This window comes from Xenopus laevis, chromosome 5L (assembly GCF_017654675.1).
Source record: "Xenopus laevis strain J_2021 chromosome 5L, Xenopus_laevis_v10.1, whole genome shotgun sequence".
Lineage (NCBI taxonomy): Eukaryota > Metazoa > Chordata > Amphibia > Anura > Pipidae > Xenopus > Xenopus laevis.
Window position 1 is genome coordinate 123,448,512 of NC_054379.1, and position 288,358 is coordinate 123,736,869.

The following is a 288,358-nucleotide window of genomic DNA, read 5'->3' on the forward strand; positions in this document are numbered from 1 at the left end:
AAGTTTGTATATTCACATTGCTGTAGCTCCATAAACACACTGATTTTGATCAAATAAAAAGACAGGATATCAGGACCTGCAGATATTAGTTAGACAATGTTATTGTATTGCCAGTATCACTTCAATTCATAATCATTAAACCCCAATTATACATCAGGACCAAAAATTTTAATGCAAACAGTAAAGTTTTTATTTTTATTTTGTGGCAATATTTTAGTGATTGTCTATACTAAAGAATGCAAAATACAAAGGGATACAAAATCCTTTTATACAAGGAATAGTCTTATCTTGTGCATGCTCCTGTTATTTTTTCTTTTCCTGAAAACGCCTATTCTTTAAGATTTGATATGCTACTTTTAAAATGAAAGCAGTGAAGCATGAATGTATATTTACCCATTATTACTGACTCCGCCTTTAGGCAAACATTGGATGTGGCCAGCAGCAGGTGTTCAATATAAAGCAAAGCAACATATGGGAGGTAGGGCCATGAGGCAGTATGTTTGTTGCTTTCTTTCAGGCTACTGAACACCCATCAAATTTCTCATTACGTTTACTGGAAAATTCCTATGTTCATGGCTGCAATGTATTATCGCTTTTAACACAAAATACATTTCAAATACAAACTCTGCAGCAACAAACCCCCCAAAAATAGGCCCCAGCACTATCCTAAAAAAATACAGAAAGTGATAGCGGCACTGTTACTATCAATTATATTGACTCTAAAAGAATTACTAAATAGGAGGCATGGCACTTTAAATACCCCAGCAAGCTTCTGGCCAGGTATACATTGGGGCTCTTACAGCCCTACTCCCTTCTGGTGCAAGCCTGTGCCCAGTATGGATACTCAACTATGAGACTACTTTTGCATGATTATCCACTCTCCGGCTTCAGTTGTTTAAGATTTTGGGTGGTAATCAGCACCTGCTACCGATTCGTATCGTTTAGTCCTATTGACATGCATACATTTGAAGCAAGGTGGATTCAATTTTTAATAACAAATTAAAAATCATATGACAATTATCAGCTTTTGCCTTACAGGGATATGAATGGCCTGCTTAGTGTATTTGTTTTTCATTGTACAGAACCAGAAAGCAAACAGCCTTTGAGTGTGCAAGTGTTTATGGTTCCACTTCACATACAGTGTTTGTAGTAGACATATGCCAACAATTTCATGAACATAACAGTAAGTTGAAAAACAATGTTGCATATACCTGGCTTACTTCCACATCAATGTTCTTGTCATGGTTTTTCAGAAGCAATTGGCTAGGCAATATGATAGACAGGGTGATGGAAATGACTACCCACGATATGCAAACTCCCTTTAGGCTTCCATTGCCTAAGATATTAAAGGGTCATGATTATTATCTTCATTTAATTATATAGCACCAACACAGTATGCAATACAAACTAAGGTCCAATAAGATTTAATTCATTGCATTGTTTTTACTCTTCTTGTAATGTAAAAATGTACAGCAATGTATCCACGGTGGCCCTATATTAACATATACATACATGAAGAATGCAGTGCGATATACAAATGCAGTCAATTAGGGATAGTCAGTGGTGAACATTTTCTGAAGTTGTTAAAGCAGAAAAAAGTTAAGGGATAGCTAGCATCCCTTTTTCAATCTCCTGTGCAGGGTGTGACCTCACTGTATAATTACAAATTACCTAAAACTGGGTGGCAGCGGCTCAGAAACAATTGCAGGAAGTAAGGCATAAGCGAATAGTTTCATGCATGCCAAGTTTGTTTGGCCACATTGGAAAAGGTGCAGATTTTAGCATTTTGTGATTGAATCAAAACACACACATTTCTATACATGATCTAAAACCAGGTAGAAGGCTTAAAGAAACACAAAATTTCACAAGTAAAATGTTTCACAATAAATACATTGACTGCAATTGCATCAGGCTTATTTTGCCCTGGCACCCATAATTATACTGGAATGGGGGGAAAAAAAACCCACAGCATGGTGATAAAATCCACGGTGATTGTGGTCTAGATATAGTTCAGTGTGGTGCAGTGAGTCAATGACCTATATAATGTATATAAAGGCAGAGCTGCATCTTAAAATGGAAAATATTATAATGTATAGCAATTATCATGAAGGCGGCCTAACAGGTATGTGTTCATTATATTTTAATTATGACTAAAGATTCAGAAACGGTTAATGCGTTAAAATCGAACGTGTTGTCATCCATACAAAAAAAAAAAAAAGTACCTTTCAACCGGTCATTTTTCAGTTTGTAGTAGGAGAATTGCGAGATCATAATAATGTCCATGTTCACATAAAAAATAGCTGTAATAATCTGGGGCAAAAAAAACCAAAACACTTTGAGCAGTCAGAAATAAAACCAGCAACACGTGACAAATTAATTAAGGCTGCTAGAGATACAGTACAACACATGATTTCTAACATGCAGTCTAGTGAGCCTGACACAAGGAGCCAGGAGACTCTACTCAAGCACTTATGCCAGGTGTATTAATGGTATTAGTAATATCGTGTGAAGTCTGTCCGTTATTATCAGGCACGCATGGACAGGTCTTAATTTCATCCTAATCTCCTCCAACACCCAGCCTGTCACTTTGTTATTTATGATAATCCTATCACAATTAATCCACTTGGGCAAAGATGCATAGGAATGGTAATGGCAGAAAGCAAACACAGGGAAGGCAGACATTTACTTATTGCCTGTGCAGAGAGAAAACATCAACAACAAGTCAATGCCTACCAAATGGCTTTTTTTCTTAAACGAACTGACAATATTTGCAGCAGCACTAAAACTGCTTGAAATATCCAGGAATTGCTTTCCATTGAAATTGACAAAGATTCTTGTATTATATATAGCTGCACTCCCTCCATCACTCCTACCCTGTAATGGGAAGCTACTGTTATGTTTGCCATTACCCTTAATGGGATTAATCACCTTTATATTAACTTTTAATATAATGCGGACAGTGATATTCTGAGACAATTTGCAATGTTTTTTTTGGTTTTTTGATTATTTGTCTTTTTATTCAGCAGCTCTTCAGTTTGCAATTTCAGTATTCTGGTTGCTAGGGTCCAAATAACCCTAGCAAACATGCATTGATCTGATCAAGAGACTGGAATATAAATAGGAGTGGGCCTGAATAGAAAGAGGAGTAATAAACAGTAGCAATAATAATATATTTTTAGCCTCACCGAGCATTTGTTTTTTTAGTGACCTCCATTTGAAAGATGGAAATAGTTAGAACTCTAAAGCAAAGTAGAAAAACTATTAAAAAAGAAAAAGTGAAGGCCAATTGAAAAGTTGGTTAGAAGTAGCAATTCTACAACAAGAAGTTAAGAACCACCCCTATAAAGAGGCCTACATTGACCAACTCAACAAGGTATACGATTGAAGAGTCTGCATCCAGAAGAATCTGGATAACACAAGACTGTTGACAGTTAGCCAATATACAATACCTGCTGATTGACTGATGGGAAGGTCATTTCCCACAGAGTGCATTTCAAATAAATCATTTTTAAAAATGATTACATTGCTGTCTGTAATAATAAAACAGGACTTTGTACTTGATCCTAACCCACTGGGTTCTTTACCGTTTGAAAGATTTTTTAGCAGACTTAAGGTATGGAAATTCAAATTACGTAAAGATCCCTTATCTGGGAAAACCCAGGTACCAAATATTCCAGAAAATAGATCCCATACCTATATTAAATATCCCCAGTGAGCAGACAATAGAAGCGAGAACATAGAATGAGAAGGAATAGTGACAATGCATGTGACAGAAATGGGGGATGGAACTGATCAGGGGTTAGGTGTGGTGAGTCAGGCAGCCCTGTGGTCTACTTCTTACAATGTAATGAGAATAAATCAATCACTCTGTACTTCAGGCATCAACTTACATTGTAGGATAGCCAAGCCTTAAGCTGGCCATAGACGCAAAGATCTCATCGTACGAATCGAGGATTCGTACGATGTTCGGAACGTGTGTGGAGAGTCCTGTCATTTTTCGTCCGGCGGAGATCGGTCGTTTGGTCAATCGGACAGGTTATAAAATTTGTCAGCTGCCGATAATATCTCTGCGTGTATTGGCGATCATACGATTTTCAGAGGGAGACTGTCACCAGCTTTGTCTATCATACGACTGCTGTCAGGGGCAGAACATCCGCTGATCTGTTCTTTAACTACTTTATTTGGTCGGAATGGTAAGACTTTGATCGGAATGGTTAGTGGCAGGTCGGGAGATGGGAAAGTCCGATGGTACATTGATTCGTACTATCGGATCTTTGCGTCTGTGGCCAGCTTTAAACTCTGTGCCTGTAAATTTCTGTTTACAGGCTATGGGGTCTGTTTACTAAAGTGCGGTAAATTTGACTAAGTTTCCGCATGTTATCGCTGTCACAAGACTTACCCCTGCCAATAGAATCATATAAATAAGATTCATAAACAAGTATTACCAATAAATCTGTGTGCATCATATAAATGTAGTTTAATCTAGGCTGACGAAGCCATAGTTCCTCCTAGCCATAATAAATCGTCTTTCAGATGAAAAAGCTGCTGTAGCAGCAGACAAAAGAATAATCCAAAACATCTTTAATTACCCTGTCACTACTCTCAACTCCTGTCAGGAATTGCAACAGGAACAGAATGATGGGTAAAACAAGGTGTTATGGGATATTTCCTGTCCCCTTGAGAATTTTCTGGAGAAAAAAATAAATTACCGCCACTATATAGATGGTGGTAAAATTTTGCAAATATTGCGGTGTTAAATTTGTCTTTCGTACATTTCGCTGTTTAGTAAACCAGGCATTAACGTGTACGTAGTGTTATTTTGAGCAAATGCGATAACTGGTGAAAACATATTCATGCGCAAGAAAATTTGCAAATTTGTATTTACCGCAGGTTAGTAAACATGTTCGGCGACAAATCGGTCTTTATTTTGTGCGCGTATTTTTACCGCGCTTTAGTAAACAGACCCCTATAGCAGCAAGTACAATGAGAAGACATATAAAGATGTAAATAATCCGAGTATAAATAGGTCAGAATAAAAAGGTTTGACTGAATGTGACACGCAAACAACATAATATCATTATAATATTAGACATACCTGAAGTGGCAGTTGATTGGTCAGGTAGCAGCCTATGAGATTTGTGAAGTCACCCCCAAGCCAACACAACAAAAACCCAAGGGAAAGTGCCTGGTCAACTCTTCCATTTGTATGGGCAACATAAAGCTGACTAGAAAGAAACAAGGTTAAGTGATTAACTTTTAAACAGTTCATTAAAAACTGAATTTAGAACCAAGTTATGTGTAACTACTGCCATGCAACTAGGGATGCACCGAATCCAGGATTCGGTTCGGGATTCGGAATTTTTCAGCAGGATTCAGATTCGGCAGAATCCTTCTGCCCGGCCGAACCAAATCCTAATTTGCATATGCAAATTAGGGGTGGGGAGGGAAATTGCGTGACTTTTTATAACCCGGTATTATTGCCATACTGTACGATAACTTGGGGCTGCACCTATGTATCATAGGGATATATTTTGGGGTTAGGGACCTATACTTCAGGGGGCAGATTTATCAAGGGTCGAATTTCAAAGATAAAAATACATCGAAAATTGACCATCGAATTGAAATACTTCGACTTAGAAGTTTTTTTCATCGAATTTGGGTATCCTGCGGTTGAAGGGAAATCATTCGATCGAACGATTCAATCCTTCGAAACGAATGATTTCAGCGATCGAACGATTTTACTTCGATTTCCAAAAACTTAGAGAAATGCTCTGGCAGGTCCCCACAGGCTAACTTAGCACTTCAGCAGATTTAATTTGGCGAAGTATTGAAGTCGAAGTTTTTTTTAAAGAGACAGTACTTCGATTCACTTCGACCCAGAAACGTTGTTTTTACTGTGGAAAGAATGGCTCTTTGCAGCAGTAAGTAAGGGGTTCAGCTTCAATCAAACTGGATTTTGAAGAGGTGCCGGTTCCCCAGGCTGCCCTTACAGAGCCAGAAGGCCCATGACTGAGCTCAGTTACACAAGGGCCATTCATTTTCCTCTGAAGGGAACTGGGTGTCAAAAGGGGGCGGGTTCTGTTGCTGATTTTGTGACCTGATTTATGTTGCAGCAGACATAAATAAATAATAACATAGGCACAGAGTCTGCCATTCATTAGTGACAATGAACCTTAAAAAAAAAAAAAACAAACACGCTGGCAGAAGCTTCATAACTTACGGCAATGCAGCAAACAAGAAGCAAGCGATGGACACCAGCCCCACAATGACGCTCCAGTATTCCCAAGCATTTTCCACGCATTGATGCAAAAGCTGCCAAATCCACGGGCTTCCTTCAATACAAACCGCGCCGCTCTCCAGGGGAAGCGCATGCAAAGGATGCCGGGGCCCCGCGTCAGCCATGATTCTGCTGCTCGGCCTAGCCACTATCCCCTTAAGGGAGAGGAAAGCGACTTGTAACACTGTGGCCCCGGGGCCCCCGACTCCTTCAAAACAACATCAATTGCTAATAACCCGCGGACTTAATAAACGTTACACCATAGGCGGGGTGTTCCGGCTTTACCCAACTCTGATTGGTGAGAACCTGCCAGGGACCCGCCTCTTGATTCCCCTCCGCCTTAACCAGAAACGTGTCTTGACGGCGTCAGGAGGCGTTCCCGGATATGAGTCAGCGCTGCTCTGCTTACAAGCACGGCTTGTTCACTAATAATAAACGCAGTTTAGGGTTGAGTAGTTATTGAACCGACGCCGCTGTAGTGTAGTTAAAAGATGTTATATAAAAATCACAAGTGGACTTTCCCATTGTTTGAGGTTGCTTTAATGCAATGGTAGACCCAGAGCAAACCCTACACCTGCCTCTGTTTTCTGACGTGTTTGTGGAACCATTCTTCCATTTATACGAAATGCATATCATGTGATCCATCCATATTGAGTGTTAGGACTAAGAATATCTATGAATGCCATCTGGCCTGACAATAATGATATCTCAAAAGAAATGAGATGGAGACCATGTGCCCCTGTTAGCATGGACTGGACTGCATTATTATTAGATACATTGTACGCCCCTTTAATTAAAGGACCATTAACATTAAAAAAATTCGGTTGTACTTAAGGAAAAAAAAAAACCACAAAGACACTTTTAACTTTAAATTAGTAAAGTCTTTATTAAGAAATAACTTACAGATTCTCCGCTTGCGCTCCTCTTCAGAAACGGCGACGATCCATCATGAGGAGCTCAATTTCTCCTACCTGGCTATCTCCTATAGAAGGCAGAGAAGAGAAATTGAGCTCCACACGATGGATCATCGCCCTGTCACCATTTCTGAAGAGTAGCGCAAGTGGAGAATGGGTAAGTTATTTCTTAATAAAGACTTTGAGAATTGAAAGTTAAAAGTGTCTGTGGTTTTTTTTTTTCGTTACGTACAAACAATTCTTTTGATTTTTTTCTTTATGTTACTGGTCCTTTAAAAAAATATAAGTTGTAGTAATAAAGGCTGTAAAAGCTGTATAACGAAACCACATTATGTAGTGTAACCATGGGTGGAAAATATCAACACACAGTCCCCCCTTCCACAACCTGTTACCACAAAGTAGGAAGCACAAAAAACATTCTATGCTGTAATGTAAAGATGTACTGCCGCTGGAACCAGGGGGCCAAGCCCAAATAATAAAAATGTAAAAAAAAAAAACAGAGGCGTAGCTATATATTACTGGGCCCCCACAGCAAATTAATTTTTGGTCCCCCTCAATTCCCAGAGGTTGACCTGTTTTACCGATATTTGTATAACATTGTATATTAATTAGGGCTTCCCCTATACCTCCTGGGCCCCCTGCAGCTGAAGAGTCTGTTTCCTCTAGTTACGCCTGAAAACAGACTTACTTTGTTCAACTCTGAAAATGAGCAGGAAGACGCTCACAACTAGGGACATAGGGTGATTTTTTTGGTTTGGGGAGGCTACATGGCGGCAACAACTAAAAACATATATAAAGTTAAATAAATACTAGCTACTTTAAGAGCAGTGGCGGAACTACCGGGGGAGCAGGGGGTGCGAGCGGGTCAGGGCCCGCACCCCCTCAGGGCCCCCCAGCAGGCCGCGTGCCACTGACAAATGAGGCCAAATGCGGCCGTTCGGAGGGGTGGGGGCTGGGCCCAGCTATGCGTCACGCACCACAATTTAAAAATGACCTGCCTTCAGATGAAACACTAACTGCTGAGTTCCTGACCTCTCTAATGACAACTGCAGCAAAAGCACTGGGGGATTTTCATTGATGGACAACCTTGTACAAAACTTATGGCATTATGACCAGTTGTTGGCTTGAGTGGTGTAAAGGTCTCCACCAACAGATTCTAAAGCTGGGACTTTTGGGGCCGTGCAGGGCCCAGACCCGCTCCTGCACTCCCGAGCATGCGCGCGGGATGGGGGGGGCAGTGTTGATGGTGGCGGCACAGAGTTGTTTGCGGCTGGTGAGCCCAGGGGGATGGTGTGGGGACCCACTGAAGCTGAAGGCCCAGTGGACCCTGGGCCCCCCAGTCCGACACTGGATTGAACCATGATCTTCGAAGTGATAAAACCCTCTCCTATATAGCAGTCTGTTAGGCAAGTCTGAGATGGTATTTATGTCTGTCTGTCTATTACATTCTATACTATTTATACACACACTGTACAAATCATACACAAGTAGCCTCACATGTACAACTAAAACATTGTTTACATGTAAAAACTATCATAATGCACTACTTTTATTTTATTGCTGTTCATGCAGAAGCCTAAGCTTTTACCGTTTAAGTTGTGTTGGAAATAACTGCTTCCCAGAAGCCTGCAGTGCTGGCAAGTGCTGTGTCTCCATACTCCTGAAACTACCTGAAAATGCTGGTGATTGTAGCATCGTGTCAGCCCCTCCAGCAAACCAAGGTACAGGTTGTTATGTGGCGCAATTCACCTTGGGACATTTATGGTCACAGCAGCAACCAATCAGGTGCTGCCGGTGTCTCTTTTTTTCCCCTAGAAATGATACTTTCACGTGGGAGGTATGTCATTAAATACGCACATTTGAACTGGGCACATCTGCAAGATTTTTCAGTGAGGCTTTAGGTTTTGTTGTTATTGATTTTTTTTTTGGAGAGGTGTATCAGGCATGTTTGGGGAGGCTTAGCCTTAATGACAATCTGCCCATGACTAGGGATGCACAGAATCCACTATTTTGGATTTGGCCGAACCCCCGAATCCTTCACGAAAGATTCGGCCGAATACTGAATCTGATTCCTAATTTGCATATGCAAATTAGGGATGGGCAGGGGAAAACTTTTGTTACTTCCTTGTTTTGAGACAAAAAGTCATGCAATTTCCCTCTTAACCCCTAATTTGCATACGCAAATTAGAATTTGGCTAGACCGGGCAGAAGGATTCCTTCTGAAAAAGGCTGAATCCTAGCCGAATCCTGAACCGAATCCTGGATTCAGTGCCTCCCTACTCACAACCCACCTCTGTGGGGTACCAAAGTGATAAAATGCCACAGGTACTCATTTGAGTTGAGGTTAGGGCTCTCATGTGCAGGCCTGTCAAGTTCTTCCTGCGCACAGGATATCAGATCTGTACAGACCTTCATTTTTAGAGTAGTATTATGCTGAAACAGGAAAGAGCCAAACTGCTGCCACAAAGTAGGAAGCACCAATGTTATTGTAAGTTGTAGCATTAGTCAGGGCCAGACTGGGAATAAAAAGCAGCGGTGGCAAAAAAGCAAAACAGCCCATATCCATGCATGTGGACTCATGGTTAATATAATAAAAGTCAGAGGACAAAAGTAAACAGTACCTTAACCTATCAAAACAAAGCCATAAGCATGTTCTCATTCAGAAAGCTGCTCCATGTTAGAGAGTTGGAGATTAGAAGTCAGCACTCACCCATAGGGTATATTGGACGCAGGTGCAGGTCTAAGGTGGCCACTTCCACCCGTTCTGTGAACACAATGTCGATAAGCAGACAGCACCACACTTGAGGTAAATTCTTAAAAGGCCTTTATTCCAAAAGGACTTATTTCAGAATGAACAAATAGCAGCGACGTTTCAGGCGTACAATCGCCTTTTATCAAGCTACTAGATACACATCGGTGCAAACATTTTATACCATTTAACATACTGCCATCTAGTGACTCATCAACTAGATTATCGTACATTAGGCACTCTCACCCCCTCTGGTCTGAATAGAGAGTATGACTTACATAAAATTTTCCGATAAAAAAGTACTTTTATTGTATATAGCAACTTTTAAGAAATCCCTTTTTTTCATATATTTGTCGTTTCAGGCAGTGGATTGATGTATCAGTGGACAGGTCCCAATAGCTTAACGAGATGGATGTGACTGATACTGTGTTTTATATTCAAGTTGCAACATTGTAGATATAAATGATTATTGTAAGTGAATGCAGCTGTGTCATTGATATTTTGATGAGCCACTAGATGGCAGTATGTTAAATGGTATAAAATGTTTGCACCGATGTGTATCTAGTAGCTTGATAAAAGGCGATTGTACGCCTGAAACGTCGCTGCTATTTGTTCATTCTGAAATAAGCCCTTTTGGAATAAAGGCCTTTTAAGAATTTACCTCAAGTGTGGTGCTGTCTGCTTATCGACACCATGTTAGAGAGTGACATAATGAGCAGAGGTGCTGGGGGCAGTAGAGGGGCATCTGTCATAGGTAAAGGTATTAGTATCTTGGTTTATAGAGAAATAGTGACATGTTCCTGTTAAAATGTCACTTAAAATGGAATTAATTAAGCCTTTGCCATCTTCATTCATAGGTGGCTACTTTACACAATACTGTTATAGCCCAATTAAAACAAACACTAACGTTAAAGGAACAGTTCAGTGTGAAAATAAAAACTATGTAAATAAATGTGCAAAATAAAAAATGTTTCTAATATAGTTAGTTAGGCAAAAATGTAATGTATAAAGGCTCGAGTGACTGGATGTGTAAAAGAACAGAAAACTACTTCCTGCTTTTCAGCTCTCTAACTCTGAGCTAGAAGGGGGGGCACATGGGACATAACTGTTCAGTGAGTTTGCAATTGATCCTCAGCATTCAGCTCAGATGCAAAAGCAACAGATAAGACCCATGTGGGCCGTGGCCCCCCCCTCAAGTCACTGATTGGTTACTGCCTGGTAACCAGGGTAACCAGTCAGTGTAAACCAAGAGAGCTGAAAAGCAGGAAGTAGTGTTCTGGCTATTATGTTACACACCCAGTCACTCCAGACTTTATATATTACATTTTTGCCTAACTAACTATATTAGAAACATTTTTTATTTTGCACAGCCTATCTATTTACCCAGTTTTTATCTTTACACTGAACAATTCCTTTAATGGTGTATTGAGTGTAGTAAACCCAAGAACTGTACATATCCTTTGAGTCAGAGCTGATCTACTGTGGCCCTGTGTGCCCTCAATTCTTGTTACGTGCTGGGACAGTCATTGGCAATTAAATGGGCAGGCTAGAAAGCTCATAATCTTTTTAATAACAGAAGAATATGATTAAACAAATATTAGAGATGTTGGAACTAGACAATGGTGATTTGTAGCACTAAGGGGCAGATTTATCAAAGGTCGAGGTGAATTTTCGAATTCAAAAAGTTTGAATTTTGAGCTATTTTTTGTGTACTTCGACTAGGGAATTGTCCAAATTCGATTCAAATTTGAAAAAAAATCGAAAATTCGAATATCGAAATTTATCATGTACTGTCTCTTTAAAAATTTTACTTCGACCGCTCACCATCTAAAACCTGGCGAATTGCTGTTTTAGCCTATGGGGGACCTTCTAGGACCTTCTTGGAGCCAATTGGTGGACTTTCGATTTGAATTCGATAAAATGTGATTCGTACGATTTGAATTTGGCCAAATACAGACCTATTTGATCAAAAACTGACCTATTCGGGCCAAGAAAAGCTTTGAATTAATTTTGGTTGGTCTTGAATTCAATTTTCGATTTTGATAAATGTGCTCCTAAGTGCCCTAAATGAAAACTCAACAGCAAAAAATTCATAGTTAAGTAGCAGATCATGTGGAAGCTGCAGCTGTTATAGAAAGCATCTCAGCGAAGCTAAACCTCCAAAGCTGATTTGTGTACTGCTTTTGCCTGGCCCAGCCTGCCAATCCAGAATCAATGTTCCTTCCACAACCACCTCTCTTTACAAGCAAGTGCTTTAAGCCTGCCTTCTCACCTTGCTGGCCCAGCTTTTTATCATCAGGTTAGTAAGGTGAGGGGTGGGCTGGAAAAAAAAGCAAACTGTCCTGCACTAAGGCAGTCCAGCAGCCCCAGTGGCCACTGTCCATTTCATAGAAAGCGGCCCATCGGACCAGAAGGTTACTGGTTTAATTAAACAATATTTGTCTGAAACCTAATATTTGTGCTTGGATAGAGAACTTGTTGAAGGATAGATTAAAAAGAGTGGTGGTAAATTGTACATTCTATGATTGAACCAGTTTTGTTACTAGAGTACTGCAGAGGCCTGTTATGGTCCTTCGCTTTTTTAATTTGTTTATTAAAGGAGAACTAATGTTAAAGCAAAGTAGTAGGCTGAAAAGGTCGTACTTTATGCTTTGGGCATCTATAACAGCCAAAGGAAACCATAGCCATTTAGCAGTAAAGATCTGTGCCTCCAAAGATGCCCCAGAAGCTCCCCATCTACTTTTCTGCTGATTCACTGCACATGCTCTGTGCTGCTGTCACTTACTGAGCTTGAGGCCGACTCACAGTATACTGCTATATATATATATATATATATATATATATATATATATATATATATTTTTTTTTTTATTATTATTATTATTTTTTTCAAAAAAAGCACCAGAAACAGTGAGATTTGTTGTGAATAAAAGCTTAAAATGTGTTCAAACTTGCATGAACAGCCGATGTGACGTTTCGGTCCACACAGGGAACTTTCTCAAAGTCATATATATAACATAAATCTCCCAATATAAGGCTGAGGCGGATTAGTAAATAATTACTTCTACATGGTGTCAAGTCAATATAAAGCACTTTCATATTCTTGATGGTATATGCACTTTATTATGATATGTGTGAATAATAATATATTGTATTAAAGCAAGTACACACTTGAGGGTAACACTTACAATGGATTATGCCTTAGAATGTGAAATTGTTATTAATTAAATGTAGTGCACTATGTTTGGAATTAAATGTATAGGTCTGCATCCCTTATGATTATATCCTGCACTTGATTAAGAACAAGGCCACTTTCTATGGGAATGCTGAAAATAAAAAAATAAAATTAAAAAATGAATTAAGAAATAAAAAATAAAGGCTTATACTTAACTTCATTCTTCAAGACCTTCATTACATGTAGTGATAATAGTATAGTATAATAGTAAACATGTATCTTTTACTGAACATTTTTATCGAGGAATAGAAGAAAATAATTAATTTATCCAGGTTTCTGTAAAGAATAGTTGAAGTTTTGAGAGTTGACTTTTGGTATGGATATAACATAAATAGATGACCAACAAACCTTGTAATATGTATAAAATAAATGTGCAGTTCTATAAGGGATGTAATCTAACAGCCGCACCTCCTCTGATTAAGCGCTCAGTGGCGCGAAACGCTTCAGGAGGTAGTGGCTGACATGAGGTATGCTGACAGGGGAAGACACTGTCTTGTGGTATGATAAGAGCTTATGTTTTCACATTGATTTTCACAATTGTGTAATTAATTGCTGTGGTGAAACCAATAAATGTCTGAAGTGAGCTACTGTGCATGTTTTGTTGATTATTTGCGATGTGCTTTTGAACCCTAGCATAGTGCTCACCTATACAAAAGGACTAAAGGCATTTTATACTTCCATGTACAAGTTCTCTATGTCCATTAAAGTCACCATAATAAACAGCATGATGTGCATATATCTGTTTATGAATAATTGTTCTTTTACTGTATTTTTGTTCCTTTTCAAGAGTCTGTTAATGAGCAAGAAAACAGAAATTACCTAATCCTTAATAAGGCTTCACAACACCAGAGAAATGAATTGCAATTACAGTTTTACAAGTATGCATAGGAGGATCATTTGATAAATGTTTGATAAAATGTTTTACCTGTATCCTACCTGATACCTTGTAAGCAGTAACCTATTTCATGAAAATCACCATTTTTCTTCCCTTAGGTCATGCTGCATTCGTTTTTACAGACATTCAAAAAGAAAACATTTATACTATATGGGTTATTTATTAACATGCATGGTAATACTTAGTTAATTTTTAAAACGGTGGTAGTCCATGATACTGTAGGATAATTTAGGCTGTGTAGTGGAAATTTGATTCCCCTAGCCAAAGGATAGGCATACAATTGACTTGAGGAAAGTGAAGAGAAGACTTTTTGTTTGCTTGATTCTACATGAGAACTCCAGAGAAACTGAATAGGCTTTGCTTGGTGTGACAGACAATGCACCGAGCTAGCAGTCTCATTCTCAGTTTCTCACATACCAGACACCGGGCATTTTAGGGGGGTACTAAGAACTCTGTGCTGAAGGCACCAAAACGTCTGTGAAATATTCCTTTGCCTTTTCACAATCTTTTGCATGTGAAAAATACAGAAGAAGCGGAAAGGATGGCATTCTAGAAGTTATGAAAGAAGGGAAAAATAAAGCTTCCCAGGATTTGTAAGTAGATTTGTTTAATGAACTGTTCAACCTGTTACTCCAGTGACTGCAAATAATCTTAAACTCATTTTCTGCATTAGAAGTAGAAGAATAATGACTTATTTAACTACATGCCCTCAGGTTTCACTGCAGGTTTAGTGGTGAAAGGGTTAGTGTTCCCTTGCTTTCTCTTATCATGTTGCTAAGTGATGTTAAATTATGTATATCCTTGCAGGGTCTCATTAGTCCTTTCTCTCATACTGTTTTTTCCCCTGTAATCTTGCAAGGAGCACTTGCGTTGTCTACTGTTTCTGTAAAGATCCAAAACCGACGTATGCGTTCAAAGTGAACAAGCCATGGATCTGCTTCTTTCAGGCCATTTATTAAAATACTGCAGAATTGACTATTCATTTCTTCCCAGAGCCCAGAGGTCATGCCAAAGGGAAAATACAATGTGCCTTTCAGAAATGAACATTTCTTTTTCACAGGTAACATAGATCCTGTATTCTGTAAGTGTACCTGTATGCTAGTATAGTTATGCATTAGCAGTTTTCTTTATTGTATCTATATTTACCTGCTGCTGTTTACCTACTTTCTTTATGTGTACCTGAATGTTAGTGTATACTTATACATTTGCATCTTTTCTTTATGGTTCTTATACTTATCTGCTGCATTTAACCTGCAACTTGTAGCATCCCCAACATCGTTAAAATACAGGTTGGGAATCACAGTTTTTGACAGAGAACAGAATATAGAGAGTTAATATAAATTATATATATATATATATATATATATATATATATATATATATATATATATATATATATATATTCTGGCAGAGGATTCTGGAAGCTGTACCATAAAACTAAGCTAAGGTGTCAATTGTTGAATATTTTCAACAGACTTATACGAAAAAATGTATATACAGGTATAAGGTGTCAATAGAAAGATGAGTATGATGATTTATTGAGCTGTCCAGCCAATCAGTTTCTGGATAAACAGATTGTAGCAACATAGTGATGTTTGCCATGAGGTGAAAGATGTCTCTTTTCAGTTTGTGAAAATTGAAACAAAAATTTATTGAAAGAACAAAGTTGAAAAGTCATGCTGAATATAAAAAAAAAAAAATGTTATCTAATCTGATTATCGAAAATCTGTAATATGCATTATATCTGCATGGTTTACATTATATCACTGCTAAAACAATGCAGGGGATCCATTCATGTGATGTGATGGCCATACTGCAAGGTCAGTTTCAACCCAGGGAGTTTTGCAGATTCCCTATCTGCATTCAGTATTCAAGAACTCTTACGAGTGCTACATTCAAGTATAAATTCATAAATGAAATATTGCATCCTGAATGTATTGTTATTCTACAAAGTGTATGGTGTGGGGTTTAATCATAGATTACTGTGTTCTAAACAGCTTTACTAGACAGTTAAAATAAACTTTGCCTAAGATCAGCAGTGACACTGAATCTTAACGGACCTGTAACCCTTACATTCTTTATCTGCTTCTATTGTAGGAGTTTACAGAGTTCCTGTGTTCTGTAAATTAGTTTCATTGGCTACTTTTCAAGGAGTGAAATGCCTAAGGCTATCAGTGCAGGGTCTGTGCAATGTGGATGCTAGGTGTTTGGGATTGGAATGCAATACTATTCTGGTAGTGTGTGGAACTTTGGTTAAAAACAATGTTCTCCGACCTCTTAGAAGGTATTAATGAAGGTCTTTTCAGTGTATTCTTTTCAGTTATATCAACTGGTTGTTGGTCGGGGCAAGGAGTTTAGCTCAGGTTTTAACTATGCTAACATTCCCCGAGGTCACATGGCAATGTCATGCAGCTCAGTTAATCTGAATTCCATGAATTCCATCCAGAGAAGTCTTGTAATTAATGACTGTCAATGAATTTCTATGCCCAGATATTATGGTACCTATAAAATCCTTTCAGTCAGCAGGAAACAGCAACCAAAGCCAAGGAGAAAATGTAGAAACTAACTAATTGTATTAAATCGAATAAATTAAATAATTATATAAATGTTGAATGCAGCACATTTTCAGGCACAAGTCCAGCATAAAAGTAGGCTTATGTTGTGCCTGTCACAACTTGAGCAAAGTGTGGAAGTATATGTTCTTTTTAGCTTCCAAGTTTCATGAATCGTGTACAAGTTATGGCACTGGTTGGTGTAATTTCGGATGCACCAATGCATGCATCTTCAGTAACACAATCTGATCGCTCCCTAATTATTGGTGGCTATTGATGCAACCTGTGGTGGCAACAGAACCCTCGAATAACTACCAGTTGGACATGGCAGTGCTTCAAGGATTCTGTTGCCACAACATGTTCACTAAAGAATAATCAATCTAAGAAGGCTGCATGGGCACATTGCTGCTGAGTCTGACTTCAAATTTCTATGAGCATGTAGGGACTCAAGTAACTGTGTGAGTCGGTAAATGTCGGTGAATGTCCACTTCATTTTGTGTCCAGTTTAGCACATAAATGAAGATCATGATTTTATTTAACATGCATTTAAGGGTCCCCAGATTTCTTGACAAGACAATTAGGGAGAAGTGCTCAACAAACCAGAAATGGTTTTATATAGTCAAAAAAAAGGGCCTTGATAAGTGCCCATTGCCCTCAAAAAGTGCTGTAAAAACTATATTACAATCTTGGAGGCCTATTTCTCAACAGTCTAATTTTTGAAACCATGACTCACTTTCTCTAAAACCACGAATGTCATGAAATTTATTAAAAGATCTGAACTGAAAAAGCACAAACCGGGAAAATCGCAGAAAAGTCACAGAAAATTCACCGAAAAGTCACTAAAACTGCAACTTGTTTTATCCAAAATGCCCATGAATTACAGGAAGGCATCTTCCATAGATTCAATTTCAATCAATAATCAACATTTTTAAAAATGATTTCCCTTTTCTCTCTAATAATAACATAGTACCTTGTAGTTGATCCAAGATAAGATAAAATTAATACTTATTGGGGCTAACCACTCCTATTGGGATTATTTAATGTTTAAATTATTTTTTTAGTAGACTTCATGTATGGATAACCAAATTACAGAAAGATCACCTCAGTTCCCAAACATTCTGAATAACAGGTCCTATACCTGTACTTTTGTTCGTTGAACTTAACCCTTTTTTGAATGTTCTTCAGTGCATCACTTTGATATTTCCTCTTTGTTGTTCTGTGTTACAAAGTGCTCCTGCCATAATGTTATTAACCAATAATAATGAACTGTAGTCTAAATGTTCTTTACAGGTAATAGAAGAAGTGAAAGCATTAAATGAAGCCAAATTTCAGTGACTGTATAAGCCATGCACCATTTGTTTGAATTGGTTTTGGGACACAGAGACTTATCAAGAGCAGGGGACCTATTCTCTTTAGATGATTTTGAGATAGAAGACAGTCTGTCTGAAGCTCTGCAACAAATCAAAATAATATCTTCCTCTGAGGTATGTGGCCAGTTGTGATAATAATGAATTCAGGTAATTATTGATGTTAGGACATGAAGCTCATTGAAATTTCAGCAGTTCTAGTTTTGATAATTTTTGTATAACAATTAAGTACAAATGAACTATCCTCCTGCTTGTGTATCAAAAGTATTAGATTGCTACTCATCACAGTGGAGAAGGAGAATAATGGACACACACACACAGCTATAGGTGATGCAATTAAAAAGAAAACACTGAGTGGATCGCTTGGAGAGCCTGGAACAGGGGATTAGGGAAGACTGAGGGTTAGAGAATGAAGAGGAGATAATTGTAGAACCAGAAAGAGAGTTGGTAGGGACAGTATGTTGGGAGTGATGCAGAAGGCTGAAAAACTAGTGCCAAACTAGTATGTTAACAAGGTAAAGCCATGAGAGTGATGGAGAGACAAAAGAAAGCAGAAGAAAAATAAGAATGCTGAGGAGGTAAGGTAGGAGAAGATTCACAGGCGAAGTAATGATGTGGTAAGGAAAGAGAAAGATAAGTGCAAGGTAGAGACAGCGGTAAAGACAAGGCAAGGTGAGAATGGTGGAGAGAGTGGGTGGCAAGGCACCTTCCCTTCTGGGCATCTCTCATTGAAGTCAGTGGTAACTGCAGGAGGCAGTTGTTGGCACCTCTACAGTGGCAGAGACACTTTTAAATGTGTATCATCCTAAGGTGTAAGGGTTACTGTTTCAGGTCTAACAATTTGATAAAAACGCATTAGATGTATTTTATAATCAAAAATGTCATACTGCATAATAAGATATGAAGCGTAAAACACAGATTTCTGCACTATTCCACAATGGTTAAAATATGTTCTTCATAGTGTTTATGTATCATAATAATACTTTTAAATAATCCAAATCTATATACAAATGTATACAATAATCCCAAAGCTACAGTATATACAGAACTATAAAACAATTCCAAGATGTAGGGGTGTAAGTTTTACTAAATAGTAACTTCGCAAAATAAAAAAAAGTACAGAGTCACTGTATGTTTCTCCATAAACTCTCTGAAGCATATTGTATCATACAGTGGCAAAAATTAACCAATGTAGGATCACAATCATGTGCATTCTTAAACTGTACCTTTATTATTCTAAATGCCTAATGTGGAAGACAGCCCTTGCATAAGTAGAAACCAAACTACAACAGATTTAAGCAGGCTCTCAAGCAGACTAAAAGTGATTTGATTTTGAAAATGTAGGACACACCATAGCCTTAAATGTTTAGTACACAAAGGGGGGGATGTAATTAAAGTCGCAAAGAGCAAAACAAATCCCACCAATAAGAATAAAAATCCACATCTCGCAATGTAATATTGTTCCTTAAACTGTTATTCCATTGAAAAATTTTATTGCGCATTGCAAATTTTAATTAAGCACTATTAAGAAGTGCTTAAAGGTGTCGTAATCTTTTGGAGCAAACATAACATTTACTGCACATTGGCGCAAACTATAAAATTCACAAATGGTCTTCCACTGTCGGAAGTGGTCGCTAAACAGTTTCCGGGTTCGCAAAAGCTATATTAAATTTGTGCAAAGCAAAAGACATAACTTTTCGCATTGCGAACAGTTTTTCCATTACCGACTTTTATAACATTGCCCTGAATGGCACTTAATCATAGGCTATAGCAGCAACAATGGCAGTCACATAAAAAAGAGGGTTTTGGGGCAGGCCATGAATATGCATTATCTAATGCTAAATTAAACACAATAGACTAGAGTGGAGCTGACAGAACAAACACTCTGTAAAAACCCCAAGTCTTCTGCTTTAAAGGAGAACTAAACCCTTAAATCTAATATGGTTATAAATGCCATAATTTATATGCTGAATTTAGTGCACCAGTCTAAAGTTTCAGCTTCTCAATAGCAGTAATAATCCAGGACTTCAAACTGAGGTTTGTCTTTAATTTTGGCTGATGCTACAAGCAGGGGTTCCACCTGGCCGGTATTTTACCGATAAAAATGTTGCTTGATGCCAATGTCATTTATAGGGAAAAATCATAAAAATATAGGAAGGCTGGTATTTTTTTTCCAGATAAGGTGGCAACCCTAGCTACAAGGCTGATTATTAAATGCTGATACTAGTTACACTGGTTTCTGAGCTGCCATGTAGTAATTATCTGTATTAATTACTATTCAGACTTATATTGTGACATTTCTATTCTGTATGTACATTATACTGTGTGTCAGTTCCTAAGCAGATGGGGAGCTACTGGGGCTTCTTTAGAGGTATAGACTTCCACTGCTAAAGGGATGAAGTTGCCTTGGTCTGGTACAGAAGCCCAAAATATAATGTACAACATTTCTAGACTATTTGAGTTAGACTTTAGTTCTCCTTTAAATATGACTTTTTTTTATTTGTATGAACTAAAGTGAAAATGATTACATATATATGTGTGTTGGTGATTTCTTTGTTTGCAGGGGTTTGCAGAAAACAAACAGAGACACCCACAAATATATTTTATAGATTCTTATAAAGTTTCATATTAAATACATACCCAAGTTGCTGTAATCTTGGAATTGTACCACTGGAGGGCACTATTCACTAATAGTAAATGCTTCCATAATTTCTGGGAGAGTTTTCTTTTTGGATTTTTATATAGCATTTTAAATATGTTTAAAAAAAAAGCAACCCTGTATATCCTAAAAGCCTTTTGTGCTGTTAAGAATATGTAAAGAATATTTAGCACCATTCATGAATATTGGATCAATAATAACTACCTCCTCACATTTAGTTAGTTGCAAAACCCAAACATTTCTTATTGGTCTACGACAACTATAAATTCAGCACTTATTCATCACAAAATCATGTGCTCTGATGTTTTCAGGAATTGACATGGAAAGCTAATACTACTGGAGCATCATAATGACTGAACTCTTCTCAGAGAATGTCTGTAGCTAATTTTTGTGTGCCATATTTCAAAATACATCCTCAATAAATGGAATGCATGTGTCATTTCATAAAAGTCTAGGATTCCCAATAAGAAAACTTCAAAGCATATTTCTCAGTAAATCTTTGTAGGAGACAGGAAGTGAAGTATGACCTTAATTTTAAAAACATGAGAAGCATCTAATCACATATGTTGGTAGAATACAAAATTTTATGATGGAGCAAAGATGCCTTTAGTTTGCTGTTCTGTATTTCACTTTAAAATATTCTTTTAGGGGGTTATTTACTAAACTCCGAATGCAAAAATCACGAAAAATTTGTGTTTTTTTTTTAATTTAAATAAAATCGGACTTTAAAAATCATGAATTTAATAAACCCCAAGAATGGTAAAGTCAGAATCTGAAAATCCGGCATCTAGAGACCTGTTGAGGTTGCATATAAGTCAATGGGAGAGGTCCCAACGATTTTTTGATGTGTGCTGGGTTTCGTGCAATACCCCGATGTTTTTGGAGTTTTCGGGGGGTACTTCCGAAAAAATCATGAAAATTGGATAAAAAATCCAAAAAAAAAAATTTGGAAATCGGATAAAAAATCCAAAAAATCGTGAAAATCAGATTTTTGGGAAAATGTAATAATAAATAAGTGTAAAAGCCCATGCAGATTTGATCAGCGTTTGTAGCAGAAAATATTGATATAAATAACCCCCTAAATCTGACTGTATAAAGAGGAGAAAACAATAATTCACTGATCTTATTGAAAGGTGTTGCAATTGTGGTCCTGAGTTATTTAGATTTATTTCTCACATTAACTTTTAACATTTTATATTTGCCACAGGATTACAAGGTTAATGACAACGATCAAGCAGTTGTAGAAATTTGTATTACACGGATTACGACTGCAATAAGAGAAACAGAAACAATTGAAAAGCACAGTGAAGCATTAGTATCACTTTGGGAATCCTGCCTGGAACATAATCTGAAATCAGGGCTAAAAGATGAAGACACTCCTCATGCTAAAATTGCTTCTGACATCATGAGCTGCATTTTGCAAGTGAGTGTTTTCTTTTACTTGTTTTATTGTCCCTAAGAAGTACACAATGGGGCAAATTCACAAAGCGCTGAAGCGCCGAACGCTAGCGTTAATTCGCTAGCGTTTGGCATTTTCGTTACTGTGCAAATTCACTAACGAACGCTGGTGTAGTTTCGCTAGTGTTACTTCGCACCCTTACGCCTTGCGAATTTTCGCTAGCGATGTAACTACGCAAATTCACTAACTTGCGCAGTGTACTGAACGCTACCTTTTACGCTAGACTTCCTTCACCACCTCAGACCTGGCGAAGCGCAATAGAGTAGATAGGGATTGTTTGAAAATAAGTCAAAATTTTTTCTAAGTCCCAAAAAACGCTGGCGTGTTTTCTACATTATGAGTGATAGGCTGAAAAAGATCGAATTTTTTTTGGGGCTCCCCTCCTTCCCCCCTACATTTCCTGACTCATGGCAACTTACCTAGACAGTGGGCACATGTGTAGGGCAAAATAAAATTTTTATTTGCTGATTTGAAGGTTTTTGAAGCATTTGTAGTGCTGATACGTATTCCTCCATTGAAATTTGAATTTCGCGCCGTATGCAAATTAGCCTTCGCTTGCTTAACTTCGCTTTACATAGCGAATCAACGCTAGCGCAACTTCGCTACCTTACGCTACCCCTGAGCGCAACTTCGGATTTTAGTGAATTTGCGGAGCACTGGCGAAACTACGCCTGGCGAAGTGCGGCGAAGTTGCGCCTGGCGCAACTTCGCATCTTAGTGAATTTGCCCCAATGGGTCAGATATGATAAATAGTTTATTCTGTTACTAGGACTATGGTACATGGTATATTCCAATAGTAGCGGTAACCAAACGTTCTATCAGCCCTTAAAATTGGTTTTATTTTTTTAAATTTTTGATAAAGTACTGTAACATATGATTTATGTTGAAAACTGCTAAAATAAGTTGCACCTGGTCTGGGAATTTAACAGGCTAGATAAAGAGATTACCAGTGCACAGATAACCCCTCTGCATAATGGAATCCTGCTATCAAAACAGTCACAACAGAGAGTGAAGGGAGGGGTTGTATACTGGTAATGTAATATCTATCTCACAAGGACCATACATGAAGTAGCTTTGTTTCCATGTTTTCCCTGTTTAGCTCAGGATTAATTAAATAGGCCAGTGCTGTCCAACTTCAGTGGTACCGGGAGTCGTAATTTTTCTGGCCTACATGGGATAACATTGGGATCAGCCATCATTTTTACTGGCCAGGCCTGTAAAATACCCGCCAGGTGGCAACCCTACTTATCACTCATATGTGAAAAAAGTTGTTATATTAAGACATACCCTTAAATTCATATACCTCCTCATCCCCTGTGGATAACACAGCACCCCTAGCACATGATTAAACACGTAAGGGGCCTCTAAAAATAATTTATTTTCAAATGCTAACAAACCCCCATAACAATTACCAGGCTGAGCAGGGCACAAACAGGCAGAGTAGGGCACACACAGGCAGAGTATGTCACACACACAGGCAGATTATGTCACACACAGGCAAAGTATTTCACACACAGGCAGATTATGTCACACACAGGCAGAGTATGTCAGACACACAGGCAGATTATGTCACACACAGGCAGAGTAGGGCACACACAGGCAGAGTAGGGCACACACAGGCAGAGTGTATATTCAACTCAAAGATATGTTCAACTCAAGCCCTATTCATTGTACTTATGTGAAACAAGTGGGTGTACTACCCCTTTAAGGGCTTATATATGGCTGCTGGGACAATGCCTGTTAGTTTGTGCCTGATGGTTTTGCAATCTTATTTTCAGTCTGGAAAGATACAGTTAGCTGCTAGATATCTTAAGCCATTATTTGTTATCATTGTTCATATGGTGAACAGATGGGCCCTTGTGTACTGCAGTCTTTGTTCCTGCAGATGTGATGTAAGTTCCCTGTTCACACATATAAACATCTTGTTTCCACTTACTAGTCAAAAAGCTCTTGGTGCGTTACCATGGCAAGATATTCTCTATTGTATTAGGTAGCAGACAACATGATGGCAAAACAGCAAGGCACAAATCTGCAGTATGTTACCTTCTAATGATGAATGTATTGGTATTTATTACAGTGACTCGTTAAAAACACATACTTTAAACATGCCCTTTTAAGTGGATTGTATAAGGAATGCTGAAATCTCTTTAACCCACCTTGTAGGGTGTATTCCGTCCAACAGAACTGTGCTTGTGTGTTACATTTTCCACAAGCTGTAGTATGTGTACATTTCATAAGTGCTCTTTATTTATAAGGCTGGCCAGACAAGCACAGAGATCTGTCTGAAATTGATAAACACTGGCAAATTTGTTTTAGGGCAGTAACTCATGGCAACCAACCAGATGTTTGCTTTAGTTGTCCTTCCTGGAGCTGGCTGAAAAAAGCGAATCACTGATTGGTCGCTATAGGTTTCAACCTAGGTGCAAATTTGCCCAGTGTTTATAAATGAGCTATAGCTAATTTCTACTGAGGTACATGTGTTGCATGAAGCGTTAGATTGTCAATGAAAGCTTAGACGTGGAGGTTTGTTTAGTAACATAGGGATTTGTTTGAGTGAGTGGACTTACCGAACCAATCTGGTTTTTGCTTTCATTTTCTAATTTGTAGTAGATTTCCAAAATCAAATTGTTGATTGGTTGTTGATACTGCACGATTAAGCCGTGTTTATGACATGTTATTTAATCAGTGCCTAGTCTTTCAGAACCTGGTCAAACAGCTAGGCACCTATTCTATTCAATTAATTTCTGTTTTTCTATTGACTATACCTTTATTTATCTACAAGTAACTGCACAGCACACCATTCATTTCAATGGGTTTTGGCTACACATGTTTCTACAGTCTTCTTTTAGGAAAAGATTTGAATTTTACAGCACAACTGAAAACTTAGCTGATTGATGTAGTTGCAACCCAAAATTCATTTAGAATTTTTTTTACAAATGATTTTTGTACAATCTAAGATATAAAGATATAGTTCTAATTGTTTAGATTCATAACAGTCTGTTTTACCTTGGCTGATTGGTAGTGTTGCCACCTGGCCGGTAAAAACGATGCTTGATGCCAATGTTATTAATAGGAAAAAACGGCAAGACTATAGGAAGGATGGTATTTTTTTCCAGTGGCAACCCTACTGGTAGGGAATATCTGCTTGTGGGTAACATTTGTGAATGTTTGGTTAATGTTGCATTATCCCTTGTGGAAGGTGTCTTATCTATTTATTCTTTTATGTGAAGAAAGTTTTGTCCACCCCTCAAAGACTGTAGATTTATGTTTACTTGATTGAACTCTAGTGCCCTGATAGCCATCTTTGTGGTACTTGACTTTATCCACTAATTTTCATTTATGGAATTTCCAGGGTTCCCTGTGAGGGTGGAGTTGAGTGGGGGTGCAGTTTTGTCTCTTGTTTTGGGAACAAGTTAGGTAGTTGTGCAAGGTGTGCTGCCAGGGGATGACTGAGTAGCACCACTATGGCCAACAGCCTGGAGATATTCTAGCATTGTGCCAAGCCATGTTTGTATTTTGCTCAGCAAATTCTGCCCTACTGACCCCAAGCATGTCTGATAAACAATATCAAAATCTGGAAAACAGGAACAAGGGATATAAGGATTTCACTGATATATTGCTCAGTAGTTGATAAAGCTTGTTTATTAGAGTTCAACCACATAAAGGATGTTGGATGGAATTTTCAGATCTGAGTTAATTACTGCAAACTGTGTTACACTTCATTAGCTCCAGATGATCAGCAAAGCGTTGTGCACAAAGAACTCTAGTCAGTCTTTCTGCTCGAAAACAGCCTGGTTTGTTTATCAAATGGCTCTGTAATGTTATGCATGGAAAAAAGGCAACTTTGCTGGTAAATTATGTTTTCCTGTTTAAAAAGCCAAACTAAGAAATGTCAACATGCTGTTTGCACATTTCTTACATATTAACATATATAATTATAATGTCACTGAACTGGTGATGCCATTCTTACTGTATGGGTATAACTGTGTTCTGTAAAATGTATTCACAGAATTATAACAGACCAACAGTTATGTTACTTGCCATCCCAGTAGCTGTGAAATTCCTCCAAAGGGGCAACAAGGAACTGTGCAGAAATATGTCAAGTTACATATCGCTGGCAGCCATTGCCAAAGCAGACCTCTTGGCAGATCACACAGAAGCAATTGTAAACAGCGTTCTCCAAGGTAAAGATTTTTAAGACAATTATTTTCAGGTTCATAAAAGAAATGAAAAGTTATTTTGCTAATATTCAGATAATCAATGAAGGTGTAAATAAATTAAATAAATTGCTAAATATGTTTATGTCACTGTTTGAGCTGTCTGCCATTGAAATGAAGGCAACCTGTGCTGACAACAGATTCCTTTCTGAAAACAGGCCGCTGACACGCAGTTGTCATTAAAGGAGAACTAAACCCTAAAAATGAATACTACTAAAAATGCCATATTTTATATACTGAATTTATTGCACCAACATAACGTTTTAACTTCTCAATAGCAGCAATGATCCAGAACATCAAACTTGTCACAGGGGGTCACCATCTTGGAAAGTGTCTGCGACAGTGGACTTTGAGCAGCTGTTGAGGAGCTAAACTTAGGGGTCGTCGCAAATTATCAAGCAGAAAAATGAGGTTGGCCTGTAATATAAACTGATGCTACAAGGCTGATTATTAAAGCCTGATGCTAGTTGCACTGGTTTCTGTGCTGCCATGTAGTTATTATCTGTATTAATTGTTAATCAGTCTTATATTGTAAGATTTATATTCTATATTTAGTGTATTTTTTGAGTCTGTCCTTAAGTTCAGTAAGTGACAGCAGCAGAGAACATGTGCAGTGAATCAGCAGAAAAGAAGATGGGGAACTACTGGGCACAGATCTTCCCTGTTAAAGGGCTGTGGTTGCCATACATAATGTACAGCATTTTAGCCTACTTCTTTAGTTAAGCTTTATTTCTCATTTAAGTCTATGGCAGTCAACTCAAGTGGTTAAGGGTGTTTTTCCTCTACCAGAAACAAGACAAATGTGTGGCATGGGCCTTACAGTATTGGACAAGCTATGCAACTCCATATTTTGAGAGGGGAGCAAATATACAAAACAGGGCAAAGTTTTAAGGTGTTTGTTTTGAGGTTCCAAATTCTTACAATTTCTAGTCAATACCCACCATGCTATAGATACTGTGGTATGGAAGTTCTTTTTCTATATTGATAGTGGTCCAGAGTCTCAGCTTAAACAGAAGTCTCCACTGCAGTCCCACAGTCTGTACTATCTTTTCTTCTATGTGCTTCTTAGTAGATGTATTGCTAGTTCTTGGGTTGATGATGTTTCCTTCCGGAGATAGTTTGGAACTCAGTAGTAAGGCTTGCTTCTAACAATTTTTTTTTTCCAAGCAACACGTTTCAGCCCTAGTAGTACCCATTCTGTGAGCTTGCATAGCCTGCTACTACTGTTGCTGGTCCTAGACGTTTTAATTTTAACATGAATAAACTTGTTTAACCAGGGTAGGTCTAGCAGGGCAGAAATTTGACAAACTGATTTGTAAGAAAGGTGGAATCACATGAAAGTGCGAAGTTGGAAACCACTTAACTCTTCAGTACTACCAATTCTAATGCAAATATTTGCATGATTGCAAGCCTGATTTTATGTACCTGTAATAACTGGGTGTGACTGAAATTTTCAAAGCTTTTTCTTAGAAGGGGTGCCCACATACTTTTGGTCATTTCTTTTGCTAGTACAGATGCTTCTGGAAAAATCTGCTTTTTCCTAGTTCTAATTGTAAAAACACTTCTTGTATCTAACTATTACATGGCTCATTTACATCCACAGATGCAGTGGGCTCTTTTCCCTGGAGTGTGTTGCATCTAAAACCACTTTTATTAAAGGTACTTGGGTCAAAATGAAGTCTTTGCATTTCCGCATAGTTGCTCTCAGAGGTGATCAGTCCTTTCTGCCTTTCATTCTGAATTGAGCATTGCTGTGCCTATTGATCCATAGTGTTGTGGGGGCCCTGGATCTACCATCACCTCCTAACCTGGTGGCAGCTCCATTGTTCCCTCAGTGCAGTTGTGTCTAAAGTATCAGGCACAGATGTCACTCAAACCCAAACTCTGGAAATGATACCAGGCATACTTCTAAGATACTCAGAGCAACTTTGCCAAATTTACAATGAAGCGCAAGTGCAGTTATGTCTGTTTTGACAAATCAGATTCAGTGCAATTATGTCCAGTCCAATTGCCTTGTTTTGTATGCATTGGTGTATGAATTCAGGGAAAAATTGATGCAAAAACCAAAATTAGATGCAACTGCGCTTCTGCTTCATTGATTGCGTCCAAAATTGCACTTTGTTTATTACATTAGGATAAGTGAGTGGGCCCTTAAGTCTTTCTTTTAATCTCAAGATATGATCTTGTGTCCCCTGGAAAGATTAGAAGCTTAATGCGGAAGAAAATGTGTCACTGTAAACACCCTCAGGTTTGCCAGCTTATCAGTAGTCATATTGTTAGTTAATGGCCCCAGATTTTCTCACACTTATCTGGGTACCCTCTGCTCAAATAGGTCAACTTATAGAAGGGTAGGGCCTCTCATTTATTAGAGACTTCCAGTGTTTTTAAGTAGGCATCTTTTAGTAGAGGACTATCTACTTTCCTGGCGTAAAAGTATTAAAGCCTCAGGAGGATAAATTGATACCTGCTCAAAACTATGTTCTTAGCTAAACCTAGGAGGTGTGCTTCTGGGGATTGGACATTTGGATTGTCTAAAGTCTGTACTAAAAGTTTAAATACTGTCCCCCTAAATTAAGCAGGCCAAGAATACAGGAATGTACCTGGGCTCTCCCCCACATTTTATCTTTTGGTTTTTGATGCACACTTCTCTTCATTAGCAATATTTGCTAATAGCTTGTACACTTGGGGGGTTGTTTATTAAATGTCAAGTTGTATTTTACTTGAAAACCTTTTTAGTGTATTTTTTTTTAGTCAAAATTTGAATTTTAGTGTAAAAATAACCCGATTTTTTCAAGATTTATTATACCCTGAACCTGGAAATAGCTAGAGTCTGAAAATACACCATCTAAAACATATTGAGGTCAAATAGAAGTCAATGGCAGAGGTCCCTTGAACCATTTGAAGATGTTTGTAGCCTTCATGATGTTCCAGGTTTTTTTCGGTGAGTTTCGCTCGAAAACTCGATTAATTCGAGTTGTTTTATTGCTGAAAACTCGTTTTGAGTATTCGAGTTTTCACCCTGACTACACTGATTAGAGTTTTTTACATTCAAGTTTTTTATTTAATTAGTCTGAGTTCATTCAAGGTCTAAAAAAGCTCACAAACCTCGAAAACTCGACCTTTGATAAATAACCTCCTAAATGTATAAAATGTATTTTAGAATTTAGTTGTCCATTACATTTTCAGTCACCAGTGTCAAGGAAAACTAAAAACCGACCATTTAAGGTGCCATTGACAAAATGTCTAGCCCCATGTCAGATTTCAAAATTGAATATAAAAAAGTCTGTTTGCTCTTTTGAGAAATGGATTTCAGTGCAGAATTCTGCTGGAGCAGCACTATTAACTGATTTACTTTGAAAAAAATGTTTTTTCCCATGACAGTATCCCTTTAAGTTAACTTTTAGTATGTTATAGAAAAGTCAGTTCTAAGCAACATTTCAATTGTTCTTCATTATTTTATTTTTTTTATAGTTTTTTTTTAATTATTTGCCTTATTGTTATAACTCTTTCCAGCTTACAAATGGGAGTCACTGACCCCATCTAAAAAATAAATGCTCTGTATGGCTACAAATGTATTGTTATTTCTACTTTTTATTACTCATCTTTCTATTCAGGCCTCTCCTATTCATATTCCAGTCTCTTATTCAAATCAATGCATGGTTACTAGGGTAATTTGAACCCTAGCAACCAAACGAGAGCTGCTGAATAAAAAGCTAAATAATTCAAAAACTACAAATAATGAAAAAATGAAAACCAATTGCAAATTGTCTCAGAATATCAGTCTCTACATCATACTAAAATGCTATTAACATATTGAAGATCATATAATTTAACCTGTGCCAAAAGTATCATTTGTGGTTATCTGTATTAATAATGCCAACTGATTTGGAGAAGAAGGCATTTTCTGTGGCATACATGACAAGTGTATGTTTATTGTATAAGGGCTATTGGATCAATGTAATAATGTCAGTTTTGGAGAGACCACGTTCAGTTTTATTTCTAGTTACCAAATAACCACAACTCTCATCAAAGTAGAAAAAGCCATTTAAATTTATTTTTCTTTTTGCTTGAAAAAAAAAAACATTTGTAATCACAAAAACTCTTATTATAAGGAAACTGATTACATTGGGAAATAGCCAACCATATATATATTTGTTTTGTTATTACAGTAAATCCCGTGTTTATGTTATTAATATTGAAATCACTGAACAATTGTAATTAAGTCAAATATGTGTACATACAGCTCATAGGAGCTGTACCTTTCCGCCTCCATTGTCTCCTAGTGACCAAGGATGCTAGGAATTAGTTTTCTCAACAGCTGGAGATCTAAGGGTTCCAGACAAGGGAGGTCCAACCTGCAGGAAACTGTAAATACGCTGCAGACCACTAGATGTCCTTGCTCTTGATTAACATATTTTCTTTAAAAAAATTGTCAAAATCTCCAATAATATTTTGTGTACTTCTTTCCTGAAAACCTATGATGATCTGCTAAACTTCTATGGTACAACTTTACAAAAATACAGTAGTTTTATTGCAATTCTAGCACATTTAATTTACAATATAATACAGTAGCATATACTTACACATATAAAGATGGATTAAAACAAGTGGTTATAACTAGGTTTTAGGTTTATAAAATGTATTTTAGCTGCATATCTGCATTCACATTAAACAGAAATACCAAGGACAGTATGATCAGACTGAATATCTAGGTTGGCTTTGCCAGAAGTTAGTACCGTTTACTTTTATTTTGAATCAAAGGAATTTTGGTTAAGGAAGAAAAGTTGTGCTCAGTGTTATGGTTCTTATTGGTTCTTGTTGAGCAGATAAATCAAACTATCATCTTCTTGAAGTTACAAAAACTTGACTTAAATAAGACTTAGCTCAATGCATTCAATATAAGTTACGGTTATATTTCAAGACAACCAAACTAATGAATGTACTGAGCACCCCCATGAAGTAGGATTTCTGTTGTTCCCCACCCAACAACATTTCCCCGAACGCTGCAACCTTGCTCTGTTCCAGTCAATGTAATCTCCTCATCACTGAGTTCTTTGTCCCACAAATTGAAACCTGTAATCTTTCCAGAAAAGGATAATAATTCATCGAATCCTCCTCCCACACAACAACCATTTTTTTCTTGGCCAAGCTGGAAAATGCCACGGTTAGGAATTTCATGACCCTTTGCAATGTCATAAGAAGTAACTCTGTTGTTTCCATTTACCCATAGTGTTGCCTTGCCATTTTCAGAGCTCCATGTACCACACACATTTGTCCAGTTACTGGGTTCAACCACATTGTCTGCTATTACCTTATTCTGGTCGCCCCCTATCACTAGGACAGATGACTGGTGGTTCAAGTACAACTGGATTTCATAAGGGTTTCTTTTGGTGCCATAGGAAAAGACAATGGTTTTGTCCAAGGCTTCTGTTACCTTAACCCACACACAGAACGAGAAGGCCTGGAGAGTCATGTCTGCAGGATGCACACTCGCATATATTTTAGGTGATCTCATTGGGAATAATATTGCCAATTCACAGCCTAAAAAAAGGAGAAAGCATAATGAAGTATAAATGTACTTTTTTGTCAAATTGTTTGTTTTGTTTTAAGAAAAACACAACTAATTATTGGGATAGATATAATAAGTCACATATTTAAAACATACAAAACAATTTCATGTACCCTTCAACTTATGTCACTCTAAACACATTTGATATCTGCGATTCTAGTTGTGAGGCATCTTCAGATCATATTATATTATGTTTCCCCAATAGATTCTTCTTTTGCTATATACATTTTTTATTACAGTTTGGTCAATCTGAAAATAATTCCATCTAGAATTAATGACTGTGTTCGGTTATGATAATAAACTTTAGTCAATGCCTCAAGGATTTTTGCATAAACTTTGGTTTGATCATTACATTTACTATTACACCCCATAGCTCAAGTGGTTTGACAAAAAACAACCACATTTCTGTATCCATTGTATACATTCATAGAAGCTAAGGCACAATTTGCATATGTTGTAATTAATGGATATATAGCCAATATGCCTTTTAAAGTACATGATATTGGTGTGCTGGTGGCCAAATGCCATGAGATCTAGCAGATTGTACTTACAATCCAAGATTGTTCTTGCATTGAACTGATGCCATCATTGGTCAACAAATTGCATCTTGGAATGTGTTCTGAATGCAATCAGATTGAAATACCAATAACCACAAAATCACATAATTGACTGACAGCAATGACCGGTGTAGTCAGCATAAGATTGCTGAGAGACTAGAACATCCAGGGATTTGTGCATGATCACAACAGTGCGATCACATGTTATGGTACATTACTGAAGTAGCTCACAATTTTCTTATAAGAAAATAGGTCCAGTTAGCCTGCTTGAGATTGTAGCATTTGTGGCTTCTCCGTGGGCCTACAAACCCTTATGCCCTGCCTAAGAACCAGCTGACTCTTCTCCAGAGCATCTAATTAAAGTAAAAAAAACTGGCTATTATCCTTAAAGGGGGCATAAATTCCATCATTGTTTCAATCTGTGCTAAATAAATGCTATTAACTTTAAAAATTACACTTTTAATTGATCTCCTCATCAATCATTTTTGGTCCATTGTCTGATACGTCCAAACAGTTTGTGCCCTGAACCACAGAAGGGTAGCCTATTACAGCTCTGCCTTTACATAAACTGCAGTTACCTGAGACGTCCATCTAATTGCTGGTTGGCTACCATTCTACAGTACAAACTGCTGAGAGCCGCAGACTTTAACAGTCTGGATAAGCAGCCAACCAGAAGTGGGATGTCTGGCAAGCAGGAAAAAAATGACATGTTCATAGATAATCATAGATAATACTCTACTTTTGCCTATTTACAAAGTAGGTAGTAAGACTTTGCAGAATGTCTACTTTATTTACAGACAAATAGACAGCTGAGAGATTTTTCACATAATACAGGTATGGGGTACCTTATCTGGAAACCTATTATCCAGAATTCTCTGGATTACAGGAAGGCCATCTACCTTTGAGTCCATTTTAGGCAAATAGTTATAGTAAAAAAAGAATTGTTGTGGTAATAACAACACAGTACCTTATACTAAGTTGCCCAAGTCCATGTTGGGTGCTAAACAATCCTATTGGGTTTATTAAACATTTAAATTATTTTTAGAATTCTTAAGGTATGATAATCTAAATTACAGAAAGATCCAATATACAGACCCTTGATTCTGGATAATAAATTCTATACTTGTATATTATTTTTTAACTTATTATATTGTTAGTTTTTATTGTTTTACATAAACTAAATAAAGCTAATGTTCAAAGACTAAACATTATGTGCCAGCAATATGTGCAATCAGTTATCCTTAAATAACTTAGATGGAGATGATAAGGATCTTAAAGAGACTTTCTTTGACTTAAGGAATAAAGAAGCATTCCATTAATAGACATGCAAAGGTTCTGTGCTGCAGGCCATTAGACTGATTCACTTCCTCTATAAAGAAGCTTGTGCAATTTAAAATTAATCATGCTCTTAGACTGGACAAATGGCACACCTTTAACCAGTTTAGGAAAGGCATGACCTTTTTTATTTGCTTGTTTAAATATAATCTGGTTGAATATTTTGGTATACCCATTATTTTTTCGGTCACCTTGTTCGGATAATGCTCTAAAATGTCAGGAACACCATCTGAAATAGTCAATTTAATTAGTGTGTCTTTGACTTGATTATTATGGGCTTTCTAAAATTAAAAACAGTCCTGTAAAAGACCAATAGTGTAATTAGAAATTCCCTTAAGCACTTCACTGGCTCTCCTCCAGCTTTTGGAGAAATTAAAACCAGTTGCAGCCGTCTCTTTGAAACTTCACTTTTGTGGCATCTGTGTAAGATTTAAAAGCATATGGTGATAGATTAGGAGATTAATGTATGTGTGTGTGTGTGCCACACATGCTAGCACATACACACAGAATTTATGGAGCAAGAACAAAAAGTTAAAATATCACAATAAACATCTGTTTAGATACCATTTTTTATAATAACTGAATCAATTGTTTTGGACTCATTTATGAATTGTGGTCACATGTCTTCAATGCCTGATTCAGGAATGTGAATGAAATGCAGTGAACTACAACCATCAGCATTCATAAAAACTTCAGAAATGTGTGACACTCATAGCCTAATATCTTGTATATTGTAAAGTCCTAATATAAAGACCCATCTTAAGGCAGCGAGTGGAGAACTGGCTGATAGGTCTCTGAGACATCATAACGGATCATGTTCCAGCGTGATTGGCAGTAGTTTGTAAACCACATGATCTCAAAGAGTAATTACATGCTCTTAGAAATTGTGTTATTTTGAGATTTTTAGTATGGCATAGAATTAATTTCCCACATCCAAAACCAGCAGCCCCATGCTATTTAATATATAAATAGCAGGCCTGATATATCAGTTTTGCTGGATGAAAATTTTAGGATGCAAGAGTAGGGAAGTCAAAGTTATGGCCCTTCTGTTGGTGTGAATACCATATGGATCACTGATTTCACTGTGGGAGACAAGAGTGTGTGTAATATGCACATTCAGCACTTCAAGAAACTTCTCCATGTGTGCAAGTGCTGCTGGATGGCTCTGAATACTTGGGTTTAAAGGTCACATCAGCTGGATGACTGCACCCTTGATATCTTTGCTTTGAAGCAAACATCATAATTTATACGTATACATTTTGCATTGTTCTCTTTCCAGAGAAACAAAAGCAGAAACCCTTGCTGCCCTGCAATGAAAAAGTAGTTATAAGTCAATGAACGTGGACATATTTGAAATGTATTTTATGCTTTTAAGAGGCATGCTATTCAAAGTAGTGCCACATTGACTTGTTTCAGTTTTTTTTTCTTTACTGGAACATACAGCGCAGCCCTAGAGATCACATTGTCACCAATACAAAAATAACTTATCCCTTTCAGTCTGTAGAGACAGCATATGGATTTCAAATGTCCTAGTTTCAGAGAAATATGTATTAATAGTACCATTAAGTCATGATACATGAGTCAATTCCCTTGCCATCTTCTCGTTGAGCTAGCCAAATACTTGGATGGCGGCAGAGCAGAGAGCAATTTACTTGATATAAATATGCAGTTGTATTGTTTGTATGTTTTGTGCAATCTAGTGGAGAGGGTCTCATGACTATATATTTCAAGTTCTATTAAGAATCCTTTGATATATAGCATAAGCAGGCCAACATGGTTAATGCCATTGCTTACACATATGGGTGCCCCAATTATATAAAAAAAAATTTAACTGTGTGAAGTGCTGTCTTTTTAATCTGTAGCAGTGTGGGGGCGCTCTCTGTAAAACAGCAGCCATCAGTTAGTTCCTGGCTTAGTGCCACCCTCTCTATTCGCAGAAGGAGTGAAAATGTGTCACACATTTGATGCCGCTGATGATGACATGACACTGGCTGTGCTTGTGTAAATTGTACCACCCACAATAATACATTTTTGTCCTCTAAACTACCTTATGATGTATAACCTGTCTGTATGCATCTATAGGAATACCACCACCAGCCAGTTTATGAAACTGAACAAATTATGTCAAATTTAAGCCATTTTATTCAACAAAAGCCATAGAGAGAGTGAGGGATCATTATGTAATACCTGAAGAGAAATATATTTCTTTACTAAATACTCCCAGTTTAGAGCTAAGATAGCTACATAGTAGCTTGAGCTGACAAATTACCTGGAAAATAATTTCGGACAGTTGTGTTTTGGTTCCTAAGAGAAACTGCAGAGATACTTTTTATTAGGCACTGCTGGAGATTGGTATTGAGGTTCTATGGATCCCACTAAATCTTGGGAGGAAGATTTGATTTCTATGCATATAATAAAAGTACAGTACATATCACTCATTGGGCGTTGGCCTCCTAAACTGTATTTTTGGGACCCCCAGAAACTAGGTCTGCAGTTTTTGTTAATACACCTCTGTTATGTTAGTATCCTACTCACTCTAAATCACATACACTAAATGGCAACAACACCTCTAGTAGAAATATATCACACCAAACAATGCTGCTTTTTCAGGATATTCATTTATACCTGCATTATTTATTTGGAAGGGGTGTATAGTTTCAGGTCCCAACTGGTATTCTGTTAAGGGTAATGGATTTCATAGTTGGCTTTATGAAACTCCCCCCCCCCCCACCAATGACATAATGGGCGTTCTACATTATTTCCAATAACCCCCAAAATACAATATTAATTCTAAATGTAATTTTAGTTGTCATATTGCAGAAGCATGAGATTCGTTGGCAAGAAAACTCATACAATGGAAGTCTAGCATTTTATCCTCAACCAAAAATGTAGTGACTCAGCACATCTGGCTCACTCATTGGTGTGCCTGCATGCGTTTTGAAGGAATTGTTGGTTAAAAGTTAACCACATAGCTGCTAGCACAGTGAATCAATACAAATGTTACAATATTGTTATTTGAACAACTGTTAGCAGTAGTGTTCAGTTAAGGAAAGGGCACAAGAGTGCCCTTTTAGTGAGATGTTTCTAATTACATTTTCAGACAAATAAGGCTCATCAGCATAACTCTAGAGATGTAACCCTGCAAAAGAAACAAATGCGCCATCTATCTGCCAACCATGGGGGGAATAAAATTCCATCACAACAAAAGCTAACAGGGAATGCTGGGATGTGTAGTACACAAAAGCAGAAGTTCACACAAGCTTACCTCCTGGGAGATATCGTTGACTGATCCAGCTTTGAGCTGTCTGCAGTTTGGCATTTGTTTGATCCAACATTTGCTGCACAGCCTCAAGAGCAGAGCTTGTTTCTGCACAGTTGGAGCTGTCTTCTGTTGTCCTTAACAGCAAGGCTTCTTCAATACGGCTAATCCTTTCTGATATGTTAAAGTTCAATAAAACTGCATTTTCCAGATCATTTTCCTTCTTGGTGTTCAGACTATTTTCTCGTCGCTGAGCTTGCTCACACTTGGATGCTAAGGATCTGTTCAACTCTGTTGTAATTTTTACAGTGGATTTCTCAATGTTGCTTGCACATGCTCCAGCAAAGTTACTGACAAACTGCAGCATTTCTGCTCTCAAGCTCTCCAGTTCCACACTAACAACTTCATCCACAGTCTGCAGCAGCATATTTTCTCTCATCTGGGAGTTCTCCAACATTGTAAAAAGTTTGTCCCACTTTGTCATATCTTTCACTTGGCAGTCGGAAAACACTAGAACACAAGAATAAAAGTTACACACACCTATTGCCCTGAAAGGTATTTACATGTTTCACTTATGTACCATTGTGTGGTAAGTTGTTGTTGCATGGCATGCTCAATTTAGCAATAGGAATTAGATATAAGCTAGAGTAATGTAAGATAATTAAATGGCAAATACATAAGATCACATTTACTGAAACTAGTTAAATTAAATCATTCAAACAACAGTAATTAGAAATATATTATATCAGTAAAACGTGCATGATTAAAGAGTAAAAAAAAACGGGAATAAAGAAAAAATAAAATGGGTAATATATACTTGCCTTCTTCATTCTCTAGGATTCCATTCTCTAAATCATTATTTAATTTAACATGGATTATGTCGTCAATCGTTAGGGCTGTGGAGAAACAGCAGACAGCACAGACTAAAATATTTAGTGGGGTTATTAAAGAGAAAATCATGATTTTGCTGTTTGGCAGTGATGTGTTATAATCCTCTTGCAGTTGTCTTTTGTTCTATATTGGCTTCTTACTACACGCCAGAGCTTAGCTGTAGCAACTCTGAGAAGGAAGCCTGTGAAAGCCCTTAATAAATGCTATGAGTGAGCCAGGTGAAGAAGTAATATCAGTATTACTCAGTAGCAGCATTGTAAGCAGCCATATGATGTAATGTAATAGGAGTCATGTTAAGGGGTGGTAGGGGTGGAGGTATGGCAGTTACACAACTTCTCCTTAATGGCTCGTGTGGTGGGTGGATGCTTCCAAGCAGGGGGAAACACAGGGAAGTTTGCATGGGGTACTATAAATCACAGGGGGATTGTGAACACAAAACATCAAGACTCTCTCCATCCCACATGTGCTTAACTGCTTCCTTTACCAGAAACAGCTTCTGCTCAGATTTTCTTACTCAATGTGTGCTTGTTTGTGTGTTTTCTTCATTAGTTGTTAAGGAAATGCCATAGTTTGATGGCTTCGCAATGATTTAGGTCCCGGTGACAGCAATGGCGTGTAATTTATTTTACATTTACTTTAATGAAGTTGTTTGAACATTCACGTTATATCATCACTTTTCAGAGGCACAGAGAAGAAAGAGTTTAGCCAATTGCCATCTTTTAATAATTAGTTTGTTGTATGTAATGTCTGTTGTGTATATCAACTGTCTAGCATGCAACTTAAATTATCATTTTCCCTTGAGACAGTTGCTTAATTGATAATTCTCTAATGTCTGGGTTGGATTCCTTTGCCTGAACCTTTTGACGTTGGCCAAGTTATTAAATCTGGCTATACATAGACCGGTAAAGTCCAACTCAAATCAGACATTTTAGTAAAAACTTTTGGCTTATGATCACATCAGTATGCCTATATTAAAGACGGGTTGGACTGGTACCTTTGAACGCAAAGCTGTAACGTTTTTCAGCCGATTCCTTGTGTGTAACTCCGCCATGGGTACAAAAATCCAAATAGAAGGCACGATTAAGAAGAACAAAGAATGGCCTGGAGGCAGGTAAACTGCTCAATGTGGCTTACAATAAACCACATTGAGCAGTTTACCTGCCTACCTCCAGGCCATTCCTTGTTCTTCTTAATTGTGCCTTCTATCAGTATGGCTATGTAATTATAGAAAATAGATCACCCACATGATCCAGGTAAGATTCAGCCTCCCCATGGACTGAACACATGGGAAGATCCTGTTGCATCCTAACACACAATCTTACACAAGCAGAGTTGTATCTGTTACTCTAGAGTGGAGTGCAACATTCTTCAGTTACCCTGTTAACTTATTTATGAGGCAATCAAGGGCTCCCTTGCATCTGTGTGATTTGTGTCAAAATTCATGTTTTGCAAATTTTTTGGGGGAGAAATTCGCCCATCACTAGTCTGCACTCAATAAGTTATCTATCACTGAGCCATTTTATTTGGCCCAAAAAAATCTGCCTGTAGGAAAAGGGCTAGATTTTAACATAAAAATAGCTTTGAGCTTTAATGATGAGTTTTTATGATAGATGATGGTTACTTTATGGATGTGTTAGAATCTATCATCTATCTATCTATCATCTATCTATCTATCTATCTATCTATCTATCTATCTATCTATCTATCTATCTATCTATCTATCTATCTATTATCTATATTATAGATTATATCAAGCTATCTATAGAACTGTATGTATTGATGTGTTTAGATTGGTGAAAATTGTTCAGCAGCTTACAATATAAACATATCAGTTCAATCATGTTTCTGTATTTGTATACTATTGCATTTGCAATAACTCAACTAGAGTGTTGGAGCTGCTACAGATCACTCACGACACATTTCACTCAACACTGCTTTTTTGGGGGGTTTTTTCACCATATTTTTCTGATGCTACATCTGGCAGACGTATGACAAAATTAGGATTTATTTTATTAGGATTGAAATCTGTCTTTTTAAGCCAAAACAGCATTACTGAAAAGTTATGACATATGACTGACACTTTTCATTTACAATTCTTACTTGACATTTACTACTGTTTGCAAAGATACCCTATGGAAGAAGGATATTTGCTATTGGTTAGTAGTTCATAGCTACTTAAAGTGTCCTTATATTTAGTATAAGGTTGGCTTATAAAGGTTGCTCATATGCTGACTTTTTATTGTACCTGTAGTATACAAATTGTGCACAGTCAAACTGAGCTGTATGTTAGGGGTTTAACTGTGGAGAACCGGGAGGGTAAAACTATTTGGCTTATAAAGCAAACAGGCTAATGTACTTAAAGAAGCTATATAATTTCTAGGCTTGGGGACTTGACATGGCTCTAGAATGAAAGTAGGCGAAAACCGAGTTATCTGGGGCTTTTTGACAACACCTACAACATACTTCTTGACATTAAAGTCAGGAATTTTTAAATTAGAAAGCTTCTCATCCTATAGTTGGGTACAAATCCATGAATGGAATTTGACTGTATAAAAAGTCCAATAGGATTATACATTGCTACAAAGGAATATAATTGAATATTTATGACACCCTTTTTGTGTTACTGACTCATTATGTTTACATGTGTCTGCTCATGTGTTGGATGGCTGTTATAAAATTCATTTTGCTTTTCATCTGTCGAAAAATTATAGATCAGCACCACAGGTGATGGAAAAAAACAAAGTGAAGGAACTGTGAAAAAGATCAGCAAAGGAAAAAATTCAGAGAGTTTACTTTTCCTGAAAAGCTGTTTGAAGTTTTTTTTAGTATTGGCAACCTTGGTGCTCATAGGGACAGATTTACTAAAGAGCGAATTGTGGGTTTTTGGTGAAAATTCTCCAAATTCACACTTCACAGCGATATTGCCTATTTACTAAAAGGCATATAACACTTACCTAGCGAAAACCCTCAGCGCTGGAGAAGTTTGCTGCCGTTTCGCCAGGCAAAGTCAAACTGCTGGTGTTTTTCCTTATTAAAGTGGAATTAGTAACACTAGGGAAAATTTTCACACCAACGAATCATCGCTGATGAAAGTACGGCAGCGTTCTTTTGCCGAGATGCAATTGTGCAGTTTGAGGAATACTTGTATTCGTCAGGAAACAAAGTCTGATGTAGTTGGGCAAAGTTTGGTGGAGGCTTCCAAAGCAAAAATTTGTGCCCCATAGTGTCATGTGTTTTGTTTCCCCATGAGTAGAGCTTCTAATTTGCTGGAACTGGAAAGCATTTTTCTTTTAATTGACTCCATTGTACATAGTATTGCATTTCCAGAATTTAGATCACTATACCTTAAAGAAGAAGGAAATATGAAATCACTGGGGGGGGGCATATCATTAATTCTATATTTCAGGAGAAGCTTTGAACAGAAAGCAACATTTTCCCATAATCTGGCAAATAACTTGTTAAAATGAATGACCACATTCCTATTTATAACTTTTTATTACAGAGCCATTATATTGGGCAATTACAAATCTGAAAAAACAATATTGCATGAGGGATGCTGAATTGGAAACACATACTTGCATTTCAGCTGCTGAAGACAAGTGCCACATGTGCCATTATTCTTAAACCAAAGACCCATTCTACACCATTGTGTTTTAGCAAAGAATACATTCGCAAATTCTTTTTAAACATTAGTCACCTCTCTATACCTCTGTGCTTGTGTCTTCATACATTTATGAATATCTCCTGCATCCCTCACAGAGCAATTGTCTGTACAATATTTACCCATGCCACCATTTTCTGCCTTGTTTCATCGGAGTATAATAAATCTTGAAAAATTCGAGTTTTTTTTTAAAAAAATCTGAAAAAAATCTAGTTTTGAATGAAAACTAGCCTAGAAAAAACGAACATTTTTCAGGAAAACACAACTCAACCTTTGATAAATCTGCCCGTATCTGTAAGTAGGTTTATATGTATATATAAAGAGAGAGAGAGAGAGAGAGAGAGAGAGAGAGAGAGAGAGAGAGAGAGAGAGAGAGAGAGAGCATGAAAGGTCAAGTCTGTCATTTACTGGTTGCAGTGGAACCATTCTAGATTTATTTTGTTGATGACCCCCAAAAGCCATAGCATTTTCTGAGTTATTTGCTCTCCCTGATGTATCCTTCTTTTATCGCCTTACAGATATCCAGATGGTTGCACAGAGTCATAGGGAAATGCATATCTGGAGCTTATATTCCCGTATTTTAATATAAACAAAGGAAGCTATAGTCACTGAAAGGTTATGTGGCATTCTTTGTAATATTGCAGAGATGCATGTCTGCGTTTCACTCATAGCTGTACAGTTCATTTTCAAGACGCTTCATATTTCATTTACAAAATAGAACCATGTGTTTGACTAAACTTCTGAGAAAATGGTCACTTTGTCTAACTTTGTCTATTGCAATGTAAAATTTTGTTTTATTCACATTCTTTTACTAGTCATGCACAATTCAATATATATTAACATTTGTCATCTTTCCAGTTGTGTTTAACATACTTATGTGCTTCTTTTGAAGAGAAGCTGCATAGTATTAAAAAGTAGTGTTTATTTTCCATCTGTGTACCCTTAATATACATTAAACTACAGGAGGTCTGCGTTTTTTGATCAATAATTGCTTGTACATGCCATTAGACTCAGTCATAAGTGACACAGCACTAGCTGATCAGCAGTTGTGTAAACCCTAAGAAAGCAAGGCTGAGGTGTTGTGAGAGATAAAAATGTTCTATCAAAGCTACCAATGATAAAGCAAAAGAAGACTGACAAAAAATATCTTGTTGTACAGATTGATTGTATTACCTGTTAGAGCCCTTTTCACTGCAGAGAGACTTTCTGATTAAACTGCCTCCGAGATTTTTGCACTGACCACTGATTAGGACAATATACCCCTCAAACAATACAAAAGGGTTTTCCAACAGTAACCCCATGATAGGTAGAGGATTTTCTTATATTTATTTTCTGCCCAGTCCAGGGTTGGAGCTTGGCTGGCAGGACACCAGGAAAAATCACGGTGGGCCCACGGCTCTTGTGGGGGGGGGGCTGAGACAAATTCACCAAAACAATGGTGTACAAAGCTGTGTAAAATATCAAGGTGTGTTTAATTTACACTATGCGAATGCCAGAGTTGCCACCATTATTTTACACTGCTTCAGACCTTTGTAAGTAAGTTCCGGCAGAAGTTGCTCAAAGAACAAGCTCATAACAAAAATTACGCCATTTTTACATGGTTTTTGACATGGTGATGCCTAGCGATGTATGACAAATTATTCTTCTGTTTTTTACACAATAGATCTGCTCCTAAATAAACCCCAGGCCATTCTCAAGATATAGTCCCCGTGTGGCATGTATAGCACATGGCAGCGGATCTTGCATATCAATGAATATTTTCAGGTCAAGGCAATAAGTGGCATTTTGGCATTTATCCCAAAGTAAATGGAGAACAAGCATAAAAGTGGTATATACAAGGAGAACAGTGGGTATTGGCACACCTATCTTATTCTACAATGAGATGGTATATAATGGTGCCCATAGCACATTATTATGTGAGAATAATGGAAAATAACATCCCTACCATATTATACAGTGACAGCAATAACTAATAACATGCAACACACATTATACAGTATAATAAATTTGTAATAGTCTCATGGCACATAATAAAGTGGGAACAATTAGAAATGCCACCTCTGTCACATTATTCAGTAAAAGCCAGAGAGTACTGGCACCCCAAGCATGCTTGATGTTCTCCTGGATTCGTAGTTCATGAGAAATCACCATATACACATATAAATTCTGTTACTCATTCAAACATGAAAATTCCATGAACCCACAGCATTTATTGATTGTTTGCTGTTTCTCTTCTCCTATCCCAGGTTTACATTAATTACCTTCAGTACCATTTATATGCCATTCTTTTCCTCTTTCCGTTACCTTAGTCACCATACATATATCATTCTCCTAGTGTTCTATACCCATCTCCTCTCCCTATTTTACCTTGTGTCCCTCAAGCACCATTCCATTACCACACCCCTTTCCCCCTTTGTTCCACACTCTTGTCCTTCCCCATTCTTCTGCACTACTCTTTTGCCATTATTTCTGTTTACCCTTAAGTTCCTCATGTGCCTTTCACATAACCTTTGTGCCATCCCCTCCTCCCTCTCTCCTCTTTTCCCATTTCTCCTGCCTCTGACCCTAACTCCTTGTACCTATTATTTTCCCCACATACGACATCCTCCAAATCTTTTTCTATGACTCAATTTACAAATAACAACAAAGTACACACCTTCTATGATAATTTAGAATTATGTGCAATGTTGTCTATGTAGTTAATTTTTAATTTATCTTCTTTGTCTCAATGTGACGGTAGTCATACAAGAGAAGATACTGGCTGGTGGTTTGATCTGCCTTGACTCATTTTGTAGCAAGTTCATGGGACAAAAACCTTTCATGTTCAGCCCAACTCAGGCAAGGATCCATCCTTATTAGTGACCTACTGTAACCCATATGATCAGTGGGCAGAAGACCAATTTTGGTCATATAATTTTGGTGCTTATAAAAACAGCAAGAAAATCCTAGTTGTTTGTTGCATATATGCCACATATGCATTATTTTGGCTGTGTTATGATATAATGGAAATATAATCATAATGTGGCACTGTATTAGTGTGTTAAGGAGCTATACATACATATTGTAACTCCGCTGCTTATTAAGCTATCCTTAAAACTTAGAAGGCTATGTAGTAACACTGGCTAACAGTTTACTTTAACTCCGCATCTCTCCTACAGCTAAAATATGTATGCTGGGAGCTGTATTTCAACAACATATGGAAGGATTGCTCATACCTCGCTGATTGGTTGCTATGAAACTGCACTGGAATAAACAGTACTGTATAACTAGATTTCACCTTATACTACAACATCCTTAGTAAGCGGTCACTATATTCCTATAATTAACACACAGACAGAACTCTACCACTGGGAGGCAGTATTGCTTTGATCCTGTATTCGGTATTGTTTCCTGAAAAGTAATGGGATTGCAACTGATTTCAGCATTGCAAAAGAAAAGAACGCACTGCAGTGTTTTATCTGACTATTACTCAATTTATAATTGCAGTTTCCCGAAACATTATTTACCTAGAGATTTGTGTGATTTCTTGTATCACTCAATTCTTCAATTGTAATTCAATATTTTTATGATTATAGTTTATTGCTATTTAGGGATGCACTGATTCCATGATTTGGTCTGGGCTTAGTCCAAATCCTGGCCTTTTTCTACAGGATTTGGTTTCGGGTTGAATTTAGGAGCCTGACTGAACCAAATGTGAAAGCTTTGTAGGGTTTAGATTCAGTTTAGCCAGAACCTTGGCTTCAGCCAAATCTGAATCTTGCTAAAATAAAGGCTTGGATTCAGTCATATCCCACAATGAATCCTGGATTCTGTGCATCCCTATGATACATAGCAAAATCCTAAAGTTGGGGACACACGCTTCAATTGCTTGCTGGAGAACACTTGTTTGCAGCCCCAGGGAAAGGATTCAGTTCGGTATTCGGTCAAATCATGTGTGAAGGATTCAGTATTTGGCTAAATCCCTAAAAAGTCGGATCGGCAAATCCCTATTTATCAAATTTGAACACCAAAAGAGCCGTAAATAACAATATTCTTCTGAATGGTGGTTAGTGATGTAATGAGTGCTTCATGATGTCATTTGTGTCACATGATGCACTATAACTCATGTATAATAAAGGGGGTTATTTACTAAAAATATTTTATTTAAAAAAAAAACACTACCATGCCCAATATTAGCTTATTTATTAACAGAAAAAACTTGATTCAATCAGATAACAGAAAAAACTTGATTCAATCGGATAGTGGAAAAGATTTTTTCTAATGTTTGCCCGAAAACCCAGAAAAAGTCTGATTTTTGGGCTAAACTCAGTGCAGACCACAACATCTTCAAATTGGGATAGGCACATCTCCCAGTTATACAGGACTTATACAGGACCTCCACAGGTCTGAGATGGAGGATTTCAGATCAGGCTTTTTGCAGCATCGGAGTATAAAAAAATGTTGAAAAATTATAAGGCCTGTCCTGTCGCTTATTCTGTAACAGTAAGTATTTCCGATGGTTTGCTGTTCAGCAGCCAAAAGAGTTGAAGTATCTAACTGCTAGGCCTGATAGGTGAAATTAATGAACTGTAATAATTCTTATAAAAATGTTTTGTTCTGTTTCATAAACTGAACAAATAAACAAAGTGCCAGACACTAGGGATCATCTCCAAACTTGGCCGTATTTATTACAAACAAAAATTCTGATGTTAAACACCTGACAATGGAGGCTGTCAGAATAAAGAAATCTGGAAAGACCTAAAAGGGGGTGAAGGCCACTCGCCAGCTATTTGATTCTCTGGAATGCAGATGTGTTACCTTGTTATTTTCACATAAGCATAGGAAATTAAATTTCAAAACTTGTTAAATTATAAGTATATAACAGGAACACTGGTGCTTCAACACCATTCCCAATGCAGAATGTGGCATTCAGCCAATAAACAAAGCAGATGTTTGTTCTGAAAAGTCTTCTTTGTTTATTGGCTGAATGCCACCTGAAATATGAACACTTTGAGGTCCCTCTCTGTAGTCAGAAAAGCTAATGTCAGCTGTGTGTTGCATCTTAGTTCCACATTGTTAGACTTAGCATGTAGGTGCTATAGTCCCTTATGGGCTGCAATTGGCCTACATCATGCACTAATTAATTAGGTCAAAACCTAGACACTTGTTTGCACTCAGTTTGCCCTCTGACAATGAAATAATCCCTATTGTAGCTCCATATTGTATTGAAACAATTATCATATAAATCAACAGGTCTTGGGTAAGAAGAACAATCCAAGTAAATTATTGTCCACCTTTCTGTGTATTTCTGGCCACTTTTATTTATGACTTTTAATTAACTTTCAGGGGCATATTTATCAAAATCCAAGTTTGTGACAAAATAAATGCTGACAAGGAAAAAAAACAAAGACAAAACTCGTGTGGCTTTTATTTACCTTATTTAAGGCAATTTAAGAACCGTTTATAAGGATATAAGTTACAGGATATTGAGGGCTCTTGTGTATCATAATACAATATAATAGGTTAACCCTTATGTACAAGCGCCTAACACAGCTAAGTATCTTGTTAAATATAAGAGGTCCTCTGCTCTCAATCCATTATAAATATATTAAGGAGATTCAGACATTTTGTGCCTTAAGCTACTAACAAATGCTCTCGGGATTGTTTGTCCATAGATTGCAATATATTTAAACTGACAAATGATTGATTAAGAATTCTACTGATTCATTATAACATTTACACAGGGACTATTGTAAACTGCAACTTGTCTGCTTTTCAGGTTAAAACTCCCAAATGGCTGCCTTTTTTTTGAACACCACTCGGATCACCTGACTGTAGCTGAAAAGGGTGGGAGCTACAACAGGGAACTGGCCACTGCTCCCATATGAACTATATCAAACAAGGGAAAGTTGTGCTCACCAGTAAATTTTAAACCCCCTTTTTTTGTAATAAGTTTAAACCCTCCTTTTTTTGTTATAAGTATACGGGTACACAAGCACTAATTTTTAAACCCCCTTTTTTTGTTATAAGTAGTACCCATAGTGCACACCTCTCACCACAAACATCTCTAAACACTAAGGGGCACATTTACTTAGCTCGAGTGAAGGAATAGAAGAAAAAAAACTTCGAATTTCGAATGTTTTTTTTGGCTTCTTCGACCATCGAATTGGCTACTTCGACCTTCAACTACGATTTTGAATCGAACGATTTTATACTAAAAATTGTTTGACTATTCGACCATTCGATAGTCGAAGTACTGTCTCTTTAAAAAAAAATTGATGCCCTATTCGCCAACTAAAACCTACCGAGGTACAATGTTAGCCTATGGGGAAGGTCCCCATAGGCTTTCTAACAATTTTCTGATTATTCCTTTGATCGTTCGATCGAATGAATAGCGGTAAATCCTTCGACTTCGATATTCGAAGTCGAAGGATTTAACTTCGATAGTCGAATATCGAGGGTTAATTAACCCTCGATATTCGACCATTAGTAAATGTGCCCCTAAGTATGTAAAGCAAAATATGTCCTCAGGTGGTAGCCAACTTCTGTCTTATACTGCAAAAAACTTAATTACTTTACAATTACCTGCCTACTAACTGGCACTGATCTCTAGAGGCCACCGCAGCACAGATGATGGCTGTTATTATGCAGTCAGAGTTGCATACTAGTTTACCTTCACTTAGCTACCAAGATTCATTCTTTCAAGATCAGCAATCGTATACTCATAAAAACTAATAACAGAAGTTGTTTCCTTTGAATACATCATCTTGCGTATTCAAAGCTATCTCCCAAAGGGACATTGAGCTCATCAACAATTCAATTTGAAAGGTCTACCGCACATTAAATATGGAAATAATATCTGATAAGTTGCTATGGATTACACTTATGCAATTGAATACCTATGTTTGTAATTCAGCTCAGTAGCGTGCCTTACAACGTGTTAAAATTATATCTGTGAAAAAGTTAAGACTTAAATGAGTGAAAGGAGGGGAAGTTTTGGACCATATGCAGTTGTTTGTGCTAATATGATTGAGATGTAGACACATTGCTCTGGGACATTACACTATTTGATACTGTACATGCATGTGCCTGTTTAATGTACATTGCCATGACCTATAACATGTAATGTTTTATGGACAGACTTAGACCCAACTGAAGTAAATGATAGATGACAAATAGTTGTGCATGTCTAGAAATATTAAATTGTAATACAAAAACATCTTCCAGTTGTTGGAACACACACATATTTAATCCTTTTCTTAGGAAGCTGAATAAGGCTTGTGTTGGGCAATTGGGTCTATACTTAGTGAACTGGTCCTTCCTTTAATTCATCAAACTGTTTCAATTCCTTGCATCACTAAACTGCTGGCAATGTTTCTGCCAAAACTATCACACCATCTAACTGATATACAAACAATTTTTTTCCAGGGAGACTGTAGTACTGTAAAAGTATATTAAAGACTTTGATTCCTTGTTCGGGAGACATTATGTAAACAAGCATAGGGCTCTCTTTGTTTAATTTTTTAAACACAACTTGAGACTGGACAAATAATGCATAATAGAGGTAAATATTAGGACACAAAACATGCATTCATTCCTTAAACAACATACACGACAGCTTAATTGATTGCAGTATTTTTGTGTATACAGTGCACATCCACAATATATATATTTGCTGGCACTGCATAATAAGCAGTTAAGTCTTTATTCCCTCTCCTGTCATAAACTAGAAAAAAATGTTAGTGAGCTGAGGTTTAATTATTAAGGGTATATTAGAATTAATAGACATACAACTTTTAAGACATGGTGAGAACTTTATTTCTATAAATCTTATTAAAACCTATAAATCTTATACACTGGCATTGATGCCTTGGATAGGCCCACTTGAGATAATATTGGCCATATTCTATTCAATAAGAATAACTTATCTTATTATGTTACATGACATGGTTCCATGGATGTATGTATACTTTGTTAAGCTAAAGTCTACTTTAAAGTTTTATGGCCCAACTTATTGAAAATACCTATACAGGTGCAAACCCAAAACTAAACTTTTTGTATATAGCTTTATATAGCTCTTTGCTTCCTTAATCAGATTATTATAAAAAGTTGATATGCCCATTTACTGAACAGTTCGTATTTGAATTTTTTTAATGACAAAAGTCTGACCAAACTAGAATCCACGATTGGACCTCATTTATTATTAAAAAAATCATGATTTTATTGGATCGGGGCATGAAAAAATATAGCAAAGTTTTTTTTCTGATTTTTGTCTGAAAAGTCAGAAATAGTTGGAAACTTCACACAGAAGACCACAGAAACTTCAAATAGAATAGGGACTACTCCTATTGACATATATAAAACTTATGGTCTAAGGTCTAAGATGCCGGATTTTCAGATTTGGACTTTTTTCATCTTCTGGGTTTAATAAATCTCAAAAAATTCCCACATGTTTTTGGCATTTGGACTTTTGAACTAATAAATAAGCCCTTCATGTTCTGACTGGACTGAGCTGCCACATATGACCACTGGCAGTGTGTGAGGGACACATCAGTAAAGTTACTTGCTTTATGTAGTTAATAAGAGCTGTCTAAATTTGGCCATAAATGGGCAGATTTAAGATGCCAATTCAGCAGGTTCATTCAAAGAGTATAGTCAAAAGCTACCATACAAAGAACTTGTAGTTTTGCACTCAGGGGGAAAGTAAAATTAGGGGTATTCATGTGATACTTTTTGATGGCTGACTTTATAGAAATATTCACAAAGCAAGCTTTCATAACTCAGAGTTCTATACTTGACAGGCTGACATATATTATTGTTTAAGCTTTTTCTTTTACATTTCCCTTACATTTAATGCATATCATAAGGCTCTATCCTTACGCTTAGAGAGGTGGTCCTTACTGCACAATTTTAGAAGAACAGATGTGGATTAAATGGCAGTGCAGGTGAAACCCTTGTTATTTAATCACCCGTGCTTCTGTGAGTGTTTCCTGAAAATCTGCCCTTTTCAATATCCTGGAAAGCTTGAGACAACTGCCTCAGAGAAGTGTGACCCCCACATTTCCTTTTATTAGTGTGTCTAGAATTCTTCGCAAGAGTTGCTAGTTAATTGGATTAAAAGGATTTTCCGGAGTGGTCATCCACAATATGGGTTCAGGGCACTTTAGGGCGTAACTACTAAAGTGAAAATTTTCTTCTTGACTAACTTCGTCACAGTTTGCATCAATACACCAGACGTATTTTTGCATATATCTATCTATATACATATAGTATACATATATATAGTAATGTGAAAAATACAGTGGTGAATTATCACCATAAAGCAATGATGTATGTGGGATATTAGCATGGAGGATAAGACGTAGATAATAAGATGCTAAAGTTGCTGCTGTATATTTATAATGGTAGTTCGCCAGCACGGACCTGTGAAAAATACTTTTGCTGCAAAATAATGTTGGTGCATTTGATGTATTTTTATTCACTTGGTGTAATTATACCTAGGGGCAGATTTATTAATGTTCGAATTGTAAATTCGAATTTTCAAGTTGGATTTTTGGTCAAAACTCACGAATTCGAGTTGGGAATAATCCATTTGAATAAGTTAATAGCCTTCCTTAGCCTTCCTTAATTCGAGTTTAGTTTTTTCTTAAACAAGATACAGGTGTTTTTTTTCTTAAATAAGATACAATTCAAGTTTTGAGGTTTTTCAAAGGCCATTCTAGTTAATTTGAATTAAAAAAAAAAACATTCAACCTTTGATATATCTGCCCTCTAGTGAAAATTGGCAATGTCATGTCGAGTTTTAATTTTTTAAGAAAATACATCATATTTGATATATGAATATGCCTGATTATATGACATATGGCAGAGTTTTAATGCATGCTACATAGAAACAACTGCAGTCTGTATGATACATCTAAAATGATTACAAATGTATTTTAATGGGATTAGGAGGTCTTCATTTGTGGCAGGGTGTTGAAATTGGGCAGTTGAAGACGTTTCACTATTATTATTATTATTAACATGTATTTCTATAGCGCCAACATATTGCGTAGCGCAATATGAGCTGCGTCTTCGGTTCAACTGTAGTCTTCAGTGATTACTCAGCAAGTCCAGTTGTTTTAGAATTACTTATATTAGATATACCATGACCTGGATGAATGAAAATCTTCATAGTCATAAATCAGAGGGGCATATCCTTTATTTGAATGTGCTACTTTCATAGACTTCATTGAACCCCAGACCCAGCTTTAACCTCAACTTAACAAATAATTTTATGGGAACTGAAATGTAAAAACAATTGATTTTACACACCACGGCTCTTCTGTCTTCGGTGAGGATCAACTCAAGATAAAGTTTTTACATGTGAGTTGTAGTCCATTTTGTCCATGTATGGGACAGATTTCCATCAAGACTTCTGCCACACTAGCTCAATTTATGTGGGTGAATTACCCCACCATTTTCAGCACCGGGGTTTATTCACTAATTCAGTCATAATATTTGGCATATTCAAAAAAAGTACGTTTGCCTTTGAGAAAACACCCAAGGAAAAGGTTTGGAGCTTTAAACACACAAGAAAAAGTTTTGGAGCTCTACAGCCATTTGAAACAAAAATATTTTATTTATTTATTTTTTAATAAACACATTTGTAGAATATTTGCATTTGCTGTTTACATGAAGGTCAAGATAAATTTTTATACCACCCATTATATGTTGTATATCTGTTATAAAAAACAAAACAGAACAACAATATGGTAAAATATGGTAAAAGTCCTTGCCAAATAAAATACCCAACAGAACACCTTCGTATATAAAAGAAGCTAGGTAGCCAACTGTATGTCTCCTGGTCTTGCCCCACTATGCTGATGTACTTTGAAGATATTTTATCTATTAACTGAATAAATTATTGACATTCCCTTGCATATCCACATTTCCTGTTTTTGTTGCAAATAAACTCTGATTGCACTTGGATAAATAGCTTTATGCTCAGGCTTTCTCATTTGATGTAACTGCCTATCACCATGCATGCACAGCTTGTAACTAAATACAGATGTCATCCATATGCTGCAAATTCTAAAATTCCTTGTGCAATTTGTTATTTCTTTTACGTTCTCTTTCACACGAATGCACAAAAATAATATATACATAAATTGTATTAAGATAAATAAACAGGAATAGATTAAGAAAGATCATTTGTTTGTCTTATTTGGTTCCTGGAAACTTGTCCTGTTACATGTTCTTTTAGAATTATTGCAGATTATTTGAACTGGATAACAAATATTGCAAGGCTGTAATTACTTAATACATCTATTGCATTTTTTTTCAGAGAATGAAATTAACAATTTATAAGGTGCGCAAGGCAACGTGTAAGGAAAAAGAAGTTATGTATGCATGGGCATACCCAAAGATCATATTTGAACAAACTGTTAGAAAAATTTAAAATATAAGAACAAGTTTGGTATAGGGGTTACTCTTTCAAATAGATGTGCATTAAAAAAAGTTTAAAAATGAGGAAAGATTTTTGAGTATTGTTTGGGAGGGGCACAGTGGGACCCAAAGCACTATTAGGAGGCCCAGACTAAAGGCCATTTATAGTGAGGCCTGGAATTAATGATTATTTTTATTCTTGATATTCCTGGAAGCTCAGCCTGTCCAGTCCAGTTTAAATTCAAGTATAAAACCACCACCAAGTTTAGACGTTCACATTTTTTTTATAAATAGTATACCATTCGAATTGTGAATAAAATCAAATATATGAGAGTTTGAAAAAACCACATTACTCTAAAATTCGACCTTTGATAAATAACCCACGTAGACTAGTATAATGGAATTGTTACTTACCTGCAGAGAACAGATGTAAATAATACACATTACACTTTTGCATATTAGTGTACATCTATGTCATGATATTAGCAGAAAATATAAAAGGTTATTTACGATTCCCTTGGGCAGACGTTGAGCACTAAGGGGCAGATTTACTAAGGGTCGAATATCGAGGGTTAATTAACCCTCGATATTCGACTAGGAACTAAAATCGTTCGACTTCGAATATCGAAGTCGAACGATTTAGCGCTAATCCTACGATCGAACGATCGAAGGATTATTTGTTCGATCGAACGATTAAATCCTTCGAATCGAACGATTCAAAGGATTTTAATCCAACGATCGAAAGAATATCCTTCGATCAAAAAAACACAGGCAAGCCTATGGGGACCTTCCCCATAGGCTAACATTGAGTTCGGTAGCTTTTAGCTGCCGAACTAGGGGGTCGAAGTTTTTCTTAAAGAGACAGTACTTCGACTATCGAATGGTCGAATAGTCGAACGATTTTTAGTTCGAATCGTTCGATTCATAGTCGAAGTCGTAGTCGAAGGTCGAACTAGCCCATTCGATGGTCGAAGTAGCCCAAAAAACACTTCGAAATTCGAAGTTTTTTTATTTCGAATCCTTCACTCGAGCTTTGTAAATGTGCCCCTAAGGGTGCAAGAACCGTAAGGCAGATGATAAGGGCTGGGACTTGAGCGTGCATGTATAACATGCAAGTTAGGAGGTGGGAGCGTGGATGCCAAAATGCAGATAGCCCTCTGTTCAGGGAAGGAGCAGCAGGTCTAGGTTCTCTAAACATAGCACAGAGGCCTGATTCAATTCTGCTGTAACAGAAGTCACTGTACAGAGGGCAAAAACCCTTGCAAATGTCTGTAGTCATTGATATTGTCTGTAACCAGATAAGGTGTGTTTGCTGCACTTTGTGAATGCCGTGTTATAAAGCTGCTCTGGCTATATTTAAGATGCTAGATCTATGTCCCTGTAGGCTTCCCCATAGATCACAATGATGTCTTGTCTAGATGTTTCTAAGCTGAAGGCTTTTCAAATCCAGAGGATTTCGAAGGCTAACTAGTGATTACTTTTGCAAATCTCTTGAGGTCAAAGTGGGAATTTTGTTTAATGTTAATGCATAACATTAGTAGCTCTGATGCTCATTTCCTCCCTTGTGGCTCATGGCTCACATGCCACACTGTATGATTAAACACATCCTCATTTCAGATGTTCTGAATTCCACTGTTTCAGTGTTTTCCATTAAAGAAAAACAATACCCCCTAAAATGAATACTTAAGCAACAGATAGTATGTTTCATATAAAATGGCATATTAAAGAATCTTATCAAACTGGAATATATATTTAAGTGTTTATGATTCTTGTGCTCCATCGGAGATCACCTGACTAGAAATAATGCAGCTCTAACTGTAACAGGAAGAAGTGTGGACAGAACGTTGTCTTTTATTTGGCTCATGTGACCTAACATGTATGGTTTATTTGTGAATCCCAGGGGTGGCCCTTAGTTCTTAAAATGTTCTTTAAAAGTTTACCCAATGGCTCATGATGGTTTATTTACATGAAACAGGGTTTTACATATGAGCTTTTTTATGCAATATATTTTTTTTTGAGAACTACCTTGTTTGGGGGCATAGTTTTCCTTAAAACATAATTTATTGCAGAATGCAGATCATATGATCCAAAATACTTAGCTCCTATCTAGAGCAATATTGGATGCTTCTGTGCATGCAAATCAAAATGTTGATTTGTCTTTAAATGAATTTAATCCTGCAAATAGCTCGCCTGTAAGTGGTTTTATCATCTGTAATGGGTATAGTTGGCTTGTGCAAAAATTGTATTGTATTCGAATGTTTGCCAATTAACTAAACTTTTGATGTAAAATATATTGTCTCTGTTGAATATTATGATGATACTTTCTGATGCAAATCATTTTAAATATTATAAAGGATATTTAGGAACTATAGTTCTCTAAATTTAAAGGGTATTTTCCTCTAATGTGGAGCACATGTCTTCAGGGTACGGAAAATATTAAAACCATAAAGTCATTGAAAGAAATTGGTAAAAAAGCAGAGGATCACTTCTAAAATTTCAATGGACTACCCTTGAGACTGAAGCTCAAATACTGGGTTTTGAAGCACAGTCATGGTATTGGTCATCAAATTCCCAGTACCACTTTTGACCTTTTTGGGTGCGATACAGGCATTTGATGATCAGAAAACTGCACTGATGAGCCTTAATAAAGGGCAAAGGTTATCCATATTTGGGGATTCAAATGTGTTTACATTATAAAAATTCAAATTTTATGTTAAGTTTAGGACAAATTTTGTCACTGTTCCTTTGGCTTTCTATGGAAATAAAGTCGATGGAAAAACCAAAGCAACTCCTAAAGAAGGCCTTATTTATATATATATTTCAAAAGATATGTCTCAGAAAAACCCTTAAAAGCTGTTAATTCAACTTTATGAAGTGTATGCGTTGTCCTTTTAATCAGTAACTACTGGTAAAAGCAGCTCTTGGTTTACTTTAAAACATCTTGCTTTATCTCTTGGTTTGATAAAACATCCCCTAAGTTACACAGTCTGAATAATATCAATATTTTGTTTCATAGGTAATAGCATGCTGCTGCGTGTTCTTCCATCACTTTATGAATTGCAGCCCCAGCCCATAAACTGCTGCCTCAAAGAACTGGTATCACGGATGTCTCAATTAGATGAAGGGGAACAGCATCACTTGTTAAGGTTGTTACAAACAGTTGCTAAAAGAAAACAACCTAAGGTACTTGTGTTCAAATAATTATAAATGTGTGTAGATCTTGTTAAGCAAATATTGCTGCATTGTACTGTTTTAAATGAGAAGAGAAAAGACATTGGCAATGTATACATCACTATTTTTACTTACTAGCAGTATACTGTTTTCCACAACAGACTTTTTTTTTTAATTTTGGGTAGTTTATTGAAAATACACAGGTACAAAAGCTTACAAAAACACATATTGTAAAAATACCTCCTACAAATATTTTTTTCCTCATTGGGCCCCTTGTGAAAGCCCACCAAAAACAAACAATATTTTTGGTGTCTCCTCTATACTCTGTCCACTTTAATTCTTTGGGGGATTTCTCAGCTTCCTGACTTCTTTCTCAAACTCTCAATTGCCCCCCCCTGCTTCTTGCAGTGGTAGGCAGCATCCCAGCCTGTGACTTCCTACCACATTATTGCTCTTTGTCCTGATCAGAGAGCCCATCCTAAACTAATTGCAATTAAAGACCTTTCAACAGGGCAAACGTAGAAAGTCTGCTGTAATAGGTGAGCTGGACCAGTATAGTATTTGGCTCTATCTTTCCATAAAACTCCAACTCGTGATCCAACAGCAAGATTCTCTGAACCAAGAAACATATTCCCAGTTTGGTGACATCCCTGTGTCTTAAATACACCATTTTGCCTAATTCTTTCATCAATTGATCACACTGTATATAAAAGGGGCTTATTAAGAAATGAAGAGAAAAGAATAAAAGTAACAGAAACTACAAGATCTATTACCAAAATGCTTGGAACCTGTTTTTGTTTTTGGATAAGGGGCAAATTGTATCTATATACAGTATCTTGCCTACTAAAAACATACAGAAACGGTAAATACACCCAGTAGGATTATTATTCCTCCCAATGTACTGTTTTAGTATTACAGTAAAAAAGAATTGGATATTAAATAATAAGTTACAGTATATTGTTTTTACCTTTAACCTATCAGAGCAAGCTTGTAAGTATTATCCTTATAGCTAAATTGTTGTTGTTCATGGAGGTCTTTGAAGAGCTTATAAAGAAGCTGTTGCCAGAGGATTGTACTGAGCCAAAAGTAATAATATAATGGAATATAAATAAAAGCAAAGCAGGCACTTTGACATACAAAATGAGTATCCAGACAAAGGGAAGACAATAAAGCAATTATTAACTCTTCAGTAGATCAGAGAAAAGCATATTTCTATATATACACAATAGAACCCTAGAACTAATCATATCTCACATGAGGCCTTAGAAGCCTATTGTCTCAATATCCACAAACCATGTTCACCTGTTCTGCACAATAAGGTGGTTATTTATCAAAGTTTGAATTTTAGAGCTTTGTGAGCTCTTTTTAGACCTCAAATGAACTCACAACTTGAATGGTTTCCAATGTAAGAAAAAACGTGAATGTAAAAAACTCTAATCAGTGTAGTCAATGGGAAAAACTCAAATACTGGAATTTAGCAAAAAAAATCTCAAATCGCTCGAATTGATCAAGCTTTCTAGTGCAACCCACTGAAAAAATCTCAAACATCATGAAGGCTACAAACATCTTCAAATGGTTCAGGGGACCTCTGTCATTGACTTCTACATGACCTCAACTGGTTTTAGATGGTGTATTTTCGGATTCAAGCTATTTTTTTTGAGTGAAAAATGTCCTAGAAAACATGAATTTTTTCATGTTTTCGTTGATCCGTTGATAAATAACCCCCATAATGTGGGATTCTAGATCCTGAATTCCTTTTGCAGTGCACAGAGCCATCTTTTATGGATTTTTGAATTGCAGTTTATTACAGGGAATTTTGCCATTCCCTTCTCTTTTAAAAATTAGTGCAGTTCTTGCCCTTTGCTTATTGGCTTCAACCAGGCCATGTAAGTGAACTAAGCACAGAAACGACTAAACAATCATACAACATCAGTGCCTTTCATACAAAAACATTTGCTTTAAACAGCATTTTTTGGCTTACGACTTCACTTCCTTATAGAGAGCAGCTGTATTACAAGTTATGTCTCAGCAAAAGAACGCAGGCATACTTTCGTATTTTCTGGAGCTTTACTTATTTCTTAGCGAAACTTAGTTACTCTTACATCAATTTAAATTCATTGGGTATATAGAGATCATATGTATGTATTTATAAGTGATAATGGTGAAATTGCTGAAAGTGCCCACTTTTTATTAAAAATGTCCACCCTCAAACAGCAAGGGGCCGATTCACTAAGGGTTGAATATCGAGGGTTAATTAACCCTCGATATTCGACTGGGAATTAAAATCCTTTGACTTCGAATATCTCCAGCATTGAGGTATTTCGCTAGTGAATTGTGTTACTTGGCTTTTAGTAAATAGGCGATGTAGCTGTGAATTGTCTTTTTAGAGAAAATTGGCCAAAAACTACAATTCGCTCTTTAGTAAATGTGTTCCAGTCAGTTTAGTGCAGGGGTGCCCAAAAGGAAGATCGGGATCTACCAGTAGACCTTTAGCTGGTGATCAGTAGATCTCAAGACACTGTCAACAAACAGCTTGTCTAAATCACCCTCCTATTTGTGCTTTTCATTCAGATATTTATTATGTTAAGGTTACAAAAGAAATAGTTGTTTGTTAAATACAGCAATATACATTTTCTCATAAATCAATATTTAAGTAATTTTCCATGGACCAGAATGCTTTGTTGAGTTTTTGAAGGTTGAATATCTGAATTTTTAGAGATAAAAAGTAAAAACTAAACATTTTTTGAGACTTATTATGCTCGAAAGCTGTTAAAATCTGAAAATACCAGCTAAAACCTGCCAAAGTCATGTAAAGGCAATGACAGATGTCCCTTTTACATTTAGAAGATGTTTTTTGCCTTTATGATGTGTGAGGTGTTTCGGGCTGTTTCACTCTGGTTTTTGTTTGAAAAACCCGAAAAATTTGTGGTTTTCGGGCGACAATTCGAAAAAAGTTGTATGATTTGAATTATGGCACAATTTTGTCAAGATTTTGACCCGCACGTACAATTTTCGTTTGGTCTTATTTAGTAAATTAAGCCAAATTGTGGTTGGGAGTTAGGTCAAATTTTTATTCAAGTTTTAATAAATACCCACCCACTGTTTTGTCTTACAAGATGCCTGAGAATGTCTTATCCATATTCATAACCCATTATTTTACGGGCAAAGTTGATGGCAGCCTTATTGTTAACATTTATTTAAAAATAATTAACTGAATGACAGTTGAATGATTATGTTGCTAAAAATAACTTAAAATTCACTAACAAATGTGAATTTTAAGTATGTGGTCATGCTTAAAAAAATGTTTTTCTTAATAACACAATTTTAACAATCTGCCAACTTTGCCATAGGCACTGCAATCATACTGGCAAGTTAAACTGGCCTTTTTGAGTATTATTAAATCCGGCAGCAACTTGGTGCGATACAAGATTGATAAACAGATTGTTATTTACAGCACTCTGTGTACCAGTAACACCCTGGTCAGTATTGCTTTTTACTTCAAAATAAAGGAGGAGTTCAATAAACACAGTGCATGGACTATGACCTTAAAACTGCTCAAAAACATTAACAACAAATAAACACCTAAAGCACTGAATATATTTTTTTAACAATTCTTAAATGGGAAATGTGGCAAACAGAGTGCGTACAACATATGAGCAAAATTTATGGAATTTTCTTTTGCTCTATAAACTGGGCCAAGTGTAGAATTACAATGCATGTGCTAAAAGCTGGCCAAGTAATTTGACAGTCAGCAGCCTATTTGCAGTACAGTAAGGGGCAGATGTATCAAGGGTCGAATATCGAGGGTTATTCGAACGATTCGAAGGATTTTAATCCATCGATCGAAGGATTATCCTTCGATCAGACAATTGTTAGCAAGCCTATGGGGACCTATGAGGGGGTCGAAGAAATTTTTAAAGAGACAGTACTTCGACTATCGAATAGCCGAACGATTTTTAGTTCGGATCGTTCAATTCGAGGTCGAAGGTCGTAGTCGAAGGTCGAAGTAGCCAATTCGATGGTCGAAGTAGCCAAAAAAACCATTCGAATTTCAAACTATTTTTCCTCTATTCCTTCACTTAAACTTAGTCAATGGGCCCCTTCGTTTAGGAATGTCCCACTTTGTGAGTTGGGGACCTGCTGGGCACATCAGTTATAGAGGCGCAGAGCCTTTACAAATGCTGCCAGAATTGTTTTCCTGTTGTTTCCACTATTTTTATTTTGTTGGGTTAATGGTGAAGAGTGGCTAAAGGCACATTTTGGTGGGGTTTACCCAAAAACGGATGGGCTTTGGGAAAGATTGGGGACATTATTGTGTGGTCACTGCAGATTGGGAGCAAGTAAAACATATTCTGGAATTTGGATTTGAAAAGAGGACAACAAGTTGTCTTTAAAATAGAGTAGTCTGAATATGACCAGTATCTAGAATGATTGGCCAGAACTTTGCTAACATCATGTATTGTTGCAGGAGAAAGTGAGTAAGGTAGATGTATTTGTGCTGCTAAATTGAAATTGCTTTATAATGGGATGCTGAGCCTAAAACGGTCTTTGTGGGGACAAAGAAAAAAATGTAGCAAATACACTGTATGTTGGTGTTTAGAGGATAGATAGGAGATTAAAGAAAATATAACAAACACCTGACACCATCAAACAAATAACATAAATAATAGCCCAAGGCACATCTTAGTAAATTTACTGCTTGTGCCATCGCAAGTATTGAAAGGCTTGCATGAAAAATGTTGCTGTGATTTGCTGCTGATGAAATTCTAAAAAAAGGGGGTTATGGAAATGTTGAATTGTGTGGGTTTTTTTGCATTATGATTTCATTAGTAAATGAGACCCCTGTCTTTAAGATCACATAATTTTGAATCATTCTATGACTAATGTTTATGGGCTGTGTACATTTAATTTGCTTTTTAATGTGGTGTTTATATGCATTCGATTGTCTCTCTATATACTTTTGTGTATGGAATTTCAACATTCCCTAATTAAAGAATTAAAAGAGATGATAATGTCTCATATAAAGTTTCTGCATCTGTTTTCTGTCATTGCTAAACATCAAATGCAGAGTTACACAATGCATGTGTCCTTTCAGCTGTGCATGTAGTAGACATATCAGCAGATAAATACTAAGGATATGTATAATCAACTTAAAAGGGAACACAATCTGGGTCATTATTTTCATTTAGAATTAATGTATTTAGTCTGTGCAGTATCCACAGTTTACTGATTTTGATCTATTGGCAAAATCCTGACAGCTGATAAAGGCTAAACACGTAAATTCAACTATATATAGTATAGTACAGATGATTCAAAGTCCTTGAAAAATTTAGACATGCGTTGGAGTGTATTTTACAACCTTTGTGAGTCATTTCAGAGTGATGATGTGCATTAAAAGTATTTCAAGGGAAGCCCTAGATGAAAAAATTCAAAAATGTTGTAACATTCAGACATGCATATATTTGGGTGTGTATATAATACATATACACACAAACATGTTTTTGAAATGTACAGATATTAAGGTACATGTATGGGATCCGTTATCTGGAATCCTGTAATTCGGAAAGCTTCGAATTGTGGAAAGGCCATCTCCTATAGACTCCATTTTATTCAATAATCCAAATTTTTAAAAATGATTTCCTGTTAAAACCACCTCATGTTACATGAAAGTGATACAAGTATGGGATCCATTTTCCGGAAACCCGTTATCCAAAAAGCTCTGAATTATGGAAATGCCATCTCCCATAGACTCCATTTTATCCAAATAATCCAGTTCTTTAAAAATGATTTGCTTTTTCACCGTAATAATAAAACAGTACCTTTTACTTGATCCCAACTAAGATATAATTAATCCTTATTGGAATCAAAACCAGTCTATTTACTGTGAGTATACAGGTATAGGACATAGGGGTTTCCCAGGTTAGGGGTATACAGGTATAGGACACAAGGCTTTTCCAGTTATGGAGTCTTTCCATAATTTGGATATACATACCTTAAATGGGTTGTTCACCTTTAGGTTAACTTTTAGTATGGGGTAGAAAGTGATATTCTGAGTCATTTTGGATTTGGTCTAAAATTTGGAATAATTGTTTTTTTAATTGTTAAACTTTTTGTGCTGCAGCTCTCCAGTTTGAAATTTCAGCAGCTATCTGGTTGCTAGGGTCCAGTTTACTCTAGCAACCAGGTAGTGGTTTAAATGAGAGACTGGAATATGAATAGCAAGTAAGATTAAGGGGCCAATTCATTAACTTCGAGTGAAGAAATAGAAGAAAAAATACTTTGAATTTTGAAGTGTTTTTTTGGCTACTTCGACCATCGAATGGGCTACTTCGACTACGACTTCGAATCGAAGGATTTGAACTAAAAATCGTTCGACTATTCGACCATTCGATAGTAGAAGTACTGTCTCTAAGAAAAAACTTCGACCCCCTAGTTCGCCACCTAAAAGCTACCGAACCCAATGTTAGCCTATGGGGAAGGTCCCCATAGGCTTGGCTAAATTTTTTTGGTCGAAGGATAATCCTTCGATCGTTGGATTAAAATCCTTCGTTCGATCAAAGTATTTGCGCAAAATCCTATATTCGAAGTCGAAGGATTTCCATTTCCAGTCAAATATCGAGGGTTAATTAACCCTCGATATTCGACCCTTGATGAATTTGCCCCTAACAATTAAACTGTAGCTTCACAGAGCAATAATTTTTGGCTGTTAGAGTCAGTGACCCCCATTTCAAAGCTAGAAAGAGTCAAAAGAAGAAGGCAAATAATTCAAAAGCTTTTGAAAATAAAAAATGAACACCAATAAAGAGGTGCTTGGAACTGGACATTCTATAACATACTAAGGGGCAGATTTACTAAGGGTCGAATATCGAGGGTTAATTAACCCTCGATATTCGACTAGGAACTAAAATCGTTCGACTTCGAATATCGAAGTCGAACGATTTAGCGCTAATCCTACGATCGTACGATCGAAGGATTATTTGTTCGATCGAACGATTAAATCCTTAGAATCGAACGATTCGAAGGATTTTAATACAACGATCGAAGGAATATCCTTCGATCAAAAAAACGCAGGCAAGCCTATGGGGACCTTCCCCATAGGCTAACATTGACTTCGGTAGCTTTTAGCTGCCGAAGTAGGGGGTCAAAGTTTTTCTTAAAGAGACAGTACTTCGATTATCGAATGGTCGAATAGTCGAACGATTTTTAGTTCGAATCGTTCGATTCGAAGTCGAAGTAGTAGTCGAAGGTCGAAGTAGCCCATTCGATGGTCGAAGTAGCCAAAAAAACACTTCGAAATTCGAAGTTTTTTTAATTCGAATCCTTCACTCGAGCTTTGTAAATGTGCCCCTATAAGTGAATTTAAAGGTGAACTACCCCTTTAAGTCTGGTTAAACATTAATTTAACCAAATAGGATTGTTTTGCTTCCAATAAAGATTAATCAATGAATCAAGGTGCTGTTTTATTATTACAGAGAAAAAAAAGATCTTTTTTTTTTAAATTTTTAAATTATTTGATTGAAATAAAGTCTATGGGGCAAATTCACTAAAGGACGAAGCGTCTAACGCTAGCGTTAATTCGCTAGCGTAGCGCATTTTCGTTAATTCGCTGATTCACTAACGGACACTGGCGTAAATTCGCTAGTGTTACTTCGCACTCTTACGCCTTACGAATTTGCGCAATGGACGTAACTACGCAAATTCACTGACGCGCGCATTTTTCTGAACGCTTCCTTTTACGCTAGACTTTCTTCGCCACCTCAGACCAGGCGAAGTGCAATAGAGTAGATAGGGATTGCTTCAAAAAAATTTGAAATTAAGTCCCAAAAAACGCTGGGGTGATATGGGTGATAGGCTGAAAAAGATTGAAATTTTTTTTGGGGCTACCCTCCTTCCCCCCTACATTTCCTAACTCATGTCACCTTAACTATAAAGTGGGCACATGTGTAGTTTTGAAGGTTTCCCAGGCTTGTGTAGTGCTGCTACGTATACTTCCATTGTAAATTCAATTTGGCGCCGTATGAAAATTAAGCATCGCTAGCTTAACTTCGCTTTGCCTAGCGAATTAACACTAGTGCAACTTCGCAACCTTTCGTTTCCCCTGAGCGTAACTTCGGATTTTAGAGAATTTGCGTAGCGCTGGCGAAAATTCGCCGGGCGAAGAGCGGTGAATCGGACGCTGGCGCAACTATGGGAGATGGCCTTCCAGTAATTTGGAGTTTTCTTTATAATGGGTTTCCGGATAATGGAGCCTATACCTGTAGTAGCCCTCTTTCAGTGTAAAACATTCCTCATGCTATAAATAAAGCGTAAATGAAATGTTGCTCACCACTTTCATTTACAAGATACTCTGCTTTAGAAAAGCATAATTTTTTATAAACTGTTAGAAATCTTCAAAGTGTGTTAGTAGAGTATCATTGAAAACCATTATAAGCTAAATATAAGCTAGCAGAATCAACACAGTTTATGTCAACTCACATAAGAGAAAATGACTAAAATGTTAAGTAGCTGATGATGGCATAGGTTCTGCTAGTAAGTAGCACAGTACAACATCTGCACATTTGACTTCATCATGTTTCACTGTCAGTTGTGTCTAAATGCTTGATTTAATCATCATACACAATTTCTAGTCACTGAGTCTCTAACAGAGGCAAATATTTATGTCGTTAGAGAAAGTAGAGACTGATGATTTTCTTTAATGGCCATATTAGAGTTCAAGAATGCATTTTTGAGTGCAAACAAAGACCAGCTTCATTGAGGAAATAAAAGGCATAACAAAACAATAGTGTGATGGCATAATATATCTCAGAATATATCTCAGAAAAGAACTAAGCATTTGTATATCAAAATCAAATGTATCAATATGACACCACATGGCAGCACAGAAACCAGTGCAAATAGCATCATCATTTAATAATCAGCCTTGTAGCATCAACTTATATTACAGATATTGCATTTGCAATGACCCCTAAGCTTAGCTTCTCAACAGCTGCTCAGAGCCCACTAAACATTTGAGTGTCACAGACACTTTCCAAGATGGTGACCCCCTGTGACAAGTTTGAAGTCCTGGATTATTGCTGCTATTGAGAATCTGAAACTTTAGGCTTGTGCAATAAGTTCAGTATATAAAATATGTAATTTTTAGCCATATTCAGTTTTAGGGTTTAGTTCTCCTTTAAGTATTCTTTCTAAGTTACAAGGATATTTCCCAGTATTTTCATAATATTATTTTCAATAAATTTGCTGTTATCATTTTTCACAGGTTCTCACAGAGACAATCCCATTTTTAATGGATTACTTATTGGATCCAAGCTACAGTGATATCATACTTAACTTATTCATAGACATATCAGACTATGAACCACATGCATTGGCCAAGTCACTTTCCACATTAAAAGACACTGGTGAACATTTTCCGGGCCTTATTGGACAGATAGCAAAGATTTATGGAGCAGTGGGACATCTGGATGAGGTATGTCTGTCTCATTCTTAAATCACCAACCATTATACCTAGTTTTACAGAACTTTTACAGACCATGGGCCAGAATCAATTTAGCTAGGAAAAATTTATCTCATGGTTTATGACGTGAAGACTCATGGACGAGATTAAATTCAAGGAGAAAAAACTTTTCTCCAAATTCAGTTATCGTTTTTTCCCCATAGACTTCAATGGAGTTTTCATGTGATAAACCATGAGATAAGTTTTTCTGAATTGAATTGCATCTCAAATTTTCATGTGATTAATATTTCTCTAACTGAATTGAATTTGGCCCTATAAGCGTACAGCTTAAACATTAAGCTAAATTGAGAGCCAAGTTTGATATCATGCATTATGTTGAAAAGTGCCAAATTTTCTAAGTAAACAGGATATTACTTGTAGAATCATTAGTATTAAGGGAGGACAAACAAGAGGGAAGTAGCTGTAAAGGTCCTTACATGTATTATTTTTGCTATGTAATAAGTGACACAATATGGAATTCACCAATAAACATAACTCTGTGATGTTGAAAAATTTATTTTAATGGCTTTCGGATAAAGGCACATTCTAAACACCATAAGAAAGACTTAGTGAGCTTATATTATATTATATGTGTGTATTTACATATGTATATGTACTTCATCTGCAAAATTATTGGCAAATCTGCAATGCCATGTAGGGATGTAGCGAACCGCCGATAATGTGTTCGCGAACGCCGTTCGCGAACACCGGCAAAAAATGCGAACAGTTCGCGAACTTCGAACATCCGAAAATCGTTCGATTCGAACGATCGAAGGATTTTAATCGTTCGATCGAACGATTTTCGTTCGAATCGAACGAAAATCGTTCGATTTTAGCGACCGAATGGTCGAATGGTCGAACGATTTTGACGCGAACGCCTATTGGCGAACGTCGCGCGATGTTCGCGAACTTGCGGCGGACGCGAACAGCCGATGTTCGCGCGAACAAGTTCGCCGCAGAACAGTCCGCGACATCCCTAATGCCATGTTCAAAGAAAAAACAGAGCAAAAACAAGCAAGAGAAAAGGGCCACTGGTATAATAGAAGTATGGTTTGTCATTTTATGGGGAATATGGAAATTATGGAATGCAAAATCAACTCTGAGAGGCAGGATTATCATTGCTGGGTTTCATTTGGAAGGGTTGAACTTGATGGACTTTGCCTTTTTATTCTGATTTAACTATATAACTAACTAAAAACAAAAAAGAACATAAACATCAAATATTATTAACATGTGTGTGGGTTTCTATTTCTATTAAAAACTGCACTAAAACTCAGATACAGGTATAGGATCTGTTCCATCCAGAATGATCGGGACCTGGGGTTTTCTGGATAAGGGTTCTTTCCATAATGTGGATCCCCATTCTTTAAGTCTACTAAATTCAGCTAAACAATAAATAAACCAATAAGGATTATTTACATCTAAGGATAAACTTCAATGTACTGTTTTTTTATTAAAGAGAAAAAGAAAATCATTTTGAAAAATTTGAAATATTAGAGGTTGGCATTCTGTAATTCAGAGCTTTCTAGATAACTGGTTTCCGGATAACAGATCCCATGCCTGTTTATAATTATATAAACATAACAAAGTTTGGATTAAGGAATACATTATTTTGCCAGGTATGTTCTGAAATAAACTTGGTAACTGTCTCAACTGTGTTCACTAAAAGTTAATCGACCTAACTCCAATCCATAATTTTTTTTTTTTTAAAAGTTTTTATTTTAAAATTTTCAAACATTCAACATACACAATATGAATAGTAGAGGTAGAGAGAGAAGAAATAGATATTAGAAAAGAAAGTTGTGAAGGAAGGGGGAGGGGAGGTAAGGTACAGACTGGCATATACATTATATTAGAATACTTGTAGTTAACCTGTTTGTACTTTCAACCAGGTACCCCAGACAGCATCAAATTTTTCAGGGCAGCCCCTTGACAGATAGGTCAGTTTCTGATTTGAGAGAGAATCATTTATCAACTTTTGCCAATATTGCAGTGTAGGAGGGTTAAGCGACTTCAAATGCATTAATATGGCTTTCTTGGCAAAATCTAAGAGCTGTAGGTAACAAAGTCTAGAGTAGGAGCGTAACTGGAGGTCACCCGTTATCCCCAATAAACAATTTTCCGGTGAACGAATACTTGGTAATGCGAGTTTTTCATTCAAGAATTGAAGTACAACACTCCAAAATCCCTGGATTACCGGACAGGTCCAGAATACATGAAACAAGGTACCCGGTTCCTCTCTGCACTTGGGACATAGGTCTGAAACATTTTCATAAATTTTAGCCAATCGGTAGGGAGTTAAATAGACTCTATTCAAGAATTTTATTTGTATAAACCTGTCCCTCATAGAGATAGATAGCTCAGTGACTAACTTGAGAGCGTCCTTCCATTTTTCTTCATCTAAGTCAGGAATATCACTTTGCCATTTGCCCTTAATCCTCTCAAGGGGGGAGGGACCAGCGGTAGATAGGATAGTATACAACCAGGATAGGGGTTTTGTTAGGTCCACTCTATGTAAATATGTCTCTAAGGTTGTCATCTCTAAACTTACAGGTCTCACTGGAAATTGTACATTAAAAGCATGTCTTAATTGCAAATAGCGAAACAGCATATCTGGGTGAGGGTGTACTTCCCATTGTAGTGAAGCATATGTTTTACATTCACCCCCAGAGGTTATATCACCAAGCGTTTTTATCCCCAGCTGTGCCCATCGTGCAATGTCAGGGAGTGAGTGAAAATTAGGTAGGTGGGTATTACCCCACAATGGTGTATAGGGAGACCAGGCTGTAGAGGTTCCCCTGGCTAGTGTTTGAGCCAATCCATAAATTTAACTCATTTATCAGAAAATCAGATCGAAAAAGTTGTGCATCAATTCAAATCATAGTAACTTAGTAAGTTTGGTTGAAAAAAGACACACATCCATCAAGTTGAACATTGATTCTCATCTGCAACTTAGCCTCCTAGACTGCCAGTTTGTCAAGATCGTGTTGCAAGGATGCCACATCCTGGATGGAATTAATTGGGCTGGATAGTTATGTGTCATCTGCAAACACTGATACATTACTTACAATACCCTCCCCTAAGTCATACAAAAACACAGTTTAGATAAGGAGAAATATTTTCAAACTTTCATAACCTGCCAAATTTTGTAAAACAAACATGGTAATTAGGGGGGTGGCCACAGAAAGGGGTGTGGTCAAAAAATTTGCTGTGCTACGTGCGTAAAAAAATTTTTTTGTCTCTCTTTTTACTTCCAAAATGTTGGGAAGTATGCATTTTTTATAGTTTTTATATTTGTTAGATGCAGCTTCTGTCCCCACAGTTTTGTAGTTTTTAAATGCCCTTCTCTTCATTCCTATTAACTTCATTACCTCTGTATAAAGCTACATATTGTTGTTGTTGGTGCTTCTGCATTTACTTTTTAAGGGAAAAAATTGAGAACAGTCATGTAATATCATTTAAATGACAACAATTGCTGTTCTGTGTTTTTAGTATAAAGCATAGTGCCCCAATCTACAGTGTGCTCTGAAGGGCAGTTCTAAAATTTGCTTTTCATAAATTCACGGTTTTTGGTGCCCCAGTTTTTTGCACCAGACATTAAGGGGGTTATTTAGCAATTTCTTTTATTAAACAAAGCTTGACCAAACTCCCATCCACGATTTTACCTTATTTATATTTAAAATAACTAAAACAAAGTTGGGTCAGGAAAAAACTAGATACAATTGAGTGAAAATTTGAATCGTATAAATTTTTCTGGTTTTGCTAAACCTTGCTCAGACCGCGATATCTTCAAATTTGGATAGGGAAACGTGCCATTGGCTTATACATGACCTCGACAGGTTTGAGATGCTGGGTTTTCAGATTCTGGCTTTTTGCAGCATCCGGGTAATAAATCTCAAAATTTCAAGTTTATTTTTTCACGAAACATTTTAATTTTTGCCTCAAAAAGCCTGGTCAGAAATTTTTTTAGTCAATAACCCCATAAATTAGATCATATTATGGTCATTATTGCCCAGGAGTTCAATTACTTTTACTACATTTGCTATACATTCTGGGTCATTAGCAATCACTAGATCCAGAAAATATTTTTTTCTGGTTGGCTCCTCAACAATCTGTGCCTTAAAATTGTCATGCAACAAGTTTATAAAGTCCTAAAAGCTTCTCAATAATCTGGAACACATGCTGAAACCTCTATGCCTAATATATAATCAGAACTCTTCACAATATCATGTGAACTAAATATTTAAGACGCAGGACCATGGCATGGTTCATAGCAGGTTTTTTCTTGTTGTATATTGTATAAATAAATGCATTTGGAGCTATTTCCTTGCTTGAAAATCGGAAGCCTGCAATTTAATTTCTGCTTGTTCTTTTTCTTTGAAATGTAAATAAATAAAGTGGAAAGTGGCGGCAAGTTAACAATTTAAATAGGTGCTCATAGATCTCAGAGAAACAGATTGTGGATTTTCAGGGGAGACTGGAGGGGCCCAGCACAATTATTCTAAATTGTTTCTTAATTTGTTTACATGGCCTGTAATATTGAAACATCACTTAGAATGTGCTTTCTTGATTACAGTTTATTATCTTTGGGAGGTAAATGAAAGAAATTTGTCATTTAAACACTGAATTGATTCCATATTATTTCCATAGTGAAATAATAAATAATGTGCTCTGGTTGTTAAGGTATCACAATTAAAATGCCCAAATATCTTATTTATTGCTTAAAATCTCTTTAAGAAAATGTGTTTTGTTTTACCCATAAATATATGTTTATCTTCCTATCTCTATCTTTCTATTGATCTCTCTATACACATTATTTTATATATATATATATATATATATATATATATATATATATATATATATATATATATATATATATATATATATATATATATATATACACAGTATATTATATTTATTTATAGCTATATATATATTGTGACATTCAGGTAACTGAGACCATAGGCCATGGCACAGTCTTCAGCACAGAAATGGAGTCTGACACTACCTTTCCGTTTTAAATGCAGCTTGGCTGGCTTTAACAAAAACAATGCTTCAGCACAGTCCTGCTTTAACACCCTCACCCGCACTAAAAGGCATGGATCTACACAAGTCCCAGAACCCTCTCTTGGACTCACTCTTGACACTCTCTGTCTCCTTGGAGGGGTTTCTCTCTTCCTCTCTCTAGACCTTTGGAACTCTCTCCAACACTTTAACTCAGTGGGGAATCACCGTCCCTTTCCCAGCTACTTTCACACACGCACCTCCTTCCTACACATTGAGGTTTGCACGGGCCCCTCATCCTCCTCCACTCAAGAAGGTTTCCAGGAGGAAGCACTGAGGTGTAGTCCAATTTATCAAAAAGTGAAGTTAGAGATCGCCACAATCCTCTAGAGTAAACTTCACATTTTGATAAATATACCCCATGGTCTTTTTAAACCTTTAACTAGTTTCCCAATCCACTGGCCTTTTATAGCTGTAAAAAATTGAAGCTGCCCTGTTTATTGTTAGAATGACATATAATTATTCAACAGTAGAAATAAAAGCTACATTTTTGCCTCCTAAAATATATTTATTCACCAGTTAGAAAAAAAGTTTGTAAAAGAATGTATAGCAGAAGCTACTGAGCTGTGTATAGAAACATGGTTATGGATCTTTTTTGTTTGTTTTTATTTTTGATAAAAGGGACTAGGAACATTCAGAACTCTTGCCAATCATTGTAGTGTCTTCAGCACACCATACTACAATGCAAATTGTTAGTTTTCATAATAATCCTAAATAGCACAGCTAAGCAGTCTAACAGACTTGGGGAGATTAGTGTTTTCTTAGGCAACACTTCTTCCCACAGTCCAGCTTCAAGCCACGGTAAGGACTGTTGTTGCCTGCATCCTCTGCTGCTTCCAGACTTCTGTGTCTGAATGGCGCATGTTTTTGCACTTTGCAAACTGCCTTCATGGAAGTACATGTCCCTATTGTCTTTTATACAAACTCTTGAAGTGAATATTCCAGGTGAATTAGTACCAGAAGTTTATTTTTAGTAGTCTCTTAAACACAGGGACATCATTGCATTTGATGTGAGTTTAATGTTTTAATTGGAGTGCTAAGGTTTATATGGGCACATTATTACACTGAGATTATGTTGTCTATCTACCACTATAGTACAGGTATGGAATCTGTTATCTGGAAAGACATATCCAGAATGCTCAGAATTACGGAATAGCCATTTCCCATAGACTACATTTTATCCAAATAATCCAAATTTCTAAAAATGATTTCCTTTTTCTCTGTTGATCCATACCAAAATATAATTAATCCTTATTGGAATTAAACTTAAAAAAATTATTCAATGTTTACATGATTTTCTAGTAGACCTAAAATCCAAATTACAGAAAGATCAGTTATCCAGAAAACCTCAGGTCCTGAGCATTCTGGATAACAGGTCCCATACCCGTGTTTATAAAGAACTCATACCTGTATTAGCACCAATGCCATTTTGAGATTATTTTTATATTCTGAACATTTTGACAAAAATCAGTTGTGTTTGGAGAACTGATCTGCTTCATTGTTTATTGGATTGATTCTAAAAGAAATAGGTATAGATTTATATATTCTTTACAGTGTCAATTAGTATGTAATGCAAAAGAGTGCTTGTACGCATTGTTCCCTTAGACCAGAAATAATGAATTATTGCAACACACTTCTCATGAAAGTTTGTTAGTGGGATACAATGTCCCTTAAACAGAAAGCAAGTTAACAATACAAATAATAGTACTGCACATAGCTTGACAATGCCAAAAGTTAATATATTAGTAGGGTAAAACAGTCTAACAATATCCACAGCTTGTGCAGGTTGCTATAATAGTATATGTAGGAAGTCATAGTTATTTGTCCATTTTAGCTTATGACATTAGAAGATAGCAGATCAATCAAATTTTTCCAGAAAGCCAAAAGATAAGAACATGTCTGTAGCCTTATTTATTTTTACAGTTTTCTTCTGATATCTTTTTTCTAGGGACTTTTCATTAATATTGGGTGTGAGATTCAGCTGTGAAACTATGTTCTATTCTCCTAAACCCCTGCCTCATTGTGATCGTACATATTGCATTGTTCTGATGCTTGCGTTCCACTCTTTTTTTTAAAGAGAAATTTGCATTTGTTGATGCCATTATGTTTTTGTGAGAAGGACAAATGATGAAATCCATGCTCGGGTTCATAGCTCTTTTAAAGAGTAAAATGAGAGGAATCCCTGTGGTTTTGGATATTTGCCCTTTCCTCAAACCTCTTTGTCTAGGTTTAGAAACCAGTTGGTATCCCTAGTAAAGACTGAAGGTTTTGTATCAAAGCCTATCTTTTTATATCTGTTTTTTTGCTTGTCACTACCCTTTATGGCTTATGAAGAGAAGCAGTTCAAGGAGCTGTGTTGGGGTTAAAGTTGGGGTTGTTTACTTTTTTTAGGATAAGATATATGAGGCATGGCAAATGGTTTCCTGTGAAAATAAGTGTTATTAATTTTGTAGGTGATCATATAATATGAGTAAATGCCTTGCTCTCTGATATGGTTGTATTTTATCATTTATCTATCATTGTAATCAACCCATGTCTCATTTATGTCACCTGCTAAGACAAGATTGGTTACGCCTTAGAAGAACAAAAAACAAGTTTGTATCAATGGGGTTTATACATTCACTGTAGTATAGTTAAAGGGGTGGTTCACCTTGAAGTTAACTTTTAGTATGTTGTAGAATGGCTAATTTCAAGCAACTTTTCAACTGAGCTGTATTTTTTTACAGTCTTTGAATTATTTGCCTTCTACTTCTGGCTCTTTCCAGCTTTCAAATGGGAGTCAATGACCGTGACAACTGAAAAACAAATGGCTACAATGTTATTCTTATTGCTACTTATTGCTACTTCTGTTCATAATCAAGCCTCTGATTCAAATCAATGCCTGGTTGCTAGGGTTATCTAAACCCTAGCAGCCAGATAGCTGCTGAAATTCCAAACTGGAAATCTGCTGTATAAAATACAACATAACTCAAAAACCACAAATAATAAAAAATCAAAACAGATTGCAAATGATGTCAGTATATCATGTCATAGATATGAAGTCATTGGACAGGCATACGTGTAGTGTGCTCTGCAATACTGTACAAACCCCTTAATTTAGAAACATAAATAAAAAAATACCTACAGTGCACCTCTTCTGTACCAAGACACAGTAGCCCTTATTAGAACACACCATGTGCACATTAGCTATGGTTGGGAGCAGGCCATTTTCTAAGCAAGCAAATGGCACCCATGTCAGAGCTGTCTAATATGAAAGGTGAAATAAGAGGTTTTTAACAATCATATGATCCAAGGGCACACATACATGTAAGGTCACTTGAGCCAATTACTGTACAAAAATCTGTCTTTTGCTTCCACAATTCTTCCTGTTAAAGCTGCAATATTTTTGGTCAGGTTATCTCTGAGGCATCACAGACAATATAATAACATGGTGGCTCAGGGTAAAAGATGCAATGGGGCAATATTTACTGATATCTATATTCCAGTTTGGTAAAATTCTTTAAAAGGCCACTTAATATGATAAAAACTATCTGTTGGTTAAGTATTTATTCTGGGGGTATAGTTTTAAAACTTGTGGTAAAGGGTTTCCTTGACTTTAAAGGTTAATTAATGCTCAACAAAGAATTACAAACACAAAGATATTCTCTAAAACAGAAGTTATCTTAGCTTGGGTGCTGGCAGAGCCTTGTGGCTTAAAGGTTGGAGACAGAACCAAGGAGGAAACTTGACAAATATTAGTCTATATGCGATATCCAAAAATAAAAAAAAAACATAATTCACTAAGTTCGGGGTTACCAAACCGAGTTTTCGAGCGAAACCCTCCAAAAAAAAACTCAAACATCATGAAGCCTACTAGGTCTTCCAATGGAGTCAATTTTTTTAAAAAAAGGATTGGGTTGATTCCATGGAATCTGCTGAGTCTAAAGTTAGGATCAAATTATTGTATGCTTTGGTCGGTTGTTTGGATTGTTTAGGAAAAGCTGATGTGTAGAATTCCTGTAGGATCAAGTGATTATGACCTTTATAGGACAGCATTGTGTATAGCAAGTAAAGGTGTTTGGGCAAGCACAAAAAAAGGCAGCATCCACTCAAGAATGAGAGGACTAAGTGGATCAGAAGTTGATGTGAGTAAACTTGACTGAGAAATATGCAGAGCAGTGACCTGAAAGCAAATGTTTGCTTATACCCTAGCTAACTGATGTTGGCAGGGAAATCACAGTGAAATGCTTACAGCTGGAAAATAATGTACAGTTGTACATACTGTATATATATATATATATATATATATATGTATATGTATATATAAACGAGTATTGGAAAAAACCGCACACAAAGGACTTGTATGAATGAAAAAAGCTAAATTTTATGACCTGAGGAAGGCTCTAGTATCAGAGCCGAAACGTCGTAATAAAATTTTGCTTTTTTTTTCATTCATACAAGTCCTATGTGTGCGGTTTATATATATATATATATATATATATATATATATATATATATATATATATATATATATTGCCTTGAAATAATAAAGAAAGATTACTAGCACTTATTCTGAGTTGCCCATTGTTCTGTATATATCAGTAAGGTAATATAGGTTCAAATTAATCCTGATTAGTCTGTGATTACATATATAAACCTGCATGTTATTGCAATACTTTCATTCATATTTCAAAAACTTTGTTTTAAGATTAAGCTAAAGCTTAGCTGTTATTCCTACCATGCCTGTACCTGTGGAAAACCATTATTGTTTTTTTCCAGATATCAAAATGGTATTTCACCTGTAAATTCATTTAGATCTACACAATGTTAGTCTTAGACAATTTGCAACTCTTCAATTTTTCTGGTGCTTTTTGAATTGTTAAATTTTTGGTGTATTTTAGTAATCTCTCGAAAATGCTTTATGCATGAAGAATTTTTGAGTGATTTCAAGATTTGAGTGTTTTGCCAGAGACAGTTCTCAGTATTGTCTATGGCAGGACATTTTCCTCAGGCAACAAATAGCACGGTGTGTCTTTTTCCTTAGCTATCTTCTGCGCCAATTCTGTCCAAATTCTGTGGTACAGAGGACTGGAATTTTTCTGGCCTACATGGTGGAGGGATGAAAATGGAAGCCAATGTTAACCACTCCCTGTTTAACCACATAAACTTTAAACCATACCCGTGTTACCTCAAGACATTAAGGACCATTATGGTTGGTGCTTATTAAACACCTTAGGGACCCCCTAACAAACTTCCAGAACAAAAAGCTTTCAGTCTAGAAGATGACTGAGATATGTGTGAAGTGCCTCTAGAGTGACCTCTAGATATTGACAACTAGTAAAAAATACAGGATTATAGAACATAACTTTTAGTACAAAATTAATCCGGGTACTGGTCCAATCTTGGAGTTTGGAAGGAATTTTTCACCCTGAGGCAAATTGGAGAGGCATCATTTGAGGTTTCTGCCTCAATGGACATGACTCTTTTTATATTTAAAAAATATATCAGAATTAACAATAATCTTAATAGTTCCTTATATGACCTCTTATCTCTGATTTTGCATACAGATATTAAATCTGTATATTTACTCCAGGTGAAATGTGCAAGAGCACTAAAGGGGCCAGGAGTTTATGTAAAATGGAGTGTATTTTGCACACTGCTTTGGAGATCATAAATAATCCCTGATATATTTAGTAACGATGCATTGGACCTTTTTCAGCAATATTAAAACCCTATTTTTTCAGCAAGATAAATGCAACAGCAAAAAGGTTCAGTGATTAAAAGGACAGTTTACACCTAAAAACACCTTTGCTAAAAATGAACACAATGAATAGGACTTCTTTGTGTTTATGTACCCATTACTTTGAACCACATGGGCTACTGACCCAGTGGATTGGCTTTAGGCATATATTGCAAAGAGTGTGTATATGCATCTTTACCAAAATGAGCACAATTTTTCTTGTGATTTTTGCACTTGTATTTGCTTTCAGAATTGAGGCATTAAACTTACTGCAGCTTAATAAAAAAAAAAAATATATATATATATATATATATATATATATATATATAGGGAATAGTGACACTCACAGGACTTTTCTGATGCAAGAAAATAATTATTTATTGAAATAAATAATTCAATAAATAATTATTTTCTTGCATCAGAAAAGCCCTGTGAGTGTCGCTATACCCTGCATTTATACTTGTTACACTATTGCTAGCAACCGGGCATTTTTTTAGGAAACAGAGTGGGACTTGAATATATAATATATACACACACACACATATATATATATATATATATATATATATATATATATATATATATATACAAAGCAAAAAAGATCAGCACTCACAGGTCTTAGAAAAATAAAATAAAAATGATTTATTAAAGAGCATGGACTAACGTTTCGGCTCTTCCAGAGCCTTTCTCAACTGATCGCGCACCCAGGCACGTTTATTTTGCTGGCATCCCTTGGAATTTATATATATATATATATCTTTGTCTTGTGTATTACTGAAGCAGATTTATATTAGTCTAGAAGGGAAAATATTTCCAGAACATATAATAATTTGTTTCCTAAATTATTTCATTATTCTGTGTAAGCAGAATTATAATTAAATGGTTTTCAAGGCAATTGTATGAATTCTATTAGTTGGCCGAATGTCAATTCCTTATTAAAGACTGTACTTCACCTTAGCTGTGCAAGCAACACCACATCCATTTTTGCTGCTTATTTAGAAAGTGCCAATGTATTCTACACTTTAATTTTGGTGCGTTCCATGTAATGAAACAGGGCCAGAGACGAATAACTTTTTCTTTGATCTGAGAATGACACATCGTTAAATATGATATTATAATGCAGACTGCTAAAATGTAGACTTCCCTAATTAAGGTTCATTATTTGATCTAATTTCAGCAGAAGAAAGGGCTCTTCCACATACTAATCTACAAAAGAAACAAGGACTAGGTCATTTCATGACATAAAATTCAAGAAAAACAGAAGCTAATGTCCGAATAAACATGGTTGTCTGTGAGTGTTACATTTTCAAAGTCTTGGATAACAGGCCAGGAAGTAATTAAATGTCAGCTCATCACTTGCAAAGTTGAATTTGACTGAGACCAAATTTAGAACAGGTCACTTCCTTTTCTCATTAAACCAAAGCCAAAGTATTCTTATTTACTTCTTATTTTTCAAAATACAGAGGCTATATTTAGTTTACTTTCTTGTCATGAAGACATCTGAGTAAGTAAGGTATCCCTTCAGAACATACTGACATTCAGCTTAGCTGAACAAGTTGTAATATTAGAGTGTACTTTATTACTCCTTGGACCTTTTCCACTTACTGTATAATTACTGTGATAGATGGCACAAACACAAGGCGTTTCGAGTAATGTCAGTGCTATTGGCTACAGGCCTTTTTACAGCTTTTAAAGGGCTCTATTTTCTACAAGACTGTGTAAATAATGCCACCCTGTCCTATTCTAAAACTACAGCATAGTAGTATAGAATACAGTATAAGGTACATATGTTAGTTAATAAAGGGCTCTGACTCAGTGTGGGCTGATTCTAAAAGATTACTTTTTCATTGAATTTGGCCTTAAACAAAATGAATGCAATCTGATACAGAGAATCTGTTGTGTTTGTGAAAGGCATTAAAAAGCCCCTTCTTATAAATTATGGAAGTTTAAGACTGATCAGTAGTGATGGGCGAATAAATTCGCCAGACATGAATTCTCTTGGAATTTCCTCATTTCACCGAAATCTAATTAATTGGCGAAACTGTGGTGTCAATTCCCCGGTGAAAGATCTGCTGCGTCAAAAAATAGCGCATATAAAAATTGTCACTCACGTCAAAATTATTTTGACGCCCATTGACCTCAATTCTTTTTGCAAATTTTTCGCCATTTCGCGAATTTTCGCTGTAAATGGTGAATAAACAGCACTGATCAGTCAAGTGTGGCCTGTGGAAAATCAAGGGTATCATGTTAGCCTACATAAATGAGACTTGCCAATAAGAACGCCAGTACAAACTGTAAAACACACTTCCTTACACACCTTATTAATATACAGTTTTGTTTATAAAAAAAGTCATGAGGCTTGTATGAAGGAAACCAGAAGTTTGGGTAAAGAAAATTAATAGTTTGTATTGTTTACAAATGTAGTTGAGTAAGTAAATTATGTTTAAAAAGCAGTAAAATATATGGTGGCATCCATATGGGTAGTGAAAGAATACTTTTCATAAAAATAAACTATGCTGTGCTGTGTTGTATTAACCAGAAAAGAAAAAGAAACAACCCAAAGAGTTTTCAAAGAGAGCTCATGAATATAAGAACAACAAAAGGAAAACGTTGCCTGTTTGGACTGTTTTATTTGCATTTGTTTTGAATCTGTATAGTGATAAAGTGCTTTATTCCTGTGCATAGTTATATACATAACGACGAAAGCTTGTCTTCATGTTTCTGTAAGTCAGGCAGAAGCTGTGGTTGCCATTTGCCAAATGGAGATGTCATCAATTCTAGCACGCCAATGCACCCTCTGTTGATAACAACATTAGTACGCAATTCACTTATCAATGTCAATTGGCACCACCCCTAGTGGAACCCTAGAAATAGTGTCACATTCAGGCTAGTGGTAGCTCCAGGGTTCCCCTGCCTCATTATGTGCGATTATATGAAATTCATCAGAGCAGGTTGGGTGATCACATTGGACATTTGAACCATAATGCCTGTTCTGGTGACCCATAATATTAATCAATTGGCTACATTTTCACATTTATCCAGTATTGCCATCTTCTTTCTTTCTTCTCCTTTAAGCGTGCGCACTATATTTGGCTATTACCATGGCCCCCCCTTGATAATGGCTTTTTGCTACAACATAAGCAGGTATCCTTTATATAGCCAAGGATCCCCCAAATGGAATTTGAATTTCTAAAACTGACACAGTTGTATGTATAAGTTGTAATGTAAGCGTTAGTTAAAAATACTGAAACACACTGCACTCTTCATACTTTATGGACATAACATACCCTTGCTTATTTAAAAAAGAAACCCAGTGTGGAAGTACAGTTTATTTATAGAGTATGTGAATCACTTGGCCATTCAGTCATGAATATTCTCATTCATTATCAAATATGTATGATAATTACAGTCTGTTTCCATGCATATAATACTAAAACCACTAGCTAGATTGGCGTGCAATGTGTCAAACGTTATTTAAATCCAACGTTTGGCAAATCTGGTCAGAGGGATTCATATTTCTAAGCATTTAGACTTAAAGAAAATAATGTATAATCTGGAAAGGCTGAGAGGAATTTGTGGCTGGTTTTTCGTGAGTCCAGACCTGCGGGATTTATTTGAATCTCTGCCATAAAAAGCTGAACTGTGCATTGTTCCATGTCCAAGAGAAATGGGTAGGTTGTGTGATATCAGAGGAACTAACTGGCATATCTGGGCGAGGGTGAAACAGCTCTGATATGGGATGAATGGGCTTTTGAACGCTGTGACTTTTAAAAGAGGGCGATAGTGATATAAACCTCTACGACATGTTTTTATAGCTAGCCAAGTATTACATAAGCCATTTCATTGACTGATGTAACCTGTCTGGATGGACTGATAATGCTTAGTGGCAAATAAAATATATATATAAAATATAATGTTAATAATTCCTTGACTGCTATTGAGGCCCTGGGGTCCTCAACTCGTGCACTTAAGTGTAATGTAATGTTTAAAATGATATCACTTATAACAATATAAATCCTTTCTATGGCTATACTTTTTTAATGCTTAGAATGAATCATATACATTTTATAGCTAATACAATGCATTGTAACAGGGCTTGTAGAGGTCATTATTCTCTCTAAAGTCACCATCACTCATTTAACTAACTTAGATACAAATTAACAGAAGCACAATGACCTCCCGAAACGAATGAGACATTTGCTTTCATTACAATAGAACCATCAAACTAACTGATGACTAGTTGGTATTGGTTGCAGCACTGATGTAAATTTCCACATTTCTTAGTAACTAGAAATGTTAAAAGCTAAAGGGCAGGTAGCACAGAAAAAGAAGTAGTAGTGCTCACGCTCAAACTCCAGCAGCATTAGTGGCTTTACACCACTGACTATTTATATTATGAATGCATATAGGTTAAACTAATCACAAACCGGTATCTGTCAGTCCTTAGAGGTGGAATATGGACCAACTGATCTTAATTTGGATCTTAATATACAATGCTTAATGTTTCAAGTATGGATTTTTGCAAATAAAAGCCTTTTAGCTTGGCCAGTCATTAAGGAAATCCTGTGTGAGTTTACTAATCACAGTTTACTAATGCCAAGTTTTGTTTGGCATGAAACCCCGCATGATTAGTAAACTCATGCAAGGCTTCAGAAAAGATTTCTTGTGCAATTTGTGATTGTTAAATTTCCAAATAAATCGCTGTATACCTCAAGACAAAAAGTAATATAGTGTATTCTATTCTATCTTTAGATTACCACCAAACGAGTGTTCAGCAATCACTTAAATCAGTGCACCCCAATGGTGCTACTAAAGTGATGCGCGGCGAAATTGTTTTGACGCACGTCTTTTTTTTTTATGCAGGCCGCCATAGAAGTCTATGGGCGTAATTTTTTCAGCAAAAAAATTCGCCCATCCCTATTACTAAGTCATCTTGCAGTTTTGCCTTTCCCTCACTGGCTGAGGTATCCGTTATTCAAAAAGCTACAGTTACAGGAAGGCCATCTCCCATAGACTTAATTTTTTCCAATTAATTAAAATGTTTTAAAATTATTTCCTTTTTCTCTGTAATAATAAATCAGTACCTTGTACTTGATCCAAACTAAGATATAATTAATCCTTGTTGGAAGCAAAACCATCCTATTGGGTTTATTTAATGTTTAAATGATTTTCTAGTAGACTTAAGGTATCCAAATTACAGAAAGATCCATTATCCGGAAAACCTTGCTCGATAATAAGTCCTTTACATGTATATGTACAATATATACTATAATGACACAGTCTTACAACTGTCAGTAAAGGATGGGTAGAGGTAAAGTTGCATTTCTCTATATTTAATTGTGAGCAAAACACAATTGTTCATTTATAACATATTGCTTAACATGTTCCCATAAAAATAATTTCTTAGACAAACTTTGTGAAAAGATCCATTAATACACTAGTAATTTATTCTTATCCAGAAGCAAAACTTGAAATGGAAACACGTGAGCTATTTCTGTATCTCCCAGAGTTGATAGAGACCTCTTTTGCCCAACAGCCTATATAAACATGCTAATTAATTGCTGTCTGGAATTTCAAACAATAATATTCCTTACACATTTAAAGCAAACCACCTAAAAAGAAAGGTCTGCTCTTTATGTTGTGCCATCATTTTCTAATTCCTTTCAAAACATTGTTCAATATAATTGAGCATTCTGATTATTCTGCAGAGACCTAGTACTAAGTTGTACTGCAGCTTACTCACTTTTTCCTCAATCACAGTTGTGTTTCATGATGTCATCTTCTTTCTTGTTTTTTTACGAAAATTAATAAACAATTATGCTAATACCTTTTACTTGGATGAGGTGTTGACAAAATGATGTAAATACCAAACTAATAACTAATAGTGTATGTGTTCTTTCTTCTTCAGAACAGTACATCCTTATGGCAATTCTGTTGTGTAACTTGAACTGTGCTGCTCAAGTGAACTCTTTTTTTGGTCAAGAAAGCATGTTTTTTTAACAGATGAGTGTATCTGAAAAACTGCATACTTCTTATATGTCTATATTCTAGAACTTTGCTGAGGGAAGTTATTAAACAATTTACTGTATGTGGTGCTATGATTTTAATCTGGAAATGAATGATTGCTTTTGTGGCTTTTTTCGGCCAAGGATACCATAAATGGAAGTTTCCTTGAAATACAGTCCCAGAAAGAAAAGGAGTAAAACTAGGCTTATTGGAAAGTATTACTTTGTTCCATTGAGCAAGATACGGATAGCACATCCTTTAAAGGAGAACTAAACCCCCCGTGATGTTAAGTCCCCACTAGCCCCCTCCCTGCCTCCCCACTGCACAGTCTTACCCCAGAATTCTTTCCTCTCTTGACATAGTGACCGCACATGCAGAGTGAGCAAAGCAGAGCTCATGGGCACCATCTTCTTCTCTTCTGTTATCTTCTTCCTCCCCTTCGGCACTTTCCATCTCTTTCGGCGCATGCACAGTTGTTGCGAACCGGAAGATTGCTCCAACTGCGCATGTGTCATAACGCCGCTCACTTCACGAAGATTACTGATTAGAAGAAGATGGTGCCTGTGAGCTCCGCTGCTCTCTCTCTGCATGTGTGGTCACTAATTCAAGAGGGGACAGAATTCTGGGGTAAGACTGTGCAGAGAGGAGGCAGGGAGTTGGGCCAACGGAGGGGGGGGGGCAGTGGGGACTTAACATTGCGGGGGGGTTAGTTCTCCTTTAACCCTTATTGTAAGCAGTTACTCAGTGGAAGTTAAGATTGTTACTGCTCATGACAAATATACAGATTCTGCTAGATTTACCAATCTCTTTTCCAGGTTGTTAAAGGGGTGGTTTACCTTTAAGTTAACTTTTAGTATGTTATAGAAAAGCTAATTCTTTGCAACTTTTCAATGCCTCTTTGACTCTTCCCTACTTTCAATTGGGGTCCCTGATCTCATCTCAAAACAAATGCTTTGTAAGGTCACAAATTTATCTTTATTACTACTTTTTATTATACATCTTTCCATTTAGGCCCTCACCTATTAATATTCCAGTCATCTCAATAAGTCTCTTATTACTAAGGTAATTTGGACTCTAGTAACCAGATTGCTGAAACTGCAAACTGGAAAGCTGCTGAATAAAAAGCTCAATACCTCAAATACCACAAACAATAAAAAAAATTAAAGTCAATTGCATATTGTCTCAAATAATACTCTCTACGTCATACTAAAGTAATTCAAAGGCAAACAACCCCTTTAAACCCACATTAATTTGCATTTTGCGGATTTTCTGAGATTAATGATTCATTGGAGTGCTAGAATTCATCAGTGCTGTTGAGCTCCCTCGCAGAACAGAATGAAGAGTCCTGGCTTCTCATAATAGTGGAACACAATTTAACCCATTCATCTGTTGTGATACATTTTTTCTGACTGTCAGAAAAATTGCAATAAATGTAATTACTTCTTGGAATCCTTCAGTACTTCCAAATTGGAATTTGCATTCATTAGTTCATCCTCCACAGTTTACTTCTCCAAGATATCAAAATGGGCAACGTTTTTGTTGGTCTTGAACAGATCAATAGATATATGAATGTTACCTTCCATGCACTATGCCCTTTAAAGCACAAGGAAGTTAAAAAAAAATACTTAACTTTAGATGTAAGATTAAAACCACTTAGACCTTAATCTATTTTATCTCTAACATTACTCCCCTCTATACTTTGGTACTGGTAAACATTACCAGGCTTCTATTTTTCATATGATGCACCCCCTCCTTGGGTGATCGTACTGAATGTGTATTGGATGAAGCCCAAGCCCTGTTCATGCATTGTATGTACTCTGTTTTTATTATGTGGTGACAAAACTCACATGGTATACCCAGGCTTCATCACTAATCTGATCATAGGCGGGGAAGTGACATTATTCACAAAGCAATATGGCACCCACGATAGTGAAGTTTTGGCAATATATCCTCACGCTTCGGGATCAGTTATAGTGCTGTTTTTTTAGAAAATTATTCCAATATGGGAGACTACAACCAGGATAATCTATAGACACTTTATTATTTTATTACCTTACCTTCTCCTTTACATAATGGACATTTTGTCTCACTAAAGAACACCCATTTTGTTTCTATTCCTCTCAAACCCCCAGCCTAGGTGGTCCAACTTATGATCCCTGATATAAACTTTGGAAAAATGTGTAGGAATTAGGGTTAATTAGACACGTTGATTAATGTATTGAAGTCGTTTGATTCTACTGACAAATACAAATTCCTCTTTAGAGGCCCACTGCTAAACCTTGACAGCAAGAAACTTAGGAAACCTACATTCCTCACGTTTGTCAGGGTGAATATGTAACATATTTCATGTAAAGATAGTAAAGAGGACATTTACAAATGAATAATGTTAAAAGGAGTAATTCCAGTGTATCACTCACTCTAAACTTAATCAAAAAGTCCTTTAACAATAGTAGATATTGGACTGCATGATATATGTTAGAGAAGATTTGGAAATAAAGGGGACACATTCTCCAGTTATAAGTTTTAAATTATATCTTTGATATTTTTATCTTTTACATAACCTGATGTTTTTTCATAATAAATGACTGCCCATATGGCAGTCATATTATAAATTATATAAATTATAGTAGGCAGTGGCATTACTAGACCTCTAAGGGCCCTGGTACGTACATTTACAACTGAGCCCACCTATGCAACACTGACCCCCTGTCCTGCATTGGACTGAAACACAGTCTCCCATAGACTTCATTATAATCAAATAATTAAACTTTTTAAAAATGCATTGGACGAAACACAGTCTCCCATAGACTTCATTATAATAAAATAATTAAACTTTTTAAAAATGATTTCCTTTTTCTGTGTAACAATAAAACAGAACTTTGTGCTTGATCCAAACTAAGATATAATTTATCCTTATTGGAAGCAAAACCAGCCTATTGGATTTATTTAATGTTTATGTGATTTTCTAGTACACTTAAGGCATGAAGACCCAAATTACGGAAAGATCCATTATCTGGAAACCCCCAGGTCCTGAGCATTCTGGATAACAGGTCCCATTCCTGTACTCAAAGGATGAAGCACAGGAGTCTGAAATACATTTTTTACTGTGTTAATGACAAGGGTTAATCAGTGCAGCAATAAAGGGGTCATTAACCTTCACATTAACTTCAATATGGTGCAGAGAGGGATTTTCTGAGAAACTTTGCAATTGTTTTTTTAATTTTTTTTCATTTGCAGTTTGTGTTATTTAGCTTTTTATTCAGCAGCTCAGCAGTTTGCAATTTCAGCAGTCTGGTTGCTAGTGACCAAATTACCCTAACTACTATGAATTGATTTGAATGAAAGATTGGAATATGAATTGCAGAGAGCCTGATTAAAAAAAAAGGTACCAATAACAATAAATGTATAGCCTTACCCGTCATTATTGTTTAGATGGGGTCAGTGACCCCCATTTGAAACCTGGAAAGACTCAGAAGAAGAGAAATAAATATTAAAAGAAAAAAATGAAGACCAATTGAAAAGTTGGTTAGAATTTCCATTCTACAAAATACTAAAAGTTAACCTGAAGGTGAACCACCCCTTTAATGTTAGTGATGATTGGGTAGGTGCTGTCAGGGTACGTAAAGCTCAGCGATGTGGTTTAGTACACGTACCAACAATAATATTACGGCGCAACAAATGGTTTCCCCTCACTAATCCGGTTTTGGCATTAGCGAGAGTAAGCAAACCCAGAAGCCTCAAGCGATCAGCTGAGCTCACTGACGTCACTGGTAAAAGCTAGGGATGCACTGAATCCAGGATTCGGTTCGGGATTCGGCCAGGATTCGGCCTTTTTCAGCAGGAATCGGATTTGGCCGAATCCTTCTGCCTGGCCAAACTGAATCCGAATCCTAATTTGCATATGTAAATTAGGGGCGGGGAGGGAAATCACGTGATTTTTTGTAACAAAACAAGGAAGTAAAAAATTTTTTCCCCTTCCCACCCATAATTTGCATATGTAAATTAGGGTTCGGGTTCGGTTCGGTATTCGGCCGAATCTTTCATAAAGGGTTCGGGGGTTCAGCCTAATCCAAAAAAGTGGATTCGGTGCATCCCTAGTAAAAGCACATTCTAGCTTTTTGGTCAAACCCTGGCTCTAAGTTATAGCAAAGCGCGTGCGCACTGAATGCCTTTAGGATTAGCTAGGATACGCCTGCGCACGAGATAAGGCAAGCTACAAGATGCCTGCACACAGAACATATACAATGCACTTACCACAGGTTGGAACTCCATACCCTGCGATCCTCCTGGTCTATTGCGCATGCGCCATGCTTATGTTTGCGATCCACAGGCGATGATGTTGTCATGTGGGAGTGTCAGGTCTTTTCCGGGAGACGCACCCCCTTACCACCTGAAGCCTTATTGGAGAGCCTGAGGCTGTGGCATGTCGTGGAGCTTTCATAACCCAGCAGCAGCAGGGTGAGGGGAAGTCAGGTTAGTTAGAGGCAGGGATGTTTAGGGAGAGTGGTCCTAGTTGCAGTTCGTAGTTTGAGAAGTAATTTCTGTCAGAGTTGAGTTGCCTGTGGGTGACGTAACCGCCGGTGACGTCACGCACAGCACGCCGCTGGAGGAGCGTGCCACGTATAACCCAACGATCTACAACAACTTTACTTCTCTGCTGGGTTGCGGGCCCCATCGAGGATGCAGGGGCACGGTCCCTGGTGCCGCTGCACCTCTTACACCCCCGGTAGTTCTCTGACGCAAGGGTTTCTGACGCAAACACAAAACTTTTACTAGTCTAGGTTAACAGTACGCTGTATTTACTTTAAAATACTTTCATCTGCTTGTGTTTCTGGTCATTTGTCCTTTAAGTAAAATGCAAGTAATTAGAAAGGAATCACTCAATTTATAAATTGAGCAGAGACTGACAAAAGAGAAAGGGCAAAATAAGAAAAATGATGAGCAAAAGAAATGGAAGGCATAGAGAAGGATATAGTAAAAGATAAAGTGGAAGAGCATCAGTAAGGGAAAAGAAAAGGAGGGGGAATGTATGGAAATGGAAAAAAGGAGAAAGAGACAAAAAAAGAAAAGGGCACATGAGAAAGGTGTTAACATTGTAGACTACAGTGGGTTAAAGGTAAAGAGGAGAAGTGAAAAAAGCAATATAAAAGTGAAATATAAAAGAGAATGTAAAGGAGGGAATAGATATGATTAGGAAGAATGGAAGGACAGATGAGAAAAGGCAATGGTAATACAGAAAAATCTAGAACAGTGGAAAGGAGTATGGGAAGGGCGGAATATGAAATAAAGGAAAAAATATTTGAGATGAGATTAAAATTGGTTATAGAAAGACAAAAGAAAAGGTTTTAATAGAAATGGCAAAAAGAGTGATGAGAATGGCCAAGAAAACATTGCGAAAGGACAAAGCAGGAGAGTATGAAATAACCACAGCCGAAAAAAGGCAGCTCCAACCGTACAATTTTGTTTCAGTCCCCTTTTGGTGCATCTGTTTCGGAGTGCTAGTTCCAAGTAAAGTTGCATAGGTCAAATCTTGAAAAACGTGAACCGCACATCCATTAAAAATGTATCCTATAATTTGGCTATTATATTTTTAAGATCAAAGACCGCTTCATTGTCTGACGCGTTTCGGACTTCACTAATCCTTATTCATAGGCTACCTATGCACATGGGAATTTATGTCACTTGCCATTGATTTACAAATGTAATGTTTCTAATATTAACCTGCTGGACTTCATTAATGATGAGTTTTATCCACAACTTTTGATGTTTTTTTAACTTTATGCAGATATCGCCTTCCTTTTTCTCCAAAATTTCTTCAAATAGGCCAGGGCTGTCCAACTGGCGGCCTGCGGGCCGCTTCTGTGGCCCCCCAGATGCTGTGTCTGTTTACCATATGTAAAATTTAAATGGTATCACTATCTAAACTGGCCCCTGCATTGTTTAAACCTCAAATTCAGACTCTAACCCCCTGTATTGTTCACCCCTGTGATCCCCCTGTATAGTTCACACTTGTGACGCCTCTATTGTTTATATCTTTAAGGCCTGTACTGTTCACACCTGAGATCCAGACTGAAACTGCCCACATTGTTCATCTGTTCACACCTTATTCAAAATGCTAATGGGGCAATATCACTGTGTCACTGTATGCAGTACATCTTAGAATGATATCTAGTATAGGTAAATCTAAAAAAAAAAAAATCTAAAAACAACTGGACTTGCTGAGTAATCAATGAAGACGTTTCACTACTCATCCGAGCAGCTTCTTCAGTTCAACTGACTGGTGTGGGAAATTCTCGGCATATAAACTCTTCAACTAATCCAATCACAATGGCACATTGTAACTCTTCAAAGAGGTGACATCTGAAGAAATTCACAGAGGTGTAGATTCTGTGTAGTTACTGTGATAGGATTATCCAATCTGTCATGCAACTCCTAGAAAGAGGTGTTACTTGTGAGAGTTGCATGAATGGATGTGCGAAGTGTTCTGAAACCGCCGGGGTACAGATTTTAGAACAGCATTGTATGTAGCAGACAGGTGGTGTCGAAGGCCCCCGCCTCTGTTCAGGGATGGTTTCTCCACCTTGACATGAATCGCCTCTTTCATGCCTCGTTCAAACCAGCGGTCCTCTTTGTCCAAGATTTGGACCTTGCTATCTTCAAAGGAGTGTCCCTTGCCTTTTAAGTATAGAAAGACAGCTGAGTTTTGCCCTGTTCGCCCTCCTATGCTGAGCCATTCGCTTGGTGAGCAGTTGTTTTGTCTCCCCAATGTATAGATCTGTGCATTCCTCGATACACTGGACTCCGTATACCACATTGCTTTGTTTTTCTTTAGGGGTTGGATCCTTTGGGTGTACCAGTTTTTGTCTCAGTGTGTTGCTAGGTTTGAAAAACACAGGGACGTGGTGTTTGTTAAAAATCCTCCTGAGTTTCTCAGACACACCAGCTACATATGGGATGACTATGTTTGGGATGAGTAGTGAAACGTCTTTATTGATTACTCAGCAAGTCCAGTTGTTTTTAGATTTACCTATACTAGATATACCATGACCTGGATGAATGAAAATCTTCATAGTCATTTTAGAATGATAGCTTCCTTTGTCTCCTGCTCTGTTCTGCCTTCCCTCCCTGCAAGGCCGGAACTAGGGGCAGGCAGATTAGGAGCCCGTCTAGGGCGCAATCATAGGGGGGGGGCACACTTTTAAGGGGAATTTTCTTCCTTTCAACTTTATAAACCCCCTATTCCAAACAGAATTACTCCCCAGCTACCTTTTGGCAGCTGCTGGCACAGGTACACATTTGTGGGCAATATCTTGGCTGCTACTTGCACAGGTAAACAGATGATATGATGGATATCTGGCTGCTGCTGGCACAAGTACATATATGGAGGCAATAGTGTGTATTTTTTGGCTGATGCTGGCACAGGTACAGATTGGGGGCAATATAAGGGATTGGCTGCTGCTGGCTCAGGTACATGGGGCAATATGGTGGCTGCTGGCACAGGTACACAGATGTTTGAGAGCAATATGATGGATTTTTGGCTACTGCTGAAACAGATACAAATTGGGACAATATGATGGATTCCTTTGGTTGCCGCTGGCATAGGTACATATTGGGGGTAAAAATATGATGGATGTTTTGTCTTATGCTGGCACAGGTACAGATTAGGGCCTGGGGGCAATCTGAGGGATTGACTGCCATTGGCATAGGTACAAATGGAGGCAAAATGATAGGTGCTGGCACAGGTACAGGGGGCTATATGACTGGTAAGGTGGGAAATGGTAATGCAGGACTGGGTGGGGGGGCCACTGATTGAAGCCCTTGCCTAGGGTGCAAAAATACCTTGGCCCGGCCCTGCCTCCCTGTGTGTGCCATTCTCTGCTTGCCCAGTGCTGCTTGTGTGTGCCATTCTCTGCTTGCCTAGTGCTGCTTGGGTGTACCATTCTCTGCTTGCCCAGTGCTGCTTGTGTGTGCCATTCTCTGCTTGCCCAGTGCTGCTTGTGTGTGCCATTCTCTGCTTGCCCAGTGCTGCTTGGGTGTACCATTCTCTGCTTGCCCAGTGCTGCTTGTGTATGCCATTCTCTGCTTGCCCAGTGCTACTTGGATGTGCCATTCTCTGCTTGCCCTATGCTACCTGTGGAATGTAAGCCTGTTAGGGGTTTGTTCTTGGGGTTATCAGCATTTGGAAATTGTTGTTAAGAGCCCCCTAAGGTGTTCAATCATGTGTTGGGGGTTGTTGTATTATCCACAGTGGAGGATGAGGCATATGGATTTAAGGGTATGTTTTTAACTTAACTTCAATTTTTCACATATGAGTGATGAGATATTTGACTGCAGTGAGCACCAACCATTTGGTTTTTTGGTGTGCTACCACCATTAATGTGGATATGATCTTAAAAGTTCTTGTGGTAATATGGGTGTGGTTTACAGTGGGTGTGGTTTAAAAGGGGGAGTGGCCAACACTGACTTCCATTATCAGCCCTCCTCCACATAGGCCAGTAAAATTTTGGCCCTTGGTACCACAGAACTTGGACAGCACTGAAATAGGCTATATACTTCTGTGGATATAAAGCAATACAGAGACCACCACATGAACATTTAAAATGATCTAGAAGAGCCACCCCTAGAACCCAATGCCCTGGAGATGGCTCTACATTTTGCCAAAATCACTATGCTTGGAGCTTATGCAGCCTAGAAATACAATGTTATCACTTCATGGATCACCACATCCCTGCACCATCCATACATTGCACTGTTGATGATTTTTTGATTGATCACAGATGCTCAGCAGGAATCTAGTGCAGTGGACATTCAATGTAGTGGGTGACAGAACAGTAACTGGATAGGATGTCTATGTTTCTGACTTCCAGCACTAGCAATCTCTGATCATTAATCCCAAATGTAAAGAATAATCCCTGTGTGAGACCTGTGGGACATGCAAGAATGAATGGCCATATGACCCTTAGACAGTATAGTTTGAGAATTTAGTGTATTGTGTGCAAATATGTTTTTTACATACAGGTACTACCATACTGTTTTCCTAAGGCTAACCATTAGAAACCATAATCTGCCCAGAATGTCCGTTCACTGTGAATTTATATTTATACATATGGGTGGTCACTACTATACTAACCAAATGTTAGGGGCACATTTACTTACCTCGAGTGAAGGATTAGAATAAAAAATACTTCGAATTTAGAAGGTGTTTTTTTGGCTACTTCGACCATCGTATTGGCTACTTCGACCATCGACTACGACTTCGAATCGAACTAAAAATCGTTCGACTATTCGACCATTCGATAGTCGAAGTACTGTCTCTTTAAAAAAATTCGACCACCTACTTCGCCACCTAAAACCTACTGAGCACCAATGTTAGCCTATGGGGAAGGTCCCCACAGGCTTTCTAAGTAATTTGGGATTGAAGGAAAATCATTCGATCGATGAATTAAAATCCTTCAAATCGTTCGATTCGAAGGATTTAATCGGTGGATCGAATGATTTTTCCTTCAATCGTTCGATCAAACGAATTGCGCTAAATCCTTCGACTTCAATATTCGAAGTTGAAGGATTTAACTTCGAGGGTCGAATATTGAGGGTTAATTAACCCTCGATATTCGACCAATAGTAAATGTGCCCCTGAGTGTAGGTTAGAGTATTGTGGGTGAAATACATCAAGTATCTGAAGTCTGAAGTTCATAAATAGCATTTTGCACTTGCTTTGGAAATGAAACATCTTGAAAAAAAGTAAAAGTTCTGTAAAAGACATAAAAAAACTAAAATCAAGCTAAGCATATACTACATCAAAATTCCTGTATGCCTAATCTAATGAGCATTTTTCAGTTAGCTTTAGGTTAAGTGGTTAAGTTGAAAAAAGAAAAAAAGTTATTTTCTATATCACAAAGGGTTTAATATATTTCCCTAAATATTTCCAAAAAAAACAAAATAAAACTACCCCTTCACCATGTGTTGCTGCAGGCAAATTTTAATGCAGATTTAAGACTCGGAAATTCTTGTCACCTGAAAATAAGACTTGTCATCATACTTTCAACTTAACTAAACAAAACCAATGGCTACGAACATCAGTGTAATATAAAGTGGCTTTGTATACAGTTATCTTTTATACCATTCTATCATTACACATAAAATAAACATCTTTATTAAGCCTGTGGGGAAGTAGGAAGTCATGAGTTGTATTATATTCCATTTATACAGTCTCAACACTTCATTTTAAAACAATTGTAACCTTAATATGTTTTCATAATGTCCTATGCAAAATAAGCCATAGAGCAGAATACAAAAAAGCTAATTGGTCTACGGAGAATTATACACAGCCGCAGTTTCCCACGCAATGGGATGAAGTTATTACATTAAATGCAGTAGAGGACATGCTGTAGGTGAGCAGCTTGGGGTTCGTCCATAACACTCAGGGGCAGATTCACTAAGGGTCGAATTTCGAAGTTAAAAATACTTCGAAATTCGACCCTCGAATTGAAATCCTTCGACTTCGAATATCGAAGTCGAAGGATTTAGCGCTAATCCTTCGTTCGATCGATCGAAGGATTTTTCGTTCGATCGAACGATTAAATCCTTCGAATCGAACGATTCGAAGGATTTTAATCCAACGATCGAAGAAAAATCCTTCGATCAAAAAAAGGTTAGCAAACCTATGGGGACCTTCCCCATAGGCTAACATTGACTTCGGTAGGTTTTACCTGCCGAAGTAGGGGGTCGAAGTTTTTTTTAAAGGGCAAGTACTTCGACTATCGAATGGTCGAATAGTCGAACGATTTTCCGTTCGATTCGTTCGATTTCGTTCGAATTCGAACGAATTTAACCAATTCGATGGTCGAAGTACCAAAAAAATACTTCGAAATTCGAAGTATTTTTCATTCGAATCCTTCACTCGAGCTTAGTGAATCTGCCCCTCAATCGTCTACAAAAGATATGGGGGTAGATTTGTCAAGGAGTGAAGTTAGAGATCTCCACAGTCCGCAGAGTGAAATGCCGCCTCTCTTCATTCATTTCTATGGGATTTTTAAAAGTGTATTTATCAAATGTTGAACTTTGACTATCACCCTCTGATAAATATGCCAATAGAAATCAATGGAGAGAGGCGGTATTTCACTCTGCGGACTGTGGAGATCTCTAACTTCACTCTTTGATAAATCTACCCCATGGGGTGAATAGTAAGCAATATATTTAAGTTTAGGATCATTCAGCATAAATAAAGCATTTACTTCAGTTGGCAAAAACTGTTGAACCCTGTAAATGGTGATGGCTGTCAAGTACCTGATATGCGAAATCCTCAAACCAATGCTGTATTCTCTGCAGCAAAACAGCTTAATAGCTTGTGATTGGCTTGCACACAAGAGAATTATCTTACAGTGTGGTATATAAAGTGACGTGAAGCCACAGAAAACACATTCCAGCATAAAATATGTACTAAAAAGAAACTTAGTATTCTGCCTGTAGCCATGGCTCTGGGCAACACCAGTGTTTTGCTTTTCATTGGACAATGCCACCCAATATGCAGCTATATTGCCATCCTCAGAGGTCATTCACAACATATGAGTGGCTCGGTGATATGACTAGGCAAGGAACAGCACTTGTAGTTGTAGCTTCATCACACTGCCCCTCTAAAACAAAAAAAACAGCTGAAAAACATAAAAACACTCCTCCTCAAAAAATGGATATATGGCTAATGTCCAGTGGTCACATATTTAATGATGGCATGCATTCCTTAAATATAAATCACTTTGATTTTAAAAAGTAAACAGTAAAAGTAAACAGTAAAGAACTATTAGCCACAACAGGTAAACATCTCATTTTTAGTGTAATCACACAGCACCCCTAAGGGGGAATGTAATAAAAAATCTCAAGCGATGTTTAAGGGTGGTGGCAGACGGTAAGATTCTGGGGAGATTAGTCACCCAGTGACAAATCTCCTCTTCTTCGGGTGACTAATCTCCCCAAATGCCTTCCCGCTGGAAAAGAATGTGAATCGCCGGTGGGATGGCAGATCGTTTTGTTTTCCGAAGTTCCCTCACGAGGAAACTTCGGGTGACTTCGGAAAACCAAAGCGATCCAAGTGCCATCCCGCCAGCGATTCACATTCTTGCCGGAGGGAAGGCATTTTGGGAGATTAGTCTGAAGAAGAGGAAGAGCTTTGCCCCTGGGGTCTAATCTCCCCGGAATCTTACCAAGTGCCACTAGCCTAAAATGGCGTTTTTACAAAAGTTTAACTCTGTTTGCAATGTAAAATTGTTCACTGATAAATATTACATCACTTATTATCGCTAAGCAGAGTTTAGTATTAATACCTGCTCTGGAGTTTCGATGCAAAATATGCTTTGCAATTGCAAACGTTGATTACATACACTGCGCATGTTCACAAAAGCCATATGATCGCAAACTTTGAGAGGAAGTCTGTAATATGACAATAAGGATGCGAACATGGTTGGTCTTTGCGAAGATTTTTTCGGCAACAAAACATATTACTTTCCCCCAATAAGGTCTAAAAATATACATCTATTTGTATTGTCACTTTGAATTCCAATCAAAATGCTCCTCTTTTGCATGTGTTGTTACTCTTATTTAAAAGGTTTTCCACTTGACTGCTTGCTAAATAAAACATGAGCACAAATGTACCATATACACCTATACATATTCACCTACAAGTCACTTTTAAACATATTTTTCCATTTGAATCTAATTGTTCCTGTTATATGTTTTACCTGTAATGCTGTTCTTAAAGGTCCAACATATGATCTTCTTTTTTTAATTTCCCCTTGTATTCGTAATGGAAACAATGATGACTATTTCTCCCTTGTTGCATTTTCTTTTGCCTGTGGTTACTCGTTAAAAATATACAAATAGAAAAAATTAACTAGTCATAACCTTCCTTTTATTATTTAATAGCTTTTTCACAAGTAAGCCATAAAGAGGGGTGACATAAAGAAAATGGGGTATAAATTGACCGTTGTCGTAGGGACAATCCTTTAATGAGAAATTTCATAACGCAGCCAACACAGGAATTTGACTTTAGCCTACACAAAATTGTGTAGTTATACTGCCCATTTATATTTTTGTGAACTAACAATGGCGCACAATGAAAGTACACCACAACCAACTATGTCTCATTTACTATCTCTTCTACCACATGCAGTAACCCACTGCTAACAATTAGAAATTAGTTTAAATCAGTCTACCTCATGACGAATAAAGCAAATCTCTTATTGGTTCCTATGGGATACCGCACAGGGAAAATAGGCACAAGATTTGTTAACAAGCCCCAGGGCAAAATGTCACAGTTTGAATGATCTCATAGAAAGTGAGCCTTCTACAGAAAACATAAGGTCAACTATATTTCCCTGATGAAAATTACTAGTGGAATATAATTACACTTGCATAATCAAAATCTATAAATATACACATGAAGACTTTCTTGTCACACTTTTTTATGAAAACATCCTGTAACACAATCACTTTTTAATATTAACAAGTTTCATTTTTTCCTCTTATTTGAAATCCCTCAGGGCCAGCTATTGTGTTAGTGATTATGAATAGTAAATATTAGCTCGGGAGACCATAATTTCCAAAAAAAAAAAACTCTTCTGCCCAAATATTGGCTCCTTTAGGTCCCAAAAGGCATGGAAACAGATGTCCATTCACAAGTTCAAGTCACTTTTAATACTGTGTTTTGATGATAAAGCAGCTTCCCATTATGCAACTGATTCTTGATCATTAATTGGCATTCTGTCATGATTCTGCTCAATATTATATGTAGCCAAACCACACACATGTTGGACCATTGCAATATAATTATATACTTACAGTAACACAAAAACTGTACTCTCCTAGTAGATGGTGCAGAACTAAACAGCTTAATGACCTCTTTAAATTTAACAAAATATTTTTAACAACATTTGATGTGCTGATTGCATTAGAATTCAACCTCTTGGAGTATGGTGCACAGCATATTCTTGATAAACTCTGTCCTCTTTAAAAATAGTCAAAATGTAGGATAACTTTATGAAACATTTTTTGAAGTTATTCAGTATCTGTGTCAGATACTGAATAACTTTTTGAGTCCACTAAAACTGGTCTAAAAAAAAGATAAAAGAGCTAATAACTGGTCAGTTTGGCAACACAGGAGATGTGCCAAACTGGCCAATAAAGACCAAAATGTAACCCTATGATAGTTTTCCAAGAAATTGTATAACCCTGAAGAGCCATACTGTCTAATTGAGTTTGTCTGATAACTTCTTGTTTGTGCTAATCAGCTGAACCTATTCACCTATATGTCCAACAATAATGTGCTTTATTCTAAGCATCTTCCAGTGTGTAAGACGATAGTAGTCTGAACAACCTTCTGTTGTTCTGGTGTAGCAAAGTAAAAAAAGAATGTTACTTAGGGTGGTTATCTATCAGTGGTCGAGTCTGTGATGTGATGTGTGAGGTTGTTTCTACCTCAAATAAACTCACAACTCGAATGTTTGCTTATTTATGAATAAAAAACGAATGTAAAAAACTTGATTGAATGCAATCGGGGAGGAAAACTCGAATTTTCTAATTGATTGTGTTATCGGTGAAAAAAAAATTAAATACCTCAAAGTAATAGAATTTTCAAGCCAAAACCACAGTAAAAAACCCAAAAATCATGAAGGCAAAAAACATCTTCAACTGGTTCAAGGGAATTCTCACCTTGACAGATTTTAGCTGGAGTATTTTCGGATTTGGGTTTTTAGCAGCTTCAATTTTTAATGAAACTATCTTCGAAAAATTCGACTTTTATTAAATAACCTTCTTAGAGTCACACAAATACTTTGAATAAACAATATTTCATGGTCAAGACACCTACATAACATTAAATCCAAAACATTTTATGTAAAATTTATGTAATAACATTTTCATTGAAACCTGTGGTTAAGTGATATAAGACAATAAAAGTAAAGATATAAAAGATAAATAAAAAGATAAGTATGACACTAACCTGAGAGAGAATTAACTAGTCAATATGTTATCTACTTTCACACATGTGATGGCCATCTGTTATAGGGCTGCTTTTACTTTTAAAAGAATTGAGAGTTTATTAGGACTGGAGGGAAAACATATGGAAAAAAAGCACATCGACCTTTTCAAGGAAAACCTGAGTTATCCTAAAATGGATAAAGTCACTTTTGAACAAGGGACAGGGTTTTAAAAACAGAGCCAAAAATGTATATAGTTACATAGTTACATAGTTACATAGTTAAATTGGGTTGAAAAAAGACAAAGTCCATCAAGTTCAACCCCTCCAAATGAAAACCCAGCATCCCTACACACACCCCTCCCTACTTTTAATTAAAATTCTATATACCCATACCTATATTAACTATAGAGTTTAGTATCACAATAGCCTTTAATATTATGTCTGTCCAAAAAATCATCCACTGACATAATAATGTTGAGGATGTAACTTCACTGTATTATTTCTCCAGTCAGAACCTGGCGAAGTAGATTTTGGTGAAAGGTGAAGAAATGTACATTTTTATCAAAGGGAAATAAGTATAACATTTATTTTCAAGCTCTTAACATAAAATTGAATTTCACAGTCTATTAGCCCTTGGGGCACATTTACTTACGTACACATTTTTGCTTCGGGAGACCAGACTTTGCGCATCTACTGTATGTCAGACGTTATTTCATGACAAATATGCTTATGTTTATAAATTTGCTTATATGCATCAAAATGCACAATTATGCCTTGGAAAAAGAACGTTGGCATACTTTTGTCATTGATGATTAATTGGCGCCATCATTTCATAACAAATTTTGTCTAGCGTTACTTCCTTCCAAGAGAAACTTTGTTAACTTACTGACACTTAAATCAGTTAAAATTCAGTTGGTATATAAAGGTCATATATATGTATTTATTAGTGATGTTGGTGAAATTGCTGGAAGTGGCGATTTTTTGTTAAAAATGTCCAAGGAAGCAAAATAAAGACAGAGATCCTCTATTCTCCTACACCATGAGCCCACCCTAAAACAAATGTGGCATGAGTTTCAAATGTTAAAAAAAAGTGTAAATATATATTTTTAACAGTTACAACTTGTAATCATAGTCCCACTTTAAATATGAAATAACACCAGCGTTTTGACTTTTACTTATTAAGACTTTTTTGGTATGCAGATACAGGATATGATGTCACTGACATAATAATGTTGAGGATGTAACTTCACTGTATTATTTCTCCAGTCAGAACCTGGCGAAGTAGATTTTGGTGAAAGGTGAAGAAATGTACATTTTTACACACAAAGTGGATTTATGAGAATTCGCCTGGCGAAACGCAGCACAAGTTCTCTAGCGACAAGGTCATTCGCTAGCGGATTGTATTGCTTGTCTTTTAGTAAATAGGCGATTTCTCTGCAAATTGTCTTTTTAGCAAAAATTCATCAAAAAAACACAATTCACTCTTTAGTAAACGTGCCCCCTTGTATTAAACAGAGGTTAACTAGAGGCCCAGCTTGATGGTATGTTATGGTTAGATTTTAGGTGAACACAAATTTGTTGTAATAAATACTCGTGGAACTATGACTAAATGGCTGAAATAGCAGTATTCATAAATGTGTAAACTTATAGTAATATATAGGATCCTGAATAGTAATTGAATAATAAAGAAGGGCTTGAACCCACAAAGATTTGGGGATGATTATGTCTGGAAACAAACAAAATGCATATGCTGTGAAATAAAGTTTCTACTTTGATCCTACACCGCATCTGAGGAGTTCCTGGAGTGTGCGTCCAAAGTGTAATGACAACTTGAACCCACAAAGCCTTGAAACACTGACCAAAGTGGAAAGACAAGAACACATATAAATCATTAAATAAGACAGGAGTGAAAGCAGAGCTAGACTAGAAGATGAGCATCCACATCAGGGCCTTGTCCTTACTGCCTACCTTGGAGCAGTCGTTTCTAAGCTCCAGATCCAGAGTAATTCTAGGGTGATTTGCCCCTTGAATTCGGCATTTGAGCCAGAAAGAAGTTTTTTACAGCCACATAATTGACATACGTGTACTGAAATAAAATCCCATTTATACTTTCTTTAATGAAAAAGAAACCTATCTCCAATATACTTTAATTAAAAAATGGGTACCGTTTTTATAAGAAACCTGACTGTATGCAGTGAAATTCTCCCTTCATTTACTGCTGTGGATAGGAATTGTAGGATGGTCCCTAACTGCTGAGCAGGGAAACAATCATACTTATGAACAGCAGGGGGAGCCCCCGCCTTAATTACCAGTCATGCAGAATTCAAGCAGCTTTGTTTATGACGATCCCTAAGCAGCCCAGACCACACTGAGCATGTGCAGGGTCAGGGTCAGGCAAAGATGTTTAACAAAGTTACAAGATGACAGCCCCCTGTGGCCAAGTTTGAAAGCATAAATCATTTGTTTGATTAGGCTTTTTGGTGCAGTAAGTTCATGCTTATGTTTAGTATACAAAATACAGCATTTCTAGCCTTATTCTATTTTAGACTTTCCTTGTCGTTTAAGGACTCTGAACTGTTTTTTTAATGACTGGAATTGGACACTTTAATGACTACTGCTACTATGTTTTTCACTGAGCTTTATGGGTAAAATGGAGGTGAGCGCTGGTAGACCCTCTTCTTCCTGTGGGAATGACGCTTGATTGTATTAGTATCTGTTTTCATTAAATCATATTCAAGTTGTGCACAATTCCCCATTAAATGAGCAAAGAACTGTAAATTTCAGCTGAAATGCAGTCAAACTATATTTATTTGGCACCATAAAGAGAAATAATGACTTTGTCAGACATGAAGATGTTTCTGTTTTAAAATACAGTTTTATGGATGTTTAAAATATGAAAACAACATGCTTCTAGAGTTTCCAAAGCACCTTTAGGATATGTTCACTTTGGGAAATCTCACGTTTCTGCCACATTTGGCCTGCTGTTGATGATGTGTCAACCATATGCCTAGTTAAAACTGCATAACATATATACATTACAGTAGCTATCTATCTAGTTATGTGCATGCATGTGCATTAATTCAATAGGAAAAAACATTATATACAAACAAGATACACCAAATGGTACTTTTTATTAACAAGAACAATGATTGAAAGTGGCTACCTAAGTTTTTTTTGTGGCTAAGATATGTAGCCAGTGATGTATTTGAAGTGGTATTAGTAGGATTATAGGTTCATACATTTATGACTTTATTTATTGATTGCAAGCACTGTGCTTTATACCTGAGTGTAAAATCATATTGTGTATTGCTAATATGTGAGTATTCAAATGTGTTGTTTGGAATGTTAGATTTGTTAATCATCTAAAATGTTTTTGTGGATTTAACTTGTAATGTCTTAATTATAGGAAATGGCCAAGATATGCTTGACATATTTAGCAAGTCAGCTAACTAATATGGAACATTCATTCCATCACATTCTCTTGATGGAAATAAAGAATATTGCTGTGACTTTCAAGAGTATTTTAGAGACTCCAAATAGAGACATGTACAGGATGAGTAACAGCTTTAATGCCATAGCCAAACTACTCAATCATCACCTGGCAAACCAATCTACTCCATCTTGCAGGTAAGCAATCACACACATTATTTTGTATATTCTTTGTCATTACAAAAAAACAGTCATGTTAGCGATCAGAGTAAATGTATCTGGGAGTACTGAAAAATTATCAAAATTATGCTTATATAAATATTAGTGATGAGCAAAATCCTTTGCAGGTATGAATTTGTTGCAAAATTCCGCATTTCACAATCAGTGAATATTTTTGCAAAACCGCTAAGAAAAAATTCTGCAACAAAACATTTATAGACTCCAATGAAATTTTGCAAGGAAAAAAAGTTGCCACAAAACAGTCAGCACAAAAAGAAAACATCAAGGGAAAAGAAACCACAAAAAAACATCCATAGACTCCAATGTCTTTGTGCAAAAAAAGTAGCCATGAAAAATACCCACTGACTTTAATGCATTTGCACATTTTCAACATTTTGTAAATATTTAGGGGGTTATTTATCAAGGTCCAAACTTATCTCGGTATTCCTAAATTAGAAATCCCGATTGCCCGAATGGACCTTATTTATGAAGAAAAAACCTGAAAAAATACGGTCAGGCAAACTTCGGAACTTTCCCCGAAAACGTTGAAATGTTCGAAATCTTGCTCAAAAACAACGATTTTTTCGTAGTTCTCAGAGTTTTTTGCGCAGAAACCACAAACTCATCGGATATCAGTACGGACATCAGTGCAGACACTGGAACCTTCCACATTGCCTTATACAGGACCTCGAGAGCTTTTAGATGCTGTGGTTTTGGATTCAGAGTTTTTAGACCATTGGACTCGGGAAAAAAAAAAATTTTACCTCCGAAAACAACAAATTATTCGAGGTTTGGATATTTGGACCTTGATAAATAACCCCCTTAAAGGAGAAGGAAAGGTTAAAACTAAGTAAGCCTTATAAAAAGGTCCACCTAAATATACCAGTAAACCCTCAAAGTAGTGCTGCTCTGAGTCCCCTGTCAAAAGAAACATTTCTTTCCTTCTATTGTGTACACATGGGCTTCTGTATCAGACTTCCTGTTTTCAGCTTAAACCTCCTTGCCCTGGGCAAGAGCATGCTCAGTTTGCTCCTCTTCCCCCTCCCTCCCTTCTCTACTGTAATCTGAGCCCAGAGCAGGGAGAGACTCAGGCAGGATGTGATGTCACACAACATTAATACTGCAGCTCCTATCCTAAACAGAGAGTTTCTAGAGCTTTTTAATCAGGTATGGTAAAACATTCTATAGAATAAATATAGCATTCTAGCTTGCACTATTGCAGCTAATCTATTGGCAATAAAATGCCTCTGTAGCATTCCTTCTCCTTTAATGAATACTATTGCACTCTGCTTGGTTCTTCCTGCCAGATCTGAACCATGCAGGCCCACTATTAACTATGGCAGCTTTATTATGATACAACATACTAAATAATAGCTTGTGTGTTATGACAACACCATATGATATTGGGGAACAACTTTCCAACAACATTTTCTCTTGCTTAGGGCAGAACCCTTGCTATCTAATCATCATCCTTGTTTAAAAATGTCTGTCTTTGTCTGTGCTTTGTCATGTTGCATGCTCCACACAATTATGCCTAATTGTATATGTCTGTAAAGGTGTAAATAAATCATTTAAGAGGGAGAAAAACAGATGTGTTTATAGGAGATGCTGGCAACTAGAATAATCTTTGCAGCCAAGATGTAATATCTTGTCAAGGATCATCATCACAGAACACATATTGATTTGATGAAAAATTATGCCATCTTGTTTCAGAATTTGTTTTCTAATTTACCATGCACTAAGCAGTTACCATTAATTTAAAGGTCCTGGCATGCACCATACCTATTTTGGGCACCATGTAAAACATTTTTTGTGCCCCTCTTTAGCTCCTGCCCAGCCATTTGATTGCCGGCACCCCACCCCCACCTAGCGCTTACCTATAGCTGGATTAGGTGCAGGCCACAGGTAGGAGGGAGGGCTTAGGTGCAGGTAGGAGAGGGACAATCCAAACTGGGCTCCTCTGCAGTCACAGGGTGTGCTTTTTTCAATTACTGCTGTTTTTTTTAATTACACCACTGTTATGGCAACTAATTTACAAGTTAATTAATGCATCTTTTTTTTCTCTTAAATGTCCTCTGTAGGAATGAGTGAATTTGACCCGTTTTTTTTTTGGACACACGGAGCCATAGAAGTCTATGGGCGTCATTTCTGTGGCAAAACAAGGCGAAAAAATTCGCCCATCCCTAGTCCTCTGTTTAAGGAATTGTGTGAAGTTTCAAGATTTTTGTGCACAATAAAGATTTTGGGACAGATTTATTAAGGTCCAATGGTAAATTCAAATTTTTTAAATTTTTTTTGGTTAAAACTTTGAATTTTAAACAACCAACTCGAATTTGAATTCGAATGTGAGATTTTTCACACCTCGACCCTGGAAACAGTTCTAATTAGAATATTCGCAACCTAAAACCTGGCGAGTTAATTTACAAGTCAATGGGGTATATTTGTCAAAGAGTAAAGTTAGAGATTGACACAGTCCACTAGAATGAAATTCCACTACTCTCCATTTATTTCTACAGGTTTTTTAAAAGAGTATTTATCAATGGGTGAAAGGGAAAGTTCATCCTTTGATAAATATGCCTTTCAAAATCCCATAGAAATGAATGGAGAGTGGTGGAATTTCACTCTAGCAGACTGTGGAGATTTCTAACTTCACTCTTTGATAAATATCTCGATTCAAATATTCAGGTCGTTCATATTTGATCAAATATTAGACGTTCGAGTTTTTTCATAAATATCCTCCCATTTGAGTTGTGCGTACATTCATATTTATTAAAGTTACAAAAAATTCACATAACTTCGAAATTCGACCTTTAATAAATCTGCCCCCAAATATCATATAAAGTTCATTGTTGCTGTTCTGCTGTTGCTGTTGGTTTGTGTTCTTAATATTTGACAGTTTAACTGTGTGATTATGTGGCACTTTGGAAATAATTCGACTTAGGTTTGTGTCTCTTTCAACAATAGTATTTTACAAACATTTAACAAATGTTTTCCTTTAAGTATTGGTTATACATCCTAAAAAAACAGGAGTATGCCCTGTAGTAAATGTAAATACTATAGAATATCTGAGACTATATGAAAATGGAAATAAACTCATAATATTTCAGAATAAATTTCAGTTCAGTTAAAGCAGAGAAGTACATCTGGTTCTGTTTTAACACAAGTAATAGCTCAGGAAAGCAAACTAAAAATACTATTAAGCAGTTGGTGAGCACATTGAATTTAAACCTTATATGCTGCTTATCTGATTTATATTTTTTTTATAAAAAATGGCTTAGTTGGACAAAGGTTTAGAAATGCAGCAGCAGGTTATTGTTATAAAAGTGCAAAAAGGTTTAGTTTTGATATCATTGTGTGTGCCTCTTAACAGCACCCATGGTGCTTTTTAAACATTGCTCTGAATGGCAGGATCTAAAGCAGGGCTTGTCAGGTTTCAACTCTTAGCATGTTGGATGTCCCTGGTGTAATATTCAGTAACCGCACTCTGATGTTAACTTCAATACCCAGCATCCTTAACTGAAGGTTGTTTGTGAACACCAGGGAGTTCAGCAGCTGGAAGACGACATGTTGGAAAATACTATTCTTGCTACAGTTTTTCCATCCCTTGAAAAATACCAATTTTCCTAATGAAAACTTAGCTCAAGAAAGGGAATTGTCCATGTGTCACTGCAGGATTAGTTTGAGTAAGATGGGATTTTTTTCTGCTGGGTAATGTTAAACCAAGTCTTTTGCTAATCATTCTAAGGGAGCCAGGGTGCAAACGTGCATGTCAAACTGTGCCGTTTGGGTAACGTATTAACACCGGAACAAAATGATCTAATTTTCCTGTACACAAGAGGTCAAGTTTGACATGTGGTAGAACTTACACCTCGTCTGGTTTTCATTGACTATACTAGTGGCCTGTCTTTATGATCGTGACACAGGCAATTTCTGTACAATGAGAAGACATTTTGCAATGTGCAGTGGGTATTACTTTGGAATATAACACGACTTTAGGTCTGACTAAATGGTGATTACTTCCTCTGCATAAATCTCTGGATCCAAAGCTTATAGCTGTTATGGTTACCGTATGTGTTTACTATCAGTATTTGGGACCTGATAATTAGGAAGCAAGACAAGATTCTTAAAATGAATGCATGAACTGTGCCTCATGGAGGAGGTGCCCATAAAGTCTGCTTGATTGGAATCCAGCAAGGAGATAATTAGGTGCTCAGTGATGTCATGCCTTCCTCTGTGATTGACATTTTTACTATGTACACACAGACATGGGTGGACTGGTGGTTGGCTTGTAATAAGCATGGGAACTCCATTGTGGCGTTACCAACCTCACTTAAAAATCAGAAGACATATTAAAAAACATGCAGTTGGCTCATTAAATTCAATTTAAAAATCTTTGCCTTGAAGCCTAACTATTTTTCACACAGATCATTTAAGCATTAGATTATTTGGTGGTCCTACCCTTGTATATTGTTTTGCAGAATGACATTTTAAGGTCAATAATAGATACCTTTTTATACTGATATAATGAAACTTGTTTCATAATGATGACTTTCCCATTCACAGCATAAAAGAGCAAAAACTTACTTTTATCTGGAAGAGTACATGGATTGGAGGAAAGCTGATGTCATTTCACTATTTAAAAAAGACATTACAATCTCAGCCTGGCAATTATAGGCCTGTATATTTGACATCTTTGGTGGGCAAGTTGTTTGAAGTTAGTTAAAGGATCACATTCAAGATTATGTTCTGGAGAATGGTAATGTAAGATGTAATTAGCATGGTTGTATGAAAAACAGATAATATCAAAAAAATGTAATTGCTTTAATGATGAGGTAAGTAGGAAGTTGGACAGTTGGGTTAAAGTAGATATGATCTATTTCAATTTTGCATAAGGATTTGATACTTTAGTCTCGGTTGTTGTTTGCACATGGATAGGAAACGGGCTACAGGTGGTTGTTAATGGTACAATCTCTATGAGGGGTAGGGTTTTTTAGTTGGATGCCTCAGGGTATAGACTTGTGGTGGAGAGGGCATTTCTTCCATGTTAGTCTTCTGCATGGCCTCTTCTTCCTCACCATATTTATTGATATAGTGCCTTATAATAGTGCCTAATAGTAGGGGATGAATAATATTATTTTGTCATCATCATGTTGGGATATCATGAGGCCTACTTGTCAAGGTGAAAAAAATAGCAAACCAGATCCTGAGTGTTTAAGCAATTAAATAAAAGCATTTAAAATAGTAAAAAAAAAAAATGATTTATAACTTCTACTATTATTGATTGAAAAACAAAAGAGTGCCTAAATATTAAAAACATATAGGGGCAATTTAGATATGAACTATTGCTAAGGGACTTAGTTGCGACAAAATTGTTGCAATTTAATTTTAATAGAAATCCGAGAGACACATTTTCCAAAATGAATATTCAAGATTTCTCAATCAATTACATTTTGAAAATGTTAAGGGCCTATTTATTAAACCTCACTTTTTTTCTGGTCAAGTTTTTGAAGGGGAAAACTCAAATTTTTGGTGATTATTTATATCTCAAAGCTACTAGAAATCCAAATACGAAAATACACCAGCTAAAACCTGTTGAGGTCATGTAGAAGTCAATGGCAGATGTCCCTGAAGATGTTTCTTGACATCAGGATCTGCACGATAATCCAAAAAAGTTGGGGTTTTTGGGCGACAGCTTGAAAAAAATGAACAATTTAAGTGTCAAAAATTTGCATGATTCGAATTGTCACACAATTTTGCTGAGACTTTTACTGCACCGACTTTTTCAAGATGATATATAAATAAATGAGTTAAATTCATGGATAGGAGTTAGGTCAACTTTGATTTAATAAAAAGAATGAGATAAATTAGAATTTTAGTAAATATCCCCCATATTGCATAACATTTTGGCAGCTAAAACCTGGTGATCTTATTTAAGATTTAACGGGAGGTGCATATTCAACATTTAAGCTATTTTATTTTTAATGTCCAATTTGTAAAAATTAATGGAACAATGTTATTTCCATTGCAAACTAGTTTTTTTCATAAATTAAAGCTACTTTATTCCAAAATGAATACATCCGCCTCCCCTTTTAAGCAAATAGACACTGATTGTTGTATATATTGTTTAGTGATGTCATAAAATCATAGAAACAGCAGAGCTGCCACTAATTCCCTAATCAGGAATGGTCATATAAACGTCGTTCGCGAACACCGGCAAAAAATGCGAACAGTTCGCGAACAGTTCGCGAACTTCGAACATCCGAAAATCGTTCGATTCGAACGATCGAAGGATTTTAATCGTTCGATCGAACGATTTTCGTTCGAATCGAACGATCGAAGCCATTCGATCGAATGATTTCATTCAATCCAATGGCTTCGATCATTCGATTCGAACGAAAATCGTTCGATTTTAGCGATCGAATGGTCGAACGATTTTGACGCGAACGCCTATTGGCGAACGTCGCGCGACGTTCGCGAACTTGCGGCGGACGCGAACAGTCGAAGTTCGCGCGAACTAGTTCGCCGGCGAACAGTTCGCTACATCCCTAATTAGCACTAATAAGGGAAGACTAATGCTTTTAAACATTTATTGATATTACAGAAACTATATACAGTAGAACATCTTAAAGGTAAAAAGGAAATAAGAGTAATAGAAAAAGAAGAGAAGATAAAGAAAGGGAGTGGTAGTGGTAAATCCTGTGTAGAGGCTATTTATCTCAGTAAATCACTTACACATTATATAGAAAATGGGGATTGTTAGTATCCGGGTTGAGAACCCACAATAACCAACCTCTAGAAACAAAGATAGCTTTGTAGTATGGCATGGCCTTATTAATAGATTCTCTTCAGTCCTCTAGAGTAGGTGGAATGGGTCTATTTCAGTTTAGGATTTTTCATTTCTTGGCATAGTACAGTAGAAGCTGTAGTCAAGTTCTGCTTTCTGTAGAGGTTACCAATCTGCTGGCTAGTCCTAGAAATACCAAGGCTGGTTGGGTTCTAATGTCTGAACCACAACTTTAAAAATAAATGCAAAATGTTGTGTCTAGTAACAGCAGAGTTTAGGGCAGGTCCATGCGATATGAAACCATGTCCCTGGTTGCCCATTACATTGAGTATATCTATTGTCCTTTTTCGGGTTTATTCGGTAGAGTCACTCAGGGTCATAAACAAGCTGTAAAGGATCTTATTTTGGAAGAGTTTATCCTTTTGTCCAAGATCTTGGTTAGATGCCCACTGTCCTGCAAATTTATGGTGACAAGGGAGCAGTTTCTTGTCCCATAAAGCTTTAAAAAATGGAGAGTGGTAAATTGGCTGCCAAAGTAGAGGCATTAAATTTGATCTGAAGAACTGAGCCCAGACTGCATGTCGAAGCTGTAAATTTCTGCAATAAGCATAAGGGTCCAGGCAAATGCTTATTTTTACCACTTCTTTTTCTTCTTCTTCTTCTGTAAAAATTGTTCTAGACCAAGGATCTTTTGCATCTGGTTCTTGATCTGCTGCTGAACTACTCTCCCTTGTCTCTCCAGGGCAATGTAATATAACAACAGCTGTGGGCTATAAACAATGCTGATCAATGCCCTCTTATAATATACATCTTTATGGACTAACTTATGAATAAATTATCATAGCATCTGTTGTTTTAAACTATGTAGCCTTCTGAAAATGATTCAAGAGATCCATAACTTAAAAAGCATCCACAACAGAAAGGCTTGTTATACTGATACTTCAACTACTTGATCAGTTTTTAATTCTAAACCTTGCATGGTACAGTAACCAAGATTCATTTAAATGACGTAAATGCATTTTTATAAAAACTACAGTATCCTCAAACATATTTGTCCAATTACTTCAAAATGAATTACTGTTTCTTCAACATTTCTTTCTCATTCCCCAATACCCCCCACGAAATGTGTCCTGTAAAAATGTGCATTGTAAAGTTTCTCATATCATGAATTCTTAAGTAATAGGGACCATATACCCAATATGGGATGAAATGCGATTCTGTCAAGTACAATATCAGCAGAAAGTATTAAATGTACATGAGGTACCCCCAGGAAAGAATGTCGTTACCTGAGTTGAAATACCTCATCAATGCAATAGGAATGGAATGCAGTGTGAAATGGCTTGCACATGGCTCTGGAACTACTGTTTAAGATATCCCTTGTAAGAGAACATTGCCATCTAAATGTATTTTCTTTGGAAACCCCACAAAATAGGTGTTTGACTTTAGACTTTTGTAAGCAGTTTTTCAAAAATACAGATGCCTGACAGTTATAATTATTTATGATTCCTCAAGGATCATGGTCAGACAAAATGAAATGAAATGGCAGAAATTGTTAGTTCCCAAATTCACTTGCTTGTTCTCCGTTTGATTGTTTTGATTTGGTGCTTTTTTTAAAAAAATCCAGAGTGAGATTTATTTCTCCCAAACTGTTTTTTGCAAAAAAAATAAAAAGCTCATGGCATTGAACACACTCCGGTTTGCCATGGGTCTATCATTTTTTCTCATTAAAATTCTATAGGATTCTAAAGCATGATGGAACGATGGTTAGCACTGCGGCTTTGCAGTTTTGCTTTCATCCAGGGCAATATCTACAAGTAGGGGCACATTTACTAACCTCGAGTGAAGGATTAGAAAAAAAAAATACTTCGAATTTCGAAGGTTTTTTTTGGCTACTTCGACCATCGAATTGGCTACTTCGACCTTCGACTACGACTTCGAATCGAACGATTCAAACTAAAAATCGTTCGACTATTCGACCATGTTGAAGTACTGTCTCTTTAAAAAAAACTTTGACCCCCTACTTCGCCACCTAAAACCTACCGAGCACCAATGTTAGCCTATGGGGAACTTCCCCATAAGCTTTCCTAGCAATTTCTGATTGAAGGAAAATCGTTAGATCGATGGATTAAAATCCTTTGAAATCGGTAAATCCTTCGACATTTGAAGTCGAAGGATTTTACTTCGATGGTCGAATTAACCCTCAATATTCGACCCTTAGTAAATGTGCCCATAGTTTTTATCATTTCCCTGTGTCTGCATGGGTTTTTTCCAGGTTCTCTGGTTTCTTCCCACACTCCAAAAACACACATGCATGTTAATTAGCTCAAAATAAAATGAACAATGGTGTGCGTAAATGTGATAGAGATTGACTGAAGGCTTCTCTGGGGCAGGAACAGATGTGAATCCTTGGATAATCTCTGTAAGTAAGCTACAGAATATGTTGTATAATATGAATAATAAATAATTATTAAAAGGTAGATCCATGCACAGTTACATTACATCCATCAATCCGTCTTGTGCCTTATTTACATCATAAACCACAAGGGGCCAATGAGGAAAAGTGGGACCACGAAATGCTGAAACAGTTTATACGGCACCTATCATGCCCAAGCATTTTCCCTACTGAAGCTGCAGTTTGATATGCTCTTTACAGCTTTTGCCTGGAGTTGGAATAATTTGTAAAACCTACTGTGCACAGTAATAATATGGCTTCCTCACAAACATACTCCCACAAAATCAGATTGTTGGGACGCTTATGAAATATTGTGAATGTGCCTGTTCTGTTATGGCATTTGATTAAGACTGACTAGTCATTCCGTATTTCACCCACTTGGATAGTAGGTTGTGGAAATATTTATCTGAGGTGTGTATGTTTGAGGGCCAGCAGCCCTCTATCTGCCCCTCCTTCCAACAATATTTACTCAATCTGGTAACATACATTTTTAACCATAGGCATATTTAGGCCAAGATATCCTCTATAAGGCTGGGAGACCAGAAACTTGCAAGAAACTAAGCACCATAAATGACAGGAGGTTTTATGAAATGTAGGCAGAAAATGATAGTAATGTAAGCATCTCAGGGAAATACTTTAGTTTAACCTTAAGTTTAATTCACAAAGGTGTTGGTAACAAATTTACAGTTTTTACAGGTATGGGACCTGTTATCCAGAATGCTCAGGACCTGGGGTTTTCTGGATAACAGATCTTTCCATAATTTGGATCTTCATACCTTTTGTCTACTACAAAATCATGGAGATATTAAATAAACCCAATAGGCTGGTTTTGCTTCCAATAAGATAACTTATAGCTTAGCTGGGATCAAGTTCAAGCTACAGAGTAAAAGGAAATCATTTTTTAAAATTTGTATTTTTCGGATAGAATGGAGTCTATATGGGAGAAGGCCTTTGGATAACGAGTTTCTGCATAATGGATCCTATACCTGTATTATTATAATTTTATTCGTATTTATTTCTCAAAATTACAATGACTTGACCTAAGTTAGCTCACATCATTGAACTGTTTGGGTATTGCAAACTGGAAAATTATGTCTTACGTTATATTAATGGAGATGCTTTGTAGTTACCATGCTGAAAACTGTACCGGAGGCTAGAAGTGAGTAGGACATATTCATTGACTATAACTGTCTTTGACCGTCAAGGCAGAAATTCTGGGCTACAAATAATAAAGTTGAATGTGTTTCTCTTCCTGCCGATATGGTCAAAAAAGATTACTTCACGAAGGTTCTCTGGATAGTATCTAAACAATTCTATTAAGTTTACTCAAAAAAGAAACATGCACAGAACCTCACATCAAACATTTAATTGTGCAAATTCACCAAAATAAATCAGCAAACAAGTACTTCATAAGTATACAAGTGTTCATGCATAACAAACCAGATGGCAGTGTCCCCACCCCCCGTTCGGAATGCCTCGTGTCAGCCACTCCCTCCTGATGCGTTTCCCGCCATTGGGTGCTTCATCAGATTCTATTAAGTATATTTAAGTTTCTTTTAGTAGTTTAAGTTAACGTTTTAGTAGACTAAAGCCATGGTGATCTCAACCTCAGATCCCAAGCATTCTGGGTAATAGATCCCATTCCTGTATAAGCATTTTTTAATATTGAATTAAAAAAACTAAAACAAAACTGCTAACTCAGTGTTTCTCACATGTAAGGCTCACTAAGGCTCAATCTGGTGAGGCTTCAGAGGACTCTATGCCTTACACTGTTTTCAGGCATCTGTAACACTTTTAGGGGCACATTTACTAAGCTCGAGTGAAGGATTCGAATATAAAAAACTTCGACTTTCGAAGTATTTTTTTGGGTACTTCGACCATCGAATAGGCTACTACGACCTTCGAACGATTCGAATTAAAAAAGTTCGACTATTCGATAGTCGAAGTACTCTCTCTTTGAAAAAAACTTCGACTACATACAGTACTTCGGTAGTTTAAACCTACGAGGTACAATGTTAGCCTATGGGGACCTTCCCCATCACTTTCCTAAGCTTTTTTAGATCGAAGAAAAATCCTTTGATCTATTGAAATCCTTCGAATTCGAAGGATTTTATCGTTCGATCGAAGGATTTTTACTTCGATTGATCGATATTCGAATTCGAAGGATTTAACTTAGAGGGTCGAATTCGAGGGTCAATTAACCCTCGATATTCGACCCTTGATAAATGTGCCCCTTATTGTAATTTTGTTAAAGATGTTTCAAATGAGACCTGGGTGCTGACAATGAAAACAATTAAGAAATATACTGATAGCTTCTTGCTCATCACATAATATGGCTGAAGATATCTCTTTTTTGTCTCTGAGAAATTAATATTCTCATTTAAGGCAGTTACAGCTGACCATACACACTACTTACCAAATAAAAGACTTCTAGATCAGCGATAACGACGCCTTATTCTTACACATATGCAATATCTGTTACCAAACTTTTACTTTTGATATTGTATTTGACTACAAATGCCACATTGGCTAAGCCAATAGTTTTCTTTAAACAGCACCTTGGATTAGTAAATGAGCCTTATATCACTTAGAAATGGGGACTACTGATTACATTTTGAGTATAGAGAATGTTAATGGGACAACTGGGAAATTGTCTGAACTGTGGCTATAATATAATGCAAAAATATGCTACTAGATGTATACATTAAACATCTATCTATTAAACAGGTTAACATTTCTTAGTTATAAGTGCTCATTTTAGGCCCAGGTAGTGAGCCGTGGTTGCAAATGTATCCGTCCAATGCATTTGATTTACCAAATAAGAAACATTTTTATTCATCGCAGCCAAAGTAACTACTCAAAGAGAGCAAACTGTGTTGCTTAACATCTGAGAGTTATTTGTTGCTGATTGCATTTAACGAGTTTGGAAACTTTGACAATATCTTGCTTGTCAAATTATCCCTCCAATTACAGAACTCAAGACTTTGTAACCTGTCATTTTCCCTTTACAAACCAGAAAGCTGCCTTCAGACACGTTTGCAATTTGTTTGCTACTGATAATAAACCAGCAGTGAAAAGCAAGCATGTCTTGGGTTCCTATATGCCACTTTCAAGACTTTCAACTATGTGTGGCCCAAAATTGTTTTAAACTGTTCCATATCATCCATGTTAGGGTATATTTTTATAACTTTTTTTAACATGCATTCATTTTGAAAATGTTACCTTGTGGTTTTGTTTAAATTTGGCTGTTACTTGGAGTGCCGACCCAGTCCTTCCCCACTTGGTGAGGACATATCTCTTTTGGATATTTCTAAAGTTATGTACTTTAAGGCCATGTTAAGCCATATAACATCATATGTAGTTCTAGAGCTGTGTAATGCTTTTAGGCAAATGTGATAATTGTCACATTCTGGCCTATACAGGGGGTTTGATTTAACTGAGTCACCAAACAGCCACCAAACAGCATTTCTATACAACTGTCATCAATTTCTGTCATGCCACAAATTCTGTGGCCTAAACTCATCTCATTCACTTGGGTGAAGACAGATCTAGTGTCATGGCACAAATTCTGTGTCACCTAAACTCATCTCATATGTCATATATCTACTTTCAGCATATATTTCTGTTATCAGTTGATAAATGACCTATGCTGAAGCCCCCAGCATTTTAAATTGCTTCTTGAGCAAGTGAACCCTTATTTGCTGTAACCCCTGATACACATGGGTGCATATTCATTAATAGTGACAATAAGGGCTCATCTACAAACTCAGCGCCAGGTGTAAAGTTCAATAATCGATGGAAATCAACATGTTTTTTTTTTATTAATATTCAATGCAGTGTTTTTTTCTCAAATTTCCAGTGTCATTTTGGGTAAAGTTTAGAAGGGCAATGTGAAATCTAGCTTTTAAGTCTACCCAAGACTCACTCTGTCCTACCAAACATCATTTCTAATACTCTATGGGGCAGATTTATCAAGGGTCGAAGTGAATTCAAGGTAATTTACGAAGTAAAAAAATTCGAAATTCGAAGTAATTTTTTGGATACTTCAACCATCGAATAGGATACTACGACTTCAATTCAAAGTAAAATACTTTGAATATTTGACCATTCGATAATCGTAATAATAAGTACTGTCTCTTTAAAAAAACTTCAACTTCAATACTTCGCCAAATTAAACCGGCTAAAGTGCTATGTTAGCCTATGGGGACCTTCTAGAGCAGTTTTCTAAGTTTTTTGAAGTAGAAGAAAAATCGTTCGATCGATCACTGAAATCCTTGAAATCGTTCGATTTTAATTTGACCGCAGAATAGCCAAGTATTTTAATTCGATGGTCGAATTTCTAAGTATTTTTTTACTTCGAAATCCGACCCTTGATAAATCTGCCCCTATGTATAGGCTTCCTTTTTTCATACCCTTTATAATTTAACATAGAACTTACATTTGCATTTGTTTTGTAAAACAGAGTATAATATGCCATAGTGATGTATTATGCATGTATGCATTTCTTATTCCTAATATACTTCTTTTTAGGAAAGAATGCAATATTCAGCCAGAGTCCCCTTTTTATGTCCATGACGAGCATCAAGTCTCTTTTCAAAGTGAAGAGGAGAAGGGAAGTCAAGTTAAATTAGAAGATATCATTGATCAAAAGGAACAAAATGTCACTGAAACAGATATAGACTGCATCCATAGAGTTCTCCAAAATACCAAAGAAGACAAAAAAGAGCTGATGTTTAGTAGGTATGCTTATTTTCCTGTAGCACCTTACTGGCACTGCTTCAAGTTCCTAGTTGTCATCATGGATTTCTGGATAGTGTTAGTTTATTTAACTGGCAAAATGTATGTTCCACTGTGTATTTTTCTCTTCTTCGTCATCATTCTATAATTATATGACATCATCACAGAATTATTATCCAGTCAATCATTTGAAGTCCCAAGTGACACAACCACTATGGTGCCCATTATGCTGCTTTGGATAGTATCAACAGCTTAGTCTTGTGTGTTAGTCAAATTAGGTCATCCAAGGATAAGCTACATTTAGAATATGACAAAAATAACTAAACCTACTACACCTTCCAGCACTTGGAATAAAGCGCTACACTCAAATATACCTCAATAGCTATATTTTGCATACCCACAGACTGTATTTACCTAGTTTGCCTGCATGTTTATTTACCAGGACTATATACCACTTATGTAACAAACAGAGATGTAAACTTGCTACTAGTGTAATTCTATATGTGGGTGTTCGTGTATTTGTTAATTTACAGTGCTGCTTGAGACAATTTGCAACATACATTAACATTCCGAATAAGGGAACAGGCAAAATACTTTTCAAAAAGAAGCAACCGTATCTTGTGTATATTTATACATGTATATACTGTATTTTGTGTTATATTTCTAACACAAAGGAAGGTAGGCGTATTTGTTTCCTCTATTACTTTTAATAACTGATTATTAAATGTGCAACAAGGATATTAAAAAACATAAGTATTTAATACTGACATGTTCCTATAAAGAAAAAGACCAATACAGCATAAAACAGACTGCAGCAGTTTGTAAAAAAAAATACACTGAAACTAGTGGAAGCACACGAGAACAAGAATATCAGATGTTTGCTAATGGTAGAATAGAAGAATGTTTGCAAACAAGTTGGGTAAACTACAATTCATTTTTTAATACCAGAGAATGGTATGATATGGTGGGCATTGCAGACACATCAAAGGTTAGAACAGAGGAAGACCTGGAATATTATCAAGTTAATACAAGAAATATAACAGATGTTGCAAAATGAAAATCAGGTTAGAGAGGACAGTAAATGAACAAAAGAATGCTATATAGCATATGGATATACTCCTGTTAAACATAGATGTCATAAATTAAATGTGCAGATCATGCTAGAGACACAAGGGAAACATTATTGCTTAGCTGTTCCTTTATTAAGGATGTCATGGCAAATAAAGTATGCAGGTTAAGAAGACAGGGCACATGTAGGAAGGTTTGCCCATCCACATTTAGGAAAATAATTGCAGAAACTGTGATTGAGTTTGTGAACATGTTTATGTTTTTGATGCAGATGAGGAACTGCATTTCTGATTTAGGTAGGATGGATATTTCATAAAGACACTGTTTCAAAATTACCAAACTATTCTAAATTCCATTGCAATCCCCAGGTGGTTATTTCGTAAATCTGCCCTTAAGACAATTAAAAAACATGGTTTATTGAACAGATAAGTTAAAACGAGAAACTTATTAAAACAACATAATTTGCAGAAAAGATTCTTTGTTTTTTTTTTTAAATGGAGCCTAAAGTTAACCTTTCACCTTTAAAGTGGACCTATCACCCAGACACAAAAAACTGTATGATAAAAGTCCTTTTCAAATTAAACATGAAATCCAATTTAATTTTTTTATTAAAGCATTCATAGCAGTTGTAAACTAATTTAAAAATCTCAGCTGTCAATCAAATATCGTCTGCCCCTCCTCTATGCCTTAGGCAGACAATTACTTTCACTTTCCATTCAGCACTTCCTAGATGGTCACTGCTCTCCACACATTCCCCCATTCCTTCACCATTTAATTGTGTAGCCAGTGCATGGGGATGGACATCAGGTCCCCCATTCTGGTGCACAAACAAGATTTTGAGATGATGTGAGACTTGCCTTAATAACAGTGTCTACAAATTGTCTGCTGCCTGCTTGCTATAATTATGAATTCCCAGACTGAAGGAAACAAGATTCAAATAATGTATATGGTATAATTAAAGTTCATTTTTCTTGACTAATGTAATGAAATAGGATTTTAAAAAAAATATTTGGTGAAGGGTCCCCTTTAAGTTAACTTTCAGTATTTTATAGAATTGCTAATTCTAAGCAACTTTTCATTTGGAGTTATTTTTGGGTTTTTTTTACAGTTTTTGAATTATTTGCCTTCTTCTCTGACTTTTTCCAGCTCTCAAATGGGGGTCACAGACCCCATCTAAAAAAGCAAATGCTCTGTACGGCTACAAATGTATTGTTATTGCTATTTTTTATTACTCATCTTTCTAGCAACCAAATTGCTGAAATGGCAAACTGGAGAGCTGTGGAATAAAAAGCTAAATAAGTCAAAAACCACAAATAATAAAATGAAAATAAATTGCTAATTGTCTCAGAATACTGTACTGTAGGGGTGAACAGCCCCTTTAAGTTGGCCATGCAGAGCTGGATCTTGAGATCTGGAGACCCTCTAAATAATTATTACAACAGCCACTCAAGCTGGTAACCAAACAACATTGTTCTGAGTAGACTATAAGGGGTTTGTTTATCAAAGATCGATATTTAGAGCTTTGTGAGCTTTTTTAAACCTCAAATGAACTCACAACTATTTTAAGAAAAAACTTCAATGTAAAAAAACTTGAATCAGTGTAGTTGGGTGAAAAACTTGAATACTCGAATAGATTAAAGATTTTTCCCGAGTCTGGGTATAATACATCTCGAAAAATTAAAGTTTTTTTAACTCAAAAAATTTATTTTTGACTGAAAAATATTTTTTTTGCGTAAAACTCAACTTGACCTTTGACAAATAACCCCCCAAAATTGCTAAAAAGTTTTAGATTGGACAGACCTAATGTCTGCTTGTGAGAATATAGATTATATAAATAATATTACTTTTCAGTGTTTTCACATGCAGATGTTTTCAATAAAACAACCCCTTATTTTCTTTCATATATACATTTTGCTTGCTTACATTGGCAATCAGATGTTTACAGCATTCCTCTGAGTAGATTTCAGGCACATTGGGATGAATACAGCTATAACTGTATCCAGTAACTACTTTTCTTAGAAGGTAATTATCACTAACTTGGAAGCGGTAATGTTCCATTTTATGCTACATCTTTACTGAGCAAAATGTTCTCTCCTGTATTTTCATATTTGTTTTTGTACAGGTCGAAAAATCTGGCTCTGAGTAAGTGCTTGGACAGTAGTCAAGACATTGATAATTCAGAAGTTATTGGACTAATATCCTTTTCACATATGTTTTTAAATCAAGAAGATGAAAAGTTTAAATCTGACACCGAAACAAGCAAACCCCCAGTGGATAAAACCTTAGCTCCCAATCCAATTAATAACTGGACTGGAACGACAAATGCAACAGAGCCAAATACCTCAAACCAAAGCAGCAGAAAGTTACTAACAGAGAATCTAAATCAACACGATATACTGTGCCTGAAATTAAAGGAAAACCTAGATGAGCTTAAACATTACATTAAGGAAATGGGGAAGAAAATTCCAGTCCCTGACCAGTGTGTGCTTGAAGGTAAGTAAAAGAAGGTTGAATCATTTTTTCTGGTTTCACTCTTTTAATTACTTATTGTACTTAAAGCTAGGAAGTAAAAAGGGAGCTTAAAATGCTACCTTATTGCAGAAATATGTTGATCTTTTACGTGTTATATAAAATGTACTGTTGAAAACATAGAAAAAGATCCCTTGTCCAAAAAAACCCACGTCCCAAGCAATCTGGATAACAGTTCCCATACATGTATAGCAATTCTATAGCAATTTGCTAATTCTTAAGAAACAGTGTTCATTTACAACCGCAAGCACAATAGTGGGGCCGCTAAATTGGCCAAGAAACCCAATAGGATTGGTTTGCCTCCAATAAGGATTAATTATATTTTAGTTGGGATCAAATAAAAGTACTGTTTTATTATTACAGAGAAAACGGAAATCATTTAAAAAAATGTTTTTATTCATTTAAATTGGACTCTATGGGCGATGGCATCCCGTTATTCAGAGCTTTCCAGATCCTGATCCTAGTAGCCCACCTTGGGACCTAAATGACCTTTCACCTGTTTTATTTCTTTCCTTTTGATATATCACATGCAATGCATATATTTTCATATAACAGTAATGATTCTATAAGATGCAGCTTTTTGCAGAATGTAACAGCTAAAATGCGGAACCTAATAACTCATGCCAGGAGGACAGGAAATAAAATTCAGACAGTTATAAATAAATTAGGTAAACCGTTATTAAGAAATAGAAGTGGCTTAAAAGTTAAGTCTGGCCAAGTACAAACTTTCTGCCCAGATAACAAGTTATCCTTAGCATTGTGACGTAAACATTTTTAACCAATAATCTGTAAGACAATGCTTTTCATATGATATGATAAGTTATAAATATATGTGTAGCGGTCAGCTGGGACAGAGTTCTCTCCGAGCTACTGAATGCTACTGTATTCTGTGCTTGAATAAACTTCCTTCTCTGATTGAAACTTTGAAAAGGGCGTTGGCTGAAATCATTGGGATAGACTGACACAGGGGTCTGGACCCAACAGCTGGTGCCGTGACTCGGATTCACCTGCCTGAGGACAGGAACTGGAGTTCTGCCTCTACCACGTGCAAATGGGCCCAAAATTAGGTAAGCTTTTACCTTTTTTTGCACTGGCTATTGGTTTTACTTCCAACCTGTCCAGGTAAGGCTGAATCCTAGTCTGTTTGTCTCAGAGAATTGAATAATTTGAAGCTTCAAATACTACTTTTGTCAGAGTATCAAATAGATTTTTTGGCTTTGGCTTGAGGTTTACGCCTTATTGTTTGATTTATATATAGTGTGGTGCTTGCAAAAAAATTTTCCAGACCCTTAAGGTCTTTAGTGTGGTAAATAATATGTGCTCTATCACTTTACTAGTAAGTGACCGCAGCTCCTATTAGTTAGATAAAAATTGTTATGTGCATTTTTTGTATTGTATGCATGAAAAAGGGCATAGATGCGCGTGTTATGTGAATTTTTCAGATTTTATGCATGAAAAAGGGCATAGATACCGGTGTTATGAGAGCTTTCCGATATTTATGCATGAAAAAGGGCATAGATACGCTAGGAGCTAGTTGCTTGTAAAAGGCGGAGCATGTACAGTGAGTACAGGCGCCTAGAAGAGTGGGGTGTCTGAGAGGGGGCACACACATCCTAGTTGCTTTAGATAGTGGAAGAGAACGGGGAATGCTTCAAAGTCGAAGGATTTACCGCAAATACTTCGATCGAACGATTAAATCGATTCGAAGGATTTTAATCCATCGATTGAACGATTTTCCTTCGATCAAAAAAAGGTTAGAAAGCTTATGGGGAAGGTCCCCTTAGGCCAACATTGTAGTCGGTAGGTTTAAAGTGCCGAAGTAGGTAGTCGAAGTTTTTCTTAAAGAGAAAGTACTTCGACTATCGAATTGGTCGAATAGTCGAACGATTTTTAGCTCGAATCGTTCGATTCGAAGTCGTAGTCGAAGGTCGAAGTAGCCTATTCGATGGTCGAAGTACCCAAAAAAAAAACGTAGAAATTTGAAGTTTCTTTACTTTATAAACTTTCATTTATGTCATGTGTATAATTGATTAATTGGGTGATCTCAAATGTATTCATTAATTAATAAAAGTTTAATATATTTGAAGTAAAATTACTGAGTGTGGACTAAGATATACTTTTTTTCATCGCTCCAATTATAATTTGTACATCTCACGCACCACCCAATAATAAGGTTAGTGTAGATCTTCAAAGTTACTAGTTGAGTGCACCGGCATTTTTAAATGTAGATTTCACGAAAATAAGGCAAGTGCTTGCTATATGTTGTTGTTTACTAATTTAATGAGAACACATTGTAAGAGTGTCTTCAAAAATGAAAAGTTCAATAACTGTATACAATAACTGTATATAAGCTAAGTGTAAAAAGTATAGCTTTATAAGATGAAAAATAAATGAGTATAATACTTAAATAAGCATTTACATTTTAGACATTTCCATGCAATTCGTTGTTTTTTTAGAACTAAACCTAGAATGACTGGGATATCAACAGCCCACATGTTTAACAATAATTAGGAAGTGACACAGAAATGCCCAGCAACAAAGTGTTACCAAAATGAACAAGTAAATGAATGATTCTATCAATCTTTTTTCACTGTGTTCAGGAACAACTGCCTTGGATACTCGCCTGTATAAATAAACACGTCTATCTATTCTTTGTAGGTATGTGTCTCATAGGGACTGCCGTTTAGACTTGCAAACTGACTCTGCAGCATGCTCTTTTTATTTCTACACAGTCTGGAACCTTTTCAAAGTATTTCTACTTTTACAATTTCTGGGAAACTCCTTAGGCTGGAATATTGTAGTTATTACATTCAGAAGCATGGGGGGTCCGGGGCTTACATAGAAACAACTAACTACCCTTTTGTTACCCATAATAGATTCCTTTAAGACATTTTTAGTTGCAATTGCAACATTATGATAAATAAGCTTGATTTCGAAATCTCATTTCAATTAATTATAATAAATATTTGGAAACTTGAGGGGAAAGTACTTCTTATGCTATTAAGTTGTATCTCATTGAAAGGAACCCGATTGTATAGCTTTTGTAGAACTTGTGAATCAGTGCGCAAAGAAATGTGTTCACCTAGTCAGCTGTTGTGCATTTTTCATTGGGCCCACTTATGGGCTGGCAGTCATAAAAATCATTGTTGCCAAAATAGACAATATTGTGTGTGCTTCAAATACCTTATTTAACCTTGTAGGTTGGGTGCAAAGCAGTCAAAGTGTTCATTTCTGCCTAGTACAAAATATGATGTAAGTAAAATATGATGTAAGTAACAGAAGATTGAGGAAGATCTATGCACTCCAGTGCACTTTGCCTGGTCTGAGCTGGCGAAGGCAAGTCTGGCGAAAGAGGTAACATTCAGTAAAATCCGCATTTCATTGAATATACGTCCATTCGCCAGAGTGAATTGTCACCTGGCAATAAAGTGGGAATGACTGCTATCGTCTATCTCTTTCGGCAGTGAAGTGACGCCTACGCCCGTTAGTAAATTGGCGATGTCTCTCCAGGTGGTAACGCTAGCAAATTGATGCTAGCTTTAGCTACTTTGCCCTTGAGTAAATCTGCCCCATAATCCCTCTACTTTTCTTACTATATTATCACTATTACTGTATGACTGTTCAGCCACACAACAGGCCAAGAGTAGGAACCAAAATACTGTGTACCCTTTTAGCAGACTCTCTGTTCTCTCCTAATTAAAACTCTTCCCTTTGAAAAGATCCTCGAGTAATTATATCATTCATACCCCCCAACTGAGGTACAATAGACAAATAAGTACGCAGGTGGGTCAAATGAAAGTGTGGGCATGCAGACACTCAGGGATTTACACAAGGGTCACAAAAATCTCCATAAATCCAATAACTCTTTTGTGCTAGGGGATCTTAATCATGGGCTAAGTGGCTCACGTGACAAAATTAGAAACACATAAATATATTTTTCTCATCGATCATCAAAATTTCCTCTGGTAGTCAAATACATTTTTGTAGTAAGCTGTATTACATACTGTACGTCATTTTTTTGTCCAGTTTTTCGACTTAAATAGTATTTGTCGCTTCTGAAAACAAATGGTGAAAAAAATGGTTAACAATCTATAATATTACAACTGCATTCATTTGACCAGTGCTATTCCAAATCCTATTTTTTCATGTTAGTCAAGCAAAATGAACTTTAATTACACTGTAAAAATTATTTGAATCTTGTTTCCTTCAATCTGGGAATTCATAATTATAGCAAGCAGGCAGGAACCATTTTGTGGACGCTGTTATTAAGACAAGCCTTGCATCATCTCAAAATCTTGTTTGCGCACCAGAATGGGGGACCTGATGTCCATCTCCATGCACTGGTTACACAATTAAGTGGTTAAGAGAACTGGAGAAATGTGAGGAGAGCAGTGACTTCTAGTAAGTGCTGAATAGAAAGTGAAAGTAATTGCATGCCCCGCCTCTATGGTTTCATGTTTAATTTGAAAAGGACATTTATTATACAGTTTTTTATGCCTGGGTGACAGGTCCACTTTAAAAAAAAAAAACTCTCAAACTTTAGAATTGTGGTTATTCATTTGTAATTCCTCTGTCCATTTATCTCTAGACTCTAACAAATATCCTGTGTAAGATAAACCATGTACAACTTTTTTTTCGAAATAAATAATGCCCCTTTAAATAGAAGAGTGCATCACTACGGGGCTGATTTATAAAAAAAAAAAACAGTTGACGTTTTTTCTCGATTCCTTCCTAACTCCAAGATGGCAATCGTACTAGTCCCCTGAATTAAGTACTATGAGCTATCTCCCATAACCCTGTATTCCCTCACTTGCTAAAAACCCATCCAACCCTATATTGAAGTTATCTTATGTATCAGCCTGTACAACTGATTCAGGGAGAGAATTCCGCATCTTCACAGCTCTCACTGTAAAAAAAACAAAAAACCTTCAGAATATTTAGACTGAACCTGCTTTCTTTTTACTGGTAAATAAAGCATTAGAAAGGTTATTGAATGATCCCCTTATATATTTATACATAGTTAAGATATCCCCCCTTAAGCGTCTCTTTTCCAGGGATAACATCCCCAACTTGGCCAATCTTTCCTTATAGCTAAGATTTTACATACATACTAGGCTGAGATCGTAATCCTTTTTTAAATATAGGAATGACATCAGTTTCCTCCAATCCATAGGAACCATACCTGATGAAAACAAGTCTGAGAAAATCAGAAATAGAGGCCGGTCTAAAACTGAACTAAGCTCTCTTACAACCCGAGGGTGTATTCCATCTGACTCTGGCTCCTTGGTCTAAAACTGAACTAAGCTCTCTTAGAACCCAAGGGTATATTCTATCTGGCCCTGACCCTTGTTCACATTACTTTTTCATAAAGCTTTATGAACCAGCTCTATGAAATCCTCATTTCAATTCTTTGCCTTCCAGATTGCTGTTTACAACATTTATTATAGTGTTATATTCGTAAAACACAGCTTCTGTCCCCACAGACTTGTAGTTCTTAAATACCTTTCTCTTTAATCCTATTAACTTATTTACTTCTATATTACGCCACATAGGGTGATTCTTAGTGCTTCTACATTTACTCCTTAAGGGAATAAATTGAGAACAGTAATGACAGCCATTATTGTTCTGTGTTTTTAGCAGAAAACATAATGCCCCAATCTATACTTTGAAGGGCAGCCCTTAAGGCACTAAAATTGCTTTTCTGAAATTCGTGGCTTTTGTTTTTTGCACCAGACATTAAATGAGATCACTTCAAGGGCACTATTGCCGAGGGGTTCAAACATTTACACATTTGCTATACGTTCGATCACCAGATTCAGTATAGCATTTTTTCTGGTTGACTCTTCATAATTGTCATGCAACAAGTTTAATAACTTGCTCCCATTAACTTTCCTGGCAGTACTGTTGCTGCAGTCAATATCTGGGTAATTAAAATCCCCCATTATCAATCCTGCCTAATAAACAGACATACCCTCATTCAGCCATGTTTCGAAAACATCAATCAAATCATATTTCCCCTCCAGCGCCAGCACTTCCAGCTCTCCCATTTTACCAGTCAGACATTTAAAAACATAAATTTAATACTGGAACCAATGTGAGAATTTTTTAAATATAACATGTGGTCCACCCTGTCCTTAATATTACCCCAACCAAATCTCCTCCCCCATTTTCTCTTCCTATGCCCACTGCTTTATCTAACCCTTCTTCCATGGAATCCTTAACTCTAGCCATCTTCTCTCCCAAAGCAGCTTCACCGTCATAATTTAGGTGAAGCCCATCCCTCGCAATGAACCTGTAGCTGACTGAGAAATCAGCCCAGTTCTCTAAAAACTCAAAGCCTTCCTCCCTACACCAATCTCTCAGCCATTTTTTAATCTCCCTAACCTCCCACTGTCTTCTTAAAGGGCACCTGTTGGGTCAAAATATGCCCATATACTTGCATTTGCATATTGAGCAAGTTGCGGCATTTGCTCATTTGCATATGCATGTTCCCCAACATGGCCGCTCGAACCAGGAACTCCTGGTGCAGGTGTCCTAGTGCTGGTGGTGAGCAATTTAACAAAAAACTGTTACCCCCAACCGGAGTGAAGGCTCTATTAGCCCGCACATTTATTTGGGGAAAAATTTTTGCCCAACAGGTGTCCTTTACCATTGCTGGTGGCACAGGTAATATCTTTGAGAAAATTACCTTGGAAGTTCTGGCCCCCCAACTTTTCACCTAGGTTTTTAAAATCATTCTTGAGGACTTCCCCCCATCTCTAACACCTATGAGTACCAAGACGGCCTGGTCTTCCCCAGCCCCACCAAATAATCTGTCCATTGTTCCTCCACTGTAAAAATACCTGAGAGGCAGCAGGGACGCCCGCCGCCTACTCTTACGTGCACAGCCAGGTGCGCATCACAGCTTCTGGGTTTGACCTGAGCAGGTTGGCACTGGTCTTTTTTTTTTAGGTGCGCTGCGGACCCTGATTGGTTTGACCCTGGCTTGTGTCCTTGAATACACTTTTGGTTCCCAATTGGTTCCCAATTCCATACTGCACCATCTGACTCTGGCTTGTTTTTCAACTACACTTTGCCCTATCCCCATTCATCCTCTGCACGTTATCGTTCCCTTGTCTGCCCAGAACTCTTGTCATGATCTCTCATTTTAAGACCTGGTGGCATCCTAGTAGTGGAGGGCTCCTCCCAAAGTGAAGGGCGGCTGTTATAGGTGCAAGCATGAGCTGTGATCAGAACCTTGGCGAATCTGTAGCTGTGGACCAGCCCCCCTACACTTCTGTCCACTACTTCCCCTTTTGACTGTCACAAACCTACCTCATTTGCCTCCACTAGCCCCTGCCATTGGTTGCGTCCTTTCCTCCCCCACGTTTGCCACTGCCCTTAGTGTTGCAAGATGAAAACCCACCTGCATCTCCCACATGTAAATACTGCATGGAACTGCTGCTCCAACACCACATACATGTGGCACGACACTGAGTAATACTGGTTTATTCACTAGCACAAAGTTCTGTCTTTTGCTTCCACACTTCTTCCTGTTACAGTTAGAGCTGCAGTATTTCTGGTCAGGTGATCTCTGACAGGGCACACAGACGATCATGAAATGATGGTTCAAGGCAAGAGATGTTAAAGGGCAATATTTACTTAAATATATATTCCAGTTTGGATACTATTCTTAAATATACCATTGATTATTATTATTATTATTATTGTAAAAAAATATAAAATAAAATTTATATAAAATATAAATCAGTTGGCTGAATATTCATTTTGGGGGTAATAAGTTCAGAGCATAATGATAAAACCCTTATTTTTCCTAATTTAAGAGAAAAGGTCTCCTGCTAAACATCTGGAAGTGAAAGAATGGGCATTTTTCAAACACATTTTAGCAATAAAGACCCATGTACTGTATGTACGCCATGTAAATTCTCATGGGAAAGACCTTCTGTGTTTCTTTTATAATTTAATGTACAAGGGGAAAGTTTCATACCTTTCTCCTAACCAAAAGTAATATAAGTAAAAGATGGAAAGGAGTTCAAAAAGCAATATATGCCATCTTTTAGTCATATTATTAAATTATGGTCTGGTACTGATCATAGCTGACCAAATCTTTCTGTATAACTCTGCATAATACATTGGCTCCTTTATAAATCAACAATGAAAAGTGTAACCATTAAGAAACTGATATCATAACCATTATAAACAAATTATGTTAAATTAAGGTAACTAACCACTCTCTGACTAATCATTTCTTCTATTTAAAGGGGTCTGAACATTAAGCTTGAGATCCAAAGTACTTTATAAGCTCTAGCAGACACTGACTGACATTACCTAGAGTTGCAAAGTCCCCAACCACATTTGTTGCTGAGTTGTCCAATTGAATTAGACTCTTTTGCAAAGTACCTATTGCATGGCACCTATTGTTTTGAACAATTTAGCAACATTAACAAACACAGTGACAGTAATTGCACTGTAAACCTCAGAGTCATTTAGGAAAATATAAAAAAAGCAGTGGACCAAGGACACCACTTTTTATAATCTATCCTTTAGCCAGCTATCAATTCAAGTACAATAATGTGTTTGAGTGCAACAATCCTTAATTGAATCAGTAACTTTGTCTGGTACTTTATCACATTCTAAATTGACCACATCCACTGCAACCACCAGTATCCAGGTTTTTTGTCATTTATTTTATTTCTGTATTTGATTATAGAAGGCAATTCATTTGTTGCCATAAAACCATGGTGGCACAACCCCTTAGTATTGTTATTTAGAATATATTCTAGTATTTTATCCTTTACTACCCACAACTAAAACTTTCCTATCACAGATGTCAAACTTACAGACATAGAGTTATAAGTCTAAAAACAGGACAATTGTCTGCACACAATAACAATTCACCAACCTACAAGTCTTGGGATTTCCTCTGGTGAATGTGGTTGCAGAACTTTGTGATGATGAGACATCAGAGTTTATTGTGCGATTATAGGTCTAGAATTAGGTCTAGCTCTTTAGCATATTTCCTCTTTGTTCATCCTTTGCTCCTTCCAAATTTTAACCTTGTTGTTATGGGTATCATATTGTATCCCCTCTACAAGAAGCATATCATCACACTCTGGGGTTCTTTTTAAAGCCTTTAAAATGTGCCTAAACAATTACTCACAATTCGGAGATAACTTCTATCTACTGTATTAGCCAGGCCCCTCAGCCTACTTCCAAATCAGCTCTTCTCCAGGCACAGTCACAGGTCCCTTGGCACTAACTTTCTCTCTCAGGCTCAGACACTTCATATCTTTGTCTCAGGCTTCACAGGCCTTTTGGTACTGGCTGTTCCCAGTGCGTGACAGAACCGTGTCTCTTCTTCAGACATACAAGAGAGCCCCCATCTCTATCAGCCATCCAAGGAAGAGCCCATAGATGTTTGAGCACACCCCTTTTACAGGCAATAGCAGGTCTAACGCTGCCATTTAACCCTATTTCTACCAGGATCATGGATTGTTGTAATAATTGGCATATATGCATTTAAGCCCTGAACTGAATAAAATGAATGATACATTTTCCAGTTTCACCTAAATCCCCTTGAGTGCACAAATTTACATTTCTTGATGTCCATTAAGGCAATATTAAATATACTACACCAAAGCTGAATTCAGTAATGGAAGCCTTTGTTGTTAAAGGGAATCATTTATAGATTCTGTGGAATACAATTCTGGCTTTTGCTGTTTATATGACTCTGTCTTACTTCTCCTGTAATATTTAGAACTGATTGTTTTAAGCTTTACTCTACAAATACATTTATGCCAAATATTTTAAGATTCCTCAGTTAGCCTAATATACTTGGAAAATAAGGCAAGAAAATGTTTTCTCTTGAATTTCACAATAAATATTTGCCAATAGTTTCATTACACAATGTTTTTTCTTTGTTATTGGATGTGTGTAGTTTTTGAGGAAAATTCAAAATGCTCATTTTTGTAAAGTGATGTAATAGTATCTTGGCTTCACTTGGGTTCAGTTGTCATGATACTAATGTCACTAATGAGAGAGTCCCTACTGAGCACATGTAGTTTGCAATTCAGAGATTTTCCAATCTTTTCCATTTTACTTGTCCTATTAATAAAGCACAGAACAAACAGAAAAGTACATTGATATGCATAATAAATCTAAATTCAATTATTATACAATTAAGAGCAAAGGTTTACAACATGTTTTACACCAAAACTTTAAAATAAATGGGGTTTCTTTGAATTTCTGTTATAATTCTTAAATGTAAATCAACATCATACATCAGGACCATGGAAATAATCTTTTATAAAGATCTGGTTGTGATATTTAATGCCTAAATCTACACCATTATTTTACACTGCCTCACTAAAGACCTTGAGGCAATGCAAATTGAATATACTGTACTAAAGCAAAGTTTCAGTATTGGGACACTTCTCAAATGCCATGTGTAGAGGTGAATTTAAATCTATGCAGTTCTGGTTTCAGTTTATTTGTTGTGTTACTTACTAAAAAGTGGCCATTGACCCCTGATATGTTGAAACTTTCACAAATACTTATTTAAGGAATTATTCATAGATTCTGTGGAATACAATTCTGTTTTGGACTATTTTGCTTGGCTTTCTCTTACTTCTCCTGTAATATGTAGAACTAATTGTCTTTGGCTTTACTGTGGAAATACAGTTATGCCAAATATTTTGTGATTCTCAATGAGCCTCATATATTCGAGAAATAAGGCAAAAAATGTTTCCTCTTGAATTTCACAAAAACTATTTGTTTATGGTTCCATTACACAATCTTTTTATCTTTGTTTTTGACTATGTGTAACCAAAATTACATCTTGGTTTCACATGAGTTCAGTTGTCATGAATGATACTGATGTCACTGATGACAAAGTCTCCGCTGAGCTGATGTAATATGCAATTTTGAGATTTCTCTGTCTTTCCCAATTGTCTTACCCCCGTCCCATTAATGAAGCACAGAACAAACAGAAAAATGCATGAATATGCACAGTGAATATATGTGCAATTATTATGCAATTAAGAGCATATTTATAATGGTTCATTAAATATAAATATATATATATATATATATATATATATATATATAAAGTCAATTTTGGTGAGCGCACTCTTACCGGATTTCTTAGATGGTGGGTGCATTGGTCAAGTTTTTGCATACATAGTAGTAAATGGACCCGCACTCCAATGTTCTGTGCTTTATTCACAAGGATAGGATATGCATTTGTGAATAAAGCACATTACTTTTCTTCACTAAGAACATTGGAGTGCGGGTCCATTTACTACTATATATATATATATATATATATATGTATCAAACAAGATTTAAAATAAACTTCAAAGCTGTGTTGTAGTTCTTACATGCGAATTAATCAATTCATATATCAGTGGATATAATCCTTTATAAAATTTAATGGCTAAAATTACACCATTATTTTACGCTGCCTCCGACTTGGCATAATCCATCAAAGCCTATGGGACAATGCAAATAGCAAGTGGTGTAAAATGTGTAAAAATTGGTGCCAATTAGGGTTCCCACCAGAAAGCCCAGGTCCCCATACACTTACATGGCTACACCTCTAATCTGCCCAAACCCCACCTCTTTAACAAGTGCTTTATTTTTTCACCGGGAACCTGACATGACTCGTGTCTGTGTGACCCTGATGGCATCCCTATATATGCCGTATTTGCATTTCAAGCAAAATTCACTAAAGACTAGAGTTTAGTGATGAGCAAATGATTTAACTGTTTAATTGTTGTAAATTGCTAACCCTTTACAATGCCAGTGCAGTACTGCTCTGGCATGACAGTGTATATTAATCTTTTATCTGGCAAATTAATTCATAAATACTTATATAACTTGTAAAGAAAGTAGTACAAGGTACAACAAACAAAACTCAATATTTTATGTAGACTCTTTTACTAAATTCTGCAATACAGAAATAAGAGGCACCCAAAAGGACAACTGAGATCACCTGACTCATCCTGGCTGCACCTTCTAAGGATTGGGTAACCACTTTATAAGAAATAGAGCAATTTTTTAAAAAAACTTGTTTGGGCAATAGGCACAACACCCAAGGTGAACATTCCCTTTAATGGATGAAGCTATGGGCTTGCGATGACAGGTCTAAACTAAATACCCCAATGTTCTCAAATGTGGGAAAGACTTAAATCTAAAACAAATGCTGTTTGAATTTGTGAGGTCCAAAAAAATCTCGAGAAATGTTCAAGGCAAAAGACAGATGAGGCTATAAGATAGACATGAAATATTTAGTTATGAATAATGAGCAGAATGTGTTACGTTCTGCATTGAGAACAGAGTATAGTTATACATGCAATATTACTATGCCAGTAAAATGTTTTGCTTGTAGGGATCATATCACACAATGTGCAGTCCCTGTGCCCATGTTTTACTATTGAATTATTCTGAATTAAATCTAAACCAAAAACCTGTTACTACACTCAGTACCAGAGTTGTTCTTACTGCACAGATGGCACATTATACAGAATCAGGCTTGGGTCACATTGTGACCATGATTTCAGTTGTTTTGGTATACCACATCACTGCACATGCCACCACATTGCTTATGCATAGTTCTTTCTTACTTTTTGGTAGTGGTAGTGGCTTGTACATAATCAGCCCGAGCCATGTAAAGAATGCTGCAATCAGATCATTCTTATGCTTACTTGACTTGGGTGCAATAGTGGAAAAATATGATAGAACCTACTTCTTGGAAGTCAGTGATGAGATGCACAGTACAATATGCTATGTTGAAATGCTGGTCATTCCTTTTTTTCCCCTTTCAAACATATAGTACTCACTAAGCATTTTAAATGGATACTGTTTTAAAATTTAGGAATTTTCTAGACTGGAGCCATAAATCTTCAGATCTGCCGTAGCTTTAGAGCTTTGTGTTGCGTAAGTAATGCAGGGGACGTCTTAACAAATGGAAAAAAAACTGAGGAATTCAAAGGCTGAAAATTGTTTCTCTATAAGCAGCGCTTTTCATGTCCCTTGTAATTCTTGCTCTGGATTCCTGTCTGATCCCACTGGTCTTCTCTAACAAATTCCTTGCAGTAACACAAACCCCTTGTGGTGACCCTTTTTTCAAAATCGTGACCTTTAAATATATTGCATTTATGGCTTTCTACTATTTTCATGCCTATGTTGAGAACAGGCTATTAAGCAATTCTTCCACAGGGCTGGAATTTACTCTGGGGTGCAATGCATTCAATAAATGTCACATATTCAGTCAACACACAGATTGCTTGCATTTATCTTGGGTATTTCACGTTTGGCAACACACAGATACATCCATAGAACATGCACGTATAATTTGCTGTACATGAGCCAGGTATTCAGTAATATTTAAAATTAATATGAATAATGGCAAAAAGTGTAAATTGGTAAGATTTTATAGGGTCATGTACTATAGCCCAAGACACAAGTGCTAGAGCACTAAAGGATGCAAGAGTGTGCCCTTTAGTGCTCATCTAATGTGAACTTGAGCCCCTAGTGAATGCTGCTAGCGCAGACAGCAACTGATCCAAGAGGCATGCCATAGGTCCTGCAGCAAGTTACAGTTTGCAAAAAGTGAAAAAATAGCACTGTGTCAGCATTTAGTGTCCAGATACAAAGGGGCACATTTACTTAGGGTCGAATATCGAGGGTTAATTAACCCTCGATATTCGTCCATCGAAGTAAAATCCTTCGACTTCGAATATCGAAGTCAAAGGATTTACTGCATTTCCTTCATTCGTACGATCGAAGGAAAAATCATTCGATCGAACGATTAAATCCTCGAATCAAACGGATTTTAATCCATCGATTGAGCGATTTTCCTTAGATCAAAAAAAGCTAGGAAAGCCTATGGGGACCTTCCCAATAGGCTAACATTGATGCTCGGTAGGTTTTAGGTGGCGAAGTAGGTGGTCGAAGTTTTTTTTAAAGAGACAGTATTTCGACTATCCAATGGTCGAATAGTCGAACGATTTCTAGTTCGAATGGTTCGATTCGAAGTTGAAGTCATAGTCGAAGGTCGAAGTAGCCAATTCGATGGTCGAAGTAACAAAAAAAATACTTCGAAATTCGAAGTATTTTTTTATTCTTTTCTTTCACTCGAGCTAAGTAAATGTGCCCCATAGTGTACAGATACATACTAATATTGTTCATTTTAATTCATTTGGAGGGGTTGAACTTGACCTTTGGTGTTTTTTCAACCCAAGTTAACTATATAATTGTACAGTATGGCACCTATTTTCCGGGACACTCAGGACCTGGAGTTTTCCAGATAAGGATTTTTCTGTGATTTGGATCTCCATACATTAGGGGGTTATTTACTAAACCTCGTTCTTTTCTGGGGGGAAACTCAAATTTTTAGAGAATAAGAAAACTATCTTTTTTACGAGATTTATTATAAAGCTGTTAAAAGTCCTAATCCAAACATCTACCATCTAAAATCTGCTGAGGACATGTAGAAGTCAATGGCAGATGTCACTTTTACAATTTGAAGATATTATGATCTGCCCTGGGTTTTGTTTGTTAATCCAAAAGATTCAGTTTTTTTTGGAGATAACCCCAAAAAATCAACGATTCAGGCTTTAAATCTGACATCACGAAAAGGCACCGAATAGGAATTATTGGTGCCAAAACAGCTTTAAAAGCCAAGTCCTCTATTTTGAGAGTGCCCAGGCTGGCTTCAGTTTTCTGATCCTGCCGAAGAGTTATATTCGTGTTTGAATTCCTGCTTTTTGACTCCTGCCTGACTTCTTGACTACGATTCCTGCTGCCTGCCTTGATCCCTTTGCCTGAACTTCGATTACGTCTTTGTCTAATCCTTGCCGGTACCTTGCTCTGGACTTGTCTCTATTTTGCACAACCTCTTGTTCAGTTCCACAACAGAAAGCCCGGGGCCCCAAAAGGGTGTTGGCGAACACCAGAACCACGTGCTCTGTGTATCTGTGAGTACCCGCAATCACCTTAGGTTCCAACTAACTAGTACGTAACAGGGGCAACAAAGTGGCAGCCTTTACACCTCTTGTGTGAGCACGTAAAGGTACCCTTAAGGCCTGACATGTATGGTGTTGTATCTCCCTTATTAAGTCTTCCAAAGGTGTTGGAATGGAGCTAACATACTCCTTAACGAAAAATATTTTTTTAAATGAAATTGTAGGTTGTGTTTCCACATCTTTCCAATACAGGGTCAGATCTAACTACATGCCAATGTTTTTATTAATATAGCTTATTTTATCAGATAGTACACTGTATCTGGTAACAAATGGGACTTTATGATTGATTTCTGAGTTTTCATTTGTACCTTCAGCCTTATGTTTGATTTCTAATAAACTTTCCCTTTCTCTTGTGGCTGCCCTCTCCTTTGCATGTGAAATCACATTTGGTTTGTAACCCTTTTTTTGAAACCTTTTCTCCAAGATTTGGACCTGATTCTTATACAAGGTATAAGTTTTGCATAGTTTTGGGGTGAAACTGAACAATGACATGCAGATTGAGATTAGATTTGTAAAATTAACCTAGGGGATATATTTATTATATAAATACATATATTTATTATACATATATTAATAATCTATAAGTATTCTATAAATATGTTATAGAGGGATCTGTGGGTAACTGCAAGGGTGCTCTTATGCTCCTTAGTGTTGAACTTCTGCCTACGGCAAAGTAAATTACCTCCATTACATCCCTCTGTAGTAGTGGAACCAAATAATTTTTCTTTTACTGCAAGAAAGGAATAGTGATCAATATTTCTACTCAAAAGTAAAGTGATCAAAATGAAAGCATTTCATGTTATGTCAACTGCATATAAAGCTGAACAGAAGAAAACAAGGCTAAAAAGGCTAAAAAAGATGGTACTTTCACTTTGTAAAATCTACCATGTTGTAAGATTGCTCTTATGAATTTTCAACCCTGTGGTTAGCCTGGATAAATGCCAAATCAAAGCATTCAATTTGGTTCTTGATTAAATTATGTGTATTTTAAAAATGCTTATTGAAAATCTTGTGGGGAATGAATTCTTGTTGGAAATTCTAGAACCCAAGTAAATGTATACTTTGGTGCTGAAAAATGAAGCTGGTCCCAAATGAAAAAATGGAAACTTCCACTATTCCATTATTTATGGTTGCATTTGTTTTATGTTTATAGCAAATATTTGCTGCATGGCTGTAGGTAATAGCCTCCTCCATTACCTTTGGGCCAAAAAAACTGCCAATTATTCTCAGTATGAGGATTTATTCATCTTTGAAGTGAATAATATGTTTTCAATGTAAAAATACACTACAAGAATTTCTGTATGAGAAACTGATTGCAAATATGCAAATCTGCATGATGTATTTGCCAGGCCAGTTACCACCTACCCAATTTTGGTGTTTTTCAGAATTTTTACCACTCCTTTTTCCCATTGTTGGTTACAGGTAGTGATTAATGTTATTTGTTTGATTATAGTTGGTAGACTTTAGTATATTTAAGTCATCAATGAGAGCATTGGCTCAAACCAGGGGCGTAACAATATTTTTCTGGTGGGGGGGCATGGCACGCATAGGAACTCCTACACTCATCGACCACCGCCCCCCCGCCACCACGCTCATGCACTCGCTAAGCCGCGAATGCATCAATTTAAAGAAAAAGCAAGTGGTTGGGAGGGGGATTTCAACAATATCGAGGAAACAGGACCAGGGCCCCCCGAGACCTCAGGGTCTGCTTCCTCTATAGTTATGCCAGTGAATCAAACATTTACTCTGTTTATTTATAAAAATAATGATAAAAATGGTAATAAACGATTAGCCCATTAGTCCCTTGCTAAATAATATCAATCCCATTCCTTCCAGAAAAAACTTCAATGAGGATTTTTCTTTCAAGGAAAATTCAAGTAACTTCTAAGTTTAGGACAGATAAACAGAAATACATGCAAAAAATAGATGAAAGGAAATTAATTGAGCATCCTGAGCAATTGAGCAACCACCTTGGGGATATGGAAAGAATGCTGTTTAAAATGGGGCCATACAGTACAAACATTAGCTGTTCCAGCTGTTATCCCCTTGTTAGAGCTCATACTATTTTTATAGTTATTGATTCTAAGACATTCTGTGGAACACAATCTGGATATTTTTAATCATTCACTCTCTTATGCCATTTTGCACAAGATGTAAAGTAATGGAAAGCTGTGTTATATATATATCTATATATCTAAATGGGGCTCAATTATTGTTGTTTATTCATTAGGATGCAGTTTAATAATATGTTCACATCCATTGCTGCCCCACAAAGAGTAGTAAATACACATTGCACCTTAAGTAAGGCCAGTAACTCCCTTAACTTTGGTCAATGCCATAAATTACTGTATATAATGCCACGAACATGTTGAGGCATCTTTCCACGACAGATAAAGATAATCCAATAAATCTGCTATGGCCCAGATATAACACAGTCAGAACTATTTCCCAGATTTATCGCTTTATTAGGACCGCTCTGTCGACTGAAGCACAGGACAGATCTTTACTCAGATGGACTTCTACGATCCCACAACTGGATGCCTCCCAAATTCTTCAGTATCATGCGAAAACAATGCAAGCTATTTCTGTTAGCAAATATCAAGAAATGGCTTTACAGGTTTTACATGGCTCTTATCTCACTCCTCTTAGGAGGCATCATATGGGTACTCTAAATTCGGATAATTGTCTGAGATGTCATCAACCCCAGGCTGACCTTGTGCACTGTCTTTGGCTATGCCCTATCATTCAACAATTATGGGGGGAAGTTCAGATATACTGGAAGTCTCTGACTCAACGAGCTAACGTTTTTACGCTAACATGGGCTATTTTTGGGATACCTCCTCCTCACCTGAAGCTTTCCCGCTCTGAAAGGCAGCTGGCAGAAAGGTTAATGGCTGCCACTCGGAAAACCATATTGCACCATTGGCTCTCCCCATCTGCACCCCCCCTATCTCTGGTCAAACAAAAGCTACACCATATATTTCACATGGATTGGGTGGAATCCACTACAAACAAAGAACAATTTACTGACAAATTTTTCTCGACTTGGATGGGTTACATTCAAACGCTCCCACCCCATACTAGACATCTAACGATATATGCATTTAGATACACTACGTGGTATGATACGGAACTATTACTTAATAATACTAATGTCCAAGACACAGACCGGTATATTCAAAATCTCATACGCTCCCAGGAACATCCGTCAAGAATGCCCCCCAGGAGCCACCACATAAATCAGATATTGAGAATTCTTGATTGTTTTTCTTTTCTCTTCCAATGTTATATATGAGGAAATTACTGTTGTGTATTATACTACCTTAGTATGTTTCGCAATGATAGCTAAGAGGAGACTAATGCTCTGGCCATTACGTGTGTACGTTTGCAACGTATTAACGATGGATTTGTCCGTCATTCTTTTCTTTTCGTGATTCCAAATTCCTTTGTATTGTTTATTTTATTTGTTAAAAAAATTTCAATAAAGACATATTTAAAAAAAAAAAATTACTGTATATACCAGTAGGCAGCCCAAGGCTAATCAGTATGTACACCCCTATGCCGCTTCCTTACATAGTGATGTAGAGGTTGGGTCTGTTGGCTACGGTGGTACCTTCATATAACCTTTACCAAAACTTTTATAAAATAATATTTTGAAAAGAGGGCGATAGACTTTGACTTTTCTCCTGTATTGCTCGTTTTTTTCAGATTATTGTGCTTAACCCAGCACAGACCACAATACCTTCAATTGGGATAGGAACATCTGCCATTGACTTATACATGCCCTTGACAGGTTTTAGATGCTGGATTTTCTAATTCTGTTTTTTTGCCGCATCGGTGTATAATAAATCCTGAAAAATGCAAGGTTTTTTTCCGTGAAAAATTTGAGGGGGTTTTTTTTCATGAAAAGTATTTTTGCCCCAAAAAGCCCAACCAGAAAAATTAAAGTTTTCACTCAGCCTACCTTGATAACAACATATGACAATGATCAAGTTTAAGCCTGTCCCTTGCTATTCACAGCTGCTTGATCACCAAAGCTCCCAAGCCTGATCGCGTCTGTTATTCCTCCAATTTAGTATTCCTTCTTCCTGTGCCTTTCTGGTTCCTGTGTCCCTGCCTGGTCCCTGTGCTCCCTGTCTTATTCCTTACTCCTGTTCTCCAGTCCCCATCAGTTAACTGATTCCTGTTTTGCTGTGGATTTCCCTCTTTCTGACCTCCATACTGTTTCTCGTCCTCGCTTGTCTGCTACCTGCTATTGACCTCAGCCTGCTTTATGGACTTTGCCTGTCTGCCGCCAGCCCTGACCATTCTGCCTTTGTACTGACCCTGCCTTGTCTACCAATAAGCCTCACCACAGGCCTGTATTGGAATTTGTTATTCATTTGGTTTTTATTCATTAAATATCTATTCTTCATATATGGCTTCTGTGCATAGCCAGCCTTTAACGGGTTCACCTTGGGTTACTCAGCACACCGGCTCCTACCTACCAGTCACTCACCAGTGGCCAGACACAACAGCTTTTTTCTGTTACCACATTTTATTCTCAAACGCTACCATATTAAAGAAAAAACTTCCGTTCACACAAATGAAAATCACATTGTTCCATTCATTTTTAACAAGGCTGAAAAGCTTGATTGTTTTTATAGAGTGGGAAAAATAAATGAATTAAAGTTGCTTGAAGTTTATTGTAGACAATTCCCATTTACTTCAATAGAAACGCTGCAGCTTTTACTTACTGAGTTTCTTTAATAAATCACATCTATTCAAGCTTTAAAAAATATTCTCGTGTATATTTGTTTAATATTTTTGTCTTTTTTTCTAATTACACAATAAATTTACCCCTATAAGTATCCTGTGATGTTTGATGGCATCCTAGGATATTAGGCCCCATAGGTTTTATATGTCTATAGAACTTGCATGTAGGAGAAGGCAAAACCATGGTTGTGGTAAAACAGTAGTTGTGGTGAGGCTTCAGATGGCCCTCTCGTTTAAAGACCAAATATGGTATATGATATGATATATGCTACCGTGAGGAGGAGATGAAACTGTGTGCTTCTTCCACAGCTCCCACAAGGCACTTTTAGGTCACATGTTGGGAGTATGGTAGCCTGATTAGTTCAAATGCAGTTCTGCCATAAGCCATGTGGAGGTGCAGAACAAATACAGGAAGTGGCCTTGCACATGATGAAAGCTTATGCTGGAGACATGACAGTTAATAATGATACAATAACATTTTTCATCGAGTTGGATCTGGACCTTTCTGTGGTAAATCCTTGAGTTAGTCTCTCTTGTATCTATACATTTCTTCTATGTATTCTCTAAAATCTAGCAGGATAAAAAATGACTGGACATTTTAGGTCTATATATGGATGTCATGGATTTTATGTTCCTCTCAACTGTATGTTATGTACAGCTGCATTGATTTTATGTTGCTGTTATACCAGTCATGGGTGAGGAATCTAGTTGGACCATTTCTCTATAACAGGAGGAAGTGTAGTTAGCAATTAGTTATATACTTGCAGATGCTTTGCATCTGGTGTAATGGACTTTCTGCAAGGAGAGAAACTGTAAACAAAATTCATCATGCTTAAAACACTGAATGAGATTATGGAACACAAAATCATTCTTTTCTAAGGACCCATAATGCAATACAACCCATTCCCATAAATGTCTGCTAAAAAAATATAAATTTAGGGGTTTTCTCATTAACCATTAACTATACACTATAATACGTTTTCAGGTTAAACCCAGTTCTGCTGTTGAGCTGATCTGTGCACCAGTAGCTCCTAGGAAATGACTAATTATGACTCTTCGATAAACACGTCAATTTGTTAAAACTTTTAGGGGCATATTTATCAAAAACCAACATTTTTAGGAGTGGTTTAATTAAAAAAAACTTCAACCAAATAAGAAGCCACGATTGGAGCTTATTTATTTTTAAAAAAGCACAATTTAATCAGATCGGGAGCCACGAAAAAAATCGAGTGAAAATCCGGATCGAAATCCGACCACAGAAAATTCCAAATAGGATAGGGATCTCTCCCATTGACTTATTTACAACCTTTGTAGGTCTGAGATGCCGGATTTTTGGATTCAGACTTTTTTCACTCTTGGGTATAATAAATCTCAAAAAAATGTAAGGTTTTTTTCCACTAAAAATTCAGATTTTATATTAAAAAAAATATTATTATTTTTTTTTGCATTTTTGGCATTTGGACTTTAAAGTTTAGATAAATACAAAGAAATATCAAACTGCAGGGATCTTTTCTGGATTCCCCAGTTTAATATTTCACAAATGAAATCTCTGTGTAATCTCACCCTAGCTAATCAGGCAATTCTAACACCTACAGTAGGTAAATTAGGGAATTTAACCAATTCTAAGTATGCCTGTGACATTTGAGTTTTAATTTCTATATTCATTCACCATAAAGAGGGCATTGATGAGAAGATTTGTATCTGGTTCTGAGCTTAGCATACATCCTTTTTCTGGGTTGTTTTTATTGTGGTGATCACATTCTTAAATTATGTACTAAATAGTATAGTTAAATGTTTATGCAAAGAGTCCTGTAACAAATGCTTCCCCTTTGGCAAGAAAAAAATGTGGGTATACGTATGTGTATATAACAGTCCTTGCACTTTAGGAATAGGGCGATGTACAGAAAGGGATGAATGCCAATCCAACGATGTGCAACTTTGAAAGACAGTACTGGCCCCAGCATGCCAGATAAAGCCTTAACATGCCAGGATTAAATATGAATGGGATGCTAACTACTCCTATCACAAATTATCCACTTTGTGTGGCATTAAACAAAAATGATGATTTCTCTGGCTCAATTTAACTTTACAAAGGCCCTGCAGATTTGTTGCAGAAGCATGTGCTGAGAAGGAAGTAATAACTTATGCTCTGTCCCAAAGGGTTCATATATACTTCCTATTTTCCAAAAGCACCATTTTTCATTTTGTCATTTTGCCCTCTTAAGCCTAAAATGTTATAGTCCCTGAGAAGGTCTTAAAATTTAGCTTCAATCTGAGAACACTTGCCAGAGGTCCCACAAAATCATTGTTTTGCATTATCCTTCACTCACCAAAGCCACTAGCTATTGGGTAACAGTAGTGGGCCCTACTGACCCCCCCCTTCATGTACATTTGCAATTCAGAATAGTGACAGCATAGCATAGCCCCAACAGAAAATATGTTGGGGCTCCCAGCAAATAATCCACTACCCACACCACACCCCATTCTGTATATATTGAGTGTTTTTTTAAATCATATTTAAACTATATGGAGCCATATTATGTTATGATGTTTTCATATGACACATAAGACAAAATAGCTAATATACAATGTGGCTTATGTATTTGGCATATGTAGTTAAACTATAAAGCTAACAAATGCAAGTACAATGTGTAAAGTTCAAAATGGCTGTAAATTGATGCACAGCACAGTGTTTTACTCTGAATTCAGGCATATTGTCAAGTGTGATTGTGGTCTGCTTTTGGTTTATTTAGAGCATCACTTTCAGAATGCATTTACCTTTGGCATCAATAACGTTAGTGTGTGATTCACTGGATCTAAGTTGTTTGATTGTGTAGGAGCACACAGATGGAACACCTCTCTTCCTTGCATCTTACTAACAAAGATACACAAAGGCAACATAAGTTAGTACATTGTAAATTGTGAAGAGATTTTGGAATATAATGATTTCTCACTGTGCAAAGCTTTTGCTATAGAAGCCAAATGGTTTACGTTTGTATCTAGTTTTTGGTTTCCCCTGATTGTTTACACTTCCTTCAGTTGGAGTGGTCCATGTTGATATCCATGTTAATGACAAAGAGTATCAGTCTTTAATAAATTAGATTCAAAATGCCATACATACAACTCAGTCCCATACACTCAACTCGGTCTTCAAACCAGCAATATTGAAATGTCAAAGTCTTAAACATTTTTTAACTAATCAAGGTTTGATCAGTTGAAAAAGGCGTAGCTGACCTAGTTCGGGCAGGACCTCATGCATTTTCATCTGCTCTTAATACATTTCTGTGGGTCTTTATAGTATATTATAACATAAACCTCAAGAGAGGGTAAAGTAGAAATTGTCAGGGAAATGAAGATTGAAGAAACCACCCTTAATTTCCTGAAGGTTTATTAATATGTAAACATTTCTGTTAATTTATAGAAATTGGTACTGTGCCAGAACATCTAAGTTTACCAGTAATGAAACGGAATCCATCTTAAAAAGAACAAAAGGTTTACAAGTACAACTAATATACCATATCTTTATTTAGTCTAATGTAAATGTACAACCATAAAGATGCATTTTCCCCAACTGCTAAGCATGACACTTGTGTTTTATTATAGGATATTATTTTGTGGGTGACATGGGCAGTATTTGGCAGATGTTTGACATTTTCTAAATACTGTAGTTCTTCAATAGAATGGCATAAATCCTCAATAATTATAGGTCCATAATGGTTACCAAATGTAAAAGGTAATTTTTATTATAACATTCATGTGCGGTTCCACAGAAACAAATGTATTGCATTTGTATAATTCAAAAGCATGTATTAGTTCATCTGTGTTATTTATATAGCAGCATTCTACCTTGTCTAATGTGCATAATTGATCCAAGTTTTTTTTCAGTACAGGGACCCTACAATTGAATTGAATAAAGTATGAATAAGTTCATAGATTGGGTTGCAAATGCTACACACACTAGTGTATGTTTTCTTCTACTACTTATACAAAGTCCCCTTTTTAGAAATGACCGAAGCTTTGTTTGGCCTGGTTATGGAAAATATATACTTTTATTAGTGATGGGTGAATTTGTCCTGTTTCGCTTTGCTGAAAAATGTGTGAATTTCCCACAAAATTCACAATACGGCGAAAAATTGGCAAATCACAAATTTTGACACCTGCCTAAATTTTGACACCCGCCTCAATTGGACGCCAGGCTTTAAGTCAATGGGTATCCAAATAATGTTGACACATGACGGTTTTGACGCGAGCGACTATTCTGATGCGCGTCCAAAATTTTTTGATGCCAATGCATTTTCACAGCAATTTTGCGGATTTATTCGCCCGAAAGCAAGATGTAACATTTAAGGTGTGAATTTATAATCAGACTTTAAGCAGTGTAAAAGTGATTGTTTACCCTCAAGCCTTAACTAGCCATCAGCTAGCTTTGTATTTGTAAGATGAACAAATATTTGGAGCCATTATGGGGCTGCAAGTGGTACAACGTCAGTGCTGGGCCCTGAGAACTAGTAAATAGTAAAGTTCATTATGTAACATAACGCCTCAAAAGCTGAACTTGTAGCGGGAATCAAAGTAATTATTGGGTTTCCTTGTACTGAAACCATGCTTGCTAACTTGCAAAAGTCATGTTACTAAACAATTCAAAAATATGCTGTGCTCTGTGTTTTGTTTCTGATCTTTGTTTCAGCGTGACATTAGACCTCCAATTATATCATCTTCCCACCATCTACAGGACTTGTCATAGGCTTTAGCTCTCTTTAATAACATATCTTTTAGACTCCCTTGTATCTCTCATTGGCCCTACTTACAAGGTGGCTGTGTTGCTGATGTACTCAGCACCTAATATGCACTGGAAGTAACACCTTCTGGTGAATACTATTTTATAAAACTGATGGTAAATCTCTACCACTCCTGTAGTGATTTACCTACACATAATGGGGAATGTGTACAGTAAGCCAAAGCTGCAGTGTACCGGCTGGGCAGGGCACAAAGCAATTACGAAGGCTTACACAGGCTAAGCCTTTTTATTTTTTTAATTGCCATTCCTGCTGTATCCTGATTTAGATACTATTGAAGCTGTACAGCTTTAAATGTTTTTGTTGAGCAACTAACTGATGCCATCAAAATCTTGCATAGGAATAATTCCACATATAGAAATGTAGATGGTTACCTGGCTTTCCCCAAATATATATATATTGTGGGCGAGGTTCCAAGGACTGGAAAGAAGGATTGTGTTTATTCAAGCTTGATAGATTGGTACACCTCAACGCATAGAAATGAAACAATGTGTGTCATTTGAATGTGTAGTCTAGAATTTTGAACATGTAACATTTCTAGCTTTGGAATAATATTTGCTTTTTTATTGTTTTACATAAAAAGCTGGGTATGCAATGTACGGTAGTGCTACTGTATTCTCCAGTTTCTAGGAGCCAACTGCTTGCATAGTACAGAACATATAATTCCAATTTAATTAACGTGAAGGACAATTGCAAATCTACATGTTTTCAAGCATTTAACAGGAGCAGAGCATAATTATATTTTTCTTACAATAGATCTGGTCCCATGAAAATTTGCTGCTTCAAAACAAATGTAATTTACCTTTTTTTTTACAATATCAACTTTTATTATGTTTCCTTTAAATCAGAACAGTCTGGAAAAAATATCAGTTGATATAAACGACCCAAAAGTGCCCAAAACCAGTTTAGAAGGTCTGTGTTCAAGTCTGGTTGTTATTATGATTTACTGATGGTATGGAGTCATGAGTCAGCCTTTAATTGAATGCATATGTTGAAATGGATGTAAGAAAGTGGAGATCCCCTGCAGAGCATTCATGGTTTACTCTGTGCAAAATGTAAGCATTCCACGAGCCAGGAATTTATTCAGAACACATGGTGCTTAGCTAATTTTGCAAGATCATAACTGGAGCAAAGTACAATTTGATTTCCAAGAATTCTGCAGCAATAAAACCTGTCTATGTGCAAGTTATTTAGAAAGCTTCCATTTTCTCAATGCAAAACTAAAATCAAGCAGATAAGAGATGTGCAATTTAAACTGTTTGCATTTCTTATTCAAGTTTGCTAGCTGATATACAGCTGACTCAAATTTCAGTGTATTATTATTGTTACATTAAGGCAATGCTAACTCATCAAACACACTCCCTGGGGATGTTGCTGGGTGCAATTCTTACTTAATGTGACTCTTAGGAATACTGATTCCTTCATTTGTCAGCATGTCCTTGTATAAACCCAATCAGGAGAGGAACAATATAACAACAGTGACGCCTGAAACTGCAAGGCTCATGCTGATATAAAAGTGTGAGCACATGATGACAGCTAACAGTGCACATAACAGCTGAAGTCAAGTCTGCATTATATTGTTGTATAATTATTGCTTTTTTTGTGAAAGTGGTAGTGACAGTAGTTCTTTGAAGTAAATGTTCATGTTTTGTTTTTACACCATAAGTTGGGTGTACTGGTGAGTTAAATGTACTTTAACACTCAGTACATATGGCATTTATATAATGGTTTTAAATTCTAGCACTGATAGTTTTTTAAGTGTTATATGTTTTTTACAGCACTGGTAGAACATAAGATATTACATGTACAGACTGTGTCAATTTGAGTGAAGAGCTTTTACAGTATCTATTAACTGTGGGTGATAAAACATAGCACAGGACTAAAGAAATGTTTTTTTAATTCTCATATGCTACTGCTTTACCTGTAGATGATTAATTTTGCAGCTTTTAGTGTTCATACATATTGACAACTCATTAGCTGCTCAGTTTTTTTACACTGTTGTTTTAGGGTAGAGCTCCACAAGCGTTTTTCGACGGATCGATGCTCACCGACAATACGCATGCAATAAGTCGGATGGAGTCGCATGCGTGAAGATATAATTGTACTGAATGAAAAGTCGGAGGTAACAACTACATTACATCCAACGATACACGACTGTCGATGTGGACGCAGAAATCAGCATCTTTATCCGACCATGTAGTTGTTAACTCCGGCTTTTCATTCAGTCCAATTTTATCTTCACGCATGCGGCTCCATCCGACTTGTTGCTTTTGTTTTGTCAGCGGATGACGATCCGACGAAAAACGCTCGTGGAGCTCTACCCTTAATCCTCCACCATTTGTATCTAGAGAACATGGACCACCTTGGACCTACATATAAATTAAAAACATTTTGTATGCCTTCTGTAGTACTTATTGAAAATAGTGGTCATTACAAAGTACAACAAATGTTCTGTTATCAGATTCAAGCAAGCATTCTAACATATTCCATCACAGTGTGGCCACTGGAGCAACTAAAATGATAGTTATCCCTTATACATCTGTGCAGATAAATGTATCTGTGTGTAAAATTATTTCTTAATACATTCATGAAATACATGAAGGAGAATTATGGAATAAAGCAATTTATTTTGAAATAATAAAAACTTACACATTAAAAGAGGGAGGTGCTGTATTTTATTAGTAAGCAGATGCATAAGGTAATGTAAGATAATGGCTCAGTCCGTGTCATGTCAAACATAATGATGAGCAGAATTTTACACCAGGCATGGACTTGAGGTGAAATTCTGCGTTTAGCAATATTTTTTCACAAAATACTAAAATTTCTCTGTGGAAAAATGCACTTTTAAAGAAAAACTCAGTGGCAAAAACACTGTTAAAAAGCCATTTCACTTCATTACATTTTGGGTGAGAAAAATGCCGCAGAAAAAAACACCCTCTGACTTCACTGTATTTTGCATGAAAAATAAGGTAGCAGAAAAAATGTCCATTGACAGATTCACTCATTATTAGCCACACACCAATGCAATTGATCATAGCCGATACCAATGGTCCCTCTAATTCCTGTGCTCAAAAAAATTATTTTGTGCACACATTTTCCATTTGTGTGCACATTTTTGAAAACTGTGTGCAGGTCAGAATAAATGCAAAATTTTGTGTTTTCACACAAAATCCTTTGGGGCAAATTCGCTCACATTGCAACACTTCGCCAGGTGTAGATTTGCCAGGACAACACTAATTCACTAAAATCAGAAGTTGCGTCCAGGGCGCCGAACGCTGGTGAAGTAGCGCTAGCATTACTGTGGCAAGCGAAGAGCAGTTGCCTAATTCGCATACGGCGGGAAGTTAAAGTTGAATGGACTTATATTTTGCAGCCAATACATTACACTACACAAGCCAGGGAAACCTTAATAATAAAAATAGAGTTGTTATATTGCCCTAAACATGAGCCCAGTGTATAGTTTATGTGTCATATGTTAGGAAATGGTCTGAGGTGGCGAAGGCAAGTCTGGCGCAAGAGGTAATGTTCAGTAAAATCCGCATTATAGTAAATTTGCGTAGTTACGTCCATTCGCCAGAGCACAACTTTGCTAGGCGTAAGGGAGCGAATTATCGCTAGAGTCTATCTCCCTCGCTAGTGAAGTTATGCCTGCGCCCGTTAATAAATTGGCGAAGTAACAAAATGACTAACGTTTTCGCTAACGTTAGTCACTTCGCCCTTTAGTAAATTTGGCCCTTTAGTGTGCTTCCACAATATCCATGTTCTCTTAATTTCCTCCTTTTATCTTCTACGATCTTGATGCCCCAGTTAACTACTGTTGATTTAGTTGTGAATAGAATTAGGCCACAGCTACATTAGCTTGAATCTCGAGATCCCTATATTCTGATCAGCCTACTACCATGCCTACATCGAGAGCCACTGTATCAGCCTGGCTGCAAGCACATGGACAGGCCAGAATTTGTGGAAAGGCTGGGGCTTATGGTGGCAGAATTTTAGGGGCAGCATGCCACCTAGCCACATCACAACGGGTTCAGAAGCACCTGGGTTCATGCAGGTGATTTGTAGCTCTTTAAATCTCCCGTGCTCCAGAACCAATGTGATAAGACTTGGGTATGCTATATGTGCGTATTTTGGGCATTATTGGGCACAGTGCAAGGTCAAGCAAACTTATAGAATCTGTAGGGAAAGTTATTCTATAAACATTAATACACTTAGAGGCCCATTTATCAAAGGTCAAATTTCAAATTCAGGTGCATTTTTTTAATTTGAATATACTCATGATTTGACTAGGAGGTTATTTAAAGTGGACCTGTCACCTACACATAAAAAGCTGCATAATGAAAGTCTTTGGCAAATTAAATATGAAACCCCAAAAATTTTTTTCATTAAAACATCCATACCTGTTATAAAGGTGTTTAAATATCTGAACTGTCAATCAAATATTACCTGCCCCGCCTCTATGCCCGTGGCATAGAGGAGGGGCAGTCAATTACTTTCACTTTCCATTCAGCACTTCCTACATGTCACTGCTCTCCTCACATTCCCCCTTCCCTCTTCAGGCTCTATAATTGTGTAGGGCACTGCACATGGACATTAGGTCCCCCATTCTGGTGCATACACAAGATTTTGGGGTGATACACAATTTCGCTTAATAACCGTGTCCACAAAATGTCTGCTGCCTGCTTGCTGTGATTGTAAAATTCCAAGACAGAAGGAAACAAAATTTAAATAAAAATACAGTGTAAGTAAAGTTTATTTTGCTCAACTAACATGATAGAAAAGAATTTGAAATTATTTCTTAGGGTGACAGGTCCCCTTTAAGAAAAAAATGTAATGTCTAATATTCGATCGAATGGTTCCAACTCGAAAATTGGAATCACATTCAATTCGTATGAATCGAGTTGTACTCCAAAAAAAAACTAGAGTGTCAGGAAGGCTATTGATATCTCCAAATGGCTCAACAGACTTCTGCCATTAACTTGTACATGAACTTGGTAGGTTTTAGGTGGCAAATATTCGAATTAGGATTGTTTCCATGAGGTGTGATAAATCTCACATTCATATTTACATGCGAATAGAGCAGTTAAAATTCAAATGTATGAATTTCGACACTCAAAATTTGGAATTCCAATTTACTATTCGACCCTTGATACATCTGCCCCCTAGTCTAATTTTTATTATTTTTTAGATAATTTAAAATGTCAGTGAGTTTAATATGTTTTTGATCTGCAAACAACTCACTTAAGTGAGATAGCAGAAGCCTTCAGTATAATCTAGTTTAAAACTATTCGGTTGATAAACATGTGTCTCATTTAGCGATTCCCTAGTCTAACGAACATATTCCAACATAATTTTGCAATTTGGAATACCCTGCTGATGAACAGCATGGCTGTTCCAATTCATGGAAGATCTCAGCAATTCTAAGAAAACATGATACATTCTATTTGTGAATACTACATTTTGCCTGTGTTTATAGCTATGACATCCCCACTTTAATAAGACCAAAATAAAAAGAGTCAATAAACAATAAGGGACAGCAGATATAGGGAAAGAGGATTTCAAATGGGCTGTGTATAGTTGGTGAATGGAGTAATGTGGTCAATATTAGCTTTATAAAATCTGCCCAGTGTTTCATAAGGGTTTGCAATGCAGTCCTGTATTATTTCTTTATTCTTATTTCTCTGTTAACACAGGTCAATTCTCAAGTCATGTGGCAGACAGTGAGAATAGTCTAATCCACAAGTCAGTAATTAGTACTAGGAATCCACCAAATAAAAGCACAGACTGGGACAGGAACAGATGAAAACCAAGACATGTTTTAAGTACAACTTTCTTAGTTTGTCCCAACTGGGTTTGAGAAAACAAATGCCTAATGGCCTTTGAATTATTTTGTATAAATATTGAAAGCTGAATATAATAACCACTCCACAGATCTTCTAATTAATTAAGCTTTAGAGAGAACGCAAGGACATCACTTGAGTGTAGTCAAAAGAGGTAGATGGTTATGTTCAACTCACTGCTTTATCCCTCTACAAATCAAACATTAACATCTGAACATACCCCCCAGGACTTTGCCAACTTCTTTAAAAGCAAAGTCGATTCTATCCACAAGAATGTTACCACCCTTCAGATACTCAACCTTCCTCAATCTCTCTTCAACTTAGTGTGGGGGTGCCCCATGGTTCTGTTCTTGGCCCTCTGTTGTTCTCATTGTTCACTCTCTCAGACCTTCCATCTTCATTTGGCCTTAAATATCGCCTGTACATTGGGGGTCATTTATAAAGTTTGCGCAGGGCAGATTGGTTCGCAAAGTGAATATATTTGCCCTGCACATGGATATATTTATAAAGTTGAATAAGAGGGTGCAAACAGAATTGCGAATTCTTTTTTCACAATGCGAATGTCTGTAGGAGCTTTTCAAATATGTCACAATTCGCAAATTGCGAATATTTATGTGCACACTCTGCGACTCAATTACGCCACAACTTTGGTGGCGGATAAAATATTCGCAAAACAGTTTGGCAAACAGCGAATTTAAGTTGCTGTCAACGCTATTTTCACCCACAACAACCTTGCACATTGGGTGTGCTCGCGCAAACTCCTGTCTCGTTTGCGCGCCATTTGCGAAAATTTATTGACAATGCGAATTTGCAAAAAACGGAAAGAGGTGCAGAGCAGTGCAATGTATTTGCAACATGCGCAATACAATCATTTGTGAAAAATATGCGCTGTGCGAACTTTATAAATGACCCTCAGTGATGACATCCAGATATATTTAGACACCCCTTTACTAACCACTGTTGTTCAGACCAAGATAGCGGACCACCTACTAGCTTTCGCCATCTCAAGCTCAACCTGGCTAAAACAGAGCTCATGGTTTATAACCTAAACCTAGTCTATCTCTTCCTCTAACAATTACTATTGATTGCATGACCAATAACCTTGTTAATTCAGCACGCTGCCTGGGGGTAATCTTTGACCTGTCCCTCTCATTCTCTGATCATATTAATACTACTGCCAAAACCTGCTGCTTCCTCCTCCCCAATATAGCCAAGATACATCCCTTTCCTTCACACATAATAGCCAAAACACTAATCCATGCCATTATCCTTTCCCGTTTAGACTATTGCAATCTCCTACTAACCATTCTTCCGGACTCCCATCTCTCTCCCTTCCAATCAATCTCTGGAAATAGGATCCGCCTACTCTCTCCTAAATGGGAAACTGTTCAATCCAAATTAAAATCCTTAACATGGCACTCCTTACAGAGGAATTCAGGCATCGAATGGAAGGAGCAGCAAGATAAAAAGGTTTGAGGCGAGAGGTGGCAGGAGATAACCAGGAGATAAGTAAAGAAATGTATTGAGGAGCAGAGGAGTGAAGGGCTTTGAATGTTAGCAGAATGATTATAAAATCATTCTGCTAACATTCAAAGCCCTTCACTCCTCTGCTCCTCAATACATTTCTTTACTTATCTCCTGGTTATCTCCTGCCACCTCTCGCCTCAAACCTTTTTATCTTGCTGCTCCTTCCATTCGATGCCTGAATTCCTCTGTAAGGAGTGGTCTCTCAATCTCTTGAATAAAAAACTAAGAATCTAAGAATTTAACTTTTGGAGCACTAGAACATTAGTCTAATCCTGTTACATATTGGACAATGCCTTTACCATGTGTACTTTATCCCTCCACTATGTGAATATTCATATTATGAAAGCTCTATGTACTGTGCATATTTATTGTATCTATTTTGTGACTTGTCCTTCCTGCATGTACTTTTTATATATTGTACTTTTATATATTGCGCTAGTATGCATTGTATAGTGCTCTGGCTTCCTAACAGTGCTTTACAAATAACATTATACGTTTCTCAATACAATCAATTAAAAATTCTGTTCACTATCCCTCTCTCATCATGTTTCTCTTCATCCTGTCTTCATTTAGGAGTTGGGTGTCAGATGAATGATCCAATATATCTTATAGGGGGGCTACTTTTGCCTAGAAGATGTATTAGAGCTCACTCTATTAAAATCACCAGAAATCCTGTCTTTCTACATGCAGAATTTGTGCAAAGTGCAGTTATTTTGTTTGTACTGGAATAAGTTATTTGAGTAAGCTCTAATACATCTGCTATCTTATAAGATATATTTGATCATTCATCTGACACCCAACTGCTGCATGAAGACAGAATGAAGAGAAACAGATGCTGAGAGAGAAATAGTGAATATAACATTGATTATTTCAGAAACAATGCAAAATTTGTAATTGATTGTATTTACAAAATGTCTTATTTCAGTATGAGGAAGCTTATATTAAATTTTAATTTTGGCGATAGTTCCCCTTTAAGTAAAGGGTTCCCAAGCTCCTTACATACCCCACGATCACCAGGCTGCAGATTCAGAATTACATGCAATCTAAGGGCATGCATGTGACTACCCATCTCTTTGCACATCATTTTAGAAACAACTCTTTGCACATCATTTTAGAAACAACTCTTTGCACATCATTTTAGAAGCATTTTAGAAGAACATACATATACATAGTGCCCTTGTTTTTGCCCTTTGGACATTGTCCATCCATTTGCATGTTACCCTGTGTTGGCAAATAAACCCTCTAATGTGATGGGGGTTTGGAACTGTTTTGATGGGATATCAGTCTTGAACAGAATCTCGGTTTGGAAAGAGCAAGTAAATTTTCTTTAAGTAGAGGCAACTGGAAATGCTTCATCGAGGCTTAGTAGTGATGGGCGAATTTGTCCTGTTTTGCTTCGCCGAAAAATTAGCAAATTTCCTGCGAAATTCTCAAAACTATGAAAAATAAGCTAAGCACAAATTTTGCGCCTGCGTCAACTCTGACGCTCTCGTAAATTTTGACGCCGGCGATAAAGTCAATGGGCGCTCTAATAATGTTGACATGCGGCGGTTTTGGCGCAATCGACTTTTTCAACACGTGTCCAAAATTTTTTTGACGCTGGGACGGCAGTTTTGCAAATGTATTTACCGGCAGTGAAACACAGAAATTCGACACAAATTCGCACCTGACTAATTTATTTGTCCATCACTACTTCTGACCCATTAGAATGAGACTAACCAGTAATGTAAGTGATCAAAATAACTATCTTTATCAGTCTTAAACTAAGTAAAAACCAGTATAAAGTACATAGAAAAGTGTCGGCACAGCCCACAAATACAGCCCGAAATATTCAGTTGTATTTTCTATAACCTTTCAGAAATTAATTAATCTCATCTGTTACTATCCCACTAAAAGTGACAAGGCCCTGTGTCATATGAGACATTGGAAGTGTCATTTGTTGGTTGCCAAAAGTTTAATTTGTGTGCAGAATTAATTAAAAAATTATGCAAAGTCCTATTTTGTATTACAGAAACAGAAACAGACATAATCTATGTTTCATTCCCATAAATTTTAAAGTGACTAGTTCTATAGTTAGTTCTATAGTTAAAACATTTTTTCCCCTATTTCCTACTCAGCTCCTTCCAGAGAACCACAGTTACCAGAGAGTTGTGTTACAGTGCAGAAATCTGATAGCACCATGGGTACCTTAAAGCTTTGGATTTAGCATCACTCGCACTGTAGTCTATCTACATACAGTATCCCAGCAGGAAATGGTTTGGCTTGCTGGCAAATAGACAGAAGATAGAATATAGTTAGTATATAGTTACACTGCTTTCTGAAGACCTTAAATCTTCACAATGTTTTGATAGTTCCCTTTACAGTATGTTAAGGGAAATGTAATGAAATCTTAGTTGTGGTATCACTTATTACAGGGTTTGATGAGGCATATATTATTATTCTATAATTCATTCGCTTGTCTGTATCTTAGGTCAAGTAATAAAATGGGATTGCAAATATGTGTCTCTGTTTTATTGTTTCTCTTTTTAATGGACCGCCTCTACATTTATATATACTAAGGGGCCTATTCATTAAGTTCGAGTGAAGGAATAGAAGAAAAAATACTTCGAATTTCAAAGTGTTTTTTCGGCTACTTCGACCATTGAATGGGCTACTTCGACCTTCGACTACGACTTTGAATCAAACGATTCGAACTAAAAATCGTTCGACTATTCGACCATTCGATAGTCGAAGTACTGTCTCTTTAAGAAAAAACTTCGACCCCCTAGTTTGCCACCTAAAAGCTACCGAAGTCAATGTTAGCCTATGGGGAAGGTCCCCATAGGCTTGGCTATCTTTTTTTGGTCGAAGGATAATCGTTCGATCGATGGATTAAAATCCTTCGATCATCGAATTGCGCAAAATCAAAGTCGAAGGATTTTAATTCCCCAGTTGAATACCGAGGGTTAATTAACCCTCGATATTCGACCCTTAATACATCTGCCCCTTAAAGTTGTTTTTTTTCTTCCTTCTGTTGCCCACTTTTTAACATCAGCTACATAGTTATTGGACTCAATTGTAATTCAAAGAAACATTAATCAGTTTTCCTTGAATTATAAGAGGTTAAAACACTAATGTATAGACAAAAGCTGTGACGATTGAAATCTTAAATATGCTATGGTACAAATAGATACATCTACAATTAACTGGAACTATAGCTGGCTTCTATGGTCTGTCTCTAAGAGGAAACCATAGCACATTACCATCATGTAATTAAATTTTTGTATGCTGATTTTGATTACCTTTCAGGATTCACTGTAGTTTTGCCGCTCCATTTCTTAGCTCATTCAAGACAATTTGTATATTCCTCCTATATTCTGTTAAAATAGTTCTACACTTCCCCTGTGATTTCAATGTTTATTTCCGAAAAAAGAACACATTCGTCTGACACTCAAACAATCTGCTATAACTGCAGAGTGCATTGAAAAAACATCGAAGTGGGACAGGCCCGTGTGCATTTGATATTTGCAATATCAGCTTCACTCGTGGCAATCAGCCAGGACAAATACAGAGCCTGTTAACTATTCCCAGAACTGCAATAATAATAATTTCCAGAAATGATTGTATTACACTATTCTCCATTCTGGCTTCAATGACAAATCACCTCCACCATGCTGAAAGGCAATCGTTCCATTCAATGAGTGTGCTTGAGATGCTAATTATGTGCAATGGCATTTGTCTTTAAAGAGATGCCATAAGCTAATGACTTTTATGGTTTAGAAAAGATTTTGTTGGTGTGCGCATATTATGCACATTGTATGTATGTATGTATGTATATTTTTATTTGTAAAGCGCTCCTTGAGGGCAAAGCACTGTACAACAAAACAATAAATTAGTCGTAACAAACAAGGGGTCATTGGAATAAAAAGTAACAATAAGTGCATTATTAGAATACAATTCACAAAAATATAAAACATAATTACAATGCAGATTAAGTGCTCAGTGTCAAGGAAACAAAAGGCTAGAGGACCCTACCCCGTAGGGCTTACAGTCTAAATCGGAGGGTAACATACAGACACAATTCAGAGGGGTATTAAGGTGCCATCAACACAGCAATGAAAGTGTTCATATGATAGAGATGATAAAAGGATGCGGCTCCCTGGGTTACAAGGCTTTCAGCTGGTTATCCTGTTGCCTTATTGTATGTCCATGAATGTACAGCTAATGAAGGTAATGAGGAAGAATGAAGATCTGGTGATTTGCTGATTACCATTAGGCTGTGGCTGTCATGGGTGCATCTGTTCTGTTTCACCGAAGATTTGGTGAAATTATGAAAATTCACAAAACTCATTGACGTCAATGGGCATTTTTTTTACTGCAACTTTTTCCAAGCTGACCAACTTTTTTTTCAATAAATTGGAGTTTACGGGCATTTTTCCACTGCAAAACTTGCTTCATTCATTACCAGTTGTTAGCTAAAGCAATAGTGACATGGAGCGAGAGGGACTTGGGAGAAGAAGACACAACAAGTAGTATACCGTGTGTTGTGCTTAAAGGAGATATGTGAATCCCCCCTAATATTGTTGGCAATAATAAATATAATATTTGGAGCTAAAAAGAAATATTATCTTTAAAAATGGCACCTTTATTGGAGCTCCCTATGGATCTGATAAAATCACTGTCCAAGTTCAAATGAGGGGCAGGCATGTCTTAACAATCCCTGGCAAAAGCACAGTAGGAGGGTTACAGCCCTGCAGTCACACAAGCAAATACAGGCTTCAGTTTCCTATCAGGTCAACCTAGCTGCTGATTGGTTCCTATCCGACAGTGAAGTGTGCTGAGTTCCACCGTCTCTCCTGCACAGCCTGGGAAAGGAGGCAACAGGAAGTGAAACAGAGGGGTGGGGTTAGTAGGGTTTTTGCAGTAATTTTCAATACGTCAACCAGAAACACTACTTTTTTTAGCACATTCAAAGAGAGCACATTTAGCACATTTAAAAGAGTATAATGCACTGGCACAATCTTGTTTTTTGACACAATGGGCCAGATTTAATTCAGTGAGAAAAAGTTATCTCATGGTTTATCACATTTAAACTCATAAACGAGATTCAATTTGAGGAGAAAAAACTTTTCTCAAAATTCCCTTTCAGATTTTTTCCCATAGACTTCAAAAGAGTTTTCACGTGATAAACAGTGAGAGAAGTTTTTCTGAATTGATTTCAATGTAGAAAAACTTATCTCACAGTTTATCACATGAAAACTCTGTTGAAGTCTATGGGAAATAACTGGATCTGAATTTGGAGAAAAGTTTTACCTCCTCAAATTTAATTTCATTCATGAGTTTTCATGTGATAAACCTTGAGATAGCTTTTTCATACTGAATTGATTCAGATCCAGTTATTTCCCGTAGATTTCAATAGCGTTTTCATGTGATAAACCGTGAGAGTTTTTCTAAAATTGAATTGCATCTCAAATTACATCCTGTCCATGACTTTTCATGCAATAAACATTTTTCTCACTGATTGAATCTGGCCCAATATGTTGTGTCATAAGTATAAAACAGCGAAGATATGCATTTTCCTATGGGCAGAGTACAGATGTAGCCAGCTTTAACAGTACATTTGGCTCACAAAGTTCAACTTCTTGTCTTGTAGCTCATAACTGTGCTTAGTTTTTGTTCACAATTTATTCTTTATATTTGTTTGCCCTAAAATATTTTGTATACTGTACTGACATTCACCAGGAGTCTTGCACTCATGGTTTATTTTGCATACTTCAGTAATAATTCTTTGCATCGTGTGTTTATTTTGCAGATACTGTAAAAGGTTGTGTAGCAAAGTTGTTCTTCAGCTGTCCAATGAAGGGTCATTACTGCCTATACAGTAAGTCCAGTTTTACCCTCGTCAGTCGACAGCCACAGCTATGGATCCATATCCTCTTTCTCTTCCATCAGGTTTGTCATTTGGCATTTAATTAACATTTAAATAGACTATACTGTCCCTGCATTAAGTACCATATTGAGTTTTTTGGGTTAATTTTTTACTGTTTGATTCTTGTTCTAGACTCTAATGGCCTCTTTCTCACTACATTTATCTTGTGCCTGACTCTGGATAATGCTCCTGACTCTTGAGTTATCTGGAAATCATTTCGCCACAGAACATTATCTACTGTATATTCAATCTTCATTCTTGTCTTAGTTCCTATTATATTTATCAAAGTCCGAATTTATCTCAATATTTTCTGCTACAAACTCTGTTCAAATCCGCTCTGGTTTTTTACGTTTATTTATTATTAAATTTTCCCGAAAATTTGCTTTGAGGGAAAAAACAGATTTTCATATTTTTTCAGATTTTCCACCCGATTTTCACAATTTTTTGGGGATTTTTCATCCGATTTTCACAATTTTTTTTCAGATTAAGCATAAAAAACCCAAGTGGATTTGATCAGAGTTTGTAGCAGAAAATATTGAGATAAATTCGAACTTTGATAAATAACCCCCTTAGTGTAACTGCACTGTAACAATTGATGCAGGGTGCAGTGAGAACCTACCGCCTGCCTGGTTTGGAGGTGGGGTTCCCAGGGTTCGCAACCATGCTTAATTCAGAACAAGACAAAAGAGAGCAATTCAGGGAACATCAGGAGGACTGTTTAAAAATGTATAAACTTTAATGGTCCATATTAAAAGGTTTTTTTCCAGCATGTCAGCATATAAATTAGTGGATCATACGCTTTACGCGTTTCATGGCGTTTAATTCAGAACAAGGCAGGAAAGACTGAGTGGCACCAAGCTCAAATATATGAACTTAAATATATGACTCGTAGGCTATTGAAAACAATTATTTTTTTCTCAATACAGAACAAGTGTCTCTTAAAACAGGTTCCTTCCAATACTTTACCAAGAGTACTTGGATTAAGGAATGCTGTACTATTATTCAGGAATGGTTCAGGCCCTGGTGCCGCCCTGAGGTGGCTGCAGCAATGCCACTTCTCAACCCTCCGTGATTAGCATCAGAGACGGACGGGGGGATATCACTAGCAACCCTGATGTTGAAGGGTTCTGAGTCCTTGAATTTCCTTCTGGCCTTCTCTTGTGGGAGTATTCTATCTCCCACCCTTTCTCTGTTCAAATTAGGCTTGCTTTATACAGTTTTAATATAGATCATATTCCACTTAAACACATCCATTTGTCAGTTATATTCTTAGGGATTGCCTACTATGGGTATTGCTGTGTATCAGCATATGTTGGAGGTATAACTGCACACATAGGGGCAGATTTACTAAAGAGCGAAGTGGCTAAATATAGCGACTTTTCACCAGCATTGCCACATCACCAATTTACTAACAGGTGCATGTGCCAATTTGCTAACGAACTGGACTGTCGCTAGCGTTCATTTGCACTCTATCGCCATGTGACTTTTTCCCAATCATTACTCAGCAAATTCACTGAAGTGCAGATTTTACTGAACGTTGCCTCTTTCTCCAGAGTTGACATCGGAACCTCGGAACAATCTTCTGTCACTTACATCATAGCCTGTGTGCCAAAAATGTTGGGACTTTTCCTTTTTTGAAGCGGAATTGCTTGCAAAAGTCCTGACAAACTTTTTTTGGTCGACTTGAACTTTTTTTGGGTAACCGGTTTTCATTCATTTTACAGTGGGCTCATGTGAAGGGCATTATATTAACTCTCATGTCTTTATTAAGGTTCCCTGGACATGTATAAGAAAAAGTGGTAACTTCAAGCATTTACACCAACATTTATAATAAAGACGTCCATATAACTTTAAATTACCCGCCGTATGCAAATTGACCTAAGCAACTTTGCATTTTAGTGATTTAGTGTAGTGGTAATGAATTTGTGCCTGGCGAAGTGGTGCGAAGCAGTTGCTGGCGACAATTTGCCCTTTAGTAAATCTGTCCCATAGACTTCTTGAAGAACTAACAATAGCCAATATGGTAGGCTGTTCCACTTAACTATTTCTGTTATAGCAGGCAAATTCCTACAACAGGCAAATGTATAGAACTAAAAGACTAAATCCAATGTTTTATATAAAATATACGTAACTATATATAACAACTAGATATACATATTATGTTCATATATCAATCCATGAAAATGTTTATTCCAAACTCTGTCCTGCAAGGATACTGAAATCATCAGTCCTCCCCAAATGCCACCCAAATGCCACCTGCCACTCCACATTCATACAGTTGTATATTTAAACATTTGCCCACAGCTGTTTGTAACTAGAGGTTATATTGTAGTTCTTATTTGTTATATCAAGTAAAATATTGCGATATGATTTCCAACAGTAGATGTGAGAAATTATAAACACTTGATCAACACCAAATACAGAGACTAAAGACAAATAAAAAACAGGACAAAACCATCTACAATAAAAATAATTATAACTTTGCTGTTTCTGGACTCCAAACTCTCCATATAAATTTAAATCAAGTATATGTTTAAACTTTAGTGAAACAGCCGGATTTTAGTACTGTATAGGCAGAACATTTCTCTTGACCTTGGCATCTGCATAAACTTACATTGTTAATGTGTTGCTATATCATGGAATGTTATCCTAATAAGTGTATCAGATGTAAGTAGCAGAAACGTATAAACAGATGAATTCCAGTATGGAAAGAAGAATGTTCAATCACATTTCCTTCAGTTCATCATAATATAATACTGTATGTAGTGTTTTTCAACAATCTGACATTCAAAGGGTCACTTCTTTAATAATAATCCATAGTTCAAGGCTGCATTTTACTGAGATGGTAAGAAAATTGCATTTCCTTGAAGTTAAAGGGATCTCAATCATTACTTATGTCCCTGTTACTGCTTTCCTTTGTCAAATAAACATAAATATGACTAGAAATGTTATTTTTAATATACTGAACTTACTGTACCAGCCTAAAGGTTCAGTATGTCTATAACAGTTATGATCCAGACCTTCAAAGTTGTCACATGAGCTCCCCATCTTGGATTTGTGCAGTGACAGTGTGCTGTGGGCAGCTCTTGAGACCTAAGCTTAGGGTTTGTTGGAAATTATCAAGCATAAATTAAAGTTTTATAAGATGTAATATAATGAGAATGTGAATGTCGGAGATTCTATATACAGTATATACAGTACATTGTGAGTCGGTCCCTAAGCTCAAATAACTGACATTAGCACATAACGTGCATCAGCAGAAAAGAAGATGGAGAGTTACTGGGGCACCGATCTTCTCTGCTAAAGGGCTTTGGTTGCCTTGGGCTGGTACAGAATCCCATAATATAATGCGTAGCATTTCTACCCTATATCTTTGTTAAGATTTAGTTCTTTTTTATACTCCATCTTACTCCACACTAGCTGGTCTGACTTAAAATCCTTTCCATAAGTCTAAAGGAATAAAACCCTGAAATCCAGGCTTAGGAAGCAATGTGCTTGTACATATGCTCTGTACTACATGTGACTATTCTTCCACACTTAGTTTCTTAAAACATTCTAATTAAATTTTCGAGATTTATCATACTCTGGCCTTTTAAGAACTCAAATCCAACTATTTGTCACCTAAAACCTGCCAAATTGCTGTTTAAGTCAATGGGAGAGGTCCAGGGATCAATTTTGAGTTGTGTTGCAGCCTTTTTCTTTAGAGAAAAACTCGAATCAAAGTTTTTTTTAATTCGAATCAAATTCAATTTGAGTTTTCAGGTCGATTCTATTCATTCGAGTTTTAAAAATTCCAATTTATTAATAAATTTCGTTTGGTCGAATTTCGATTTTATGGAAATTTATGGGAGTTTTAAAAAACTCACATGAATTCATGAAATCAAAATTCGAACCTTGATAAATGTGCCTCCATATAATAAGTGCTGCCCTATGAATGCTTTTCTGTCCCAGCACTCTATTCATAGCATTATTCTGTGTCGTACACTATCTGATTATCTCATCCCATTTTCATTTCTTTTAAACGTACGCCCCTCAATCCTTCCCCATTCCCATTTTGCATCTATAAATTCATCAGTGCCTTTCTTCTTTCAGTATCCCATCACTGCATTTACTCTTCTTGGCTTTGTATTCACCTTCAAACACACACACACATCTCTGAACACAAGAACTAAAGGACCATAATTATGATGCCCTTGTTTAGGTGACTCATTAATGCTATTGTTTGGGTATCCAGAAAACAAAAATGGACGTATGCCTTATCTCTATATATATATATATATATATATATATATATATATATATATATATATATATATATATATATATATATATATATATATATATATATATATATATATATATCACGTTCCAATGAGTATCCGCACTCCAATGCACTCTGGTATAGCTTCTCCAGCTGGGGTGCACGGTTAAAATATATGCATTTGAATTCTCTGAAGAACCAGCACTCCCATATATAAAAATATCAGTTTTTATTTCTGTTACGTTCCAACGTTTCGATCCCTGTTGGGACCTTTCTCAAGGGAGTGCTGGTTCTTCAGAGAATTCAAATGTATATATATATATATATATATATATATATATATATATATACCCTTTCTCTGCTGGGAAAAAAGATAGCCCTCCGTTGTATTTACTTGTGCTTTTTCACTTCTGAAAAACATATAGGTTTCCAGATTTGTCTTTTAATTGGGTATTCTAAATTGTATTGGTTAAAAACTCCCAACAGGGCACTACCAAATATCCAAAGCATACATTTTTTGCAGGTGCTAAATCTGATGAATCCAAAATGGGCAAACATGTCTCTCTACTTCAAACTACCAATCTATAGTGCTTTCTTAAAATTAGCAGTTTTTATTTCAATTTTAAAATTCACCTCAGAGTTTGTGATTTTAGCTATTGCAAAATCCATACAGTTACTACATTTTACATTGGGTAAACCACAAAAGTAAGTTCACCCCAGAACGCTTAATGTTTTTTTAAAATTATTCATTCCCATAAATCCAAAATGGGTAAATATGTCTTCCTCCTCCAAACTACCAGTCACAAACCTTGGTTTTAATGAAATTTCTGAATATTAGCTTCATTTTACAGCATCTTTTCTCATACATATCATTAGCCATATGGGAATTAATCAAATAGGACTGATGGTAACACAAATATTATAGTCCTGTGTATGTTAAAAATTCTTGAACAACCACCTTATGGGGAGGAATTAAAGGAAAACAGGAATGGGTATACAATAGAGAAGAGAGAAAGAAAAAAATCTAAGGATCACAAAAGCTGAAATATATTTTCACACAATTACTATTACTTTGCAGAGATTGTTACAGGAGCCATTGGCCATGCACAGTGGTACCATGCAGGTACTACAGACTCTATGGGAAAAGACACAACTCAAGGACCCTCATAGCTTTGAAGCTTTTCTTATGCAATCCATGTTTCCTCACAAAAAGGTAATATTCTATTCCAGTGAATCTATGTACTTGTTTTCATTGTTGAAACTAGAGTGTAGTTGTTAGCTAAATTATATTTTAACTAAAAATGGAATACTTATAAAGTGAGATTACTGTTATTTCCATTTCCATTGTTTTCATTTATCAAAGTTCTAATCCTGCAAGAAAAAGCCATCAGGATTCCTTTCATTTGATAGTTTCCAGGAACTAGCTAAATTTTGAACAGATCAATCAAGTTGGCCTATCAGGTCTGATTGGTTCCATAGTATGCTGTATCTAAACTGATATTTATCATTGGCCATATCCTTTAGGCATCCACTCTTTCAGAATAACTTATTTGAGATGTCAACCCGTACTGTATATTAGGCTATACTTGTAGTAATGTTTTGTTTTGTTCTACCTTGTCTGTGCATTTTATCAATATTGGTATTATTACAATTGAATGTTGTTGATGGAACTGAACAACAATCACTCTTTCCTATGTGTAATTAGATTGATTTAGAACAATTTGTCCTGAATTAACCTAATTCAGTATGTATTTTACAGTTATTAAACATTATTATGATTAGTCCATAAATCTGCCCCATGATGTCAAAAATATTGTATTGACCTTTCAGGTGAAAGACATCTATTACCTAAAGAACAACAGCTATTCTTCTCAACCAGTGCAGCTGGTCTTGGGTAAAATAAGACCACTTGTAAAATATGAATCTCTATAGTATTGAGGGTATTGCCAGCAACTTTTAAATATTTATTGCAAACTTGAAACCTTTCTGATAGCCCACTGGCACCAGAGGTTGGCCAGTCTTTTAATTTTGGCCTATTCGATGGTCGAAGTACCCAAAAATTACCTCGAAATTCAAAGTTTTTGAATTCGAAAATTCACTTTGAATTCACTTTGACCCTTAGTAAATGGGCCCCTAGATATAGGAAACCTACACACATGCATTATAGGAGCTGATTTTCATTTTTTAGCCTTCCTTGCATTGTTATTAAGTTAATATTATGACAAATGTTAAAAGCATTATTTCTGTTGATGCTAATGGCACGCTAATGGTTTTGTATGGCTTTATTTTATATAGATTTCTAGATGCAACAAAAACAGTTGGCTCTTTTTTAAACTAAGCTTGCATTGTTTTCACATGTTCAATAAGTTCCAGCCAATTGCCTTTAAATCTTTCCCTCATGTCTTTAAAAAACGTCAAAGTAGTTCTTCAGCCTTAACAAAACTGAACCCTCAGGCTATGTTTTTACAAGCAATTGGATCAGTCAGATGTAGTTAGATGTCAAAATCTAATGGTTCATCTTTCATTAACTCTTCTTCTTCTTTTCGTCTTCTATTAATCTCTTCTTCTTGTTGTCCATGTCAGCAATTCAGTATAATTCACTAGTGATATGGCCTTCCTGCAGACAGAGGGTTATTTTGACATCTCTTCGACATACAGGCTCCTATGAAATACTTGCGTTATCTCTTCATAGGTAAAAAAAAGCTTGTGTCCATTCTGCCATTTATTGGTGCACAAGCTGCTGGACAAATGCTTTGTAAAGATCAAATAATAGCAAGGTTTCTTACAGTGTGTGTATATATATATATATATATATATATATATATATATATATATATAGATATGGAACCCTGGAATATATATAATATCAATATGTCAATATATTTTTCAAAGGAAGAGGCTGTGACCACCCTAGTTAATTTTCAGGCAGGTATGTGAGCTTTGTTCACAAAGACTAGTCCACTGGCATCCTGAATACCTCAGTAACCTCACTCCTTACCCCACCCCTCCAGATTTTCCAGCTTCTGTGAACATGGCCCCTGTTATTTTCCATATTTGCTTCCCTCCAGAATCTTCCCTGCTAAGGTGCCACAATGGATACTGCATATTTTACAGGAGATTCTAGGATATATGAGGTCTTTGTGCCTTCATATTGTAATAGAACTTCTCTTGACTTCTAAAGTCCTTATATTTTACAGCAGTGTGTACATTATTCCTAATGTATTTAACCATTGCACATTAAAAAATGTAATTTTTGAATTCTACTGCAGATTTTTAATGAGATCAGGGCACCGGACCATTGTTGGACATTCACACGTTTGTTCTTAAGCCACTCAAGCATTACTTTGGCATGATGGTTGGGGCCATTGTGGTAAATGTTCAGCCTGGCTACCTGTCAGTCGAGTGGTCCATGCCAATGGGTCCATGCCAATGAATAGGGGCGGAGCTTCACTCTAGACAAAGAAGTAGCTAAAAGGTTCTGAAGTTAAGCTGCTTGTGATAGAGAAATGAAAAAAACACAGAATGCAGTGAGAAAGGTATGTTTTTCTGGAGGTGCTGCACCAGCCTAAAGTTTTAGCTTCTCAATAGCAGCAATGATCCAGGACTTCAAACTTGTCACAGGGGGTCACCATCTTGAAAAGTGTCTGTGACACTCGCATGCTCAGTGGGCTCTGAGCAGCGGTTGAGAAGCTAAGCTTATTAGTCGCAAATTATCAAGCAGAAAATTAGGTATCGGTATATTATGAGTTGGTCCCTATGCTCAGTAAGTGACAGCAGCACAGATCATGTGTAGGGATGTAGCAAACGGCGGAAAAAATGTTCGCGAACTTGCGTCAAAAATGCGAACGTCGCGAACCCCATAGACTTCAATGGGAAGGCGAATTTTAAAAGCTAGAAAAGACATTTCTGGCCAGAAAAATGATTTTAAAGTTGTTTAAAGGGTGCAACGACCTGGACAGTGGCATGCCAGAGGGGGATCAAGGGCAAAAATGTATCTGAAAAATACATTGTTGACACAGCGCTGCGTTTTGTGCTGTAAAGGGCAGAAATCACACTACGTCACTCAGGTGATGTTTCTGGACACGGAATGTGAAAAAGCTCACACAGCTAGGTGGCACTTGGTTAAAGACTGGGCAAACAATGCCTGCAAGGGCAACGTATACAGTAGTGGATACGGAATATATTATTGCTGCTGTAAAAACATCACTCAGGTGATGTTTACGGACACGGAATTATTATTGTTATTTAGACAGAATGTGAAAAAGCTCACACAGCTAGGTGGCACTTGCATACCTCCCAACTGTCCCTTTTTTGACCACTCAACCCCCTGTCCCTCTTTTGTACTGGAAAGTCCCTCTTTTCTCTGCACTGAACAGCCAGAAAAAAACCAGTTTCTAACTTAATTGGCTTTTGGCAGAGAGCTCAGAACAGCTAACAGGTGCAAATAAGATACTTTGTAACAATTTTGACTCTGGTTGGTGCTGGTAGTGGTGAACTACTAGGAGGAGCAGCACACCAGTCCCACTCCCCAACACAGCTAGACTAATAGCACTGGGCTCTTACAGTAGCAAAGTAAAAAAAACAAAAAATAAAATAAAAGCAGTCCTTACAAGGACTATTGGGTTATTACAGCAGTCAGCAGATGAGATCAGAAGCAGTGCCCACAGCAGCTACATACAGAGCACTGCAGTAGAAGGTAGATTACTAGTCAGCAAAACTAACTAACCTAAACTCACTGTCCCTCAAATCCCTGCAGAGTTCTGTCCCTACAATACAGAGCAGTATCAAGTAGATTACTAGCCAGCAAAGTTACTATCAACTGTCCCTCAAATCACTCAACAGCTCTCTCCCTACACTAGCTCTTCCAAGCACACACAGGCAGAATGAAAAAACGCTGCAGGGCTTCAGTTTATATATGGAAGGGGAGTGGTCCAGGGGGTGTGGGGGTGGTCCAGGAGGGAGAGCTTCCTGATTGGCTGCCATGTATCTGCTGCTCTGGGGTGAGAGGGCAAAAATAAGCGCCAGCTAAGGCGAACCCAAATTGGCGAACGTCACGCGACGTTCGCGAACATTCGGCGGACGCGAACGGTCGATGTTCGCGCGAATTAGTTCGCGGGCGAACAGTCCGCGACATCCCTAATCATGTGCAGTGAATCAACAGAAAATAAGATGCAGAGCTACTGGGGCATCTTTGGAGACACAGATCTTTACTCTAAAGGGCTGTGGTTGCATTGAGCTGGAACAGAAGCCCAAAACATAATGTACAACATTTCTACCTACTTCTTTAGTTTAAGTTTCCTTGTCCTTTAAATATATTAAGGATTTGATTACATCAGTCAGACATTATTAAAGACACCCCTGATGACATCACACCAGTGGAGTAACTATAGAGGAAGTAGACCCCGCGGTCGCTGTTGGGCCCTGGGAACAGGGTGGTGTGCTTCCTCTTTAGTATTAACATCCCCTCTCCCCACGCTTTTCTTCTTTCAATTGATGCGCTTTCTCAAAAGAGATAATGATCACCGGGTCCCTCCACCGGGGGGGGGGTTCAGTTTGGTCTTGTTTCGCCGCTTCATCACATTTAATATTTCAAAGATGATCACTAACATCACACAACATCTTTTATCATTTCAGTGATAACAGAGAGTTCTGCTGATGCAGATTTCTTTGTACTTTTCAGAAATTGTGATCATTCTAACTGGATAATATTATTGCTGAGTGATATGACAATATAGCATTCATGATACAATCTCTCAGTTTGAACGTGGTCCTAAATCTTCCACAGCTTGTTGAAATAAAAAAGCCCTAGAATTATGGTTGCGGTATGGCAGGTTCTGAGAAGAACTGTGTTTTTCCTGGCAATAGAAACATATTATTTCCTGTGAGCCCGAGGCTTCATTCGTTGCTGTGTTTGTGAGAGTGCTCGTCATTAAACTTGTTCAATTCAAAGACTCTTGATAACTTGATTGTGGGTTCTGTTGCTGATAATTTCAAGTGGTGATTTTATCATCTGCATAGGAGCCTGTAGGGACAGTCAGTGTTCCTTCCATGCAGGAACCTAGATAAAAACCAAGATAATTGTTCCCCATTTATTTGTTCTTCACTATATTTTAACTTTATTTTTCTGAATAAAATGCAAAATTATATCTAATAATTACTTCCTCTCTTTCATCTAAGAATTCCTCCAACTATATTACTCATTTTATTTCAAAGCAGAACTATTATTCCTAGTCATTGTGTTCTTATATTGGAGTTATTAGGAATTGGATGTAATGTAAAAGTGATTTGGAGAGCAAAATATAAACATGCCTAGGCGCTGCGCATTTCCTTGGTAATTACTAACAGGGAAACAATGAGCACTGTTCATTTTATTCTTGTCCCCTTATGTAACAGGAAATTAAGAGTAATGGATGAGGGCTAATTTTAATATAATTTGTCTATAGCTCTATAGCAAAAACATACAAACATACTGTGCAGTGATTTACAAAGAGAATGTTCAATGAATCACGTCAATCTCTGCCCCATTGGATCTTAGTTTATGAGTTAAATTAATATCACATAAGAAATCTGCCAGCATGGTACCAGGGAGCTGCTTGTGAAAAGAAAACAGTTAATTAACCTTTTATTGCTGGTGGTTGGCTCTTTAATTTATGCCATGCATTGCCATGTTAACATAAGCACAAATTCATCAAGCATAATGTAGAATCAGCAATGCTATCCTGAAAGGGACCCTATACATTGTCTTTTTTTGTATTGGGCCAACAATATATAATTACAGTACTTGGTTTCTTCTCTGACTGCCTGGCGGCAGGCTTCTTTTGCAGCAGCCGTCTGGCATCAGTTTTTTTCTACTACTTTTATTTCTCATTACTGACTTATCTAAATGAAAACTTTGTAAACTATCATTTCAATGTCTGTTATTATAGCCTACATGCATGACTTTACATTAAGTCATACTGTACCTCATTTTCCATTTCTCTGCCTACTCCACCATCGTACAGGAGTTTTTCTCTAGTGAGCAAATGTCAAGCTCTAATTTCATCAAGCTCACTTGGCAATGTTTAGTGTGGGAATCAGTTTATAGCTCTAGCCCAACTGGAATATATTCCATTCATATCAAGTATAAAATGTTTCCTTAAGTCATAAAGCCCTAGTTCAACAGTCTGTGTGGCACACTATCAAACGCTTGTGCAACACATATCACACCTAATCAAAATGCAATATAGATCAGTGCCCAAGGCCCAAGATATAGCACAATCGTGCACAATAATGTGAATCCCATTGGTTCATGAACCATGTGTGAAAGCCAAAACTCTTTTTAGTGTACCTTGACCATACATGTTTATTTTCCAGTGCCTTTAACAGATGTGACTGTGAATTTTATTTCAACTTGTGTAAAAATGTGTAAACTCTCCTTCACCCAGTATAGGTGGCAACTTAGAATTAGGTTTTCAGAATCACAAAGGGCTTCTGGTCTGATTCTGCAATTTGTTTTTAATAGTAAAAAAAAGTTTTGCACTTTGTCAGCACCCATTGTGTAATTTGTTTTTATTAATAATAGTTAAAAAAAAGTAAAGCACTTACATAAAACACATTGTCAGCACATGTAATAAGTATAATAATAAGTATAATAAGTATAGCGTATAAGCGCCATCTTGTTTTCTTAAGCAGACTCCTTACATGCATATGTGTGACTTTGTAGGGTTATGACGTATTCTCCTTTCTCCTTGACATTCCGCCTCGCATTTTACTGTTCTCCGCAACCAGATGTGACACATGCCTGATGTGTTTTGCTAATGTTAGGTATATCACACCTACAACCTCGCCCTGATGAAATTTACCATTTACCTATTGTTATAAGCCAATAAGATTTATTTTCTGTAGTCAGTATATCACAATCCTGAATAGCATCTCCCTTGAAGTCCTTTCCTCGCTAATGATGTGACATCATAACTTTACATGTGTTAACATGTTTATAGCTTCAACTGACTAAATTTTAGATTTTATGGTGCGTCAGACTTTGTACCAATATTGCTTCTATTTCCTCTTTTTGTGGCCAAATGCTATATTTTTTTACCCACTACACCACAATTAACATCCTTTTGGGGGTTGGCCTTATTATTATGATAAAATCTGACATTGCTTGTAAATATCTAAAGACATATTTGCCTCCTCTCGTTATAACTATCGGTATGTTCTCTTGTATTGATTCTAATACTTTTAATAATTTTCAATCATTTTAATTGTATTTTACTGCTTGAATATTTGTTATGAAAGGATTTTTCTTAAAGTTGCATTTGTTGTTTCTTAAAAACCTCTTTCTTGGCTTTTGTGATTTTGCTGGGAATTTGTCCAGGTTTATTGTCTGTAATATAGCACAGCAGATATGGGAAAAATATTAGCGATCCTTGGTGGTGTGGTTTAGGAAGGGAGGCCTCTGGAGTGGGCCTAGGGTTTTAGAAAGCTTTTAGTTCTCATTTAAACCTCTCTAATTTGTTTTTACTTACCGTATATACTCGAGTATAAGCCGAGTTTTTCAGCATCCAAATTGTGCTGAAAAAGTCTACCTCGGCTTATACTCGGGTCAGCGGGCAGTAACTGAGATAGCAGTCACTTTTAATCATTCCTATACCAACAGTTCACTTGCGGAGAGACTGCAATATCACACAGCGCCCTCTGTTGGTTATATGAAAGAATAACAGTGCGCCCTCTGTTGGTTATATGAAAGAATAACAGTGACTGCAATATCACACAACGCCATCTGTTGGTTATATGAAAGAATAACAGTGACTGCAATATCACACAGCGCCATCTGTTGGTTATATGAAAGAATAACAGTGCACCCTCTGTTGGTTATATGAAAGAATAACAGTGACTGCAATATCACACAGCACCCTCTGTTGGTTATATGAAAGAATAACAGTTACTGCAATATCACACAGCGCCATCTGTTGGTTATATGAAAGAATAACAGTGCGCCCTCTGTTGGTTATATGAAAGAATAACAGTGACTGCAATATCACACAGTGCCCTCTGTTGGTTATATGAAAGAATAACAGTGACTGCAATATCACACAGTGCCCTCTGTTGGTTATATGAAAGATTAACTGTGATGGCAATATCACACAGCACCCTCTGCACATGGTAGTGGGACAGTGGGACAATGCACACAGTAATCCGTTTGGAAATTCTCTGTCACCATCAACTTTGCAAAGAAGTCCGGTTGATCACTGCGGGGGTCGCTTTGGCGGAATGTGCGCTGCTGGAAGACAGGGCTGTAGTTGTGTCTAGGCTTATACTAGAGTCAATAAGTTTTCCCAGTTTTCGTAGGTAAAATTAGGTACCTTGGCTTATACTCGAGTCGGCTTATACTTTTCAAAATGTTTGTGGGATTTCACATTATGGGTCAGATTCAATTCAGTGAAAAAAGATTTATTACATGAAAACTCATGGACCAGATTCATTTTGAGATGCAATTCAATTTAGAGAAACACATCTCATGGTTTATCATGTGAAAACTCTATTTAAGTCCATGGGGAAAAGCTGGAACTGAATTTGGAGAAAAGATTTTTCTTCTCAAATTGAATCTCCTCCATGACTTTTCACATGATAAACTTTGAGATAACTTTTTTCACCCTGAATTGAATCTGGCCCAATATATATTAATGTCATTCATATTTTAATATACTCTCCCATATTATTCTCTTTTATAGTTAACTTTCTTTACAATATTATTTACTTGGTGACTTGTAATACACTCCTTTTTTGCCGTTTTAGTAGTGCTTTTAATTAAATCTATGGAATCCATTTAGTCTCTTCAGTCTCCAGTATCCTCTTATAGGATAAAGCCACACTACTTCACCTGCTCTCTAGTATAACCTTTTAGGTTTATTGCACAGTAATTATACTCATCCATGTTTCTGTAATGCCCATTTATGAATGATCACTTGTAAAATGTGTGAAAAGAAATGTCTTCCTTTAAAATTGTAAGGTTATGAATATAAACACTTAAGTAGTGGAAGTGGAGAATTCCCTAAATCAACCTATAATTGCCTCCAATAATTTGGGAAATACTAGCTTAGTCATTGCTCAGGAGACATTAACTGTTACAACAATTTACACACTATCCTTAGCAACTAATTTAGGCCCCTCCTATCCTTGGCTGAATTACACACATAAGCAGCAGCTCACCTACCCCCAGATTATTAGGGAGGTGGTTCTAAAAAGGCAATTAGTTTGATGGGTAGACAATTAGCCTCACAATCAGAATTCTGCTGTTGACAGAATTGTTTGATATTTCTTCTTATCAAAAAATACCATTTGCATTTATAAAAGATTTGCCATAGAGCCCTATCTATTGATAGTATATTCTAGATGTGAAAAAGAGAAAGAAATTGCATTTGTTGTCAGAATATTTATTGTTTGCTACTATTAACATGAGCTAGGAAACAACTCTGTATTTGTATGTGCAGTTTGTTCACGTGGAATTATCATTGCCATAACCTGTAACTATTACTGAGGTTAATACCTAGTTTAGTACACTAAAAAATTGGTTTAGGCAATTAAATGTGGGGCTTTACCAAAATAATAATTACCACCATTGTCACACAGGTACATTAGAAGTGGGGTTAGGTTTATCTAGTGTAACCCTGGTGTGCCGTTAGCACTAAGTGGGAATTGGCCTCAGTCCACTCGTCCCAGATTTTCCCATATTTATTCGGGCAACCATCCAACTAGATATGTTAGTTGTATGAGTGCTATGAGATTTTTATTTATTAAGTCCAGCCAGAACCGAAGGGAAGGTGGTTTCTGGTTCATCCATTTCATAAGTAGTGCTTTTCTGGCGTAGAACAGTAAGGATCGCCACAGGTCCCTCTTTGCATTTAGTGGGACAATCTCATCTATCACCCCTAGTATACATACTTGTGGAGACATTATCTTGGGAAATGTAGTTTTATCCTGCATATGGGACATTATTCTTTCCCAATATCTATTGATTTTGGGGCAGTCCCACATCATATGAATGTACCCAACCATCTGTTGCCGACATTTTGGGCAGTGCACTTTGTTTACCTCGGCCATTTGGCTGAGACATAATGGTGTAATGTGGAGTCGGTGTAGCACCTTCAACTGGATGAGCCTATCTCTAGTAGCAATGAGGTGTTGGTATGCTTTGCCTTCTATCTCCTCCCATTCTTCTGCTGTTAAACTGGGGAGGTCTGTGTGCCATGTCTCATACGCTTTGGCAAATGGCGAAGGGGTTGTAGAGAGCAAGTTCCCATATAGTTTGGTAACCATTTTTTTTGGGGGGTCAGCGATTTAAGGGTCTCTAGAAAAGGGGGTGCAACCAGTTTCACTCATGCAAATTGTGCTATGAAGGCGTGCCTGAATTGCTGGTACACTAGTTGGTTAATTCGGACCCTGGCATTAGACTGTAAAATTTGTTGTCTAGTAAGTAGGTGCCCCTCCGGGGCTGCATTCCCCAATGTCCTGATCCCAGTTCTTGGCCACCTCATATATGTTAGGAGTTGTGGGAAATGAGGAAGGTGTAAGTTACCCCATATAGGCAGATCAGCTGTGGGTTTTGGAGCCGACTGACCCGCAATACCAGGCCTTATGTGGGGTTGTGAAAATCGGGTGTCTCACTTGTAGATCTGCTATTTTCCTGTATGGTATGTGTTTTAGGGTTTCTGCTGAACCCGCCAGAGTAGCCTGCAATTGAAAGTTAGGGTTGTTGGGGTCTGGCATTAACCACCAGCCTACATAGTACAGTTGAGAGCCTAGAAAATAGTATTGTAGGTCTGGAAAGCCCAATCCACCTTCGTTAATTGGGGCATTCAGTTTAGATTTGGCGAATCTCTGGGATTTCTTCCCCAATATGAACGAGGATTGGATCTGTTCAATATACTTAGCAGAAATGTGTTTGACAGTATATTGTTGACACTTATTCGAGCTTTGGGGTTTTGGTACAGGAGTCCCACCCATTTGATGAAATGGCTGCCCAGTTCAAACCTTTTCATGACCTCCCACAAGTACAACCATTCGACCGAGTCAAAGGCCTTGGCTGCATCCAAAGAGACCACCACTCTAGAACCTACCTCCCTATGTATTGCTAGGATATTGGTATATAACCTCCTTATATTTATGTCTGTTGACCTCTCTGGCATAAAGCCAGATTGGTCCACATTTATAATTTCAGTTATGACTTGTTTGAGCCTGTTTGCAAGTATTTTTGCCATGATTTTGGTGTCTACATTTACATGACTTTACTTTTAATTATTCTCCACGCCTGCCATGTTTATCCAACATATTTTTAACAAACCATTATCAAGTGGGAACACTCTAAAATTGGTAGAATGTTTAAATTACCTGTAACATAGTGCATAGCACAAAAAACAGATTAATGTTCCTTGCATAGGAATGGAGTCCTGAAAAGTTATCAGTAATTGCTGCACTTGATGTTCATGTGTTTTCCAAAAGGCAAAATTTGGAACACTTTTCCATTAAGATATAGTTTTTGCAGAAAAGATATATTTGGGAACTTGCACTTCTACATCTTTGTGAAGATCATTACCAAGCTTCAGTCTTTAGAAATGTTATGCGGAAACATGCTCAGCTTAATAAACCTTCAGCCTTCATTTATTGTGATGGTGACAGGCAGCACAGGCGAAGAAGCTTCATGTGCTACAGTTCCTCTCTTGATTACATGACTTCGCCAAAAGGCACCACTTGAAGTAATGTTTATGGTGGTTTCGATTTACTGTTTACAAATTACAGCTCCTTTCCATCAAGTAGTCTTGAATGTGCAGAGCAGCTAATATGAGGTCATATTTATCATGAATTAGTTGGAACTTAACTGTTAGCCCAAGTTTAGTTTTTTTTTTACTCTACATCCGTGCTTTTGTTGCACACTTTCAATAGCAGACTCTCAAAAGTACCCCCTAAGATGTAAATGGACTCCAGTTTGCACACTATTAATCAAACAACGTGCTGGCAGAGAACTTGCCATTTGTAAACTATCCTTACCAGGAAGATTATATCAATAATTCTGTAATCACGTCATTTCTGTAATGAACACATTAATTTTAATTTCCTTTTTTTTATTTTTTAAGCTTTTTATTATAAAATGTAGTTTTGTTGCCTTGCTTTAATAATTTTTTCACGTTCAATACAAAAATATAAACAGATTTAAATAGAATTTTCATATATTCCCTACTGAGACTTCAATACATGGCAAGATTTATGAAGAAATACAATATCTAAGCATTCTTTAGAAAAAATAAATCAGAAGAGCCAATAAGATTTTTCCTCACTGCACACACATCCATAATGATCTCTTTTTTTTCATTTTAAACCACATGAGATTTCTGCTCAAATTGCAAGCCAAGAATGAGTTCTTTTGTAACAATCTTTGAACTCAGAAGGGTACAAAACAATTCTTAAACCAGTTAAAATCCTTTCCCATGAGCAGAAAAAGACTATGCTTTTTAGATATTATTCGTTGAGATTCGTAGTGCCTTAATACAGTAAAAACTCAAATAATATCTTTAAAATAAAATTCTACATTTCCTTGAAATGTAGGACAATATCAAAAAATAACACTGAAATAAAATTATGACAAAGTGACATAGTGACAATGTGACAAAGTAGTTACAGCTATGCAAATGAGGTAAATGGTGACATACATTTCCTTTCAATTAATTTGGCTTTCTGTTTGGGTTACATATTTAGGACTATGGCTACCAAGCCCTTTGTCTTTCACCCACAGCCCTATTTAAATATATAAAATTTGACCATCTAACAAAATCTGACCATCATGGAACAGAATTGGGGGCACATTTACTTAGCTCAAGTGAAGGATTAGAATTTCAAAGGTTTTTTTTGGCTACTTCAACCATCGAATTGGCTACTTCGACCTTCGACTACGACTTTGAATCGAACGATTCGAACGATTCGAACTAAAAATCATTCGATTATTCGACCATTAAAGTCTCTTTAAAAAAAAACTTCGACCCCCTACTTCGCCACCTAAAACCTACTGAGGTGCAATGTTAGCCTATGGGGACCTTCCCCATAGGCTTTCTAAGTAATTTCTGATCGAAGGAAAATCGTTCGATTGATGTATTAAAATCCTTTGAATTGTTCGTTTCGAACGAACGATTTTTCCTTCGATCGAACTAAATGCGGTAAGTCCGTCGACTTCGATATTCGAAGTCGAAGGATTTTACTTCGATGGTCGAATATTGAGGGTTAATTAACCCTCTATATTCGACCCATAGTAAATGTGCCCCTTAGCATTACTAACTAGAAAATTGCACTATGCCTTTAATATTGCAGTAAAGCTTGATTAAATTTGAGAAATGGCAACAAAAATGGTAAATGAGACTCCATTTTAATAAACACACAGTTATGCATTTGGGTAAAAAAAACACTAGTTATATGGAAATTTGTTGCTATAAAAGGATTTGGTTTTTTTGTGGATAACAGATTGTGTAACTCTAGGCAGTGTCAGTCAGTGAATTTCTAAATTATAAAATTGACTTTGACTCTGTATTCAGTACAGTTTTGGAGAAGTGCAACTAAACTAGTAATAGGAATGGGACAGTTAATCAATGAGGAAAGACTGCCAAAGCTGGAGTTGTTTATTTATGGAAAAACAGCAAGGAGAAATGCGTCACATTGGCTAATTTAATTAGTCTCAATGAACTAAAAATAAAGACACAGTACTCCTGTGATGGGTGGGTCAGCATGGGATCTTGATGGGTGGGTCAGCATTTTGACATCTCTCAAGTAGTGTTGATTTGATAGGCTGTCTCTTGCTCCACAAGAATCAGCACTTGTGTGTCACTATTTGTGTGGTCATCTTGTGTGAATGAGAGTTGCCAGGGAGCTAAGGCTAAAGACCATGGACAATCAAGTGAACATCCTGATGCTAAGACAACACAGACTAATGGCATGGATGTCATTTATTTATATGTATAGCCTCTTGGTACAGAGCTAAGTGTTCTATTTCATTTGGGGTGGTGGTTTCATTTTCCAAACTTTGTTTATTATTCATTGTAGCGCTTACTTTTATATGAGTCATACTTTTACTCATAGTACAGATGTTAGTAGACAAAGGTTTACTTGATATGTTTTAATGATGTTCTGAATATTGTTTAGAACTCAGAAAGCTTTTACAAAAAAAAGGAAAACTGTCTAAAATTAAAATTTCTAATTTAAATAAGAAACATTAAGATCTGTACTGTAAAGAAATGGGCATAAATTGGCTGTGCACTGCTTGTGGCCAATATAGAACCCTTATTTTATCAGGCCTTATAAAATGGAGCTGTGCCATTCTGGAGAATGTGGAGTAGTACAGGAGTCATTTTGCAATTATCTGAGCAGATGATTCAGCCTTGTGTCTACGATGGTGCTGCTGTGAATACCAACTTCTCTGGTTGAACCTGCTCTATGTGCAGGTTAGTAAATATTTTAATCCAATTTTTACAGTTGACGCTCAAATTCCAAGACTGTTACCTCTTCTTTCTCTCTACAACCACATATTAATTCAATAAGATAAAATCGGTCCTGCCATAGGGCAGTTTGTAAGTACAATCCTGTGTCCACCGGCAATCTCTAACTTGCCTGTCTGAATAACACACCTCATGAATACAGCACTGCTGAACACAGACAGATGTATTCGAGGGGGAAGATTTGTTTTGGAGGACAGGGTGCAAAGTATGAAAAACATGGAAGCTTGAGTATATTTTGCCTTCTGCCACTTCATTAGTAAAGGAGCTCTCCAACCAATATATTAAGCATATCTGTAGCAGCCAAAATGAATTACAATACCTTCTGTGGACCGACAACTGTGCTGTTTAAAATAGTGGATTTTGCCACAAATCCATAACAGGCAACAAAAATGTGCTCATCACTAACTATAACTGATTATTCATCTATAGATTACACTCTTGTAACTAGTCATGTGAGTTCAGAAATTCCCTCTGCTAGAGTGTAAATGAAAAGTTTTGGACTGCATCTAGACACTGTATAGCTTGTTAAACACAAGTGTCTGCATGTTTTGCTTGTTTTTACATATTTATAATAATTTTATAGCTTTGAGCCAAATTAACCTAAAAAAATATGTTGCATAATTAGAAAATTAGAAAATTTGGATAATAATAATGGATAATAATGAATCCAGGGTAAGTTTCCTGGACAAAACTGTCATTGAGAAAAACGTATGATGTTTGCACGCGTTTGCCATAACCAAGAGAATTTACATACGTTTTTCTCAATGACAAATGCGTGCAAACTGTTCAGCTTTTAAATTACCCTTGTGTTATATTTTGGGTGGTTTTGTAGTATTTGGCTCAAAGCTATAAAATTATCACAATGATGCATCACATAAACAAATCTATGGAGGCCTTGAGCAGGAAGGGTGGCTATAAAATGTCTTAGAGGGCCACATCCAGTCTATAGACCCAGCTTGACAAACTGCTGGCAGTAGTTAAAATGCAACATTAGAGAACTGCATATATAAACCCCACCCTAGAATATAAAATATACTACTAAGAGCACAATGCAAATTGGAATACCAGTGACTAAATCAGTTTGTGAGGCACACTTGAAAATCTGGATGGAGTGGACTTCTTGTTGCATATTTATGTATGTATATTTTTATTTGTATGGTGCTTCTTGAGGGCAAAGCACTGTACAGCACAGCAATAAATTAGTAGAACAAACAGGGGGTCATTGCAATAATAAATTAAAAGAAGTACACAAATACAATACTTATAATTATAGTTACAATACAAATAGACAATAGATGGAGGTCCCTGCCCTGTAGCTTACAGTCTAAATGGGAGGGTAACTTATAGACACAAATGGAGGGATATTAAGTGCTGTAGGTGACAGTCGGTGACATGTATTAATGCCAGTTCCCAGTTCAGGTGTTATGCAAGTGCTCCAAGCGGTAGTCTTTGAGTTAAGTTCTGAAGACATTAAGGGATGATTCTCCCCTGAGAAATTCAGGAATGGCATTCGAAATATAAGGAGCAGCAAGACAGAAGGGTTTAATGTGGGAAACATTAGTAGTAGTGGGGGGTTCAACTAAGTGGCTGCTCTAGGAGAAGTGGAGAATTTGGCCAGGAACATAAAGAGAGACAAAAGATGAGATGTCATTAGGTGATAAGGAGTGAAGGGCTTTGAAGGTAATGAGGAGGAGTTTATAAGTTATTCTTTGTTTTATGGGATATTTTTGTGTAGGCAATGGAAATATGTATAGAACAGTAATGTCTACCAAAATCTAAAATTTTAATTGCAAGTTGTATAGTGATATTTCAGTTGGGTGAGGCCTTTAGGCTGACTATATTATATAGTGTTTTAATAAAATTAGATAACCCCCTGATCCACACAATACTAAAAATTCATGTTAGGGTCAACTGCCCATTTAATCAGGACTAAATCATATGGGGTTCAAGCAAAACTGTTTAGTAGGACTTCACCTGTAAATCAAAAGTTCAGATGTATCACAAATAATAAATTCATGACAAAGTCATTAAATTAAATTCAGGTGATTGATGTGCATTTGCTGAACAAAGCGCAAAACAGTTTTTACTGGCAGACTGTGCTTACTCATTCAGTTCTTATCTTTACCAGAAGTCTGTGAATGGCACTATACAACTTTAAACTATTCAGTCTGATATATAGTAGATTACATTACATTTGTTCTAGCTTCACAGATGTCACCTAACTCAAGTAATAACATATTCATATGCTAACTGTTTGTTGTAAAGTGAAAGTCTTTAAATGCAAGGTCTAGATCCACAACTATCTAATCACAGTTAGTCTTTATGTCTTAAACAGACCTTAAATGATTACAATATATATTTAAATTATGCATTAATTGCATGAGAATTAATATAAAGGTTGTATGTAAATTCAGAATTTGCCCAGTTGTTAAGAGATTTCTATTATCCTGGTTGAGTACTGTAGTTGAGCACTGCACTACTTTAATTTAAAGTTAGGAAGCAGTTATTATTATAAAGTAAAGCAAAATATCAGTTCACATGAGAAAGGAAGGAATGGCTTCTCTAAAAATGACTCTTACAAATCTCCGTTGTTATTGTTGATTATGGACTTGGCAAGGTTCTGGCCCTGCTATGTATCAGCTGGCAAGATTTCCCTTCTAAAATAGTGGTAGAATTGTAGTTCAGGACTCAGCAGTATGCCTAGTAGATTTGGAAGCAATTATACCACAAAGAAGGCATTTGGATGAAAAGGGAGATCTGAATTTGCCAAATAATAAAACCTTTCCAGATGTGTGTATATTTCCAGTAAATGACACAACAATATATTATCAGCGTTTGGGGAGTAAAAGTGTAAAACAAGAAGAGTTTTATTACTACTTTAAATGTCTACTGATGTGACCACTACATTTAGCTGTCAAAAACCACAATTACTTCAGCAAAAGTTTACAGTTAATTGTTACTAATTGATAGACATAAATATGCTGTCTTTCACAAACATCAGATTCCACAGAAAAGAAAATATGGTTGTTAATTTTAATGTAAAGCAAGCTATAAACCTGGACATACATATAAAGATCTGCTTTTTGGCCAGGTCCCAAAATTTATAGATCTTGATTTAGCCACCCACTAGGCAGGTCAATATGAGCTGATCTATGTATTTGTCAATCTGGCCCGGGATTATCTCTAGCAGGCCTTGTGGTGGGGGTAGACCTGAGTAAAGACACACCCCCTACCCCCCATTAATTACACCACTTCCCATGGCTAAGGACAAATCATGTAGAGGAACCACACAGCAAGCACACATGGCACAAATATAGTGCTTGGCTGACCAGGTTTTATGCCCAGTCCGATCTTTATCTTAAATTCCCTGATAAATCTTAATTTAAGTGTCTGAATTATGTTGGAAGCTACAGTATAAATGATGAGACATTTTCTGGGTAATTCAGTGTCACATTTAAAGCTGCTGTACTGTCTTCTTCATTGGAGTTTGCTTTACTCATACTATTAACCCAAGTACCCCTAGATGCCATTAAGATGTTAATTTTGTTTCACTGGGTATGCATCACGTATTACAACCTTAGTTATATATATAAAGCAGAGGGTAATCACACCTGTGTAATTAACACTCTGTATACTGCTTCAGTTTCAAACATGGGTCTCTTTTAGCTCTCCTGCATAATGTGTATGGAATTTCCCTCCCTTAAACACTGCCGCAAACCCCTATCCTGTGTATTTCTTGTGGCACTTTTCCCTAGATTGCATGTTCTCGCTTGTGGGGCTTTCTATACCCATATCCTAGCAGGCGTACTATTACCATTGTCCCCATTTAGTACACAATACAGCACAATAGGCTGATGCTTTATAAATAAACTCTCATAATAAGGAACTAGGCTTCATCACACTTTTTCATTTATAACTGTCCTACTTGCCTTCAGAAGAAACCATTTGGTACTTGGCTGCCACGTGGTCTTATGGTGTAAGTTCCCATGACCACCTACCTGTATCAAAGCAGAGTCAAGAAGAAAGAAAAAGCTGAATTACAGACCTGATGTTCGTTGGTAACCATTTACCCATTCTGTTCTGCAGTTTTCCTAGGAGGAGCTGTGTGTTACAGGACTAAATCCAGAACAGTTCTGGAAGGATATAGACATTTTAAAATGTGGGCAGGAGCTATACCAATAACTGGTAAGATAAAGAATAGTCAATGCTTGGTCCACGTGTAGCAGAGTACAAATTTTAGTAAATAACAGACCAAGGGGCACATTTACTTAGCTCAAGTGAAGGAATAGAATAAAAAATACTTTGAATTTCGAAGTATTTTTTTGGCCACTTCGACCATCAAATTGGCTACTTCGACCTTCGACTACGACTTTGAATCGAACTATTCGAACTAAAAATTGTTCGACTATTCAACCATTCGATAGTCGAAGTACTGTCTCTTTAAAAAAACTTCGACCACCTACTTCGCCTAAAACCTTCCCGAGCATCAATGTTAGCCTATGGGGAAGGTCCCCATAGGCTTTCTAGCCAATTCCTGATCAAAGGAAAATCGTTCGATCAATGGATTAAAATCCTTCGAATCGAATGATTTTTCCTTCGATCGTATGAACGAAGGAAATGCGGTAAATCCTTCGACTTCGATATTCGAATTCGAAGGATTTTACTTCGACGGTCGCATATCGAGGGTTAATTAACCCTCGATATTCGACCCTAAGTAAATGTGCCCTCACATGTCAAATATAAAACATGCAAACTAGACAGTATCATACACAGACAAGTTCAACAAATTGGTTAAACCAAAGACAGATCGGCAGTTAAGGGAACCACAGGCACTAATCAGCATAGACAAAGGAAAGAATCATAAATAAAGCATCTGCTTTCGACTCTCAGTCCTCATGGTTCTAACTTATAAAATATTGGTTATTAATATTTAGCAACAAGGAAACAGAAAAGTTATATACAGAAACTTCAATCGCAATTACATTTACACATAACTATAAAACCATTGAACACTTTTGTTTAATGTCTATGGAGAAGTTGTTAATTATTTTTCAGTAGGAAATTGTTTTTGGGTGTTCATACTCTTCAACAGTCAAAGATTGTGGCAGAGTCTCTTTTTCCAGTAGTGCATGCTGTAAATAGGCACAGTAACCCATGTTATAAAATATAGAGGGTTTGGGTATCCATAAAATACATCATGACAACAGAAGATAAGAACTAGGATTTTATCAAGTAATTTTTCTTCTTTTTAAGGGTCCTCAATATGTTGCTTAATATAATCAGATACTTGGAACACCTTTTTGTTGGCAGTTAAGAGAATCCCTCATATGTCCATTCCAAAGCACTTCATTGTAGACATCTGTAGCTGAGATGGACCATCAAAAGCATTTCATTTTCAAAATATTTGTTTGGCCTCTGCTAATTTAGTAAATAATTTAGATCCAATTTTAAAATTAGTTTCTTTTAGTGCCAAGAAAACATTGTCTCACTTTTTCTGTTGAAGCGTTTATGGTGGTATTATTTGTTTACGTCTATTAAATTGATTCCAGGTTTTCTTTTACAAAAGGAAGAAAGCCATAATGGCAATTTCTTTCAAACCAATATCTTTTATATTATTGTTTTTCCTAAGGTTTGGAAATGCTTCATATTTTTTAAAGCATTTACTTTCAACAACACTGTTTTATCACAGATGAGGTCCACAAAGCATAAACACAAGTAATATTCAGAATATCTTTATCTTCTCTCTTTTATTATTCTGTTACAAAAGCAATATACTTAATTTTTTCCAAGAAGTCTTATCATTACATAAAACAAAGGACACTGTAACTATAATTTTTTTTATTTGATATTTAAGTCATAAAAAGACATGCATCCAGAAATCTAGTAAGATCTTGTCTGATTATATTTCAATATTTACCAAGACATTTTCATCTGAGCACTGTTTATTAAACACTGAAAGACACTGAATTTATCTTATCATATTGTATAATCTTATTTGTTAATGTAACAGCAACGCAGGTGCTATATTCTAAAATGTCATTATGTGAAATTAAGAGGTTTGTATAAAATATTAATACAATGTTTCTGAGATAATTATTGAGATTATTATAGTTTTAAATCCTTTTTTAACTGGAAAAACATTGGAACATTACATTTAAAATGAAATGGGAAATAGGTGTTATAGAAAAATATTCATCAGAGGATTTTACGCCCAAAAGGTTGAGAATGCTTTAGTGTCTAGCTTATGGAAGATATTATAGGGATTTTATGGGACAATACAAATTGAGTTTGATATCTTGCTCTTTTGAACTAGTGATTAGATTTCCATATAGAAGTAATCAAATATCTAATTTAGATAAAGAGATAAGCATATTACACATAGGGGCAGCTTTACATAGGGTCGAATATCGAGGGTTAATTAACCCTCGATATTTGACTGCCGAATGTAAATCTTTCGACTTCGAATATAGAAGTCGAAGGATTTACCACAAATAGTACGATCGAACGAAAAATCGCTCGATGGAACGATTAAATCCTTCCATTCGTTGATTCGAAGGATTTTAATCCATCGATCGAACGATTTTTCCTTTACCAAAAAAACATTAGAAAGCCTATGGGGACCTTCCCCATAGTCTAACATTGCACCTCGGTAGGTTTTAGGTGGCGAAGTAGGGGGCGAAGTTTTTTTTAAAGAGACAGTACTTCGACTATCGAATGGTCAAATATTCGAACGATTTTTAGTTCGAAACGTTCGATTCGAAGTCGTAGTCGACGGTCGAAATAGCCAATTCAATGGTCGAAGTAGCCAAAAAAAACATTCATAATTCGACGTTTTTTTTATTCTATTCCTTCACTCGAGCTAAGTAAATGGGCCCCCCATGTGAAAGAGCTAGAGGTCATTAATAATTTTAAAAATTGATTCAAAAAATGGATGAAGGTTTAAAGAAATACTCTAAGGGGCTCTCGTACAGAAATGAATATGATATATTAGCGGGCTAATGTGTCATAAAATCCGATCATACCGGAAAAGTTACGGGGCAACTGTACTTTCTTTGTTGTTATTTCCTAATGAAAATATTAAGAGGTGGAAATATTGTTTTATTTGGGGTTTTTTTTACCCTAGTTTCTTCCAATGTGTTACTGACTCAGTAATAACAGTTATAACATTACCTAGGCTGTCATTGTCTCCAAACTAGCAATAATCTTCCTTATTACTTCTAACATCATTCCTGTTATCTTATTATAAAGGGGTATGGCCTAGCAATTCAGAGGCATGATGTGCCATATTTGGAGGTGTGACAAGTACAGGGACATACATTGACCTCTGCATCGTAACGATTATGTTTTCTTATTCTTGCACTTATAGAGATTTAGCTGTAAAGAATCTTCAGTGTTTTGGGCTGAAAAGTACAAGTACTATTTTCCCATTTCCCAAGTTAATTGACTGTGATAGTGGTATTTTTCTATTCCTTTTAATGCGCCTGCAAAGAATATGATTCTATGAGATTTCTGTGTTAAAACAGAACAGCCAAAAGCAGTTAGATATGATGGACTAAAAGGAAACCCCCAACACACACTGCAAAATAAATATAGCTAATGTCATGTTCAAACTAAAGGCATCCACATGATTCCTTGTATACAAAAAAACATTGACTTTGACTGAAACCCCATAAGTTAAGGTATGTTGTCAGGGGACACATCCAAGTCTCTCTTTGGGTGCAAGTTATGTGGTTCTGAATTTATGCATATGTGTGTGCTTTAAAGGAGAAGGAAAGGCTAAAATTTTAGTTAGCTTTATCAGAAAGGTCTATATAAATACACCAGTAAACCCTCAAAGTAATGCTGCTCTGAGTCCTCTGTCTAAAGAAACACAGCATTTCTTTCCTTTTATTGTGTACACATGGGCTTCTGTATCAGACTTCCTGTTTTCAACATAAACCTCCAGGGCAGGGCTTGAGCATGCTCAGTTTGCTCCTCTCTCCCTCCCTCCTCCCATCCCTGCTGTAATCTGTGCTCAGAGCTGTAAGTGAGCAGGGAGAGACTCAGGTAGGAAGTGATGTCACACCAAGCTTATATGGCAGCTTCTATCCTAAACAAACAGACTGTCTAGAACTGTTTACTCGGGTTTGGTAAAGCATTCTGCAGAATAAATATAGTGTTCTAGCTTGCACTATTCTGGCAAATCTGTTGGCAATAAACTGTCTTGGAGCTTTCTTTCTCCTTTAAACAAGCAGACATGGGAAAATAATTTGCCTTAGGGACATACTATTTGCACAACTCATTTTCTCACTGCAGAAATATATTGTCTTGTTTTCTGTCTCTGTGAGGTAATGCTGTGCGATATAATACCATCTGTTACTGCAACTTAACTAAAACTGTTTAGTTTACTGCAACTTAAGTATTGTAACATTTCCAAACCAAGGTTTCTCAGAAAGGTTGAAATTGTGTTCCTAGTAAATGGTTTAAATCCATTTGATGCATTTCATTTTCTGACAGCATTAGTCATGTCAATAGGTTCTGTTTAAAGATGGCTTCTGTTATAGCAGAGTCATATAACAATTCCATTTGACCACCACTACTCAAACTGTATTCTGTGCAAGGTTTGGATAAACTAATTTGGATCTTAATGAATTATCAAGTAGACCGCTTTGTTGTAGAACCAGATATAATTTTACTATGTAACAAAGACAAGCTTTATAAGTTTAATTGAAAATCCTTATATTGTAATAACAGCAACTAGAGGTGGTTTTGTTATAATGAATCCATTGAAGGATTTTAAAGGTGTCTAGACTGGGGATTCTAAGGTTCCACTTGAGTACAAAATGTTTTTTCTTCCAGCACTTCAGGGCTAGTTGCCTTATTTGAGTGGGAATCATACCAGTATATATAAACAGTCATATGAAGAACCCCTCTTAATTCTTTGGACTTTTGTTTATCATTGGCTGAGCTTTCAAAGTTGCAACTTCCTTTTAATATATAACATGCCTTATGGAAACTGTAGTATTTCAGCAGTGACATAAAGTTTATTGGATTACCAGAAAATATGCAATATGCATCATAACAAAATTAGACAGGTGCATACATTTGGGCACCCCAACAGAGATATTGCATCTAGGGATGGGCAAATTTAAACCCTTTCCAAAAATTTGCCGCCGGCGAAATGTCGCCGACGCCCATTAAAGTCTATGGCCGTCAATATTTATTTGACGGGCGTCTTTTTTGTCGCACGCCGCCATACAAGTCTCATTTCCGCAGCAAAACAAAGCGAAAAAATTCGCCCATTCCTAATTGCATCAATACTTAGATGAGTCTTCTTTTGCCAATGCAACAGCCTGTAGAAGCCTCCTATAGCCTTTGATGAGTGTCTGGATTCTGTATGGCAGTATTTTTTATCATTCGTCCATACAAATCTCTCCAGTTCAGTTAAATTTGATTGCTGCTGAGCATGGACAGTCTGCGTCAAATCATTCCATAGATTTTTGATGATATTCAAGTCAGGGGACAGTGACAGCCATTCCAGAATATTGTACTTCTCCCTCTGCATAAATGCCTTTGTAGATTTCGAAGTGTATTTAGAGTCATTGTCTTGTTGGAATATCCAACCCCTGCGTAACTTCAACTGTGTGACTGATGCTTGAACATTATCCTGAAGAATTTGTTGATATTGGGTTGAATACATCCGACCTTCAACTTTATCAAGGGCCCTAGTCCCTGAACTAGCCACACAGCCCCACAGCATGATTGAACCTCCACCAAACTTGACAGTAGGTAGCAGGTGTTTTTCTTGGAATGCGTTGTTCTTTTTCCACCACGCAAAGTGCTTTTTGTTATGACCAAATAACTAAATTTTTGTCTCATCAGTCCAAAGCACTTTGTTCCAAAATGACTGTGACTTGTCTAAATGAGGTTTTGCATACAACAAGCGACTTTGTTTGTGGCGTGAGTGCAGAAAGCCTATGAGTAAGTGCCCCAATAGGCACAGAACGCGTTAGGTCTTATGTCCTAATAAATTTTTCTACTTTTTACATTTGTTTTTTGATTATTGGAGATCCTCACATCCTTTTGGATACAGTGTTTTTGGACTTTGCACCTTGGGACTGAGGTGAACTGCGAGTGTATTCTCCTTCATTATCTCTATTATAACTTTGTAAATTTGATTTAATATTTATTTTTTGAGTGGTACCACAGATACTTGCTGTAATGTGGCAGTAGCACAAACCCTGTTTCTATAGTGAGTGCAGAAAGGGCTTCTTTCTCATCACTTTGCCATACAGATGTTCTTTGTGCAAATTGTGCTGAATTGTAGAACAATGTACAGATACACCATCTGCAGCAAGATGTTCTTGCAGGTCTTCTGAGGTGATCTTTGGATTGTCTGTAACCAGTCCCACAATCCTCCGTGTAAGCCGCTCCTGTATTTTTCTTGGCCTGCCAGATTTTGGTTTTACAGCTACTGTGTCTGTGGCCTTCCATTTCCTGATTACATTCCTTACAGTTGAAACTGACAGTTTAAACCTCTAAGAAAGCTTTTTGTAGCCTTCCCCTAAACCATGATACTGAACAATCTTTGTTTTCAGATCTTTTGAGAGTTGCTTTGAGGATCCCATGCTGTCACTCTTCAGAGGAGAGTCAAACAGAAGCACAACTTGCAATTGGTCACCTTAAATACCTTTTATCATGATTGGACTTACCTGCCTATGAAGTTCAAGCCTTAACAAGATAATCCAACTAATTTGGTGTTGCCAGTAATCTGTATTGAGCAGTTACATGCATTCAAATTAGCAAAATTACAAGGGTACCCACATTTTTGCACAGCCAGTTCTTTCACATTTGATTTAATTTCATACAACTGAATACTGCTTCACTAAAAATTTTTTGTTCAGAAAACACCCCGGTACTTAGATGTTCCTGGGAAATGTAAGACATACCACTATTATCGTTTTTGTTGAAAGTGTAGTAAATTATTATGCAGGCTGAGAGGGGTTCCCAAACTTTTTCATATGACTGTAGCTCCCTGTTCTTTGATCCTGGAGCTTTAAAAACAGGTTTGCATTAAAGTCTAGTATCATAAAGCCCAAATTATAGTATAATATAAGATAATGCAAGTACTGAAAAGCACCATTTTCACTGGTGAATTATTTTGAATCTGTCTCTATGTTTTTAGTCATCTTTAGAAACCTAGGATGCAGTGGAACAGTTGTATGGAGCAATTACATTCCCTTTAACTTGTGAATCAAATACAAACCAGTCTTTAGAATTTTTTTATTGCTAACATAATATAATTCTAGAACATAAGACAGAGTGCAGTAAAGAAATAGTAGTATAGTGTATGAGCCAGTCTATGGTCAAGCTATAAAATTTTAATTTATGTATGCTGGAAAAAAAACATGACCTTTTCCACAGATAAATATTAATATCCCTGCTGTTTGACAATCCCATTTTGAAACTGAATCTTCATGTTATACAGAATTCCATGTAAAATGTTTATTTTTTAAAAAAATGTTATTGAGGATATACATAAACGGTACATTAAATCTGAAAATGAAAAGCCAAATGTTTAAGAAAGATTGCTTAAAGCATGTGTCTAAAAAAAACAATTATTATTTTTTGTTCCTGTGGTTGCAGGATCTGGACCTTGTACAAACCAATCTGGAAGAAGAAAGGTTTTTTGACCTATTTGGATTTAGTGAGGAAGTGGGGTCGTGGCTGTGTTTTATGTGTAACAACCCAGAAAAGGCAACAGGTAATAACTATTTTACACTTTGAAATCACATTTCTTTCACAAAGGATATAGGAGAAAAAAAAAAGACATGTTGTCTAGGATGTTTTCTGTAGGCCACACAATGTAATATGTTGTATTCAATTGCCAGTCCTAAAAAGATAACATGTTTATGTTTTTTGTATTCCTTCATTGATCCTATTGTGTTTTGTGCTATAATTATTATAATAAAATAAATGGAAATTCAACATACTTTTATTGAACTGCATTTAACTGGAGGTTATTTCTTAGTTACATAGTTAAATCGGGTTAAAAAAAGACCAAAGTCCATCAAGTTCAACCCCTCCAAATGAAACCCAGCATCCATACATACACACACTGACCCCTCCATATATATTAACATAACAGAGCATTCCATAACCTCACTGTCCTCACTGTGAAGGTCCCCTGCTATTTGTCTAGAATGTGCTCTAATGTACTTGTAAAGTGTAATCATATCCACTCGCAGGTGTCTTTTTTTCCACCCCAACCTTGACAACCCCAACTTTGATACCCTCATAATTGAAATCTTCAATAGCTCTAACCTGTTTAGTTGCCTGCCTCTGCACTCTCTCCAACTCATTGATATCCCTCTCAACTCATGGCAGAGGACCTTAGTTTGCTAAGGTGTATGAGTCTGGATTGGAGGTCTCTGGGGGGAAGGTCAATTAACAGGAAGTTACAGTAGTTAGGGTGAGTGAATAAGAATTTTAATGCCATCTTGTGCTATAAATGATTGTGTTTTGGAAATATTCCTAAGGTGAATGTGACATGATATGTCATTGGATATAAGGAGTAAAGGACAGAGCAGAATCAAGGGTAACTCCAAAGCAATTGGCCTGTGGAGACAAGATAATAGTGAAGTCATTAAAGGCAATATATACATCTGGCAAGTTGTGGGTGTTGGTTGGGATAAGAAAAACATATGAAATGATTTGCCAAGGGACAAGTATACAGAGAAAATAATAAAGGGCCTAAGACAGAGGAAACCCAGGATAAGGCATTGTTGTGGAGGGGAAGATAGTGGAGGGACTGGAAGAGGAGAGGTGATCTACAATGTCAAAAGCTTTTGAGAGATCTAGGACTATTAGTAGTGAGAACTAGTTTTTGGGTTTTGCTGATTACAGGTATGTTATTTAGCTTTAGAGTTACTGCTGTTTAAGCGCTGTTAAAGCAGTTTATTATATGCCCCTCAATTAAGAACATGGATACAAAAACGAAGTGCATTACAGACATGATATGCAAGTCTATCTGTAAATGTTTTACCTGGTCAGTGATGAACCCAAAACCATTGGATCCATTTTTTCTCCCACAAACATCTTCAGGACAGGCACACATGCTTATGAACCTTGTGATATAGTAAAGGGCATGTTAATTAAAAAATAACTTAAATATATTTACACATTTTAAATGTCAATTTGTTTCTAATATTTAATGGTTTCAAGATAGAAACAGGTTTGTATTGCTGCATCAGGCTTATGAGTCAACAGTACTGTCTTGGAGATGATCTGTTTGTGGCCCAAGGGTTAATTCAATATGCAGATGGCTCCTCCAATGATTAACTGCTCTACCTATATCTCCCTCCTACTCTAGTAATGTTAGAGCTGTATTGGCTCTTACTCTACTGAGAAGTGATATATTTCCAGGCTACTGCCACCTCACAAGCTGTGTCACAGGTACTTTACAGGCAAATTACATTTACTTTGGGTACTTTGGCACAATATTTTGGGCTACAAAAATGCAGCATTTAAAGCACCCAAAGTAGCCCCAATGAGTGATTGCCCTAAGAATTTCATGGAGGCAATCTGCTTCAAGTTTTATAAAGGAGGCCAATTATGGTGTTTAATTAATGTTGTGAGCCTTTGCAGGAATGTTATTTCGCATGACCTTAGTAATCTTAGTATTGGTATTCTAACAATACCAGAGAAATCCGGACCTTCTACATAATGGTTTGCGGAAGGACAAAATGCACACATAATATTACATTATAAAACAGAGTAAGTACACCAATAACAACACTGTAGGACAGACACTGTAGTAACAATTTAGTCCAGTTCTCAGAATTTCCTATGTTTTTCCTTGTATGTTTTTGTTTTGTTTTTTTCCCTCATATTTGGTGGGAAAACCACATACTGTCATGAACCAAGAAGTCTGCACCGTGGGAATATTTATTTGTGTGTTTTTCAGTAACTCTGGGGTGGCTTGTTTTTTTAATGGATGTTCAATTTTGTGAATCAGACGTGGTCACAGACTCTTGTTACTGCTCTGCACATTGGCAGTGTATCATTTGTTCTAACCACTTGCTGAGTTCTCACATACCCCAATCTGTATTGCATTGTATTATAGTACTAGTCTTGCAAGAATCATTTTGTAATTAACATAATAATAATAATACAAGTTATTTTCTGTTTTTTTGGCAATTGTATTGAACTTTCTATACAGGCTACCAACTCATTTCCGTTCTCAGTTCTAGTTTGCATAAAAACCATATGTTAACAATATAGTGATTTTGTTTCACCCTATAATTGGGAGCAGTACATATGACGTGTGTCTTTGTGTGATCAAATGTATAACAAACAAAAGGTTTAGACCAATAAATCCAGAGGTCAGAATGGTTCCTTACAATCATAAATAAACTGTCTGTGAATTAAATATGTTAAAGGCAGTAGCCAGCAATATTCTTGCAAGCACTCCAAACATTCAGGACATTACCTTATGGAACACAAGAATGAAACAAATTATACATAAAGTACAGGTATAGGATCCGTAATCCAGAAACCCATTATCCAGAAAGCTCCAAATTACAGAAAGGCCATCTCCCATCAAAGTATTTTTATTTCCTTTTTCTCTGTAATAATTAAACAGTACCTTGTACTTGATCCCAACTTGCTAAATATACTATACATAGTGTCCTATATTCTTTACAGTAGGGCTGTCCAACTTGCGGCCTGCGGTGACCCCCACATGAAAGTCTGCTTGCTGCATCTGCTTACCATGTGTACGTTTTAAAAGGTATCACTAACCGGCCCCTGAATTGTTTTAACCTCAAATTCAGACAATAAAATCCTGCATTGTTTATACATATAATCCTCCCTGCATTGTTCACACCTATAACACAACTTCTATTGTTCTCAGACCTAAAACCCTGTACTGTTCACACCTGAGACTCAGACTGAAATTGCCCACATTGTTCACCTGGTCACATTCATACAAACTGCTGGAGGGGCACCAGCACTGTGTCACTGTATATAGCACACTTTAGAGTGGTCCTGATGGGTTTCCCTTTCTCCTGCTCTGTTCTGCCTTCCATATGCTCCCTGTGTGTGCCATACTCTGTCTGCCCTCTGCTCCCAGTGTGTGCCATACTCTGCCTGCCCTATGCTCTGTGTGTGTCATAATCTACCTGCCCTATGCTACTTGTGTGTGCCATACTCTGCCCACCCTTTGCTCCCTGTGTGAGCCATACTCTGCCAGCCATATGCTCCATAGATGTGTCATACTATGTCTGCCCTATTCTCCTTGGGTGTGCCATACTCTTCTTTTCCTATGCTCCCTGTGCATTCCATAATCTGCCTACCCTATGCTCCCTTGTGTGCCATACTCTGCCTGTGTGTGCCCTGCTCTGCCTGTTGAACATAAGCCTGGTAAGGGTTTGTTCTGGGGGTGTCAGGGAGCCGGGAGGTCCCTCCAGGGAGGTAGTCAGGATCGAGGAGGAAGCCCTCTTGAGGGAGCAAGGTCGCGGTGTCCAAAGGGTTAATCAAAAGAGTAGTCGGGATCCAGGCAAGAATTCACAGGCAGGCAGATATCAGCAAAGTCCAAAGTCCAGGCAAAGGGTCAGGATATAAATCAGGAACAAGATTAGCAAAATAAGCTCACAGGAAACCCAGGATACACTTAGGGAAAGTAATCCTATACTTGGGCGCCATTCTGGCGTCTAGGTCGCGTTTTTATTTTGAATTTGGCGCCTTTGTGACGTCACCGACGTCCTGACGCTGGCGTCGATGCGCTGGCGTGTTTGCGCCGGCGCCGCTACCCACGTGGCGGCCATGGGCGCCGCCATTTTGGGAGCGACGCCGGAGAGGAAAGACGCGCCGCCCGGAGCTCCTGGAACTGCTCCGGGCGGCGTTCGTGACAGTACCCCCCCACGGGGGGCCACTGGACCACCAAGACTGGGCTTCTGGGGAAACTTAGAGTGGAAATCCCTCACCAGACGAGGAGCGTGCACACCAGAGTGTCCTTCCCAGGAGCATTCTTCAGGGCCAAAGCCCTTCCACTTGATGAGGTACTGGAGAGAGCCCCTGGAAATTCTGGAGTCAAGGATCTTTTCTACCTCATATTCTTGTTGACCATCCACAGAGATAGTAGGAGGAGGAGACTGGTTCACAGAAAAGCGGTTGGAGGTAGCGGGTTTCACCAAAGAGACATGAAACACGTTGGGAATTCGCATCTCAGGGGGAAGCTGAAGTCTGACAGCCACAGGATTGATCACCTCCGAGATGGAGAATGGACCCACAAACTTCGGACCCAATTTAGGAGATGGCACCTTCAACCGAATGTTCCTGGAAGACAACCAGACTTTATCACCAACCTTGTAGGGAGGAGAGGGTCTACATCTACGATCTGCACACGTCTTGTGAACCAGAGTGCTCTTCTCTAAGTTCGACATACACCGACATGAACGGAGACCTTCCAGTGGAAGTGTGGCATGCATTATTATGAGCAAATTCCGCCCATGGGAGGAGATCAGACCAGTCATCTTGACAAAGGGCGACGTGATTCCTCAAGAACTGTTCCAACGCTTGATTTACTCGTTCAGCTGCTCCATTAGTCTGGGGATGATAAGCGGAGGAGAACTGGAGAGTAATACCCAGGTCTTTGCACAGGGAACGCCAAAACTTAGCAGTAAACTGAGAACCTCTGTCAGAGACCACTTCCACAGGAAAACCATGCAGACGGAAAATATACTGGATGAAGAGCTGAGACAACTCCACAGCAGAGGGAAGCTTCCGCAGGGGAATGAAATGGGACATCTTGCTAAAGCGGTCAATCAGCACCCAAATCACAGTGTTACCACTAGAGGGGGGAAGTTCAACAATAAAGTCCATTGCTAAATGAGTCCATGGACGAGATGGGATAGGCAATGGTTGTAATAACCCACTGGGGCGAGAATGGCTAGGTTTGGATGTAGCACAAACGGTACAAGCAGCAACAAAGTCTTTGACATCTTTTCGGATAGTCGGCCACCAGACTAAACGTCAAAGGAGTTCAAGAGTCTTTTCAGGACCAGGATGTCCTGCTTGCTTGGAACAGTGGGTCTGTTGAAGAATGGGCAGACGTAACTCGGAGGGAACAAACGCCATCCCAATGGGGGTATCAGGAGGAGCAGAAGATTGACCAGCCAGAATTTGATCAGCGAATTGAGGGTACAAGGAAGCGACTATCTTGACAGGAGGAATAATAGGCTCTTGTCTTTCAGGAGTACGATCCACCGGAGTGAAACTTCGACACAGAGCATCGGCTTTCCGATTCTTGGAGCCAGGGCTAAAAGTCAAGACAAAGTTGAAGCGGGAGAAGAACAAGGCCCATCTGGCCTGACGAGGATTCAGTCTCTTGAGAGAATGTATGAACTCCAAGTTCTTATGATCAGTGTAAATCGTGACCGGGATTGAAGAACCCTCTAGGAGGTGACGCCACTCTTCGAGAGCAAGTTTGACTGCCAGAAGTTCTTGATTCCCTACATCGTAATTCTGTTCTGCAGAAGAAAACTTTCTGGAGAAAAAGGCACAGGGGTGCAATTTCCCATTGGCAGAATGTCTCTGGGATAGAATAGCCCCAGCACCTACTTCAGATGCATCCACCTCAATGCAAAAGGGTAACTTAGGATCCGGATGACGGAGGACTGGGGCAGAAGAAAATGCGTCTTTTAGGGACTGAAAAGCTTCTACAGCAACTGGAGGCCAGGACCTGGGATTACCCCCTTTTCGGATGAGAGTAAGGATAGGTGCAATACGGGAAGAAAACCCCCTGATGAATTGCCTGTAGTAGTTGGCAAATCCGATGAACCTTTGAATAGCCTTGGTGCTCAAGGGAAGGGGCCACTCTTGGATTGCTGACACCTTAACGGGATCCATCTCGAAACCTTCTGGGGAGATGATATAACCCAAGAAAGGAATCTTAGACACCTCAAAGACACATTTCTCCAACTTGGCGAAGAGAGAGTTCTTCCTCAAACGAGAGAGCACTTCTTTCACCTGGGAGCGATGAGATTCAAGGTCTTTCGAGAAGATTAGGATGTCATCCAGTTACACGACCACAGACTTTCCCAAGAGGTCCCGGAAAATGTCATTCACGAGCTCCTGAAAGACAGCGGGGGCATTACAGAGGCCAAAGGGCATCACGAGATATTCATAGTGCCCATCCCGAGTGTTGAATGCCGTCTTCCATTCGTCCCCTTCACAGATGCGGATGAGGTTGTACGCCCCACAGAGATCTAATTTAGTGAAAATCTTAGCCCCTTTCAATTGGTCAAAGAGTTCAGCAATCAAAGGCAAGGGGTACCGGTTTTTAACAGTGATCTTATTAAGGCCCCAGTAGTCAATGCAAGGACGTAGGCCTCCATCCTTCTTTTCCACAAAGAAGAAACCTGCCCCGGCAGGAGAAGTAGAGGGGCGGATAAACCCCCGCTGGAGATTTTCCTGAATATAGTCTTTCATAGCGGAAATCTCAGCCGGATTAAGAGGATAGGTGCGACCCCTAGGGGGCATGGTTCCTGGCAGGAGATCGACAGGACAATCGTATGGTCGATGTGGAGGAAGGAATTCTGCGGATTTCTTACAGAATACATCAGAGAATTCCCTGTAGAAGGAGGGTAGAGTCTTCAGATCAGACATAGAGATATTCACCCTCTGGAGGGGTTCAGCAGGAAGACAGTGCTGCTGGCAAAATGGGCTCCAACGGGAAATCTGTCCTGCGGACCAATCAATGGTGGGATTATGCAGGCGCAGCCAAGGGAGACCCAAAACAACAGGAACGGATGGGCAGGAAATAATTAGGAACGATAGTCTTTCTTTATGCAGCGTCCCAACCTGCACAGGCAATTCCCCAGTCGTCTTAGAGATAAATTCAGCCTCCAGGGGTCTGTCGTCAATGGCAGTGACACGAAACGGAGTGGACAATGGGAATAAGGGAACTTCCATGTGTTTGGCGAAAAGAGCATCCATGAAGTTCCCAGCAGCTCCAGAGTCAATGAACGCTGAGCCAACAATGGTCTTAGTGGCTAGGCGAATCTGTAAAGGAAGGAGAAACCTGTGAGTGTTCTCTTGAGACTTCGGAGTAGTGCCCCCTACATGAGTTACCCTAGATATACCTCGGGGAACAGAACTCGTGGGCTTCACCGGACAAGAGTTCGCAAAATGAGACTGTCCGCCACAATACAGACATAAGCCAGCCATTCGTCTACGGAGTCTTTCTTGTTCGGAGAGACGAGCCCTTCCAACTTGCATCGGTTCCTCCGGAGGAGAAGGAGAAGCTTGAGCAGCTGGAGTTTGCAAGAGAGGTCTCTGGAAGCGAGGTGCCAACAAGGGTTGAAATCTTTTACAACGCTCCCTCTCTACTTGATGCTCTCTGAGACGGGTGTCCACCTTAATGGATAGTGCAATCAGATCTTCCAGCAGATCAGGGAACTCCCTGGAGACAAGATCATCTTTAATGCGAATAGACAGACCTTGATAGAATACGGCCTTATAGGCATCGTCATTCCAGGAAGTCTCAGCCATCAAAGTTCTAAAGTCAATAGCATAGTCACTGACACTGTGGTTTCCCTGCCGGAGTTGTAGAAGACGAGACGGAGCATTAGTGACCCGACCACGGGCATCAAACACAGTACGAAATGCTTGAAGAAAAGCCTTGGCATCAAAAGTCAGTGGAGAATTCTTCTCCCAAAGCGATGTTGCCCACTCAAGCGGTTTGCCCACCATATGAGACATCACATAGCCCACCTTGGAACGTTCATTGGGGAAGTGCGAGGGTTGAAACTCGAACTGGATCTGGCACTGTGTAGCGAAACCTCTGCAGGCCTGTGGGTCCCCACTGAAGCGAGGAGGCGGCGGAATACGAGGCTCACCAGACGAGAAACCTGTGGTAGACGAGACGACCGTCACGGGAGGATTTACAGCAGCTTGGGAAGCAGAAGGCGCTGGAGGCACTCGGGAGAGAAGGGTATCGAGTGCCTGCCCTATGCGGTACTGCTGGGCTTCATATTCCTCCATGCGGGATGCCAGTCCGCGGAGCGCTCGTCCGACATCAGGCGTAGCTTCCTCAGTAGGATCCATGGCCCAAGTATAATGTCAGGGAGCCAGGAGGTCCCTCCAGGGAGGTAGTCAGGATCGAGGAGGAAGCCCTCTTGAGGGAGCAAGGTCGCGGTGTCCAAAGGGTTAATCAAAAGAGTAGTCGGGATCCAGGCAAGAGTTCACAGGCAGGCAGATATCAGCAAAGTCCAAAGTCCAGGCAAAGGGTCAGGATATAAATCAGGAACAAGATTAGCAAAATAAGCTCACAGGAAACCCAGGATACACTTAGGGAAAGTAATCCTATACTTGGGCGCCATTCTGGCGTCTAGGTCGCGTTTTTATTTTGAATTTGGCGCCTTTGTGACGTCACCGACGTCCTGACGCTGGCGTCGATGCGCTGGCGTGTTTGCGCCGGCGCCGCTACCCACGTGGCGGCCATGGGCGCCGCCATTTTGGGAGCGACGCCGGAGAGGAAAGACGCGCCGCCTGGAGCTCCTGGAACTGCTCCGGGCGGCGTTCGTGACAGGGGGTTTGTTAGCATGTGCAAATTGTTGTTAGGGGCCCTTAAGGCGTTTAATCATTTGCTGGGGGGGTGCTGTGTTATCAACAGGGGATGAGGAGGCATGTGGATTTAAGGGTATGTCTTAATAAGGCTTTTGTACATATGAGTGATTTCCCTGCAGTGAGCACCAACCATTTGGTTTTTTGGGGTGCTACCTCTATTAATATGGACATGGTTTTGTGGTAACATTGGTGTGGTTTAAATTGGGTGTGGTTTAAAAACAGGGAGTAGTCAACATTGGCTTCCATTATCGGCCCTCCACCTCCACCATGTAGGCCAGAAAAATTCCCGGTCCTTGGTACCACATAATTTGGACAGCACTGCTTTACAGTAAACCTCTAAGCACAAGAGGAGATACCTATAAAACACAGGTACATTTAAAAAATACACAGTGCAATTAAGCATTTTAGTCACCAATGCAAATTCTAAGTCTATGAGGTTTAATTTGCTAATGTTTCTTGCAACTTTGCACCCTGCCCAGTGGGATGTTCCCTTAGGCACAGGTTGAAGACATAGTAATATAGTAAGTAAGGTTGAAAAAAGACACACGTCCATCAAGTTCAACCTTTCAGTTTTTTGTTTTTTTTATCTGCCTAACTGCTAGTTGATCCAGAGGAAGGCAAAAAAAACCCATCTGAGGCCTCTCCAATTTGCCTCAGATGGGGAAAAATTCCTTCCTGACTCCAAAATGGCAATCGGACCAGTCCCTGGATCAACTTGTACTATGAGCTATCTCCCATAACCCTGTATTCCCTCACTTGCTAAAAAGCAATCCAACCCCTTCTTAAAGCTATCTAATGTATCAGCCTGTACCACTGATTCAGGGAGAGAATTCCACATCTTCACAGCTCTCACTGTAAAAAACCCCTTCTGTATATTTAGGCGGAACCTCTTTTCTTCTAATCGGAATGGGTGACCTCATGTCAGCTGGAAAGACCTACTGGTAAATAAAGCATTAGAGAGATTATTATATGATCCTCTTATATATTTATACATAGTTATCATATCACCCCTTAAGCACCTCTTCTCCGGCGTGAACATTCCCAATTTGGCCAGTCTTTCCTCATAGCTAAGATTTTCCATACCTTTTACCAGCTTAGTTGCCCTTCTCTGTACCCTCTCTAATACAATAATGTCCTGTTTGAGTGACGGAGACCAAAACTGTACGGCATATTTTAGATGGGGCCTTACAAGTGCTCTATACAGTGGAAGAATGACCCCCTCCTCCCGTGACTCTATGCCCCTTTTAATACAGCTCAAGACCTTATTTGCCCTTGATGCTGCTGACTGGCATTGCTTGCTACAAGCTTATCATCTACAAGAACTCTTGTAAAAGGTCCTTTTCCATAATGGATTTGCCTAGTGCAGTAAGCAGAAAAATCAGGCTGGTACACAGAGCCAATTAAACTGGGTCCTACCCCTGGTATGTTTATTACGTCGTTGTGTGATGCAATAAACATACCAGGGGTAGGACCCCGGTTTAATTTGCTCTGTGTGCCAGCCTGATTTTTCTGTTTATTGGATTGTTGGGAGTACCGTCTCCCTTTGTGCACCAGCGGAAGCTGTTCGAAGGGCCTGAGTGTGCATGTGACCTTTCTACACTGTTTGCCTAGTGCAGTCCCATTAAGGGTATAAGTGGCTTGGATATTCTTACATCCCAGGTGCATGACTTTACATTTATCAACATTGAATCTCATTTGCCACTTAGCTGCCCAGATTTGTCAAGATCGTGTTGCAAGGATGCCACATCCTGGATGGAATTAATTGGGCTGTATAGTTTTGTGTCATCTGCAAACACTGATACATTACTTACAATACCCTCCCCTAAGTCATTAATGAACAAGTTAAATAAAAGTCGGCCCAATACCGAGCCCTGAGGGACCCCACTAAGAACCTTACTCCAACAAGAAAATGTACCATTAACAACTACCCTCTGTACCCGATTCCTGTAGCCAGTTTCCTATCCACGTGCAAACGACTTAATTAAGCCCAACAGACCTTAGTTTAGAAAGCAGCCGTTTGTGGGGCACAGTATCAAACGCTTTGGCAAAATCAAAATAGATCAACTGCCCCCCCCCCCACTGTCCAGCATCTTACTTACTTCATCATAAAAAGCAATCAAATTTGTCTGACATGACCTATCCTTCATAAAGCCTTCTGATTGCTGCTCATAATGCCATTGACTGGGACAAAATTGTGAATGTGATGCCTTAAAAAGCCTTCAGATAATAAGATGTCAAACTTACTGGCCTATAATTGCCAGGCTCAGATCGTAATCCCTTTTTAAATATTGGAATAACATCAGCTTTTCTCCAATCCATAGGCACCATACCAGATGAAAGTGAATCTGAGAAAATCAGAAATAGGGACTGGTCTAAAACTAAACTAAACTCTCTTAGAACCCGGGGGTGTATGCCATCAGGCCCTGGAGCCTTGTTTAAATTAATATTTATTAAACAGAATAGAACACATAGACCTGTGCCTTTTCTATAAATACAGCACTCTGCAGTCATGTATTTGCATGATAAGTGGGTGGATGCTCCCTATCTTGCACATGTGAATGACTTGCAGTCCCACTAATGGGTGCAATGCTTTCTTACAGGAGTCTTTAAGACTCTCGCCCACAGTATTAGTAAATGAGGCCTATAAAGCCATATTTAAAAGGATCACCAGCAGTGCAAGCAGTAAGGTCAATGGGCATTGCCAAAACGTTAGGCAACCCCCAGTTGTTATAATGGATTGCCTGACACCCAGACTGGTGCTCCTAAAACCCCAGGCTGTTGCTCCTGTTCGCCAGGGGTATTTCTGTAAATAATCCTTATTGCCATCCTCTTCGGATTCTTCCATCGTTTTTTTATTTCGGACAGGCACATGCACAAGTAGAAGAGAAGATAGAAGAGAGGATATACAGTATATTATAATTATAGGTAAGGAAAACATTGCATTGTCACTCAGAAGGGCAGCATTATTGTCTTGCAGCTGGAGACCTAAGTGAGATTCCAGCCATAAAATTGAACATAGTATGTGCAAATATAATAGTGCCTATTATTAAGTACCAGTGGCTATGAAACACGTAAGGCGGAGGATCAATGGGTCAGTATGCCAATTCTTTTAAATTCTGTATTCAATAAATATTGATTTTTTATACTGAACGTAACATTTTTGGAGTATAATTTTTGTGTAACTGATAATTGGGCCCTTTTGGACTGGGGGCTGTATTCCAGAAATTTGTTGGCCCTTGGGACTGGCCTTGTACACCCAGCAATTGGACGTTATTAGCATTACAAATATAATAGGGACCTTAACTTGTAACTGGGGAGCTGGGGTTGGGACTGATGTATAATGTCTTTAAAGTTCTGCAGATTATGTCTGTGCTATAAAAATATGGGTTAATAAAAGAGCATATTGTTTATCTGTTCAAACCAATAATAAACCTCTTTACATTCTTAACTCTTGAAATAAAATATCTCCATTAGAGCAAATATCTGTCACCATTCTGCTACAGGATTTTGTTAGTGACAATGTGCGATGTTATCCTTGAATCTTCCATTGAAAATGTGGAGAATTATTTCTGGTGATAATTTAAAAAAGCATAATACTGCTTTTCAGTTTATGGGAAGATTTCCGGAGTGAATTCTTAATATATTTGCTACACTCATACAGCACAAATAATTAGGTGTTAAAACGGTTTTAGCTTCACAATCTCGTTGTCTCTGTCGAAACTATTAGCTCAGGGGGTATCACAGAGCTGGGGACAGCTGCGAGTAAAACTACCAAAAAAGACATTTAGAATAGGCAGAAATGAATGAAAACACACCTGGGATTTAACCATAAGGAAACCATTAAGACATTTTTGTGTTAATGTATAAACCGATAAGCAAGCTGAAAGCCAAGCAGTGTTTGCTACTGGCATCTATTTCTTAAAACAATAACAATTAAAAATATTTATTACTAAAACATATAATTTTCTATATTTCTACAACTGAATGAAAAATATACCTTTCTTAAATAATAGTACAGGTGTGGGATCCGTTATCCGGAAACCTGTTATCCAGAAAGCTCTGAATTACAGGAAGGCGGTCTCCCATAGACTCCATTTAGTAAAGACTCCAGGAGAGCCTTATTTATTTATTTATTTATTTATGTATATCTCTGTCTTTATTAATATAATTTGATGATGCCATTTTGTGTTTGCTCTGTTGTCCCAATGGCCAAATCAAGTAAGCAATAGCATTTTAGCTAAACACATCTGCAAAGGTTATATAAAACATTTTTTATTTTTTAAATCCATTTTATTACCTAGAATAGTGGGTATTATATATAATATTTGGTAGCCCCCATGGGAACTTGAAGCCTACAGGAGGCTCTGTTTGGCAGTACACATGTTTTTTATGCAACTAAAACTTGCCTCCAAGCCTGGAATTCAAAAAGAAGCACCTGCTTTGAGGCCACTGGGAGCAACATCCAAGGGGTTGGAGAGCAACATGTTACTCATGAGCCACTGGTTGGGGATCACTCATGTAGGCAATGTACGTTGGCCAAAATGACAATTGACTAGATATTGAGCAGAAAGTTTGGAAAATGGTGCAGGACGGAGGGCCATGTTAAGCAATGGGTATGGTGCTTTTTCAGTTGGTCTCTTGTTAGGTTACAAGAACATTTAAAAAAACTTGTGTTCAAAATCTGGAATACTGTTGGCCACTCTTGACTGGTAATCTAGCACAAACACAAAAACCTGTATAATTTAAAAATCTGATTTAGGATCTACACAAAAAGATATGTAGAGCTAAGCATTTGCATTTCAGCAGGAAACCACAGCTGTACAACCTGCAATTACAGTATGTATGTGTGTGTGTGTGTGTGTGTTTGTGTGTGTGTGTGTGTGTTTGTGTGTGTGTGTGTGTGTGTGTATATACTCATTTACTTCATTATAACTAAGCCAAATGGTTATACCGGCATAGGCTTATATTTCCAAGAAAGCTAAGTAAACCTGCTCTAAGAATTCTGTTTTGTTTTTTGGGTTCAGATTCAGAACATTGTGTGCCACTTTTCTGAAGTGCTGTTGTTTTCACTGTGATGTTTATTTTGCACGCTGCTCTGCATAGCAATTCTTACCTAATTCCTTACCTAATTTGGATACCAACTGATACTCTATTATGCCAAACCACCCCAAATGGTCTGAAATCTCTATATTGTAATTGTATCTCCTGTAATATTGATATTCATTGTGGTTGCATTTATATAACATATAATAGAGCACTGCAAAAATACAGGCTAATACAGTGCTATATTCATAAATACACGTTTAGATATTTGTGCTCAATTCTGGAGTGCAGAGCCCTGTGCCTATGAGTGCTAACAGTGGGGAAGGTTTTGCACCCTGCCCTGCACTGTATAAATGAGGCCCTATGTGTCTCCAGAGTTATATGCTTAGACTTAGCTGGAGAACTACATACATTACAATTAGCCAAATAAACTGCATTTTACTTTGTACAATGTATGGTTAAGATGAAGCATGGAATAATTAATTGTACATAGAGGATGATCTGTTTTATACTCAACCTTTATAACCATAGGTGATGTTCATTCAACAAATGGAACCCAGAGGGCCATTTACACACACTGGTCTTTTGTTATGTTTGCTAGGAGTCATATAAGGCTGATCATCTGTTAACAAATGAAAAGCATATGCATATGCTAAGAACAAAGAAAAGTTATTTAATATGCAACTGAACATTGAAAAGAATGGAAGAAAGAGAAGAAATCTAAAAGAAGGAAAGTGTACATAAAGGGAAGTAGGTACAGTGTATGTACATGGTGCCCCTCTGTCCAAATAAGTGAATTTGTAAAATTCCAGTTGACTGTTGATGAACGTTAACTATTTACAATGAATGGTTAGTGAGGGTCCCATTCAATACAGAGCTATAGTTTTGCATACAACCACAGTCTTGCAATCCATTTGGAGGGCACCAGGGCATCTGTTAAAACTACTGTAGTACACAGGTGTCTGATTCAGGAGTTTAAATTCATCAACAATGTAACCAAAATTGATACTGGTGGTCAATTCCATATTACATGTGCATTATTTGCTTCCCCACATCTTAAACATTTGGACTCTTTTTGTTTATCATCGAAACGATATTTGCGGGGTATGATTTATCTTAATTTTTTCGCTTCTTATTTGGGACAATTGAATTTGTCTTGCTAAATTTTGTTCCCAAGTGTTTTACACTATAATCTGTAGTGGTAATTGTATTGCCGAACCAATTAGAAGTGATGGTTGGTTCTTCTTTCATTGTGTCAGTTGGAGCTTACTCAGATAATTGACTCCAGCACAATCAAAATTTAACAAAATAACCGATTTCTGGTGCTTTTAAACAAGTGGGCTCGAATATATATTTTAGGCATGAAGAGAGAATGAACAGTGACTATTGAAATTGGGAGAGTTCAACATTTTTAACTGATTATGTTAGAAAACATATGTTAGAAAATGTCTTATTTTAGTATGATTAAATTGTAATTTTCACAATAGTCCCACCTAATATCCTATTTTACATCGTTACAAGATAGTTTGGGTTCAAAAGGCTAAACTCAAGTTCAACCACTTTCAAGTGGTTCCCAAGTGCATATATATTATATATATATATACCTATATAGACTTATGAATAAACTCAAATATATATATACATACCTATACATACACTGAACTAATTGAAGATCTTAAGATCAATATAGCCTTGCATATTATATCTCTTAAAAGCATTAATAGAATCTGCCATCACATTCAGTAGAATCTGCATTCCATATCCTCACTGCCCTTACCATATTAGCGACTTCAAATAAAAGTTCAGTTCCTTAAGTCTAAAGAGTTCACTTTTGCTCTGTTGATCTAATAAGAATGACTAGGGGTTATATTGCCAGAGCAGAAAGCCAAGGAGAGAGTGAATAGAACTGATCAACACACCAAGTCGTTAGGTGTCTACAGTGTTAGCCTCTCCTTTGGTGTTCTTTCAGACAAGGTGGATCCATTTATGAAATCTAACACCAAAATCTATATTACTTAACAACCCCATATAAAGGGCAGAGTATTAAACTGAAGGCCTTGTTGGAAACCTCAAGCCTCGAGTCTTCGTATGGGGTATTTTAAAATTGTAAATCTGCCTCGAGATATGCTCTGGAAGTATAGATTAGCTAAGAAATGTCTGCAATTTGAGAATTCTTTGTGGCTGTTTCTCCATTGCGGTTTATAATTATGGAGGCTGCTGACAATTTGTAAACCATGGGTTTTGGCATTTCTTACTGAAAAACAAATGCTATATGTGGAAAGTATAGAAAACCTTTGTTAGCGCTACACTATGTAGATTCAGGGTGTGAGAGGCTGCCAAAACGTTAGGTTATTAGGCCAATACACATACTCCATCTCTCAGATGCTCAGATAGCTCTAGTCTATTATGCAGTTGTTTGGCTACATTTCTTGAAGGCATCCCAATCCTTCTGCAACTCTGAGGAACCTTCATTTTTAGCTAAATAAAGTTTCGAGGAATTATATTCAGCAATTTATGTTTCTTTAACTAGGCAGGGCTGAATCTCCATAGTCCTACACCTCTTACCTTATCCCCATGAGGAATGGAATGAATATTATTGCTCCTGTGTGTGTATTTTCAATGCCAGAATGTCTGTCAGGCCAAGGCCCATTCAGACAGACCAGAGGGATGGTAGACTGCGGTTGAAGTTTTCTTTGTAAAGCCCAGTCAAAGTAACAATTAAAATTACTTACTATACAAAATGGGGCTGGCAGCTTATGAAACAAATTTGACATCACTAACCGAAGAACTGTTTTTAAGAAAGGGGGTCATAAACTGTATATGTTTGCAAAAGCCCTGCTATTTTACATAATATCAAAAGCAGCATCAATCTATGGTACCTAGCATCCACTTGCACTCTATTCCTTTAGAGCAGGCTAAGTGGACATATTAGCAAAAACAGAAGCACAAGGGGCATGTTTTGGGTGCAAATACCTTTCATGAATGCCGTCAATATATGCATTTCTTGGCCATTTTTTTGTACTGCGTATAATAATAATAGTAATACAAATAAATCCTGTGAATGAGGCATAAACAGAAGTCCAAAACAAATTTTCTTTATTGTCATGGGATATTTTGGGAAAGAGTTTCTGTAACAGCACCAAAAATTGCTGGATGTTGAAATTTTCCTTGGTTTGGCCTCATTAATTGTGTTTGCTTAGAAAACCAAAGAATTGTTGGAATCAAAACTGATTTACGAAATTTAAAGAAAGCATGTTGGTGCCTGATACACTAAAGTGATTATTTAGCTGTAGTTCATAGAACCCGATTATATGAAAAAGGAAAAGCTGTGTTTAAACAAGACTGTGGAGTGTTATGATAAAAGGAACAGAGAGACCCCACTCTTTAGTATCACTTTACAGAAACATGTGATGTCTATAAGCATTGATGGCAAAACTCACCCTTGTTTCTTTATAGAAAAATGTTGATATTGTCTCAGGCAATTTCAACACACTAATACACTATTAAAGGCAAATGAAACTGTAGTAACTTATGGCAGATGTGATGCTGCCCAAAAATGCTACAAACAACCAGAGTTGCTTAATTGTATAGAGGGCAGCTTTCTTTGATCCCCTTTCACCGTGAAGTTTAAAAATGTAGATTTTACATGATATAGAGAAACAAAGAAATGTATTTTTGTATGTGCACAATACAACTGAAAAAACCCCATCTTCTTAGCTCATACAGTATGTATAGTTCTGTGAAGATTCCTGAATTGTATAGATCAACAAAATCACAGCAGTTCACAATTGAAATATATCACTGACAGTAAGTTTACCTCCCAAGAAAACATATTTTTGGAAAGCATGCTGTCTAGGTTGGCACCCTAAATTCAGAACCGATGCTAAGCACCCTGTTCTCGGCTCTTGCTTCCGCCTTTAACAGCCGCCTTTCACCTCCGGAGGAGCCCCCGGCTAATCTGATGCCGCCAGGTCTTATTAAGAGAGGTGCAAAGCGAAGGGTTTTGAGCAAGCAAAGGGGCACAACAGTAAAGCAGAGTCTTTTGGGCAGAAGGTCACAGAACAAGGCGTAGACAGAAAGCAAAGTCAGATCAGGCCGGATCCGGGCAGGCCTGACAAGCGGAGTCAAACAGGCAAGGGTCAAACCAGGAGATCAATCAGACGGAATACGGAATAGAGGAGTCAGTTACCAGCCAGGGTCAGGATTTCAGAAGTCAGGATTGTCAGAAGCAGGCAGGGGTCACAACAGGTAGTCAAATCACAGAATAACAGAAGCTATATTAGCCCAAAAGCACCAGGAACTCATAAAGAGATTACCTATAATGGGCAAAGAACACAGCACTGAAGCTCCTTTAAATCCTGTTTGAATTTGGTACCATGCACGCTGACGTCACACGCCAGCGTCACTGCGCCTTTAAGAAGGGACATTCGCACCCATAGGAACCGGCATTGACGCAGATGAACGGCGCGGCGGGCGTCCCCACCTGGAGTGTGGCGGGCGTCCCTGCCGACCCCCACAAGGGTAAGTTATTTCACATGCATTCTGGTGAATTCAGAATGGGTAAATGTCTTTCCACTTAAAACTACAAAACTGTAAAGCTTAGCTGAAATGTTTTTTTTATAAAATTTCCAAACATCTACTCAAATCTTCCGGTTTGTGTTTAGATATAAAAATAGTCACTCAGCTACTGCAAAATGAACACAACTCATGTGTGCTAAAAGCCATAAAAATAGCAAGCTGACTCCAGAATACCACACATTTTTATGACAAATCCAGAGTGGTTAAATATCTCTTTCTACTCCAAACTACCTAAGTGCAGCATTTTTAATGAAATTCTCTCTAAAGCTTTCTATATAAAGAATCTTATTTCCCGCAAGTTGTAAGATTAAACATCTTAAATATGCTTGCCATTATAGCCAATGGTTACCCAATGTGCATATGATTACAAAACTGCGTGCACAGAATCATGGAACTCACCCCACACACTTTACTTGAAATGACTACCGGTATTATCACAACGGCAACATTTATTTGCAGACCTCTGTCCATATTTCAGGAAAAAGGGGGTCCCCCCCAAAAGTAAAAAGTGTGCGGTGAATTCCTTCATTCTGTGTATACAGAATCAGCAAACAGTGATTGTTAAAAGGGACTCCCAGCACCACTATATAACCACTATATACTATTTTGAACATTTATACAATACTAAGTAACCTGTAGAGGCCCCAAAATTAATGAAAATATTGCACACATCATTTTTACAGACAAAAGCATGTAATAAAGAACAACACAGAATGCAGTAAAAGCACTAACGTAAAATTAAACAAATTAATGTTTAAAAATGGATTATGATCTCAGCCTGGCAATTATAGGCCAGTAAGTTTAACATCTGTATGGGGCAAATTATTTGAAGTACAGAAAATTATTATCGGCTTGGTCCCTAAGTAAAGCCAAAATTAATTAATTAACCGCTCACCCAGCGCAGAGTAGGACCCAGGTGTAGAAACCCTGGGTCTATCGTTGGAGGGTGCAATTTCACTCGGTGCACAGCATACAAATCACAAACACAGCAATCTTAGTAAAGATGAAGACTCACCGAATTCACAGAGTGGCCCGGGTGCAGCGCCCCGAACCCGTAGCTGGGGGAGTAATATCAATGCAGATAGCGAAGAAGCACGCACTCCATGGACCAACGGATAAAATAAAAGATCTTTATTGAAACAGCTAAAACAATGATCCTTACGCGTTTCGTATCCGTAGATACTTAGTCATAGGCATAATTGAAAACAGCCGTGAGCTAACATTTAAACAGATAAAAAGGATATGACGTATAAATCAGTGATCCTAAATTTGAATTTTAAATTTTTAACCCTAAAATTGTTTCAGCTGAAACGAAAGATTCTGCTTTTGTACAAATTCTTAAATCAAATTAAATAGTTAATTTAAATAGTTAATTTATAAATCACAGTTAATATGATATTTCTTAACATAATTTTTATACAATTTTTATACACAAAACGATCTATTATTTATGTGGATAGAACACTAAAATTAATAGTGGTAAGTTAACAATGATAAGTTAATGAATCACAATTTACATAAACTTTAATCGCTTTAAATCTAGCATCAAATTCAGAAGTATTCATTTACATTGCGAGATTTATGTTAGGTATAGACTTGTATTGCATATTATATTTATATCTATATCAGGCATCAGGTTTAAAAGGGAAAAGGGAAAAGGAAAGAGGAAGGGGACGCAACCCAGACCATCTTTCGGCAAAAACCCAGAGAATAGCATTATTTGAGCTTCATCTAGACGTCTTACGGTTGAACTAAAATATTAGAACTGATCCGTTATCAGCTTTATTAGGCTTAAGATCGAAGCAATATGCCAAAGTAAATTACTATTATCTTGAAACAAGTTCACCAAAACTTAATGTGCTTTTTACAAATTAAATTATAACAAAGGGTGATTAAACAAGCAAACGAAAAACGAATCCATTCATATATATAAAGCGCTAATAATAAATCGCTAGTAGTGAACAAAATCATAATAATATCAGTGCCCTTAGTGAATAAAATTTTAATTTTTTAATTTTAATTTTAATTTTTATGCGCTATATTTTAAAATGAAATGCCATATCTCGCTTAATATAATTAATTTAAATGAAATTATACCTTCACCTATATCCAAAAATTGCCACAATGTACATTTGTGCACTAATCCATCAATTTTCAATAACTTTAATGTGCCAATTAATATTCAAATTCAAATTATTAAATTTTAACTTATTAAATTAATAAATTATTACATTATTAAATTATTAAATTCTCAATCCTCCAAAATGACTTCCTTATCGAGTTATTAATTCATTGTAATATAAATTTGCTCAAACCACCCACTCAATATCAATAATATACCATATTAAAACGTTGTCTCAAGTTGCATATCCATCTAACATAACCATTCTAACCAGTCTCTAACCAATCAACCAACAAAACCCATTTTCATCTTATACAGGACTTTAGACGTGACAGGAAATGTCAAAACGCAAGTTCAAACCTAGCGGCTGTCTAGTTTCTAATGTAAAAATCCAATATGCTTCTCTGTAAAACAGTCTCTGCATCCGATCTCCACCTCTTGTGGTTGGGATGATTTTCTCTATCCCTTGAATCCTTAAGTGAGAACAGTCCCCATTACTACAAGCAAGAAAATGTCTCGAAACCACTGTAGAGGAATTACGTGAGGCTATTTGGCTGATATGTTCTCGCATCCGACACTTAAGCTTTCTAGAGGTACAGCCTACATATTGAATACCACATTTTGTACAAGTGAGTAAATAGACAATATATGTCGAATTGCAATTAATGAAATCTTTAATCTTAAACTTCTTTTTAGTATTTCGACTAGTAAACTCCTTTGATTTAAACATGAAAGTACAAGTTATGCATCGCATTGCACCACACTTAAATGTTCCAGTAGTATTCAACCAGGATGTTCTCACTACATCACTATTGACCTCACTTGGGGATAAGATGTTACCCACTGTCTTGGCTTTCCGTGTCACAAATTTACAGCCTTTTGCCAGGACCTTTCTTAAGTTTCCATCTCCATTCAAAACAGGGAGATATCTCTTAATTATTTGCTTAACTTTATAGTACTGCTTACTAAAGGTTGTAATAAACATCGGTATATCCTCCTTCGTTTTATTTTTCCGGTGACTACTACTCATATGATCACATAAGAGCTCAGATCTCTCCGTTTTTAATGCCCTGCCAAAAGCCTCTATTAGGTGATCTAAACGATATCCTCTTTCAAGAAAACGATTCCGTAGCTTGATAGATTGTAATATAAATTCCTTGTCTGTGCTACAATTTCTCCTCAAACGTTGAAATTGACCTATGGGTACAGCCTTAAAAACATGACCTGGGTGGCAGGAATCAGCTCTTAAAAGCGAATTTCCTGCTGTTGGCTTTCGAAAAACTGTACTATTAATTTTATGATTCCCTCCAGTGAGTTTCAAATCTAGAAAATCTATAGAAATTCTGTGAAACGTGCAAGTAAATTTCAAGTTCCAATTATTATTATTTAGTGTTTTTACAAAATCCATAAAATCAATTTCAGTGCCCTGCCATATATATAAAAGATCATCCACATATCTTTTGTAAAATTTAATGTGTTTTACTCCATGCACCAATCCATCAAAGATGTGCACCTCCTCCCACCACCCCATATAGAGGTTGGCGTATGTGGGAGCGAATTTCGCACCCATTGAGGTACCACACCTTTGAAGATATAAAACGTGATCAAATTTGAAAAAATTATGTGTAAGCAAAAATTCAAGTGCATTCAAAATAAAAATTTTAATATTTTCTTCATAATTACTGTAAAGATCTAAGTGATACCGTACAGCTTCAATCCCCTTGTCATGTGGGATGCAGGAATATAAACTTACTACATCAACTGTAGCCCAACTATAAAAACCGTCAATCCAAACAAAATCCTTCAAAATCTGTAGCACATGTTTTGTATCTCTTAAATATGAATCAAGCCGCTTTACTAATGGTTGCAATAACATATCAATCAGCTCAGCCAGGTGCTCATTGAGCGAATCTATGCTCGAAACAATGGGTCTGCCTTCAGGGGGGCGCTGTTTTTTATGCACCTTAGGCAAAACATGAAATATGGGGATTTTGGGATTAACAGGTAACAAGTAATCTCTTATCCTTTCATTGTAAACACCATTACAAAACCCCATATTTACCAAATCCGTCAGTATACATTTGAACGAGCTTTGAGGATTTATGCTTAATACTTGATATGTATTTCTATCCTTCAGTTGTCTTTCCACTTCACTTATGTAAGTCATTCTGTCCAAAACTACAACTTTTCCCCCTTTATCAGCTTTCCTTATTACGATGTCAAAATCATTTTTTAACGTATCAATAGCTAACCTCTCACCTGCAGTTAAATTAGTTCTATAGTCACGTTTTTCTAGGTCATCAAGCTTCAATTGCCTTAGATCTCTTTCAACCAAATCCTGAAATGCATCAATATGTAGCCCCCTAAAATGAACAGGATAGAAATTAGATTTTACTCTCAAATTATTAATTTCACAACGTTGAATACCATGTGTTCGCTGCAAAGACATATCAGTTTCTGCCGAAAGAAAATGTAAATTTCGAAGAGCAACCTCATCCTTAAAATCAAAATTACAGGAATGTAAAGAAATATGTGAATTAGTTAATATGGCCGAAGGGGTTGATCCCCCACCATCACTGCCCGAAACCCTCAATTCAGAGTGATGGATATCACTATTAGGGGAATCAGCTCCTTCAGCAACTCCTCTCTCATTATGCTCTTTAGTTAAGAAAAACTTTTTTAGAACCAACTTTCTAACAAACTGATTAACGTCAATAATAGTATTAAAAAGATTAAAGTCAGCTGTTGGGGTAAAGGATAAACCTTTAGACAAAAGTCGCAGTTCATCCAAAGTTAAATGCCTTTTTGACAAATTCAAAACTGTGTCCTCCTGGAATTCCCCCGACCCTTCATGGGGGGTTCTTGGAACGGCTCTACCCCCTCGCCCTCTCCGTCTGATTCCACTCTTTTCTTTTTGGATCCTTTCTGATGTAGCAGTTGTTCTTTCTTCCGCTGGGGTTGCCTGTATTCGTTGCCCATATCGTTTTTTCGCCTATTACTGACGTCCGTGTCTTCTTTTCCAATGTCCATGAAAGCATCCATAACCTCTTTTGTACGTTTATTCTGTAAGGATATAGAAACAGAAGAGACACCGGCAGTATCTTCATCGAGAGGGTATGGAGCATTACTGTTTAAAGAATTTGCATTTGCATTTTTAGAACGAGGCAAACGCCGTGATACAAAGCCATGTGACTTGTATCCACGATACTGTTGCGAATTTCTTACATATACATTTCCTTCTTCATAATCCTTTTTATCTCTATTGAACTTATTAACTTTGCGTGCAACAATTTGGTCTTCTTCTTTCTTAATCTTAATAGATAAGCTAGAATTTAAAACATTTATGCATTCTTTCTTTTCAACCTTACCTAAATCTTTTCGGACCTGTTCAATTTCATTTCTTATTTCATTCAAATACTCTCTTTTATGATTAACTAACAGATGTATTAAGTTATAAGAACATTCCGAAAGAATAGCATTCCATCTAACAGTAAATTCGTTATCTTCGGTGACAAAAGTAGGAAACTTTTTTATCCGTAAACCACGTGACATTTCCTGTCACGTCTAAAGTCCTGTATAAGATGAAAATGGGTTTTGTTGGTTGATTGGTTAGAGACTGGTTAGAATGGTTATGTTAGATGGATATGCAACTTGAGACAACGTTTTAATATGGTATATTATTGATATTGAGTGGGTGGTTTGAGCAAATTTATATTACAATGAATTAATAACTCGATAAGGAAGTCATTTTGGAGGATTGAGAATTTAATAATTTAATAATGTAATAATTTATTAATTTAATAAGTTAAAATTTAATAATTTGAATTTGAATATTAATTGGCACATTAAAGTTATTGAAAATTGATGGATTAGTGCACAAATGTACATTGTGGCAATTTTTGGATATAGGTGAAGGTATAATTTCATTTAAATTAATTATATTAAGCGAGATATGGCATTTCATTTTAAAATATAGCGCATAAAAATTAAAATTAAAATTAAAAAATTAAAATTTTATTCACTAAGGGCACTGATATTATTATGATTTTGTTCACTACTAGCGATTTATTATTAGCGCTTTATATATATGAATGGATTCGTTTTTCGTTTGCTTGTTTAATCACCCTTTGTTATAATTTAATTTGTAAAAAGCACATTAAGTTTTGGTGAACTTGTTTCAAGATAATAGTAATTTACTTTGGCATATTGCTTCGATCTTAAGCCTAATAAAGCTGATAACGGATCAGTTCTAATATTTTAGTTCAACCGTAAGACGTCTAGATGAAGCTCAAATAATGCTATTCTCTGGGTTTTTGCCGAAAGATGGTCTGGGTTGCGTCCCCTTCCTCTTTCCTTTTCCCTTTTCCCTTTTAAACCTGATGCCTGATATAGATATAAATATAATATGCAATACAAGTCTATACCTAACATAAATCTCGCAATGTAAATGAATACTTCTGAATTTGATGCTAGATTTAAAGCGATTAAAGTTTATGTAAATTGTGATTCATTAACTTATCATTGTTAACTTACCATTATTAATTTTAGTGTTCTATCCACATAAATAATAGATCGTTTTGTGTATAAAAATTGTATAAAAATTATGTTAAGAAATATCATATTAACTGTGATTTATAAATTAACTATTTAAATTAACTATTTAATTTGATTTAAGAATTTGTACAAAAGCAGAATCTTTCGTTTCAGCTGAAACAATTTTAGGGTTAAAAATTTAAAATTCAAATTTAGGATCACTGATTTATACGTCATATCCTTTTTATCTGTTTAAATGTTAGCTCACGGCTGTTTTCAATTATGCCTATGACTAAGTATCTACGGATACGAAACGCGTAAGGATCATTGTTTTAGCTGTTTCAATAAAGATCTTTTATTTTATCCGTTGGTCCATGGAGTGCGTGCTTCTTCGCTATCTGCAAATTATTTGAAGGCTTGTTAAGGGATCACATTCAAAATTTTGTCCTAGTGAATGGCATTATGAGCAGCAATCAGCATGGCTTTATGAAGCATAGGTCATGTCAAACACATTTGATAGGAAGGATAGGAAACTGGCTACAGGATCGGGTACAGAGGGTGGTTGTTAATGGTACATTCTCTGCTTGGAGTAAGGTTCTTAGTGGGGTCCTTCAGGGCTCGGTATTGGGTTCACTTTTATTTAACTTGTTCATTAATGACTTAGGGGACGGAGGGTTTTTTAAGTCATGTATCAGTGTTTGCAGATGACACAAAACTATCCAGCCCAATTAATTCCATCCAGGATGTGGCATCCTTGCAACATGATCTTGACAAACTGGCAATCTGGGCAGCTAAGTGGCAAATGAGATTCAATGTTGATAAGTGTAAAGTCATGCACCTGGGATGTAAGAATATCCAAGCCACATAGACCCTTAATGGGACTACACTAGGCAAAACCATTATGCAAAAGGACCTTGGAGTCCTTGTAGATGATAAACTTGGCTGAAGTAAGTGCCCTGGGCACCATTTTTTTTTTAAACTTCTGGGGGGCAATTTTTTTTACATGGATGTTTAAGGGGGCCCTGGCCATCAATGTTTTTATAACGTGGGGGGGCCCTGGACAACAATTTTTGTTTACCATGTGGGGTCCTAGCCACCAATATTTTTTAATGGGGGGCTCTCACCACAAATGTTTTTTTATGGGGGGCCCTGACCACAAATGTTTTGTTATTTTTTATTAACAGGTGGAGACCCTAGCCACCAATGTTTTTTTTTTTTTTACTGTGTGGTGGGGGGTGGACCTGTGGGGTGGGAGGGCGGGATTGTGGGTGGGGCTTACGGTGGGCACAGCCCAGGGGGCCCAGGAAATTTTGTCATACAAGGCCCTGTGATTTCTGATGCGGCCCTTCCTGGCAAACATGTCTAGCCCCCATCAAAGTTCTAAATGATATATTAAAAAAACTGTTTGGTCATTTGAAAAATGGAAAATGCAGCATTCTGACGTGGGAGTGCAAATAATTCTTAGTTAGGGATCCATTGCTATGTGCCACTATGAAAAATAGAGGACACCCAGTGTGCAGCTATATCTTTTTCTGAGATCACACTTTTGTTAACCTGAATCTGCCCTACAGGATAAGGTCCTCTACATCAAGTCCCCATTGCTCTTGGCCCTTTTGTATTTTTCCTCTAAGAGTAAGAGTTTTGTGTTTAGGGAAGACATATATCAAGAAATCTCAGGTGAATATAAATTCCACACTTGAATTCCTGCTTTGGAAATATAACTTTTAAGACACCAAGTTTAGACATATTCCCCCCAAAGGAATGCCAAAAACAGTCTATATGTCAGGGATCAGTTTATCATTACCAAATGTTGTACTACTTAATTAAACAGCCACATGAGATTTGAGTCACATGGGAGTTGAAAGATTATTGGAAATTAAAGAAACAAAAGCACACTGTAAGCATATTGTGTGGTTCTAAACATGTACATACATAAAAGTATGATTTCATCAATAGCTTGTTTTAAATAAGTCCTTTATCAGTGGTACTCCTGTTCCACACTTTGATATTCACAGACAACTTGCTTAATGATCATGTTCTGTATTTTATAGTCGTGAATCAAGATGGACAGCCTCTTATTGAAGGAAAACTTAAAGAGAAGCAGGTTCGGTGGAAGTTTATCAAACGATGGAAAACACGTTATTTCACACTGGCAGGCAATCAGCTTCTCTTTCGCAAAGGAAAATCTGTGAGTACTCTTATACAGTTCAATGCTTTTTCTGTGCTGTCTGTACATCCCAGGAGGGCCTAGCTATTTGTTGCTTCAGTCATATACTGGAATAGCTTCCCACTTTATGTTTCTGTTTGTTCTGTGATCATGGCGGTCTGTCTTTACAGAAGTTAAGCACATGGCCTTTGGTTTAAGTCACTGTTTAGGGCACTGAGACACTAATGGTAAAGTACATTCTATCCAGATCCTACAGAATATAAATATTAAGGATATACAACGCAATGAATTAAAGGCAAAAACCAGACAGACAAGACTATATTCTCTCTTAGTACAAGTTAGGATTAAATTTAAACATGTCTCTCCTATGGTCACTGTCTTCCATTACCTGTTTCTACCATTCTCCTAAAACCCCAAATGATGGCTGGCCTTGTCTCGGCCAAGTAAATCCCGAGCTAAACCCCTAGCCATTCTATTCATTTTTATTTCATTTTTATTATTTGAGGTTTTCGAGTAATTTAGCTTTTTATTCAGCAGCTTTCCAGTTTGCAATTTCAGCAATCTGGATGCCAGGGTCCAAATGAACCTAGCAACCATGCATTGATTTGAATAAGAGACTGGAATATGAGTTGGTCTGAATAGAAAGATGAGTAATAAAGATTAGCAATAACAATACATGTGTAGCCTTACAGAGCATTTGTTTTTTAGAAGGGGTCAGCGACGCAAATTTGAAAGCTACAAAGAGCCAGAAGAAAAAGGCAAATAACTATAAAACTATATAAAAAAAAATAATGAAGACCAATTGGAAAGTTTCTTAGAAATGGCCATTCTATAACATTCTTTTAAGATAAGCCCTTGTTGTTCTCATAGTGTACTGTAGATGGCACTGTGCTCTTGTATAAAGGTTTAGGTAACCATGCAGTCTGGGTCCATTGCTTTAGCCCTTACCAAGCAGGCAGGAAGGAAATGGGCAGTGGAACCTAGGTGCATTAGGCCTAGTACAGGATAAGCTGTACTCTATAATAGGTCACTCTAGGAGTGACAGTTAAGTTATTTAGTTGAGCAGCTCAAGGCTCCGACGAGGATAGTCAGAGGGATCCCGGGTACTAATTGCCCAGTAGTAGGTACTAAGTGCATAGACTTAGGGATGTAGAGATTCCCCTGTGTTCCACTTAGGGAAAGGGCTAAAATCTGGGTGTACCTTCTATCTGCTGCTTCACTACTGCTGTACATGTTCCCTTGCCTGCAGGGATCAAGCTGTTCTCTGTGAGTATATGCTATCCTATGTGCTCTATGTTCTGTCAAATGCTATAAACTATTTGCTGCTTCACTACTGCTGTACATGTTCCCTTGCCTGCAGGGATCAAGCTGTTCTCTGTGAGTATATGCTATCCTATGTGCTCTATGTTCTGTCAAATGCTATAAACTATTTGCTGCTTCACTACTGCTGTACATGTTCCCTTGCCTGCAGGGATCAAGCTATTCTCTGTGAGTATATGCTATCTTATGTGCTCTATGTTCTGTCAAATGCTATAAACTTCTATGTGAATTGTCCTGTAAATAAACTAAGTTCTAAGGTCTCTGCTAAGCATAAAGAACCACTGGCGCCCAATTCTTGTGCATATCACTTTGTTACAGTTGCACTACACCCTGCCTCCACACTGTTGCGAGGGCTTACACCTGAGAGAAAGATCTTATCTGGTGCACAAATATATTTGAAAGTAAACTCATAGTAGAGACGGTGCCACTCTAGTTTACTATAGCGCTACAATGTGGTAATGTATGCATTAAGGGTTACAAGTGGTACAACTGTACTAGTATGTGCCATTCATGTGCTCTACAAATGCAACATGTTGCACTGTTCAGTACGTCATTAGATTCAAATTGCATATTTAATAGGATGTTATCTGGTACTGCAAATTTAGTGCTGGCTATACTTCCTAGTTTTAAGAGATCCCCTTATGATTCCTTGTCTTATACTGTATATGTAACCCGGTGATAGATATTTATGCTTTTGGTGCTTTGACGCCACAGTAGGAAATTTCACAGAAATTGTAGGAAACCAGGTGAAACCTGTTAATGCTTTGCCAAGAAAAATATATACACAAGGGGACACATACTAACGGTATGTGTTCAGTGGCACATTGTTTTCTGTATTTCAAGCTACTTACGCATACTGCATATTTCACGCTATTTTACTTTGTATACAAAAGGTGCATTCTCTGAAAACTCAGTCGTGTAGCCAAAATGTTACATATAGCAGGTCCAATCGAAGGCAGGTTTCACCCTGTCCTGTTTATGTCCAGGCTACTAGTGCCTAACAGGCAGCTATATTGCTAATTATATTTCATAATAGACACTTTTTGACAGTTAACTCTCAAAACTCTGCTGTACCCATACACAATCACTTCTTGTTCATGAAAGGTGATTTATGCCCTCCCTTGAAGCTGAGCCTGGACAACAGAATCTTACTTATTGGCTACACTGATGCTATTTATCTCCAGAATTATCAGACTACAGCACAGTGTCATTTTGGACTCCTTCTCCAGCTGGGGAAGAATAGTGCTATACTTTCCCTTCCGAAAGGCTTAATTGTAATTGTAAATATGTCACAATCTCCTCAGATAGTTCAAGGGTTTTAATAGGTTTTGCTTCCGAAGCTTCCAAATAATTATTCTAGTACAATCTGATGGAGACCAATGATTGGCTACAAAAGCATTTCTGGATATTTTTCTCTATAATATGGTTTCTTCCAGTTCAGTACAGGTAGCTCCATACAAAACGAACTGCAGTTAGGAAGGTTATCATATTGCAAGTGCTTCAGTCTTCAAAAAGTTGCAATTGCATCATTCATTTCACTATTAGGGTAAGGGCACACGCTAAGATTCGGGGAGATTTAGTTGCCAGTCGACAAATCGCCTCTTCTCCCTGAAAAAGCCTCTCCGCCGGCTATAATATAAATTGCTGGCGGGATGGCACTCGGATTGGTTTGTTTTCCAAAATTGTATGAAGTTTCCTCATGAGGCAACTTCGGGCTACTTTGGAAAACAAAGCGATCCAAGTGCAATAAAGATAATAGTCTTTTTTGTGGATATCTTTAACTCCTGTCAATTTCATTTTCTAATCCTATGTTTTCATCAAGGTGCTGTTTTAACATACATTTTCGGTTATTCTCCCTCACATATGTTTAAGTAATTTATTTAAGTTATTAGCACATGCACTTTGACAAGCACTAGTAACTCTGATGTTAGTGGTAATGGGGGCACTGGGCTATTTCTTGATATATTTGAATGAACAAAGTTGTCGAACTTTGATTATTTAAGAACTTAAATTTAAAAAAAACCTGATTAATTACAAAAAAATCTGAATGGAATCCCCTTTTTTACTTCAGTATTTTAATCTTGCATTTATGTAATTGAGTGGGAAAGATCGGTGTACTTTTGGAACTTTTATTGGGTAACCACATAAAGAGGGTTGTCTTGCTTCTCTTTTGTCTTAATATTATTGTTCATTTTATTGGACACTGCCACAAGCCTTTTACCGACTTCCTACTCAGACACTTATTCCTAAAGAACTACCTGTTTAGTAGTCCCTGACATGTTGGTGAGTTAACATTTTCCTATAGGAATGTCTTATCTACAAAGTGTTCATCGTAACATCAGCTCAGTTGCACTTTCAGTCTTGCCTGTAAATCTACCATTTTAATTACCTCTGCTTTGAGACGCTATGTAACAACACTAAACTGAAACATGTCTGTATGCTGTTAACTGTATAGCTAAATCTCTGCCTTATTTCAATCAAATCGACATCCACTAAAATAGATCTAATACTAGCCTTGATTTTTATAGTGAAGCATGTGTAATATCAATTAACTTTCCAAGTTTTTCTTGTTTTTCTTTTGGTTACTGAAATTGTTGCTCTCATCCATGAATTATTCAGTAGTCATCTGCAATATAAATCATTTGAAAATTGATGTAATTGCTGTAATTCTGTGCCTGATAGCCATGACTCATATCACCCCCCCCCCCCCAAATTGGTATTTCAATGCTACTCGCAAGGCTGCTGAAACAATGCTAGGCAGTTGGAACTCCATGGGGGTCTGCATGAGATAATCCTCTCCTTTCTACATACATATTTCTGTTGAATACCTAACTTTCCGTGTGCTTGCTTACAACATAGTGCTTATCCCAGTGGAATTACTTCACTGTTAGCTATGAAATACCTAAATTGAGGGGAAATATACAATTTTACTGCTGGGAGAATATAAATTTACCAGGTTCTCTACTTTCCAACAACCTTTTCATGGACTGTTTTAGTGAGTTTGTGTATAATTCGAGTACAGTAAATCGAGTGCTTAAACTGATCATATAAAGCAAACACTCTCTCTAATCCTAAGTATGTCTATCATTCATTCAATCTTATATGATTCTCATAAAAGTTATTGTCCCATTTTGGCAAAAATGGTCAGAGAAGCTGACCAGAGTACCACATGATCTCCTAAGCAAAATCTCATCAGCTCAACCTTATTTTACTATGGGCTCCTATAAAAAGACAGTGGGGGACATTTATCAACACTGGGCTCTCTACAAAAATTTTTGTAGCATCACCTTATGTATTAATTAGGAGGCTATACACACTGGATTTGAATCACCAGGAAATGGTATTCATATTGCAGCCAAATCTTTTCATACAATTAAGCTTATGTTCCACCATTTGGTCAGTTCTGATTAGCAAATCATAGCACCTGGATTTATGACTTCCATTAAAACCAGCTCTAGAACATTATCCAAGCATATGATATATCTTTCTCTATAGCACACAATGCTACCTTTACCTTGCCAGAGATTATAGCATGGCTGAATATTACCTACAATAAATTTGGCAGCTTGGTTTGAGATCTGGGCAATAGGAGTGCATTCAGGGTGTGACTATGTAACTAAAAACAGTAAAGGGTAATCTTTGCATTTATTTGGATTCGATTAGTGGTTAGCATGGTGGGGCTATGGTAACATTGATGCCTTGTAGCGCTTAGGTGATGCAAAGAGTATGTATGTTCTCCCCTTGTCTGAGATTTAATCTGATGGGGCCCTAGATTGTAAAATCATTTAGGGCAAAAAACATGGCACATGATGTATAATCTCTTTAAACCACAGTGGAATATATTGAAGCTATATAAATAAAGGATAATTGTTTTTATACTTTGAGGGGCAGATATTTTCCTTGATTGGGTGTCAGTGCACCAAGGGGAGTATAGCACATATGGTATTTGCTTGTGCATTTACACCAGCAGAGGAAAATGACCCATGTGCTAATAGCCTTAAAATCTAGAAGTCTAAAATCAGTTTTATCTCCATTGTAGAAGTATAGAAACCAGTGATAAGGTAGATCTTCATAAGTGATGATTAACTGGGAACTGAGTGCAGCTTATGCTAGCAATGTACTTCCCCAATTTCTCCAAGGGGTTTTAATACTATAAACTAGAACACCATATATGATTATATATAGGCCGTGCCAGGCCAAGCTGCTGGAGTGCCCAAGGCATGGCGCATGCATCTACGTGCATATGTTTGTGCACACTCGTGTACGTCTGTGTTTTCACATGCTCCTGCGCCTCAGAGGCAGGAGCTCAAAGAGTACTATGAAGTACTTGGTTGGTCCTGCAGCGGGCATCGGAGGCAGGAGAGCGGGACGTCCTCTTCACTTCAGGAGCTAGGAACTAGGGGCAGTCAAGGAGAAGAGGTACGCACTCAGCGCCCCTTCACCTTTGCACCCTAGGCAAGTGCACCCCTAGTTCAGGCCCCTTATATTGGTACAGTTCTTTGTTAAGCAATGCTAATCTGCTATTTTCCAAGTGTTTCATACTGCAGAGTGTAGAATATTCAAATGACTCCTTTTAATGTATTTCATTTGGCTATACTTGCTCGGCATAATCTGAAAGCCTGGCGACCACATTTCTCAACAAAATATAAGATATCACTTAGTAAGCACAAAGAAAAATACTTTGGTCCAGGACAAAGTATATGGTGGTTGTTGTTTCTGTCTCTTACAAACATTTTTATGAAGCATCATGACCACATATATGCTGAAAAATCATAAGCAGCTGTACTTTTTTTTTGCAAGACTTGAAGCTTTAGATTGCTTATTTGTTTTATTATACATCTTTTTTTATCTCTATATTTTCTTAAAAGCATCTGGTTCTCCCACAGCTCTGATTTCCTCTTTTTTGTCCTTAAAAAAATAAAACAAGTTTTTAAAAAGTCATCCAATCTTTTAATCAGCGCATACTTTTTTTTTAAAGAAATGTATATCTAATTAAATAATTTTTTTAGAAATTGGAAATTGAATAGTAACTTTACACAAAAGTATTTAGATAATGGGAAGGAGCCAGATGGAATCATCTTTAGATGATAAAGAATATAGTACAGAGATTGAACCAAATTTGCATTGGACATGTTTATAAACAAAACCACCCACTACTGGACTCATTTACCTGGCCGTTACCCACAACAGCTTCCCATTTACTCATGAGCAGACTCACACACCACCCCAGTCCTTCCCCCTGCTTAATTTATTGCTAGCCCTTTTAGGAACTAGCAGGCCAGGATGGAAGCAGAGTATATTGGTGCAGTAATTTTTTTTAAATTGCAGACTCACCCTATAGTTGGCCCTATGCAGCTGCTTCTTTTGCCTACCCCTAGTTCCAGTCTTGCTTGAAATAGGTAAATGATTGTCAGTATGGACTTAATTAATTTTAACACCTTTCCTTCTGTCTGTAATTATAATAGTCCCCTTTCTCTCCTTTTGTTACATTTAGTTTAGTCGAAGGGGCAACTATGGTAAATTCAAGTGTAATGTTCCTGGTTGATGCTGCAAGCCCTAGAAATAATCTGTCTTCTTTCTTTGTAGCTAGAATGTGGCAGCCTGAATAACTTTTGAAATTTCTGGTTAAGATATTTGATTTCTTAGAAATACAGTGAACATTTAATGGGTTAAATGCCTGCTATATTTGGACTATTGTTTTTCTCAAGTGATCTACATTATTTTTCCACGACCTACTGTAGATAACATTATCATCAAAATAAGGATCACTGAACCCACATGGTCTTGTGGGAGTATATCCATAGTCCTCTGAAAAGTGGCTGGAGTACTATGTAGTCCGAATAGCATAGTTGTCGATTGTTTATGAAAGAATTGATATCTAGAGGGATATGCCAAGACCCTTTTGATCTATTAGTGCTTACGTAGCTATCATACATATCAAATATATCTTGAATATCTATTCAGTTTTTAAATCCAGGTATGAGAATTATTGAAAAAATTGCTATCACGCTGTTTTATAAGCCTTGAAAGCATTATAACACAAATTACTACATTTCTAATATATTGTAGATACAAAAGATTTATCTTTTCTTGGACAAGCATAATATCCAAGGCTATTGGGATCTTAACATCTACAGCTAGTTAGTATAGATATTGATATATATATATAGTTTATATATGTGAGTGTGTAGATATGTTTGAAGGGGATTGAACTGCATATACTTTTTTCAACCCAGCTTAACTATGCATGTAACTTTTACTGTGAACACTTGCATTAAAATCAGCATAGAAAATTTTTAACACAAACTGCAGACAGATTAAAGCATTGAACCTCAGGTGTAGATATTGTCTGATATGAATAGGGAAATGACCAGAACAGAAAACTGTTATTGACAGGGAACAGTTTTTAGGGAAGACCAGTGTACTCCCCTAAATTTGCTTACAACCTGAATAAAGAAAGAACATGGGGTCGTATCAACCATGCTGCCCTGGCATAATTAAAGTAGGAAACTGCAGGTTCGGCTATAGACTTGCTCTTACATTTATTATGCATTACGTATTATTAACCAGTGAAAGTGAGTGCTTGCATAACTCAACATTCTTTTTAAGAACAACAAGCTCTGGCTCTAAAAAACGTGCAGTGTAAGAGCTTAAACTGAAAAGGACACACACAGATACAAAACATAAACTAAAACAAACAAAGGAACAAATGATTCAGTGGCATTAATAACAATAACATGATACATATTACAAACACAGAAATTTATTTTTCCTAAAATCAGTATTTCATATTTCAAGTTAAGAACACATTGTGCAAAATGTGAGAACATTACGTAGCTTATATTTTTAAAAGTACATGAAAAAATACTAATGGTATTTATAAGGAAATATAAGGTTTTTTTAAAAGTCTTTTAAAAGGTTACTGGTTAAATCAAGGAATGTTGGCCTGGAACACAGTATGTGTACCTGGATGGAGAACTGGCTAAAAGATAGACTACAAAGAGTGGTGGTAAATGGAACATTTTCTAATTGGACCAGTGTTGTTAGTGGAGTACCGCAGGGCTCTGTACTAGGTCCCTTGCTTTTCAACTTGTTTATTAATGACCTGGAGGTGGGCATTGAAAGTACTGTTTCTATTTTTGCAGATGATACTAAATTGTGCAAAACTATAGGTTCCATGCAGGATGCTGCCACTTTGCAGAGTGATTTGTCTAAGTTGGGAACTGGGCAGCAAACTGGAAAATGAGGTTCAATGTTGATAAATGAAAGGTTATGCACTTATAATGATGCAAAAATAAAATAAATGCAAGTTATACACTAAATGGCAGTGTGTTGGGAGTTTGCATAAATGAGAAGGATCTTGGGGTTTTTGTAGATAACAAGTTGTCTAATTCTGGGCAGTGTCATTCTGTGGCTACTAAAGCAAATAAAGTTCTGTCTTGCATAAAAAAGGGCATTAACTCAAGGGATGGCACTTGCGAGGGAACATGATTACACTTTACAAGTACATTAGAGGACATTATAGACAAATACCAGGGGACCTGTGGAATGCAATGCTGGGTGATGTTGTGATGCTGATTCAGTTAATGCCTTTAAGAATGGCTTGGATGATTTTTTGGACAGACATAATATCAAAGGCTATTATGATATAGAATTATGTGAAAGTATGGAGGGGTGTGTGTATGGATGTTGGGTTTTCATTTGGAGGAGTTGTACTTGATGTCTTTTTTCAACCCGATTTAACTATGTAACTGTAATTTATTTGTGAAGTGATTTGTAAATGCAGTACTCTACTGTAGATTTTCTGAACAGAGAACACTGTATTTTAACCTTTACCTGCCCTCAACTCAGCTAGCTGAGGTACAGCTCCCAGCAACTCTCAGCAGAGAAGGCATCACATGTGACTTTTGCACTCAGGATGGGCCCTTCCTGTATTGGTGGAGGAAGGGCATTGCAGATGTACTATAGCCCTCAGTAACTGAATTTGGTGACAGTGGGTCTTAAATAATTAGTAACTGTTTATTAGTAGGAACATATAACATTATCCTTCTCTTTGAAGGCTAATGAAAGATGATACAGTACAGATGATCAGCAGTTAACTCACCGATTGTTTCTTTAATAGTGATTGCTCAGTTAAAGTCTTAAGAATAGTACTCCCAGATGTTTCATAGTAACATAGTTTCATAGTAACTGACATACATGAAATCAGTGCCGCAACTAGGGGTAGGCAGAAGAGACACATACCCAGGGCACAACAGAGGGGGCGTTGGCACTCACCTCTTCTGCCCACCCCTAGTCCGGCTGAATTAAAATGGTTTGATAGAGATGAGGGGGATACACCACTGCACATTTTAAACTTCCCATCTGCCAGCACATGCCTGCATAAGCTCCCACTCCTCAGTTAACTCCACCTTGAAAATGGGGGGGGTGCCACTTAAGCTGGGCCTGGCACTGCAGGAAACCAAATGTTTTTTCTTTTGTTGTTTTAAAGAAGGAAAGTCCTTTTTACTTGGGGGTGCCAAAAATTAGGCACCCCAAGTGATCGTTTACTTACCTGAAACCCCAAACTGGTGCGTCTATCAGGAGAAAACTGCACTAGCCCAGGATTCTTCCAGCGAACACTACAGAGCGATCCTTTTCCTGGTTCTTCTTTCTTAAAATTTCCCGGGGGAGAAGCATGCTCAGTAGAATGAAATAACCGGCTTTTCCATTTAAGTTCGGCTACTCACTCTACTGGGCATGTGCATCTAAGAGAAGCCGGAAGACAATCACTCCATGGTGCTTGCTGGAAGAACCCCAGGCTGGTGTAGTTTTCTGCTGATAGGAGCAATGCCCCGGGATTTCAGGTAAGTAAATGCAATCACTTGGGGTGCCTAACTTTTGGCACCCCCAAGTGTTACAGGATTTTCCTTCTCTTTTAAAAAACTCATATGTCAAATGTAATTCCTTGCTATTCTCATGTATTCCTTCACTACAAAAATAAAAAGGCTAGGAACCACACAAGCATTCCAACTACGATTCCCAAATACCACAAATATTCTCATTATATGTATGACAACAGCAACCATCTTAGGCAGGCTGGAATAATAATACACAAAGAACACAATAAATCAGAAGATCCCACATATGATGACAAGAAAAAATCATCTGAATCTGGGACCATTTTACTTGATATTTTTCAATAACATCTATTCACAAAAAAAGATAAAGCTTGTAATTATAATGCAAAGCCTTATATAAGTTGGCTCAATGGGTAAAAAGTACTTAGAACATCATAAAAAGCAAAGACCTTAACAGTTAAGACACCCCCCCAACAAAATATTCAGCAATTTTTGAACCAAGGGGGACAAAATATCTTTACGAAAGTAAAAACCTCACTTGGAGAAACCAAAAAGTTTTCAACGCATAATAAAACCACAAATCATAAAATGCTTTAGCCTTCCCACAAACTGAAATAGTATAGATCTAAGAACATAAACACTTTTCTCATTTGAACAAATTTCAGAACTGCAACCAAAGAAACATGAGCAAGAAACTATGGGGAATATTGCTAGTAACACAAGCACTAACATGGAAAGAATCAACATTAGCTTAGCTGCATATTTTGAATTTGCCCCACCCCATTAAGTTCACGGGCATCTATAAATGACAACTTTTTTCAAATTCACAAAACTTAGTTCAAAATTCAAACTGCTCTGAATTAATGGAGCCTTCAGCTACTCCTTCTGAAGTTAAGATGACTTTCTCTCACCATGAGGAATGTGCAGTGCTGCTTCCATTCAACTAGGCAAAGTAGTTATAAATGCACCATACATATAAAAATAGAACCCAGTTATTCTTTTGCATGTTCCCCTGATGAAAACTCTTATACCTGGGGTTGATACCCCTTGGGTTTTTATTTGAATATATAATAAATATTTGATATTTGTATTATAAATATTGAGTACTTTCGACTATTTATGGTATGGTGACTTTCAGATAGCCCCGTCACACTGAACACCCTATTTTTTGACACATGGCATCCCAATCTAATACCCTTGTTTATCTACAAAAAAAAAAAAAAAACAGAGTCCTCTGCCTGACACACACCAATGTTATATATCAGCTGAATTGATCTCACCAATAGGTGGCAAACTGCAAGATTTTTTTTAAAAAAAAATGATTTTTGACCAAAATAAATGTTTCTCTATTTTAACAGTAAGGAGCAGATTTATCTAAATTTGCATTTTTGAGTTTTCTTCTAAATTCAAACAAAAATGTGATAACTCAAAATCTTTGAAACTGAAATTCGTGATCGCTTTAAGATGTGGAAAAACAACTGGAAAGCAGTGAAACCACATTCTACTCTTTATTTTCAATTAGTCTCCCAAATTTTGACTTTATTTCAAAAGTCACATTGAAAAGAATAGCTTCAGTTTTGAAAATACAACTCCCATTGACTTCTGTATGAAATCGCCAGCTTTTACTGTAAAGATTTAAGAAATCACAAAAATGTGTGTTTTGGAAACACAAATTGAAATTTGTGATTTTTGACACAAAAAATTGGAATCATGGTAAAAACTTACATTCAAATGTTGATAAATCTGTCCCATAATATATATATATATATATATATATATATATATATATATATATATATACACACACACACACTACATGGCCATAACTATATTGTATATATGTATACTCACTTTGTGTGAATATATGTAATTTAATTGTGTTTCTTTCAGAAGGATGACCCTGATGACTGCCCAATAGAGCTCAGCAAAGTTCAGAGTGTTAAAGCTGTGGTGAAGAAGCGCAGAGATCGCAGTCTGCCACGTGCTTTTGAGATCTTTACAGACAACAAGACCTACGTCTTTAAGGCAAAGGACGAAAAGAAAGCAGAGGAGTGGCTGCAGTGTATAAATGTAGCCGTTGCCCAAGCTAAAGAAAGAGAGAGCCGGGAGGCCACTACATATTTGTAATATACCATAATGATATTTTGGGGGTTATTTATTAAAATCTGATTTTTCTAATAAAGAAAGCTCGACCAAACTCCCATCCTCGATTTTAACTTATTTAACATTAATATAACTAGTAAAAAATCGGATCACGGAAAGACATGATAGAATCGTGCGAAATCTGAAATCGTATGAATTTTTAAGACTTTAGTCCCGAATCACTCAATTTTTTTCGGGTTATCGCCCAAAAAGCCTGAATTTTTCAGACTATCGGGCTAAGCCTAGCGCAGACTACAATATTGTCAAATTGGTATAGGGACATCTGCCATTGACAGCATTGTGGTATAATAAACCTACAAAATTCTAGGGTTCTTTTCCACTAAACATTCAAGTTTTTGCCCCAAAAGCCCTGACCTGAAAAATCTAGGTTTAATAAATAACCCCCTTTATGTGGTCCTGAAGCTTTTTTAATCATAATCGAACTAATGAGCCCTTCTGCAAACCCTTCACAAACATTACATGGATATGTGAGAGCACATTGTGAAACTGTCTTTTAATCTATTATGTTAACTAAGGTTAATTATTGCAGTATAACAGGCATTTGCTTTAGCACTAAAATGAACTAAAAGTAAATTAAAATACAGTATGAAATCAATAAAGAACATATGCATTTCCTGTGCAAAAATGGAAACGTAGATATTTGTCAAGAATCTAGAATTTGTAATTTGGCATAAGAAATCTTATTTTCTCGCTTCCTGCTGTTTAATAAATATGTATTCCCACATTATTGTCAGGAAATCACTGGCAGAACACAAGGGCACAAAGGTTGAAGATTCTGACTCAGTAGGCAACATCAGATAGGAACAAATAATGGAAATTCCGTGATAGAACTCCAGTAGGAGATAGGAAAATAGCTGTACTGCTGGCCGTGCCTTTTATTGCTATTTCACCCTGCAGCTTGGACAGTTCACTCTACTGAGGGAATTCTAGTCAACAAAGGAAAAAAATTTTAAGGTTCAATAACTTATGGTAATGATGCTTTCTATTTTGCTGCCAGTTGGACTGACCTGTCACATTGCATTAAAATATGAAAGCTAAACCAATAATGCTCCACAATGCACATCATTATATCTCTTACTAAATATACCACTCACACAGGTCTTAACCAAAACTTTTTTTTACAGAAGGCAAAACTAAAGTTTCAGCTGGAACACCAGCCTTTATAATTTTGATAAAGGCTTTGTTATGGTTAAAGGAGAACTAAAGCCTAAAGCTGGCCATAGACGCAAAGATCCAATCGTACGATCAGACTTCCGCATCTCCCGACCTGCCAATCGTACGAATCAGATCTTTGCATCTATGGCCAGGTTTACTAAAGAAGGTTATAAATGTTGTACAATATGTTTTGTGCTTCTGTATCAGCCCAAAGCAACCACAGCCCTTTAGCAGTAAAGATCTGCGTCTCCAAATATGTCCAAGTAGCTCCCCATCTTCTTAACTGCTGATTCACTGCACATGCTCTGTGCTGCTGTCACTTACTGAGTTTAGGTAACAATGCACAATATACTGAATATATTATATAAATGTCACAATAAAAGGCTGATTAGTAAACCATTCAGATTATTGGTACATAGCAGCTCAGAATCCAGCACAATTAGAATAAGAATTTAAAACACAGCCCTGTAGCATCAGCTTATATGACACATAAATCTTATTTTCTACTTGATAATTTGAGATGGCCCCTAAGCTCAGCTTCTCAACAACTGCTCAAAGTCCACTGAGCATGTGCAGTATCACTGACATTCCAAACAAAATTCAAGATGAAAAACTCCTGTGACAACTTTGAAGGCCTGGATTATTATTTCTATAAAGAAGCTGAACCTTTAGGCTGGTTCGATAAGTGCATTGACTCGAAGCAAATAGTGACACACACTCCTGCATTTTCACATGGTTGCCAATGACCATGATACACAAATTTACTTAGAGGCACATTTACTAAGGGTCGAATTTTGAAGTTAAAAAACTTCGAAATCCGACCATAGAATTTGATAATTCGATAGTCTAAGTATTTTTTCGATAGAAAACAGCCGTTTTCGATCGAAGTAAAGATCGTTCGATCGATTAAATTGTTCGAATCTAACGATTCGAATGATTTTCCAAAAAAAAAACTTCTAAAAACTTCTAAAAACGTAGCCAAATATTGGCAATGGGTTCTAGGAGGTCCCCAAAGGCTAACATCGCAATTCAGCAGGTTTAAGGTGGCGAAGTTGAAGTTTTTTAAAGAGACAGTACTTCGATTTTCGAATGGTCGAATATTCAAAGTTTTTTCAATTCAAATCAAATTTTGGCCTAGTACCCAATAATTACTTAGAAATTCGAAGTTTTTGAATTCGAAAATTCACTTCGAATTCATTTCGACCCTTAGTAAATGTGCCCCTTAATGATGCTAGGAAATCCTGCAGTTACCTCCCAGAACCTGGTGGTAGCCCAAAGTTCCCAAAACACATTGTGTCAATAGGTGCACCAAACTCAAAGTAAATAAGATGCAAACAATATTTTGAACATGTACTTCAGAAGTGACTCGACTAACGTTTCCTCCACTACTTAATTTCACTTTCATAAATTGTTAATAAATACTTTCTGGTTCCTAGAAATTAATTACCCTACCAATCAGAAAAAAAATGGATGGAATGGAACCCTCATGGTCAGTCAAGCATTTTTGGTTGCAGGCTGGTAATAAGCACAATAGAAATGCTAATAATTATATAAATATTCAAAGTAAATAATGAAGAAGCATTTGCGAAGCTTCTTAGAATAGGTCCATCTCTTACATAGTATAATTAGTTAAAAATGAATTCTCCCTTTAACTAATGTGTCATTTGTTAAACAATCTAGATTAGGACTTTGAGTTGATGGGAACGAGTATCAAGTTGATGGCAATGTTTGTGAGTCCATTATGTAAAGACCTATGCTGCAAAAGTTATATACCATCTTAGTATACGTATACTCCCCTTATTGGGTAATTAGCCTTGTAAATTATTGTGTTAATAAAAAGATCAACATTTGAACTGCTACTGGTGGCCTGTTAATTATCTCCATTGTATTGAAATATATGAAACAAGCATGTTGAGCCTTTTGTGTCTCATGCTTTCTAACAGCTGCTGGCACATTCTTTATACTGGAAGTGTAGTCACTGTTTTAGGTACAGATTAACCTTAACAAAAATAACGAATAACCTCATATTGGTAATGCTTCAGATTATGGATGTTTATTTAGTGATTCCACGCTGAACTAATTCTTCTGTACACATTAAGCTGTGAGATTGGATAAAATATCTGCATCTCTAACCCCTCCTTGACATCAGCATTAAAGTACAACGGAAAGCAAAAACTTACCAAGTGGCTGGGGGGGGGCATATTACTGTGGCTTAACATTGCCATAGAGATCTCACAACTGTAGGTTGATGTGGGGATTTCAGAAAGGTTATTGCTGTGTCAGGGGTTTGTATTTTAACCTAAGGGTAGTTAACCTTTTGTACCGCTTAATCATTGTGGTCTAGACATTAAAGGGATATTGTCATCGCAATATGACCTCCTTTTATAACACTGTCATTTAACAGGCCTTTAGGTGTTCTGTAATTACAGTACGTTACAGGTTCAGATATCATGTATTTATATGGTTTATAATTATATAATACACAAAAACCATGAATATCCTGTAAATTATATCCTTATAAACGGTGAGTTCTGATGTCATCAGTTATAAACGGTGAGTTCTGATGTCATTTCTGTCACATGATTCACTGAAACTTGTGTATTACCCCCAGTTGTAAAATATGAGGATATTAGAAGTTACCTCGGAGTTCCATGACCTGTATAAAAACACTCGGCCTTCGGTCTCGTGTTTTTATATGGTCATGAAACTCCTCAGTAACTTATAATATCCTTATATTTTACAAGAGGGAGTACTTTATTCACTATATAGTACACAAAAGCCATGAATATCTTGTAAACGATATCCTCATTAACGGTGAGTTCTGATGTCATTTCTGTCACATGACTCACTGAAACGTGTGTATTATAATAAATAAAGTTGCAAAATATGAGGATATTAGAAGTTACCTCAGTACTTTATTCACTATAAAGTATCTATTTTCATAGCATGAACTAATCCTTATATTTGTTTTGCTCTATTTGTTAAGCCATCCACAGGTATTCCTAATGAGCTAAGCAGACAAAGGGTGGTTCATCCTGTTTTGTCCTGTGGGATGCTGGCTCTGATACTGAGGGGCAGGGTCGAATATCGAGGGTTAATTAACCCTCGATATTCGACCGTCAAAGTAAAATCCTTCGACTTCGAATATCGAAGTCGAAGGATTTTGTGCTATTCCTACGATCGAAGGAATAATCGTTAAATCCTTCGAATCGAATGATTTTAATCCATCGATCGAAGGATATTCCTTCGATCAGAAGATTATTAGGAAGCCTATGGGGACCTTCCCCATAGGCTAACATTGGCCCCGGTAGGTTTTAGGTGGCGAACTAGGACAGTACTTCGACTATCGAATGGTCGAATAGTCGAACGATTTTTAGTTCTAATCGTTCGATTCGAAGTCGAAGGTCGAAGTAGCCCATACGATGGTCAAAGTAGCCAAAAAAAAACATTCGAAATTCGAACTATTTTTCCTCTATTCCTTCACTCGAACTAAGTAAAAGGGCCCCTGAGTGTATAACAGATATCCCTAACATTAAGAAAGATAGGGTTCTACTATTTGGCAAAAGGCAACAAATGTGTATCAGGAATTAGTTCCCCATTCAAGCTCAAAAAGTGTTAATAAGTTTAAAAAAAAAAACCTACCTAGCTACAGCCTATTATCTTTTTAGATAAAGAGCAGCTCATTATACAAAGGCTTCTCAGTAGACTGATGATTTGTCTGACTGTTCAATTGGCTAAAAAGTCAAAACAATACAACTACAAAAATAAGTCACATTTTAAGTCACAGTAAATTTAAACTAAATACATTTGCAATTAATTGAAATGTTTTGTACACTATATTTGACGTTTGGGTTAAATGTAAACAATACACTAACATCAAAAGACAACAGTCAGGAATGAGTTATTACGCCTGATAAAAGCTTTTTTTTGCCTTCAAGCTACACATACTGTATAAAAAATAAAGTAATGCAAAGTATAAAATCGTTCATGCTCCAGATTTTTTACTACAACTTTCTTGAAGCTCTGCCAGCTGAGCAAACAGGCTATTCTGCACATTGTGACTCCACGATATAAAAGAAAGGCCCGTTCATTGTTCCTTCTGTAACACCTTCAGTAAAGGATTTTGAGGGTAATAAGACTGGCAAAGTTTGCCCCATTTACTTGACCAGATTATCATATATATATATATATATATATAGTCCTTGTGTTTTCTCCGCACTCCAAACAATGGCAAGTGACCCAGGTGCTACCCGTAATGAAATAGATAAATATATAGATGTAAATGGGTGCACACCAGGAACGTTTAAGGCAAGGTTACTTAAAAGTTAAACATACTTTATTGAAATATTTAAAAACAGGCCAACGTTTCGGTCTCCTTCTCAGACCATTATCAAGACCCCCTATATATATATATATATATATATATATATATATATATATATATATATATATATATATATATATATATACAAATGGGCGTGAGTTGGTGATGATGTACCCCATGCCTTAAAATGTCTATATGCAGATCCAAAAATCTGCATGAATGAAATCATTTATCCAGAAAGCTCTGAATAATGGATAGACCATTTCCCATAGACTCCTTTTATACCTCAGGTCCCAAGCATTCCGGATAAGAGGTATTAAGAAATGGGTTGATATTTAGAGCACTGAAAAGCAGTCACAGAGATGCAGGAAAGGCATAGACATAAATGCAAGGATGCTATAATGGATACAATGGATGCTATAATATCAGGTTCAACCAGTTACCAGGAGTAAGATAAAAACATTTAATTATTGTAGTAGAGGTATGGGACATGTTATCCAGAATGCTCAGGACTTTGGGATTAAATTGAGTCTATCCATAATGTGGAGCTTTCTGGATAACGGATTTGGATCTTCATACCTTAAGTCTAATGGAAAGTCTTTTGAATATTAAATAAACCCAATAGGCTGGTTTTGTTTCCAATAAGGATTGATTATATCTTAGCTTGGATCAAGTACAAGGTACTGTTTAATTACTTCAGAGAAAAAGGAAATCTTTTTTAAAATTTTGGATTATTTGGATAAAATTGAGTCTATGAGAGATGGTCTCAGAGCTTTTTAGATAGCATGTTTCGAGATAACAGATCCCATACCTGTATTTTACTTTTGGTGTAAAGCATTTTAAGTGTTACAGAGCTCAGTGTTTAACTTTAGAATTCTCTAATGACTCCTTAATTAACAAAAAGGGGTTGTCAGTTCCAAACAATTTAAATAGAAGAATGGTCTTTACAGGAACCTGCCTTTAGCGGCAAAGTAATTCCATGGACGATTAATCCCATATTTACAGATACAGTATGTGTGGGCCAAGAGCTTGTTTCATTCTTCGGATGCTTCCTTAGTCATTCATTTAAGATGGCTAAATATTGAAAAGATGTGTAACGTGGCTAGACCCACCTAAAGAAATTATGTTTGCTTCCTTTAAAATAAATGAAATAAATAAAAGTGAAAACACTGATAGCAGTTAAATGACTTTGCCCTACCATGTAATATGGTGATAATGATCCAGTAAAACCGGCTTGTCAGGTATGAATCACATTAAGGGGCTGATGTGGTGTTGGTGGAAGATATGCCACATTACTTAAGGAGTTTACAAACCTCTAACTTTGTCTTGAGTTTATTATTGATGTCAGGAATATGTCTGAGACACCTCCATCCCACTTTACATACAAAATCCTAGGAGAGCACCACCAGGCAGAACAAACTCTTATATGGAACCTCAGCACTTGGGCAGAACTCTGCTAAGTGGGAGAACTATAAACAAACATCCATCTTTAATAAACACTGTACAAACTGGGCTATTTGCTTAATTTTAACAATTGATAAATATAATAAACTCTGTTTGTTGCTCACCGATAACATAGCTCTTTATTGGTATTAGTAAGACTTAGGGGCAGATTTATCAAGGGTCAATTTCGAAGTGGAAAAAACTTCAAAATTCGACCATTGAATTGCATACTTCGATATTCGAAGTAGAATTCAAAGGATTTTTAACATCCTACGATCGTACTTCGAATCGAACGATTTGACCGATTTGATCGTACGATTATACTTCGACTTCTAAAAACTTAGCCAAATGTTGGCTATATGTTCTAGAAGGTCCCCATAGGCTAACAAAGCAATTCGGCAGGTTTAAGGTGGCGAAGTGTCGAAGTTTTTTAAAGAGACAGTACTTCAATTATCGAATGGTCGAATAGTCAAAGTATTTTCACTTCGAGACGAAGTCGAATTTAGGCCTATTCGATGGTCGACGTTCCAAAAAAATAGTTCGAAATTCAACGTTTTTAACTTCGAATATTCACTTCAAATTCACTTCGACCCTTGATAAATCTTCCCCTTAATGTAATGGCATCTGTATGAGAGTGTTTCCTATACTCTCCTACTTTATTAGCTTACACGTTTACTAGACAATGGAGGTACAATCACGACATTTCCTACAGGGTCATTATATTAACATTTTTTGCATCTGCCTTTGTAACTGAAGTGAGTCATGTTTTCAGCATTTCTAGCTCCAGCTTTAACTGGAACAACAGCAAAATATTAAGAGAACTGAGGCTCTCAATTAGTTGAAATATTGAGAAGGGGCTGAGATTTACAAATATTAGAGAGAGAGGACTGCACTGTCAGGACCACATGGATATAATACTCAACAGCATTGTACGGTTATGGGATCCCTTGTCCAGAAACCCGTTATCCAGAAAGCTCCAAATTTTGGGAAGGCCATCTCCCATAGACTCCATTTTAAACTATTCTAAATTTTAAAACTGAATTCCTTTTTCTCTGTAATAATAATAATATTGGCTTGTACTTGATGGAAACTAAATGTTATGTTTGGTATAGTCCTTTTTGTTCATCATAAATCAATCTGGGTGGACTTATTCGAACTGACTTTGAAAGAACTTTTCTGATTTCTTTGTGATTTTTGGGACTATTCAATGTCACTGGAGACAAATTATTACCATTATGATGATTGTTAACATGTTTTGGTTTTGACCTGGCCTGCCTGACCCTGATTCTTGTAAGCAACCTCAGTCCACAAACTGGTTCCCTTGCGTGCTCAGAACCTTTGCCATGATCCTCTCACTTTAAGACCTGGCGGCACCCAAGTAGGTTAAGGGCTCCACACTAAGCCAAAGGTGGCTGTTATTGGCAGAAGTGTGAGTTACCGATCGTGACACTTGTAAAGTGGTATAACTAAGACACCCTTGGCCTTAGTGTAAACAACAAAACCTCAGTGAACTCGATCACCCTAAGTCATGTCCTCCTCATTTCAAGAAGTGTCAGGAGATACTGAAAACTCAAAAAAAAAAAAAAAGACAATATAGAACCAGATTGCAGCTATAGCTTTAGCTGTAACCCCAGAATTGTGGTTGGCAAGCCTCCTGCTCTGTCTTTAAAGGGGACCCGTCACCCAAACAAAATTATCCAAATCTTATTTTATCATGTTAGTCCAGCAAAATGATGTTAAATTACATTGTATAAATGATTTGAATATTGTTTCCATCAGTCTGGGAACTCATAATTATAGCAACCAGGAAGGAGCCATTTTGTGGACACTGTTATTAAGGTAAGCCTTGAATCATCTCAGAATCTTTTTTGTGCACCAGGGGACAGGGACCCAATGTCCATCCCGATGCCTTGGTTACACAATTAAATCGTTAAGAGAGCTGGGGGAATGTAGGGAGAGCGGTGACATCTAGGAAGTGCTGAATGGAAAGTGAAAGTAATTGCTTGCCCCACCTCTATGCCTAGGCATAGAGGCGGGGTAGGCAATATTTGATTGACAGCTGATATTTTTAAACGCGTTTACAACAGCTATGAACGGTTTAATAAAAAAAAAAGAAATTGGATTTCATATTTAATTTAAGAAGGACTTTTATTACACAGATTTTTATGTCTGGGTGACGGGTCCACTTTAAGAAGGAACTATGGGTAAAGGGCAATGTGTCAATCCATTCTTTTAGTAATAAGAGGATCTGATGTCCTACCTTTACATTTAATGTATTCTTTATTTCTTTAAATAAGAATCACATGTGTTGACTTTATTGCTGATGCCATCATAAAAGTTCTGTGCTTCTCTGGGTCTTTCAATAAATATAGTAAGCTGTTTAAAGTGAATATAAAACTGTTTGAAATATTTATAATCTCCCTATGGTTCGTTGTGTCATGTCACCTGGCTGTTTTTATGAAAAAACTAATTTATTGTCCCTATTTAATATGTTCTGGATCTTCAGATAAATCCCATGTAACTAATCATATTGAAATATTTATACCCAAAGCTCAGTTAATCAGCAATCTATGTGAAGGTAGGGGATAATTTTTTACCTGATCTGTTTATGACATTTCTGAATTATCTTCTTGCTATAGAGGCTCACTTAATCATTTAGATGACACTAGATATATTTTAAAGCAGTCTGTTGTGGGGTTTTAAAACCTATACAAGCATGTGCCTTATAATGCCAATCAGACCAAGTGAACATTAAACTTGAATTAATTACTTGTTGAAAATATATCTTTTAAAGGCTCAATGCTAAACCTCGGGCAACTTTGTACCTGGGCAGTAACCTATGGCAACCCATCATATTGTTGTTTTAATTGTTCAACCTGCAGCTGGTTGAAAGAAAGTCAATCACTATGGGTTGCTTTGGGTTAGTACTGATGTGCAATTTGTACTGGTGTTTATAAATGAGCCCTAGTGTATTGAGTCTAACACACTCAAAAAGTCCCCAGTCAGGGAAAGGATGAGCAGATCCTCACCCACATATTTATCATATTTCTTCCAAAAACAATGTTTTTTCACTTTAAGAAAGGGTCTAATTCTAAAATACCAGAATAACTAAATGCTAATGTCATAAGAGAATGATTGATCCTTTTCTGCCATGTGAGTAATAACAATTTACAGAAACACTGACACATATATTTCAGGGCAGGGGATAATTCATAAAACAGATTTTATACTGGAGTTCCAAGAACAGGAAGATATTATACAGACCTGCTTTTTCAAGTGTTAACTTCTGTTTCCTAGAAGTAACAGTCCTCAATAGTTATAATATATGCCATGAGACAGTCTGTGCTGTTAGGTGAATGATGTGTGCTTACTCCATTCCCTCTTTTCCCTAATCCATGAGACAGTCTGTGCCTCTTGAAGATGCTTATTCCTTTTCCTGCTTCCTTTGACTGTATCAAATAATATTCTGTCCTCATATTATTTTTGAGCATGCATTATGAAGGTACTAGATGTTCCCTAGGGGTGTGCATTGCATCCATAGTGGGAAGTTTTTCAAAAGTTCAACATATTTGGGTTCAGATGGTCAGAATCAAATATATAGCTAGCAATAATGTTGTCCAAATATACATTAATTATTGGAAAAGCCGTATTTTACCATGGACTCACTGGCCCTGTTGGATAATTCCCCCGGTCAAGAAATTTAATAACAGCTGCGAATTGAACTGGACCAAGACTCTTTCTAATATGCAGTGGGAAACATAGCGCAGTTGCAACCTAACCCTCATCTGACTCATCAGGAGAATTGGCCCGCAGCCAATAATACAGACTGAGGCCTCGTCATTCATCCAGAAAAAGATAATTGTTTGGAGTATGCACAAAAGTACCACTTTTTGTTAGTTTTGATGCTAACTATGTTCTCAATGGCTTTTGCATTCACACATTTCCTTTTCTAGGCTATAGATTGTAATCAAAACAGGACCCCAATTGTAGCCATATTTTGCCTCACAAATAAAAACTTTAATGGATGCAATGTACTCAGCATCCATAAACTTACTGGAGTGTTGTAGCATTAAGCAGTGCATAAAGTGATGGCCAATGGTATGGAGTCAAGGTTCTCAGCTGCAATTGGGCACTTGCTCTATGGGGCCTACTAGGCAAGGCCTGGATACACAAGACCCCAGGTTTATTCCTAGGGTAGTTTTTATTAATACATATTCCTTCCCAGTAAGTCTCTCCGATAAAAGTTTATTTTAAAATCAATTTAGACTACAGACTGTAATTTATTCTAAAACAGAAACATTAAAGTCATGCTCCAGTATCGAGGTGGCCTTATATTTGGCTTATTCAGTAAAGGCTGAGAAACATATTTGCAGAAAATCAAAACACTGGTCTGAATACCACTTGTTTGAATATCACATATTAAGAAATTATCTGAATAGTTTTTTTTCTTGAGCTAGTTCATTGTTATTGTTACCTTCAAGAGTTTGTCTTTTAAAAAAAATACTTTAAAACTTAGCTAAATATTGGTATATCATAGTAGTATAGTATAGAATGTAACATGACCTTTGATTCTAAATTCAAGGTGAATTATTTATTATGTATTTGCATTTTTTCATAACACCAGTATTGGTTTGGCTTCAGTCTGATGGGAATGTGGTTAAAAATATATTTTCTTGACCACAGCTTAAGCCTGGAGCTCAGCCTTGCTATCCAATCAAGCTAAAACAAGTGTTGTACAAATGTTTGTACAATTTGTACAACTGAAAATGACAAGCACTTAACAGAAAAAATCATAACAAAGAACTTTGGCCGATAATGTTTTTTTGCTTATAATTTCATGGATCAGTATCCAGTTATCTATTTGGCATAATAGAAGTAAATTCTTAAAGCTTGTTATCCAGGATGTTCTGGACCTGGGGTTTTCCGTATAACGGATCTTTGTGTAATTTGGATCTCCATACCTTACGTTTTCTAGAAAATCATTTAAATGTTAAAGAAACCCAATTAGGGTTAATTACATCTTAGTAAGGATCAAGTACAATGTACTGTTTTATTATTACAGAGAAAAAAAATCAGTTTTAGAAATTTTAATTATTTATTTGACCAAATACAGATCCTATACCTGTACTGCAATAATAATACTAATTAGCTAAAACTTGTGAATTTAAATTATGGTTTCCATTTAATGCAAATAAACTTGAATGTAAAACTTCAGTTTCTAAAAGCTTGCCTGTTCAAGTAGAAATAATTTGGTGCTGTCCTAGACAAAATATTGTGATTGAGTTTTTAAAATATTTTTGAGAGCTTGTAGACCCATTAAAAATGATGAGTAGATACATATTTCATGCATTCAGGTTTATTCGAATTGAAACAAACCAACGCAAAAATACACAAATTAGAATTTTGATAAATAGGCCATTAAGTGTTGCCAGTGTGGAATGAATTATTAAATGGGAGTGAGTTTGTGTAAAATTACAAATATTTATGCAGTCCTTTTCCAATTTTCGAACCTACCCCATTCATACCTTGCTGCTGAAATCTTTCTTTGACAAACTTTCTTATATTTTTGCATGTGTGCTCAGTGTAAATAAGTAAAGTGCATACATAGAATATGATTTTGCCTAGTTATGTGAGCTATGGAAGATAGCTCATAGTATAAGATGATCCAGGGACTAGTCTGCCATTTTTGCCTTCCTCTGGATCAACTAGCAGTTAGGTAGGTTAAATGGTTGAAATTGATGGAAGTGTGTCTTTTTTTCAACCTAACTTACTATGTTACCTACAGTTACATGAACAATGTAGAATTATAAATGATTTTGCATGTGTTCTTTGTATATAGTACCGTAACAATGGTTTGTGAATATTTAATGAAGACAAATGATATGGTGCCTAATACACCTTGTGAATGTTTATATACTTATAATCTACAGTCTGGTCATTTCCCTATGGGACCAGACTGTAAATTATATCCTTATAAACGGCGCGTTCTTTCGTCAGAACGCGCCAATTATAAGCTTAAAGAGACAGCACTCACAGCTGCTGCCTTGCTTCCCACCGCTATAGCTTTCGGGGCTCCCCATTTAATCACTTCCCACAACGGATTTACCCATTTTATGCGATGAAGGGCTTCTATTTCTTTCATCGCATGTCTCACTCCTGTCACAAGTCTCCTGTAGCTGCCTCCCTGGTGTCGCTTTCCTCACAGGATTCGGCTCCATTTTCGCTCCCCCTCCCGTCCAGTGTCTGAAGTCTCGCTCCGCCTCCCTTACACTGCCTAAATCTCGCTCTGCCTCCCTTACACTACCAAAGTCTCGCTCTGCCTCCCGTCCACTCGCTCCCCCTCCTTCCCTGCATGACCGGTCTCTGATGCAGTAAAAGAAAATGATGTGACACAGAGGGGGAGCGATTCTTTAGATAGTAGACAGGAGGGGGAGTGAAAATGTAGAAGAATCCTGGGAGGAAAAGAGCGAGACCAGGGAGGCAGCTGCAGGAGACGTGTGCCATTTAGAAAGCAAGAATAAAATACAGGTACCTAAAAGAGCTGCAGTTAAAGATAAAAATCAACTTGTAGAGACACTTCAAAAAAACATAAAACTGAACCCAGAAACTGTAGATTATAATAGATAATGTACCCCCCACTTAAAATTTATAAAGATATTAATAGTCACCTCGGAGTTATGTGACCTGTATAAAAGCACTCGGCCTGCGGCCTCGTGCTTTTATATGGTCACATAACTCCTCGGTAACATAATATCTTTATAAATTACAGTAGGGGGTACATTATCCACTATATAATACACAAAAGCCATGAATATCTTGTAAATGATATCCTTATAAACGGTGAGTTCTGATGTCATCAATTATAAACGGTGAGTTCTGATGTCATTTCTGTCACATGACTCACAGAAACTTGTGTATTATAATAAATAAATTACCCCCAGTTGCAAAATATGAGGATATTAGAAGTTAACACGGAGTTCCATGACCTGTATAAAAACAGTACTAGAGGCCTTCGGCCTCGTGTTTTTAAATGGTCATGAAACTCCTCGGTAACTTATAATATCCTTATATTTTACAAGAGGGGGTACTTTATTCACTATATATAGCATTCAGGGGAACATACCAGGGGAAAGGTCAGTTTTACTCATTAACACATATTATCGACTGGGAGAAAATGATTAGCATAATTCTAAATCAGTAGTTTAGAAACAACGTCAAAACGTATGCAGTTTTTGTGTTATATATTCATGTTACCATACACTTGTAGAAATTGTGTATTTGCTTCAGGAACATTACTGGAGTGTGTATAAATAAACTGCTGCGGCAAAGGTTTACATAGCAGATAATAGGACAAATACAATCATTTTGTAATGGACTATAAAATGAAAACCTTTCTTATAGCAAATACATTTATTTCTAAAATAAATACTGTAGCTGTAGGTGCTTGATCAACCAGCTTTGAATGTAAAAAAATGTTTCAATTGACGCTGGCGCTTTAATGACCAATGTGGATACAGAAACTATGTTAAGCAACCTGGGGATGAGGGATGGCTGATAGTTGACACAATTCTTGTAAGAGCTGAAGATGGTTTATTATACTAGAATACAATGGCTTGTTCTTCTTTGGGACCTGTTTTCATTTGTTTGTTTGTTTTTTTTTGCTCAGTGACTTCCCCTTTCAAAAAAGATGTAATATACTTTATGAAGTTACTAAATAAAGTGTATATTACTGCACTTGGAGCTTTCATCAGTACTCAGAATTCCCCTTTGGCCTCAGTATGTTTTAAGCTACCATAGTACTTTATTGGATGATATGGCAGTGTAAATCTATTATGACACCATTCTTATCAATACAGGGCCTTGTAATCTCTTGAATTGAGGAATTACACCTCAGGGAAATTCCACTAGGACAAATAAACCACACATGTGTAACAACAAATAATACTTTATATAGAAATAACGAAATTTAAAAAAATTTTAAAATTTAACGAAATTTAAATTACAACCATTGACTCCTGCCCTGGGGAATCAGTGTGTTAAGTCCAACCCTAGCACAATCTTTACCAGCACACAGTCCCACACTTCACTCCAGGTAGACAAAGACAGTCACAGTGTAGTCCCTTCCCCCAAGCACTCTTAATATTTCCACAGGTAGAGCTACCTGCCCCAAAGTATCGCTCCTTTGGACAAGGAAGTTTCTCCCATGAAGCAGGCACAGGGGCAATACGCCTTGACAAAGCCAGTATTGCGAAACGCGCGTCGGCGTTCCGAGTCCTTTTTAACCTTAAACTATTTATTTAAAGTCAATTGGGTTTTCAAAGTAGTGGAGGGGGTGGGGAGGTTGCAAACCTCAACCAGTGCTCGGTTCTTGCCTAATCTATCTGATACTAAACCTCACAAAAGCCCGTGGATTTGTGGTTTTTTAGGCCTACATAGATCTCTTCCAGTCTAGGACTAGATTAAAATTTGAGACCACAGTCCCGGGTACTCTGCCTTCTTTGACTTTGTGGTGTCCCAGGGATAGAAACAATTAGGTAGTAGATTTGGGACAACTCCACCACCTCCTCTTTTCCATTTCTGACTTATCTTCTGAACTTGAGCATTGTGTGTTTTTTTATTTTTTATCCTATTTATTGCGGTCTCTATTTAATTAATTTATTGCTAAGCACTATTGAGCACTTTCAATTTTATGAATTTTGGTCAGTCCGGATGAAATTATTTTTCATTAATTATTAAGCACTTGCACTTTAAAGTTTTTTAACTTAAAGTGATTGGTGGGGGTTACTATTAACTATTATATATCCTGTAGTAAAAGGATATACACTATCGTGGAATAAGAATTGATTACAGCTAAGGGTATATGCGTACCCAATTTTTTAACCCCTGTATATATAATTAGATGAACTGTATCACAATTACTTAATGAATTTATAATCACTGGATTTAACCAGTCTTATCTTAGCACAAGCACTTTTTTTGGGAGTTACAGTATATAAAGTAATTTGTAAAATTGCATACAATTGAGACCTTAATTAGGTATTTTTAATTACTAGAGACTGCTGAGCGAGTTTGAAGCTAGTGGGGTACTTTTTCCTTTTCAAATCACATATTGGATATGACATCCACACAGTCTCCACAGAAATATCAGATCTTCAGGATGAGCTCCCAAGCTCTCTAGCTGAACACAAAAGCCTCTTTCAAATCTTCGAGCTCATCCAAAGTGTAAGCACACCAAAGCCTTCTTTCACAGGAATCCATCACCAGACAACTCTTTTACAGTTCTCTGCTGCCTTGAGTTCTAGACCATCTCCTCCAGGTTGACTCCACACAATATTTGGGCCCTGTACCCTGAGTTCATCCAGGGAGTCACCATCCTTTGGGCCTGGACTCCATACTCCCAGCAGCATCCACCCCCTCCTGGGGTGGAAGGCAAAAGACAGAGAGCACATAGTGCCTGGTCTTTATAAAGAATTATATTACCAAATGCCAAATCTGGAATTGCCAGTGCACACTTCACTGGGGAAAAAGGAATCACTCCCCCTCCCATATCTAAATTAAACCTAACTCTAACTGGCCACACTAGGGGATTTCCAACCTTTGGGGGAAGTTAACCCTACGAACCCCTACAGCAGCTTTGACGGAAATTCCTTGGAGAATTGCAGCATGTCACTTTCTGACTGCTACTGTGATTCAGATTTTTTAAACGAGGCTTTTGCAAAGCAATGACTATTAACACACACTGACTGCACTATCGATATCTCAGTATGTCTACTATTTAGACACTATAGTTTGAAAGCAAATGTTAAACACCTTGCATGAAGGACACTTTTTATTATTGAGGTTCTGCAGAAAATTGGCTAAACAGCAGCAGACTGAAGATCATATATTCACATAACAGATTCACTCCTGCCAATCATGCCCTCTTTTAATATGATGCAATAACGGCACAAGAGTCTTAAGGCAATACACTTTGCTCTGTCTCCATTTTTCACACCTATTAACACAGCACCTGCTGCTCTACGCCCATGAACAAAACCACCCCACAGAATCCCTGCAGCACACATACAATGTGGCTCAATATCTACTATATTTAATTTGGTATCATCCTTCTTACTCACTGCAGGACACTACCAAAATAATGATGTGATATAGTCATATCCAACAGCAAAGATCTATTAAATAAAGTTGATTACTTGCTAAAGGCTTTTATAGAAAAAGTTAGTGACCTCCTACGTGTGTACAAATATTTACCAAAATGATAATGAGGAGTAATGAAGTATGAAAAATAGCTTGTCTATCTTATAATATGAAACACAATTACTTCTTTGTTGCCTAAGTGAGTAGTACTTTTACAGGCTATGAGCCATCACTGGAACCCATTCCAAAAGTACAAGCTTGATTGAATCAATATGGACTCAATCAGCAGCAGCAGCAAGAGTCTCCAGGTTTTGTGCCAGAAACAATTATGTACAATAGGAAGCTTCACTTCACTTCTGCATTTCATTAAACCTTGGAGTAATATAAAAGCAGCATCAGCCATGTGTCCGGTTTAGCTTGGCCTGCTAGAAAGATGTATACAGACAGCATGAGTCCAGCCAGGAGGTTTCAGAAATACTTTGCATAACATACTCTGTGATAGCCAGCAATTGCAGTTATTATATTTTTATATTGCAGTTATAATATTCTCATATCTAAAAGAAAGCGGATCAATCTGCAAGCTTTTCCATGGAAAATATATGCTGCTTATTTATTTTTACTGTCTGTGCTAGTGTACATCAGTTCAATAAGTAGAGCTTTTGACTGAACTTGGAGCAATTCGAAACTCTGTATAGAAAACATTTCACTTTGAATATGTTAAAGCAACTTGTTAGGCTCCCCCAAGTGATTGTAATCACTTACCTGATATCCCGGGCAGAAAGCTCAGAAAGCACCATGGAGTGATCCTCTTCCTGCTTATTTGTGCGGGCGCACATGGTAAGTCATTTCAATCACTGCAGGGTGCCTAACACTTGGCACTGAACAATGATTTTGATTTTCCTTCACCTTTAATAAAATCTGTTTTCCTCCATAGCTGGCGTTCTAACTGTAGGGCAGTAATCTCATTATAATGACAAAGTTGATAAACCTTTACCATGCTGTATCTGTACAACTCAGGTTCTGTTTTTTTAAAGGGATACTGTCATGGGAAAACAGGTTTTTTTTCAAAACACATCAGTTAATAGTGCTGCTCCAGCAGAATTCTGCACTGAAATCCATTTTTCAAAAGAGCAAACAGATTTTGATAGCTGACATGGGGCTAGACATATTGCCAAGTTCCCAGCTGACCCCAGTCATGTGACTTGTGCTCTGATAAGCTTCAATTACTCTTTACTGCTGTACTGCAAGTTGGAGTGATATCACCCCCCCCAGCAGCCTAACAACAGAAAAATGGGAAGGTAACCAGATAACCGCTCCCTAACACAAGATAACAGCTCCCTGGAAGATCTAAGAACAGCACTTAAAGGGGACCCGTCACCCCAAAAAATTATTCAAATTCCTATTTTATCACATTAGTCAAGCAAAATGAACTTTAATTACACTATATAAATTATTTAATTCTTGCTTCCTTCAGTCTGGGATTTCAAAATTAGAGCAAGCAGGCAGGAGCCATTTTGTGGACACTGTTATTAAGACAAGCCTTGTATCATCTCAGAATCTTGTTTGTGGGACCCGATGTCCATCCCCATGCACTGATTACACAATTAAATGGTAAAGAGAACGGGGGAATGTGTGCAGAGCAGTGACATCTGGGAAGTGCTGAATAGAAAGTGAAAGTCATTGTCTGCCCCGCCTCTATGCCACTGGCATAGAGGAGTGGCAGACAATATTTGATTGACAGCTGAGATTTTTAAATGAGCTTACAACAGCTATGAATGCTTTAATAAAAAATAGAAATTGGATTTCATGTTTAATTTGAAAAGGACTTTTATTATACAGATTTTTGTGTCTGGGTGACAGGTCCACTTTAATAGTAAAAGCCAAGTCCCACTGGGGCACATTCAGTTACATTAAGTAGGAGAAATAACAGTCTGCCAGAAAGTAATTCCATCCTAAAGTGCAGGCACAAGTCACATGACTGGGGCAGCTGGGAAACTGACAAAATGTCTAGCCCATGTCAGATTTCAAAATTGAATATAAAAAAATCAGTTTGCTCTTTTGAGAAATGGATTTCAGTGCAGAATTCTGCTGGAGCAGCACTAGTAACTGATGTGTTTTATAAAAAACATGTTTTTCCATGACAGTATCCCTTTAACTCTTAGAATACTGCAGCATACAGAGACTGAATGAAGTACAAAGGTGAGAAAAAATTGTGTTAGTATCTTAGTAAACAAAATTAATAATTTTAAATAAATTTATATGAAAAATGCATTTTTGGCAAGGTCACCAAACAAATGGATCTTTCCCCGATGTGTCCACCAAAGGCAAGGCCCTAGGGTGAAACAATCAGATTACAGCGATGGGAATAGGCGCCAACTGGATACTCTGCCCGTGTTCTGTTCTGCCTGTTTGTGCCATACTCTGCCTGTTCTGCTCTGCCCATGTATGCCATACTCTGCTTGTTCTACTCAACCTGTGTGTGGCTTACCCTACTTGTTCTACTCTGCCTGTTTGTGCCATACTCTGCTTCTCATACTCTATCTGTGTGTGCCATCCTCTGCCTGTCCTGCTCTACCTGTGTGTGCCATACTCTGCCTTTTCTGCTCTATCTGTGTGCGCTATACTCTGCCCGTCCTACTATACTTGTGTGGCATGCTCTGCTTAATTTGAGGGTGGGGGTTTGTTAGCACTTAAAATACTTGTTATGGAGTGCACAAGGTATTTTATTATATACTGGGGTGCTGTGCTATCCACAGGGAGGAGGCATATGGATATCAGGGTATGTCTTAATATGATTAACTTTGTTTACATATGAGGTCAGAAAAATTCCAACCCTCAATACCACAGAAGTTTGATAGCACTGGTCTAATCAGCAGCTTAAATCTGCCTGTGTATGGCCACCTTAATCCTTTGCAGTATATGGAAAGGTCAGGCTCCAGTTCAGATGCCAGATGCTTTGTAATTCAGATATGAAAAATTGCCTATATGCAGAGAAACTTGTGCTTGATTTATTAGTTAGGAGTTGATCAGGTACAACAATCTTTTGACCTACTGGGTTTGTAAAGTTGTCAGTATGATCTGTGATTCCTGTGAAACAAGCATAGCAGCATTTCTACCTCCTATCGAATAGTGAAAGAGTTAACTTCTCCTGCACGTCTGGCAAAGACAGCTATGGGGTCCCAACTGAAGCCTGACCTCTGTGTTTATTTAGAAGGTTTTTGGATGCGCATTCCATTTTGTCTTCAGAGAGTGTGCAGTTTCAAGAGGCCTTTCAAGAGGCAATTCAAATTAGCAGACATGGGGAATTGTGCACTACATTTTAAAGCCTCTTCTGCCCATACTCCGTGTGACGTAGGTTTTCAGCACACACTGATGTGATTCTATGTAAAAAGGTGTCGACAATCCCTTGCCCCTCTAGTGCCTATACAACTGGGAGAGAAACCTTAATTCTCAGGTAACGGCAGAGATTTTTTTAACACACATACATTAGACATTTCATTAATATTACATTATTTGCTGGGATAACAAAATTTATCTGAAGGTGAACCACCCCTTTTAAATCCCTGGATTCAAGGGAATGGGGCCTTGTGGTGACGTTTCAAAAAAGTGGCAATTTAAATGCCTGGTGTTTTACACTTCATTAATTTCCCTCCTGTGTGGCCTTTTTAGCTTCTCATCTAAGCAAAAAAAACACCTTCTTTGTCTCTCTTTAGCGTGCTGGCACCCTAGCACCCTGGCACCCATGCAAATCAGCTGCCCTTGCCCCCTGCAGCTTGGGAGCCTGTCACTCTTGCCAGTATGACAAGCTGCTCTACAGACTGGGGGGGGAGAAGCATCACACACAGAGGACAGGTTCTATCCTGCCCAATGGTGGAACTAGGGGTAGGCACGTGCCTAGGGTGCAAAGCTTGGGGGGGCGCCCGACACGTACCTTTAACTGCTGCCTACCCCAGTCTGGTCTGCAGTCCTGTTCTTTGTGCACATCCCTATGTGACGGGAGGGTGGCATGTCACATGACGCGGCTGTCAGCGTGCGCTTAGTGGAGGGGCAACGTGGCCGGCCCAGTTGCCTGGGGCACCCGGTTGGTCTGGCTCAGCCATGGGTGGCACCTTTCTTTTCACTATTTCAAGGTACTAGTGGGATCTTGTGTGTGTGGGGCAATGTTCTTTTATTGGGGTGTCATACCACTGTTGGGCAGGGCTCATGGGTCCCTCAAATTGCATTGTTTAAAGCAACAGGTTGTTTTTTCTGTCCATTGTTTGTTTGTATGGCAGCCCCCCAGGATGGGGCTTGCAGGGAGAGGGTGGGTCTGGGGCAGGACTCTCCACCCATGGCCCAGGTGACCATCGGGTTAAAATTTCGATTGAAGCCTCTGAGGAAGTCGGGTAACCGAAGAAACGCATCAGTTAGAAACGACAGGGGAGCACCCAACGTTATCTTCAAGCACCCTAGGAAGAACACATGCGGTGGAAAGGCAACGCTGGTCGAAGCAAGTCCGCTGCAGATTGCGGGTGACTTAGTGACTGCTGCTCATTTAATTACCACAATTATGATTGTATTTTTAAAGATATATATTTCAAATTAAAAGGTTTTTATGCTATGTAACGTAACGTGAGATCAGAAGTGTCGATTAGGATCAAAGATACCTCGAAGGGCTTATCACTAAACTAAATGTTTGTGAGTATTTTCAAACTACACGTGGTGGTTTTGCTGTAATACATTTGTGTGACACTTGAGTGTGCAGCGTATGAAAACCCTGTTTGATCGAAAATTTGGAAAGTAGGCTAACTAAACCAAAAAGAGTGTAAACATACTACACTATATATTACCATACTACTTGTTTCCCTAAGCTGTGGCAGAGCTGACTCCTTATAAACGGAAGGAAATTTGCGCATTATACTCGAAAGAGAACGAGTCTACTGGGAGCCGGCAAAGAAAGGGAAACTTCAGGACTCTTTGCGAACACTTAGGGGCTGATTCACTAAGCTCGAGTGAAGGATTCGAATGAAAAATACTTCGAATTTCGAAGTATTTTTTTGGTACTTCGACCATCGAATTGGTTAAATTCGTTCGAATTCGAACGAAATCGAACGAATCGAACGAAAAATCGTTCGACTATTCGACCATTCGATAGTCGAAGTACTTCCCCTTTAAAAAAAACTTCGACCCCCTACTTCGGCAGGTAAAACCTACCGAAGTCAATGTTAGCCTATGGGGAAGGTCCCCATAGGTTTGCTAATCTTTTTTTGATCGAAGGATTTTCCTTCGATCGTTGAATTAAAATCGTTCGAATCGTTCGATTCGAACGATTTAATCGAACGAAAAATCCTTCGATCGTGCGATCGAAGGATTAGCGCTAAATCCTTCGACTTCGATATTCGAAGTCGAAGGATTTCAATTCGAGGGTCGAATTTCGAAGTATTTTTAACTTCGAAATTCGACCCTTAGTGAATCTGCCCCTAACTGATTTCTGTATTCCTATGTGTTTATGTTGGGAAATATACCTGTGTTTTTGCCTGAAGACGTGGTGCCCCTGTCTTTATGCTCCTGATCCTATGCTTACCTGCCTACCATAGCTAATTTCCCCCAAAAACTATGTGTACAGGCAGTTAGCTTGTCACAATGGGCACCATTGAAATTCTTTTTCAGTTGGCCAAAATGAGCAGCATTTTTGTATTCATCAAATTCATTATATTAGACATATAAAAACTGCTTAAAACTAGAAAGAAAACAAATTACATTTGGTGCAAAAATGTTACATTTATTTATTTTAAGGTTTACATTTAGAAACAGAAAATACACAATCCCTTCATGAAACTTACATTTCAGACTTGGGGTTTTATGGATAATAGATCTTTCCGTAATTTGGAATTACATACCTCCCAACATTTGAAAAATGAAAAGATGGATAAAAACTTTTGGCCAACGCCATTTTATTGCCACACCCCCTAATTACCATGTTCATTTTACAAAATTTAGCAGGTTATGAAAGTCTGAACACATTTGTGGGCGTTTAGTACAATGTTTTATTTGTTATAACAGTTTTGCTAATGAAAGTGATAGTCGAAGTACTTCCCCTTTAAAAAAAACTTCGACCCCCTACTTCGGCAGGTAAAACCTACCGAAGTCAATGTTAGCCTATGGGGAAGGTCCCCATAGGTTTGCTAATCTTTTTTTGATCGAAGGATTTTCCTTCGATCGTTGAATTAAAATCGTTCGAATCGTTCGATTCGAACGATTTAATCGAACGAAAAATCCTTCGATTAGACATATAAAAACTGCTTAAAACTAGAAAGAAAACAAATTACATTTGGTGCAAAAATGTTACATTTATTTATTTTAAGGTTTACATTTAGAAACAGAAAATACACAATCCCTTCATGAAACTTACATTTCAGACTTGGGGTTTTATGGATAATAGATCTTTCCGTAATTTGGAATTACATACCTCCCAACATTTGAAAAATGAAAAGATGGATAAAAACTTTTGGCCAACGCCATTTTATTGCCACACCCCCTAATTACCATGTTCATTTTACAAAATTTAGCAGGTTATGAAAGTCTGAACACATTTGTGGGCGTTTAGTACAATGTTTTATTTGTTATAACAGTTTTGCTAATGAAAGTGAATTGCTTTTTAAGCTGCTAGTCTCATTTCTCCCAAGAGACCTGTGTATCTTAAATAGTTACATTTGTATCTTTGCTTATCTTAAATTGTTAGAAATGTATCTAAGTGCAGCTGCTGACTGTTTTGGGCTCTATGCCTAAAAAGCCTCTTATTTTAAATATGTTTCAGAAACGTATCTTTTTCTCAAGACAGTGCAGGAAATCAAAGAAAGTCTGGATATTTCAGTAAGAAATCTGGGACTGCAGGGTGAACTGTCAAATTTGGGACTGTCCCGCAGAAAACAGTTGGGAGGTATGGAATAAGGCTGGTTTTGCTTCCAATAAGGATTAATTATATCTTAGTTTGGATCAAGTACAAGGTACTGTTTTATTATTACAGAGAAAAAGGAAATCACTTTTAAAAATTTGGATTATTTGGATAAAATGGAGCCTATGGGAGAAGGCCTTCCCAATATTCTGAACTTTCTGGATAATGGATCCCATACCAATTCATTTCATATCATTTTCCAGTGTTTTCTGTTTGGCTGCTCATATAAGACTATATTGTCTGTACACTGTGTCCGACTAACAAATGTCTGTTCTCAAAATGTGTGTGTGTGAGCACAACTGCACAGCTTAAAGAGAACATATGTGTAATTGTATCTCTCCTATGTTTAATTTATCAAAGTATACTCCTCTGGGAGGGATCAACAGAAAGAGACATGCTAACAAAGTGGAATTAGCCCATTGGTTCAGGAGGCAATGAAGATTCCATGGGTTACAGGGGTGGCTTGGGAGTAGAGGGGGGGAAGGTCACAGGAGCAACAATGTGGCCATTTTCACTGTGGAATGGGCTACCGGTCTCTGATGTTACTTGTAGTGTGTAAGTCAAAAACTGATCAGGAAGACAGGGACTGGATGGTCTGCTTGTGCCAACGTCTGGGCCATGAGTTATACCTGGTGGTATTTAGAAGAATTCTGGATAGTGTGTGTCTAAATGCAACTGAATATGGCTCCCATTCATTCATAACAATTCACAAAACGAGTTATCTGGGAGCACCACGGTGTGTGACTTCTCCTCTGTGTGCATCACGTTAAGAAAAGTACCCCGGACAAAACTTCGTAGTCCAAACTATATGCAGAAACACGAAGCACCACAGGAATGAAGTAGAGTGTTGTAATAAAAATTCCAAAATGTATTAATCCATTAAAATCGGCACATCATTGTAGAAACATTTAAAGAACCATAGGCTTAACGCGTTTCTTGGCTATCCAGCCACTTTCTCAAAAGCACATTCATTCATAAGCAGGGCTGCTACAGAGGCACAGAGTTGGGGTTTAGATGAAAAGGCAAAAAAACAGGTGGGTAGATAGGAGTCATACTTAGGGGCAGATTTTTCAAAGATCGAGGTGAATTTTTGAATTAAAAAAATTCGAATTTCAAGCTATTAATGTGTGCCTTGACTAGGGAATAGTCCAAATTTGATTCAAATTTGAAAAAAATGTGAAAATTAGAATATCGAAATTTATCATGTACTGTCTCTTTAAAAATTCGACTTCTACCATTCACCATCTAAAACCTGCCAAATTGCTGTTTTTAGAACCCATTTGGAGTCAATTGGTGGACTTTGAAAAATCAAAGTTTTTTTGGAAAAAACTTCAATTCGAATTCAATTGAATTCGATATTACTTCGATTCGAATTCGGCTGAATACGGACCTATTCGATCGAAAATGGACTTATTCGACCAAATACAACTTCGACTTAATTTAAGCTGGTCTTTTTGAATTTGAATTTCGAAGTTTTTCAAATTCGAAATTCGACCCTTAATAAATATGCCGCTTAGACTATAAGCTCTACACCAAATACCTACTGTTTTTGCCAATTTCACTATTGGCAGCTGTATTGCTCATTGCACTTAGAATCTTTGAATTCCATGTGCCTTTTGTCCAATCAGTACGTTATTCTGACACTTACAGTTGGTTGCAAGTGTATCAAAATGCACTTGCAAATTTAGCATGCACAATTTCCCATAGCAGTGTTCAAAAGTCAATAGGAGCCTCATAGATGTTTTCTTTTGGTCATAAGTAGTTATTAGCGATGGGCAAATTTGGGGCGTTTTGCTTCAACAAAAAATTTGCGAATTTCCCGTGAAATTCGCGAAACGGCGCCGGCGTCCGTTTTTTTGATGCCAGTGCAAATTCTCTGGCGAAAATATCGCCCATCACTATTAGTTATTGATTTCATTGAGGGGTTATGATAAGTACTATCCACCCGAAACCTAATCAGTCAAAAAGAAGTGAAAGGAAGGTGGTAGTCCATAAAAACCTGTGTATTAAAAAATTGGTTCTTATAACATAATTACCCACATTTGCATGTAATTTCTGGGGACAAAGAGTTTTTGTGCCCTACATAAGCTGTGGAAAGTACACCAGCCTTCTAGATATATCTTGCTAAATGCTAAGAACAATCAGTAAGAGCATTTTATTGATACACTTTTTTTTGATTAGGTGAAAATGTTAATTTACCAACAGCCATTTTTGGCTTCTGTTGAGGTCATTTGTAATAACTAACAGTTAGCGATCACTGCCCAGTGCCTTATCTGGTTTTCCTGCTGGAATGAGTACACTTAATGCACCAGGACCCACTTGGAAGCCAAATACCAGTTCCTAGGCAAGGTGAGAGTGAGAAGCCATAAGTCAAGCTCAGAGACATCAGTAGAGAAACAAGCCCAAACCCCATGTGCCTCATTCCCTTCCCCTTAAGATTGTAAGCTCTTTTTTTGCACAGGGCCTTCCTCACCTTTTGTACCAGTACTGGTCATAATGTATGTAACTCTGTATGTTCTATGTATGTAATACATGTGATTTATTTGTATAAGCACATTTATTTTACAGCACTGTGCAATACGTTGGAACTTTAAAAATACGTGTTAATAATAATAATTAATAAAATGCATAATTGTGGCAGTTTTTCCATTTTTACCAGACTTAACTTATCTCCTGTCTGCCCTCTGAATGAACCTTCTTCAACCAAACGACAAAAACTCAAGGCCAATTCTCATGTACAAATGGACACTGCCTACTCATTTCCCAGGCTGGAATGTGGTGGATTAGATATTCTGTGGTTTGTGATTATGTGAATGAATATGTGGCAATGTGCGCATCATCTGACAGTTACAATGACAAACCACAGAGCTTTATTCTGGTTTAGAGCTTGGAACATAAAGGCACACAGTTCATGGCCATTGTGCTAACTCTGACTAAATGATGGTGAAAGACTCCAGGAATCTCTATGAAATATACAAATTTAAAGCTATACACATCTGTGCTTGTATCCCCTAAGGGTATATGTGGCTAAACAGCTGATATCCGTTAAATTATGCAACAGTCTATAAGAAGTGGAGTAATGAATACGTGGCACATTTTTCACACCGGATCATTTATGCTTCAGCAAAACTCCATTATAAATAAAACTGCAAAAATATACCCATAAAGCTACTGTATAACAAACAATATGACAATGGTATAGAATATTATAAATATTATAAATATTATAAATATGCTAGATCTCTTTGTGTAAGTATATATCACTCTATGGCAATGGGGAAAAACTAACTTGGAAAATAACAAATTCATTCCCAAAGGAAGAAACAAGAATTTTGCAAAGAACCAAGACCTGATGCCACCCTTATGTATTTGATTAAATTGGAGTCTAAGGGGCAGATTCACTAAAGGGCGAAACAGCGTCAGCTTTGCACCCCTTGCACCACTTTGCCAGGCGCAAATGCGCTATGAATACGCTAATTCACTAAAATGCGAAGTATTGTCCTGGGCATCGAACGCTGGTGAATTTTAGCTGGCGTTACTTCGGCTGTGTGAGCATTTCATAGTGAAGATGCGCTAGCGTTCATTTGAGCCTACTGAAAATCTGACATCTGAATGTTATGTGGCAATTTGTGATTGGCTTTAAAATGTTAAGGGAGGGATCTCTTTGGGTTTAAATATTGCTATTAAATTGAGAGGGTTAGAGGGTATGAAACGCGTAATGCGAAATACCAGTTGGTCTGTATGCCTATTACTATTAACTCAATGTTAAATAAAAACTATCTTTAACTTAATTAAAGAGTTTTGGGATATTTTCCTGTTTTTGATAAATGTGACCTTAGAAATGGAGGCTATATCTTAGTAACTATGGCCCTTTCGAAAGGCCTTCTAGACTGCAGCATTTAATTGCTTTTTTTCTTTCTGGTTTATGTACAGCTATGTAGTGATTATCTGTATTAATTACTAATCAGCTTTATATTGTGACATTTATATATATGTACTGTGTGGGCTCCTGTAAAGAAGATGGGGAACTCCTGGGGCATCTTCAGAGGCACAGAACTTAACTGCCAAAGTGCTGTGGTTGCCTTAGGCTGGTATAGAAACCCAAAACATAATGTACAACATTTGTGCCCTACTTCTTTAGTTAGGCTTTGGTTCTCCTTTAAAGGTGATCTACCCCAGAGCAGGACTAAGTAGTATTGTTTCCCAAGACAATACTACCAATGCCAGGATCCAGCTCCTGCACCACAGACCCTTCTTCCTGTGCAAACAGCCAGAGAAAACTATGAGGCACTTGCCTCCTCTGTCTACCCATAGTTCTGACCTAGTTCTACTATTTACTTGTACATTAACAATTTGAAAAAAAGTATGCTATTTGTTTAACTACTTGGTGAATGTCTGAGTAACTGGTGGTCAGATGCCTTTGTTTTTCTGACCAAAATATTGACCAAAGTATGAAATGACAGTTTTAAGATTAAAAAACAAAAAACAAAACAGTGGAGCAAGCTGATAAAAGTAATTGCCCAAGAAAAACATAAAACTGAATGTCTGCCAAAAAAAATAAAAATTGGGAAAATGTAAAAACTGTTGAGTAGTTATTTCCATGCTACATTTTCTATTCTCATTCATTTTCCTTAATAACCTGGTTAAGGTTTCACAATAATGCTGTTAGATATGAAAGAACAGGATTTCAGATAAGATCTCTGTGGTCTGGATGTTCTGTTACACAGAAAGCGAGATGTTCAGTCATAAAGGGCCAGATTCAATTCAGTATGAAAAAGTTACTGTATATAATGTTTTATCATCATGGATCAGATTCAATTTGAGGAGAGAACTTTTCTCCAAATTCAGTTCCATTTTTTTCCCCATAGACTTCAGTAGAGTTTTCACGTGACAAACATAGTTACATAGCTAAATCGGGTTGAAAAAAGACAAAGTCCATCAAGTTCAACCCCTCCAAATGAAAACCCAGCATCCACACACACACCCCTCCCTACTTTTAATTAAATTCTATATACCCATACCTATACTAACTATAGAGCTTAGTATCACAATAGCCTTTGATATTATGTCTGTCCAAAAAATCATCCAAGCCATTCTTAAAGGCATTAACTGAATCAGCATCACAACATCACCCGGCAGTGCATTCCACAACCTCACTGTCCTCACTGTGAAGAACCACCCACGTTGGTCCTTTTCCTCTAGTATGAAGGGATGGCCTCTGGTGCGGTGATCTCTTTATGGGTAAAAAGGTCCCCTGCTATTTGTCTATAATGTCCTCTAATGTACTTGTAAAGTGTAATCATGTCCCCTCGCAAGCGCCTTTTTTCCAGAGAAAACAACCCCAACCTTGACAGTCTACCCTCATAATTTAAGTCTTCCATCCCTCTAACCAATTTAGTTGCACTTAGTCTCTGCACTCTCTCCAGCTCATTTATATCCCTCTTAAGGACTGGAGTCCAAAACTGCACTGCATACTCCAGATGAGGCCTTACCAGGGACCTATAAAGAGGCATAATTATGTTTTCATCCCTTGAGTTAATGCTCTTTTTTATGTAAGACAGAACTTTATTTGCAGTGAAATACGTTTTTCTGAATTGATTTGCATCTCAAGTTGAATCTCGTCTATGTGATAAATTTTTTTCTCACTGAATTGAATCTGGCCCAAAGTATAAATTGGCTGCTTTGTGAGTGAAATGTCCTCGTTCTAATGCCAAAGAATAGACATTTCCGTTGCCCTCCACCATTTCCTAATAACACTCATGTGAAAGGGGAACCACTATTGCTACAAGCATGCATCCAATCTTGAGTGGATGTTAAATAATTATTTTCCTCACTGTTTTTTTTTCCAGCTGAAAGAACTCCATTCAACAGCTATTCTAGCTAAAGGTTATACAACTGGTCATGCTGGAATCAGCCTGTTAAAGATTGTGATATCTGCCATTGACTCATCATGAGTGTACATCCTGAAAGTCACAAATCATTGAATATCAATTGTAGAGGCTGAAAGAGAAAATAATTATTTGTGAATTGTATTTACACACCCGCCACAATTTAGTGGTTTATTAAAATAATGACAGTTTTCCTAAAAAAAATTGTATTTGCCAAAAAAAAGGAAAATTCATTGAGGTGCCAAAATATTCTGGTTTTTACCAGGAAGGTGTTCCTTTTAGGGAAAAAATACACCAGCCCAGGCCACAATGTCATCCTTCTAACCTTAAAGCGCTTGTTCACCTTTAAATTCACTTTTAGTATGATAGAGAGAGAGTGATTTTGAGACAATTTGGTTTTCATTTTTTATTATTTGTGGTTTTTGAGTTATTTAGCTTTTTATTCAGCAGCTCTACAATGTCCAGTCTTCAGAGGGCCTGAATAGAAAAGTGAGTAATAAAGCAAATAACCTGAGGGACCAATTGGTCCATGCACCATCAAAAAGCGAGGCACGTGGCTAGGTGGAACCAAGGGTATGTACAAATGTGGGAGGTGTGTGAATTGCAATTTTGTGACACGGGCAGACCGGTTTTACCATCCTAGGACGGGTAGAGAATATCTAATGAAGGACTGTATCAACTGTCAATCTGACTATGTGGTTTATATTCTGAAATGCCTGTGTGGGAACTTGTATGTAGGAGAGATGACAAGGGCCCTGAGTGTTAGGATAGGAGAACATAGAAGTGATATAAGACTGAATAAAGAATCATCTCCTGTAGCAAGACATTACACTCAAGAACATCATCATCAAATGAGCCAGTTGCGATTTATGGGCATAGGATGGGTGAAAACACAGACGAGGGGTGGTGATAGGGAACTGTTGCTGAAACAAGAGGAGCTGAGATGGATTTATAGACTTAACACCCTTTCTCCCAATGGCCTGATTGAGGACAGAGAGCTGTCCCTTTTCTTTTGAGTAACCTGTAGTGCTTTGACTTCAGCCTGTGTTATTAATGGGTTTTTAACTTATTCTGATGTTTTTAAATAATACATTTAAGTGAATGTATTTTAATATTATATGTTATTCTTACAGATCACATAGGATCCTGATGGTGATCTCACAAAGCAATTAATGTGGATTTTAACAGTGCACGGCACTGGCACCTTTAATGAATTTCTTCAATGATATTGGTTGGCTTTACTATGGTAGAGATGGTTAATGGATATCGGCATTTTTGTCACAGCCTCACTATATTGCACGGACACTTCTCAGAAGAGAGACATGGGCATACGTTGCTACGATGTTTCCTTGACACTATTTATAAGGCTGAGGTTTCTGGCGAAGGTAGGGAGCTGCGTAATTACGCTGGGCGTTTACCCAGCGTAATAAAGTCAGCATAATAATACTGGCGTACATAACGTTACGAATGCGGAAGTGCGGGAAAGTTCGCAAAATCTAATTGAATGGGGTATTTATACTTCAGATAGCTTGGTGACACATCAGAATTCCCCTTGACAAAAGCTATAGTGACGAAACATTGGGGTGTTCTCATTTTTGGCAAGTGTATCTGCTCCCTGTGGTTTGTCTCTTTTTGCCTTGATCTTGTTACTTGGTGGTATGTATATATATTTCTGCTAATACTGTTGTATATAGTATACCAGTTTGTCTGATGTATATTTTTCTACTATATCTACTATAAAAGAAAAACATTTTTAATACCATCTTTGTTTATCAAGTGTTATTTTACTCATTGAGTGTGCATCACCTTTCCATTTCTATATGCTGTTCTGGCTGTTCTGGCTGCACCCTTGCCACGCAGACCATTGTTGTTCTTCTGTTGAAGAGATAATTCATGAGGGCAGAATTTCAAAATGTGAAATTAAAGCTCACTGTAGATATCAGGGTTTTAGATGTAAGCCATATATTAGTTGTTATCATATTCTTGTTATCAAGAACAATGATTATAGAACAGGACACTAGTACAGAGCTGCTATGTTATAGAAGAAGCTCAAGGTTAAAGGAGAACTAAAGCTTAACTAAAGAAGTAGACTCGAAAAATATTGTACATTATGTTTTGGGCTTCTGTACCAGTCCAAGGCAACCACAGCCCATTAGCAGTAAAGATTTATGCCTCCAAAGATGTCCGAGTAGCTCCCCATGTTCTTTTCTGTTGATTCACTGCATTTGCTCTGTGCTGCTGTCAGTAGTGATGGTTGAATCTGTGGCATTTAGCTTCACAGAGAAATTTGCGAATTTACAAAAAAATTAGATTTTGCACACTTTCCCGCACTTCCGCATTCGTGACGTTATGTACGCCAGTATTATTACGCTGACTTTATTACGCTGGGTGAAAAGTTTGTGAAACATTGAAGTAAACGGGCGTCAAAATAATTTTGACGTGCCTCAATTTTGATGCGAAAAAATTTCAAAAAATTTTATACGTGCGCCTATTTTGTCTAAAAGCAATGGCCGTCCGAATAATTTTGACGCGCAACAATTTTACTTCAATTTTAATTTTATGCGCCAATTTTTTTTTTTTGCTGTGGATTTTTCGGCTGCGAATTTTCACCATAGTTGGGCAAATGTATTTGCGGGCGGCGAAACGAGGACATTTGCAGCAAATCCATGCCTGGTGAATTTATTCGCCCATCACTAACTGTCAGTTACTGAGTTTAGGGAACGACTCAAAATATAAAGTACACATAGAATATAAATGTCACAATATAAGGCTGATTAGTAATGAATACAGATAGTTACTACGTGTCAGCACAGAAACCAGTGAAACTAGCTTCAGAATGTAATAATTGGCCTTGTAGCATCATCTTATATTACAGGACAACCTCATTTTCAGCTGGATAATTTGTGACGCCCCTAAGCTTAGCTTCTCAGCAGCTGCTCAGAGCCCACTGAGCATGTGATTGTCAGACACTTTCCAAGATGGTGACCCCCTGTGACAAGTCCTGGATCATTGCTGCTATTGAGAAGCTGAAACTTTAGGCTGGTGCAACAAGTACAGTATGTAAAATATTTCAGCCATATTCATTTGTAGGGTTTAGTTCTTTAAAGGAGAACTCAACCCCCACTGATAAAAACCCCTACCCAGAGCCCTACATAGTTCCCCCTCCCTGCTCCCTCCCCTGCATAGGTGATAACACATATAAGTGCCCCTAATCCTTTACTCGTCTATAGGTGCGGAGCTCATGGGTGCCATCTTCCGGCTCTTCGAATTTCTTTGAGAAGTGAGAGCCATATGGGCGCATGCGCAGTTGGAGCAGTCTTCGTGTTTGTAGCAACTGCACATGCACGGACTAGTCCTGAAGCTAGTTTCACTGGTTTCAGAGATGGGAATTGCCAAAGGGAAGGAAGAGGACCCAAAGAATACCGAATATTTCCCTCCACATTCTCACGAGCTTTCAGGACGTATGAGCTATTTTTTAATACTTTGTATGATATTACTCTGTATTAATGTATACCTCAAATAAAGCTGCCTGGTTAATATCCTGAGTGAATCTTTATGGTTCAATTCAGGCCCAGGAGGAACTTCGGGTCAAGCTCTATTTGAGTAACTATTTATTAAAATCCAAGAGAGACTTACTCATTGTGATTGAGAATCATATATCCCCAGTAGAGAATCATATGGGGAGACGAGCAAGAATATATGAAAATATATGAATCCGACATTGATCATATTTATATATTATATGTAATTTTGAGAGAGAGAGAGACGCACTCACCTCTAGAAAAAGGCAAAAAAGCCCAAGTGCTGCCACAAAAAGTAATAGCATAAAGAACACAAAGCACTCATGGGACTTAATTTATGTGCAAAGCTTTAATGGTGTAAGTTGACGTTTTGGTCCTTTAGGACCTTTAGCAAGACATCACAAACAGTTCCCCAAACCATACCAACTGAAATAGTCAGTAGTGAGTGACAATTGGCACCTAAATCCCACCCCATGACACCAATGGTGCGAGGTATACAATGTAGATTACATCACCGTGTGTAGGTCGTTAAGTTGATAATCAAAGGGAGATTCAAGTTGGCAAAGTAAGAATGTGTATATACAAAGCAGAGCATTTAACGTGAAGCAAAGCAGAATGTCAAAGTGATATGTAAAATCATGAAACACATGGCCATGGAAAAGAAAAGGGTAACAGTAAAATGAAGTCAAATAAATATAGATAAGGAGAAATGAGAGGAGAAGCTGAGTGACCACCACATACAGAGCCTTCAGCACCACCATAGGTTAGCAGAGTGAGAGCCTTTGTACCATCGCAGTGTCATGAGGATATCCTTGGACCCAAATATCTGAATAGCCTTCTTAAAAGATAAAAGCAAAGAGTAGGATTACCTGGTGTTGCTAGACTGTATATTTTTTTATGAATACCCATGCAGGGCAATAGGGGGCACAACAGAGCACAGGTTGCTCTGTAAGACAGGGGTACCACAAACTGAGCACAGGTTGCATGACAGGAGATCCACAAACTGGGGACCTTGGCACCAACAACCACAGCATAGGGAGAGCTGTAATATCCATATTGAGTGGCATGCTCATGGCTCAGATGGACAGCAAAGGTTCAAAGAGGGGGGTCCCTCACTCTCAGTTTCTCAGAATCATACACAATAACTCAGATCCAGCACTAAAGGATACACAACTCCAAGAATTAAGGAACAGAATGATTGAACGTGGCTATCAACCGAAAATGCTTGATGATACGCTACAACAGTTGCATTCACTTACCCAGAACAATGTTTTATTCAAAGAGTCCTCCAACACACAAACACTGAAACTGTTAATGCCATTCTGACTCTGACATTCACTCTAACACATTAGGATCAATTGTATTACACACAACTTCTCCTGGTGGCCTCACTTATGCTGGAATCATTGGAAAAAATTATGCATTCTGGGTAAAAACATGGCAATATCTCTGTAGTATTACTCATCTTACTACAAGTTTCTGATAAAGGCAGACAACGTAAAATTTTAAGATGGTTAGCTAGACTCCTTAATCCATACTATATTTCATACACAAAGTTGGATTGTCATATAAAATAATGAGTTATATGTGTTATATAGTCATATCATTCTTTTTGGTTTAACATGTCATTGCAGATCAGACACTTAAAGCCACAAAACGACATCAACTCAGATTTAGGATCCCTCTGCAAGTTTATTCATCTTGCATTTGTTTTGTGTTAGTTTCCTTCTACATTGTGGCACCATTAGCTTTTATGATCTGTCTGTAAATCATACCCACAGAATGTCCTTTTCCGAAAGGACGCAGCAGAACTTATATGTAACAGATGCATTTTTATTGGCCTTCAGATGTTAGTAATATAAAATCTGTATCATAACAGTCCTTTATAATCAATATGAACACTTTTTGAACTGCTAATGTCCTTTAAATGAAGCTAGGCACAATACGTCTCTTTGCTAGAACACATCTTACATGAGGTGTAAACAGGATTACTCTTTAGTTATGTTTTCACAGTCCGACCAATATTCCCAAGCTTCAGAATTCCCTTCTATGCTAATCCATTAATATTGGTTCCGAGTCTGCGAACTGAACCTCATCCAGTGGTGGAAAAACGCAGCATACTTTAACATCTATTCAAAACAAGAACACCAGGGTGCGAATTCCGAGATTATTTGGCCGTTTTCCAGGAATTTGTTGCTTCCAAAGCGATAGTCTCCCACATGGTCAGAAAAGATGAATTTATAACTGAGTGTGATAAGTAGTTTTGCAGATTTTTGTGTCCTTGGAGTCTTGCAAATGAGATGAAAAAAGTACCAACGAGGCTCCCTCGGACTCAGATGAAAGTAATTTCAACACAAAATCCAAACTTACAGCTTCTTCCTGGTGAGATTTTTCCATACGATGGTAGTGATTAAAGCTTAGTGATTCAAGGCCTGAATCTGAACTGATGTTTGCAGTCCTAATATCTGATTATTTTTTGTTTTTATTGCTCAGAAACAATCAAGAGTTTTATAGAAGAATCCTTCGAGTTAAATGAGATGTTAGCAAGAAGAGCAATGATATATTCCAGTACAAGTCCTAATCTTACTTCATTTCGTAAAAGTACAATGCTGACGCACAAGCCTTGCTGCCCTATAACACAGCCAAGGATTAGAAAAGAACTAACATGATCTCTGCACTCTAGTTCAGAGACTAAACAAAGCTTACTGTTACATGTCACTTCCATGACCTTTACAGGGGTAAACTCATCTAAAATCCTTCACTGTTTGAAATGGTCTAAGCTATGTTTCTTTTAACTGAAAATCCATTTTTTTTGTTACTGCGATACATTCCAACCTATTCGTTTTACTGCCATACATTACAGCCTGCCATACATCAGTGTTACTGCCATTCACCACAACTTATTCATGTTACTGCCATACACCACAACCTATTCATGTAACTGCCATACTCCACAGCCTATTCATGTTACTGCCATACACCACAGACACATGAATGGGCATATATGGGGTTAATATGCTTATTATCCATTTTTTGCAGCATTGGCTGAGGGTGAGGTCCTCTGGTGGGCTCCAGGTACCCCAGTCCAACACTGGGTCCCTAATTCTCTTGGACAACTTTCACACACCACACACAATACACATACACTGTACTCCTAGATCACCTTGTAGATTGCCCAAGCCTTATGAAGCTTTACTGATCACAAAAGTCACTTAATTTTAAAGCAGCACACCTTTATATAAACACAAAGGGGGTTAGTTACTAAACCTCGCAGCCTCGGCTCACACTCGGCTTCACAATTTAACCTATAACTGCTGCCTGTCGCTTTGGAAGGAGCCCTCCACTACTCAGATGCCACCAGGTCTTATAGTTAGAGGACCAAGGGGAGAGTTCTGGGCAGACACCAAAATGTGTGCAGGAAGAATGGAGAACAAGGAGTGTGGGCTAGGGACAGGCCCAGTCATTACCAAACAGGCAGAGCAGTACAAAATCAGGAACATAGTCAAGGTTACAGACTGGGTCAAAACCAATGGTGTCGCAGTACAGTAACAGGATCCAAGAGAGTAGTCAATAAATGGGCAGAGGTCAGGATAGGCAGCAGACTAGGAATGGTCATGTTCAGGCAACAGGCAAGACAAAGTAGAAAACACACCCAAGAATTATGGAAAATATACCTACGTTGGGCAGAGAGTTATTGCCCATGGGCCCTTTAATTATTTGAATTTTGCACCAACTGCGATAAATTCAGACGCAGCACTCACGTCAACCTGGAAGTGGCACAAGCATGCATCATTTACAGACTGGCATGAGACGACGAGGAATCGGCAAGCATCGGCGTCCAGCAGAAGCTACAGCTGCGGGCGTCCCTGCTGCTCCACCAGGTATTCTCGCTTGTGTAATGTAACCAAATAATATACAGCCACACCATCCTTTCTAAAAAGTTCCAATTTATGGGAAGGCCATCTGTAATGATGAGCAAATGTGTCCCAGGGAAAAATTCACAATACTGGCAAATAAATTTGCAAAATGGTGAAACATTTGTGGGTTTTTTTTTTGCTGCACATAATTTTTGCAACAAGCTACATTAGAGTCTATGGGGCAAATTCACTAACCTCTGAAAATTCACCAGCACCGGCTTTGCTCACATCGCAACACTTCGCCAGGCATAGATTCGCCAGGACAACGTAAATTCACTAAAATCCAAGTTGGGTCCAGGGCACGGAACTCGTGGCGAAGTTACGCTATCGTTACTGCACCAAGCAAAGCGAAGTTGCGCTAGCGTTGGCTAATTTGCATACTGTGCTCTATTTTCTGGACCCAAGTGGGGGCCATTAGCATAGAATCTCCAGCATTATTATACACCCTATGTGCTAATACTGGCTATTGCAACTAATATCTCACCCCAGTTTCTATCATGGCTATTTTTTTCATTGGATTAGTGGCCCTATACTTACAGTATATTCTCATAAAAAAAGCAGCATTTATTTTTTTTAACCACATAAAATAACCTTTCTCTAAAGTTTGGCCCAAGTTCCATGCCTGTGTGATTTTGAAGCCAGATTCGCAAAATGCAACTCCAGTCTTATCCTAGCACTCAGCAGGAACTCGTCCCATATAGCATGGACCCCAAAAATAATGCCTTATTCTGCTCTTTTCCAATTGGGTACTAAGGCTAAAGCTGGCCATAGATGCAAAGATTTGATCGTACGAATCTCTATTTGGTACGATTTTCAGGCCATGTGTGGAGTGTCCCAACATTTAGGCGGGGATGCACTGAGGCTGTGACCACAAAATACATATAGTCAAATACAAGAGTCCTCTGCACCAATTATCAATATATTTTTTTTTTTATTTCAATCTTTTTATTATTTTAAATCACAAATAACAGGACAAGACACAATACTGTAGGTTACAGAATAGTATTAATCTTACAACACAAACAACGAAAAGAAAAAAAAAAAAAAAAAAAAAAGGGGGAGGGAACGGAAAAAGTGAAATACCCAGTTAACGTGACGTTACCGTATTCCCCTAACTAATGACGTTATATGGGGCCTAAACAATTATTATAGGTATCATAGCAAGTGTACCACAACTTAAGAGGGTCATATATAACTGACCCATATCAATATTAAATGTGAGGAGAGAATAAAAGGTGAGAGTGAAAAAGGAGAAAAAAAAAAAAAAAAAAAAAATTTGTGCTTAGATTCAAACTCGTGCCCAAGTAGAGGCCCGAAAAGGGCACATGTTACTAACTCCCGTGTCTCTAGGGTTTCTATGACCTTTCTATTAAACTCTCGTTAATCATGGTGATCGAATCTCTATTAGTGCCTAAAGAGGAAAAAAAAAAAAAAAACCCCAATACAGTACAGTCCAAAACTATACATTTCACCTCAACTGCTTACATTTACACATGAACAAGTATTTTTATACTATTATAATGATAAAAGATTGTCTGGCATTCCCGATCCATACCTATATTCAATCCAAGGATTCCATACTACTAGAAATTTCGAGTGAGTATCCTGGAGGATGCTCATCATTTTCTCTTGGGACATAATCCAATCTATTCTGGATTTAACTGGCTCTATTGGAATTTGTTTTTGCTTCCATGCACCAGCTATCGTTCTTTTGGCTGACAGTAAGATAAATCCAAGTAGGCTAAACTGGGTATTAGTGAGGGCATCCGGTTTTTTACCCAGGAGAGCCACCAATGGATCTTTTGGGATGGAAACCTCGAAGACTGAGTAGATCATGTTAAAGATCCTTATCCAGAATCTCCTAACCTGGGGACATGTCCACCAAGTGTGGATCATTGTACCTGACTCCCCACAACCTCTAAAGCAATTAGGGTCTGCTGTATTGACAAATTTAGCTATACGAGTGGGGACTAAGTACCAGCGAAATAAAACTTTATAGTTTGTTTCTAGTAAGGATACATTATTAGATGACCTTTTAATTGAACTCCAAATCTGGTCCCAGTCTTCCAAGGCTATTTCCCTTGATATATCCTCTTGCCAAGCTGACATATAGGGCAACATTGAAGATGGAGAAGACCCAAAAAACTTGTTATATAGCATAGAAACCACTTTTTGTATTCTAGGGGATCGGGCGCACCAGTTTTCAAAAAATGTCTCCCTATTATCCACATCTTGTACCTGCCAATATGTAGAGACAAAATGATACAGTTGCTGTGCCCTAAATCTTTCTGTTAAAGGGACCGAAAACTTATCTATCAATTTCTGTAAAGACAGAGGTCCTGAGGAGTTACATAATTGCCCCACTGTTCTAATATCCCTATCCAACCACCACTTAAATCGGAATGTTTGTAACCCCGGTGGAAACTGTGGGTTCTGGAACAAGGGCGCCAATAGGCTTCCAGGAGTTTTCAGCTGAATATGTTTACCAACAGCACCCCAGAGTTTCAAGGTATGCTGTAAGCATCTGCTTGTCTGTTTAAATTTCCCATCTGTTCGATTCCAAATAAGTGCAAGAGGGGAGCAGGATCCTGTAAATGCACCTTCCAGTGCCACCCAATGAGGACTATCCTCCCGGGTATGTAGGGTAAGAATCTGTGCTAGTTGGGCAGCCTGATAATAATAGGATAGCTTGGGGAGACCCAGCCCCCCTCTATCTTTAGGTTGGAATAAAGTATTTTTATTGACTCTTGGTATTTTACTTGCCCACACAAACTTTAATACCTTGGATTCAAACTTCTTAAGATGTCCTGATGGAATTGGGATCGGTAAAGTCCTAAATAAGTATAACAATTTCGGCAGAAGTGTCATTTTTACAGAATTTATACGGCCTATCCATGAGATATGGTGGGAGCTCCATTTCTCCAGAAGAGAGGATAGGACCTTAAACAGTGGGGGATAATTAAATTTAAATAAGTGATCATATGATCTGGTCAATTTAATACCTAATAGCGAAATATAATTAGGATGCCAATGGAAGTCGAAGTTTAGTTTAAGTAACTTTTCCATATCATGGGGGAGATTAATATTTAAGACTTCAGTTTTGCTATGGTTAATTTGTAACCCTGAAATTTTACCAAATCTATCTAATAATCCATATAAATTTGGAAGTGACGTAAGGGGTTTAGAAATGGTAAGGGACAAATCGTCTGCGAAAAGACTAAGTTTGTGTTGGTGACCCATTACCTCAATACCAGCAATATTTGGGTTGGAACGGACCGCTATAGCTAGTGGTTCAATTGCCAGGTTAAATAAAATCGGAGATAGGGGACACCCCTGGCGCGTCCCCCTGAAGATCTGAAATGGATTAGAGACAAAGCCTGCTATATTGACCACAGCTGAGGGCCTATCATATAACGCAGTCACCCACGACAGTAAATTTGATCCAAACCCCCATTTTCTGAGAACGTAATAAAGATAGTCCCACGATAAAGAATCGAAGGCCTTACATATGTCCAATTTAAGGATCATAGATTTAATCCCTTTAGTGACAGCATATTGTGTTAGCAGGATTAAACGTCTAATAGCGTCTGAGGCCTGACGCCCCGGAACAAAGCCCACTTGGTCCTTATTTATTATAGACGGGAAAAAAGTATTAATCCGTGTTGCTATAATTTTCCCTAAGATCTTAATGTCTGTATTTAAGACCGAAATCGGTCTATAGTTTTTACAGTCATATAAATCAGAATCCGGCTTAGGTATGGCCGAGATTTTAGCTTGCACAGATTCCGGTCGAAATCGTTGTCCCCCTCTCAGGCCATTAAACATGTCAGTTAGATATGGAGTTAATTCAACTGAAAATTTTTTATAGTACATATTGGTAAGGCCGTCGATGCCTGGAGCTGTATTGGAGTTGAGCTGCTTAATCGCCAATGCTACTTCTTCCACCGTTATACTTTACTCTATCAAAGAGGATTGCTCAGGGGAGAGTTGAGGTAGCTCAAAATCTCTAAAGAATTTGGGTATTGCCTCAGGTCCAGACGGGCCCGGGCAGGTATATAACTTCTGATAGAACTGCTCAAATGTCTCAGCTATCTTCCGTGGGTTCCCTGATATAGGGCCTTGTGCAGTCTTAATTCTATGTATCGGGGATGGATTATCCCTCTCGTTTAATTTCCGAGCTAGCATCCTACCTGGCTTATCAAGGGAGCTATATAATTTATGTTTAGCCCATCTCAAGGTTTTCTCTGCCCTAGATGTTAAGAGAAGATCTAGATTCCTTTGGGCTTGTTGCACCTGGGATAAAAGGGCCTCTGTAGGTTTACTCATATACAGTTCTGATATCCTATCAAGTTCTTTAACCAACACATTAACCGCTTTGTCCCTTGTTTTTTTCCTTTGGGAACCTATCTTGATAAATACCCCCCTAATTACTGGTTTGTGGGCTTCCCATAATGTTGTTTCAGTTGCCACAGAGGAAGCATTTTCAAGAAAATACCTTTCTAAATTCTCCCCTATTTCTGCCACGACCTCGGGATAGCTCAAGAGAGACTCATTGAGTCGCCATTGCCGGCCCGGAGCGGTGGCAGAAGCAAGGGACAGACCTATCGATACCGGGCAGTGATCAGACCACCCAATATTAATCATTTTAGCTGATTGGAGTGATGTAACTATAGGAGAGGTAATAAAAATATGATCTATTCTAGTAGAGACCTTATGAGGGGCAGAGTAATGGGAAAATTGGCGGGTTCCCGGATTAATTTCTCTCCAGGCATCTACAAGTCCTGACGAACTTAGGAGATTCTTAAATTCTACAACCTGCTTATTTGTAGTCCCGGTATTTCCCCTATCAATAAGAGATAGATGGTCTAGGTGTGTATTCCAGACCATATTAGAATCGCCACATACGATCATCTGGGCTACCTGATTTTGCTTACAGGAGTCAAACAGCTTAGTTAGAAACCCCAACTGGTGTAAATTGGGAGCATAATAAGACACTATAGTAAGAGGGGAGTCCCCAATGTGGACATTAGCTATAATGTATCTTCCCTCGGGGTCCGTGATAACCTTGTCTATCACAATTGATAAGCTAGCATGGAAGCATATAGCGACCCCTTTAGTTTTTGTAGTACTCGTTGCTAGTAAGACTCTGGGGTATCTTTTATGAAAATATTTAGGGTGAGAAGAATGCGAAAAGTGAGTCTCCTGTAAGCAAACAATGTCAGCTTTCAAAGCTGCGTATTGGGCAAAAGCCTTGGTTCTTTTAACCGGTGAATTAAACCCCTGGACATTGTGACTAAGTATCTTAATTGACATTATTATACATAACGGTATACAGTTTACACTTTTTTACGGGCCAAGACAGGCATCTAAGTATCAAACCCTTTAGGGCAATGCCAGACAATCCTAATACAAAGAACGTACTATACATTTCCTTTCTTGAAGTTGGACCTGCAAATTGAGGCATAATAGAAAAAAAAAAAAAAAAAAAAAAAACCACAAGAACAATATAAACCATACATACATCCAGCTTATTAATAACTCTACCACAAATACTTTATAATAATCCCAAAAATCTAATGGAGGGGAGGCTTGGGACTTCAACCTAACACTAGAGAAGCCCCACCCAACTAACCCTCCTAACAGGGGGAAAAGCCCCACGTATCGAGAGCTTTTGATAGCTACTTATTTCACGACCTATTGTACCCCTTAAACAAATTAAGGACAAAGGTTCCTTCACATAATTTCCATTCCATGCCTGTAGCCTCCAAGCTAATCAATTACAGTAATATAATAAAACAAAGAGAGGGGGGAGAGGAGAAGGGAGAGAAAAAAAAAAAAAAAAAAAAAAAAGGGGGGGGTGAACCCCCCACCTTCCTCCCCCTCTCTTCCCCCTCTCTTAAACATAAGCCTTTATCAAAGGATATCCAGGATCAATTCTTAACAGATAGATGGGCCTAAATCCCTGGTCTTAGTAAAAGTTGGGGCCCATACATAGCGTTGGTTACTGGAATAGAGGATAGTACTATACAGGCCCTTTTACTCTTTCCCACATTGGTAAAATCTTCCGTGAAGCCTTAGAGGTTTTTGGGATCTCTTTCAATGAGGCATCATCTAGACCCAGTTTTATAAGTAAATCACGGCCCTCTTCTGGTGATGAAGCTGAATATTGCTTATTATTGTAGGTAAACATCAAACGGAATGGGAATAGCCAACGGTATACAATTTTACGTTGTTGTAGAATTCTTGTAATCGGGCCCAAATTCCTTCTCCTCTGTAGCGTTGTGGGAGACAAGTCGGCATAAAGCTGAAAAGGGAATGTTTGATAAATCAGCTTACTTTGGCTGCGTGCGGCTGCTAAGATAGCCACCTGGGTTTGATGGAAGTGAAGACGGAGTATAATATCACGTGGAGGGTCCTCTGGCCTACGTGGTCTGAGGGCTCTATGAACTCGATCCATCTCTAGCCTATCTGGCGTAAGATCTGGAACTAGCGCCTGCATTAGCTCTGTGACTGCTGTATTAAGATCTGTAATGCTTTCCGGAAGACCCCTTATCCGGATATTATTGCGTCTGGATCTGTTGTCAGAGTCCTCAATTCTATCTTGCACTTCTTTTAATTGGGCTTGGATCGCTTCAATATCTTGCTCATGTGCATCAAGGACCGTTATGCAATCATCCATTTTAGATTCTGTTTCAGCAATCCTCTGGCCCATTTCAGCCACCTGTTTTGCAAGATCCGCTGAAATTTTGCAGGCCATTAATTCCAATTCCCCTTGTAGTAAAGTTTTAATTTTACCCAGGAGTACTTCTTCCATGGGCAATGCCTGCTGGCTCTGGGTTAATAGCCCTGGCTCCTGACTTTCAGGGGTTTCCATGATCATAGGCCTCCCAACAGGTGATACTGAACCCCTTTTAGATGTATTTAACATATCTGTAACTGTGCGTTGTGGGGTTACTGCCTTACCTGGCCCAGAGGATTGGCCAGCCTTGGCGTTCCTGTTTCGGCCTGCCATTTCCTATCAGCATAGACCTCTAGGGACAGAGGAATTCGCAGCGTCCTAGCCTCGGGACCCACACCGATCGTCTGAGCCGAAAGGGGACCAGGAGTGATCGCTCCAACCACCCGCCGTCCGCGCCAAAGCAAGCGCTAACTGGCCGCTGACCGGAACCGGAAGTCCCCCTCTTAGGCCTCGAGGTCACGCAGCCGAGCCCAAAGCGCCTCTACAAGCGCCTCCGCGAACAAAGTCTCCACACTGGCGGACCACTCACGGAACCGCCTTGCCGCCTCTAATCCGCCGCACCACAAAAGCACAGGTACAATGTGTCGGAACGGCTTCCGTTGGTTAGGAGCTCATGGATACTTGCGGAGCAGAGTCAAGGCGCATCCATCTTGCCCTGCTCGCGCATGCGCACCCCAACTGCAATTATCAATATATTTAAGACAGAGACATTTTGTGCATACTGCTACTGAAAAATACCTTACCCTTTAAACAAAACATGATTTTAAAAATGAGTGGTGAGCACAACTTTCCCTTGTTTGTTATAGTTTATACAGGAGCAGTGACCAGCTCCATGTTGTAGCTCCCACCCTTCCCAACTATAGTCAGGTGATCCTACTGGTGTCTAATAAAAGGGCAGCCAAGTTTGGGACTCTCCACACACGGTCCGAAAATCGTACGAATCCATGATTCGTAGGATCGGATCGTTCGTCTATGGCCAGCTTTAGACAAGGGGTGGGATTAGCCCTACTGTTTGGAGATTGAGCAGAGTTCCTGGTCCCACCCCATATCACCTGCATGTGCTTTAACAAGTGCAGGCATTGGTTTAACTGTGGGTGTCTGTTACTGACAGCTAATTTACATTTCTAAAGCCATCAGCTCATGTACATATTAAAGACAGACCACATTTGCATGTTTAAAGCAAGCGGCCCACCAGCCATTTGCCCGAACCCACAGATGGCCAATCCGAGCCTGGATAAAAGTTACAGACTTGTAATGGACTTCTTCACGATCTCAGCAGATTTGAGATGGTGGATTTTTAGCAGCTTCGGGGAATAATAAATCTCAAAAAATTTGAAAGTTTTTTCCTCTTAAAATTCGAGGTTTTGCCCAAAAACCTCAACCAGAAAAAATTGTGATGTATACAGTAGTCGCCATACGTGATAATTCCCAATGCATATTTATGGCTAGTCATTGCAAATACGACAGTGGGACAAATGTTGTTAAAGTGATCTTTTTGTACATAATTGGTACAGGTATGGGACCTGTTATCCAGACTGCTCTGGACCTGAGGTTTTCAGTGTCTTTCTGTAATTTAGATCTTCATACCTTAAATCTACTAGAAAATCACTGAAACGTTTAAACATTTGCTTCCAATAAGGATTAATTATATCTTAGTTTGGATCAAGTACAAGGTACTGTTTTATTATTAAAGAGAAAAAGAAAATAATGTTTTAACATTTGGATTATTTGGCTAAAATTATTCCCGTAATTTGGAGCTTTCTGGATAACAGGTTTCCAGATAACGGATCCCATACCTGTATTTTCTAATGATTTTATTAATATTGTGTGGGGGCATGTTACCTAGTGTCTGGTATAGACTGATAATAAAGTTATTCTAGAGTACTTAAATACTATGGGTCTTTGAATTTTTCTCCCCTTTACCTTGTCAAATTACATAAGATCCCTTATCTTATTTTAAGCATTCCAGATAATAGATCCTATACCAGTATATGTAATGCTATGTAAAAAAAAGGCACTCGGATTTTTCTGACATGCATTCCTTACATTTGAGGAATGAGTGCAAGAGCCCATTTTGTAGATGCAATGAAATTTTCATAGAGGCCTGTCAAACAGAACAGCGAGAATGTTACAGGAGGTAAAACTTTCATGCGCTAGATCATTGCTAATATGCCATGGCCATGTGGTCAACAGCTGCTTATTTTGCCATGTCTTTAAAAGCTAAACCAATGAAGGCCTATGATTTATCTTTTTCTTTCTCAAAAGAGAAGGGTCATTTTGACCACAGGACTGTTAGCAACAAATTGTATATATGAAACACATGTAAGTGTGGGAAGAACTTTAGACATATGTAGCTGTGTTTCATTTTAAAGAGTAACTAAATCCAAAAAGAAAATCTGGGTCAGTGCTTTTAACTTTACCCATAGAGCTGCAGTACTTGTCTGTTGGTATAGGTATTTATTCAGAATGCTTGGGACCTTGGGTTTCCTGGAAAAGGGGTATTTCTGTAGTTTGGGTCTCCAAATCTTAAGTCTAATAAACAATCATTTAAACATTAAATAAATCCAATAGGATTGTTTTGCCTCCAATACTGATTAATTATATATTATTTGGGATCAAGAACAAGGTACTGTTTAATTATTACAGAGAAAAAGGAAATCATTTATTTGATTAAAATGCAGTCTGTGGGTGATGGCCTTGGGTATAGAAAGCTGGTATAGTTTCCCTTTAGGATGTATTATTATAGGTATATATACTCGAGTATAAGCCGAGTTTTTCAGCATCCAAAATGTGCTGAAAAAGTCTACCTCGGCTTATACTCGAGTCAGTGGACAGTAGCTGAGATTGCAGTCACTTTTAATCATTCCTATACCAACAGTTCACTTGGGGAGAGACTGCAATATCACACAGTGCCCTCTGTTGGTTATATGAAAGAATAACAGTGCGCCCTCTGTTGGTTATATGAAAGAATAACAGTGCGCCCTCTGTTGGTTATATGAAAGAATAACAGTGACTGCAATATCACACAGTGCCCTCTGTTGGTTATATGAAGGATTAACAGTGATGGCAATATCACACAGCGCCCTCTGTTGGTTATACGAAAGATTAACAGTGATGGCAATATCACACAGCAACCTCTGCACATGGTAGTGGGACAGTGGGACAGTGGGACAATGCACACAGTAATCCGTTTGACAATTCTCTGTCACTATCAACTTTGCAAAGAAGTCCGGTTGATCGCTGGGGGGTCGCTTTGGCGGAATGTGCGCTGCTGGGAGACAGGGCTGTAGTTGTGTCTAGGCTTATACTCAAGTCAATAAGTTTTCCCAGTTTTCGTAGGTAAAATTAGGTACCCCGGCTTATACTCGGGTCGGCTTATACTCGAGTATATACGGTATCTTGAACCCCTGCTTCCATCCAAAGCAAAATCCAGTAATGCAAACAAGTATGGGGAAAGAATACCAACAGGCACAAAAACTGCTGCACAGGTGCATTTATTCACCATCACACAACATGTTTCAAGCTTAGTAGCTCTTTTTCAAGTGTGATGGCCTTGGGGTAATTATGAGCTTTCTGGATAACTGGTTTCCAGATAATGACCTGTGCATCAGCCCCCAAAAAACTAAAAGAAAATACCTAATGGAAATGTCCCCATTAGTATGACTCTGTCATTAGTTTTTGTAATGCCACTTGCATATCATAACTGCAGTGGTCTAGTGTAAGTGCCCCATGTTTATAAGTAAGTGCCACGTACTCTTCCACTTTGTCTGTATACAATTGTGATACCTGGAGAATGTGGATCTAATTCTTCGGTGCCAAACAATTCTATTTTGGACGCAATTGATATTATGAAGTCAATGTTCATTTTGCACACAAGAAAAGCATAATGGCATTGCAGAAGGTGCTTATTGCATGGCTTTTCACACTACTGCCCCACACCTTAATTCATTTTATTCTTCTTGAGTTGACAAAACCTGACATTTCTATTTTTATTTTTAAATATTCTTGAAATACCAGAATCTGTTGCCATGCCTTTTTAATTTTGGTGTTTGCCATAAGGATCAGATACACACCTGAAAATTTGAAAAGTAATGTAAGTGGTATTCAGTCATTATACAGAAATGTATGTAAAGTAAAACACTGGCCCAGGATAGGTAATAATAACAACCCAGTATATAACTGTATAACTATAATATAGATATATATATATATATATATTGTATATATATATATAGGTGTGTATCTGACTTGAACAAATGAGTGCTTTATCAAAAATTCTAACAGTTAAGAAGATAAGCACTCCCATATTTCTTATTAGCGATAGTCAGCCCCACCAACGCAGATCTCCAGGGTAGGGTAGCCCTGGTGGGCCACACACACACCTCAGTCCGACCATGGATCTTTATGCTCAGAGGTACAGTAAATGTAACTATTAGAGGTTAAAAAAAACTATATTGAATTTTAAAAAATTGCATCTCCATGCATATATTGTTACATAATGTTCTCCATTATAAGGGACTTGCATTTGTGTCAATACAGAAATCCATTACAGGTATGGGATCTGTTATCTGGAAACCCATTATCCAGAAAGCTCCGAATTACAAAAAGGCCACCTCCCATAGACTCCATTTTATGCAAATAATCCAAATTTTTTAAAAATGATTCCCATTTTCTCTGTTATAATAAAACAGTAGCTTGTACTTGATCCAAACTAAGATATAATTAATCCTTATTGGAAGCAAAACCAGCCTATTGGGTTTACATGTTTTTCTAGTAGACTTAAGATATGAAAATCCAAATTATGGAAAGATCCGTTATCTGGAAAACCCCAGGTCTCTAGCATTCTTGATTAACAGGTCCCATACCTGTATAAACTTATATTAACTCACAGCATTTAAGTTCAGGATTAGAACGTATCCCCTTGAAGCCTATGCCTATGATGAATGATGTAAGACTTACCTGCATAGCATTTTCTTAGCTGTCAATTTTTTTTATTTTTTTAAAAAGGCACCACATTAGATTTACACCAGTCTTATGAGGCTTACTGTGCCATAAAGAAGCCCATCAATATTAGATCAGCAAATAGTTGAAGAAGTGCTTTGTCTTCTTTTTAATTTAATTTACACCAATCTTGGTCCTAGTCAATGTTTCCTGTAACTCCTCTTGTGCTTGGCCATCCAAGTAAACCAATGAAAATCATCTGGGTTAGATATTCCTTACACCACTGAGCTAAACGTTTCCCAGGAATTTGAATGTTAGTGTAGTTATTCAGTATTCTCCTGACTGTCAGGAACTTGTATAGAAAATTAACACATTTTCTCAAAGCTGATGACTGTGTTAACTTGTCAGAATGTGATGAGCAACACCATTCTGTTCAATGGGCTGTTAGAGTTTAGCCGCAAATTGGGATTCATGATAAAGAATAATTCATTCCAGTGCATAATTGATTTATTTAATATGACAAGATCAAAAAAGCCATACAGTAATAATTTTACAGATCTAATTGGTAAATCATGTCCATAGATATTAGCTGAAACCTGTACTGAGCATTAAGGCGATTTCCTTTCTTTCTCACTAGCCCTATGCAATGCACTATTATCAATATTAAGCTAAACAATGTTTTAACTGCAGCAACTGGGCAACTGAGATTAAGCTCTAATGCAAATGGAAGAGTCCCTGAATGAGCTATTTAACAACAACATTTTTATCTTTTCACCTAAATATTCCTCAATTTGCTAAAGTATCCCTTCCAATTTTAACATTGAAACATGTCACATATTTACGGTCCCGGATCTGCTAAGACACACTGACAATCTGTCTGGAACCCTTCCCACTCCCTGGGCAGTCCTGCACCTTTTGGGGTTGTTAAAGTTGTAAATCAACACATTTAAGAGGTATGGTATTACTCTGCCAACAAAAGCATACTTGTCACATTTAATGCTTATTTTGTGGATTGTATACCAGTGGAAAGTACTTGCACTGGAAGAAAGAATCTGGTGGTTTTGTCAAATATGTTCCTTATAACAATATGTTTGTGCGATGTGTGGGTTATTGGGGGTAGGGGGGATCTTTCAACTGAAGTCGAAAAATGATAATTTTGTTAAATTAAGCTTGATTTCTGATATGTTTTCACTAAAATGTTATATTTAAAAAAGATTTTACTCAGCAAATATGATTTATGAAGATGCCAGAAAAAACAAATGATGATGTGTTTAAAGAGTCTGAGTTTACCGTGGCCAAAACCTTAAGCTTAAGGGGGCAATTACAAGGAATATGCAGATGGGTAGGCACTCACATTAAACCATAGCTCTGTAACACATTAATGAAATAAAGTTAGATGTTTACTTAATTAGCCGAGGTTGTGGGGTTCTTGTACGTCTTCCCATCTCTAGATTCCTAGAGATGATTTATGGCCTAAATTATATACAGCCTTGCAGCATCCACTGATAAGTAAAATCATCCTTTCATCTCTCTCGTTTTCTTTTATATTCTGCAACTTCAATGTATATTTGTTCACTGAATAACACAGAATGTGTGCTATCAAAATTCACTGATCTCCCAAAATATCTCTTTCTCTCAGGCAGTTGTTTCAATCCCATTGGACCAGAACAGTGCAAGATACATTACACACAAAAAGTGCACTAAATAAAAAGACAAACCTAATGCAGAATTTGTGTTCAAGTCCATCTCTGATAGTGTCTGCCCTGGCCCAGATCCCTCTTTCCAGTAGCCAATAATCGACTGCGGGGATATGTACCAGATCTGTTGTGAGGCCCACCAGGAAATCTAACACTAGGAACCCAACCAAGAAAGTGTTTTTATGTTTTAATAAAAATGTTTTTATTTGGCTGCATTAAAGGGATCCTGTCATCGGAAAACATGTTTTTTTCAAAACACATCAGTTAATAGTGCTACTCCAGCAGAATTCTGCACTGAAATCCATTCCTCAAAAGAGCAAACAGATTTTTTTATATTCAATTTTGAAATCTGACATGGGGCTAGACATTTTGTCAATTTCCCAGCTGCCCCCAGTCATGTGACTTGTGCCTGCACTTTAGGAGAGAAATGCTTTCTGGCAGGCTGCTGTTTTTCCTTCTCATTGTAACTGAATGTGTCTCAGTGGGACATGGGTTTTTACTATTGAGTATTGTTCTTAGATCTACCAGGCAGCTGTTATCTTGTGTTAGGGAGCTGTTATCTGGTTACCTTCCCATTGTTCTTTTGTTTGGCTGCTGGGGGAAAAAAGGAAGGGAGTGATATCACTCCAACTTGCAGTACAGCAGTAAAGAGTGATTGAAGTTTATCAGAGCACAAGTCACATGACTTGGGGCAGCTGGGAAATTGACAATATGTCTAGCCCCATGTCAGATTTCAAAATTGAATATAAAAACATCTATTTGTTCTTTTGAGAAATGGATTTCAGTGCAGAATTCTGCTGGAGCAGCAATATTAACTGATTCATTTTGAAAAAATTTTTTTTTCCCATGACAGTATCCCTTTAAGCTTTAACTTCAGTCTGACCTTCTCTTTCCTGTAACTTACCTCCATGCTGGTCTACTTATTTTCATACATATTTGTCCTTTCCTCCCTATTTCCTTTTATTCTAGTCTGATCATCACTCTCACTCTCTCTCTCTCTCTCGCTCTCTCTCTCTCTCTCTCTCTCTCTCTCTCTCTCTCTCTCTCTCTATATATACAATTTTGCCAGCACTCCTCATATCTTCTTTTTAGACTTCATCTTCCCACATCATCTATCTTACAATAATATGATTCTTTTATGATTCTTCTATAAATACTAATCTATCTTAAAACTAAATACTAATCAAAGTATGCCCCTTATTTCTTTTCTCAAATTACAGATATTGCCTTCAAGCAATGACTTTGTAGCTATACATTCATAACCCTGATCATTTAAGGAGTTTGAACACAACTTATCTATAGCATGCCTTGTTGAGGTAAATAACACATTAAAAAGAGAAAGAAACACAAACCACTCATAGAGATGAAGCATATATTCCTTTAACTGTTCCTCAATATAAAAAAAAAAAAAGAGAAAGTGCTGTTCCAGTTGATTAAAATCAGTAGCCTTCCATATCTGGGAGATGTTTCTAACAAAAGTATTAGGGCAGAGACGCATGAGAAGATTCTGGGAGATTTAGTCACCCAGCAACAAATCTATTCTTCTTCGGGCAACTAATCTGGCCACAGACGCAAAGATCTGATCGTACGAATCAATGTACGATCGGACTTTCCCATCTTCCGACCTGCCACTAACCATTCAGATCAAAGTCTTACCATTCCGACCAAATAAAGTAGTTAAAGAACAGATCAGTCGATGTTCTGCCCCTGACAGCAATCGTTGGATAGACAAAGCTAGTGACAGTCTCCCACTGAAAATGGTATGATCGGCAATACATGCAGAGATATTACCCGCAGCCGACAAAAATTTTCTAACCTGTCCGATCGACCAAACGACCGATCTCCGCCGGACGAAAAATGACGGGACTCTCCACACACGTTCCGAAAATCGTACGAATCCTCGATTCGTACGATGAGATCTTTGCGTCTATGGCCAGCTTTACAGCTCAAAGGGATCCATAGCTTATCTGTTGTTACAAGGGCTGAAAAGACATGCCTTTCTGTCCAAATTCCAACCCACTTCAGTTGCTAAATAAAAGAGCCTCTGAACCAAATGACTGAGCTAGCTGCTGTCATTACTATATCTTTGGGTGTTGACAAAAAATGCATACAAAACTGCATGTAATTACTAATAATCAAATGGCACCACTCTGTTGGATAGAGTAAACAAGCAAAAGAAAAGAATTTTCATAGAAGAAATGCTTTACCTGTTTATCATAAGATAAGCTTTAGTTATTAATAGTAACATTAGGTCCATTATATACTTTTTACATTTATATATTACAAGTACATTACATTTTAACTGATTGTGATTACTTATGTTGACCATGAGTAGCAAAATAATTTTATGATTTGTCTGGAATTGCTTATGAATAAATAGAGGATAATTCTGCTGAAATGTTTTCTGTTAGGCTCTGGAATATAAGCCCCCCTGAGTCTTCTGCACTGGAGTCCCCAAAGTATATCTTTGGAAAGTTATGAAATGTATTGTCAGGCAGTTTAGCTAGCTAGGGGGGACATAAAACAAAAGAGATATGTTCTTCATAGGGGGCAATACATATGCTTTTACTTTCTTTTCCTTGGATAATCATCATTTTAAGAATATGAAAAGTAGATACAAATTTAAAAAGTAGACAGTTTTATTAACGGTATATTATAGTAATCGGTTATGGATTTAGATAACAACTGAATGTATTAAAGAATTATCTGCAGCTATGTACAATATGCTTGCTTTATTTTTTATATTTTCTCTAATGAAATTAAATAAAGGGTGTTGTTCAATTAATACTTTACTGTTTCGGTTTTACAATGAATGGCCTTTGGATTACAAAAGGGCAAGGAAATGCTATACAGTATACCCTGCTCAAATATACACAACACCATAGTGTTCTGTCTTCTACTGAGGGCTTTGTGTTTGAGGTTATGAGAGGTTTTTTTTTAAGATATACTGATTTCTTACTCAGCATCTTCATAGTGTAATCACTTACCTGATTTAATCATTCCATTTTGTTTTGAGAATGCTCACAGATCAACATCTTCATCTCATCTCCAGGTCCTAGTGTAGTAATTTCTGCCTACTCTTAGGCTAGTAGCTAATCTCCTACAACATTCTAGCCATTTTCTCCCCAATAAAATTGTACTATCATTATTGAGACTGTAGGAAGGGGTCATTCTTCCAATTTATAGAGCACTTGTAAGGCCCCATCTAGAATATGTCGTACAGTTTTGGTCTCCATCACTCAAACAGGATATTATTGTATTAGAGAAGGTCCAGAGAAGGGCAACTAAGCTGGTGAAAGGTATCGAAAATCTTAGCTATGAGGAAAGACTGGCCAAATTGGGGATGTTCACGCTGGAGAAGAGGCACTTAAGGGGTTATATGATAGCACTGTGTATCTTGACAGTGCTATATAAATAAATGATGATGATAACTATGTATAAATATGTAAGGGGATCATATCATAATCCCTCTAATGCTTTATTTACCATTACACAGTTACACATTCCAATTAGAAGCAAATAGGTTCTGCCTAAATATTCGGAAGGATTTTTTTACAGCGAGAGCTGTGAAGATGTCGAATTCTCTCCCTGAATCTCCCAGAATCAGTGGTACAGGCTGATACATTAGATAGCTTTAAGAAGGGTATTGATGGCTTTTTAGCAAGTGAGGAAATACAGAGTTATGTAAGATAGCTCATAGTACAAGTTGATTCAAGGACTGGTCCGATTGTCATTTTAGTCAGGAAGGAATTTTTTTCCCCTCTAAGGCAAATTGGAGAGGCTTCAGATGGGTTTTTTTTGCCTTCCTAACTAATATACACGTTGTATGGAGGCCACAAAGCATCCGCAGTACTGTGCTGCAAAACTTTTATTCCAAAATACACAACATGTTTCGAGTCAGAAAGGACTCTTTCTCAAGTGTAAAGGGTCCTTGCTGACTCGAAACATGTCATGTATTTTGGAATAAAAGTTTTGCAGCACAGTACTGAGGATGCTTTGTGGCCTCCTTCATACAACGTGTATTGATGAATCTTTTGGTCTTTACGGTGTGACCCAATTAAGAAGGTGAGCTCACTTAATAAAAGTTAAGGGAAGCGCTGGGAAAATTGCATAGGATTGATATAACTTACTATGTTACAATGTAGCTCACTGAAAAGTTTAGTCCCATTTTTGGTCTCAGAATGTTTGAAAGGATAAATCAACTCCAATGATTACATTCCCTAGCCAAGCTCCTCTTCTCTGAATAAACAGTATAGTTATGGAAGTGCACTGTCCCAGACCACTCCAAGAGACTGATGGGAACTCAGAGAAGACAGTAGTGCTCACATGACCCCAGGCCAGTTCACAGTTTAGAGAAAAGGGGCCTAGGCCCAGGATCCAAGGCCAGTGATTGGAATCACTAAGGGATTATCCTTGTCCTTTAAACCCTTGGAAAAGCATTTGTAGTAACGTATATAGGAGTTTGAATTAAGTTGTTTTAATGTGAATAATTATGTCCAGTAAGTTGATATAGGTCTGGGAATGGCAGAGTTTCAGTATAATGGTAGAATGAAATGTATTGCATTCAAAATAGATTTATAGCAGAGCCTCCACACCAGCAGCTATGTATGAAGTGGAAATATATCATGGATTTTACACTGCACAATGATATGTAGCCATGAATACATTTGTCTCTTACACTGCAATCTGTGATCCCATTTGTTGTAAGTAAAAGTGATTGAGAGAAGTTATACATTATGATAAATTGTATAAGTTCTCCAAGCTGTATATATTCTAGGAATTATTTCTAAGAAAGTCATAGCATGAAACATTGTCACTTCAAAGGATCTGCTTGCATCAATTCACATACACAGTCATACTTTACATTTGCTGCCCATGTGCTTGGGTCAGGGCACCCAATACATCATTGTCACTTCCATATTTGACTTTTTCTTATCTACTTACCCATGTCAGAATATTTATTTGTACTATGTTTTATCTCTGTGTGAATATACATACTGTGTATATATATATATATATATATATATATATATATATATATATATATATATATATATATATATAACTCTGCGTCTTTTCCTTTTTCCAGAGTGATAGTTCTTAAAAATTTTTTGGGGTAACCGGGTTCCCCCATACATTTTCTAACATATGGAACATTAACTATGCAGTGGGCTCATGTGTGGGACATTATAACAACTCTATTTTCTTTATTAAGGTTCCCTGAACATGTGTAATTAACAGTGGAATTTGTAAGTATTTGCAGCAACATATAACATAAAGATGTCCATTCAACTTTAAATTTCCTACCCTATGCAAGTTAACCTGAGTGCAAGACCTCTAGCGAATTTGCACTAGGCAGAAAATTCTCGCTTTGAATTGCTCACATTGCCAAAATAATGCTAGTGAAAAGTCTCCAGCGTTTGTCGCCCACGGCTTAACTCCGCATTTTAGTGAATTAGCATTGTCTGAGCCAATTTTCGCCTGGTGAAGTGTAGTGATGGGTCGCGGTAGCTTGCAACTTTTCACCGGTTAGTGAATCTGCCCCTAAGGATCAAATGCAAACTCACTGAAAAGTTATGTCCCACGTGGCCCCCCTTAAAGTCGAGTTAGAGAGCTGCAAAGCAGGAAGTTGGGTTCTCGCTATTATGTTAGACATCCAGTCACTCCAGCCTGTATACATTACATTTTTGGCTAACTAACAATATTGGAAACATTTTTAATTTTGCACAGCCTCTATTTAACCAGTTTTTATTTTTACACTGAACTGTTCCTTTAAATATACCCTTGTATTAAAGATGTATTAAATATCAAAAAGGAAATCTCCCACAGAATCCATTTTAATCAAATAATTAAATATTATTAAAAATATCAGGAAAACCCTAGGTCCCAAACATTCTGGATAACAGGTCCCACACCTGTATAAAATTCTACTGCTTTCCCTATCAGACAGGTAATACTCATTAAGACATAATGAGTTAATTTAATTTACCCCCACCTTAGTCCCAGCACTCCCACAATTCATGTTGCACCACCAAATGCCTTGCGGCTTTATCCATTTTCTTATTATTTATCTTCACATGTAACAGTGTGCAACCTCAACAGCCCTGGTAATGATTTAAATTCTTGGAAAAGAAATGTAAAAACATTAAAGCTCAGCCTATGTGACTTAGCTCATGTGTAAGTAAGTTTAACAGTATGGAAAAGGGACTCATTTAAAATCTACCAGTCAAAAGGGATTTCAATCCAGCACTAGGAGCAGATTGCAGCCAGACCCTTTTAGAATGAGCACTAAAGGTGGCCATACACGGGCCGATAAAAGCTGCTGACAGACCGAGTCAGCAGCTTATTGGCCCATGTATGGGGCCCTCTGACGGGCTTCCCCAATCGATATCTCGCCGGAAGTCGGCCAGATGTCAATCGGACGGGACTAAAAATCCCGTCAGGTCGCGGCCGCATCGTTGATGAGGTCCCGCGATCCGACCGCCGGTTAGCCATCTTTAGGATCCGATTGTTGGGCCCTAGGGCCCACGATTGGATCAGCCCAATATTGCCCACCTCAAGGTGGGCATATCGGGGAGAGATCCGTTCGTTTGGCGACATTGCCAAACGAGCGGATCTCTCCGTGTATGGCCACCTTAAGACCATTTTGTGTCTGTGGTCTCTGTAAATGGCCCCTGGAGAATGACAAGATGTAATCAGCATGAAGGACTGATCAAGTGCTTTTTATTAGGTACTAAAGAGGAATATGGTCAGTAGTTTTGCAGATGTAAGCTTATTAGATATTAACAAGGTGTTTGATACAATACCACATAAATATTTGCTTTCTAAACTAAGGTCTGTTCTTGGTGGTTCTGTTGTTAGAGTGTCATTGCTCGCATGAAAGCTCAATCCACTGTCATTTTCAGGTCAGTATAGTTAGCAGTAGGAACAAATATGTTGATTGTTGAGCATTAAACATTGCCAAAGGTGCGAGGGTTTTATCTAGTCTTGTCTATGATTGTCCTTGGCAATTGGTCCTTATTATTGCCCATCATAGAAAGGCACTTAGAAAAAATACAGAAATTTATGCTAAAACAATGCTATGGATTTTATTAATGTAAGCACTTTTCTATTATACTATACTCTCTTCTCTATAGGATGATTCGGCAACATGACAAGAACTGCAAAGTGTAGAGGAAGGGAAACTCACTTTAATTATGTAACCAGTGCCGGGCCAAGGCACTGAGGGCTCCCATCTACCACCCAACCCTCCAAACTTGTGTGTACGGGCTCCCACATTTGCGCAAATATGGCAGGGGTGAGAATGCTACGTTGGTGAGTAAGTGGGGAAATGTTTATATAAGAGCTAGTGACCCCCCCAACATTGCGCTCTAGGCACGTGCCTCTTCTGTCTACCCCTAGTTCTGGCCCTGTATGTAACATTATATTGCTTTGGCTAACTCCAACATACCATGGGCTATATCGAAGAACCCTTACACTCAAAGGTGAATCCTCTTTCGGTTAGATTCTGTGTGTTGATCATTGTTTTCTAGTTTACTCAAAATTGGAGCCAGTGATTCTTAACCAAACAGTAAAGATTTACTGAAAATATTATGCAACTACAGTGCCACCATAGAAAAACAGGAGGTCAGCAGTAGGTAAATGACAATAGATGTGATTGCTGTGCTTTTATGTGGTTCCACATACAGCAGTTAGAGCTGTGCTTACATTCTTGGTGGACCTTTAGGTTGCTTTTTTAATAAGCCTGTGTTGTACTCCTGGGGTACCTCAGTCCTCAATTATGCACCTGGACATACATCCTTGCTTCTACACTCCAATAAATATAAAATAGTTTCTTAATGTTACTGTATATAAACAATTACAACTACAAAAATACCCCTTAAATGTCCAAAAGGGCACAAACACCATAGATGAGTATTAAGAAAAAGGTAAAAAACTAGTGGGGAATGTAATATGTTTCGTCAGTGTAAAAAAACATTCGGAAAGACTACTATGAACATTAGCGACTAATTAGGTCCTTTTTGATGACCAGAGTCCTTTTTGACCTTCAGACCTCATTGACTTTCTCTGAATATTTGCGAATGAATTGGTTTTGTGAACTTGCACGGTGTCTGTATTAAAATTTTGCAACCACAAACTATTTTTTGCAACAAAATATTTAACAAAACTCCAGAGCAGGTGTTAACAATAAAATATCTTTGCTTAGCCATAATGAGTGATGTAATATTTGCCAGCAAATGATTTTATATTGCGAGCAGGACTAAAATGCCATAAAAACACTTGTGATTTTAATTACATTCCCCCTTAGGCATCTACAGACAGGTTGCTCTGTGTCCTGTTTAGAACAATGTGAGAAGACAGCATAAAGCAGAGTATATTAAATAAGGTATGCCTTACAGGGTGAATGCTACCATAATAATGCCTGTACAATACTAGACAAATCCCAGGCACAGATTCCAAATGTTCCATGCTCTAGGGCTGCACCTGGGTGCCATGAGTCAATCGTTCACAACCCCATGAAGAAAGTATGAGAAACATCAGTAAATAATGAAGACACATGAGACACAAATCATGTTTCGGTAGAGCAGGAGGGAAACACTGGCCAGACACCACCACCCAGGCACAGTACATTGGGTGGTGGTGACCATTATGCAAACCAATAATTTCATATTTGCAGAGTGGGAACCGTGTAGCTAATTTATTTATTTATTTAACAGTTAGGGGGTTATTTACTAAACCTCGATTTTTTTCTGGCCAAGGTTTTTTGGGCAAAAACTCAAATTTTTTGAAGGAAAAAACTTTGAGTTTTTTCGAGATTTATTGTATGCCAAAGCTGCTAAAAGTCGAAAAAAACCCCCCGGAAATCTGCCATTTCAAACCTGCCGAGGTCACGTAGAAGTCAATGGCAGATGTCCCTTTTACAATTGGAAGATATTGTGATCTGCACTGGGTTTTGTCCGATAATGCAAAGAATTTTATGGTTTTGAAAAAATCTAGCGAACAGGGCATCAGATCTGGATATTCATACAATTTGAATCTTCCCAACCTGACCTTTTTGAATTATTTTATTGATAAATAAGTTAAAATCATGGATGTGAGTTTGATTGGCTTTGTTTAATAAAAAGATGAGATAAATTTGAGTTTTAGTAAATAACCTCCTAAGTGTCTGTTGTCCTTTTATTTTAAAAGTAGAGCAAATGTTGTTTAAGACATGTCTTTTAGTTTGTATCCTTTAAATTCTAAAAATGCTTTCTGACATCCTGAGAGTGCTTAATTGTTTTTAAAATGCCTGCCAAACAAAGGGTTTAGTATTCATAGGATTCCTCTTAGTAAACTTATTAACACTTCAATAGTAATATAGAAACTAATGTAAGAATGTTAACAGTAGTACACTTCATTTTATTTGGTCTTTAGTTTGGTGCTGACTACATTATACTGTATCAACACAGATAATATTTATTGTTGTTATATTTTTGTGCACAAAAATGTACGTTGTAAAATGCTGCCGCCCAGTGTTAAACCAGAAAAATGCAATAAAACACAAACCAAAGTTGTGAAACAAGTCTTATTTTATATAAAAATATACCCTTATTTTTTACACCATTTTTCAGAATTTATTGTTAATACCTCCTTGCCTAGTTCTAATTTGTAGTGTCCCTAGGATTCTTGTTTCACCTACTGTTTCAGGAGAAGGATGGAGACTTGGTGACCAACTAAAAAAAGTAATCATCAATGCACAGCAATTACAATAACTTTATAACAGAAGTCTTCCACTAAATAAATAAGTGATAGAAAATAATATGATAGGATTAGAGATCCCTTCTTGCAAGACCTTACAATCTAAAAGGATGGCCACAAGCTATTCTGGGGCTTTCAACAAATTTGTATAACTAATCACAACTCACAGTTTATGTAATCATGATAATAAGCACATAATCAACAGAGGAGAATGGTGGATGCTTTACAAAAGCAGTGACCGAAATAAAAATGCTGCTCTTTACTACAGTACAT

The 288,358-nt window shown here is 37.3% G+C and overlaps 3 protein-coding genes across 3 annotated transcripts in view; 1 reads left to right on the forward strand and 2 right to left on the reverse strand.

The window, feature by feature from the left end:
- slc66a1l.L (solute carrier family 66 member 1 like L homeolog) overlaps nt 1–6,575 on the reverse strand; it is a 12,574-nt gene extending 5,999 nt beyond the window's left edge. The window contains exons 1-4 of the mRNA XM_018263762.2: nt 6,221–6,575; nt 5,096–5,225; nt 2,223–2,310; nt 1,212–1,336 (exon numbers count right to left, since the gene is read on the reverse strand). Of these exons, the coding sequence (XP_018119251.1) occupies nt 1,212–1,336; nt 2,223–2,310; nt 5,096–5,225; nt 6,221–6,402 (525 nt within the window). The 5' untranslated portion in view covers nt 6,403–6,575. The remainder of the gene's footprint in view (nt 1–1,211; nt 1,337–2,222; nt 2,311–5,095; nt 5,226–6,220) is intronic.
- Nucleotides 6,576–14,143: 7,568 nt separating this feature from the next.
- On the forward strand, nt 14,144–227,675 carry LOC108716215 (ventricular zone-expressed PH domain-containing protein homolog 1). The gene is made up of 14 exons (XM_041563355.1): nt 14,144–14,663; nt 17,913–18,106; nt 21,856–22,071; nt 26,117–26,291; nt 56,019–56,185; nt 65,433–65,642; nt 100,836–101,056; nt 114,844–115,053; nt 118,241–118,611; nt 156,383–156,522; nt 161,839–161,973; nt 187,901–188,018; nt 215,213–215,349; nt 227,379–227,675. The coding sequence occupies exons 2-14, from the start codon at nt 17,969–17,971 to the stop codon at nt 227,613–227,615; spliced, it is 2,475 nt and encodes an 824-aa protein (XP_041419289.1). The 5' UTR covers nt 14,144–14,663; nt 17,913–17,968; the 3' UTR covers nt 227,616–227,675.
- Nucleotides 30,357–38,062, reverse strand: ptx3.L (pentraxin 3 L homeolog). Its single transcript, NM_001097690.1, is given in 3 exon segments — nt 30,357–31,865; nt 37,051–37,554; nt 37,866–38,062. Coding segments are annotated over 3 exon segments (1,254 nt in total). The 5' UTR covers nt 38,005–38,062; the 3' UTR covers nt 30,357–31,254.
- Nucleotides 227,676–288,358: the final 60,683 nt, after the last annotated feature.

Coding starts and splice junctions, on each gene's coding strand:
- LOC108716215 (XM_041563355.1), top strand. CDS start 17,969: ATGCACCATTTGTTTGAATTGGTTTTGGGACACAGAGACTTATCAAGA. Junction 22,072..26,116: donor TCATGAGCTGCATTTTGCAA/GTGAGTGTTTTC, acceptor ATGTATTCACAG/AATTATAACAGACCAACAGT. Junction 118,612..156,382: donor TGACCAGTGTGTGCTTGAAG/GTAAGTAAAAGA, acceptor TTTATTTTGCAG/ATACTGTAAAAGGTTGTGTA.